At 36.2% G+C, this 252,478-nt stretch overlaps 3 protein-coding genes across 6 annotated transcripts; 2 read left to right on the top strand and 1 right to left on the bottom strand.

Moving 5' to 3' along the window:
- The first annotated feature begins 70,627 nt into the window (after positions 1 to 70,627).
- LOC125227825 (LIM domain only protein 7) lies at positions 70,628 to 223,003 on the top strand. 4 transcript variants are annotated; one of them, XM_048132216.1, is made up of 17 exons: positions 70,628 to 70,747; positions 106,619 to 106,653; positions 149,063 to 149,255; positions 181,802 to 182,002; positions 188,231 to 188,370; positions 211,447 to 211,576; positions 211,922 to 213,388; positions 214,984 to 215,280; positions 215,532 to 215,855; positions 216,196 to 216,339; positions 217,635 to 217,685; positions 218,355 to 218,770; positions 218,931 to 219,072; positions 219,322 to 219,429; positions 219,761 to 219,879; positions 220,283 to 220,569; positions 220,700 to 223,003. In XM_048132216.1, the coding sequence occupies exons 3-17, from the start codon at positions 149,151 to 149,153 to the stop codon at positions 220,885 to 220,887; spliced, it is 4,119 nt and encodes a 1,372-aa protein (XP_047988173.1). In that variant the 5' UTR covers positions 70,628 to 70,747; positions 106,619 to 106,653; positions 149,063 to 149,150; the 3' UTR covers positions 220,888 to 223,003. The 4 variants fall into 4 exon arrangements, with proteins under 4 accessions (XP_047988173.1, XP_047988149.1, XP_047988165.1 ...); XM_048132192.1 differs by having other exon boundaries at positions 211,922 to 213,568; XM_048132208.1 differs by lacking the exon at positions 217,635 to 217,685 and having other exon boundaries at positions 211,922 to 213,568.
- Positions 121,508 to 124,557, bottom strand: LOC125227921 (ceropsin-like). Its single transcript, XM_048132329.1, has 9 exons — positions 124,422 to 124,557; positions 123,841 to 123,987; positions 123,642 to 123,762; positions 123,154 to 123,271; positions 122,783 to 122,996; positions 122,529 to 122,676; positions 122,334 to 122,444; positions 122,011 to 122,177; positions 121,508 to 121,883 (listed from the first exon to the last, which is right to left on the bottom strand). Exons 2-9 carry the CDS (start codon positions 123,972 to 123,974, stop codon positions 121,760 to 121,762), a joined length of 1,137 nt encoding a protein of 378 aa, XP_047988286.1. The 5' UTR covers positions 123,975 to 123,987; positions 124,422 to 124,557; the 3' UTR covers positions 121,508 to 121,759.
- Positions 223,004 to 234,858: 11,855 nt separating the features above from the next.
- LOC125232770 (transient receptor potential channel pyrexia) lies at positions 234,859 to 238,186 on the top strand. The gene has a single exon (XM_048138553.1). It carries the CDS (start codon positions 234,887 to 234,889, stop codon positions 237,812 to 237,814), a length of 2,928 nt encoding a protein of 975 aa, XP_047994510.1. The 5' UTR covers positions 234,859 to 234,886; the 3' UTR covers positions 237,815 to 238,186.
- The last annotated feature ends 14,292 nt before the right edge of the window (positions 238,187 to 252,478 follow it).

Genomic DNA, 252,478 nt, shown 5'->3' with positions numbered 1-252,478 from the left:
TATTTAGCAATATAAGGGCATATTTATACTTTCCGTTCTGTTTCACTTTTTCTTCCAAATGTGGGAATTTTTGTACTTTTTCTACTCAGAATCATGAATGAGCTCTTTCGATTCCGCAGGAGAAAAAATATACCTCTACAATTTTTTTTTCCACTGAGTTACAATTTTTCATATAACTTGTTTGATCGTAATTCAGATGAAGACAAAAAAATATATGGACATTTTGGGACATTTTTTGTCTCCTAGTAGAATCGAAAGCTTCTAAGTAGAAAAAGTACAAAAAATTCCAGAAATAAAAAAAAATTAATCGACAACAAAATAAAAATATGCCTACAATTTAACAGACAGACAGACAGAATCGCCGTAAGGGTTCCTTGTATCCCTACCTTTTCGGTATCGAACCCAAACAATTTAATGGCACCAGACAGTGGTTGGGTGGCAGTTTAATTTTAAGTTTATGAGTTTAAGAAATAGCGATTACTATCCGACAAAATTAGTACATAATTAACTGTAGAAATTAAATAGTGACAAACTGTATGTACACCGTGTTTCCGGTAACACTCAAAACCTCAGACACCCCAACTGATTTTTATTTTTTTAAACTCATCTAGAGTATTCATCTTTTAATCTGATGGTTACTTTTTTTTTAATTGAATTTTTAATTTTCTGTACAGCTCTACTTGACTTTTAGCTCTACACTCAATAAAATAATTGCTAACTTCCACCATAAACTATAAAACTATTTATTTGTGTACGTTACTGCAACGACATAAGGTTTACCAATAGACAGCTAAGATGTCATTGTAAAACACTTTAAAGATTTGTCACAGTAAACTTCAAATTGGACAGATAAGCAAATTTAAACCCAATATTCAAAATGACAAGGTTGTAATTAGGTATGAGTTCAATTTGTTATGACTTATGATAAACATTAAGTTTAAACTGACAAACAACGTCAAACTCGTAGCGGAAAAAATAATCGTTCAAGTAAATACTGAAATGACTGGCTACGGACGTACTTGACAGATAGGACACAAAGAACTGAAATTACGTCATACTGTCCGAAGACCAAATCCCTATCTAAAACATTGTCCAGCCAGTCAAATGTTAACATGGGAGTACCGCAGGGAGCATACTTGGGCCGTTATTATTCCTAGTTTACATTAATGACCTCCCCAATGTCACACATAACAAGGTCCTTCTCTTTGCTGACGACTGCTCCGTCATTATTCCTGGTAACGACCCCGTAACTTACCAATTAGAGGCAAATGTAGTGTTTAATAATATTAACACCTGGTTGTTGAGAAACAAACTGAAAGCCAACATAAGTAAAACCAAATACATGGAATTCTACGCTCCCCAGAGTAACGCTAAAAACCTAATAATCAAACATAATCAGGAAGCCATTGAAAGCGTCGAAACTATAAAATTTCTCGGGGTAATGCTGGATTGCCATTGTGACTGGCGAGCGCATATTGAATATCTGGTCGATAAGCTGAACAGATTTGTGTTTGCTCTGCGTAGAATATCACAGGTAGTGTCCCAAGAATCTGCCCTCCTGGCGTTCCATGGTCACATTATGTCCAACCTTCGTTACGGGCTGATTTTGTGGGGTAACTCAACATATGCCCAAGAAGCGTTCCTCCTACAAAAAAAATGCGTTAGAGCAATCTGCGGTGCCAAAACAATGGATTCATGTAGACCGTTGTTCAAAAAATTAAAAATTCTTCCGTTACCAACATTATACATTTATGAAACATGTCTTTTTGTGAAAACTCATATCAGTCAATATAAAATCATGAAATCTAACCCTAGGTCAACTTCTAAATTCCATGGACTCAATATCAGTTATCCAGTCCACAACTCAGTTCATTTTGAAAAAATTTAAGTGGTGTTTACAAAAATGTTCTATTCAGTTGGTGAACACTTTGTATCCACTAATATGTAATATTTTTTTTTAATTATTATTATTGTATCCTATTGTAATTACTTTTTTTGACATTATGAAAATTCTATATGAGCCACTTTTCTGTATGCATGACATTTACCTATCATTATTATGTTCTTTACAATTTTTATTTTCTTATTATGTATTTCAAATCTGACATTGCGATATCTACTTTCATTTTTAATTGGTTTAATGACATGCATATCGAGAGTCAAGAGTATTGTACGCCAAATTCTGGCAGATTGTGATGTTACAAAATACTAACCCTATCATCATTTATAACCACTCACATTCGAACAATAAATTGAATTGAATTGAATTGAAAAAGGTAAACAACCTCTAGCAATTCGATATACACAATGTTGTCTTACGAGTACAATAGAATAGGCACTTAAAAATAACTAATAATACAAATTTAAATAAAAATATTACCCCCATCAAGATATAGCTCAATCGATTCTACTCTCGATTCTGAACAAACTGTTTTCAGGTTTTTAGTGTTAAGTGAAACACGGTGTATAGTGTCGTCCCTTTGTCTTTCATACTGTCGAATTAAATATTCTAAAATTATGAGTTAATGAGGCACTTTAATAGTCATCCGTTGACTCGAAAATCTCCAGTGTCAACCTCTGGAGAACCCTGACCAATCTGCAGATCAAGCACCAGAAATTGAGTTGGATCGAGTATACAATCCTGTAGTCTGTACACAAACACATATCGATGCAAGCCCCAGACTGGAATCCCAAGAAAAGGAAACTTAGCTGTCTCAAGCAGAGTGACAGTGTACCTGTCTGTAGCTATTGACAAGACTCGGAGCGGGGTTAATGGGGATAGGTGGATAACAAATGGGGATACAGGACAATAAGTCCAAGCCCTATTACCTATAACTTTAACTTTTACTCGCTCGTTATGACAAACAATGACAAAATCGAGGGCTCAGGACCGCTTCGGCCTCAGTTTCATTTCGTCAACTTCTTAAGTAGTTCTCATTCGCATTTGATCTACTGTTCCGATTCGCCAGCATTCCTATATCGTCACTTTCTTATCTCGCCCGCTTTCTTACGTGGGCAACTGTAGTAACTTGGTTATATTCCTAATTAGACTACAGTGCCGATTCGTCAACACTCCTAATTCGTCCATAGTGCTTACTCGTCAACATTCCTATTTAGACCACAGTGCCAACTCGTCAACTACATAGCATAGTAATATACTTCAAACAGAGACTCGCAATTTTTTTTTCGTGAACCTATGTACGAGTATGTGGATAGGTCTTCAAAAATTATATTGAAGTAACTTTTAAAATAAGAGAATGAAAAATCTAAAAAAATATATGATGTACAATTGTACATTATCAATATTATCATGCAAACTTCCAGCGAAAATTTGTTTGGACGAGATCCAGTAAGTATTCTTTTTATACTACGATACCCTTCATGGCTGTGTCCGACTCGCACTTGCCTATAAGATTTCCAATGAAACACTGCCTTTAGACTTTACCTTACCGTTTATCCTAGGTCGATAAAAGAACACGGACGAGTTGGCACTTTGGTCGAAATAGGAACGTAGACAAAAATGGTATATTGACGATATCAGATATTGGACGAGTTGGCACTATGGTCAAAATAGGAATTTAGACAAAATGGGGTATTGACGATATAAGAAAGTGGACGAGTTAGGAAGGTTACGAATTAGGAATTGTAGGGTGACGACATAACACTGCGGACGATTTATGGAGATGACGAAATGAAACTGGGGCCGAAGCGTTCCTGAGCCAAATCGAGTTCCTTTCTCCCAAGCTCCACCTATGCCTATGTGTAACCCTGGTTGAACTTGGGGCCCCTTGACTTGCAAACGAGGCTGAAGAAGACGAATGGCAGACAAACAAGTCGGCGACATTAGCAGGGATAATTCTGCATGCGCGGGGCGTGTCTGGAGCGTAGGTACAAATGAGCTGCGCAGACGCCTGTATTGTCATGACGGCTGCGTTAGGGTTGTCCGATAAAAATAACAATAAAAATGGCTGATACTTAAAGTAACATATTTTAGCGGCTAATAAGATGCAAGTAAGGAAATATACGTGAAAACAATTATTATTGTTCCTATAAATAACAATTAACTTACCCACCAAAAACGAGACAGAACAATGTCCCTGAAATCGTGATCTAATTTAAGACTAAAAAAGTCGCATCAAAGTGTTTTTAGTACGGATATAGGAATGTGTCACCACTGTTCTGTCAACCAATAAGTACAAGAAATTTTAATCTAGTCAGTTAATAGTCTTCTGTATGAAATCTTAAATAATTTTTTTATTGAAACTTACATCACATGAGACCGACGCCAAACGAAAGCTGCGAGCTTTCTCGCTCAGCGTATTGGCTTGACAATCGCGAGGAAATACTGCAGCGTCTTCGTACTACGCCAGAGGGGCCGTTTTTAGATTTACTTTAGTTTAATTTTAGATTTATTTAGTTTAATTTAATTTTAATTTTTATTTTATTATAATACATATAATTGTCTTCTGTATTAGATAATATTAATATTGGCATATATTTCAATGTTAGAGGTTGCCCTAGGGAGCCCAATAATATTCATAATCATCAAACACCTAACCTTATTGGTACGAAAATAACAAACGACGAACGATAACAAAGGTACCAAATGATTGCTAGTAGCAGTAAATGATTGCCACCATTTGTAAAAGCTGCGCAGTGGCAGCCCTACAGCGATCGGTCCGAGGGTAACTGGCGATAATTTACTGTGCGTTCGAGCCTTGGGCTTGTTACACGGAACCATGCTAGCTTTCGCCGTTTGTTCGTTTCGGACCTAAGGGTCTGTATTGTTTACAATAGGTATCAACATTGTTTTGTTATTATAGGAATAATATTTTGGGAATTTTAATCGTTTCAGTAGCAACATTTTTACGTAAATCCTGTAAGTGACATGGATGTTTTAAAATTTGAATAATTGCCTAATTCTTCCAAAAATGAAGAAAACAGTTGCTACTCAAAGCGTTTGAAACGCCCGGAGAAATGCCGTTTTGAAAACCTCACCTTCTTCATCTTGTATAATCGATACCCATTTCAAATTGATTTTTTGATCATAAGTAATCCATACTAATATTAAGTATAAATGGGAAAGTGTGTGTGTCTGTTTGTTTGTCCGTCTTTCACGGCAAAACGGAGCGACGAATTGACGAGATTTTTTAGGTGGAGATAGTTGAAGGGATGGAGAGTGATATATAGGCTACTTTTTGTCTCTTCCTAACGCGAACGAAGCCTCGGGCAAAAGCTAGTAAGACTATAATTGTCAGAAAATATCATAACGTAGGTACTAACTAACAGTATTTTATTACCGGATCTGTCCACATTTTTCAATCGGTTACAAGCTGCTGGGTATCCTAGAAATCATATTTATAAGATGACTCCAATGAAGCTAATGAGTAGATATGCACGTCATGCAGACCTATAATCTTTCAACCTGATTTACCCTTTAGCTAGTTCTTAAGGTAAGGACTTAAGGTCTAGCAATTATCTTGTATTTCACATAGTCCATCCAACAAAAGTAGAGCGAAGTAAGTGTGTTTAGTTTTGTACGAAGATAGTTCGTTTTGTGTAAACAGTAGTACAGTGGGCTAGCGGCGGTCGACTTAAATAAAGCCGGTGGCGCCGTCAACGACTTAGCGCAGTGCGGACAGCCTGGTGTGCAGGAGTTTAACGGAGAACAGATTTAGTAGGTACTTTCATCAATTAGGTGTTTTTGCAGAGGATGAAAATTTACGTGACTCAGTTGGCCGTTCCTCTAAAACTAAGCAACATAGGCCTATGATTACAGATTTACAGTAATAATATCTTCAAGAATTATAATTGCAATTGTCTTTCAAGTAATTGATCTACAATCAGATTCTGTGGTGGCTTTCAGTTAAAGTTCTGATCATTATTACCTATATACAGTATAATCATTTTGGTTGGTTGGTGTGGTATTAGTAACAAATATCTCTAAATTACCACAAAGCATGATATCACGCATGTTTTTTTTTCCTTAGAAACTTGCCTATTTTGTATGGATTTGTTTTTTTTTAGGAGAGGTTAGGAATTACATACAAGGAGTTTATCTCGAGTAGCAGGACAAGCAAGGCTCCACTTCAAAAATGGTCTTAACAGTGGCGGCTGGTGAAAATTTCTGCTAGGCAACACTGAGCAAAAAGAAACCTACCTTAACATTAGGTACTTTACTAAGTACCTAATCAATTTTAGGCAAGCCGGTGGGAATCGGCTTGTATGGACCAGCCGCTGCTGGGTCTTATATAATGTCTTGCCTACTGGGCTGCGTAATACTGTTTCTGTGTGCACTATAAAATGTAATCCGTCTTAGTGTCGTCGGATCCAGTGCAGGAATTCAGCTTTGAGTAGCTTTTCTCAGTTCCCGCATTCATGCTTTCTCATAAATCTAAGCACGATGACTGATGTTCCTTGCCATTGCTAAACTTGTGCACTGGGTATGTTTGAAATTCTTATATACTTTTTGCCAAACGATCAAATTTCATTCAGAAGCTAGACAAGCCATACAATTGTACTATTTATGTACACACTAGCTTTTTCCCGCGGCTTCGCTCGCATTAAATTCAAAATCGCGGAATGCTCCATACAAACGTCCAACCCCCATTTTAGGGAAGTAGGGGGTCAATATGAGACAAAAGGTAGCCTATGTCACTCTCCATCCCTTCAACTATCTCCACTTAAAAAATCATGTCAATACATCGCTCCGTTTTGCCGTGAAAGAAGGACAACCAAACAGACACACACACTTTCCCTTTTATAATATTAGTATGGATTGTCACATTAATTACACTGACCATGATAACAATACAGTTACCATGATTTAAAATATATTTATGCATGGAAAAATTGGTAAAGTCCTTCAACTGAGGACTTCATCGTGAAAAAAAATTACGAGTTTGAAAGATTTTTAGCTAAGCCTATGGACAAGTATAGCGTCTTGAAGCAAAAGATACCGCATTCTAGCTTAAGCATAAAAGCTCTAAAAGGTTATTTGTAAAGATACGAGCAAATTTTGTCCGTATGGTAAGCGACCAATTGACCACACTTTTTGAGAATGTCACATAAAATGGCTACTGTTTGATGCACACATTCCATTGTTCCTAACATAAATACCTACCTAGGCATTATTTTGCCGTCCTACACGATTGTTATAAATCAAGTCACGCCTTCATGTAAACTCGGTTACCCATGAGGAAGTAACCTAAAGGCTATAACGAATGCCCTTTATGTGTAACGTATGCGACGATAAGTTGGAGACTGAGCTAGCCAACGTCACGTCACCCACAATCTATAAAAATATTATAATAATTTTTGTGAAAAAAAACCGCCGCCTTTGGGGTTCTGGTGAAAGCTACTTGCGAATGTTGGATTATGTAGAAATGTGTAGGTATTTTTTAAAACTGCTCTTAATATTTTAATTATTTGATGGCAACACAAATGAATATACGTATACCGTTAAGGTTTGAGGAGTTTCCTCAATTTCTCATGAATCCGATTATAAGAAATCGAAGCTTGACAAAATTTGACTTGAAAACTCAATATTCTTAACAAACATAACTAAATAAATGTCACTAGTGTGCCGTTTAGATTTAAGGAGTTCCGTTCTGATCTTCATCAGCAGTTCCACTGCACCAGATGTCACTGTTCTGGACGTAAGTGCATGCTCTTCTTATAAAAATACCAATGTCACTATAAGCGTGCCGTTCAGATTTGAGGAGTTCGGTTCTGACCATCATCAGCAGTTCCACTGCACCAAATGTCACTGTTCTGGACGTAAGTGCATGCTGTTTTAAAATGCGACATTTAAAACCTATCACAGCATAAAACTAGAATTAATTTAAACATGCTGTTTCCGTGTGGTGACGGGTTAAGAATTTCACCACCCCCTTTCTTCCCGTGGGTGTCGTAGAAGCCGACTGTGGGATATGGGTTAAATTGTGGCGTAGGCGAGAGGCTGGCAACTTGTCACTGCAATGTCATAATTTGGATTTCTTTCAACCCCCATTTTGCCAAGTGTGGCACTGAAACTTAGTAGTTCATGTGCTCTGCCTACCCCTTTATGGGATACAGGCGTGATTATATGTATGTATGTATGTATGCTGTTGTGCAGTTTGGCGATATTTTGTAAACTGTAATATCAATGTAACTATTGTGTCGAAGAAATAAATTAATCTATCAACACCGAGCCGCATTTCGTGTATGAAAAATCTTTCGTTAGTATGAACATGCGTACGCATACTTTCAGCTTTCCTAATGAAAATAACGAGCGATTTCCCACAGATAAAATGCGGCTTGATGAGATTGTGACGCTTCGTAAGCGTATCGACTGTGGTATCGTGGCTAATAGCTCTCCCTATCGCTCTTCTACATTGGCGCGACAGAGACAGACTGCGTTTTGACCGCCAGCGCCACGAACCTACCTCTACTTAGTTATAGCGTCAACGATTGTCACTTCGGCTAGGCCGGCCGTTTGAAAATCTCATTTTAATCCATTGTCAATGTCTCTGTATTGCGCTCTTACTTTCTCCAAAGCCCCATTTATAATTTGTAGACCATAATTCAAAAGTCTGTTTTGAACGTTTAATAGATTCTTTGAAAATGTACAATTCTCTCTCTCAGGGTCTCAGGAAAGAACATTTTTAGAATGTTTTTACCTAGCTTCAAGCTTCGGAAGGTTGCTGTAATGAAAAAGCTTTATAAGGCTTCCGTTTTTTTCCTTTTGAGGTACATAACTCTAAAAATGATAAACAGTTATATTACAGGAACTCGTTAAGATTGCAAAAAGGACTGCTGTATTTAAGGCGGATTATGTGCTTGTTTGCGACCGACTTGGCATTTCTACGGAAAACTACTCATAGCCAACCGAACAATTGCACATTAAACCTGACGACGTTTTTAGACTTCTCGGTATTCAGTTAATGAATAGACTCCTTTAAATGCCTTATTAAATATCTGTAATTAAGCTTCTTTTTTTCTTCGTTGGATCTTATAATTATTAACTTATTTAATGTGATTTTAGGGTTCCGTAATACCTCAAAAAACGGAACAGTTCGACTTGGTTAATAATAATTATATTCTCATACTAACAAACGGGAGGATACCTTAAGGTGGCTCGCTTTCCATACAAAAAACATCTACCATTTATTTAGTCACCGCACACTACAACTAAATAAAAATATGCGCATACATCTACTATACATTATCCATCGTCGCAGTATTGAACGAAATACATTGTTTCATACAGAAATCATGGACAAATCCATGTGATTTTTTTATTAATTTTACGTAAATGTGCGTGCCAAATTTTGTGTACAGACACAGAGCCGTCATATTTCGCGCATTTTTAGTTGACATTGTCATCAGTGACACTTGGTTCTTGACAAGTAATTATTTAAATGTTGCGATGGATATGTGGTGTGACAAGACTGGATAGGATACGGAATGAGTATATAAGAGGAAGCCTGAAAGTAGCGCCAGTGACAGAGAAATTGAGAGGAAGCAGGTTAGCATGGTATGGGCATGTAATGCGGAAGGATGAAAGCAGTGTTATAAAACGAGTGGTAAATATGAAAGTGGATGGATACAATGGTAGTGGAAGGCCTAAGAAAAGATGGATGGAATGTGTGAACAACGATATGAGAGTGAAAGGTATTAGTATGGAAATGACGGCTGATAGAGAGAAATGGAGGAAGATGATCTACTGCGCCGACCCCAAATAATGGGAAAAGGGCAAGGGAATGATGATTGGTTTACTTAACTAAAGCAGACTCAGAAATAATGACGCATTTTGTCAATAAAGATACATATCGTGTATTTCGACACTGCTAGTGTAAATCGAAATGGCGTCTCGGTCAAATGCATTGACTATGAAGCAGGAGATCTCGAGTTCCTAACCGGAGTCTTTTTTTGGATTTATTAAGTTTTTTTTACATTTTTTAATAGAATAAATATTTTATTAAAAAAGACTCTTACTATATTTCTTTCCTATTTTTAATTTTCATACAAAAATACAATACTGTAATCTTTATTATGCCTTTGTTGATAAAATAAAATATTACACGTCAGGTACATAGGTCATAGTGTGGGCATAGTATTAGTAATGTGCTGACTTCCTTACATTTACTCAGCTAGTTAACCTATGTTATTGTTGTGTGAATGTTTTTCTTCAACAACTAAATAGTTATATATAAGAATATGTATGTAGGTATGTGGGTAGCTTTTGCACATTGTAATTTTTCCTCAGTCACCCGTTGAGCTCAGAGACCACGAACGCTGTAGTGTTCGAAACGTCGGGATGAATTGTAAATTCATTATAAGTACACGATTTAATCCGTTTTCATAGTTTTTATTTCATGAGTAACTATCGCGGTAACTGAAGACAATATTAACTAAATGGTTACAAATAATAATTATCATCAATATAATCTGGTCCAGGCAGGCAATTATGGTCGCGCGATAAATGATAAAAAATCTGGCCGTCCCTATAATCGCACTTACTAATAGTGCGACAGGCACGGCCTGATATTTTATCGTCTATCGCGCGACCATGCTACCCGTGCTGTACTAGCTTTTGCCCGCGGCTTCGCTTGCGTTAGAAAGAGACAAAAGTAGCATATGTCACTCTCCATCCCTTCAACTATCTCCACTTAAAAAACATGTCAATCCGTCGCTCCATTTGGCCGTGAAAGACGGACAAACAAACAAACAAACACACATTATCTTTGGTGAAACAACGAATTCTTCCACTTCAGATTATAGAGTAAACAGCTTTTCCCATTTATAATAAACTAGGTTTTGACCGCGGCTTCGCTCGCGTAAGAAAGAGACAAAAGGTAACCTATGTCACTCTCCTCTCCATCCCTTCAACTAAATCCCCTTAAATAATCACGTCAATTCGTCGCTCCGGTTTTGCCGTGAAAGACGGACAAACAAACAAACAAACACACATTATCTTTGGTGAAACAACGAATTCTTCCACTTCAGATTATAGAGTAACCAGCTTTTCCCATTTATAATAAACTAGGTTTTGATCGCGGCTTCGCTCGCGTAAGAAAGAGACAAAAGGTAACCTATGTCACTCTCCTCTCCATCCCTTCAACTAAATCCCCTTAAATAATCACGTCAATTCGTCGCTCCGGTTTTGCCGTGAAAGACGGACAAACAAACAGACACACACCCTTTCTTATTTGTAATTTTAGTATGGATTTGACATTATTATTTATATTTAAATAATTATATACGTATAGCCTAATTTCGTCGGTAACAGCGTGTTATGTAATGGCGTCGTTGGTGATCAGTCGCCTGTCACGCCGTGAAACTGCGTTCGAATCCCGGGATTCTATAAACTTTTTGTATTTTTTTTGGATATAAATTTCGTATTTTTTATTGACCGAGCAAGAATGGAGAGCCGAAGGTATCAATTTTATCTTAGAGAACATATTGATTTTTTATTGTCATTTTGATTTTCTATTTATTAAGTTGAGATATAAAACACAACTTTTAATACCCTCGCTAAATATAATATATTCTCGAAATTACTCCTTAGATAAAAAAAGTCCACTTGAGTTTTTAAAGCACTACGATACTCAGTTAACTATTGCATTTTCATTTACTAATTTAAGATTTCAAAAGCGATTTGAATACCCTTGCTCCATCGAAAATAAACAATTAGAAAAAAAATCATTCGAATCGTACTTTAGAAACTAAAATTTAACTATACTTTTTGGAATTTTTTAAAATATCAGATTAGGATATTATGTTAGAAATTCTGAGTTCGACGAACCCAAAAATTATTACCATGTAAGAGAATAGGTTTTTAATCTTTTTTGTGGAAAACGCTCAGTAACTACTGTACGAGTACATATACATTTATGTATAATAATAAAACAAAAAATAGTGTCTCAGTGTTGTGTTCCTGCCGGTGAGTAAGGCTGCCAGAGCTCAACGAGGGTGCGGGGTGCTGACGACGGGAGGGACGGAACTAATTTGTTCCGTCTATTGTCCTTTGAGTCGTCGGCAACCCAAACTCTCCTTTGAACTTGTACATGCGACACTCTTTTTGCTGTGCACACACAGCAAAGGGAAGTGTACAAGTTTCTAATGGGGCGGCAACGCGCATGCGACACTCTTTGAGTTTCAGGCGTCCATAGGTTACGGTGACCGCTTTCCACCAGGCGGACCGTATGCTTGTTTGCCACCGACGTAGTATTAAAAAAAAAAAAGAGAAAAAGTCCTGGATTCGAACCCAGTACTTCCATGCAAATCATGCGATGGCACGTATTTACCGCAAGGCTATTTAAACAAGCTGTCGCCGCGTGAAATTATCGACTAGAAGGAATACAAAAACACTGTTTGTATGTGTGAGTGGTACTTAAAAATAGTGTAAAATAGTAAATTTATCTACATTAAGGGGATTAACGTTACAATGAGAAGTTGAATGTATGTTGTAATACGTCAATTTTAATATTAAATGTTCGCGAAGCATAATTGAAAGTATATAAATGCCTGTGTACGACTCCACAAAAAAAATAAGACCGGTAATTTGCAGATTAACGCCATCTAACGCAGCCTGAGCTTCGGGTAACCTAGGCGAGCCACATTAAAACAATAAATGAAAAAGTAAATTCACGAAAAACAAAAATAACCATTTTAATTTTTACGGAACCTTAGGCGAGCGACTTACGATAGCAACAATGTTAACTTAAATCAGGGCGAAGATTGTTAATGCTAGGGACGTCTTGCCATTTGCCGTGCCTATCTAGAATGACTACTTACATTAAATTTTAATTACTTTAACATTTTAACACAAATGAAAAGCTAAGCACTCACCTGGTAATTCTAGGTTTCGAGGCACCAGCTGGCATTACGACGTAACCTAGAAGGGATTGTAATTAAATTACCAACGTATCGCAAACAGGCTATGAACTATTAGTGCCTATGTTATGGGCCTAATGGGCAACCTTTAGCTGTTATTAGGAAAAATATGCAAATCGATGTTCCTTTTAGCATTTAAAGATAGGCGTAATAAAAACCGATGTGGTTTGAGTGTGGAGTATCAGAAAATGTAACTAATCAATTTTTTCCGTGTTTTACAATGTTTCCATTAACCGTTACAGTTACCGCCTGTCAAAAACGCGAACAGTGTCGACTGTTCTTCGGGTAGGCGGCACTTTCAGCGGGGAGCGGGACAGGCCATACTGTACGATTTATTATACTGTGTAATAATGGAAAAAATGCATTAGTTACCATTGCCCCCCCCAGTCGAGATTTGCCCCGCTGTACCTTACTACTAATATTTACTTACCTAAATATTTAATATGTTGCTTATATCAGTATCGCCCTGTTCTCGTCGGTATTCACGGGGCCGGGGATGCGATGTAGTCCGCCATCCCAAGCTACAAAAAAAAACTGTCACTAATTTGTTTTAGGTACTGATTCATTGAATAATTTAATCAATATTGTTGTAGTCAAATCAGTACATGAAGCACATCATTTTACATCCTGCCCTTTAACTTCGTATTGAAATTTTATTACAATTCCTATTGGATTGAGATCACTACCCCTGTGACTGTGACATTAACAGGAATATTAATATTTACTAGTTAATCAATAATCATATCATGGCCAACTATGTAATATATGTAGGATAGATTTCTTACTAAAAGTCGATAATTGCCTGTTGCTCCAGTTTCATGACATTCGACATTGAAACTTATTATATAAGCCTGTGATTAATCTGGTCTAGGCCTACGCAAACGTTCGCCTAAATACCGCCTTAATTGTACCAAGATTGCCTAAAGATAAAGATAAACATTTTTATTTGAAAAATGTAGTGATTAACATAGTTGGACAGTACCTAAGTAACATTAAGTACATTTTACTTAAATTTTTCTTTTTAGCTAGGGATACTTAACTAAGTATGTACATGTAAATGTTATATAACAATAAACCATGAATGTTCATTATAATTATGTACTACGATTGGCGCATTGGATTTGTTTTCTAGAGATACTAATATACCTGCAGGCCTAGCACATGATGGCCGCGGGAGTATGTCGCCGCGAGATAGACTACCTGTCCTTATGTCATTAATACAATTAGACAAAGACGTGTCATCTATCTCGCGGCGACATACTCCCGCGGCCATTATGTGCTAGGCCTACTGTGCCTTGTTTTGAATTGGTACTATACATCTGAATGATCTTTTAAAACTGTCTGACTGATTCCGTCGAATATGACTGCGCCAAGAAAGTACCTACCCAGTCTTATCCCCGATAAAGTTATTTGAAGATGACACTGAAACTGGAGTAGTTTCATGAATTCTGCTTGCCCCGTTGGAATACAAATACATAAAAGAATCAGGACAAATCATAAAAGTATGGGTCTCTTCCCTATGTACGTTATTTTAAGTACCTACCTACCTACCTAATTGATTAATTGCATATTAAATACCTATGTCTTGAATGAATTTACTTACCAGTTATGTACTAGAGGCTAATGACAGGCAGACTATTCTTATAGAATACAGCATAATTACCCGTCCTAGCGAAATAACACGCTATTTATCTTTACAGCGGTCGATAGTGGAGCTTTACCAACAAACGAAACCGAATAATATTAAATATAAAATTAACTCTGATTTTATGAACGGTTCTATCCCGTTTTGAAAATATTTCATACACAAATATTGCGTTCTTGACGTTTTTGTCATGTTTTTGTAAATAAAAATAATCTCGGCTATGCTATGACATAGGCTATTGTCCCAGAGCTGTAAGAACCTCTTTTTGACACATGACAGCGTCCACAAAACGTAAACTCGCGGAACCTAATGAAATTTTAAATAAAATCCTGTAATAATATTTAAAAAATCACGTACTTAAAAACAATATTTCGCTTACTTTAAACATAATCTAACACATATTACATTTTTGCGGATCTTCGTTAGTGAGTATTTTACGATATTAATTTATCGCGCAGGATTTACTTTTTATGTCATTTATCATTCATTTTTATTTTTAAACTGGTGCTGTGGCAGAGTCTGTCATTTCGATTCAAATGACATTTCAGTAAGTTGATAGAAATCGTATATTTGTTTAAGCGCCTCCTTGTACATAGGGCCTAATCGATTCAACCAATTCGAAATTAATCGTTAGATTTGGCAAACGATACGTCTTAGCCACATCGCAACATACTTCAAAACAAATGTGTCAAAAATGTGAACTTACAAATCCGGGACAATAGGCATATAATAACATGACGCGTTTTTCACAAAGATAATAGAATTTCATGTTTGTTTAATAAACCACGACGTTTACGTTTTTCCATAGAGTTCTAATTTTCGTCACAACTCTTCTCTTTCACCTAACCTCTATTCTTCATTAAACTTGCAAAAGTGCATGCAACACATATGGAGAATAGAGGTAAGGGGGAAAATCTGTCGAAGTAGAACAGTCGCAAAAATGACCAGCTGAGGTCATTTAAGAGGATACGGTAGCGAAAATCCTAAAATGGAAAGGTTGAAAGGGGGGCTCTTTCAACTTGGGAATTTTAGTTAAATATACAAGTGTTATTAAGAGGGGGTCGTACGAAATCCTCGAAAAGAGCATTCGGCGTTTAACAAATGCTGCTCACATTTCTCAATAAAATGAAATAAAATAAATGTAGTTATTATCTTAAAGAGTGTGTCTACAACTTTTGACTATTCAGAATCTCTAATTATTAAGGGTATAATAAATAAACCCACGCAAAGTTGACCCAAAATGAGAAAAACGTATGTCGCCGTTTAGTAAACTTTGTTAAAAAAATTCAATACTTTAGTTATAACATTAAGTGATTCTAAAAGCCAGATAAATGGACTAGAAGTTTTGAGGTTTTTTATATTTTTCCTCTCAAAGGCAACACAGAAATTTTACCTTAAATTTAAACTATCGTAAAATTTCCATACATTCGCCATTGCTGTCAGAATTCTCCTTTCGATTAGACGCCGTGAGCGGCTCATCGGAGGCAGACGTGTCGCCGGTCGCTCCGTGTTGACAATTAAATTTGACAAATATTTTGACAGAAAATAGTGTACGTACACGAAAAACCATACCAGTGTAAAACTGTGCTCAAAATAAATAGGGTAAATCAAATATGTCAGGTGGAGATCCAATCTCATTTAAAGTTTAAAGGTGCATGGCTTGTGCATAATAAATAAATAAAAATATATCACATTATTAAAGAAAATAACGAACACAACCGAATGAGTATAAATTATTTCATTCTAGTTCGGTTACATTGAAAAAAGTTTCATGTTTTCTTTTACTCATTGGAATACATTTTCATTACGCTGGTATTAACAGTACGTCATTTTAAAAATATATATGACAGCACCTACGTCAAATTTTGTCAACCAAACTTCACAGGTTGTATGTAAACAATTACAATTTAATTTATCCATACATATTTAGATACTTATTAATCGATTCTTACTTAGAATAGAAAAAAAGGGAATGCGAGCGGGTATAGGTATAGTGCTTCTGGTTCAAATTTAATTGTATATATAAAACAATGTCTCAATTTCATTAAAGATTTACTCTGTGCATACCGCGAACACGTAACCGTAAGTTGAAAACAATAATAAATTATAAAGTACCTAAATACATCGTTGTTTAGAAAGCGCTTGTTTTGAATGGCACTTCTCCACTCAACTAGACCAAATATTCATGGAATACCAGCTGGTGACCAGCATAAAATGACTATGAACGGCCGTGCAAAAATATCTGATTTTCTATAGGGGGCCATAAGTATATGACGACATGTTCCCGGCAAAAATTGGTGATGCTCCGTGACCGTCAAAAACATCGTCTCTCTTTCTAGCGTCTCGCGAGCGTAGCGTCGGGCCAACTGTATGGAAAAAGCCGCCGCGTCAGCCCGGCTTAGTCATACAGTTGGCCCGACGCTACGATCGCAAGACGGTAGATGTGAGAGGGTCCTTATCCGGATAAATATCTGATCGGGTCGCTTAAAAATTTTTGATTTGATTCCTTATAAAAACCTAAATTACACTCTCATCCGCATAAATATCTATCCATTGTTAAAGCAAATATATATCTTACGGGCTAGAAATCATTAATATGTAATTAATTTGCAATAACAAACCCTACTTAGTTGCCTCACAGCCGTAAGTTGTATGAGGTGATTTGACAGTTCATGAAAACGGTGTAGACTTATTGTCATTGGATATGTCTGTCTCATCTGTTTTTAAATTATGACAAGTAAACTTATTAGTCATACTTGTTATGGAGAATTTTTGGCCAAAAGCTGCACTTTTCAATGGAAGCAAGCCGCTTTGCATGGTGATAGTAGACATCATAGTAAACGATTTTTTCTGAGGATATCGAAATTTCATCCCTTAGGAAACCGAGCGTAGTGAGGTGTTTTATGAAAATAAAAAAAATTCTATCTTTTTATTGTATCGTCCGATTTTGACAAAACGTATCTCAAATGAAAGATATTGCTTTATATAATTAAAAAAAAATGAAACAAAAATTATTTTAAAAAAAGTAAGAAAAAAATTAAAAAAAGTAAATTTACGTCTCGCACTGAATAACTTCAAATAATGACAGACAAATTTTGTACAATGTCGATATATGAGTTTTTTAAATCAAAGACAGATAAATTCATAGTTGAAAACTAAAGACCACATCGAAATCGGATTAGCATTTCTTAAGATACAAGTTGCCAAAGTTGGAAAAATTTGCTTTATATGGCCACTTTGAAATTCCTTTGCCAGAAAGTCAGAAATAATATATATTTCTTACACAGAAAAGTACATAGTGATAGTAGAACTCAAAATAATGTGAAAAATTCCGAGGATATCATAATTTCATCCCTTAGGACGACGAGCGTAGCGAGGTCTGTTACGAAAACCGAAAAAAAAAATCTAATTTTTTTGTGCGTCGTCCGCTTTTGACAAAACATATTTCAGTTGAAAGGTATTGACTCATGTAACTTAAAAAAAAAATATTGAAAAAAATTGGGAAAAAAATGTAAAAGTTTAAAAAAAAAACTTAGATTTTCGTATCACACTGAATAACTGCAAAAAACGGTAGACACGATGTATAATATCGATATATGAATTTTTTAAATTAAAGAAAAATAGATTCATGATTATAAACTAAAAACCGAATCGAAATGTCTATTACCAATGCATACTTATAACTGTAAGAAAAATATAATGTTTCTGACTTTCTAGCTAAGGAATTTATAAGCGACCATATAAACAAACTAAGCCAACTTTGACAACTCGTATCTTAAAAACTACTGATCCGATTTCAATTCGGTTTTTAGTTTAAAATCATGAATCTATTTGTCTTTAATTTAAAAAATTCATATATCGAGATTATACATCGTGTCTACCGTTTTTTGCAGTTATTCAGTGTGATACGAAAATTGAAGTTTTTTAAAAAAAAATCTTACATTTTTTTCCAATTTTTTTTTCAATTTTTTTTTAAGTTACATAAAGCAATACCTTTCAATTGAAATATGTTTTGTCAAAATCGGACGACGTACAAAAAAACTAGATTTTTTTTTCGGTTTTCGTAACAGACCTCGCTACGCTCGTCGTCCTAAGGGATGAAATTATGATATCCTCGGAATTTTTTATTTTATTTTGAGTTCTGCTGTCACTATGTACTTTTCTGTGTAAGAAAAATATATTATTTCTGACTTTCTGGCAAAGGAATTTCAAAGTGGCCATATAAAGCAAATTTTCCCAACTTTGGCAACTTGTATCTTAAAAAATGCTAATCCGATTTCGATGCGGTTTTTAGTTTTCAGCTACGAATTTATCTGTCTTTGATTTAAAAAGACTCATATATCGACATTGTACATTTCGTCTGTCATTCTTTGAAGTTATTCAGTGCGAGACGTAAATTTACTTTTTTTATTTTTTTTCTTACTTTTTTATAATTTTTTTTTTAATTACATAAAGCTATACCTTTCATTTGAGATACGTTTTGTCAAAATCGGACGATACAATAAAAAGATAGAATTTTTTTCATTTTCATAAAACACCTCGCTACGCTCGGCTTCCTAAGGAATGAAATTTCGATATCGTTTACTAAGACGTCTACTATCACCATGCAAAGCGGCTTGCTTCCATCTAAAAGTGCAGCTTTTTTTTCATAACTAGTATGACTATAGGTATTGCAAATCTAGTATCAGAAGCCTTTATACAAGTTTTTATTCAACGTGCCTTGTTAGTAGGTATGTTAGTTTGAGTCAAAACGTAGAAGCTAAATTTGACCCACTTTCCGGTTTCCGATTGAGCTGAAATTTTGCACACATATGTAAATCAAGTGACAATGCAATATTATGGTATCATGGAGCTAATCTGATGATGGAGCAGAAAGGTGATCATAGGAACTCTGTTATGAAACGTCGTATCCCCATTGAGTCAGGGTTTTTTAGACATGTCTCGGAGAGCAATAGATGATTGTTGAATGAAAGGTAAAGTCGGCGATAATAGCTTGTGCCAAAAATGAAATTTTTGCAAAAAAAAACTTATTATAAATTGGGAGGTGTAATTTTTTATTATCTCCTAAATAGCATTAAGAAGAAAAACCGATCAAGAGCGCGTCAGTGTAGGGTTCCGTAGTTTCCAACATTTTACATAATGACAATTTAATAAATACCGTATTTTGGGGTGAAAAGGGTTCTGGGGGGGTATATAATGTTATTATATTTCTAATATATAATGTTATTATATTTCTAATGTATATAATGTTACATATTCCTTCTATTTTCCGCAATCAAAGTAGGAAAATAATATATTTACAGTTTCATGTCTGTCAAAGTTGACGTTCAAATTTATTGGATTTTTACTTATTTAATTTATTTATTTATTTTATTTTTATAATGGTTTTCATGAAGAAAGCGATGCAACTGTGTTGGGAGAATTTTTACGGGATGAATAAATATCCGCGGCCTGAGGGGTGAATGGGATCAGGAATGGGGGAATCGGGTCGCAAAGGGGGTGAATAGGTTTACGAAGGGGGGATTAGGGTCGGATGAGGGGTGAATTGGGATGTATGGTCAATGCTTGTCACATTGTATAAAAGATATATAACTTGTTACCTAAAGTGATATTTTTATGAATGACCTCTCTGTATATGGACGCAATTTATACGTCAATGTATTGCTTCGTAGTTAGACTAAATACAAGAAATTAACACTTAGAAATATTAATCACACTTCTGTCAACCTCTACGTTTCTACTTAAGTCCGCGAAAATCACCCATGGTTGCTATAATATAAACGGATTACTTTAAAATAAAAATCATAAGTATGAAACTATACAACTAGGGAAGAAATAAAATTATTTTTAACCGACTTCAAAAAAGGAGGAGGTTCTCAATTCGACTGAATGTTTTTTTTTGTATGTATGTTACTCGATATCTCCGAGAATTGTGGACCGATTTTCAAAATTTTTTTTTTGATCGTACGGGTATAACCCCTAGATAGTCCCATTGGCACCAAGTCGGTGTCTGATGATGGGATCCTGGAGAAATCGAGGGAAATCTTCAAATGTTATAGGCACATGTAATGTTTTTAGTGTATTTTTCAAAGGTACAACAGTATTTACGCCTGATGGTAATAATTTTATGTGGCTGAGCTGATAATGGAAGGTCAACTCCTCAATGGTTAGGAGTTAAAGGATAATTCTTTCACTAGTGTGCATATATTCGGACTGATACATATAATATCAATAGGAACCACTAAAAATCAACAAATAAATAAACTTTTTACCAAAAAAAAAAAATCGCCTTCAAAAATAAGCGCGTTACAAAACACGTAGAAACTAAAAAGCAAAAAATAATAAACCTTTGAATTCAGATTTCTTATCGTATTGCAATAATCTAAACATCCAAATTATAAACAAATCAATTATTTTTGGAGTCGGTACCAGCCTGTGTATGGTTGGGTGGGGCAAACAGGCAATAGCAAGGCGACGAACAGGTCTGGTACCGACTACAAAAATAATTGATTTGTTTATAATTTGGATGTTTAGATTATTGCAATACGATAAGAAATCTGAATTCAAAGGTTTATTATTTTTTGCTTTTTAGTTTCTCCGTGTTTTGTAACGCGCTTATTTTTGAAGGCGGTTTTTTTTTGTTAAAAAGTTTATTTTATTGAATAATTTTTGATTTGTTCTTTTTCAAGTTCATATAAATAATAAATTTTCAATTCGCTCAAAGGTTGGATGAGATCCCTTATAGGGATAAGATCGCCTTTGTACGTCATAACTATACTGTATTTTTATGTCCTAACTTGTCTTATGTACAATAAAGTGTCCACATACATACATACATATATTTAAATAGATATCATACACGAAAGAAAAAAACGACAAGGCCCACGGTGGCTGAGGCGGAAATCGAACCCGGGCCTTCAGCTTACGCAGCTAACGTTATTACCACTAGGCCACCAGGCCAGGTTAAAAAAACCGGCCAAATGAGAATCTATTTTCGCACAATTGTAAAACTAAATTATTTTTACTAGTTACCTCCAAAATACCAATTAAAATTGGGCTACATAGTACATCGTTTTCTGAAGATTTTGGGTTCATGGGGTCGGAACGGGTATAAACTAACGTAATTTATTGTGAATATGGCCAAAACCGACTTTTGAACGTCGATAGCAGTTTTTTTATATGTGCCATGCTAATTTTTTACACAAAAAATCTTCCGACAGTGTGAACTTTGGTTTTTCTTTGAAAATATGACGTTTTATTTAGTAATTTTCGCTCACCCTAACGTTGGGGTGAATAGGGTCGGGAAGGGGGTGAATAGGGAAAAGTGCTAGGGTTGACTCTTTCGGATTGCGAACAAAATATGACCTGTCACGAGCATATTATATTTATTTGACCAAAAAAATAAGGATTTAATATGTTATGAGTAGTCGGTAATGAAATCTACACATATCATAACGCTTAACCAACCTCTATAGTTAGATGGTGCTCTGACGCGGTGAATAAGTAAGTATGGTCGTGGGCAGTGCGGATAACGTGTCAAAATAAAAGCATAGTTTGTTGCTATTTTTCATGTTTAAATAAACTTCTAAACTAACGAAGTGGGTATTAAAGTAAAAGGTTCACAGTGAATATTAGCTTGCCAGAAATGTGTTTATCTATACCATTGTATTGAATTTTGTATCATAAAGTCAAACTAGGTATTTACTACTAATGATTTACTCTGTGGGGTGTCTTTGATCACTTGCATGGGGTAACATTGACCATAATGACACATAGTTGATTATTGTCTGATTATGTCACGGTACTTGTTGAGTTGAGGCTGATAATTGGATCCTTTCTTATGATAAATATTGAAACAATTGCAAATAAAGTTAAGTTGGTTTTTTGAAGATGGTAATTTTTATTCTTGATCAAAGTAACCTCAAAATAGCTTTAACGCTATTTTGAGGTTACTATGATCAAGAATAATATTTGACTGTGCGAACCATTTTTTTTATCTTTTCTTGAGATAAAATACTTTTGTAAGGAATTACATTCGATTATCATTAAAAAAAATGTAGTGTATGAAAGTAACCCCAATGTCAGTTTAAGTTTGATCACATCTTTTTTTTTTCTGCGTACATTATTTTATTTATTTATTTATTCTTTATTGCACATAAAACACTAAGTACAAATGGTGGACATAATGCCTTAAGGCCTTCTCTACCAGTCAACCACTGGGTTAAAAAGAAACATTTGATACGTGCAGGCATCGTGACAGAAAACAATAATCCTGATATCACTTATTTTGTTACCTTTTTATATTTTTAGCAGGAAAAGACTTAAAAAGTTGATGGTCCCATTTTTTTTCTTTCTTAGTTACAATACGTTGACCAATTTTGGAATTTATAGTTCTCTTACTCCTACATTTAATGGGTAAAAATACCCATTAAATGTAGAAACTAGAGAAGTTTAAATTCCCAAATCGGTCAATGTAACCCCAGTTTAAGGTAGACACCGTCAACCTATTCTAATAATTATCTTTTTATTTGAAAGAAAATTCGTTACGATACTAAAATATGCAATCTAAGATAAAAATGCTTTTCATATAGTTACAAACTTAGTTCAGATTTTTTTTGCACAACTTTTAAAAATTGTTCTACATATCAAGTTCAAAATAATTTTCCTAGAAAGTCTTATTAAAATTCTGCTTTTGAGATTTTTTCATATTTGAGAAAACAGCCCTTATGGCCTGAAATACGGCATACGGCAGTGATATTGACATTGACATATGCTTTTTCGTATTTTGATGGTATTTTGACTGCACTGTATTTTTTGCCATGCTAATTTGAATCTTATCTTTGAGCGATGTTTTTTAATTTTCAGTTACATCACAGATGTTTATGACATGACATCTAGGTATTTAGCCATTTAAAAGAAACTACAAGGGGCTTTACAGACGTGGCGACTGCAACTGGTACAGGGCCTAAGCCATAATTTAAAATTATATTGTGATTTTTATATGTATTTGTGTTTTATTTAATACTAAGTATGAGTTTCAACATTTTCAACTCAAGGAACTGAAATTAAGAGAAGAGACTCGGAAATTGGGTAAGATCAAGAGTCTGATGCAGATGGCGATGGCGGTATCGGTATTGGATAAGATATGCGTCGATATTCCTTGTCTTTCTTTGTGTCTCTGACTTGACTGCTACTAGCTCTGTACTCTATTCATTAGGTTTAATTTTATACACATGCTTTATTTTTGTATTAAAATAAATGATAAAAAACCTAACGACCAAAAAGAATAAAGAAAATATCTGATAGTCTTTAATACAACCCGTATATACGTAATGCGCAGCACAGGCAGGCAATTATGGTCGCTCGATAAGTGATAAAATAGCAGGCCGTCCCTATCGCACTATTTCTAAGTGCGATAGGGACGGCCTGATATTTTATCGTCTATCGCGCGACCATGCTTCCCGTACAGGCCTCTGAAGACCTGCAGGGCAATCATGGTCGCGCCATAAATGATAAAACATCGTGCCGTCCCTATCGCACTTACAAATAGTGCGATAGGGACAGCCTGATGTTTTATCATTTATCACGCGACCATAATTGTCTGCCTGGAGGTATCGGCCTTCACACGCGTCTTTGATTAACGTTTTGCAGAGATAGGCAGGCTGACGATTTTTTATCTAAATGTAGAAAAGTAACGCAAAATGAAGTGCAAAGTAATTTGAAATACACCTAGGTAAACAATCAACTGAGTAAGGAACGTTATCTACATATTTAGGTAAGTAAATTAAATTCACATGAGACATGAACAGAGGAGGAAAGCTAGATTACACGGATTTTATCTCTGTCTTCTTATAAGCGAACCTTTTTACAGTTTTAATTTTTCAAAGGAGGTCAGTAGTTAACTACAAACTCAAAATAACGCCCGTAAAAAAATTAAGGGTCACTGACCTTTCACAGTAAATTGAGGTAGTGTGAGTGAAGGGTGTTTGTGTGTGTAATGGGGTAATTTGACAGATTCTGAAAATTCTCCCTGCTCTACCCCCTCTTAACTAGATTTATCGAAAAAAAATTCTCCATTAAGCACAACTCAGTCAAAAGATATTTCAAAAAAATCTTTAAAATCTTTAAAAATCTTTAAAATCGACTCTTTCCTCCTTCAAAACTTAATCAATCGGAACGAAATTTGAGAATCTGAATAACAATGAAATAATCTATGTCGGATCGTTTAGCTTTTTTGGTTAATTGTTACCAATCTTGAGTATCACACCTTTTTTTGCGCCACAATGAAAAAGCCCGTTTTTGGAAATGTTTGATTGGCTCTAGAGTCTTTAAAAAGCAGAATATCAAAAAAATCAAAAAGGTCCGACACAGATAAAAATAATAACAAACTGTGTTGAAAAAATCATTGCTCTATCTTCAAAAACCAGGGAGGAAATAGTCGAGATCGTTTGTATGGAGAATTGACCCCTACCGTATCGTCTTAATTGCAGTTACAAATCTCTCCGCTGGGAGCGCATCATGTCTCTCAATGTTCAGCGACGTGACATGACATTAGACGTTGTTTTGAATAGACTGATTTCGTCGGACTGAGCAATTCAAGACGTAGTCCCGTGCTCTTGCTCCGTAGGCGGGGTTACTACCGAGAAGGCTAAGAGATTGTCAAACCCTTATGTACCTGCGATTGCAGCGACACCTATCTCTTCTTTTATATTATGTGCACTTCTGATACATAAAGAAGTTGCTCCTTTATCTCTATTCTTCATGATACGTAAATGTTTTCTGACAGTTTATTTTTTTGTTATAAGATGATATTGTGATGTGATGATGATATTGACGACGACTTGTAAAATTTCGGGTACAAAACCCTAACAAATCGCTAACAATTCATATAAAAATAACAAATATGTCTCAAATAGAAGGAATGCAAACATCACGAAAGGTATCAGTAATACCACTGTTACTGAAACGCTGTACGACTTTTGCTATGTGATAGCAAACGAGCATACAAGTCGCCTGATGGAATCGGTTATCGTCGCTCATGGACATAGTCAACATCCTACAAGCGTAGCGAAATACCCGCTTCTTGAAGAATCCCATACTGTCTTAACGCATAGGAAAATACAGCGGGAGGTACAGCCTATTATAAATTAAATGTTTTAGAAGCTGAGCACCTGATCGATTCACTTTGAGCGCAGCGTGTCGCGTAAGTAAGCGATTTTTTATTTCTTTTTCAGTTATTTTTTTCAGTGAATCGATTCGTCTTAAGCACGGAACAGGTCAAGAAAGTAAAAATTGAAAATTGATCTCATTGTCCTCTTTGAGACTAAAACAGTCCTTATTAAAGTCGTAATTGACGCGATTAGTGTTTGTTTTGCCTTGCGGCCGAAGATGAGCCTGTGCTGTGACCTGATAATTTCCGTGCGTGCCCATTGTGGTAGGTACTGTGCTGCGGGATAAAATTCCTTTACAATCTCTTTAAATAGATCGATATTCTGTAACGGAATTCAGAAATAGATCAAAAGTCGAAAGGTAAAGCCTATAGCTGCCGGACTTGGCAAGGGCGTCAATAAATATGTATTGATTCTAAGTATCATGCTGGCTTTTATATCCGATCCCTGTGTGCCTTGAAATCGACTTTCCGCTCTAAAGAAAGGTAACTACCAAACCTATATCATTAGCGTCTTTGTGGAACATGTTTGTGTAATCCGAAAAATGTTCCGTAAATAAATATGGGCAATTTTAAATGCACAGTACGGTATCGTCAGGGATACCTCTGAAAAATGTAGTTTGGTAATGTTATGCCTTAATCAAATCTAAGCCGCTTGCCAGTGGAAGTAAAGGATTACAAAGTGAAACTCGGGTATGTGGAGAGTTGTATTAATTACCAAATATAAGTTCCGGTTAAAGATAATTGAGAAAATCTGCATACGAGAGAGTCACTCTTTAATTCTTAACTATAATAATAGCGTTTAATAACGCAAGGCGAGCGTATTTGATTAATTTGATTACTTGGCTGCTGCGTAAGCAGAGTAAAAGGGTGCATCATTGCACTAGCTTACTAAAAACTTCTTACCTGCGCAAGGTGTGAAGAAATTTACAACAATTTATATATAAGGATATAAAAGGCTGGTATAATAATTATTATTCTGTGGAAGCAGGCATGAGTGGAAAAATTATCAAGTGTTAAGACGGTGTTAAAAGCACTAGTCTGACCCAGTAGGCAGTGACCCTGTCTGCAGAGCCTATTGTTCTGGGTTCGAATCCCAGTATGGGAATATATTTGTGTGATGCACACAAATAGCGGGACGTAGTTGAACGAAAGAGAGCCATCCTCTGAAAATAGCCTTTTATTTGAATGGCTTTTCCCTTTTTACGTTGAGATTATATTCAAATATGTCTGTGAATTGGATCTTTTTCCTTTTACTACGTCCATTTTTTCCCGAGTTACGGTTGTATTATTATGTATTTAAGTATACATATGCCTATAATAAGAGTATTATGTCGCTTTGCTACCATAGTACAAGCCTTCCTCAGTTTATGGAAAAAATAGATTCCCCAATGTCTATTTATTTTGGTACCGATAATAAATTTCCCGTTTATTAAGGCTTATGAGTATTACTATTTATCTAGATAATAAACCGGCCGTCTGCGCAAGACGTGCATCTTCCCATTTTCATATTTCCCGCCTGCGCAAGGCGTGTGAATAATATGATTGTTAAGAGAGCTGAAAATTTTGCAGTCTGCGTAAGGCTTGCAATTTTCATGACTCAATTTTCTGCCTGCGCAAGGCGATTAAATATTTTATTTAGCCTGCTGAAAACCTGCCGCCTTCGCAAGGCGCGTGTTTACATATCCTGCGTCACAAGCAGATCAAGCAGATGTGGTATAATAGGTATAATACAATTAGCATGGTTCTAAAGCGGTTTTTGTCGGCCTACGCAAGGCGTTTTGAAACTTACGTGTGATGGAGGAAACAACACAAGATGATAACGCCTCCTAAGCTTAGTACCAAGTGCTTAGTTTGTTAATTACCAAGTCATTTTGACAGTGGTTATATATTTCTACTGCGGAATCACTTCCCAGTGAACATTAAATAGTCTCGAGAAGACTTGTCAAAGCGGACCCCAGGCCTTCACAGGCCGCGGCCAATGCCGGGATAACGCAAGGAGGATGATGATGAGTCTGGTGAAGACTAAAAAGATTATCACAGTTATTGCTGGTGACTTGATAAACGTGGTTTCCTTTTTTGTGGGAACTTTTTCCACTATATAGTTATCTACTACATGTTTTATCCTTGTCGTTAACGACGTTTGAAACACCTAGCTCACGCTAACGCGGAGTGGGTTGACACGATAATATTCAAAATTAACCACGGTTTTATCAGCCTACTGATTTAGGTTTTAAAGTGGGATTTGAGGTCATTTAATCATTTAAGTAAACCTGTTTGATAGTGTTGATGCATATCAAGGCCGCAGTATTCTTTGGTTCAGGATATTAACCGTTTCCCAAACATCTTAAATGGGTTATTTATCTATTATTTTAATCAAATAGTTATCTAGCCCGCTGGCCGCTCCGGCGCCACATGAGGCCAATAATCTAAAGATCAGATTGCTTTGGACTGTTTTAGGTCATTCATTTGTTCAGTTAAGCCCACGTGGGTTGATCACATTTTAAGGAATTGGCTATGTGGATGAAATAGCAAAAATTTTTGCATAGTTTTTCGCTATGTAAGAATGCAGTTGTGATATGTTATTACATATTTTGAGACTCCAGGAACGACCTGAACCAATGTTACAAAGAAGAAGAACCATTACATTAAAATGTGTTCACATCCTCATAAAGTAGCACGGGGTGACTCGTCTACTCATTATTTAGTCCGAATGAAACAATACGTATTTAAATTATGAGTTTTAGGTTAAGATTACCGCCATAACACGTTTTTAAAAATAAAACAGGGGAAAAGGACACATATGTAAGAAGTGATAAAATGTATGGGGTAATAAACCCACCTACAAACTTAAAACGCTGTCATATTACAGCTTTTCATCAGCATTTTAAATAAAGTAACCTCTATGGTTAATAAATATATCACATTCATTGGGTATTCGGAAAACTATTTCTCATACCTAATCATGGTTTTTGGTAACAATATTTTGCAGGATAAGTACTTGATGTGGTTTCAAAATGATTTTAATACTCATATAAAGATGGACCGTCAAAAAAAAAAAAAAATTTTTAAAGCTATGCCGAATAAGCCCATGACCCATGGGGTTTGATGAGTGTCTCAAAATTTTTTTTTGGAGCTCAGATCTCGGAACTACAGATCTAGGTACCTTAACCTCAATATCATATTCTTCATTACAAAACCAAAAGCCTACGTCATGCCATATAATGGAATGATTATATATCTTTATGCTTCCAACGAAAATCACAGGGTCTTATCCGCATACATACGTATCCTTAAGGAGAAAAATATTTGATTGTAACATCTTGCGCTTCCATAAGCTGGTTACTCAAAACAAAAAGGCATTTATATACGAAGAAAATTCTATCATCAGCATTGGCTATTACATGTGTACAAATTACAAATAAAACGCTTCGCACACGCGCGTCTAGCCGCCTAGGCGTTGTTAGCCTATGGCCAATCCTTGGCTTAACAGAAAGTACATACATATTGGGTAAATAGCTAACAAAAAATATTAGGAAACTGGGAGAGAACTCTCCAGACAAAAAGTCTAAGGTTAAGTTGTAGCCTGTTAACCAAGGCAATTAAAAGTTGAACTGTTGTAGTACAAATACTACCAATTGCACAGGAGGTACTTTGTTTAGGACTTTATTCATACATGGATTCAATGACCTTAATACGTATACTCATAATGTATAACGAATGACTAAGTTATACTTATACAAAGCCTCAATAGTCTTGTTACTTGATATACTTACACTTCCTTTCTGGATGATAGATTCGTTTACCAAAAGAGTATCTTATGCTTAGGAGATTTCAATGATGAAAAATTCACAAGTGTGCTTATCCTCACTATATGATAATAAGACTTTTTAGAATGATTAGATTATTTTTTTTAGCACTTACCAAACGTGCCCAGATTATTATTTCCGTTAATAAAATTGGAACCACGTTACACATGGGTTCAGTATGGGTTATACTCAAGAGGCCAAGAATAATTCCGGCATACTAGAATGCTCGGGAAAATTACTAAAATTAGACTTCATAAAACGAATTAAGTACATCACGAAAGAACCATGATTATTGAAACATTAGTCATACCATTGGTATTAAGGTTTTCAATAGCTGCGCACATTAGTGTTATACACTTTTAAAGTTGTAGCCGATTGAGCGAAATTTTTCTTCGCTACCAAATTTTGCCATGTCATAGCCATAAGGCAGTAATTATAATATTCACTATCTATTATGTAATGCTGAAATTGCCAGAAATAAATAGTGACTATTTGGATAAGGCATTAATGAATGGATCAGTTCCTTAACTGTTTTCTATAATATCATGTCATGCAAATCAATATATTAATATAATGTACCTATGTCATGTCGATTATTCTATGATACTGAAAAGAGATAAACGAGTTGCGAGGAATTTGACACACAATCCAAAACTTAAGTTTTTCGCTTATACTTACCCTAAAAGAAATGATACTGCAATAACCCTACTTACTGGCAATTGCAGAGTCGGGGTCAAAACATTAAAAACATACTAAGATTGGATATAATAATGAAATAAACGTAAGCATAAGTCATGACCTGACCTTGTTAGGGGGATGAAATAAAAAAGTAACAGGTTTCTTCATAATTTATTTTAATATCATTATGGGTCCGTAATCCGTATACATAATAGGTATATAGATAAAATTTTAAAATGTTTCAAACATTCCTTACCGACTAATAATAAGTTACAATAGAAAAATAGGTCACTGTGCACTTATCAATTCAGTCACTGCAGCTGCTGTCAGCTGCAATTCACATTCCTCCATATAGGTACACAAGGTATCTGATGTGTGAAGTGCATTTGAAGTTGTTATTTCCATTGGCGATTCAATTAATCACATTGGCGTTTCTTGACCACCAGGCGAATACAGACACGTCTCAATATATTAAATAGGCTTCAAATAACGGTACAGAAGCTTAATAGCAGCGTTTTACCTTACAATAAAACGCATATTAAGCGAAATACCTTATTTGAAGCCTATATTTTTAACTACGCCTGTGGCTACAACACTCAGTTGCAATAAACCAAGGCACATTTATTTTCCCATTTGAGGGTATTTTTTGTTCGCTGCAAGTAAACAACATTTTTAGACTATTCAGTTCCAAAGATACGTCTTTATTTCATTTCACATTTGAATTTATAAATGATGCAACCGTTTGGTAAGTGGTATATTGCAACTTCGGTTAAATTAATATTTTGAGAACCAATGATGAAACATCGTTGCCGTCCCTACGGCACGGGTCGCCTGGGGGAAGGGGAAACCTGAATCGTAAAACTGGAGTTGCAAGTTGTTTACAGGTGTTCAGCTGTAGGTACCTGCTGTGAACCGCTACGCATCTACAAACAGTATCGCTGTCTCTCAATATATTAAATAGGCTTCAAATAAGGTATTTCGCTTAATATGCGTTTTATTGTAAGGTAAAACGCTGCTATTAACCATCACTAAAATGTTATTATACACTTAAATAAACTCACAAAGTGTTGAAATCAATCAAAAAACCACAGAAACATATCATTTCTAAAACGATTTTCATCAGTAATTGTAATTACGAACGGATGACATCAAAAACTCCTGACATTATGAAGTCTAGATTGTCTATGAGTCGTAATGTTGGGATGACAACTTATCGTTATGAACGATCGATATGAACGTTTGAGTTTGTATAGCTTGGAAAAAATGCGTTGATATTAACTACAATAATTTATCAGATTTTTTAACCGACTTCTTTGTGTAGAAGGAGGAGGTTCTGTATTCAGTTTCGTGTCAATTTTTTAACCGCCGCCTCAAATCTCTCAAGGAAGGACGGTTCTCAATTCGTCGTGTTTTTTTTTATGTTTGTTCCACGATATCTCCGTCGTTACTGGACCGATTTTGAAATTTTTTTTTTGATTGAAAGTATATGCATGCAGATTGGTCCCATTTTTCTCAGGACCCAGTTCTGATGATGGAATCCTGGAGAAATCGAGGGAACTCCTCAAATCTGAAAGGCACACATATGGTAATTTTTGTGTTTTTTAAGGAACAGCATGTATTTACGTACGGAACAGTGACATTTTGTGCAGCAGACTGCTGATGATGGTCAGAACGGAACTCCTCAAATCTGAACGGCACGCTTATAGTGACTTTGGTATTTTTATAAGAACATCATGCACTTACGTCCAGAATAGTGACATTTGGTGCAGTGGAACTGCAGATGATGGTCAGAACCAAACTCCTCAAATCTGAATGGCACACTTATACTGACTTTGGTATTTTTATAAGAACAGCATGCATTTAAGTTCAGAACAGTAACATTTATTTAGTTATATTGCCTGTGTGGTGACGGATTAAGAAATTCACCACCCCCTTTCTTCCCGTGGGTGTCGTAGAAGGCGACTATGGGATATGGGTTAAATTGTGGTGTGGGCAAGAGGCTGGCAACCTGTCACTGCAATGCCACAGTTTCGTTTTCTTTTAACACCTTATGAAGCTCGACGGAATACTTGACGAAGCATCGGTAGTAACGACCCCGAGCTTTGTTATCCATGTTTCTGAAGAAAGCGAAAGCGAGACCACTAGTGATAGTGATGAATAAACATTTATATTTAAAAATAAATTCTTCTTCTTCTTTACATTCTGTTACCCTCTGTGGGGTGTAGGGCTCGAATCATATTTCTCCATTTACTCCAGTCTTGGGCAGTCTGGGCAACCTCCTCCCACCCCATCCCTAACCGAGCGATGTCTAGAAAATAAATTATACTTAAAAAAAAAACACGCAATTAAACTAAAAACCTAATCGTGATCCTGATCAAGTTCATTTCAAGACTTCTCTAAGAAATTCAACAGCTATGATAAGATGTTCCAATATGAAGTTCCAGTTCATATCTTCCGGCTCCATCATCAGATTAATTCGACAGTACCATATTGTTGTATTGTCATCAGAACTACATTCAGCTGCCATTTTTCATTACCCTACGATCCTTGGAAGATGGTTGAATTAGTTACCTCCATTCCATTTCATTCCATTACATAGTTACATACAGGTCGACCAATAAAAGTGTGTTAAAACGTTTTATTTCCTACCCTTCCTTTACAATAAATATTTAACTCATATTTTGATATTTGTTGTTGTATTAATGTTAATGCTAGGTACTATAAAATAAATAAGTACTGAACTAGCCTTTTTCACAGGATTGTTTTTTGATATTTGCCATGTGACGAAAACGAATTAAATTTTGGTTTTAACATAGATATTGTGTGACGTAAAATTGAAAATCCTCTGATGAGCAGCGAAATTATCGTTAATACATCATTTTATCGACACTTCCAATCACTAGTAAGTGCGTTTTCACATTACCCGATCCGATATCGGATATCGGACCGATATCCCATACATTACAGGCGCCATCTTGGATTTTTTGTATTGAAATCCTTCCGACATCCGATATCGGATCGGATAATGTGAAAACGGCCTTATTGTCTTTGACCATATTTGACGTTTCGTTTGTTTACTATATTGGACAAGTAAGCCTGTATAGGTTATATATATAGTTTAAGGAGTTCCCATCCCCTAGCTAAGAGTTCAGGTTAAATAAGTTCAATAAGTATTAACAAGTAGTATTAGGGGAATTACCTATGTCCCGAAATGTACATCTGAAAGTTTTTGTATATGCTGGTCAACCGAGTCACCCGATTTTGTTTGCTTGGCTTAAGCACCCATAAGAATAGATAAAAGCCGATAAATATGCCCAATTAAAGTATTAATTGTCTCACCTGCACCTAGTATGGCAGCGCAGTGTATGTTAGTATGTTGTGTTGACCTGCGGAACGCGGATTCGCGCTATACGGCACCGCCTCGACATAATTGGACAATTATGTGTTTATCTGAAATAACGCTAATTATATTTATTAAGGAGATAAAATGTAATTAATACGGAGTCTAGACGAGTGGAATTTAGTGCCTGGGTCTGACCTTTATGACAAGTGCCGTGATAAGAAGGAGTGTTTATTTCACATGTGTTTGAATGTTTTTGTATAGAGTTATAGATTTATTTTATGAGCGTCGTGACTGCTGTGAATCAGGTGTGACCACAAACAATAAACAAAGCAGCCGGTCAAACGCCATGAAAAGGACCAGACCAGTATCAGTAATTTCACGTGTGTAAAAAAACACCTGGTACCTATAGGTATGAGTAGGTATGTGTAATGTTTTCCTAGAACATTATCGAGTTTTGATAAACCCCAATACCTATTACGGACAGGAATAAATAAGTAAATATAGACAAAAACGGTAACACAAATTCGAATAAACAATGTTGCTTTTGGTTCTTTTTTATAAAATGGAATTGATAATCTTTACATTTATAAGAAGGTAGTATCCGTTATCTCTTTAGTAGTCCTTATTTAACATTCCATGACGAAAAAATCCAGCTGGGAGCTTATTTTAATTTAAATTCCTTGTTTCTTCATTATCGTCCCACGAAACCAATTAACAATTCCAAAGTGACTTTTACTTTTCGACCATTTGAATCAAATTAACATAATGGCCGGCTACTGTTCGGCGTTGTAATGAAAATCGAAGCTGTATAGAAAGCACATTGTACTCCTTCCGTTCGCTTACTACGCCTTTCTTAAAACTAAAACGAACTAAGTGCGATTTATTTCGTACGAAATTATAATGTTTTATTATAGTACACTTAAAAATGATAATCGTAAGATTTCTCAGGGCTTAAGTCATTTGTGTTTTGATACATAATGTTTTTGAGGTCTATCGGTTAAAAGGGCGTGCCATAAATTTAAGGAGTAAGTGTATTCTCAGCGAATACAGCGATGCATAAAACATATGATACGGTTTATGTATTTATTTAGGTATGTATACATAATTTACACGGGACATAGGCGAGATTAAACAATATGCAATATAAAAAGTTACAAAAAATACAAATAATTACACACAATTACAGACAAAGACTTAACAAGTTAACATCTAAAATTCCCTTATTAAATAAATGAAAACTAAATTAAAAGTAGCCAAAAAATCACCAATATCAGAAGTTCTGATATTGGTGATTTTTTGAGAAACCAAGGGAATGTGGACAGCGAGTGGACAGCATTATGTGCTGTGCACCCTTCCGCAGGGTTCTGATTCAGAACCCTGCGGAAGGGTGCACAGCACATATGCTGTCCACTGCTGTCCACATTCCCTTGGTTTCTTTTCGTATCAACTTTTTTTTAAGATGATATGTGAGTGTTTAGTAAAACGTCCCATTTTGTCGGTTACCATAAAGGCGAGATTTATTTGTATCTTTATATGAATAAACAGACAAAGTGGCTTTATAGCAATCGACAAAGTGGGACGTTTTCCCGTGCACACTCACATATACAGACACGATAAAATGGATGCTACTCAGCAGGCACGAAATTTAAATTTTATTACGGATGCAGGGCATGCGGATGGAGACGCGCTTACGATTTTTAAATCTGCCGGTTTTTATTAATCACACAAATGACTTGATAGATAGACTTTAGTTAGTACTCCGTTGCATATTGCGTCGAAAATTAACATATTTCTCAGACACCAACACAACGTAAACCAATCTCGGATAACAATATACATATGGACATGACTAATATCTACAATTATGTAAATTGATCCTTAACTGTTTGTAATAAGGCTTAGAATAGGTTAGTTAATATATTATAAAATTTATAAATGTGTACCTTCTTTTGCGATCTATAAAGGTAAGTGATTGCATTCGCTCGCTTGACCTTGGTCAGACATTATTGATATGTTTTTGTATACAAATGCAATGTAGACGGAAAAAAATATCAATGAGCAAATAATTGACTGAGTTCTGTTCAAAATACCTACCGGTTATTATTAAATCATGATATTGTATACAGCGGGGCAAATCCCGACTGGGGGGCAAATGTAACTAATCCATTTTTTCCATGCTTTACAATGTTTTCATTATTAAATAGAGTGTCCACCGGTTATAGATTATGGTAGGCGTGTTTAGTGGATACATATAGAACTCACATCATAGTGTAATAATGGAAAAAATGGATTAGTTACAATGGCCTCCTAGTCGAGATTTGCCCCGCTGTACCTTACACTTGAAAATATTGGTACTTATTATAAGTAGTGTATGTCGGATTGCTTAGCGCATAACTAAGTATGCCGTGAATTGCAGAAAGTTTTTACAAATTTAAGTAAGTATCTAAAGTAATTAGGAAATTACAGGAAATTTGCATAAAAAAAATATATATTTTCTTACCAATTATATTTCCATTACGTCATGTATAATCAACTTGAAGAACCTATTATGTCATGGAATGCAAAGACCCATTATTCATGAATGGCGAATCGGCTTTCAGCCGCAAAACATTGAGTATTGTACGTATATTTCTTTAAGGATAATATCTATTATCTAATGAATTAAGAACGTCTAATAAATATGTATGTTACTTCATATTTTAATATGATAGATGGAGTAGATACGATAGGAGAAACATTGCGTTAAAAAAACACTCTTGTAGATAAGTAAGAGAGGGGATTTCCCCTCTTTTGCTGCGAGAAAGCAAATTACAGGTTACGACAGTCAGCCGCGAAAACAGATGAGAGAGAGAGAGGTTTGGTACTTAGATTTTCCTTTGGTTTAATATTGTATAAAATCAAACAAAAACCGTGTTTAAAAAATAGCCTTTCCTCGAACGCGGTTTTTTATAATCTTCTTCTTCTATCTAAATATATAAAAGAAGAAGCTGACTGACTGACTGACTGACTGACTGACATATCAACGCACAGCCGAAACCGCTGGTCCTAGAGATTTCAAATTTGGCACGTAGGTTCCTTATGTAGTGTAGAGGAGCACTAAGAAAGGATTTTCCAAAATTCACCTCCTAAGGGGGTCAAATGGGGGTTCAAAGTTTGTATGGGGAAACAAGATTAGTTTGACTATTTTATTCGAAACTTCACAGGAAGATTCCTTAAGATATATGATTGAATACGTGTTTCAGGTTTTTTGAAAATTTAACCCCTAAAAGAGTGAAAAGGGGGTGATAAAGTCAAAAAATCAATATGGGTATCGTTTTTATGGTTTATCGGGTCGCTGATCACGATAAATACAACGTTTTTAAAATCTAACGAGGCGGAAGTGAAATACCTTCTCCCCTGTTGTGGTGCAATGGGGTTTAAATATCAAAAATATATATAAAAGGAGATATTGACTGACTGACTGACATATCAACGCACAGCCGAAACCGCCGGTCCTAGAGATGTCAAATTTGGCACATAGGTTCCTTATATAGTGTAGAGGAGCACTAACGCCCCAGCCACGACATTGGTCTAAGCGCGACAGCGGTGAGCGGCAGCCATACGTGCGAATGAAAAGTCCCATCGCTGTGTCTCGCTCCAATGTATGGCCGCCGCTTACCGCTGCCGCGCTTAGACCAATGTCGTGGCTGAGCCGTATGAAAGGATTTTTCAAAATTCGCCTCCTAAGGGACTCAAATGGGGGTTCAAAGTTTGTATGGGGAAACAAGATTAGTTTGACTATTTTATACGAAACTTCACAGGAGGATTCCTAAAGACATATGACTAAATACATGTTTCAGGTTTTTTGAAAATTTGACCCCTAAAGGGGTGCAAAGGGGGTAAAGTCAAAAACACAATATGGGTATCGTTTTTTTTTATTTTTTATTTTATTGATAATGGGAAACAAACAGCGAAAATAACACATATAAAAGAATTACAATTTAGATATACATAGGCCAAAAACAGTTTCCACTACTGAATTTAACAATTATGGTTGCTCAGGGAAGACATGACTTGTTCTACGATTATAATCAAACGAAATATACATATGTAATGTTAAACATAACTGATTTTAGATTAAATATGCATACTAATAAATGCCCACATGCCTTACTCTAACTTATCAAACTAAGTATCTACTTAATAAACAAAATGTCTAGAATTAATACATTTAAATTTTGAATTTTGAGTAGGTATCCAATGTTATTACCATTTATATTATATATATATTTTATTTATTTGCTCTTAATTGCAGAAACAAATTTTGGTACTTATGGTATGGTTTTTATGGTTTATCGGGTCGCTGATTACGATAAATACAACGATTTTAAAATCTAATGAGGTGGAAAAGAAATTTTCTCCCCTGTTGTAGTGCAATAGGGTTAAAATATCCAAAATAGCCATAAGAGGAGCACTAAGAAAGGATTTTTCAAAGTTCACCTCCTAGCATGATAATTTATAATTTAGGGTTAGGGTTAGGGTTAGGGACAGGGATAGGGAAAGATAAGGATAGGGATAGAAATAGGGATAGGAATAGGGGACGGGGACGGGGATAGGGATAGGGATAAGGATAGGTATAGATAGGGATAGGGATAGAAATAGGGATAGGAATAGGGGACGGGAACGGGGATAGGGATAGGGGAGGGACGGGGACAGGGACGGGGACAGGGACGGGACGGGGACGAGGACAAGGATAGCGATAGGGACGGGGATAAGAATAGGGATTGGGGTCGGAATAGTTAATCGGTCGGCAATCGATATCTAGACAGTGTAAAATGCAGGTGGCTCAGTAGGAAGGGATTAGTAAGTAGGCATCGGCGAGTATCCTGCATCCGTGATAACTATTATATTCAATGTGCTGTAAGAAGATCGTTGTTTGCTTGCCTTTTATATGTTTACGTTTGCAATAAGTATAAGCAAAATGGAAAAAATTGTAAGCGATAATGCAAGGAAGTACTTTTTACCCTACCGACCATAGCGTCGAGATACTGGCTATGTAGGTTGTATGAAGTTTCCCCAGTATAAATATTTATATAGGTAAAATACATACATATTCGTACCTACTACCTACGCTGTGGTCGCTGTGTAACAATTCTACAATCATTGCAAGAATTTCTTTTAAAACAATAGTAATATGTGTAAGGTACAGTTAGCCAAAAAGCAGTGTAAGGTTCTTGGCTGACCGTACAGCAAATAGATCAGTTACAATGGCCCCCCAGTCGAGAATTGCCCCGCTTTACCTTAATCGAAATAATCGCGGACAGATGTACCTACAAAGAAACCTACGGATCCAAATGAAAATCTTATTTTTTGTAAACGTTCCAATAAGAATACTTTTATTACGCGGGCGAAGCCGCGGGTAAAAGCTAGTTAGTATATAATTACAGACTTTAAGACGCTACAGGAACGAAAAAAATGCTAAAATGGAAAGGGGGGCTTCGTTTCAATTTGGGAATTTTATAAATTGAAATAGATATCATATTGAAATAGATATTATGATATCTATTTCAATTTATAATTTATATATAGTATTGTGACTACTTGAAAAAAAGAACAAATCAAAAAATATTCAACAAAATAATTTGATTTGTTCCCTAGTTGTTGGGAATTTTAGTTAAATAATGCTAGTGTATACCTAACCAGATTTATCGAAAAAAATTGTCCATTTAGAACAACTCAGTTAAAGGATATTGTGAAAAAATGTTATGGTTCCGCTCTCGACTGTTTCCTCCTTCAAAACTTAATCAATCGTAACGAAATTTGAGAATCTGAATAATAATGAAATTATCTGTGTTACTACGTTTGAATACCACACCTTTTTTGCGCTATAATCAATAAGGCCGTTTTTGGAAGTTTTTATGGGCTCTAGCGTCTTTAAAAATAAGAATATCAAGACAATCAAAACGCGGTCCGACACAGATAAAAATAGTAATAATCTGAGTTGTTAAGATCAGTGGTCTATCTTCAAAAACCAAGGAGGAAGTAGTCGAGAGCGTTTGTATGGAGAATTGACCACTTCTGTATCGTCTAAAGCCATGAAGATAATAGGTACCTACTATCTAAACTATCTTAAAATTAATTAGGTCGATCAGTGGCATGTAAATAAGATAGTATCCTAAGTACAAATATCGCCAGTAGGTAGGCACACCACATAAAACTTCCACATACGTCATGTCATACGTCAAGTTAAATATTTCGACTTCAACATTGTAACAAAGGTACTTACACACACATTAAACCTGTTTACAGTGTTAATGTTTTTGTTGTAGTTTGACTGCTCTGCTTTTACCCGATAGACCAGAAAAACTCGTACAATTATGTAATTCCCGTGGCAAGTGGCAAAGGACCTTTTAGAAACTTCATTTATGGGAATGTTAGAAATACCTAACTAATGCGTGTTCTACTAATCATGTCGTGGGAAAAAAATCTAACATTATTGCATCGACTGAATAGGTAAAATACTTGACTGTGTAGAATCAGATTAAGTATGAAAGTGCGTTTTCCCCTCACTAGCTCGGAAACACGTGTTTTGTCCTTTAATACCAGCGGGTAAAAACGCATTTTATCCACTAGTGGGTAAAGTAATTTGACCTTGAATAAAGTCAAATTAACTGCTTTAAAATTGATAAAAGTAGGTGAATCTAGTAATAATAGTACATTACATCAGAGGCCGGGAAAATGAGGATTTCCGGCCAAGTGGGTATATACGGCCGAGCGAGCGTGCGAGCGAGGCCGGATAGGGATACGAGGCCGGGAATCCGTTTTCACGCCGAGGCATGTATAGTGCTTTTCTCAAACATACAATGGATTTAAAAAAAAATGCTCTAAAGGACAATATTTTATAAAAAAAAAATATTTTGCAGGCCTAGGCCTGAAAAATAATATGAAATCCCTTTACAGTCCTCTCGAGTTGTTGCGCCCAAAAAGCGATACTTCCCAGCCCATTTTAAGGAACGTAAAGACAATATTTCATTGCTTGTTTGAGAAAAGATGATTTACTACCTGTGGGACTACTGGAAGCAGCGATAAACGCATTTTTTGCGTTGTAATTTCCTCGCTATATGAGGGGAAAAGTTTTGTGTTACATTCGGGTGCAAATGTATTTTACTTCTCGTGTGTTGAAAAACGAGCAAGTGAAAGGATTCTATAGTTGAACCACGAGCGAAGCGAGTGGTTCGAGAATAGAATCCCGAACTTGCGAGTTCCACACTTCACACTCGGCGTTAAAATACAACTTTGCCCCCTTGTATAACAAATAACTATTTCACATTATCCGATCCGAAATCAGAAGTGGGAAGGATTTCAAAGGAAAAAATCAAAGATGACGGCGTAAATACTTATATATGGGATATCGGTCCCACATCCGGTATCGTATCGGATAAAGTGAAAACGCACTAAGGGTCAGTTGCATCAACGCCACGCAACAGAAGTCTATGGAAAATCCCACACAAAAAATAGTGAACGCAAATTTTTTGGAATACCGTATATGTCTGTGTAGGCATAAGCGAAGGGTGTATCTTGGACGACGTATGTGATTTAGAATTTCTCTGAACATATCCACCTGTCTGTATGTATTGTATCAGTATGTAATTATAGAACCTTCATCATGACTAGATACTAGATAGGTACATATCTGCAAAAAATATAATTTAATACCTATATTGCACCTTGCGAAGGTACGCACAATACATTTATTTTAAACAGTTTAGAGTTTTTAAAAATACTGAGTTGTCCCCATGGGAAAAATTGTCATTAGACCAGTTTTATTACCTATATTATATTTGTCCTACTCGTATTCAGTGACGGCATGAACGATCCAGGTATGTTTTATTATTTCGTGACAACTATAACTTCAGGATTTCAATACTGAAAAACAACCTATTATTTTAGTAACACTTCTGTGAGACAAACTACACACAATATGACACTACTTATTATTATTATTTACCGTGTACAATTTGTAACTCCCATATATATTGAAAACCATCCGTTTACTCCTTTCTCAAATTAAAGGCGTGAGTTATTTTAAAATGCATCATGTTGATCTTTGCTCTTTCGAGAAATATCAGCAGGAAACCTTGGAGTCTGCGAGTAGGAATGCAGTCCAGCCTGTTGACCTATCGATTACTAAATTATGTAACGATTTAATAGCAAATCAGCAGGTTATTCTGACCTGGATTGGCGTATGGAAATTATTTGTTTTGTTTACTAACTGTTGAGTCGATTTTCTAACGGGACTTGGATTTTTTGGGGATGAAAGGATCGGGACCTGGGGGCCGATTTTTGAATGTCGACTATTCGATTTCATGAATTTCGTTCAATAATACACTACCACTACTAAGTAGCGATATAAATTATAATAATAGGATCAAAAACGAGTGGTCTTTACCACTATATTTAACATTACTAGCCGTCCTTTTTCAAAAATAGCAATACGTCGTTTTCCACAGACTTTCGAACGGCGAATTCATGCGTTCAAGATTCAAAAATCGGCCCCCTGGATCTACATATTAGTACTAGTCCTAGCGATCTTACTTATACTGGTTCCAATTCTAACTTATACTGATATTATTAAGATATGATTATGAATCATTTGGATAACATGGTTTTCGATCGAATTTGCCGATAAATTGCAGTGGACGGGACGCTCGCTGACTTTTTTTATGAAACAATTTTATAATGCCGCCTACACACTTCAGCCGTTCAACCACTAATGTATTTAGAAGTTTACTTACATGTCGTTGGCTACCAGCATATTTTACCTGAGAATATGAACAATCAAGGCTATTTTACAAAATTAAACGTCAAATCGTAATAAATATTATAGGACATTCTTACACAGATTGCCTGAGTCCCACGGTAAGCTTATGAAGGCTTGTGTTGCAGGTACTCAGACAACGATATATAATTATAATATACAAATCCATACTAATATTTTAATGGGAAAGTGTGTTTGTCTATTTGTTTGTCCGTCTTTCACGACAAAACGGAGCGACGAATTGACGTGATTTTTTAGGTGAAGTGTAAGAGTAATTATTTATTAATGCCTTATATTTTGATTTATCTTACTGTTATTTATGATGAAAGTATTAAAGAATATCAATTGACTCATACTAGTTACTGGTTTCCGCCATGTTGCATTGTTATAAAAATGGCGGACATACAGTGACGGTGCCCAGTTCGAGTACAGACGAGTTGTAGTAAAGAAGTCTTGAATTATTTATTGTAAATTGGTTGTTAATATGTTTGTTATAAGCGAATAAAGTAAAGTGATGGTACAAGTAATAGTTTTCATCATCAACCCGGTAATGTCCCCAACAGGTCAGAAATGGGACGAAACAAGAATCGGTAAAGATTTTTGCCACGCCACACGAACGTAAGGTTTTCTTTCCTTTGTTTTTTTTTGTGGAAGTACCATTATCTTACTTTACGAAACGTGCACTGAAATTGTTATGGTAAGTGAGACATTTATTTTTCTTTCTTTGGCGTTGAAGAACTGGTTTGATAATCTACCGTCATGACTATATTGCAAAATCTGATGGAATAAAATAATTGTGGTAAATTATATCAATAGATCAATAATACGCATAAAACAAAAGTATAATTATTGATAAAACGTGCAGTAGTCAATCACTTCTCATTATTTCTTAACATTATTGTTTTAAAAAAAAAGAAGGTGTCATCATTACATTTACTTACCCTCAGTACTGTGTATGATTAAAAGTTATAACGATTTCTTATTTTTATGAATCCAAAATGGAACACAACTTGTTCAGAAAATTGCATATTATTTTACACATTAAGCGCTACGATATGCTGCACCGGTCAATTTGTGACAGTATGTCTTTAAGAAATCGTGGAGTTATGAGTAAACTGGCACTTTGTCAATAGGAATAAACTCTTGATTAAACGATTTTTCCTTTGTATTAGCAATGCCTCGAGTTGTTAAAAACGGCTAACAAAATTTTGCTTCAAATTCACATCTCGGTTTTTGAAAAGTGGTGACATTTATTATACCAGTAAGAAAATAATCATGGGTCAAATACTTGTTACTTAATTATGATACATATTCGAACTTATCAGATTATACAGATCTGGAATACAATTTAAAATAAATATTTAATTATATAAGCTGTGTAAAAATATGTAATCATAAAATATTCTAATATTGCAATTTCTTGAGTCACGGGACAATATTGGTAAAAAAAATATGTATACATATGACATGTTGATTTTAGTTCAAATTGAAAATTATAATACAGGGTTACTTGATATTTGATGCATTAAGTACGATATTGATCATAGTATTTTTAATGTATACAAAAGTCATTTCCTTCTGACACGTGGCATAATGCCGGACCGTGCCCAAATCCTGGACTAAGTTTTTAAATACTTTGTGTGAATCGAATCCATTCCATTAATCGTTAAATCGAAGTTGTGTCACTGTCATTCAATTCTGTCACTGAATTTAAAATTTAATGAAATTAACTTTATTGTATTAAAATGCCGGATTGTATATCCATCTGTTTTAATAATGTGACTTCTTATTGTAAAAAGGAAGTCTTAAGCTTAACCGTAACTAGAAAATTAAAGTTTTGCTATGTTTAATCTGATTGGCAAGAACATGATTGAATGTTACCATATAACGTTTATTTCCAATCAAACTAAGTTCTAAATCTTCATCTGTGAAGCATATGTTGTACGTCAAGTCGTTTTAAAAAACATGTTTATCGTTATAGCAGTGGTATCGTTACAGCAGTTGTCAATCTATAACAACAATCTAATAATATGATCGTTATCATTTTTTTTTTTAAAAGTTTGGTCACCTCTGGTTGTTCGTGAAATAATTTTCGGATATACGAGTAGTAACTTGTTATAAAACAAAAATGTTTTTCCTTATATCATCATTAGTATAAATCTCAAATATTTTAACTGTGTTATAGATTTTACAAAGTTTAATTCCATGAAAATTGAAGTGCTTGGTCTCCTCTTGCTTGTTGACGGCAGGCAAAAGGTTACATTTATTATTACTATTCTACAATGGCCAGTGATGGCGCAAGTATCTGATCAATGTATATCAAATCATTCTTCGTATATTACCATGATGATCATGGGTATGTATTCGATGGGAAATCGACAACTAATGTATAATGCTGTGAATTTAATCAATGATATCATTGTTTGTTTCTGAAATAACACTAATTCAATATTAATTGCAATGATGATTTATATATTGCAATGGTGATAATTCAGGCAAATGAGATGACATCACTTCACAATTGTAGTCAGATGTCGAGTCAGATGTCGAGTCAGATGTAGAGTCAGATGTAGAGTCAGATGTAGAGTCAGATGTAGAGTCAGATGTAGAGTCAGATGTAGAGTCAGATGTAGAGTCAGATGTAGAGTCAGATGTAGAGTCAGATGTAGAGTCAGATGTAGAGTCAGATGTAGAGTCAGATGTAGAGTCAGATGTAGAGTCAGATGTAGAGTCAGATGTAGAGTCAGATGTAGAGTCAGATGTAGAGTCAGATGTAGAGTCAGATGTAGAGTCAGATGTAGAGTCAGATGTAGAGTCAGATGTAGAGTCAGATGTAGAGTCAGATGTAGAGTCAGTCATTATCAAGAGTTATATTAATAGGTGTATTAATCATGTCGGTCAATATGTAGAGTTGGTCAAAATCATGTAAAAGAACGGTCAATATGTAGAGTTGGTAATACTCATGTAACAGAACGGTCAATATGTCGAGTTGGTCATAATCATGTAACAGAACGGTCAATATGTCGAGTTGGTCATAATCATGTAAAAGAACGGTCAATATGTAAGTTGGTCATAATCATGTAAAAGAACGGTTAATATGTAGACTTGGTCATGATCATGTCATGTAATAAGTAATAACGCGTGAATAATAAAATTCGTCCGTAGTTACAGTACACTTTTTGTACGTTTGACTATTTTGATCACAGTACAAGGTATAATATGTAGATTTGGTCATAACTCATAATCATGTAATAAGTAGTAACGCGTGAATAATAAAATATTTTGATCGTAGTACAAGGTATACAATTAAGGCTACTATGGTACTTATTGGTAGATATCAACAAGGAGGATACCTATGGCACAATGTAACATGTATCTTATGGAATCAATGTTTGATGTACGTGGACGGACGTGTTAGTGTAAAGCACGTGGATGAACGTGCGAGTCTTTTAAGCGCGTGGATGGACGTGCGAGTATTTTAAGCGCGTGGATGAACGTGCGACTTTTGAAGCGTGTAGATGTACGTGCGAAGCTTTTAATTTTAATACACGTTGGTGAACGTGCTAACGTTTAATTTTAATCTTAATAAATAATACATTAAACAATAATATAAGTAGTAGAATTCATACTGATATAAGCAATCGATTCAAAATAATCAACCAAAAATAATATTCTAATATTTCATTACACGCCTTACGTTAACAATCGGGATATGTAGTTGGGAAAGCTTAAATAAAATGTTAGTCAATTACAGATAATTTGAGGCGCAATGCCATGTTCATGAGTGCTTTTATTATTTGAGTTAAAAAATTTACTATGTTCATAAATACCTACAAAAGCATCTTAAAAAAAAATTGTTTTATCAATGACATTATGAGAGTATATGCGTTATGTGATTTTAGTAACACGGAAAACCAACCTATTGTTAGACGGACACGTAATCTCGCTTGCCCGTATTATATAAAAATGATTACCTTAATGATATGATAGATCATTTTGTCGACTTCCAATGAAAAAAAGATCTTCGTAAATTCGATATTATTCAAGGCGATATCATGTAATATTTAATTAAAAAAATAAAGGGTAACTATATATAATATTAATTGAACACAAGTACATCGCTATAATGCATGCATAAATTCTGGTCTCATGGCTTATAATATATATGCAGTTCTTGGTTTTTCTTCAGAAAGCTTAAATCGCTCAAACTACATTGCGATGATGTTTCATAAAGCGGTTATTAATTAGTTTTATTCACATTATACCGCGAATATCGCTGCATTAGATAAGTTTTGATTTATTTATTTCATTAATATAAAAGTACACTTCAATCTTTAATAATTTATATTATGATCGACAATGTCAAACATTACAATTATGGCGACTTTTTGATTGGTTAAGTAGTACAGTAATTACATTTTTCTCTTTTGGCTACCCGTATCTAGTTCTTTATGTGTAATATAACCTTGGGTGCTCATTCTCAAAAATAAAGTAACAAAGAACATTATGTTTTAAATTATTATGCTCGAATCAGAAGTAACAATAAATTTGAATAACACACGCAACTTATACTTATTACTTAGCATAATTTGTTGGTGATATATTTGGTACATACTAAAAGTCAAGTACATATACCTCGTATCGGTTATGAAGAGACCTATCCAAGTATCTGTTATGACTCTTTGCAAGACAAATATTCTGCGATATAAACCCATTTCATAGATAAAAGGAATAAAACTAAAATGTAGAAACCCAACATAATATTCATTGTCTAAATTCGCAATAGCCTTTCATGGAAAATAAAGTTATATTCATATTCATATTTATTTATATTGCACATATACATTACACGTCAGAAACATAAACATTCATTATAACTAAGTAATTCTTATTACTCTAAGAATTAAATTATAAAATTTATAAATGTGTTCTATATAATTTAAATACATTATCGCGCTAAATATTACATTTCAAGGAATTCATTGATGTCATAGAAGGCATTATCAATAAGCCATTTTTTTAATATACTTGATGTATATGTGAATAGACCTCTTGATAATTATATGAAAACCCCACAGCTTGTAAGCAGTACGAATAATGATTATTCATATACCTTATCTATGTCATTGCAGCCACATTGCTTGTGTATATAATATCTAACGGCTGTCGCTATAATAAATAGCAATTCGAATAGCAATAGAAACATGTGACAATCATATTAACTTGTTGACAAAAATGAATCTCAAAAGTTCTTTGACAAAACCTTATTTTTACTATAATCAGAAATACAGATCAATTTAATTCCACTTATATGGGCCTATAACCTAAATAAAATAACTTGGAATTAACTTACATTAATTATATCCCCAATATATAAAGAAGTTTTCTATTTCGACATACTATTGCATCAATCTTAACTAGAACCTAAAAAAAGTAATAATGATAACAGAATAAAAAAAAATAAAGACTTACACCGTGCACCATAGTCGTGTATTTGCGATGGTGCTTAAATAGTTGTTTAATATAATATGTATAATACGTTAAAAATGGTAAATAAATAATTAGGCACGATATTTCATTAATGACGGGTTATTTGAGTATTTAAAGATTCTGCAGATGTGCATACTGCATAAATCAGAAAAATCTTAAATATAATTACTCAGTATAGCGATATATTAATAAGTGACGACAATAATTTATTTAATCATAACGACTATCAATACATTGTGACTTATTAAATTGATTACCGAACCATAATAATTTTACCATAATTTCGAAGACAGTCGAAATTTTATGTTTCTAAAGAAAGTGTTGCAAGTTTCAGATCAAGGACCCAGGAGCGTCCAGGTGAAAGGGCCAGGGTCTGGTATTCATTTACCACCCAGGAGTGCCCAGGTGAGAGGGTCGGGGTGTAGATTCACTTCCGACCCAGGAGTGCCCAGGAGAGAGGGTCAGGGTATATTCATATTCATATTCTTTATTCAGTATTGATTATACATTGTCAGGTTTTACATTCACATATTTATATACAATTTACAAAAATATTTATCTAGTTTAAGTATAATTTAATTTATTGTACATTTTCTCATTGGAATTAAAGATTATAATTATTATTTACAAAAAGTGACATATAATTCTATTTTATTCGTATTATATTATGATAATTTATGATATTGATTGCATAGTAGGTATATAAAGATACCTCTGTTTCGATCGTCGACTGAGTCCTTAAATGCTGGCATGGTATGCGAGCTTGCGTCTGGCGGCGCAATATCCGGCGTCCGTGATGAGCAGCTGCGGCAGCAGGCTGACAGAGCTTGGGTGGCCCATGATGCTATTGCCCCGTAGCGGCACGGGAATTCCGTTCAATCATGTGATGAGGTGGTGATATCATAAAATCGTGTAAATATGTTCTTTTTGCTTATGTTTCGCGAGTGAAGTGTGCAGTGAAGTGTTGCATTGTTTACTGAAATATGTTTATAACTTGTGAATGTCTTCTAATTAATTTAATCATCATAATTTAATTGGATGTAATGAATTCAATTGGATGTAATGAATTTAATTAAATGTAATGAATTTAATTGGATCTCAATAATTTAATTGTATCGAAGTAAATCTTATTCATATATTTATTTTTCACAGGCCTATGTCTGATTAATGCTCTTTCTTTACACTTGATAAGGTTTATAGAAATATTTAAAAATCCATTTTTAGTATACATAAGTTATAGTTTTATTATAATTGAGAATTACTCTTCCATAAATAAATAATATTTTGCTAATATCAGTCTTACAGCATATCGTAATTATGTGGTAAAGGTATCGGTATGAAGTGTTATATGTTTTGTATTTCTATTGTTTAAGAATTATTTCAAATGTCTTGTATTGGCTGGTATTGTCTTTTTTTTGAATTATTTCACATTAAGCTTTGGCGAAGGGTCTCGCCTCGAACAGGATGGCCGAGCTGTAAGAGTAATTATTTATTAATGCCTTATATTTTGATTTATCTTACTGTTATTTATGATGAAAGTATTAAAGAATATCAATTGACTCATACTAGTCACTGGTTTCCGCCATGTTGCATTGTTATAAAAATGGCGGACATACAGTGACGGTGCCCAGTTCGAGTACAGACGAGTTGTAGTAAAGAAGTCTTGAATTATTTATTGTAAATTGGTTGTTAATATGTTTGTTATAAGCGAATAAAGTAAAGTGATGGTACAAGTAATAGTTTTCATCATCAACCCGGTAATGTCCCCAACAGAAGATAGTTGAAAGGATGGAGAGTGACATAGGTTACTTTTGTCTCTTTCTAACGCGAGCGAAGCCGCGGGCAAAAGCTAGTACTTATATACATAGAAAACATCCATGACATAGGAACAAATATCTGTGCTCATCACACAAATAAATGCCCTTACCTGGATTCGAACCCAGGACCGCGGCTTAGCGGGCAGGGTCACTACCGACTGAGCCAGACTGGACGTCTGTGTATATGTTATGGATGGGTCTGTGTATAGAATATGCAAGACGGACATTTGCTCATAATGAAACTCAATTCTATCAGTTTATGACTTCCTTGAATGCACCAGATTAATTGAAACTGCATAATTCCAGTAATTATCCTGACGTAGCGCAGTTATATTCTTAATTTACTTTTGTCGGACTTATTGGAACCTCAGCTTCCTGGGCGTAATTTGTTATACACGTTTGTGGTCAAGTTAATAATCAAGACCACCACAAAACCAAGTTCTAAGAGAAGAATGTTTAAAATGATGAATTTATGCCGTGGTACGCTTTTGAGCGCTTTAGAGATAATGCTGTTAATGTATTGTTTCGATTCAACCGAATAGAGAAAATCCTTACTGATATTATAAATGTGAAAATGTGTGTGTCTGTTTCTTTGTCCGTATTTCACGGTAAAACGGAGCGACGAATTGACGTGATTTTTTAAGTGGAGATAGTTGGAGAGATGGAGAGTGACATAGGCTACTTTTATCTCTTTCTAACGTGAGCGAAGCCGCGGGCAAAAGCTAGTAGGTACTTAATATATACCTACCTCAATATTATAATGTATGAATAATTTAAACGTTTTGCGTGATAATCACACCCTTTTGAAAGGCGCATATGGAATACTTTTGCTCACTGTCCAGTCCTGTTTTCAATAACAGTCACTGCACATTTTTCCTCTCACACATCTTACGCACATACGTTTCGTATGTCAACACGCACAATCTATATTTAGAGCAAAGAGTACTAAACCGCGTTCCTGAGAGTCTGATGAATATAGATCTATTTGAGTGCATCCAGAAATACCTACACAGCAAATTGCGGGTCATTCCGGTGATTTACTGCCCTGTTTACTGCCCGCATCGGTGTAAAAGTACCTATGTTTTATAGGGCGGTTCCTATAACTTAATGCACCCACAGGCGCGATATAAGCCTTTATATTTCAATGATGTTAAGGGGATGGCACTGACGGCACTGACAGTATAATGACCTTGAATTGGCTTTTACACAGCTTCCAGCTACAGCTTAGTGCGATAGTGATCAATCAATATCACCACACCGTCTTACACCTTAATGTCTTCGGTATATAATCAAATGTAAAATCAGGAAGTGATTTTACCAAGAAGTTAAGGGGAGAACTGTAGCCTATCCAACTTAAGTGCCCTAGCACCCTAAACAACCCTACCCATCCCTACAGCCCTAGCCCTAACTATAAATTAATAATACATATATTTTCACCTCACTAGCTCGGAAAGGACTTTTTTATTCTTTAAAAACAGATAGCAAAATCGCATTTTATCCACAAGAGTGCAAAGGATATTTAAAATCCGAACGTGTCATTAGTTACTTTTTTAAATATAATTTCTTGTAAAGGGACGTCCCAGACAGGACAATTTTCTCCCTGTGCTTAAATTGTCTTAACAAATCATGTGATGCGAACGTAAAAATAATTTCATATCGAATTGTATCCGACTAAAAACATTAAATTCAAACAATTTCGTAACATGATTTTACCATAAAACACTTGAAATCGTACAAGAAATTGTATTTTTGACTCTTCCATTATACTTATTCAGAACGCACCTTAAGTAACATTGCAATCTCAAAACGCGTGAAACGGAACGCACCCAAATAGAATTTTCTTCTTGATTCTTAAGACGTGGTAGCGTATATATTAGCGGCAGATATACCAATGTATCTCAGTAATTACACAACCGATTAGAATATTGAATGACAATTTTACTATTGAGGATATTTACTACATTATTGTAATCGTCGTTACACGATTATTTAACTTTCATAGCAGAGATTTTCGGCTCAAAGATGACTCTTTTTTTACAAAGATTTGGTTGGTACAGACAAATGGGGCGGATTTAAAGCTTTAAACTTACCATGTAGATTAGTCGCAACACACACTTCAATAATATCATTGTGATTTATCGAATAATTGTTGTTTTCTATACTATAAGCGGTAAAAACCGTTTTTCCGCATACGTCCTTATAGAATAAGCTAGCGCGCAAGCATTTTTGTATGAGATCGCTGCCCCTTCACTCCGCCGTCACCGGCCACAAGCGTAGGACGTTAGTCGTTTTTGCTTCTAAACACAAAGTCCACAAAAAGCTCATCCGTGAGAAAAACACTACATAAAATGGCGAATAAACCAGGTAAAATCAGAAAAAGAAAGGCTATGATGATTGAACGTGCTAAGAATATGGTAAAGAAAAGGTAAATATTATCATTTGACTTACTATTTGTCACATCGTCTAATCAAATGAGTTTTTTTAAAGTATTTGTCAAAGAGTTTAGATATCTAGACAAAATTTCATCTGATTGAAATAGTTCTAACGTCCTGGAATATGGAGATATAAATAAATAAATAAAATAAAAAACTAACAAGTACCTATACCTTTCTATAGGTATAATTAAATTTAACATCATACAACGTATATTTAATAATTAACAGTATTAAAAAGGTTTTATTAAACAAAATTTATTTCAATATTTGGTAATGAACACATATTTCAGAAAATTAGAAGAGAGTTTGAAAATCAAACCATTGGAGTCGTCATTGGACCAAATGTCATGTGATTCGGAAGAGTATGTATCTTTTTATGATTTTCTGAAGCATTAAGGTATTGTGACTATTGAGATGCAAACAAATTATTTTATTTTATAGGAAACGCGACAATGCTCCACTGCAATACACCGAATTAGAAAATGTGACTGTTTAGTTTTAATACCAGTTTCGGAACGTTTCTAAATTGTTTACATGTCATGTCTCACTCGCACATCATTTTATCATATAATATATGATGCCCAATTCCCCATACGAAATAAATATATTATATTTATTTCGTATGGGGAATGGGGCATGCGCAAAAGACGCTACTTATATTTGGAACTAAGTTTAAAAATTTTATGACAAGAGAAAAAAATAATGTCAGTGGAAGAAAGAAAATTGACGTCCACGGCGGTGGTGGACTGCGGATAAAATTAAAGAAAATTTGTGTTTAATATACGGTGAGCGGAAAAGCCGTACCATATTACGCGGCGACCTACAACACGAAGCGCGGGTGAGTGTAGGGCTTATTTATATATATATTTCCTTTAAGTTCTCTTCATTTTTGTTTTGCACCCCGAAACGGTGAAAATCTTCCTTAGGTGTCCGGACAGAACCAGCGCCCTTTTGTCCAAAGAACCCAAACTCACGCCAATCGGGTGGCGGGGAGGTTCTTTGGTACAGTGACATTCACGTAAGATTAAAAATAACATTCCTAAATATTGCCAGTGGTTATGGTTTGGCACGTAGATTGTAAATATTCACGTGTAGGTATCAATATCAATTTTCAGGTATTATGATGGCAAAAACATACCACGTGACGACGAAGTCACTTCTAAAGCTACAGTAAGAATTTAATGCAATATTTTCAGGAGCTACTTCAAATTAATCAATTTTATTTAATATATTAACGCAATTGTAGTCCGTACAGTTACATCAAGTCGATTGCTTGTTGGTCGTTGATTTCTTAGCCAAAAGATGAACGGAGCGTTTTCTATATAATAAGGATTTATTTAAGTTTTAATTTGTATGAAAACGGGTATGTTCAAAATATTGTCTTCGGTTACCGCGATAGTTACTCATGAAATAAAACTATGGAAACGGATTAAATCGCGTATAATGAATTTAAAATACATCCCGACGTTTCGAACTCTTTACAGCGTTCGTGGTCAACGGGTGACTGAGGATAAATTAAAATGTGCAAAAGCTACCCACTTACAAGAAATATTAACGAACCATGACCACAAATAATATAAACTGCTAAGGCAGGTTCACACACTATTAATAAAGCTAGCTATACAATATTCAAAAAAAAAAAATATATATATATATATATATTGTATAACTAGCTTTATTAATAGTGTGTGAACCTGCCTTAGAAGTCTATATTATTTGTGGTCATGGTTCGTTAATATTTCTTGTAAGTGGGTAGCTTTTGCACATTTTAATTTATCCTCAGTCACCCGTTGACCACGAACGCTGTAAAGAGTTTGAAACGTCGGGATGTATTTTAAATTCATTATACGCGATTTAATCCGTTTCCATAGTTTTATTTCATGGGTATGTTCAACTAAAGAATCTGTACCCAAAACGTGAACTAGGAAAATTTTCTGGTTCATCTTTTAGGTTGCGTTCTTTTAGGATTCTAGTAAATGAATTTTGCGTCAAATTAGTTCGTTCAATTCATTTATGTTGTGTCCAGAACATGAACCAAATAAATTAATTCGTCCAAGTTTTAGGTAGTGGTTGCAAAAATGAACGCTTTAATCTTCAGAATATTTCTATATTTTTTAACTAACGCATGTTGTTTTTAAATATTTTAAGACCATTTTATATTAATATACTAATGCATTTACAATAGGCGCAAAGTTAAACTGTTTCCCACAAATGCTACTTTTGCCCCCGTCTGTTCATCTGTTGAAGTTACATCGTTCATATATTGGGCACCTTATTCTGACTTTATCCTGGTTCATCTATCGGGGTCAAATCGTTCAGAGATAGGGCACTTTGTTGAACTACTGGGAATTTTGACCCCTTTTTAGATATAATTGTAACGGTTTATCGTTATCTCTAACAAAAATCCTATTAAATAAAAATAAATAATTAACCAAAATATAACTATAAACTACTATAATACATTTTTACATACATTCTTCTAAATAAAATATTCAAGAACTTAAAAAAATAAAAAACAATGTAAAATAAATATACGTACAAACAGAATTGACGATTGCATTTGTTATTAGTTAAAACTAGATGCGAATACAAAAGACTACGTCACCGCTCCAGATAAGCGATAGGCGCTGGTCAACGTATGAGGCGCATTCGCGCTCGCATTCCCTACCACGGCTCCGACAGCGAAAGGTCAAGTTACCTAAAACTCTCATAACGTCAGACGACATGGAGTGACAAATTTATTTTAAATTTTAACTACAATTAAATGTGTTAAGTGCCAGTTTTTCCCCAAATAGGGTGAGTGTTTTGAATATTTTGTAGAACTAGATTTAAGGTTTCTTCCATAGTTCATAGTCTTAATAAGGAATCATTTTCTTCATTCAATCATTATTCATTTATTTCTTTCTGGGTTCATCTTTCTCTATCCGCTTAGTAACAATATGTTTTCCTTAGAAACAATGTTGGAATTAACAAGCTTCTCGATCTTTCTAGAAATATGGTTCTACCCGCTTTATAAAAATCTTAATCATTCTTGTGGAATTTTCGCTTAATTTTAATTTAAATGCATATAAATAGAAACCAATCTGTAGTTAATCTACATTAATAATGTTTTTAAAAGTTTTTTTATTAGCAAAAGTACTTTTAGTTAAATAAAAATTACTTCCTTTTTGTTAAAAAAAAATGATGATTTAACTTGTGACTGCCACATCATTGATTACCTTTTTTAACGCTTTGGGGTTCACTAAACCAGCCTACATCTCATTAGCACTTTTAATTTGGCCAAAGTTCCGGATGTCGCAGTCACTTGTTCGAAATTGGACTTTTCTTGAAACGGCCATTTTACCGGAATTCCAGGGAACAAGTCTGGGGTCGTTAACTGGACCCACAATTTGGATGCGCGCGCGCCTGCACACGTTCCGGAAGGTTCCGGAAGGAAGACTGGCGGTCCGGAACGGCCTCTGATGACGGCCACGCCCAGTACGACTTCGGCGGCGTAGTGCAGGGAAGTGACCCCTAACAAGGGCTTGTTTCTTCGTTTATTGTAACCGGCCAGCTCAGGAAATACCTACCCACGATCCTGGATAATTAGATAGGTTTTTTTCATTTAAAATATAGTTTGTAAAATTTTTCTATCGGAGTTTTTTTCTTCTCTCTAGTTTTTTTATTCTACCCTAGTTTATGCGACGCTAAACGTCACATTGGCGCCCACACTGGTTATTTTCTGAGCTGTGCATGTTTGAAGCAAGTCCTTGGCCTTTTTCTTCTCTTGGTTTTCTTTGGTGTTGGTGGCTTTTTAATATTTTCACCTGTAATTTTCTTCTAGTTTCTAAGTTTGATTTCTGCAGTTGCTTGGTACGTGGTTGTACTATTTACATTATTATTGTTACAGCGTTCATTTGTAGTTATTTATAAAATAATATTGCATATTTCCTATTATAAAACTTCTAAATACGTTTATAAAAGTCTATCGAGTCCTACATTCCACTTACTCAGCAACTAAACCTAACTGCTTTTAATCAATTGTAATCAAAACACACACTTGTCTCAAAACATGGCGTATCCTATTAAATATTTGTCACTCCAAAAAGCTGAACTTGAATATGAGGTGATTCTCAGAGGTGGTTCAACTGGTTCGGTACAGGAGCTTCGAAGCCAGATAATTAAATTAGGAATACCTCCTGAGGACATTTTAGAATCCCATTTAGAGCCTGCGGTTGACCTTGACGCTGTTAAGGACAGTCTTGCTAAGTCCCAAACGATGTTGACCTCACTCAAGTCTAAATTTGATAAGACCCTGTTCTTACGAACTGAAAACCTACTACATCATATATATCACAGACTTAGGCGAATCACGAACGTCGGTGCCACGTTAGTTGATCAGCACAAAAATTATTGCACTTCCTTTAACAATCAATATAAAGAAATTACAACGCTGAGACCGGCATCTTCAACTTCTAATACAAACGCAGTCTCAGTTCTGGAACCTGAGGCTACAGTGGTTCATTGCGATCGCAACCTAACCTCCGACTTAGCAAAGCTAAAATACTCGGGCAAGGCCTGCGTGTTTTCTTTCATTCAAAGAGTTGAGGAGTTCGTGGAGGCTAGGAACATATCAAAGGAGCGTATTTTGAAATTTGCGTACGAGATTTTTACGGAGGACGCGTTACATTGGTTCCGATGTAATAAAGAGGCTTTCCAAAGTTGGGACGATGTCGTGGTTCTATTAAAAAAAGACTTCAGCCCAAGAGATTACGATTATCGCCTTACTAATGAGATAAAATCTCGCACGCAAGGGGAGCAGGAAAATATATCTATTTACTTGTCTATTATGCATGGCATGTTCGCGCGCTTGGTTAAGCCGTTGTCTGAGGACGAAAAGCTCGAAATTATTCTACACAACATCCGGCCATGCTATGCAAGCACTCTGGCTGCTTCGCCCGAAATCAAGGACCTGAAGACTCTTAAAAACCTTTGCTCAAACTATGAGGACATTCAATCACGCTTGTCCTTGTTTCACGAACCACCCAGAGTGACTTCTGAAACCCTAGCCCCAGATTTTGCCTACACTAAACATCATAAAAATAATAATTACTATACAAATAAAAACTATCAAAGTACAAATACAAATGAAAGACAGAAAAATTATTACAATCAAAATAAATATCCTAACTACTCCGGCTCTTATAACTACAACAAACCTAAACCTACAGATGAAAAACCTAATACTACTAATGCTGTACAAGCTTCACCGAGCAGTTCAACTAAAGTAAGCGCCACTTATGGCTCGCGTAAGTACTGTCCTCGGTGCCGCACTGATACACATTCCTTAAAAGAGTGTAAACAACCTCACTTCCCAATCTGTTTTAAATGCGGCCAGAAAGGTGTACGTTATCCTGAGTGTAAATCTTGTAACTCGAAAGACACAAAAAACTAAATTCGGTGGATTGTAGTGCGAAAGAGCCTTCTAATATATCCAGTGATAAATTTAATGATACAGAGTGGAAATCTTGGCTCAATTTTATATCAAAATTTTTCACTTGCTATTCAGTCACTGCAATCCACGATTCAGGTAATATAAATAGCAGACCATTTGTGTCAGTTCAAATTAACGGTAAAACACTACATGCTTTATTAGATACTGGTAGTGGTTACACAATTCTTGGCAATAATTATCATAAGGTTTTCTTGGATGCGGGTTTCAAACTAAATACTAAAGAAACTCTGAATTTGTATGGAGCTGGCAAGCATAGACTGAACAATATTGGTATGATTAATCTGCCTGTCTCGTTTTTGGATCAGACTCACATCTTGAAAGCTTACATAGTACCAGAGGTAGAAAACTCCTTAATCTTAGGTATGGACTTCTGGAGACTTTTTGATTTGTTCCCTAAGCATCTAGATGCTGTTATTTTACCTAAGGATGTCGATCAATTAAATACCTTAACACTTGACACTCAACCCACACACTTGTGTGACTACGATCATCTCTCTCCTGAACAGAAGGTTACGGCTGACCATATTACAGCTCAATTTCGCAATATTTCATATGAAGAGCGCGGTCTAGGGCGAACTTCTCTAATTTCTCACAGTATAGATACGGGTGATGCTTTGCCTATACGTCAGAGATACTATAGAATGTCTCCTGAAAAACAGAGAATACTAAATGCTCAACTTGATGAAATGCTACGTGAAAATGTTGTAGAGTCTTGCGAGAGCCCTTGGTCGTCCCCAGTTCTTTTAACACCTAAAAAAAATGGCGAAATGAGATTGTGCTTGGATAGTCGTAAACTGAATGCAGTTACTATCAAAGATGCCTACAGCATTCCTTACATTTCAGAGATACTTGATAATCTGCGTGACGCAAAGTATTTGTCTAGTTTGGATTTGTCGAAAAGTTTTTGGCAAATTCCAATCAAGAAAGAGGATCGGTGTAAATCAGCGTTTTATATTCCTTCGCGCGGTACTTTTCAATTTGTTTCTATGCCCTTTGGCTTAACCAATGCTCCGGCAACGCAACAAAGACTGGTTGATATGTTGTTCTATGGGCCTGATTTTGAGCATAAAGTATTCGTCTACATCGACGACATTATCATTGTCTCGTCATCCTTTGAAGAACATATCTCCCTGCTGGTTAGAGTTCTGGAGAAACTTAAAATGGCAAACTTAACCATTGGATTCCAAAAGTGCCAATTCTTTAGGAATAAACTGTCGTATCTAGGCTATGTAGTGGATAGAAACGGTCTACAACCAAATCCAGAAAAGATAGAGGCGATCGTGAACTATCCGACACCTACTAACCGTAAGGAAGTTCGTCGATTTCTTGGAACGGCATCTTGGTATCGTCGGTTCATTCCAAATTTTAGTACAATAGCGGCACCACTAAATAAACTTACTTCTCAAGCTAAAAACTCTCCGCCTTTTTATTGGTCTACAGAAGCTGAAAATGCTTTCCGTACTCTAAAAGAAGCTTTAATATCTTCTCCTATATTGTCGTGCCCAGACTATTCGCAGCCCTTCCAAGTACATACAGATGCGAGTGATTACGGCGTTGGCGCGGTTCTTACACAACAGCTAGACAATGAGGAAAAAGTTATAGCCTACATGAGTAAGTCCCTTTCGAGTCAAGAGCGTAACTACAGCGCAACGGAACGAGAGGCACTGGCTGTACTTACGGCGATCGAACACTGGAGATGCTACTTAGAGAACGGCCAAAAGTTCGTGGTGTACACCGATCACTCGTCCTTAAAGTGGTTCCTAAATTTAAATAACCCTACGGGTCGCTTAGCTCGTTGGGGAGTGCGCATGTCCTCATTTAACTTTGAGATCAAACATCGTCGCGGTTCGGAAAATGTGGTACCAGACAGTCTCTCACGTTCTGTTACTATTGCCGATATTGACGAGATTCCAGTAAGTGGTGACATGTTTTATTCTACGAGTGACTCATGGTATTTAAACATATACAACGGTTGTCAAAATACTCCTACTTCATTTTTAAACTACAAAGTAAGCAACGGCAAACTATTTAGGTTTAAAAAAGCTTAAATCCGCTAACACGAGAGTTCGAATGGAAAGAAGTTATTCCTCTAGAATTTAGACTCAATACTATACTTAAATATCATTCGGAACCTACCGCTGCCCACTTAGGAATATATAAAACGCATAAACGGCTTTCTTTAAATTATTTTTGGCCCGATATGCATCGCGATGTAGTTAAATTCGTTTCAAGTTGCGATATCTGTTGTGCTCATAAGCATGCTACTCATGCTACTCTTGGCGTCATGGGCCGTCCTAAAGACTGCTCACGCCCTTTTCAAATGTTAAGCATGGATCTCATAGGTCCTCTACCTCCTTCTAGACAACAGAATACTTTTATATTCGTTGTGACATGCTGTTTTTCAAAGTATTCTCTTTTATTTCCCATTAGACGCGCAACTTCCGAGATTATAGCAAAACTAATCGAGGAAAAAGTTTTTTTAGTTCATGGCATTCCCAGTACTGTTCTCATGGACAATGGTAAACAATTCACGAGTAATGTATTAAAGAAGTTGTTTAGTGATTATAATGTGCCTAATGTAAGATTCACGCCTAAATATAGCCCACAAGTTAACACCGTTGAACGTTACAATAAAGTTATCGTTACAGCAGTGTCATCTTATATAGAAAATGATCATCGGTTTTGGGACATCAATCTACCTAAAATTCAATTCGCTATGAACACAGCTGTAAATGAGGTGACAAAGTATAGTCCTGCATTTCTTGTCCATGGCCGAGAATTAGTCACTAGCGGTTTACACTATATCGATGTTGAACTGGACGACGAAATAATTTTTGCCCCTAGAGATGAATATGCCGAGAATATAGGTCATTTGCGAAAAATATTCGACAAAGTCCAATCCTCTCTAGTTCAATCCCATACTAGGAATAGTGAACACTATAATCTACGCCGTAGGGATCACCACTTCAACGTTGGCGATATAGTTTGGAAAAAAACGTTTTACCTTAGTGACAAAAACAACATGTTTTCCAAGAAACTAGCTCCTAAGTATGTCCAGTGTAAAATCGTAGCTAAGAAATCTAATTTAGTATATGAACTAGAAGACATGCAAGGGAACAATTTAGGTGACTGGCATATTAAAGATTTTAAATTGACTAATTACAAAGTTTAACTGGACTGCAATAATCATCTATCAATAATTTCTGTATTAATTGTCTAAATTTAATTATCAATCTCATAACACGTGCTTGTAAACGCTAGTGTACTTCCGAAATATCCTAATATTCTATCACTATTAAACATTACAAACCCCTACCGGTTTGAAAAGGTTCTACAAAATAAATTGGTTAGCAAGTTTTTTACAGTGACATTAATTTGATGGATTCGATTACACCATTAATAATTTTAACTGAGGTTGATGATTAAACTAAGTGAAGAACCATTAATATATACATAAGAGTATGTATACAATCGTAAAAGTATAATACTCAGTCTGTTAGGACGCGAAAACATAAATAGAAATGTTTATTGCTTATCTACTTGTGTGAAGAATGAATGAAGTGGAGGAGTATGATGAGATGGAGGTATGTTTGATAGTTGTGTATATATTGAGCAGACGACAGAAATAGCGGGTTTTCCCAGAAAAAACCCTAACCTAAAAAGAGGGGTATGTAACGGTTTATCGTTATCTCTAACAAAAATCCTATTAAATAAAAATAAATAATTAACCAAAATATAACTATAAACTACTATAATACATTTTTACATACATTCTTCTAAATAAAATATTCAAGAACTTAAAAAAATAAAAAACAATGTAAAATAAATATACGTACAAACAGAATTGACGATTGCATTTGTTATTAGTTAAAACTAGATGCGAATACAAAAGACTACGTCACCGCTCCAGATAAGCGATAGGCGCTGGTCAACGTATGAGGCGCATTCGCGCTCGCATTCCCTACCACGGCTCCGACAGCGAAAGGTCAAGTTACCTAAAACTCTCATAACGTCAGACGACATGGAGTGACAAATTTATTTTAAATTTTAACTACAATTAAATGTGTTAAGTGCCAGTTTTTCCCCAAATAGGGTGAGTGTTTTGAATATTTTGTAGAACTAGATTTAAGGTTTCTTCCATAGTTCATAGTCTTAATAAGGAATCATTTTCTTCATTCAATCATTATTCATTTATTTCTTTCTGGGTTCATCTTTCTCTATCCGCTTAGTAACAATATGTTTTCCTTAGAAACAATGTTGGAATTAACAAGCTTCTCGATCTTTCTAGAAATATGGTTCTACCCGCTTTATAAAAATCTTAATCATTCTTGTGGAATTTTCGCTTAATTTTAATTTAAATGCATATAAATAGAAACCAATCTGTAGTTAATCTACATTAATAATGTTTTTAAAAGTTTTTTTATTAGCAAAAGTACTTTTAGTTAAATAAAAATTACTTCCTTTTTGTTAAAAAAAAATGATGATTTAACTTGTGACTGCCACATCATTGATTACCTTTTTTAACGCTTTGGGGTTCACTAAACCAGCCTACATCTCATTAGCACTTTTAATTTGGCCAAAGTTCCGGATGTCGCAGTCACTTGTTCGAAATTGGACTTTTCTTGAAACGGCCATTTTACCGGAATTCCAGGGAACAAGTCTGGGGTCGTTAACTGGACCCACAATTTGGATGCGCGCGCGCCTGCACACGTTCCGGAAGGTTCCGGAAGGAAGACTGGCGGTCCGGAACGGCCTCTGATGACGGCCACGCCCAGTACGACTTCGGCGGCGTAGTGCAGGGAAGTGACCCCTAACAAGGGCTTGTTTCTTCGTTTATTGTAACCGGCCAGCTCAGGAAATACCTACCCACGATCCTGGATAATTAGATAGGTTTTTTTCATTTAAAATATAGTTTGTAAAATTTTTCTATCGGAGTTTTTTTCTTCTCTCTAGTTTTTTTATTCTACCCTAGTTTATGCGACGCTAAACGTCACATAATCATTTTTATAAAATTACTGAATCGTAACACGAGTCCCGAAAGTAGCTTATTCTAAACTCAATTAAATGCGCTATCACATAAAAAAACATATATAAATAAATTGTCAAAGTTAGGAAATTCGCTTAACTGTTCATCTATTGGTGATTTCACCCTAGTAGGTAATTTTATCTTCTATGCTTGTATGAATTTATTACAATTTCACTACACGTACTTACGTATCTTGAAAGTCTTGAAAACGGGTATCAATGATTTCACTGTTCCTTGTAAAAAAATATTTGGTACATACAAACATAAAATACTGTGTATTTGTTTGAAAGTCCTAACCACAATTATGCGAGTAATATTCACTTCCAATAGGAAGTCTGTAATATCATCCTAATAATTACATACATATGTATATAATGAACGTGTCGAATTAGCAGGTACAAATTATTTGTAGTCGGTTATGAATACACAAATTTAAAATATAAATTACATTACAGCTCTAAGATGTCTATGTCCTACTGCAACGGGCGGTTGCAAGAATCTTATATACATGTATTCGCACGGGTACTATACCTACATATAAACCTTTTTCTACAATCACTCTATCTATTAAAAAAAACCGCATCAAAATCCGTTGCGTAGTTTTAAAGATTTAAGCATACATAGGGACATAGGGACAGAGAAAGCGACTTTGTTTTATACTATGTAGTGATGAAGTGATATAAGGTTCTTGGGCGGTTGCGATCCACGATGACAGTCACGACATTCATGACGTACACAACCGTGTTAAAAACCGCGCGCACGGGGAAAGATTGCGGGGGGAGCATAGAGGGGACTGCGTGTTGCGGGGTGCAATCGGCACATTTCAGATTTTATTGTTTACCACTTCCACGCCTTAATTTGAAACTTTTGTGGTGTGGTGGTCGGTGCATCGTGGAAATTGTAATAAACGCAAATTGACTTATTTCTGTGCAATTATGTTCCAGTTACTTTTATTGCGTGTTTCCTCGCTTTAGTGAGGTGAAAAGTTATGTGTTACACACGGGATGTAAAGGTATTTTACCTCGTGTGTATTGCAACACTCTCTACGCTCAGGATTCTATTTTTGAACTACTCGCTTCGCTCAGGATTCTATTTTCGAACCACTCGCTTCGCTCGTGGTTCAACCATAGAATCCATTCGCTAGCTCGTAGTTCAACCCTAGAATCCATTCGCTAGTTCGTGTTGCAATTCCACACTCGGTTAAAATACAACTTTTCTCCCTTGTATAAAAAATAACTATTTCTCAAACATGCAATGAAATATTGTCTTTACGTTCCTTAAAATGGGCTGGGAAGTATCGCTTTTTGGGCGCAACAACTCGAGAGGACTGTAAAGGGATTTCATATTATTTTTTAGGCCTAGGCCTGCAAAGTAACTTTTTTTTATAAAATATTGTCCTTTAGAGCATTTTTTTTTTATTTGGCATTGTATGTTTGAGAAAAGCACTATACATGCCTCGGCGTGAAAACGGATTCCCGGCCTCGTATCCCTATCCGTATCCTCGTATATACCCACTTGGCCGGAAATCCTCATTTTCCCGGCCTCTGATGTAATGTACTATTAATAAGTACAGGATATCTGCACCATGAGACCTAAGGTACAGACAGATAGGGAAGGAAATGGGTAATGGAAAGGATTTTCTCACTGCTACCAACAGTGAGAGGAAAACCTTATACTCAAAGGATACAGCCACGATGTCCAGGAATTGTTTAATTTTATTTTCCCCTCACTAGCTCGGAAACACGTGTTTTGTCCTTTAATACCAGCGGGTAAAAACGCATTTTATCCACTAGTGGGTAAAGTAATTTGACCTTGAATAAAGTCAAATTAACTGCTTTAAAGTTGATAAAAGTGGGTGACTCCAGTAATAAAGATGATTTACCACCTGTGGAACTACTGGAAGCAGTGATAGACGCATTTTTTACGTTGTAGTTTCCTCGCTATGGTGAGTGGAAAAGTTTTGTGTTACACTCGGGTGCAAATTGTATTTTACTTCTCGTGTGTTAAAATACAACTTTGCCCCCTTGTATAACAAATAACTATTTTATAACAAATAACTAAATAATAATAGATTAAGAGTTTTGTTTGTAAAATTCTATAAAAAATGACTGAAATAAACAGTTTAAATTTTAATTTTTTTTTTATTGTTCTCTCTATATTATTATTGTTCTCTTTGTTTTTTCTCTTTTATGATATCTAAGTTTCGTGTCGCATTGGTTTTACTGTAATGTCATGTAAACATGTTTTACTAATAAATAAATAAATAATAAATACCTAAATAAAATAACCTAACCACAAAATTTAAATTAAAAAAAAAACCCTATGTAGGGACCGATTTTCATGAAACATGGCTAAGAACACTCTTGACTAATTCAGCTGTCAAACGAAAAAAATCTAAATAGGTTCTTCCGTTCGGGAGCTACGATGCCACAGACAGACACACAGTCAGACAAACAGACAGACAGACACGTCAAACTTATAACACCCCGTCGTTTTTGCGTCGGGGGTTACAGTCGGTTCATCTTTACTTGTCCTATCATGTAAACAAACGAAACGTCAAGTATGATCAAAGACAATTACTAGTGATTGGAAATGTCGAATAATTTGTAAATAAACGCTGCTAAAGTCATCAGAGGATTTTCAATTTTACGTCACACAATATCTATGTAAAAACCAAAATTTAATTAGGTTTCGTCGCATTTGCAACAATCCTATGGAAAAGGCTAGTACAGTATTCATTTTATACTTAGTACCTAACATTAACACTAATAAAAAAAAATATACTGATATAATATTTATTGTAAAGAGGTAGGAAATAAAAACTTAAAAAAAGTCGGTTAATAAATCTGATAAATTATTGTAATTAATATCAACGCATTTTTTCCAAGCTATACAAACTCAAACGTTAATATCGATCGTTCATAACGATAAGTTGTCATCTCAACATTACGAGTCATAGACAATCTAGACTTCGTAATGTCAGGAGTTTGTCATGTCATCCGTTCGTAATTACAATTATTGATGAAAATCGTTTTAGAAATGATATTTTTCAGTGGTTTTTTAATTGATTTCAATACTTTGTGAGTTTATTTAAGTAATTAAGTTAAGTTAAGCAATTCCAGAGAAAAGTGAAATAATGTTTTCCAGCAGTGTTTGTATACATGATTGGACAAGTATGGTTGAACTGAGTGTAAATACAACAAAAAGTGCATGCCGTTTTTCGAGACATGCGTCGCTTAATGACATTATCCGTCGGTCCCTTGCAACCATCAATGTGCCTGCTCTCCTTGAGCCGACTAGCATAATCAGAGACGATGGCAAAAGGCCTGATGGAGTGTCCTTGGTCCCTTGGAGTATGGGACGAATGTTAGTGTGGGATGCTACTTGCGTAGACACGTTGGCACCGTCTCACCTCCAACGGACCAATAAAAGCGGGCGCAGCGGCAGAGTGCCGAAATTTTGAAACGTAATACATAAATACAAAAGTCTTGGCAAAGAATACCTTTTTGTACCTTTTGGCGTAGAAACTCTAGGTCCATGGGTTCCCAGCGCGAACAAGTTGTTCACAGAAATCGCGAAGCGTCTGGTTAAGGTAACTGGTGACCTAAGAGCTGGCGACTTCCTCGCACAACGTATCAGCATTACGATACAACGAGGAAATGTCGCCAGTGTCCTTGGTACAATGCCCCAAGGGCCTATTTTAGACATTAGTTAGCTTTTAAGCTTAGTCTTAGCTTCCTATATAATAAAATTATGTAAATATGTTCATTTTAAATAAAAATTGTGGAAAAAAAATACATTTTTTGATTTAGGTAAGTACAGAGTTCGAGTTTGGCTCTACATGATTTACATACACATTAAAGTTAATAAACGAGTAAGTACTTCTACATATGCGAACAGCACAGCTCTACTCAGTTTCCATCATCCTAAAATAGATCAATCATAAATTATAAATTATTATAATATACGATCTCATCAAATCAGTATAGCAGCAAATTATACTGAATCGGCAAATGAGGTCCGTTCTCTTCGCAAGGTGATCCACGATTACCATAAAGTCACGTTAAACCTGTTTAAATAAATCTCGATCCAAATTAGAGACATTTTGTATTAATAATAGTATTAAATTAAAATATGCTATTCATAAATATCGGCGTCATAATCATAACAGTATCCCGTGGCATAGTGCTTTGAATTCCACTTCAATCTACATATCCACAACTTCAAATCAAGAGTGAACAGGCATCTTCTGGCCTCTAGGCAAGCTCACTCCATCGTAGACCACGTCTTTGCCTTTGGCTAGTCTGTGGCCAAGAGTAAGCCCATTTACTTATAAAATAAAAAAAACTTATGAAAGTTATGAAATACCAAAACTATTTTACCTATAATACGTAATTAGTTACGTGCCCATATTTTGGAGGTTCCGTTTTCATACACAATACTTATTTTGCAAATTATTATTATTTGCAATCTTCTTAACTCAGCCTACTTATCTTTCATTACGCATTAGTTGTATAATATACTGAACTAACCTACTTAACCACAAAATTAAAATTTTGAAAAAAATCCCGACATAGTGGACCGATTTTCATGAAACATGGCGTGATGGCTAACAACACTCCCCGAACACTCCCTACTAACTCAGCTTTCAAACAAAAAAGCTAAATCTAAATCGGTTCATCCGTTCGGGAGCTACGATGCCACAGACACTAGACAGACACACACACACTGACCGACAGACAGACAAACAGACAGACACGTCAAACTTATAACACCCCGTCGTTTTTGCCTCGGGCGTTAAAAATTTCTTGTGTTTAATATTTTCTTGTGTTAAATGTTATGTTTCATTTAAAAATAAAAATTTCGAGCTTAAAATCGGTTCACTGATATTCACGTTACGACCAAGTATGTTGAAAAATTAGTAATACTACGCAGTCATAGATGGCGTTGTAATCACAGGTAAATAAGAAACGAGGAATCTCAGTGTTTTGATAATACCTGATTAACATTCTACATAGTATGAAATAAAATATAAAGACTGTCAGATATTTTTCAGCATTAGTATTATTAGCAACTTTTAAGAGAATGTAGTTAATTTGTATAGAAGATAGCGCGAGATGGAGTGCAGTCGTGCGGTGCAAGCGAGAACTCTGCGGCGTTCGGATACTTTCTACGCATGATTAATGCAGGTGGTATTTTTTGAAGCACAGTCTATTTAAACTTTCTTTTGTCGATTTTAAGGTCGTTAGAACGTGTATTACGTAAACGTACATAATATCACAATGAAATATGTACACAAAACGTAAGATTTTATTGTTTATCTGTAAGTATATCACTCAACAAAAATCTATAAATTAGTAATTATCATACAAAATTAAATTTTCATTTGAAGTCGATAAATGGATACGATGCCACTGTTAGGTTTTCCTGGCTATCCCTAGAATTGATTCAATTTATTTTATGTCTATAACTAGTGACTTCAATTTATCAAAACCGATTTTCATTATTTATAATGTAAATTTATCAATTTGCGCTACCTTAAAGTTGTCTGGGAGAAATCGCTCTTTAGCGATAATAGTGTTGTTTACCTTTGTTCGTGTTGCTCTTTTATTTTTTATTGTTGTTTTTTTATCAAGGTGTGCAGTAAAGAGTATTTGTATTGTATTGTAAAGATAGGAGCTCAGCGCTTCACGCTTGAATGTAAACAAAAAATCTTTTACTTTTTACTTCCTACGGTTATAATAAATTTAAAAACGAAAAAAATTGTCTAGGGTGCTACTCACACAAGGCAGTATTTCTTACTTTCAAATTTATTCTGAGCTTGATAGCAACGATCGCAAACGTTTTTCCACGATGTAAAAAATATTTAGACAAATTATTACGATATAATTATATACGATATAAATATTTTAGATGATATTTATTAATGTACCAATGAGGGTTATCTATCTTAAAGAAATTAAATGATTCAGCCTACCTATATTTATTACTATACGCCCCACTGTTGGGCAAATGCCTCCTCTCATGCATCATGCATGAGAGGGCTTGGGCTAATGTCCTTCCGTTAGCCATGCGGACTGGGGACTCCACTTACCTTGATACGTCACCCGTGAATTCCGTCACTGAAAAACTAGTAGCAAATCTCTGTAAAAAAGCGTGAAATTATTTTTTTCTAGGGGACGATAAATCTTGTGCTTTTTAAATTTGCCGCTTTTTTTACGAAATGACTATACACGGTGTAACATGAGGAAACCGAAAGATTTTAACTACGCATTTCTGAGGGCAAAACAAAGATGAAATGTTATATGACGTCAAACAAATAACGCCAAAAAAATTTTTTTGCGTATTTTTTTTTGTGATGTTTTTACATAAAAAGTAAATGTTATTCGTAAAACTGGCACTTTAAATAAAAAAAATACATTTTTTTTCTAAAAACATACTTTTTACTAGTTACTTTTTGATATCTATCAACGAGGATAGTTGAGTGAGTATATCCGATAACGGCATCATCGCCATTAAAACAACGTTTTGTTCTGAGAAATAATAAGTTATTGTTATTTTTTTTAATTCTTATAACTCGGAAAATAGGCGAAATCCAGAAAAGTTTATATGACACTTTACTCTTCTAATATGGTGTATCGAATCGCTGCACAAAAAAAACCGGCAAATTCTAAAAAAATCTTTAGCTGGTAACCCGAAGCATAGTGCGAATATTCGTTTTTTTTCAGTATTCGTTCATTTTCATCATTTCGAACCTGATTCCAGTTACAGATTATCGAAAATAGCATGCTTCTCACACTGCTCTTGATCGGTTTAGCCATTATAACATCCGTAATAAAATTTATTTAATGCACTGAGACAAAGGTTGAGGTTATGTACGAACAGTAGGACTAGCACATGATGGCCGCGAGAGTATGTCGCCGCGAGATAGATCAGATAGACTACCCGTCCTTATGTTATTAATACAGTTAGAAGAAGACGTGTCATCTTTCTCGCGGCGACATACTCTCGCGGCCATCATGTGCTAGGCCTACTGAGGTTGACAGTCAGTTTTACATGTAAAATTGTTGCCATATATATGTCGCAGTAAGATAGATAAAGCCGTTATATAGTTATAACCCTAGGGATATAATTATATGTCGTGACATAGTTAAACGAAAGCGATTAATTGCTATCTTACTAGGAATATAACTATAATACGTTACTAGTTTAGTGATATAATTATATGACTGGATTCAGTTTAGTGAAATGATTGTAGGCAGGAGTGCGGCCGTGCGGCGGAGGTATAGTTATAACCCTAGTGATATAATTATATGCCGTAACATAACGATATCACAGAAAAAGTGGCGAAAATTCAATAAATAATTATGCACGAAAACTCAACCGTGACCGTGACGTGAACGACAACTGACGCCGAACGACTGCCTTGTGGTAGCGGGTAAGCTCCCGCCCCCGTCTCCACTGCATCCCCGCACTACACTGCTACAATTATACTACTGAACTTAATCCAGTAATGTAACTATATTACTTAACTAGAGACGTATTATAATTATAATATATTATTCCTAATATATTATCCCTAGTATGATGGTAAGGAATCGCTTTCGTTTAGCTATGTTACGGCATATAATTATATCCCTAGGGTTAATACCTCCGCCGCACCGCCGTAATCCTGGCTACAATCATTTCACTAAACTGAATCCAGTCATATAATTATATCACTAAACTAGTAACGTATTATAGTTATATTCCTAGTAAGATAGCAATTAATCGCTTTCGTTTAACTATGTTACGACATATAACTATATCCCTAGGGTTATAACTACATAACGGCTTTATCTATCTTACTGCGACATATATATAGAATTCTGAAAAAATGCTTGTGCAGCGACTCGCTGGTCAGACTCTAGAATACGCTGTTAAAATTATTCGGTCTCCTCATGTTACAATTTTTACACCATGTAGGTATAATCAAATAAATATAAAACAAAATCTTTGCTACAGGAATCCGAACGGCAAGTGAGTGGGAGATCGCCGGCCGTAACGTAGGCTCACTCAGTTAGCCGCGACTCGCCACGCCGGTCGCCGGGCTCTCGCTCGAACTCTGTGTGAACGTGACCTGTGACCAAACAGTGCTTGTGTGTGTTCAAATACGGAAAACTAACACGTAAGTAAACTAAAACTTTATTTTGATTAAGAATACTTTGCACCTATCAACAAAGAAAGTGCAATTTTAGGTTAGAACGTTCTAAGACTTCAAATTACGCTACAAACCGGTAGTCGGTTTTGAAAACGATTGCTGCTGCGTCTAAATTGAGTTTTGATTGCGTTGAGCTGAGTATGCAAATACTTTCTCCTATCAATAGTGTCCGACATGGTCAGATGGTTGACGAGAACGCGTCTCTAACGGTGGCTTGGTTCCTGGCTGGTACAAGTGACGGTAAGAGAGATAGGCCAGTTTTTAACTAACAGTACCTTGGTTAGCCCGACACAAGTCTCAGACCAATCCGCTGGATCAATTTGGATTTTCTTAGCTAAAGATGCCTCTTTTGGGTTTTGAAATGCAGTATTGCTTTGTAAACATGGAATTAGAAAATCCTCGCAACGGCATACCTACTTAATCCATACTAATATTATAAATGGGAAAGTGTGTGTGTCTGTTTGTTTGTCCGTTTTTCACGGCAAAACGGAGCGACGAATTGACGTGATTTTTTTATGTGAAGATTGTTGAAGGGATGGAGAGTGACATAGGCTACTTATTGTCTCTTTCTAACGCGAGCGAAGCCGCAGGCAAAAGCTAGTAATATATAAGTAGTATTTACTTCTTGTATCTGAAAGGTTCCAAAAATGATACTTAGGGGGTAAGTACGGTTGTGCAAATAAGTGGGAAAGTAGACTACCTGATACACATCTCCACCATAACTGCATATTGTAGATATCAAGCTAATTAAGGTATGGTTACACCTAAGTATAAATTCTCAGATAAGATATAGGCTTCACAAATAGGCAGCCATCCAATCAATCACTGCACTTCCTAAGTAGCTATCAAGCACGAATCAACACATTCTGAACATACCTCTGACCAGCTTACCATATAATAGGCGGCCAATGATCTTGGATTCTTTAATGCAATAGTTCAGTTACCTGTTCTTACTAAAGTTACTGTACTAGTCGTATACTTAGCGACATCCTTTCTGTAGTATTTACCTATTCACTGAATGTCACTTTGCCTTTATTCATTCGACAAGGCAGGTAAGATCCTCTTTTGTCTTATTTTTGTAAACATTTATACAGCTTGACAGGTGGAAGATATACTTTCTCGCCTATTCCCGGCTTAGAATTAGCCAGCAAGTACCCATACAACCATTTCAGTCGCAAAATCTTCAAATCAGTAACTAACTGTCAAATGTGACATAACGCGTGGTAACGTCGTGCAAACAATGCGACCGTATTGATACAATAACAAAATGTAGTCGTCGTGTGCACTCGTTACGGTAACAAAATGTGTACGAATTTGTGGCTGTCAATGTCACTGTCAGAATGACTTTTAACGACACTTTATTAGTCGACGTTTGCACACATAACGGTAACAACATGTGGACGAATTTGTGGCTGTCATTGTCACTGTCAGAACGGTTTCTGACAGTGACATTGACAGAATTTGTACACACATGTGTAGGTCTGATTACCGAACTGCTCCTAAACCACTGTATCCGCAAATGACAATCTGAAATACGAAGGTTTCTCAAACTGTCTTGTGAAGTTGTGGACTGGTTGCTTTGAATCATTTAAATATGAGCGAATTAAATAATAATAAACGACGACGACCATTTAAGCACTCTTCGACATTTTATAGAAATGTGGGAAAGTTAAGGAAAGTGCAGAATTAAGCACTTTATAGTTACTTAATGTATTAAATATATAATTTTTAATTCTTATTGATAAAAATGAAGTGTAGTGTTGCTTTACACAATAAAAATAGGAATCAAATGAAATAGAGTATTTACTGTGATATTAATAGAATTTCTGTTGCGCAATGATAGTTTTTTTTCAGTACAGATGCTGCTTTTTCTAACGCAGTAGTGCGAGCAAATCAAGCAATGATACATTTCTTGTCTGGTCGAAACTCTTAGCTTAGATTTAGGTACTGAAAATCGTCGTACGATACACGTGCGAAAAGGACATTCACAACTCGTGTCGAAGTAAAACACTCCCTTCGTTCGTGTATTAATTTATCGCTACTCGTATCGATTTTCCTCTTTTCCGCACTCGTATCTACAAGTATTTTGTTTGGGTTACAAAAAAAACACATTATTTACTCTACTACGTTTTATTTATGTCTCTTTAATATTACAAATTTGTAGACACTTATCTATACAAAAATCTTGACTTAAGAAGTACAGATCGCTGAAATTAATGTTGATAGTAATATTAATGACGACTACTTCAACAAGTGTCAATTGTGAAATGCCGCAAAATACTAGTTGCTCTATAGAAGACCATAATAATATGATCCCCGATCCTTTACAACCCAGCAGCTCGGTACGCACGTTACAATTTTTTTTTAATCTTCTTTAGTGAGGGCAACTGAGTACGACGGCATATTTAATTGTTTATAAAGTTTGAGGATACCTGGAAAAAATTAATACATGAAGCCATTTTGAAAATATAATAAATATTCACTGCTTTCGGTCACGCGTGTACGCTGCGACCATTTTGCGACCGTTTGTCGACCGTTTAGTGACCGTTTGGCGACTGTTTTTTACATGGAATATTACCGTCTTAATCCATATTTTAACAACTTTATTGGTTTTCTAGGCATTATTTTTATTATTTCAGTATAGTATATGCACCGGAGCACTAAAACTTCACCAATCAATATACATAACACGCAAACACCGAGTAGTCAATAATATTATTACTGGTTAAACTGAGGTAAATTGATGGCGCGTTGATAAATTTAGACTTATTTTATGAAATCACTCGAGCAATTTAATTGGCCATGGTAATTAGCCCACATTATATTACAAATGCAAACAATATTTTATCTTTAACAAATTCTTACGCCATTACATTTTAATGTCAAATGATTTTATTTCTTTTTTACTTTGACGTCTCTGACAGTCGCCATTTGAAAAGAATGAAATGAACGAATGATTTTGGGAAAGTAGTCGCCAAACGGTAACAATGTGTGCACGCGTAGTGCACACTTCTGTCACTTCTGTGACCATTTGTGCCTGTTACCAATCGTCCCCATTTGGGTCGCCGCGACTAAACGTCGACCGTACTGCGACTAAGCATTGAGACCCGAAGACCTGTGTGTACACAAAATAGGAGGATTTGCGTAGGAACGGCGACCGATTATGGTTATATGGGTAGGTACCTCACAGTAGAACCAAGATGCACCCTCCCGCATATCTAGGTGTCTGGGCTTACTTAGGCCAAGCCTACATGCAGACATCAATCAGCCTTTCAAGAAGAATGCATATCGCAATTATCGCACTTCGACTAAAAACCGGCCAAGAGTAGGTACAATTTTTAAACAAAACAAAACAATAAAATTATGACATGAATCAGACCTACTTACCTATTCTCAGAATCCGATTTCTTACTACCTGCTAGCCCGAAGCCTACCTGTTAATTCTGCGTCCCTGGCCAGTACGTAGTGTACGGTACACTACGTACTGGCCAGGGTAGAGGTACGTACACTGTGTACGTACCTCTACCAACATCTAGGCGCCAATCACAAGCAGGTGTTTATTGCATCTCAAGAGGCATTCACCTAAAAGCATTGTTTTGTTTGATTGTTTGCAAATGCATCGAACAATGCAATAAGTGGTAAGTGGTTTCCGATAGGTCTTACTTAATCGCAAGGCCTTCGCTGTTAGAAGATGGGAGGACAGCTTCAAGTATAGAACAACAAGTGCAGTGATATACACGCATCAGCTATCAGCTGCTAGTGTATCAAATAATATAATATAATATAATATAATAATAAGTAGATACTAGTAAACTAGATTGGTAATCAGTGGTTTTCTCATAGGTAATTTACCTAGCGTAGGCGAGCAAACGACTAACCAATTTATGCAACAATGCCAACAATACATTAAGCATTAGTTTGTCCGTGGAGTAGAGCAATGGGCAGAGAGAAACATAGTGTAGTCATGTTAAGTACCCCAAAAAAGAGGAAAGAACTATGAATAGCCCAAGTTGTTCGAGGCTACCTATAGTACCTACACCTAGTTAGGTGCCTATCTCGATGACCTCTTCATTTTCGTCAACTATAATACCTTCTGCCCGTAATTAGTTTTGTGGGGCCTATTCCCATTTTCATTTGATAAAATTTGAAAATACCACACGTTGTCGTAACGCCTTAGTCGCCTTTGAAGCTTTAGTACGAGTACGGTGAAATCGCGTCGGGAACTGTATGATCCTCCAAATTCCATCGAAATTGACGTAAAAATATAGGCTTGTTAAAGCATCAAGAAGCTACAGATATGCTGGTTTGTCCGTTTCAGTAATTCGCTTCGAGAGCTATGGGAATACCGACATGGTCTGCTTGAATGAAACCGTCATTGGCATGCAACAGCATATAATTTCACTGTTACATAAATATCTAATTACAGTGGATATATCCGCAAGCTGATACTGCTCGGGAGAAATTGTATCCAGGCAGGTATTAAAGAAAGGTATGCTTAGTTAGCACTGCATTAGTTGGTTAATTTAAGTTACCGATTGAATACCTAAGTTTTATGTTAAAGGGACATCATAAATTAGTTATGGAGGTACATTTTTCTACAGGTAGGCTAAATATTCTTGTGACTGGGCTCCCATCCCATCCCATGTAACTTAAGCATAGCTACCTAGATCCTACTCCTATCAACTAATAACCCATATGTGTAATTATAATGTACCAACCTACATACATCGATATGCTGTCCTATTGTGATTCAATATAATAATTATACTACTTATATTTTTTTATAATCACTCAGTAGTTGGACTCCTGGGCATGTTGATCGTATCGACTTCATCTTGACTGAGTTCAAGGTGATGACTCAGGTTTTATAGGACGTTGACCTTTCCATCAAGGAGACTGATCAAGTAGTTCCTGTAGTACCAAAATAAAATATAACCTCAGCTGGGGTTTCCAGAGTTGATTGTTTCTGGACTGTGTCGATACAAGGTAAAGTTCGAAAATTATATAGGTATAGGCAGGGGCGGCTCACTCCGCGATTCTATCGCCGCGCTACAGGTACATGTCAGCGGCCGCGAGTTCGCGGCCCATTCATTGGCGACGACCTTCGCGCGGCGCAATAAAACTCAATGTTGGCTGCTCGCGTGCGGTCCGTTTGTTAATGTAGGTAAGAATTTAGAATGGCGGCATTTTGTGAACATCAAAGGAGTGAGCCTTCTGTACTTGTACTATTATATATTCTGTGGTATAGGGAAGGGCTGCAGTAAAAGCTTGAAAGAGAGGAGCGGAGAGGAAGAGATTTTAATAATACTCCACTGTTATACATTTAAAGACTAAATATTGTCGTCTGATACCTCATTGACTATGTAAACTTGTTTTGCTGTTTTTTACCTTCTGACAGCAAGAATTTTACGTACAAAACGTATATGAAAAACGCTGCGGGAAACTTCCTGTAAGTCCTTATTCTGCCCCAAATACAAATCGTCAGTCAGAATTCGCTTATTTAAATTTTTAGTTGCAAAATAACTGTAAATAACTGTAAAATACAAAAGTTATTTTTCTTCGGTTATTCCATAATAACTGATTCACCAAATTGCGATGATTCTTAGAAATGGCTTACGCGAAACTGATTTACGAAACATAAGATCATTTTAGCGACATACCTATAGATTACGCGATAAACGTAGAAGTATTGTGGCTGCAATTTATTGTACTATAATGTACGAGTATGTGCATAAAATTGTCGAATCATTTTCGGTTATTTTAGGATTTTCCTAAATCAATATACATACACGACGTAAACGCGACCAACTTGAAAGCGAAAAATGTCGAACAACATCGTGACATGATATAGTGGTGCAAAGTAAACGAGAGAAGTGATTTAACCAAGGTGAATACAGTTATTTGTACTGTCATTAAGGCATTTATTGTCCACGGTGGAAACAAGTAGCCCGAAGTGAACGGACTCCCGCGAATAAACTCCGAAGGCTGACAGATTGACATATTTAAAGATATAAATTTAAAAAATAAGAAAAAAGGGCGTGTAAAGAATTTATTTGCGGCGTTACTCATTCGAAATGTCCAAGGCGGGAAGTGAGAAGGTATTGCTGAGATTTATGTTGACTTTGATACTTGATTTAAGTAATTGAAATAAATATTACATACTTCCTTTCGGATGGGATATTTTGCATTATTTTATTTTTTTATTTTATTTTGATTCAGAAGGTATGCATTCTGAAGCCTCAGCAGAATATCAGGGGCCTATTTCTCGAAGCTACAAGTTACAATTTTGCAATAACATCACGTTGTTACATTCGCCTTTTATTAACATGAATCGATTGACAAATTTGTGAAATGGGATCGAAACCACAATCTTGGAAACAAGTTTTGCGTCCAGCTCACGACCTTGCTAGCTCAACCAGAAAGTCGCCTGTGATTTCTTATCATGCCACACGACGCCCGGAGCAGTCGAGCACACATTTATAATTACACATCATTCAATCTGACAGTATCAGGACATCTCAAACAACATCCCGAAGACACAAAGTAGACAGTGCTTCCATACACATGTGATTTAAAATTCAAAGTCTAGCAAAAACGTAAATGGAAACCATAAAAGTAACTGTCGATCTGTTATGTCGCTTTTATCATCTGAGTGGTCATATTGTACAGCTAAGTCTAAAGTAATTTACGTTTTATCTCCATTAAGATATGCATTTCAAGTCAAGTTTAAAGATGGAAAAGTGATAAGAGTAGTCTGGCGACTTCTGCTTGTATGTAACTAAGTAGTAAATAGATTTGCGTTAGCTTCTGTAAGTTTTCACCGATGAAATTTATTTGTTGCAAGTCATTACTCAATGACATGTGAAATGTGTAAGACTGCAACTACGACATACATTCATTGAGTTATTGACATAGGCTCTATTAAAATTACAGACTGTTGTACGTATTTGATCATCACAAATAAGTTATTATGTATGAAATGTCAGTTGCTTTTCAGTGAAGGAAAACTTCGCGAGGAAACCGCACTAATACCAATGGGCCTAATTTTAAATAGGCCAAAGAGGACATTCACGCCAGGCATTCACGAGCCGTGGCAAAATGCCTACATAATGCAAGGTAGATAATATTTTGTTTTATTTTCACGTCATCAATACCGTGAGTATCAAATGTGTGAATCTCATAATACGGGGTTTCGAGTGTCTAATACTTACCTACAAATTTTAGATGGAAACTTTCTTTTGGCGTTTTGTGGTATAGTGAATATCGTATGTGTACATATTTCACCACAAATAATTAGCTAAGTTGTAGAAAAAGATTAAATAAACATAAAATTTCATTTAAATCTTTCTGTTACTAAACCACAAACACTGATGATGGAAATCGGTTTTTAGAAAATTTGTGTAAGTAGTTAAGTTTATTAGGCTGGCGACCATCTCCTCGTCCTGTGTCAGATCTGTTGTAAGATTATTAATAATATTGTGTAGCCGGCGTCTGATATATTATCATTATTGCGTCTTCACGTCTTTCCGATGTGGGTCAGAATTTCAATAAACACCAAATGTCACTTTCTCCACGACAATATAATATTTTACATCCACATACAATTAAATGCTAATTTCAAGCCTTGTAGATTAAGTCTTATGCTTTTGGTATACCTACTGTAATTAATGCAAAATATTACTTATCGGGAAATATCAGACATTAGGACTTCCAATACATTTGCGCAAAGTTAAAATTTCAATAGCATCCCACAAGATGTATTTTACACGGAGGCAAGAGGGTGTGTCCGCAACAATTTTTCCTTCATCAGAACTGATATAGATGCCTTTTCCTTTAAATAATTGCTGGTTGGCGATATTGATGGCTTATTGATTTATTTCTTAATGGATCGATTCCGAATAGTGGGTCAGTTGAGCACTGTTATTATTTTAAGAAGAGATATTTAATGATTTCCTGTTGCATTGCGAAGATATGCATGTACAAATTAAAGAAGTACCCACATGTTGCTTTTGTATCTAAAATTCCTAAAAATTAATTACACGTTATGGGTTATGTTTAATTTATTCTGCTATTTTGATATGGATTTCAGTATTTTTTTTACTGCACAATGTCCATAGATTCGCAGCAAATATCCGATGATGAATAATGATTTTGATTTTATTATTTTATAAATCACACTCTTTGCTTCGTTAAATAGAAATCGGCCTTCGATCGAAGAAATTTTAATCTACATAATTTTAATTCGAAATTTGTATCAATGTTTTTGCATACAATACTTACTTTCTCCGGTCGTTTGTCTCAAGTCTTCAAGTGTGCCTCTTAGGATTGCTGCTATCTGATTCGGTAGCATTGTCTTTATTAATCACGTTAAATCTGTGCCAATATTTTCCGGTTATCTCTTATCTTCTTAACGCTTTGAGCGAAAGTGACATTTATCTGCTGCTTAGTATTCGATTGAATTAATTCTACCTAGATATCTAGATATCTTCAGGTTATGGATTGTTTGAGCCGGTTTCTAGCAGCATTAGAAAGATTCTAAAATCATATATTATAAAGACCTCTTGACACTGAAAATTACTCCTCGTTAATAATATATTATCTGGATTATTTTTTTATACATATATGTAGACTCTAGGGTGGTTCACGAATGTATGGAGAAAAAAAAAAGATTTTTTTATTTTCGCTCCACAGGTTTTTTCTTGTTTCATTATGATCAAAAATTGATATGTACCAAAAATTAGCTTCTTATTGGTTCATTTAGAGGTTGCTATTATTTGCAAGTAGGAGCCCATTAGTATGGAAGTCGAAAATATTCAAATTGTAAAATCAGCAAATATGACCGGCGCAATGCAAGCAAGACTCATTTTGGAATTCGTATTCCGGTGTCTGTACGTACCAAGTCACATTTAGTGTTTTTAGACATTAAAAATGCACAAAAATTGGCTAAAAACAGTTTATTGTTGACTTTTAAGGCTACAAGTTCAACCTAGTCCATCAACATCGCACAAAAAATAAAGTCCAATAATATGTTATCATCGAAGATAAAATGCCTATTTTCTATATGCTCTAGATTTTTTACTATTTTGTACCAAAATGTTGAAATTTTATATGAAAACTGAAAAATTGTCAAATCATAGCGACCTCTAAACACTACTTTATCTCGCTGAAATGTTGTATACAGACATTTGGGATCAAATCGAGTAAAAAAAGCCCTGTGGAAGAAGAAAAATTAAAAAACATATTTTTTGAACCACCCTAATAGACTCGTATACCTTCAAATGGAAATCATTAATCTCTGCCCACCCCTCTGGGAAATAGGCGTGAATACTCGTATAATGCATGGTTAAATGTTGTCGGTGCTGTTTACATTACACTTATGAGCCAAATTCGTAATGATAACTAAAATTAAAAAATAACCTCAAATATAAATATTCCCCGTGGTCTTATTCTCTATAATTGCTCAGCCTATTAAGTTTATTTCCAAGTCCGCTCAATGCTGAACGAGCCAGCAACGATCGGGCAAGTCCTCGATTTGTCCACGTGAATTTACAATGTTTTCTTTTCTCGAACGGAACTTTTTAATCCGATTGTCTTCAGATCGTGTCAAGGTTCCGCCCACTGAACTGATTCAAGATTATTCGTGATGTGCCAGGGTGGGCCAAATGGGCCAATTGGGCCAATCTGGGCAACGCTTTCTCGGAAGAAGATAACGCATGTTTTAATGCCTTAACGGTTCATGGGTTTACAATTCTGTAATTGATTCGGGAGGATAAGCGGTAAATCTTAATGCCATTTTGAAGCAAGACCATTAAAATTGAAGTGAGTAAAATAATCGACGGTCAGATGGTTGAACGCGAAATAAAGAGATTTCTGGTATGTATTGAGGTCGTGTCTCTGCTGGCATGCTTTGTGCATACCTGTAAATATTCCTAATAAACACGAGTTACCGATTCGTATTGCACGTTTTATCATCTTTAATTACCAAACAAGCCTCTGCTCGCGTGGAATGACGATGAGTTCTGTCAGTTCTGTGCCTTTTCTGTGTTTCTAAAATTATTTCCATATCAAACATCCGAATCGGTTCATTTTAACAGTGAAAATTAACAAACGCGGCAACGGCAACTACATATTTTGATATTAGTATTTGGGAAGTAGGTATTTTATTACTTTTATCATGTATGATGTCTTGTATATCGCTAGCTATACTAGCTGTAGCTGAACTAACGAACATTTAGAGTCAGGTAAAGTGGAATCGTTAGTTTTTAAGTATCTTTCGATTTCTATTTTCGAACCACCCAATTGACCGAATACTAAGAAAGAGCATGAAACTGCACGCAAGTGCTAGTACAATTTACAAATGAAATTGTTTCCCGTTGATCCGATAAGCGGTACTGAAATAAATGTGAGTCGGCTGCTGGTAAACTGTACACTTTATTGAACTGGGGAAGCACTCGGCACTCTACCACTTTTAGAGCTGACCTCTTTTGCTTCTGAGATAATAGCTTTTTACTACTAGCGGTTTGCTGTTAGATTTTAAATGTGCTGTATAAAAGTATTTGAATTTGCTGAAAGGTTGTTGAAGTTGAATGTTTCTTAAATTACAATAATTACCAAACATTTTGAAATACTTGTAATAAAGTAGAAAGATCACTGACATCCCACAATGCATATTCACCTGTGCCAAGGTCAGGAAAATCCATTCAAATGGGCAACCGTGCCAACTTGCAATAATATAAAAATGAATGGCATCTTAATTTTAACAAAGTGCCATAGACTATGTTAATTGGTGCCGATGCCGACGCAAGCGATGGCGTAAATGGTTCTTTTGTTAGAGTATCACAATTCGTTACGCTGTGGGAACAGTGGATTCTTGTTTAAACTATGGCATGGTCAGCTGTGGAACGGAGATGAATAAAAGGGTTCCGAAGTATAAATAAGTACATAATTTTTACCTGAAGCTCTCCAGCACTTCCATTTTGCATTTTGTCATTTTTCGATGAAGATTTAGTACCTACTACCTACACAATTGGTACTGAATTTGTACTTACGTGAAATAATTTGTACCTATCTCTTAAGTTTGCGACTACAAGCCAAATGATTTTGGGGTTCTAGCAGTAGCAACCCTTGCTTAATTAAAATTTCAATGAATTAAGGTGTAAATGGATTGGCATTGTTATTTTAATCTTCTACAGGTCCCTAATAAACTGAGTTCAATCATGAGATATTGAGAAGTTTATGTCTCCATTGACGCCTGCAGGTTTTGCAACATTTAGTGAATCTGCAACAGCTACTATGTAACGTAATTTCTTGCCAGTGAATGCAATTAACATTACGATATCCAGTTTTGCAAATTTTATTAGGTCAAAGTAAATGCATGGTAGTTACATTATTGTCCTCTTAATTCCTTTTTGTCGTAGCCTTTTTACACATTGAGGCTTTAAAACAAACGGGCCATAATGTTGACATTTTAAACGGCATCTTATTATTTTATACAGCCAACATACTTTAAACAACATTTTAACGTTCTTGAATACGGTCATCTTTTTTTATTTATCTCTTGTATCGCTCATAAAATGAATCTGATTTTTTTAAAAGCATCGAGTTTAACAAAACGACTGTACAAAACACAGCCTTTTAAACAGTAAATGTTTTTAACGCAGTTTAATTTTATCTACCTAATTTATGTTGAAAACACAGGTAGCTAATGTCTGCAGTAGGTGCCTACTGTTTATTTAAAGAGAAGATGAAAAGGATGAATGCAAAATGTTATTATTGTGGTCTAAAATTTACTGGAATATCTTCATGACTTCCATGGGGGAATTATTTCAATGTTGTAGGTCGAGAGCAGAATAGGTACATATTAGAAGGACTCAAAATAATATCCGTATTTATGTGTAATCTTGAAACTTATGTTTTGAATTCGTGGATACATTAATGCTCGACTAATAATTTGCTGCACATAAGTATGTCTTTATTTTCTCTGTTAAACCGATATTGTTGCAAGGACTATGTCGTAAAGTTGTTGTGTTTGGACAAGCGACATGTTCAAACAGATCATTGATGGGTAAATACATGTTATTCCCATACATTCCCGACTACCGGAAGGGGTAGGCGTGCACTGTGTTTGTTCCTGTCAATACACGTAGGTGGCTTTAACAAACGACTTTTGACACTTGTCAATTTTGTAATCGGCCGCGTCATATTGAAGGCTTGAGTTAATGAGAAAAATGGAGTATAATTCATTGGACGTAATTAAGCGAAAATAATATGTATCATCTAAAAATTGCCATTGAAATGAATGACTTTTCTTTTTGACAGAATGTTCAAATTATATTGATCAATAGATTTTTGTAGTTTTCTTTAAACTACATCTAGAGTCTAAGGGCCGGTTGCATCAAACCGTCTGTCATCGTTAAAGCGTTTGTTAAATTTTATTGTATGGGAAGTTCCATAGATATCTGCTGCGTGACGATGATGTGTCTGTCAAATCAAATGTAGTTGATGCAACTGGCCCTTAGTAGCTTGTAGTTTGTCGTTACACCACCAAAGTTTTCAGAACTACCAAATTGATCAGTTCTGGGAAAACTTCAAAATGGGTTTGTAGATGTTTCACTAATCGTAATCACCTTATTTCGTATTGGAATACCTACGTTTTAATATCAGGACGTTTATAACGCTAAATCTTCTTCCTCGCCTACTCATGAAGTCATGACTAAGAGTCGCGACCACAAACCCGTACGCAATTGTAATTTGTTTTTAAATATTTTTGAACATTTAATTACGCTGAAACTATACCGTTCTATTGATCTGGTTTGTTTACGCTTCCAGCACCAGGTGGAGTTAAATATAGTTCGCAGACGTCAGCTCGGTAAACACGGACATCCTGATGTTTCAAACATTTTATAGCGTTTGTTGTATTACTTTTATATCCCATTTAATTATGTTATGTTCGATATTGGTTTTTACAGTAGATTTACTCGCCAGGATTAATACGGACTACGGATATGAAGATCCGGCCGAATATTTTGAGATATGTATTTTCATAATGAAATTCACTACAAGGTGCTCGCGAGGAACCCGCATAACTTGAACCACGCGTTTCTGAGGCAAAAAGAAAGAAAAAATGTTATATGAATTTTAAAAATTTTCGCCAAAAAAAAAATATTTTTTTTGTTTTTTTACTTTTTTGGACGTATTTTCACATAAAAAATTTTTTTTATCCATAAAGTTGGCAATTAAAATGAGTTCCTTCATTTATTTTTCTAAAAACCCAATTATTTGGAAGTTTTTCTTGTCACAATTTGACATATATCAGCGCCGTTAAGAAACCTTTTCTACTGAGTAACAATACGGAAATGTTTTTTTTAAATTGGCAATAACTCTGAAACTAGACGAAATCTAGAAAAGTTTATATGACATTTTAGTCTTAAAATGTGACCAAGAATATGCCGTTAAAGTTATATCCTGGGTTCCTCGCGAGCACCTTGTATAATGGGCGATCCCAGTATAAGCAGGGGCGGCTCACTCCGCGATTCTATCGCCGCGCTACAAGTACATCCTGGCGGCCGCGAGTTCGCGGCCTACTCAGGGGTGGCGCGCGTTCTCACGGAATGCACGTTCGCACTTTCTATTGTTACTTTACGTCGCGAGTTTTTTTAAGGTTCATATGCGATGTCCGCGTGTCGAATGGCTAATAATACTTAGTTAAATAGACATCATGAATAAAATAAATACCATAGGACATTCTTACACAGATCTGCTACTAATTTAGTCCCACGAAAAAGTTCAATAAGGCTTGTAATGTTGGAACTTGAACAAAAATATAGAAATACAGTATATATATATACACCTAGAAAGTACCCAAGGCTTGAATATAATAGTATAACATTTTAAGTGAGTATTAATTCGTTTTAATCCATAGGTAACCCTATCGCCGGACGCCGCGCACGTGCGGCTCGTTTCTTTGTACGAATTTTGTAGGTATTTAAAAAGGCGGCATTTCGTAAACATCAAAGCAGTGGGCCTTCTGTACTTGTACTATTATATATTCTGTGGTATAAGTAGATAATGTTTCGTTAGCTTTTTCACAAATCGGATCCTGAAAGATAACTACCACACAAGCAAGAGAAATATAAGCTACGAAGCCTTTTTTCGGTTTGATTATGTACATAAAAACAAAAGGCTCTTACATATGTGCTCCTGCTTGAAATCTTTGCACCCCTCTCTGACAGACGCGAATCACTTCGGGTGAAGTCCTATTTATCCCTCGACTATTATAACAAGGCTTTCAACGTAACCTCTATGGCTAGAGGTAAGGGGAACTACCCTTATATGTAGACAGATAGTCAAGATGTACTCAAAGATCTGAAGCTGCATCCTAAGCACGGATAGATGCGTTTCAGAATAGGCTTTGAATACAACTGTTTTACGAACCAATATTAGGTGTCAACTTCGGATTGCACTTTCACATGTATTTACTCTTCCAAGTTGTTATTGCACTTCTTTTTCAGCAGAGTTGCGACTTTATATCCAAGATTTAAAGTTGCATCCGTAAGCTGACATATTCATCAGACTTAAAAAGTTAGGACAGAAGCTATTTCTAGCCTGATGAAAATCAGGCTTAAAGCGTTACTTCCTAAGGTTCTAACTCCTGTATATCATCATAATCTGAACACGCTTGTTTGTGCTTGAGCCTTTGTTTCAATTTGGAAGTACAAAGGGCTCTTTGTCTGGCCGTGCCGTCTAGTTAAAAATAACAGCGTCTATTTCTAGTGCGACTGCAGTGCGGTTCATTACAAGACGAGAACGTGTCGGGTTTTCTCGGAGTTTTCTGCTTCGGTGACCATTGAAAGTGGGCTTATGTGTAAAACAGTGTGACGTCACTAGACGGGCCCTAGTGAAATCGCCTTTTTATGTTGGTAAATCATCACCAATGTTGACGTCGTAAATAAGAGTAGGTAGGTATACTAGGTATCTAATTGATTGTAAATTAAAAAAATATATAAATAAGTTACAATGGGGTGCAAATAGTAAATTGATAATAGAAAAGATTTATATTCATGAACAGAATAATGTTCACACAAGTAATAGCACAATGTCAGCCGGAAATGCAACTGGACATTATTTTTTTTTGGTTTGCGTAATATGTCCAATCTTTATTAGGTACTAGACAAACGTAATGTGAGTGTAATGTATAGGTGTCTCGAGTACATATGGCAGTCGGTGTCCGAGTGCGATGGAGCACGGACGTGCGGTGTGTATTGGCGAGCCAACCCGATGTATATAGTGTAATAGCGTGACATTACAAGTGGCGACGAGGATAAAAGCAAGTACTTACCACGTGAATCTAGTATTCGGAAAAGATGGGATAGAAACATAAGTAACATAACCTATAAAATCGAGTAACGATGCGCCATGATGCACCGTTATCTTTTTGTAAACAGGTTTGGTTACCTGCCGTTTTAAATTACTGGCATTCTTAGTAGTTTCGGAACGTAATGAAGCTAAATGAAAGTGTTCATTAAATACTACAAAGCGAAATGATTATAACGGCAGTTTTTCAAGAATTAAGTCAAAACCAAATAAAAATAAATGAAATGTTATTTCTTTCAACCGTGCGAATATAAACCTTAAGCAGGTAACCGAACGATGCAATTAATAAAATGTTTGAGGCAATTGACAACATACGGCCAGCCTTCCTAGATTGTCATGCCTATACAGGTGTCGGTGTGTGGCTCCTACCTACCTAGTAAACGGTTTGGTTACCTACCTAGATTGCCAAATGTTTTTAGGTACCAAAATGTTATTTGAGTTTATGTGTAGTGGGTTTATAAAATTGATTTATTATTTACATAAATCACAGCCTGGAATCATTACAATAATTTCCGTCCAACCAAAAGATCTACCTGTTGGTTGGTTTAATACACAAAATTATGTGATGTTGCTAAATTTATGAATGGCTAAGCTATTTACCTAAATAAGGCATTTACTTGAATGATAATGTTGTACAACCATCACACTTAAATGTCCTATGGTAGCATTAGTCGATGTTTGAGAGTAAGGTGAAAACCAAAACAAACTAGATAAATACTTACCTAAGTATACTTCCTTACAGGGGTGAATTTACGTAAAAGTAACGTAAGTCACGACTTCATTAAGTGGTTATTTGAACTACAGCTGCAAATGAAAGGATCTATGCATATGTCGGGAAAGTAACACTTATTTAGAGATAGATTATCACTTGAACGTGAATCTTTTGAATTGATTGAACATGCCATAAAATCGTGACTAATACTCTTGTCGCGGATTGACTTACGTAAACATTCCTAACGCCGATTTCGAGCAGTTTTATCTGAGTATTTAATTACTTAAAAACCAGAAAACTAGATGGGTTCACATTAAGTGCTAAATATACCTACTTATAATAAATAAAGAAATATACACCCTGTTGTTATTGGATTACGTTAACTTAAAAAAAAAAAAAGAGATTCATTACATCAAATACAATTAATTTATCTATGAAACTAGCGTCGTAGTTCTTGCGGTTATCGAGTTAAAAAAAAAAAAGTGCTGTATACAACAATTCCTAATGTTATTTGTTTTGACATATGCCGTCAATCACTTGACTCTAACTTGAATGTTAATCTTAAGGGTCTCTCACAATAATAAATTAATTTATTATGTATGAAAAGGATGAACATTTTTTATTGCATATTTACCTAAAAGTGATATACAGGATGGTTCTTGATAATGAACCTAACGACGTGTCAAATTTAACGAAAAAAAACACGGTATAGAACAAAAAAAAAATCCATTTTTGAAGCACTTATGATAAGCAGTTTCCATCTAAGTATTAAATTACTTTGTCAGTAAAGTCGGCAGAAAAAAAAGAGGCATTAAACGGATATGCAACTCTTTACATTCAATTGTATCGAACATTTAATTGGCACCTAAGTACTATGAAATTTTATGCCATTTGTGGCTGAAAATAAGGCATTAAATTGCGAATTTGGAAACAGCACATGGAGGTGCACTCTGTACATTCAATTGTATTGTTTAGTATTGACCATTTAAATGGCATCTAAATACTATGAAATTTTATGCCATTTGTAGCTGAAAATAAGGCATTAAATTGCGAATTTGGAAACAGCAGATTACAGAATCTGGACATTTAATTGTCATGTGTGTGAATTGGATAACAGAAATTCTGGTTATTAAGCTAGTTAATACAGCAGATTACCGAATCTGGACATTAAATTGTCATGGAAAAAAAAACCTACTGGTAACAGAATAACAATGATCTGACCTGTACAGTGTGCACGGCTCATTCAAAGCAGATAAAATGTATCTGGTCATTAATTTGACATGACTTTAGCCTTACGAGGATAAATATAGATATATGTGGAACCAGCAGATTACTGAATCTGGACATTTAATTGTCATGTAAAATAAATGAAAAAAAAAAACATACTTACCTTGGTTAAGGCAGATATATTTATCTGGTCATTAAATTGTTGTAAACATAGTTAAACAGCAATTAAAAAAAAAAAAAAAAAAAAAAAAAAAAAACTGAACATTGAATTGTTGCAAATATGAACTTAATGATAATAACCTAAACGCGAAGTAAATTACGGTTATACTAAATGACGCTTAGATCAGATGATAAATGCTATCTGAGCCTTCAATTGTCATAATAGTAGATTGACGTCGGTCAATAAATATCATTAAATTGAAACCGAAATAAATTACACATATGAAAGAAAAAAATACCAAGGCATCCAGTGCCTGAGAGTCTGAGACAACTACCCCAGTAAAACACTCAAGTACAATGACTGAGTACTTTGAGATAGCATAAGTTGAAATATTTTCAATATAATATATTTTGACTTGTGTTAGTTAGAATCATTAAATTGATTGGGTACAGGTTGCCCCAAGAAAGTCCAGTATGGCTTCTTAATTGTCGTTGGAGGCATTTGACAGCGAAGGTGATCCTACATCAGTAGGAGTTCGGTGGGAGCGCTGGAAAAGAGCACTCTTTATATACCTGGATGCCGCTAACGTCAATCAGAGTGAAAAGAGTGAAAAAAATAAATAAATAAAGACAGTTCATTGGTTTGACATTGCATTGTATATAAAAAAAACACGTAGTGGTGCAGCTGAATTGAATAAAATTAAGCGAACGCTTGATACATTTCAACAACGCGGAAAAAAAGAAGTTGCTAACTTTGCTTACCGTCAACAAGGCTTTGTCAGTATGGGTGACCTCAAGAGAAAGACATGCCTATTTAAGTTGATCTATGATAGATTTTCAAAGACAATCTACGTCAGTTGAAAATCATTACAAAAATAGATTGGTACTGAAGGTACTCGTTATCAGTTAGGGTAATAGGTACATACTGCAGAGATTCATGTAGGTGAATCTCATAAAAGTCAGGTGTCCAGTTAAAACAAATAAACTAATGGATCTGTGAGCCTCTATTGAACTAATATAGAAAAAAAAATAAGAAATAAAAATGCTGAACTTGTTTGCGTAATTTCACGGGAGGATATTGAAATGTGGTCTCTCTTTCGTGAATACATATTAAATTTGTATAAGATTTTCCAAGCGAACTAGTAACCTAAGTTTGTAAATTTATAAAATAAATCTCACTAGTGACCTTATTTCGTCTGGTCAAGAAAATGAACAAAAGGACAACAATCAGCGGCTGAATCAGCTTTGTCTGTAGTGATTGTAAAATGTTAAATAATCACAGATTTCAATGCTTCACGTCAATTATCTAGGTACCTAACTACTTACAATGCACATTATTTAGAAGTTAGGGAACATGATTCTATTCTATATATAAATGGATTGATAGACGGATGTGAAGTTAAGGGTACAACTGAGAGAAATTTGCCTTGTGAATCTAACAAACTCGTCTTGTTGCGTGTTTATCTGTTTGAAACAATTGTATTTTAGTAAAGGGAATAAATCACAATATTGATGATACAAGTCGAATTTGTACGAACCAAACAACAAGGTCAAACTTGTTAAAATATATTTTATTGAATCAGCCAAACATATGTTTAAATCAATATGTGACATGTGCTTTTACAAAATCGACTTGTTGGTTTAAATAAAAGATTGGTTCAAAAAAAAAAAAAAAACAATAATATTTCCTCCCACGAACGCTCCGGCTGTGGAATGAGCTATGTCAAGGTATTCCCCGATGAACTACAGTATGGGGTTCTAAAAAAAAAAAAGGAGTATACAAGTTTCTAATGGGTCGACGACGCGCATGTGACACCCCTTGAGTTGCAGGCGTCCATAGGTTACGGTGACCGCTTTCAATTAGGAGGCCCTATAACTGTTTGCCACCGACGTGGTATAAAAAAAATGTAGAAGGAAGTGTAACTACACTTAACAACATCAAACTTTTAGTTGGAATGAAAGAACACGTAGGCGCAATTTTAACAAAAAAAAAAATAGAAATGTTGAACGAACATTAAATCTAGTTGTTTTTCTCTCCGTGTGACACATAAATAAACGCTGAGTCTGTCAAGATATAACATCTCCTGAAGGAATTTAAAGACACAGCTGCAAAAACAAATTCAAATCGTGGTACCTGGGGAGAAACACTGTGTTTACCTACTACGAGGTAGTTACCTCGTAGTTGAAGAGAGTAAATGAAGGAGATAATATTTGGGTAATAATTTAGATAATATTTTATCAAAGGAATGGAATGCACTCCCACCATAGATGTTCCCAGAAAAATACGACCTCGGACTCTTTAAGATAAAAGTGAATATGCTAAGTATTACTGAATCGGTGAGCTCCATCTTCGACTATATCTTCACCTTCCATCGGGTGTGACTATGGTCAATCGCCAATCAGCAAAAAAAAAAAAAAAAAGTGGTTTTGTAATTTCTTTAATAATCATATTATAAAATAGCCTAGCCTAAGAGTTAAGATCTTAAGATAGATAAAGAGATAATAATAATAAAAAAAAGATGTTGATAAAATACTTTAAAAGAAAAGTGTTATCTAAAATATATACATACTGTGTAGATATAAATCGGATGTTAGTATAATTGGGTCAATTGGGTAAGCACTTCTTAAATAGTATATGAACAGCTATCTATTTTAGAAAATTAATCGTTGATTACTTTGTGTGGTACAAAGTATCTACGAGAAAGAAAGCTGATCATGATGAAACAAAATCAATAAAACGATAAAGTGGATACGTGACCCTGAATAGGATTTTAATGCATATTCTATATAGTATCTCTATGTATTACAATGCAATGAATCACGAGCCCTTTCGATCCAGAAAAAAAAACAGTAGACAGTAAAAGTTTTAATAACTATGCACTGCAATTTATAATTAAATTTATGAGTAGATCTAACTAAACTTTATAATATTCGTAAGTATTATGAATTGCATTAGATGAAATGAAAAATGAAATAAAATGAAATAAATGTTTATTCAAAAACTAAACCTACAACTAAATTTATCTTCTGCCAAACCAGAGTATGGTTTGTCGGCAGACGAGGCTCCAGATACATTAGGTTCTATAACTAAATACTTATATGTACTATTTACTAGTTACTAGCAATAATAGGTGCATATAATAAAGTATAGGGCCGATACAATCAGTTATCAATGTTATCATCAATAATTACCTAATATACATTAGACGCCTGACAAGCGACCTATTAAAAAAAAAAAAAATAATGTAAATCATGAAAAGGTATGAAATTAGTGAAATATTATTGTACGAGCCGTACACCTTAGATGATATGATTCTTGATGGTTGATGGTAGTCTTGATAGAAACACTGATTTTTGATACACTTATAAATTTATTGATAACCAAGGTATACTGAGTACTAGCTAGGAGCACGTATAAACATAAACTAATGCATAAATCGATGTATAGCGTAATCGCAAATACAGCGATCAATCAATCAATCAATCATTATTTATTTGCAATAAAACATAACTAAATGCATGCAAGTGCAATCAAGCAATGCAAAGCAATTCTAATCAAGTCATAATTATATTAATTTTAATGCTGACGCGAGAAATGTGCGATGCTTGCATTGTACAATTATATTGTATGCTATTGAAGAGAGAAAAAAAAAGATACACGGCACAGCATGGCAAGTATTTGAATTAAAACTAAATTGACCTATTATTTAAATATTTATAAAAAAAAATTAAAACAAGAAAGGGATGTAATGTATAGGTGTCTCGAGTACATATGGCAGTCGGTGTCCGAGTGCGATGGAGCACGGACGTGCGGTGTGTATTGGCGAGCCAACCCGATGTATATAGTGTAATAGCGTGACATTACAGTGAGAAACATCCAACAATACCTACAGAAAATCCGGAAGGCACGGCTCATCGGTCTAACGACTACAACTATCAACCGCCAGTTTACCCAGGCCTCTTAACTCTTCACCATCAAGCACATCACGCGTGGAGTATCTTCAACCAAAGGGGGGATAAGAAGCTCTCAACAATATGGACGGCGAGCCACGCAAGTCGGCCATTTTCTCACTGATTGCCTGTGGGAACTCTTGGATTTGGTGTAATTTGAAAAGTAAAAAATGGTCATAATAATTGCTATGAAAGGTAGTTTTGAAGTGAGATTTTAATAGTCTTGAAGGTGTGGTTTTAGTGGAATGTTTTAGCTCACGTTTTGACTTCGCCGGTAAACGGCTGATAAATACGAGTAACTGAAGTAGCAATATTTATCTGTACTCATTACTGTGTCAAGTATGGGCGGGTCAAGCCGAATGATTTGTTACCTAATGACGTAACTGACACAACTTGCCATTTATCCATTAGTTAGATCGATGTTATTCCAAGTATCGATTATATTCTATAGTGGTAAAGCCTAGTGCACACATTACGACTGGTAAACAAAATGAAGATCGCTTTTTAAGGGCTGACTTTGTATGTATCATTATTTAAGTTACCTCTTTTTTTAGGGTTCCGTAGCCAAAATGGCAAAAACGGAACCCTTATAGTTTCGTCATGTCCGTCTGTCCGTCTGTCCGTCTGTCCGTCTGTCACAGCCGATTTACTCGGAAACTATAAGTACTACAGTGATGAAATTTGATGGGAATATGTGTTGTATGAACCGCTACAAAATTATGACACTAAATAGTAAAAAAAAGAATTGGGGGTGGGGCCCCCCATACATGTAACTGAGGGATGAAAATTTTTTTTTCGATGTACATACCCGTGTGGGGTATCAATGGAAAGGTCTTTTAAAATGATATAAAGTTTTCTAAAAAACATTTTTCTTAAAGTGAACGGTTTTTGAGATATCAGCTCTCAAAGTCGTAAAAAGTATGTCCCCCCCCCTCTATTTTTATAACTACGGGGTATAAAATTCTAAAAAAAATAGAGGTGATGCATGCTAATTAACTCTTTCAACGATTTTTGGTTTGATCAAAGTATCTCTTATAGTTTTTGAGATAGGTTGATTTAACTGTAATTTTGGTTAAGTTATTGGTTTATTATATTTGCTGCTACGGAACCCTTTGTGCGCGAGCCCGACTCGCACTTGGCCGGTTTTTGTTAAAATGTTTAAAGCAATTTTCTTAGCTATCGACTGTAGTTTCTAAAACTATGAACATGGACGTAGTTTCTTTAAGTTGGTTTAATATTGGAAAGTGAACTAATTTAGTATTTGCCAGCGCAGCGCCCAATATCCATTGATGCGTGGTGGTATTGAAAGACTGCGCTGAACAAAATTTTACGTCAACTTAGGTATGCTACTTAATACTCGTGTTGCTTAAACAAATCGGACTTACCGTTGTATAATACGTTACTTTTTAGCTCGAGTTAGTAAGCGTCATTCATGACCCGTGGTCATTATCCGAGACCATACGCTATAAAGAACGAAATATAAAACGTCATTAACTCATGGTAGGCTCTTATGTTAAATACCACAAACTTCAAATAGTTTGCAGGTAAGGAAAATGAATAAGTATTAATCCTGTTTAATAGAAATATTCAACATTCAACAATATACGAATTATTAGTAGATTTTTTCGGACCTAAATATTTCGATTAACCATTGGTTCTGCGTAGAGCCCACAATATTGCCATAAAAATACCATTATGAGTTATGAGTATATTTTATCTTCTCAGGTTATTAGTTTTCAGTCAGCAACAAAAATGTTGGTAGAAATTGTTCGGCGCTGTCACTTAACTCCTAAAGAAAATGCCTGTTGACAAACCCCTTCAAGCTCTATTAAAGGTTAAAAAATCTAAATAAACATTGAACTACGGACAGTGTACACACTGCTCAGCTGTAGGTACATAGTGACCGACCTTGCCTTGTTACCTTTCTGCTCGCTGTAACGCGATATAGTTACCATTATTGTTACTGCGTAATGGCCATGTTCGTGATATTTTAGAACATTTTTCCGTTTGTGGTTTTTGCGTAACACGTCTACAGTATTGTGCCCTATATAAATGGATAAATATTTCGGGTTTGGTTTTTAATTCTAAACGTGTTTGTGGTGACCCGAATGACAAAATAACTTTGAGGAAGGCCATAAAGAGAAGTTAGATCACTCCTGCCTAATAGGGTATGGTATGTCCTACTCGTGATATTTAATCATTGTTTTTTTCCATTAATTTTCGTATCTATTTTGGTATTTTAGCTAGAAAAAGTTAAATCTAACTTTTTTAAAGGTAGATTAACTTTTTCTAATACAAGACAGAAACATGCTGTAATTGTTTACCCGAGTGCGAGTTCGATGTCCGGACATTAACGCTCAATTAGTTATTCGTCTGGGTCTGATTCTGCTACTTTGTTCCTCGGTTCCTGCTAATAATGCGTTTTAATTTATGTTTATTAGCATACAGACAGCCCGTGCATGCAAGTACATGGTTCGTTAAGGATCAACTTTGGAAAATTCAGGATCAAAGGTTTATATTTAAAATTAATATTGCACAAGTTCTAACAATGGACCACTAAGTACGTATAAAGTATACCGCAAACGGCTATTTAACATTTTCTTGACAGAATCGCTTACCCGTTATTATGAGTGTCTTGTCATGCCCAAGACCACGGCACTTAAACTCCTACGACTATTAAGAACATGGAAATAAGATTTAAATTCTCGTGACGAAGGATCGATATGAGATGGTCTTTTGCAAGGACATTTTCAAAGCATGCATTGAGCATGCATAATGATGGATTGCGCGTTGCATTGCTAATGTGGCTGTGCTTTATGGTATGGGGTTTAATATTTCGTTTAGCAACAATGGAAAATTGCTATAAAATAACCCTGGAGATATTGTGAATGCGATTATGGTTATTTATGTAAAAATTAACCACAAAACGAGACGGTATAAAAATAGAGTGGATAAACTCTAAACACTATGTGCCTGTATAACTTGTTTGTCGTAGTGACCAGCACTGATATTTATAAGAAGCAGTGTAAATCACTTACTCAAAATCTAGGTTTATGTATTTTCAAATGCACGATACTAATGGTTTTCTCTTTGTGAAATTTAAATGCCATGTACATATAATCCGCTCTGTTATGCTTATGTCTGCTCGTCAACTTTTTACAATACCGTGTTGAATTAAATTAACTTAGAAACAAAGAATTTTCTGTCACAACTGTGACTTTAGCCTGTTTTCTAACGACATTGAATGCAAATCGTTCATTGCTAGCTATTTCGAAACATTACTCATTCGTCTAGTTTTTCTTAGCCTTCGCATTCGATCACTGGTTTCCATTCACTCCACAGTTGGCAAGCTGACAAGCATGTGCGCATTCTTTCCTTTGGGTTTACCTGTTTTGTGCCTGAATAAAATCTAGATGTGATATCGGTCGATTATCATTCAAGTAGTGCAATCCCGGCTGATGTAATAGTAGGCAACCAAGGATAGTTTTAATGTAGAATAGGAGCCAATACTGTCAATGCACGATTTATTACGAATACTAGTTTAGATTCAATTCGGGTTTGTGAATCTTTTGCACGTTGGTGTCGCTGCAGCATGCCAGCATTTGATAGCCATTCTCGACATTTTCAGTAAGACGTTTTCAAACGCAGATACGTGCTGGGAAACTTACAATAGGTTTACTGTCATGCGCCCTATATCGACAACAACAGTATTTGCTTTGTATTTATAATACAGTTTTCTAGTAAGTATGTGACTAAATTAACATTAATTTAAAACGTACTTATTTAACCTAAATGTAGATAGATTCTACATATTTGTAGGTAGGTTACCTATTGTTTTCATCGGAAATTATGAAAGGCGTATCAGTAACCTGCATTCCTACAGACAGTTAGGTGCGACACGAAACAAATTGTCAATGCCCATTGTGCCGCGCTACGTGAACAAAATCTTGACCCATCTGGCCGCGATGCAAAATTATATTCATCAGCTTATGGCAGCCAAAAAATAACTCAATAAAATAATATAATTAGAATCTTATTTGTGAACTGGTTGAAATGTGTTACATGTGGAGTTAATGCGAAAATTGTCAAGATATCATTTTCAAATGGACGGGGTATTAACACAGAAAGTGCCCAGAAAGCATACTTTTATTGATATTTCATTCAGTCAAATTTTCTGTGTATACCGTTGTAAGGCCCACTTGCACCAACCACTTAACTCAGGGTTAGTGGGCTGTCATCTGTCAAATTCCATATAAAATGGTGGGTTAACCCATTTTCGCTGGTGCAAGTGGCCCTAAGTGATACTACAGAATAATATAGTTAAAATACTGATGCACTGTACGTCAGACAAACGGCAGTCGAGACACATTACTGTGTTAAACAAATTGATAAACTAACACAAATTATATAAATTGTTTAATATATGAGTCATTTTAACACGTTTCAAGCTCAAGGTCGGAAAACACTAGGCAAATTGGCAAATGTCCCGACCAAAACGTAGTAATTTCTTGGTAATGTTGATTTATATTTAGTTTATATAGTTTTGGGTTACTAATGTGTTTTTATAAATTAGATTTCTGTTGACGATGTTCACGGACACGCAATGTACAATAGTATGCGTAAGCTGTATATTTATAACTTCAACATTTTAGTTTATTCGATTTGGTTGTAATCATCCAAGCAGAATCACTATTTTAGTAGGTACTGTTTCTGTTTACCATTGAGTTGAGCTCTCTTGTCCATCTTAATTTAAGTGAGTCAGCTTACAGATACTTAATACTTAAATCATTAACACTTTGGTCACCAAACTTAAACCACATAATCTGGCTTTCGGAAAAATCTAAAGTCATTAATTGATGAAATACAGAATACTGTGCCCCATATCATAAATCCCAAGACAAATAAATAAAAATAAATAAATATTGGGGACACCTTACGGCTCAGCCACGACATTGGTCTAAGCGCGACAGCGGTGAGCGGCGGCCATACATTGGAGCGAGACACAGCGATGGGACTTTTCATTCGCACGTATGGCTGCCGCTCACCGCTGCCGCGCTTAGACCAATGTCGTGGCTGGGCCGTTACACAGACCAACTTAGCCCCAAACTAAGCAAATAAAAGCTTGTACTATGGGTGCTAAGCGACGATATACATACTTAAATAGATAAATACATACTTATAAACATAGAAAACATCCATGACTCAGGAACAAACATCTGTGCTCATCACACAAATAAATGACCTTACCGGGATTCGAACCCAGGACCGCGGTTTAGCAGGCAGGGTCACTACGGGCTGAGCCAGACCGGTCGCCTTATAATACTCCTGTTTAAATATACCTCCTCGTATGAAGATACTTGTTCAGGACTTTGCTAAGTTATTTCCAGAAACTAATTAAAGTTTCATGAAATATGGTTTCTTTTATTATTTTCAATCATTTTGCATATTTATTGTAACGTTAATATTTAACGCAGTCTAGATTTTGCCCAACGAATCTGTGTCATTCATTACACAGTTTTTTCGAACTGTATTGTTCATAAATCAACCAAACGGAAATTTAGCGTTAAGTTGCTACCAAAAAAACTGGTCCGAAACGATACCACGGTGATTTGTAGACTTAGTGGTCGCAAAAGACACTAGTTTTGTTTCGTCTAAGCTAAATGGTTCCGTACCCAAAATTATATTTGGATATGTAATTGTTAGAAGATTAAAAAGGTGTAATAATGTCTATTCATTTTATTCGACTTTGCACCCAGCTCATTACCTCATCTCATCAGAACATGAACCAAAATTCACAAAGAAACTCAGGTGAAGGGAATTTTCTGGTGTTACTGCGGCTAGGTACTTATTGCTTTTAATCCTTAAATTTTGTACGTGTCTAAGTGCGTTTTCATTTCACATTATCCGATCCGATATCGAAAGTCGGAAGGATTTCAAAGGAAAAAATCAAAGATGGCGGCGTAAATTATGGGACATCGGTTCGACATCCGATATCGGATCGGATAATGTGAAAACGCACTAAGGATATATTTAACTTTTTAAGGTGGTTCTCAATTAGTCTGTATTTTTTTTTTAATGTTTGTTCCTCGATATCTCCGTCGTTACTGGACCGATTTTGAATTTTTTTTTTGATTGAATATTATGTATACAGATTGGTCCCATTTTTCTCAGAACCCAGTTCTGGTGATGGGATCCTGGAGAAATCGAGGGAACTCCTCAAATCTGAAAGGCATACATTTGGTGATTTTTGTGTTTTTTAAAGAACAGCATGCATTTACGTACGGAACAGTGACATTTGGTGCAGTGGAACTGCTGATGATGGTCAGAACGGAACTCCTCAAATCTGAACGGCACGCTTATAGCTTATAGTGACTTTGGTATTTTTATAAGAACATCATGCACTTACGTCCAGAACAGTGACATTTGGTGCAGTGGAACTGCTGATGATTTTCAGAACCGAACTCCTCAAATCTGAACGGCACACTTATAGTGACTTTGGTATTTTTATAAGAACAGCATGCACTTACGTCCAGGACAGTGACATTTGGCGCAGTGGAACTGCTGATGAAGACCAGAACGGAACTCCTTAAATCTAAACGGCACACTTATAGTAACTTTGGTATTTTTATAAGAATAGTTCATTAAGTTCAGAATAGTCATTTAAGTTCAGAACAGTGATATTAATTAGTTATGTTTGTTAAAAATATTGAGTTTTCAAGTCAAATTTTGTCAAGCTTCGATTTCTTATAATCGGATTCATGAGGAATTGAGGAAACTCCTCAAACCTTAACGGTATACGTATATTCATTTGTGTTGCCAATGCCATCAGATAATTAAAAGCCGTTTTAAAAAATACCTACACATTTCTACATAATCCAACATTCGCAAGTAGTTATCACCAGAACCCCAAAGGCGGCGGTTTTTTTTTCTTAAAAATTATTTTCGTACATTCAGCTAGTGTACCGTTCCGGATTAGCGGTTTTCTATTGTGTCTTTTAATTAAGCTTGTACTTAACAAATAAACCACGCGGCTTCAATGCTGCGCGTACCCTTAAAAACCTGTCAACTGGTAGGACATTCAGCTAGTGTACCGTTCCGGATTAGCGGTTTTCTATTGTGTCTTTTAATTAAGCTTGTACTTAACAAATAAAGCATGGCTGTAACTGACGGCTTCATTTCAAGTATGCATTCTTCGTTGACTGTTAAATGTATAAATTATAAATCACTACCATTTATACGTGACAAGTGTTTTTGTGTAGTCTATTTATTGTGTAGACATTACTTTCGTTTAAGCAAGAATGTTTAGTCCACTTTTTGAATAGAAATTACATGCTATTCTAACGATCGTAATCAAAACGTGTGATAAAAACACTTTTCCTGGGTGTGATCGTGTAAACTACTTCGAACACCGAAGTACTCGAACCCAACAATAATTATCTTAAATGTTGCTAAGGCCCACTTGCACCAACCACTTAACTCAGGGTTAGTGGGCTGTCATCTGTCAAATTCCATATATAGAGGGTCAACCTGAGGGTTTTCGTTGGTGCAAGTGGCCCTAACAGTATTAAATTTAAATAAATACCTGTCCTGTTTCCTTTCGAATTGCCAAAGTGGCACAAATACATGGGAGGCGTGATTGTATGTATGTTGTATGTATGTAAATACCTGGAATTAAACAAATACAGACGTGTATTAACACATTTTATCCTCCTATTGAACGTGCATATAACTAAATAATGAAAAGAGGTATCATCGTATTTGAAATAAATACATATATAGCCTTGAAATGTTTTCAGTCTGCAGCTTTCAGAACGGGATCTCACTTTTCCTGAGGCATAGTCTATCCCATGTGATAGGTGTCAAGGCTGCTCTTTTCGCTATGCGGGCAAAGCTGCACGCTTCACTAGTGTTATATAAGCTCATAGCTTGTGAGACATATGTGTCTGTTAATTATGTGGTACATATTTCCGACCAATCGGTCCTGGGGTCGAGAATTTCTCTCGGATGTGCCGCGGAGTGTGAAAGTCAACCGGTATCAATTGCGCCCGTGAACCTGCCAGCTATATTTACAAGTTTAATCCGGGCTTAATGTAAAGAAACAATTAAACCGGCCGGTTAATTAGCGACTTGTAAAGTGTTGTGTTGGGTACTAAAATCCGAGACAATTTTTTTAATACACATCTCTTTCGTATTGCTCCTCCCACTTTGTTTATCATGTAATAGGGGAAGTAAGTTTCCAGTGCCTTTTTTATAGGTTTAATGTTATAGAGTTTTACCGGAATACGTATACGAGACAAATACTGAAAAACATTACCCGTATAGTTTACATTTCAAATTTCAAAAGGACGAGGTTCTAAATTAGTGTGTATATTGTTATTGTTATCTGTCTTTCATCAAAAGTCAGTACCTACAGTATAATTTGAGTATTTCGTCACTACTTTAAAAAAAACTTGTATCTTCGTCTGTCAATGAAAAGAAAATTGTAGTAAGTATGTATGGAATGCATATAGACTTACTGCGTTTTAACTTTGAGAAGCAGCGTGAGATACGAGATTTTTTAAAAGTAGTGACGATTTCTTATTATTTATAAAAACAGTTTTAAAAACATTTTATAATTCACACCACAACTATTTTCTTAAAAAAAAAACTGTCACCTTTTGAGCAGATAGTTATTATTACACGCCCCTGTAAGCATACTAATCTGGCTTTCAGTTAATTTCTCCTTAGTTTCTCTAGTTTTTTGTCTTTCTAATGAAATATAGCAAAAACTTAGCTTTAGATACGTCAGTTCAATCTGCATCCACCGTTTTCAATTATGTTAAGCAACTTTTACGTAGCACTTTCTCTATCGATCGGCGTTGATAAATAAACAACAAGCTTCATATTCGTTGACGGGTGGCACCTCTAACAAGCCATATGGACGAATGGCTTGTTGTCAAGGCGTCCGAATTCACTCGTATCTACATGTAGTGTGAGGAGTTGAATTAGAGATTGTTCACTGAAATGTGCACATAAATATACACGTTTATCCATCAGTCAAAGAAATACAAGAAGTTAAATTCTATGCAACTTGCGTGTATCGATAGTATCAATACTGGTATCGATATATCTCTTATATTATGATTTTAAATAGGCTGCAGAACCGTAATTGTCGGGTCCAATATGTCCATCGCTTCTTCGTCTCGTCCTCTTCGTTTTGAACAGGTTTTCTAACACTTTTTGCCATCTGTCTTCAAAGTAATTAATGTGACTTGATGTATAGCGTTGTTCTAATTAGTGAAGCAAATCACCATCGGTGAATCCATTAGCGTTTCTGGTTGAGTGTAAAAACATAATCGCGACAGTATTGGAGATAAATCGATGAAAGTGGACAAATTAAAGTGATTAGTTTAATTAGTCTGTAAAAAAGAGTGCTTGAATTAAACATGAGTATGGATGGAAGGAAGTAGGGAAGCTAAAATAAAGTTGTATATTATTAATACTACAGCATGTTTTGGTGTGACACTGAAACCCACTTAGGTTTCAACTATCCACGCCACGAAGTACTAAATTGGTTGTTTTTTGCTTAAAAGGACATTGACTCGTAGTCGTAAATTCCAGATCTGGTATTTAGATCAGGTTCTTACTGACTGACATTTCGGTTACTGCCCATTTAGAAGGTTTATGCTCGCCTAGAGGAGAACAGGCCCGACAATCATTGCAATATGTAGCCACATACGCCTAAAGTCGAAAATTCACTTGCCATAAGATTATAGATATATGGGCAATAGGTGCTTGCGAAAGTAATCGGCGATATGTAGAATATTAAATGTCAAACACATTAGCAGAGATCAGTCTTTACGGTGATAACCTTTCTGAAGTAAATGCACGTGTATTAAGGACGATATTTACACATATTTGTTAATCGGGGTACGGTACTTACTAGAGAGTCTCAAGCCCCAAGTCACGTGTGACACGAAGTTGGTTAAAAATTACTGAATGTGAGCGAAATCGTGACTGTCAAAAGATCTTGATGTGAAAAAACGTTTGTGGGCAATTTAATCTATACCTACCTATCGTCACTACTTTAAAAAATACCTGTATCTTCGTCTGTCAATGAAAAGAAAATTGTAGTAAGTATGTATGGAATGCATATAGACTTACTGCGTTTTAACTTTGAGGAGCAGCGTGAGATACGAGATTTTTTCAAAGTAGTGACGCTATAAGTATCCACTTTTCTGATGTGATGGTCGATGGAGTAAGTCTTGTCAGGGTTGTGACGGTTAAATGGTAGGTACTTACTTATTAGGATGTTAGATGACCAAGCACCATGGAGCAGTGGATTTTGTCCGAGAAAAAATATTATCACGCAAACGTAGCTTAGGCAACTTGTACTTTTACAGGTTAAGGGGTGAACTTAATACTCTCAGATGCCGTAAGGAAAAGTCGTCAGCATTCCGTTATCCCAAAGCCTGCAGCCGCTATTAGTCTTCTTTGACCGAAACGCGTCTCCTCACGGTCAGGTCTGCGTAATGGTCTCGTGACCAACCTGGTTCTAACAGTAACGCGTATACAAGCAGTTAAACTTAACACGGCTTCTAGCCAAATGCACAAACGTTGAAGCTCTCTGGCGAACGATACGCCAATACTCTGTCGTGCCAATAGCGACAAAGATTACTACGATACTATACGAAGCTTTATCGGTTGTACGCTTGGCTAGAGAGCTTAAATTGAATTTATTTCGCAGCGGGCGGCAGTGGTGGCGATTAGCGGATTATTGGCTATTGGTTTCATCCGGCCGATATATTGACTAAACACACGCACAAATAACGGGTGATGTTTCCTGTATAGTATAACTGCAACGCCGGTACCGTGATTTAGACTCTAATATTTGGTTATTAAATCATACAATAATTGTTGTGGCTTTTTAAAATTCTTATAAATACATATATGATCTGATCTCGAGATATACATACTTATGAGACTTGCCGGACAGATCAACGAAAAGGACTCTGTGTATTTGTAGAAATGATTGCTTAATGCTTTATAAAAGCTACCGCGTCTACCTTAGATAGGTACATTTTTTTAAACAGTCGTGCAATATTTTTTTTTATTGATAAGGTAGTTGTACTCGCTCACACAGAGCTGCTGCCCGTTTTCGGGCCGCGTGTCGCGCGATTTGTCACGCCGATTGACCCAGAGCGAGTGCGCGTGCTAAACGCTCTTATTGTTGTACTCTTTCTAATAACGGTCATGTTTGATCTGGGCCAAATAGGGCACGATAAAGACTCTCTTTTGATGACAATTTGGTGACAGGTAATAAGTAGATACCTTATGTTGCTATAGATTATTATGGAGTACTTGAGCCTCGCGTAGACTATTAGGACAATTGTCTCGCGTCACGTATTGCCAGTAGCCAGTGCCGAATGTGCCGATGCTGTGACGTTACCTGGCTTCGGTCGATATATCGGGCAATTTTTCGGGGACGTTTTGACCGAAACCCGGTCTATTGTCGTCGGACTACTGTCCCTACTCTCATTTATAAAAAGTTTCTTAAGATTTTACATAGTTTTACTGGGAAACGTTTGTTGTTAATGTTGTTAGTAAATTTACTTCTGGAATGAACTAAATTAAAATGTATAATGATGTAGGTACAGAGTACCTACCTACAATATGTCTACATATAAGTACCTACCGCAAATATGACTAAAATAAATTAAGTTACACGGTAAATACATCAATCACTCTTTATGTTAATCAAGCGACTTGGGTATAAGAAAAAAACAGGCTAATATTAAACATTAGCTAAATGTATGCCATAAAATGGCATAATTCATTCGAACTTGACAGCGCTGGTAGTCTACAACGTAGCGCTTGGTGTTGGTTTTTTCTGACAGACAAGCAATAAAATCCTGGTGTCCCACAAACTGGCGTCCCCAATGCGACGCTATTAAACTAATTAGACGAGCGACGGACGGGAAAAACGCGACTAGATGACTCACGATACACGACACGACACGAGCGACAGCCGGCGCTAGTTCACCTAATTCGATATACATTTGAATTTGACAGTAGAGCCTCAGCAATGAGGGCTAACGCCAGTGAATTCGCCGCTAGAGGCGCTACTGTATGATAGAGTGATGGTGGTCTCGAAATGTCATAGATAATTTACAGTGGCGTGCATGTGAGTGGCCAGAAAAGCCGCAAGCCAAGCCACGAGGCGTTAATGCAAATCAGCCATCAAATTTTCCCGGCCATATACAATTACATACTGATAGCAGGCTGACGTCTACAGTGGCGCCAAGTGGGCACAAAAACAGTAGCAATCCTTTGAAGGCCCTAAAAAGGTGAACTCAAAATAAATTCAGCCTTCAGTTGAATGGAGAGTGAACACTGAACACTCAGTCAACTGAGCCAACCCATAAAATGGGTTTGTTTTATTTAGGGATATCGAACTTTTTGGGTTTAAATTAGACATTTTTACCCAATTAGGGCGAATCGTTTTTTATGTCAAGTATAGGAAGCTAGAGCTACTGGACTGGCATGTAAGTAAAGATTAAAGAATGATTTCTGGGGCTTAATCCCTCGTTAGGTAAGTCAAATCAACCAAAGTCATAGCTGTTTCGTAGAATAGATTTCAAAGCCATAATTATAACTGTATGAGTGTAGGGGCACCTCAGACGACCTCTATTAGACAACCATGCCTGTAAATATCGTTATCAATCATGAATGCTGGCACAGATGCTTAATGATCGGTTTCTATTCGCTGGAAAGATATGGGTATGACATGAAATATAGAAACTCAATAACTTTGACTAAGGTAGCCTATTTTATGTCTGTCCTGTCGAGTTCTACATTGCAGTTCTCTATATTCTAATAAGTCCTTATTTTATCCGTTTAAGTACCTATCCAAAGCGACCGGTATACGATCCTTTAGATATGTCTACGGTACGTACCGTATGTACATACGAGATACAATTTTGAACAAGACTTTCTTCGTAAGTGTTACATTTTTGACGTAAAACATGGGGAAAATGTATGGAAAATGTTAGGTTCTATTTATATTAAGACGATACGATACAGGTCAATTCTCCATACAAACGCTCTCGACTATTTCCTCCATGGTTTTTGAAGGTAGAGCAATGATTTTTTCAACACAGATTATTATTATTTTTATCTGCGTCGGACCGTTTTGATTTTTTTCACAGACCTATCATTTCGCTTACGCTTAAAGACAGCTGAAGTGTGCGAAAGAGAAGCCGTCACGTATATGAACATCCCATGAGTGAGAAAGAGTCGGACTACCAATGACAAAACGTGACCATTTCTGAGTCCGACAGCGGCCGCGGCTTTGTTTTTACATATTTTGAAAATATTCAAAATAATAAATAATTCGGGGGTTGGGGTAATAAAAAGGGATGTGTAAAATATGGTGTCGTGCAGTGTACTAGATTGTTCTGTTACAGGGCCAAATAACCCGTTGAAATACTCATTTCAAAGGTAATTATGATCTTCCGATTGAAATTTTCTTTACGATATTTTGTCAAATTAATAGCTTAAAAGTGTTTAGAAGCTCACATAGTCCATTATTAGGTTTCCTTCTGCTGTGTGCATTTCATCAAAATAGTCAATTATTTTCAATATTTTGTGTAAAAACCTAAATTGTTAGTTTACGCTAGGGCTTGACATTTTCATAATGACTGTATCGATAACTTACATTGTTACACTAAGCATTACATTAAGCTATGCACACACGTGCATGTCATTTTTGGTCTCGTTTTTGAAGCTCGAGCTTCTAAAAACGGCCTTTTTCAATATGGCTTAAAAAAAGGTGTGATACTCAAGATCGGTATTATCGGTAACAATTAGCCAAAAAATCTAAACGGTCCGACACAGATTATTTCATTGTTATTCAGATTCTCAAATTTCGTTCCGTTTAAATAAGTTTTGAAGGAGGAAACAGTCCAGAGCGGAACCTCGATTTTAAAGATTTTTTCGCAATATCTTTTAACTGAGTTGAACAACTCTCAACTTAATGGTCATTTTTTTCGATAAATCTAGTTAATAACACTAGTATATTTAACTAAAATTCCCAAATTGAAAGGGGGACTCCTTACCATTTTAACATTTTCGCTCCCGTAGCGTCTTAATCCTAATTATTTTACGACGGCGTCGTACATACCGCAGGCCCTGCCGACTAATGTAGATATAGATAAGCTTAGATTTCGAATTTGATCAGAGGTTACGTCCTTGCCCTCTCAATAGCTCAATGTCATTCATTCCAAACGATGACCGAACGAAACGAATGATTGAATGACCTGACCCGCTCCCGTTTTCTTTTGTATATTTGAGCGTTCTATTGTTCGTTAGTGAATTTTAACGCTCATTTTGAATTTAGAAAGTGAATTTTGACGTTTAATGTGCGTTTTCTTTTACAGATGTCAGACTTTGGATGGTGATTTGTTAATAATCGGTAAGTTCGACTATTTCATATTTAAGAAAATTTCTTACGAGCGAGTCACGGAAAATAATAGAATAGACAGAAGGAATGAGCATACTTAAAAATTTCAAATTATGTTAGAAATCAACTTTGTGTACAAGGCATAATTCGTGCATATACATCGGTACATCGCTAATATGTAGTATGATATTCAATAAAACGCTTACCGCTTCATAGACCCCGCATTGCATGCTAGTAAAGCTATAAAGTTATAAAACGACCACTCATTAACGCGTTAAGTATAGGCCGTTTTGTATAACTGTCATAATTATTGATATACAACCGATTATTACTGCAATACTACAACTCTAGAGCTTTTTTACTTTCAATTTAAACCTAGTAAAACAAAAAACCAATTTTTATTTCACCTGTCGGCCTATTGGTTCATTTCCAGAAGTAGATAATTTTGCTCGGTTGGTAATGATTCTTCATTCATCTTGTATTCAAAATCATTCAAGAGAATATAAAAGTATTATACTAAACAATGCTTTCAATTTACATTGCATAAAAAACAGTGCGCTAAAAATGTATCTTGCCATTCTTTCCATGTCTTAGTTGAACTTATGTCAGGGACATAAATGTTACTAACGTGACAGGAAGGACTGACAGGGCACAGAAAACGACATTATTTTGTAGACACGGTACGGAATTTATCGAGATTGCTATTGAATGTCAAATGTTAAATGTCACGCCCGTCGCCTGTCACATAAGAAACAATTTACTTCCTTATTTCCGTTTCTATTGTGGAACGTATTTAAAAAATGTGTTTATTCAAACACATTTTTTAAACTTTGTCAGTGGCGAATAAGCGTACGGCCCGATGATGGTAAGCAGTATCCGTAGTTTATGGACGAATGCTTGCAACTCTAGTCTTGTGCCTACATTTATCCTACATATAGGACATAAACCGGGCGGTATGTATTTGGTATGTAGTTCAAACTAAAAATATGCGTAGGCAGGAGGCTAGGAGGAGTCCATGCACAGTGAGCTGCAAAATTGCATGGAGAAATTATGAATGAATTCATCCATAAATTCGCCATGCACGTACTCTCATTGAGCTTTGGCAACCTTACTCACGACAGGAACACAACGTTACAAGTACACACATATCGATTTGTTACTTCTGACCCACTGATGATTAAATAGCTGTATGTCACATAGGTATACGTTTAAAAATAAATAAACGTCCATTCCGTACGTTATATTATGGAATAATTCACATACCGTCGCAATCGCTGGCGCACACATAACGCATAACATCCTAGATTACTGTTTGTGCCGTGTGGTGCAAGAGAAAGGCGATCTGACCAAGACTGAGAAATGATATATTAATTAGGAAATATTTGTTCATATTTTGTTCTTTTATGAGTATGCACAATAATTATACCTTATAGTATTGACGACAAGTTCGTCTTTGTACCAAAATTTCTGATGATTTTGTTGTGATACGTTGTGTTCAACACTTCTAGATTGTTACTACACATTAAGTACATCTATTACCACAGAGTACAAAATGTTCGACTATTAATGAAAGTGGTATGTTACATATTAGTACGTATTTACTCTTGGCACGTAATACAAAACCAATCAATAGTTTAAAAAAAACATCAGACTTTTCAATGTAACGTGGAATTGGTACCTATTACTTAGAATTTAAAATCATGTTATAAGTTAAAGAAGAAAGGAAAATTTAAAATCAACTTTAGAATCTTTATTATGTAATTTTAGATAGATGAAAAGTCATGTAGAATCGTAGATACATATTCCCCTCAATGAATTGAACATCCATCTATAAATAAATAAAAACCCTCCCGACACCGCTTCCGCTCGCGCTTTTGCCCGTCGCCTTGTGGCATACTGTACCGGCGCGTGCGTCGACCCAAATACCCGCCTCTAACGGTGCGCCGCCGACCTTTAGCGCGGATCTACAGAGGGAAGGATAGCTCTGTCAAAGTCAAAAGACGCCCTAGGTATCTAGAGGTTTTTATAAACACACCCCGAGTAAAGGCAATATTACTTACCCTAAATTCGCCGTCGAATGTAACGTCGCCTTTATACTGTCATTAAATCATAATTAATAATTATGCTATAATTTTATTGCGGAATTCAAGGATTCCTCTAATTTACCAATAAAAAAGCGATGTTTGGGACGGTTGACGAAGATAGTTTATCCTAAACATTTTTTAGCTTTTAAGTAGGTATTCGATATTGACCCCTGTTTATGCCACTATGTCCTCAGTTCTCAAAATAATTTCAATCATTCAATGTGCTTGGTCAAATATCCCTCCAGGACCACCAAGTTGAATTTCTAAAATGTTGGATTTGCAAAAAGTTGAATTTGCATGATGTTGAATGTTAAAATGTTGAATTTGCATTCTGTTGAGTTCTTTTTATGTCCAAATTGCATAAAGTTGAATTTGCAGCTTATTGAATCCTAAAATGTTGAATTTGCAGAAAGTTGATTTTGCGGTATGGTGAACCCTAAAATGTCGAATTTCCATAAGATTGAATTTGCAGTAGGTACCTACAGGGTGTAGCAAAGGTCCCGAGTGATACTTTAACATACAGCTGATAGGGTTACTAATGACCCTAAGTGCGATACAAGTAAAAAAAAGTCGAAAAAAAAATTTCGTTGTTCGATACAAAAAAGCGTGACATAGGGGGGAGGGGTCCAAAAAAAATGAGTTTCGATTTTTTCCGCTTAAATAGCAATCAGGGTATTGTCTACAGGTACCTTGTCGGCTGTTGAAGTAGGGTGCATTGGGATAATTTCGAACGTCGTCTAATTTCGAAAGTCACATAAAAATCGCCATTATTTCCATCATATCAAGATTCCCCTTTCAAAATTACCCGAGCATTTCTGTATATCGAAATTATCTTAATGCACCCTATTGACTTTTGTTACATGCTATATAGTTTCAGGGCATATTTAAACTTTTTTATTTATTTATTTAAACTTTATTGCACAATACAGAAGTATAAATGGCGAACTTAATGCTTTGAGACATTCTCTACCAGTCAACCAATGGGCTTTACCAGAAAGATTAAATAGGTCTTTAGTGTTAAACGGTATTTGGTTTATTTGGTAATTTTTATGTGATTTCTTCAAAGAATCGCGGACTCTTTTAATCCTGATAGCCTGATAGGAGAAAGGAACTGTCCCAAGATTTGTTTTCCATTCCGTTTACCATTTTTTCATAGCTATATCGGTAATGGGATGGACAATTCCAAAAATGTCTGGAAATCTTGGGACAATTTTTTTCATTAGACTTATATTGACCGGGATATAGACCGTGATTACCTTTTTGATTTTTGTCGAGCTCCCGATATTTCGACGCAGTTGCATGCATCATGATCACGGAAAACTGACGAAGGCGGGTGGATGTTAAAGTTGTATAGACAGCGCGCGATCTACCCTCCTTCGCGCGCGTCGGCTGCGTTCACTTTCAGCGTTACCACTGGTCGCGTTCACACTCGATGGTCTGTCCAAACACACTACACTCACAGTGTCACTACGTTTGTTCAATTCTGACTTCACCGGTTTTTTTCACTGGATTCCATACATTAGATAGTTTGAAGCCATCCTCACGATTGAAATTTTTATATTTGTGAATCTCAATGGCTTCTCTTACCAATCTCGGTATGTAGTGGCGTTCTGTCGAAATTACCTTAGGACTATGCAACTCGATCCAATGATCATTGAGTCGGGTGCAAATCATTGGATCGAGTTGCATAGTCCTAAGGTAATTTCGACAGAACGCCACTACATACCGAGATTGGTAAGAGAAGCCATTGAGATTCACAAATATAAAAATTTCAATCGTGAGGATGGCTTCAAACTATCTAATGTATGGAATCCAGTGATTTGTTTGTGTAAAAAACCGGTGAAGTCAGAATTGAACAAACGTAGTGACACTGTGAGTGTAGTGTGTTTGGACAGACCATCGAGTGTGAACGCGACCAGTGGTAACGCTGAAAGTGAACGCAGCCGACGCGCGCGAAGGAGGGTAGATCGCGCGCTGTCTATACAACTTTAACATCCACCCGCCTTCGTCAGTTTTCCGTGATCATGATGCATGCAACTGCGTCGAAATATCGGGAGCTCGACAAAAATCAAAAAGGTAATCACGGTCTATATCCCGGTCAATATAAGTCTAATGAAAATAACCGTGAATCATTCAAAACTCTTACAATTTTTTTCTCCTATTAGGACCAAAAAAAAGTACCCATGTTAAAAAAAGATTACAGGAATATGAACTTTACTTTCTAAAATGTTGAAATCCCCAAATGTTGAAAGTATACATTTTGAGAATTCAACTTTTTAATATTTCAACGTTATAAGAATTCAACATTTTGCGAAACTGAAAAAAATCAACATTCTGGGAAAGTCAACATTTCGGGATTTCAACATTTTAGGAATTCAACTTGGTGGTCCTGGAGGAGAATATCTCAGCGCATAGCGGTCAAAATTGTCAAAAAATCGTAAATGGTCAAGTTTAGATATTATTTACGTTCCCCATTTACATTGCAAGATACATAACTCGCTAACTTGCAAGTCAAGAGAGCGCAAGTAGTTGCTAAACCACCAGTGCACTACTCGTTGCTCAAATTGTTTCTACACTATATAAAACATAAAATAAAGCTAAACCAATTCTCGGGATAGTAACTTAGTAATTTTACTTCACATAATACATGTTTCTTACGACTCCGGTAATGACATTTTGAACGTTTTATACCAACTTTATGCAGACCGATCGTATAAATCTAGCATGTAATGTGCTGCTGTTTTGTTTTAAAACGGGTTGTTAAAGTTTTTTATATATAACATGTATATTATATTTGTAGCTTATATTTTAGATAAGAATATAATATGTTTAAGTTAGGGCACTCAAGGTCTATTAACACATCATGTATTTTCACATTATTGTTTGTATGACTGTTTGTTGCCTAAATAAATTAAAAAAAAAATATTAGTACTAGTAGGTACCTAGTTGAAACTTGTTTTGAAATGCCTTTAGTGTATTTTTTTCTAAACCGTAAATCGGCATTTAGGTACAATCTTTAATAGCAGCGCCTTATTGTAGTTGTAACTAGAATGTCAAATGGAACCATACATTGCCTTTTGTTTTGAATAATTCCCATGAGTGGGCACTGCTCTATTTTTGCTTACATACTACAGTCACTGTTTCACTGTCATTGACCTGTCAGTACCCACCCAGAATACCACACACATGGTTGTTTGTAACTTTGTAGTTTGTGTTGTACGCTTACCTAATGGGGTTGTGTATTCGGTATGCAGGTTCAGTACTGCAAGTATTTTTATATTTGCGTTTTCTTATATCGAACATATTTCGTAGTTTCATACAAGTAGTTTTTTCAAAAATGAGTGTCAGGACTGTCAGGAGTCAGGGCCCTGAACGACATTTGAACCTTAACATTATTGTAATTCATATTTGAAAAACAAAACACTTTATATGTAATATTTAAATAATACCTACACCTACACAATGAGCAGTGCACTTAAAAAAGTTACCTAAGGTACAGCGGGGCAAATCTCGTCTGGAGGACAATTGTAACTAGTCCATTTTTTTCCATTAACACTATGATGTTGAGTTCTACATGTATCCACTGAACACGCCTACCATATATAACCGGCGGACGCTCTGTTTAATAATGCAAGCATTGTAAAACATGGAAAAAATGGACCGGTTACATTTGCCCCCCCAGTCGAAATTTGCCCGGCTGTACCTTACGTTGATTTCATTAAACACGGGTTTATGAATAGGTACCAAAATGTGACACATAATTGCTGATTCTATTTTAGCCATGCTATCATTGAAGAAAAATGTTTCTTTGGTTATATTTATTTAAAATATTTGCATCGCGTGGGTTGTCCGGGTCAATCCACTGTTTCCTATAGTCATCAGGTTTAGATTCCATCGATACTAAATTAAAACGGCAAAACACCCACTCATTAGATTCATTAGCATAGGTCTACCAACTTAATTAGCTATTTCACGGAATTAAGAAACGTGCCAAGTGCGAATCGAAATCGCTCACGAAGGGTTCCGGTTAAGACAATATCTTACGAATACCATATCGAGTCCGGAGTTGACGTTGACGAAATGTTCAAAACATATTTAACAGATTTGAGTAACTTTTAATAACGGTGTATTTTTGATAATTGTTTAAACTAAACTTACGGCATTCTGTGGTACCTACCTACAACTCAACATTTCTTCTTTCCTGATCTCAGAAAGAACAGACCACAGATGAGAGCCCATTTCACGGAGCCCACCGCTCATTTGTCTAATTAGCAATTCTCGTAAAACAAGGTAACTGTGACAATGAACCGACAAACCTTAGTTACTTACCGTTACCGCGGTTATCGTAATTGCGGCTATGGACCCTCCGCGGCTTATTCAGAAACGTTAATACCATAACATAACAATCTGATACTCGATGTGATAGACAAATATAACGCACTGGTATGGATGTTGCATCATATGCCATTGATATTTCCTTCGGAAATCAATAACAATCGGACCCTGTGATTATCTAATACAGTTAAGACAACTTACTAGGGCAATGGTGATCCCACACTGCCTGTTATAAATGTTATATAACATGGTGTGACAGGGACACAGTGTTAAATATACAATATAACATTTATAACAGGTCAGTGTGAGAGAACCATTTAGTAAAAGTCATAATTTCATAAAATTTTGATGTAAAAACGCTATTTAAACTGTGTAAAATTTGCTATTTACACCGCCGAGGTTGTCAAAAACGCTGCCAAACTTAGCTGGGATGCCTATCAATAAAGCGTAAAGGCACACATTTTCTGTTCACCGTATCTATACCTGCAAATCAACCCCTTGTTAGATATTTTAACGAAGGTTTACACAGTTTCCTATTATTAGGCGGCAGATAATGACATTGAAAGCCTCTGCTTGAAAGGCCATTGAAAGGCTCTCCTCGTGCACAAAACAATAACTTTTAGTAATAAACAATTGATGATACCTAACTAAAGAAGGCCTGACATTGCAACCAACGTAACGACTATACGATGATTTTCTATGGGATTTATAGGTAATCACATTTGTATCAAATCTTCCATTTCTGAGTACGCCTCGCCTCCATAGTTCTGCCAGTTTTGACGTAACTGAGGCTAGTGAGGCTCGGTCAATAGTCATTGATTAGTGATTAATTGCTGGAGTTAAATTGTGTAACTTCATGTCATTATTACTTTTGTCTATGGAGCAACTCTCTGACTAATAAAAAAACCAAATTACTGATCTATTGTTTTGTGTAGTAACTACTGAGTGTAATAGGTACCCTTGGCTTGTATTCTTCAACTGATCTTGTGCCAATAGCAAAAAGGCCATTCGTGATTTGTTAGAAATAAACGTAGATAAATATTGACGCTGATTTGCATTATGCGTCTGAATTCCTACATATGTACATATCAGTGGCGTAGCATCTACTTATATACAACTCGATTCCCTACGGGTTTCCTAAAATGCTTTACCAACGAAAATGTTCACGCCACGCCACGCCACTGATACATATACAAGTAGTTTCTATTTTTTTTCTTTTGGAAATTCTAAAGATAACTAAGTTACCCGCATCATGACATTCATGACCTTACCTTATTTACCAAAAAAGTAGATACTCTGTAACATGATTTCATTCGTTCGATTAAGATTCATATTATCATCAAAAATGAGTTTAGCGGATTATTGATTCCGTTATAATGTTCCTAATAATGAGTTTGGCTCCTGTTGACCTGTTCCCTATTTATAAGTTACCGATAGCGATTACCTTTAAGTACCATTACGCTGTGGTTAAAACTACCGGTTTTTAGTTTTACGTAACCGATGGTTATTGATGGCTTTGGTTTAACTGTCCGTATTCATTTGGGTAATTTAATGTCATTTAAACTCGGGAGTGACTTGAGCTCTGAATTATATCCAATGGTATTTGTTAATTGGGCGAATCAACTTTTTGACCGACTCAAATCTGTCCGCACATTCTTAACATAGTTGTGAAATTTCACCCTTAAATAATGAATTTTATTGGTATTTTTCACTTTACCCTGTATATTAAAACATAACCCTAACTGTTAAATCCAATAAACTGAAACTTTGTTCATTAGAAGTTCGATTTCTTCGTAACTCCAGAGACATTTTGAGTAACGCCAGAGACACCAAAAATGTCGGTCAAAAAGTTGATTCGCCCAATTATACGATTATACACACCCCAGTTCGCGCTACGTTTGCGCAGGCCTAATAAATAGTCGGTCCCGCAAAACTAAGATAAATTCTAGACATACAGCAAATTCAGGAAGGCACACTGGGCCCCCGCTAAGTAAAGACTTACGGCGATAGAACTCACTTTACCTCCCTAAATAGGTTTTGGCACACTTGGTACGTACTATACGTTATGCTATGAGTAAAATACCTAGTAAATTTGTCAATATGACAGCAGGGCTCTATTACAATGTCTCAGCTGGCAGTTTTATGGGCTTATTTTATTAGGTTTATCTACGAGAGATGCAGTAGCAAGTAAGTGAGTAAGTACCTTACCTACTTATTGTTTTTTATTTACATGGCATACTTTAAGTACCTGTAGGCAATATAACAACAAAGTTTCAATATTATCCATAATACGAGTAATATTTTAAAACGGCATAAGATATAATCTTACCAACGCAGACCGATAGGATACCCGATCCGAGATACTAATAAGCTTGGCCTGAATACGAATAGAGAATTATAAAGGCAAATGAAGCAGTTGATTATTATTGATCTATTATTAATAATCAGGCTAAATGGGACTAATGGAACTTACGATAGGCGAGTTATGATTGTTATGGTTTTCGATGCCGTTTGTGGACAAGATTTACGGGCATTGGTTATAACTGTATAGTTTTCTTTGAAGTGTGAAAATAAGACTCCCTAATTTTAAGTAGAGTAATAAAGCTCCCCAAATTTCACCATGAATTTTAGTAGTACTTTGGCAATACAAGATTTCTATTTTGGATTGGAATTTGGAATATGGTACCGGTTGGTCGCTGACGGTTTGGCACCGAAAGGAACGTCAAAACGCATTATTTCAGGCCAGCGAGACTTCACAACTTTCTATACGAACTTGGCTAGATAATTAGAGCACTTTTAATTCCGTTAACCGTAACGGTGACCGGCGCACGCGTCATATTTCACGCGAGCAAGGTCGTCATGCGTTCCTTACTTTACGACTCTGCACGAGGCAGGAGTGACAGCGATAAGCGGTTTCGGCGGAGATAGAGACTCCAGTTGTTTATAGCGTTAAACTCCTGCGCCAGTCGTAAACCAATACCTACTTAACTACTCACGTGATTTGGATTTTCATAAAATGGTCTCTAAATTGCTTCGACATCAAATTAGTCAAACACAAACATTTCAATACTCAGCTATGTAGCCACAGCTAGGTACTGCAAGCAATTCAGAGGCGTGCAATCGGTGCAATCTCGTAGCTCTATAGGTACTGGAAGCATGTGAGTGGTTAATACTATAATAGTTCTTATTATTAGTGGATGATGGAACATTTAGAATGTTTGGTTCAATTTTTTCTAAGTACGGGTAGGTACCTATTGATAGATAGATAGATATATTTCTTTTCTCCTCACTAGCTCGGAAACACACTGTTTTGTCCTTTAATACTAGCGGGTAAAAACGCATTTTATCCACTAGTGGGTAAAGTAATTTGACCTTGAATAAAGTCAAATTAACTGCTTTAAAATTGATAAAAGTAGATGAATCTAGTAATAAAGATGAAATTGATACTGGAAAGTAGATGCATAAATTAAAATCTAGTAATTAAGATGATTTACCACCTGATGGCCACAAAAAATGCCTTGTTGCCACCTATATTGGCATGGAAGTGTCAATTTGATAAACTATGTCAAAAGTTTTAACGTTACAAGTATAATCGAAAGCTACAAGACATTTTTTTTCCTCGCTATGTGTGGTAGTGAGCGCGGTAGGCGGTCGCAAAGTTGATCTTGTTATATTTAATTTATGGTTGTAGTTTCCTCGCTATAGTGAGGGGAAAAGTTTTGTGTTACACTCGGGTGCAAATGTATTTTACTTCTCGTGTTACTCTATTTTAATTCCACACTCGGCGTTAAAATACAACTTTGCCCCCTTGTATAACAAATAACTATTATTTCACGATAAAAATGACACTATAATTTTGATACATCATGTCAAAATTATGTTTATCTTCTCATCATGATCGTCAAAAATTACATAATAAATTCTAAATAAAAATAATTGTGTCTCCCAATAAAGATCGTCATTTACAAAGAAAGAAATACATATGCCAAGAAATAATAAATTGGGCTGCATTTTCGTTGGCGATTCCCCGTTAGCGCTTTCAATTTATACCATCTTCCTATACTCGTGATTCAAGTCGTGGGCAATAAATAGCTAAGAATTATGAACTGCGAAGTACCGCCATAAGTGGTAAATAAATGTGGAATCGTTTATCTGTGACTCAGTGCACGGATTACAACATCTAGACCAACTGCTGGGAATTACACTATAAAATTCTTATAAAAATGGACATACTCGTATATTCACTGTTACATTAGATAGGATGAATGACTAGACAAATAGATAAGTATAAATTAAATTGAAACACACTTAGCTCATAATAAAATTATGCTCTCAAACTCCATAATTCATGTAGATATATTTTGTATTGTTATGGTATCTCTCTCTTTAGGATTTTCTATTTATTGCATGCAATCTACATTTATTTTTGACCTATTTTAATCTTAACATAAGAAAACATTGTTGTGTTGATATAAAATTATCATTGAACGGTCTTATTTCCTGCTTTTTCCACGGAAGCCACTCGCCTGTAAACGGTGAACAGTGTCGTAACACGTCACATGGCGTTGAGATAAACCGCATCCTGGCCGGGTATTCTTACAGCTTACGCGCGCGTAGCTTATTTTATTCCAGGGACTACAAGACTAGTAGATCGGTAACTAAGTATACGTTTACCAAGAGTACTCTTATACTGGTTTTGGTGAGCCTTACACTCGCTAGCCCTCGGCAAGTGATCGGATCAGCCCTGCGCCGGCGCCGCTGGTATAAATAGAGCGCACCGCTAACCTGACAGATCTAGGACTTCGGTGACCGTGCACTCGGCAGATATCACATGCCTATGATATTCTCTATCAATATGTTTTGTGACATGGTGAGGAGTCTGTTTGAACTTGACTGGCCGACTTGGACATAACAGTGTGAAAAAGTGTCGTTCTAAAATGATCCGCATTCTTACAGCTTCTTATTGCAAGTATCACGCAGAGTTAGCTTTAGCTATCTTAGGTAAGGGTTTTTCGAGAAGGTATTTATAATTCTTTTAACTGCCGTAGATAAAATAATACAGGTATGAGGTTAATGTTCTCATTCCTTTCCTATTATTGTTCGCTACATAGACCCTATTTTTCCGAAGCATAGACAGCTTTTACTCTGATCATAATCAAGACTTACTATACACCTCACTCAATGGACAATCACAATGTAAATTTTAATATAGCTTATTATTAATAGTATGAAAAGTAGCTAAATGCCCGAACACAATAGCCCAATAGAAATTGCTACCATCGGCAAGCAATAAATGTTTTGAACATCGTATTTTACGTACGACAATTGTAGCACATTCATCTCGTATTACCCTATTAAATTCGCTTCAAATTTAACATATAATTCCCTGAAATAGGGTCGTGTTTCTGTGTTCACAATTGAGTGAGATACGAGCCGCAGCACTATATTATCTGGCTTCCTCAATAACTGCCACCGTGGCCTTAATTGAAGCGTGAGTAGTGGTCTGTGATTTGCAGGGACAATAGGTTCCCTTGCGGTCAGGCCCAGTAACCCATCTTGATTCTAGGCCCATTTGTGAGCTGACAAGATCGGCACTATCTTGATTCCAGAGCCATTTGCGAGCTGACAAGATCCGGAGTGGCTGTTGTAGGAGTACAATAGGAAGTTTATTGCTTTTGCTGGGGTAGTGAGGAAATATGGGCTATCAGCTGATAAGGAAGGAGTTCTGAAACACATCTGGCCTTAACTCTAACAAAAGGCTGACATTGGTTTATTAACACATACATATAGGTTTTCACTTTATATTTATAAGTAAATGTGGATAAAGGTTGTCAGTGTCATCAATAATCTTGTGAAATTTGTGCCCGTAGGTTCCCAAAAGATTCTTAAGGGCTTGCCAGAACGAATCGCAACTTGAGATGATGTGGTGGCTATCATTGTACCCCAAAGATCTGAGACTTACACTCATGACCGATCTTTTACGAGATCTCTGGGTTTTCCAATCTAAATCCAAATTTTATATCTGGACGTGTTTTGACAGATATGTCACTATTTACTCACTAGTGAATTCAGAATATAATATAAACATTCAAGACAATCAGCGCCATCGAGCAAAATGGAGTCTTCAAAAGGCTCATTTATTATGCAAATCTTCACACTGGGTCCCGAGGCTTTTATTGGCGCGGTAAATCATGGTTACCAGCCTCTGCGCTTACGCGCGAGATATTTATAACGGCGCGCGCGATTGTAACTTCGCCGTAAACTGGAGTAAGCTACCAGACGATATTCTGCGATTTATGAGGATGGCTGTGCGGCTTTGTTGATTACGTCCTTTGTATCTGCAGATATGAAATTGACATTTCCTAGTATTGTTTTCTATTTTTCATGTCTCAGCATAGGCCAGATTAGATCCGTTTAGACAGGGAGAAATAATAGCATTTTAAGATTAAGAATGTTACCAACACACAGCCGATTTTCCTTTGGCTTAGCCAAACATGTCTATGGGATAATGTCAGGATATCGAATAAAACTTTTTCAAACCCTCCAAGACATAGACATTAACATTATTGCAAGTAGGAAACAATGCTCATATCATATCAGACGTAGTTTTCCAGACACCTTTACTCTCTGATCCGAGTGAATCAGCTCGATCCATTAGCTCGGATAACTCGCTGTTTACCCAGTTGCTTATCTTCTAAGATAGCGCATTTTGCGTCGCGGACTTTAGAGATAAATCTAAATAAATGAATTAAACAAATGACAACTCTAATATCAACAGACATGCCCATAGACTTAATCAGTCTAATGCGGATCAAATGATTTTTTCATGACTAGAAAACATTTTTTATTGTACTGCAGATGTTTAAAACTGTACACCCTAAAAATCACCACAAAATTTTGAGTTAGACTACCTACCTACCTAGTTCCTAGAGTTAAAATAATTCATGCCATTTACTAAGTTAACACCTAACAGGAATCGCCAATGCTCAAAATCTGAACTAACTGGATCAGATATTTGACATTCGAACATTTGAAGTTCTCTGACATTCAAATAATATAAGTAATGTGTTATTTTGCGAAGTTCAAACGCAAGTACAGTTACGTTTAGTAAGCAGTACCTAACTGATATAACGTACAGTGTATTCGTTGTGGGCGTAATGTTTGTTAGCCCGCTGTTGCTTTACTTGATAGTTGTACTATTTAGATTCGAGATACGTTGTTTATAGGTCCTAGAATTACTCGTACGATATAAAGACATAATATTCATAGTTTACTGCATACGAATAGGCATTTTGAAATTTACAGTTCAAAACCGCGACATTCTCAGCTTAACTAAAGTACAGCAGGGCAAATCTGGACTGGGGGATATGGTAGGCGTGTTCAGTTGATACATGTAGAAATTTGCCCCGCTGTACTTTATTAACTAAATTATTTACTAGTACGAGTCACATTGTGAATTCAGGATTTCACATTTTTATGCGTGCCTTTAACTATTTTAAATATTTCTATTGCCTTATTTCTTTCTGCCTCTTTATGGAGTGGTCAATTACTATATTTACTATGCATAGTATGCATGGGCCAATAAATAGCAATCACCATATATATTCCTGCATTAAAAACCTAAATCGACTACCTTTTCATTAGATTACAAGTCTATATTGAAGGTGAAAACGTAAATTTTCTTGCATCAGTATGGATGGCATGTCAATGGTAGATTAGATTACTAATTAACTATTTTCATCTATAATTTATTCATATTGCTTTCGATTAAATATGACCGTTGAATATGCAAGATCTGATCAGTTGAAACCTTTAGTTGCAGAACATTACAAGAGACGGTGAAGCCTCTTGGTTCATAATTCTTTATTGTTTTGTGGTTACGTTTTGATTATGATGGCCGATAAACAGTGAACACCTACGCCTTTTAGAATTAAATAATAAAGAAATGGTAGCAAGCACCCACACCAATTTTTGTTTTGACTTGTACTCATATATTTTCTGGAACATACTAGCTACTTCGTGCAAGTTTCTTGGGCAAATTTACCTACGTGTAGGTCAAATTAAATCATCATATTTGCTACTTTTTATACCTGTACTAAACTAATTCAATTAAATGTAATATGTATAAAAAATATCTTTGCTTTTTGTTTTGATAATTCATAATAAATGACAATATATGTATGTACAAGCCTTCTGACGTCATACAATTCATCTTTGTGTCGTGTTTTACCACAGAACCACCTATGAACAAATCTTAAGAAATTGGTAATAATAAATCGTGATTGTGTCCTTTTAAGGGCCTATACTTGGTTAAATAATCGGTTATGTCAAGCTAATGATTTTATGAATAATATCGTACAACGGTACCATTTGTAATAAAAAAAATACTCGCATTAGGTTCAAATACAAGTATTTATCAGGGTAAAGGGAAAAAGTAAAACACAAAGTTTAACGTGGTCCAACCACTTTGCGTCTATATTGCATGCTCAGTCCATAATAAGTTGCCAAGTCATCGTCAGTCCATCATTACTATCTAAATAGGAGCAGTCTCAGGAAGAGGGCAGCTTCATGACATTCGTTTTGCTTCGTTGTTTTTGTATTTTTTTAATGTCATGAGCTGTTAGAATACACACACGACACTCGCTCTGAATTTTGAATCCAGAGTTTGTTTCGTGTGGAATAGTTGGAGTCACTCGGGCTTAGGCAGCAGGTTTCTCAGTGACGGTTGTCGATTCCGAGGCCACAGAGATAGCTTCGTCGGAAGCAGCCTGGCACGAGAGAGCTGGGAACCGCTTGTAAAGCGCTGCTCGGTATCTGGGATGGCTGCAATCAGAGAAAAAATAGTTTAAATATAAATTCCGTAAGATATTTAAATTTTCACTTGCCACAGAATTTTGCTCTTTAATTTATTAAATACTACGAGCATACGTTAGTTCAATTTAGGATTTACCTGATACCATATACAATCGGGTTGTAGACGGCATTAGCCTTGGCGAACAGAGAGCCCCAGATGGTGGCGAGCGGGCTGATGGTGGCGTTCTCGAAGATGCCCGCGTAGTTGATCACTAGGTAGGGCGTCCACGCCATGAACCACAGCGAGATGGTCATTAGAGCAACCTGAACAATTTTAAAGGGCATAATGTATGGATCTAAAATTACTCTTTGCTTCCGACACAAGAATACATAAGAGGTTCAGTTTTTCTGAGATCTAACCAGCTCCAAGATGGCAATCAAATTGAACCCAGCTACTCAAAGAAGAGAACGATGTAGTACCTTAGCAAGTTTGCATTCGGCGCTGGTGTTGGCAGCCTCAGAGGACCGGAGGGAGGCAACATTCATTTTCTTGGCTTGTTCCCTCATGGCTTTCTCGTGCGCAGACACAGCCTATATGTATAGAAATAATGATTATATCATAATACATATAAAACAAAATTTCAGATCAACATATTTTTGTAAATTCAGTGGTACCTGAACAATGAAGAAGTATGAATACACGATGAGGAACAGAGGCGTAAAGTAGACGAACACGGAGTAAACCATGATGTAGCTACGGCTAACCCACTCCTTGTTTAAGTAATCTGTCCCGCAGGCGGTCATGTTGCCTTCTGGCACGTACCTGATACCACAAACAGTATCAATGTTGTAAATTATCATTTGCAACTGAACTTAATCGAACAGTATTTATTTATTACAAAAATTTTAAATTTTAAATATTACTTTACCTGTTCCATCCGAAGAAAGGCGCAACAGTCCAGGCGAGAGAGAATAGCCAGACAAAGGCGATCCTTAAGAGGGCACCGTTGTTGGTCATGGGCTTGGCCGCGATCCCGCGGACGATGACGTTGTAGCGATCAAAAGCGATCATCGTCATTGACCAGATGGACGCGCAGCCGAAGAGAGAGCCAGCGCAACCGTATAGCTCGCAGGCTAGAGGACCTGAAAATATTTCGATGTTGGTGATGATACCGATAATTTCTACGTACAAATATGTATTTAAGCTTGCTAATATTTACTCAAACTGATCAACAAAAGTTGATAAAACATGAATTTAAAACTTTAGTGATACATCTGCTTGCACTTCTGTTCCACTTACCGAATACCCATGTCTCATGGTAACAGTTGATAACCATAGCCGGTGCCATAGATACCATCATAAAGAAGTCTGAGAAAGCCAAGTTAACCACTAGCAAGTTTGATGGAGTTTTGAGGTTCTGTAAGAAATAAATCATATTTGAATAAAGTCAAAATAGATAACGAAAAGGTATTACAACAATATTAAGGGCATTTTCAGAATTTGGGACCCCCCAATTAGCGAAAGTTGTTAACAAAAATTAACTCACTGTCAGTTTTGTGTCGATGATTAAGCATGTAATTTCAATAAAAATATTGTTTTTGTGTTAATTACATAAACTTTAAGCGATAATCTACATTTAGAATGTGAAAAAAGTAAATTTTTAGACATATTTTATGCTTAATTGTCGTCACAAAATTGAGAGCGAGTTAATTATATATAACAAAACAACTTTTTCTAATTGGGGGGACCCAAATTCTGAAAATGCCCTTAAATGTGTAAAAAAGTACCTTTGTGGTCGTAAAAATGTAGATGACCATTCCGTTGCCAGCAATCGATATAAATCCGAGAACGCCTATAACGAAACCAAGCAACCCGTGCCACAGTGGGTTCATTGGCGGAAACTGGTACCTGAAAATATTTTAGAAGAACTAAATATTTCCTTTCAAAAAACCGTTCGAGAATCGTGTGGGGGATTAAATATTATACCAGTGAGGGTCGACCATGTGCAGCATGTCGGGTGTGACCTTGTCGACCACCGTCATGTTGCCGAAGCCGCCGCCGTGCGCTCCCCATGACTGGAGCGCCGCCACTCCCGGTCCCATGTCGAGTGACAGTGACATCTCTGAGTTGAACCTGGAAACACGAAGCATTCTTCTGTAAAAACTTCATTCATAATCAAGATATTTAAAAAGATTTACACATGTTACGTAGAGTTAGACCACCAGCCCAAAAAATACATCATTATAAAGAAAAAGATTATCAAAGAATTCTGGCAGAAGGTCGCTTTGTATTAGTAGTTGAGGTACAGCTAGTATTTATTCGTTCAGCCCTAGTTGATGTTAAAAAATCATTTAAATGAACCAACCTTCACATTGCTGAATAGAAAGTCTAAATCAAGGATAATTTAATATTGTGCATGTTTAAACTGGGTTATCTCTTATTTGAAACAGAAACTTAAATAAATCATCATTGTAATACATAAACTGCAAGTTTGCATGTTTGTTATTTAACAATTTTCTTTGATTAAGTTCAGCATTTTCAGGTTGCATTTACATATGAATACTTACCTTAGTTCAAGGTGGAGGATAGTCCGTCCAGGATGGTTATCACTAAAATACTGAAGAAAATCGCTGCACGAACTACTCCAGTCTTCTTAGATTACCAAACCCGAGGAGGATGGGGAGACTACTCGGTGCTGGCTGCTCTTAACTGCCCTTATATATGATGGCCAAACAGTAACAAAATTAGGGAGATCGATATTCATAATTAGATTCATCATAAGACGCTACTTAAAGGCTTCCTTAAGGTTAAGAAGGTGCTGTTTTAGTATGGGTTTTTTTCATAATCTTTTGCTAATTAAGGCTCCTCATTGTTTTTTACACAGAATATGGTATTTAAAATGACATACTCTACGAGTATGTTTGAATCGGCGCGGCGTTGGAATAGATTGATTAAAAACATATTTGCATGAACTTGCTCTTCAAACTGACACGATTTCTACCTTTCTTATGGTCCCAGGAGTTTAGAATGTCCGCTTAGTCCGCTATAAGAAATTCACTCTAAAACATGTATGGACGGATCCATCACAAAAGCAATTTTTATACTCGGAATACAATATTCAATTATGGATTTTTTCAGACAAAAAACATTATGCTGAAAACGTTTTTAATTGCATTAGATTGCGGATTCAGCTCATTATTGTTTCAAAAATGGAAGTCAGAAATTTATTTTCTACGGGTATAACCATATGAAAGAAAAATGGGTTTGGCTAGATTATTCGAAATTTTAGATATTCCTTTCTGATGAATTTCTATGGCATTCAAGTTAAGGTGCAGACTAAAGGAATTTAAGCCTCTCGAGGTCAGCATCACTACAGCATGAGGCATCTGACTCGTGTAACTGTTGTGGTGAAGTGTTATTAAGCAGCTATTTCAGTTAATTAAATTTAGCCACACTTCAGCCCAGACCGCAGGCAAGCTCAGATGCCTCACTCTGCAATGGCGACAATTTGAGCGCATTAATGCTGATTGCTCTACGCAATGACGACAAATGCCTTAATAATATAACAGATTTATGATATACTAGCTTTTGCCCGCGGCTTCGCTCGCATTAGAAAGAGATAAAAAGTAGCCTATAGCACTCTCCACCCCTTCAAATATCTCCACTTAAAAAATCACGTCAATTCGTCGCTCCGTTTTGCCGTGAAAGACGGACAAAGAAACAGACACACACACTTTCTCGTTTATAATATTAGTATGGATAGTATAGTAAGTAAGTATGAATAAATATAATGTATGTAATGTATGTACTTTAGTATGTAAGAAATTTTGCTGTGCCCTATCAGGGTATCATGTACCAACTATATTACTACCTAACACCTGTATAAAATGAACATGATCGCAATAAAGATTTGAATTGAATTTGAATTGAATTGAATGATCATTATTCCAGTACTAAAATTTTGAATTTAGTCTTGTATTGTCCATGCAATGTTCTGGCCGTACTTAATATTTTTTAGGGATTCCTACCCTTGCGTTTACTTATAAGGTACAGCGGGGCAAATCTTGACTGGGGGGTAAAAGTAACTGGTCCATTTTTCCATGTTTTACAATGTTTGCATTATTAAATAGTGTCCACCGGTTTTATATGGTAGGCGTGTTCAGTGGATACATGTAGAACTCAACATCATAGTGTAATAATGGAAAAATGGATTAGTTACAATTGAACCCCAGTCGAGATTTGCCCCGCTGTACCTTAACTTGTAATATTCTGTACGAATGTTGGGATGTATATATGTACTATGTATGATGATGTACAAACAAATGAACTAGCCAAGTTACATGTAAGGTGAAGGGTCCTGATGGGACAGCTATAATAGGAATGATGGTGTCGAACTGAAACTGAGCTCGCTGTTCTCTCAGCTGTGCCGGAGCATTGCCCTTGAGTTTGTTTCCTCTGCTAAATGCGGTACGGCACTTAGCTTTATACATGCACTATAAAACCGCGATGTTATTGCGATGTCTCGCTGCCAACTGTGCTCTTGCACTTGAATGTTTTGGAAGTCGGTCAGTAGTACTATTAAGGATGTATCGAGTTATTTTGTCATACATTCACGGTAAAAGTAAGCTACATTAATATTTTTTTATTTGTCGAATGGTGACGGTACGGTACCTTCGCCTAATTTATTAATTCGTGAACCTTAACGGCAATCGGTGGTCAGTTGAGTATTACTGGTCCATAACAATATTTGTGTGAAAAAAAAAGTAATGTGTTTAGAGACATGTAGACTAACATACGTAAGTACATAAACTCTAGCCTTGGAATACATTTATATCCAAAAGGATTAGGCGGAGCACATTAAACTGTTTAAGTTTTAGTGCTACTTTTAGTAATAAACAATCGTAAATAAGTGTCAATGCATATTCTCAATATGTTGACCGGCTTGTACGTGTAATAAGTGAGAGCAATGATTGCATCCGTCGTGTTCGCTCGTCGTATGACTACAGGCGATGTGTACATTCTTGAACAATATGTCTTAGCTTCAGTTTCTATTCTCGTCTAGGGCATTCCTGGGCGTATGAATAAAAACTAAAATTACTTATTATATATTTACTTAATACTCAGTACGTGCACAGAACACTTTAAAGTATAATATTTCCTACACATTATGGATATTTGATGTGTACATATAACCTTATGAGTTATATGTAGAGTCATGTCTAGATTATAATCAAGCCAAGTAAACCATATCAGAAATATTGGTACTGTTTGGAAACTAAATATCTATGGGTAACTCCACTTCATAAACAATTTAATTAAATTCATCGTAAATAGTGAATCTTCTGAAACTTTATAGAACATATCACAGATACCACAGATATCACAGACTGCTTTTCTATTACAGTAATTAATCCATTAATTGTGGGCTCTAAATAAATTGCCTTTGCATTTAGTCAAGATTTCATCATTTCAACGCTATTCCCACGTCTAACATTATCCAATTCATTGCACAACAGATCAGAAAGTTCTAGATAATAGCTCTATATAAGGCGTCACATAAAAAGGGCTTAAAGAGGTGGACTACTAAACTCTTATAAGACCGTATGCGAAGATGTGAGTTGACGTAGAAAGCAACGTGATAATGTCACGAGGTGATAACACGATGTATCTTATTAGATTGAGAGCGAAGCGTTCGATATAATACTGTCATGATTATATGCAAATACCTGTGGCATATTAAATGCCTTCAATGATTAAGGAGTTACATACATACTTTAAGCGAGAATTTTGAGCTTGGATAGTAAAATAATTTCAACTTTTATAGGGTTTATATTAGTCTGGTGCAATCTAATATGGTCCAAAAGTAAGGATCTTACAACCTATATTTATGTTGTTCTGGATCATAAAGGATAAACACAGTTAAACAAAAAGATTTGCGTTTTCTAACTTACTTTTAACTTTTGATTTTCGTTTAAATATGTGTCATTTAAAGGCCTTTAAATTTCACCTGTACAATAAACAACTCACGTCAATAACTACATTTACTATTACTGTAGTCATTAATCCATCATAATTAACACTTAGTTATCGTTAACTGTGAGTTTACCTATACATTTTGAAACAGGTTTACTTAATATGAAGACCCATTGTGCCTTGCTTGATTACTTTATTTACGTTTCCACAACACAACTTGTACACACTAATTGCAAAACTCTTTAAGCAACTTCACCAAAACAAAGATGCGGACCGAGTGTTGCCATTGGTCTTTTAATAAAGAGGCCGTTGCACTAGTATTAAAACGTGTTACAAGAAATAACCGTTGGCGTTGTGTAATACCCTTAATACTCATTAAAAGGTAGTCGTTAACTCGACTTCTCCATTAAGTGTGGTAATGTCTTAGTATCTTTTACTGTGGGATTTTGAGGTATCGCGTTCATCTGTGCTCTATGATTTGTAAGAGTTTTGTAAACATAGGGTACGCAACTTAAATATCTAAATATTTATTTCAATTGTTTCCGTTTTGTCAACGGTTTGTCGATTGACATGTTTATTCATTACGTCATCTGTCGGATGTTACCGCTTGGACAGAGCCTTTGAGTGAGGCGATGCATATTTTTATTATTAATCTTAAGGCTTAGACAGATAGGATAAGTTCATTTGATATGAGCCCAAGTGAAGGGTTCACTGCCTCACTATTGCCCTGTAGAGTTTAAGTCATACATGTCTACTCGTGAGGCTCTACTTAAATATATCTTTTTTTTTTTACAGGTACGTAACCCGACTTTACTACAGTGGTATTGTATGTATGTCGTCATCGTCATCGGTATAAAACATATGGAAAACTTCGCCGTTGTCAACTCGTTTTCGATGTCACTGGATTGTGGACCTTCTTTCCATTCCACTAGATGTTACTGTAAAGTGCCTAATTGATGTTTTTACTTTATCTCGCTATGAGCCATGAGCGGTTGACATATTGATCAGACGATTAGATACAGAACACGGCTGTGATACTTGTGGCTACGGCGCATTGTATTGTTTTTGTTGAAATCATGTTGCACTCGGTAGAAATGGATGATAAGCCGATTTCATCATCACTTATCAACATGTAGGAGAGAAGTAGTCACCTATATCTGCGTGTACAATCATACAATGTACATATACAAAGGTAATTTCTAAAAGTATAAATTCTGTATCCAATGTTACTTGGAAGTTAATCACATATGACGAGAGACATTTAATTTAGAACAACACAGGCAGATGTAGAAGTTAGGTAGGTACTACAGTACTGTAGTCAGATTCAGTAGATCCTGGACAAGTGTCCATTCAATCAGGTTTGTAATATAAACTGTAGGTACCTAGAAACACTTATCAACAGAATGATGAGACTAACTATATTACTTGTTTTTACTACGACTAAGTACTAGTATTGTGCCTATCAAATAAACAGCAAAATTGTAGTCGAATTCTTAATGACTAGATTTAGTATTTTATAACGTAGTTTATCCGGAATAGCCAATTAAATGAAAAACACAACCTTTGAAAGCTCATCGAAATACCTCTATAATAGAATGTCGGAATTCTAATGACCTAGACCGACGAATACCGTAACTTTTAACGAGTTCGACTTCCTTAATTACTTATTCAGATATATTACATATTCATAGTTTGCAAACTTGACTGTATTGACCTTGCGAGGGAAATGAGAAATGATAACTTATAAGCATCGTAAGTTTTCCGCTATCGAATGTAAACAGATTTTAATTAGTTCGCTTGTCTATTTATTAAGATGTATATATTAGTAAAAGTAAAAAAGTGAATAGTAGATCTTATCAACTATGGAGTTTCTCAGTCGGTTAGGTTTAAATAGCAGTCTATATGGTGCCGATGGTACTTTATTGAAGGTGAAATGACGGCAATATTTACTGAATTTTTGCCTTTGAAATCAGTTAAAAATGTTAATAGATTTTTATGAAATTAGCTACATAAGTACCCGTGCTGCCGGTAGGGTTTTACGAAATAGTAAATTACTTTAATTAAAAATATTTCTTCTTCTTGGGATCAATATATATTTTCAGTTCGCAAAATAAAACACGCTTATATTTTTATCATTACCAACTACATGAGACTAACTACTATGAGATTACGACATATAATTCATTTACCCGCCATTTCTACGAGCTATAATGCAAGAAATACGATTATTTGACAACGAAGTAATACCATAGTTACCATAAATTTCATAGCACAAGTCAAAAATATCGACATTGACCATAAACCTCTTGACCCTATGGCCAGTGGCGCCCGTTTTATAGCGATCATCTTAGTGTCCACATTTAGTATAATCGCTGCGTGCAACTATTTATTTTCACATCAAACTTCATATCCATAATATAAGTAAAAGCATTACATTATATCACCTACTAGGTACCTACTTCTAATCTTACTGTAGACCCCTACATACCTATAAGACACAGAATTAATTTAAAATTAATTTAAATGATAAACAGACACTATTAGGTATCATTAAATGTTAAACTTTTATTCAATATGTAAATAATATTATTGGCGCCAAGCCCAAGATAGCTACGAAAAAGTTTATTCAGTAGTAGGTAGATGTTACATAGTGAATGGAATTTGCATTAAGCAAGCGAGCGGAACCACAAGCCAAAGGTGTACTACGATTTCTCCACAGTTATCCAATCTAATGGAGGAAAAAAGCAATATTTCACGGCTGAAAATTTCAATATTTTTATACGCAACCGGATAAACATAACTATGTACATAAAAACACAAAAAGTTGACCTCCAGTGACAATAGCATATCAAATTCTCGTCACAGCGGCTGGTTGAGGCAGGAGCCGTGACCACTCACAATGGTTGCACACCTCTGTCTGTTTATAAATATTCTAGTTCTTCTGTTATAGTGGCCAATCACAAACATAGTACAGGTACAGTCTACCGATCTGTTACCGTCAACCTTTTTCAAATTGTAATAATGGTTACCAAAACAGTTATTTTCTATTGAGTAACTCAGCCTCGAGCTCGAGTCTGCCTTCTGCTCTCATGTGTTAACCCATATTTACGTCTAATCACGTTTTTCACCATTTAAATTACCTTGGAATTTCCCCTTCGTTTAGAATACTGGTTACTGAATAGATTCTCTGCCAAGGGTCATTATACTTGAGTGACTATGCGTAATCATTTCGATTAACGTTCCATCATCAACCAGATCGTTGTATGTCAAAGGGCATGATTGTATGACAAATAGTAACGTGTAATATTGCGTAACAATACGTATGGAATTACAGGCAGAGAAAGCATGTAATTCCATACGTGCGCTGAACCCTTCAATTTCCTGATACTTGCGCGTGCCCAACAATGGTGATCGTAAATCTCGATTTTATTCGACGTTTCTCAACGCTTTGCATATGTGTGGGGCGACGATTATTTTGATTGTGTATCTATGTTTGGGTAATAACGAAGTAACATACGGTTTCTCATTAATTATTGAATCTGCACATACCTGAGCCAGCTTAATGCAAGTAGATCATGCTTTCAAAACGTTTTTCTGTCGACTCTGAGACTCCTCTGTGTCCAGTCGTAGCACCACATGAGACTATATCGACAAAGAAAGTGCTTCAAAAGTTCAGATAATTATGAACATCTACTATCTAGGGGGTGTTCATAATTATCGGAATACAATATCTTCTAAGGTTTTACCTTTGCAGGCAGGTTAGGACATAATTATAGCTATAATCACATACCTACTTACATAGTTTAAAAGGTTAGGTAGGCTAGATTTTGGTATAAATAAACTCGTGTGTGTTTTAGTCCTGTTATTTTCTACCGGCATGTAAAACTATTTCGACAGTCCCATCAAATTTTTTTCAACTGTATCGGAGAGTGTTGTTCCTTATGATACCTGATGACTATCTCAAGTGCCTGCAGATGCTACCCATAAGGTTAGAATCGAACCTTTAAGTGCGGCCTAAAGCGCCACTTAGAACAATCCAAACCAATGACTCCAGAATGATATCTGAATAACGGTGTGGCCACAGGACAAAACACTAAACAAAATGTGAGATAACCGAAAACGTCATTATAATGACAATGACAGTGTACAGTCAGCATCAAAAGTAGCAGATCAAACAACGCTTCAAAAGAGTCTACAATTCTATAACCGCTGAATAAACACAGATGGGTATCAAAAAATATATATGGAGTATATTAAAAAAATGTGACTGTCCGCGAATTTTATTCACACTTAGAGAATTATGTTATTTAGGATGTCAGATACTTTCTGGTGCGTTGTTTCATCCGCTACTATCGATGCTGTAACGTTAGAATTCGACTGTCAGTCAATCCATAGTAAACAGTCGTGAGTATATGGTTTTATAATAGACATTGTTATGCCCATGTAACACTCCCTTACAGCTTATAGCAGGCTGTTATCAAACTATTCGTGCTACAAATTGGCGTTGCACAAGTGCAATACATTCACCGGCTCGCGGCGTTGCTTGATAACCCCTGGCTTTAGTGCGGTCCGCTTAAATTGAATTCTTACTACCTTTACATATCGTAAAAGTACATACTACCTATTTGTAGATTCTGTAAGTAAAATAAAAATTTTGAAAAAAACCCCGACATAGTGGACCGATTTTCATGAAACGTGGCTAAGAACACTCCCGACTAACTCGGCTTTTAAACAAAAAAACTAAATCTAAATCGGTTCATCCGTTCGGGAGCTACGATGCCACAGACAGACACACACACACAGACAGACAGACAGACAGACAGACAGACAGACAAACAGACAGACAGACACATCAAACTTATAACACCCCGTCGTTTTTGTCGTCGGGGGTTAAAAAAATGACCTATCATATTTCAACACCTAAACAGGAACGTTAACCTGTTGAGAATCGAACCTGAAAACGTTAGATTTCGCTACTGCGCGTACAATTTAGTAAAAAAATCATTTCAAAGTTGGATACAGTGCATAGCGAATTTATATTAATGAATTTATTCCGCAGCTCTTACAAAAAGAGAAAAAAACCTTATGAAACATATTATATTCTAGCCTAGATAGGAAAAAAAAATCTTTCATCTCAAAATGCTGTTCCTCATTCCATATTTCCATAACTTATATTATCTCTGTTCTTACAATATTTTGAAATAGCCGTGCAATAAAATTTAATTGAACACAGAACACAGAGCTTGTAATACAATTAAGAACGTACCATAAACGTGGTTAAATTATAATTGAAAACAACTGCAAACATTTGTCGGCCGCCGGGAGCTGACACAGAACACGCTCTGAAATGTCGCAGGTCAGCCATCTTGCGTAAAACTGTTTCGACAACGCCGGGAATGCGCTGTGTAAAAACTTAAGCCCGCGCCACACAGGGGATGCTTCGCATAGCTTCGTGATTGCTATCTTAATACGACAATGCAAAGAACCCGCTAGGTTATGTGGGTTTTTAAGTATTGGACAAGATGGGCTGGCGGTTGAAAGTGGTAATTGAATATTAGTTGATGAAAGTCATCAACATTATCTTGCCCTTATCTGTCACTTCGGGTCGGCGAAGCATATCTTCCTCTTCCATACATCTCTATCACCCGGCATCTCATCATTAACTTGCTTTCATTTCATATCATATCTCACATCATATAATATATTAATTGATGAATGTATAACATACGGTTTTGTATTATAGGCATTTAATACAAAACCGTATGTTATACGGTTTTGTATTAAATGCCTATAATACAAAACCGATATTATATTTCTTTAAAATATGATATTTCTTTAAAACTGCTACGACGCTTCTCTAGGACGAAAGGCGTATGTTCAATACGATTATAAGTGACAATAGACCAAACAAACAAGCATTGCGTTATAGTTATTTTGATGTTAGGTTCTACAAAAATTCTCGCTTATTAAACAAGTTTTAAGTACTTAGTTTGGTAGTTTCCCTTTCACTTAGTTGTTTTTATTCTGAAATCATTTGATTCTAACTGACAAACTCGGAAAACAATTGGATCAGATCAGACCAGGATCAGGAACGTCGTATATATGTTACCCATAAAAAGTATACTCATTCTCATCCATGATACTACTGACAACAGCTTCAGATACGTAAGCGGCCGATGTTACTGCAAAAAGCATAATCAAGGTCATCCTCAAAGTAGCTTATAAGTATCACCACCAGTACCGCCCCCGGCGGTATGGCCCTAGCTTTACGTAAGTTATCGATAACGTTGCCGCAAAAACTTGGCAAGCGCTAAGTGAATGAATTTATAATGCAGAAAACAGGATGGACGGGTCTGTGTGGGTTACAGTAATGTAAGTGTCTAGTGGTTTTAGGAAATATGGCGTTTACAAAAGATATGGCACATTGAAAAATATGGTTGAATACATGTGTTAATTCAAAATATAACTGTCGCTTAGCAAAACTGTAACATAGAACATTAGGAATAAATAAATAAATTAATAAATATTGGGGATACCTTACACAATACACAGATCAACCTAGCCCCAAACTAAGCAAAGCTTGTACTATGGGTGGTAATTGGCTTATATCAAGACAAACTTCTCTATATTTAAAATACACACGGTATCTGTCTATAAGTACACGATTATTTCCACGTTGTGCTAAGTTATTGGTAAAAATGGTGTGTTACTGGTAGGCTATTCCAGGTATCATGTATGGTCCAGGATTACTTATTATTATCCAGAATTCGTTTTGGCATCGACCACAAGAGCAGCACTTCGCTTTGCTTGGTCTTCTAGGACTACACAGATCTACATTTTTTAGTGAGATACGTATAGCTCTGGTGTTGTCAGAGCTACCACATTACAGGCGATGCGTGTATTACTTATGTCCAAAGACATATATAACTCCGTATAGATAGATAAAGTCTAAGAAAAAAACGTAGCTCAGTACCATACAGAATAAGGTACGGTGGCCTAGATGGCATTACACCTTTGGGGTACGCTCAGCTAGATGGCGCTAATATTAATATATAATGACATTTTAAAACATATCAAGCTAAGAATATGGGCCAAATTGTCAAAACTGAGGTTCAAAAGTTTTAAGTCTGTGTCAAGAGATGGCAGTCTATGTATGCACTGTGATTACACATTTTACTTCGACAGTAACTCTCTATAATACTTGATCCTCTTTGCTTATGTCGGAAGGATTCCAAAGGCAAAAATCAAAGATAGCGGCTTAAATGTATGGGATATCGGTCCTACATCCGATATCGGATCGGATAATGTGAAAACGCACTTATTCTTATCCCTTATTTACTATATTTGTTTAAGATTACCGGTATGCCGTACTAAAGCAGAGATTCATAGAGATACCTGCGCGATAAAGTGGATAAAGCTAGTATTTTCACTATATCCGTCTATTTAGGAAGGTGGTTTTACTTACATAATTCTTTATATATATTCAGCCTCGAACACTGAAATTGTGTATTTAGCTTATTGCATGAGTTTATATCCCAACCCGGACAGACAGAACAATAAAGAAAAAGCTCACTAAGCCTGCAACACACTTAAGTCTTTGTCATCCCTGTGGGACTTATGATACTTGTGAGTGAGTGTCCAAAGTAACGGTAATCGCCTAGTTTAGCTTCGCTGTGGACGACCAGCTTGTTAGGCCTCGAGTGGACATTAACCCAGCGATTAACAGCTGAGATTCAGTTAATACTATCAGCAGTAACGTGTTGAATCGTTATGGAAATTATATCACCCTACATTACTATGCTAGCTGGTGTAGAGTAAGCTCTGTAGCAGTTATCTTAAATACTTTCTTAGATAATTGTTAGAATAAATGGGGCTTACTTGCGAATTTATAGTATTAAAATAATGTACCTACATTATGGCCTTAGATATGTATATGTTTCTACCTAGTATTTATTATGATTTAGGATAAATAGGTATTTTACTCGTAATGTACAAAAATCGTACGAAAAAATAGCCCGACTGTTGTTATGCTTATAGAATAACTCTGTAGAGTGAATGTTAATTTTTGCCACAGGTCGATGCCCTTCGTTTGACCATAGAGTACAAGTTAACAGAGCGAGACCATAAATCATCAAGGCCTGTGATGTTTTTGACGCTTCGATGAATTTTGTCTGTTTTGCAATCGAAAATTATAACTTCAGTATAACTGTACAAGTCATACAATATTGATAATTGAAAATCTGTAGAAAAAAGTCCAAACATACAAATATTATCTTGAAGATGATAAACTGAATACAAAAGCCAAGGAAAAATCGTGCATTATTAAGTCACAGTAGAATGAGAGAGTCAATGAAGATGAGAACAGCATATATGTATAAACATAAAAGTTTCCATTTGTTATGTCGACGTTGATAAACATTAAAAAAATAGTATCTATCGAATAACGTACTGTTTTGTATAACAACACCACGAAACAAACCCGATGAACGGCGATATAGGATAGGACCCAGACCGGTTATATGTCCTCTAAAGTTAAAGAATTCGCGATGCGATGTGTATCAATCAGATCTTAACTATATGCCCCAACCTTGATATTTCGTTTTGAAACTACTTTGAACAAAAAATACCGTTGCACAATATTTTTTACTATTCTAAGAAACATCATTTTATTTTTTATTGTTATTAGGTATTGTTTTAGGTTTATATAAAATTTGTTAGGTTATTTAGTTTTAGTGTTTTTTTTGTATGTCTTTCCCATCACGGAACAATGGTATTCCGGACCTTTGGGAGGCGTGCGCGGGGCCGATGCCAACACGTAGAGGCCCTTTCGACACTTTAATGAAATGTAAGGGGTACACCGAGCGGATGTTACCCTTGCCCGTATCATGGGACACACGCAGAGGCAACACCCGCCAGGGTGTAAGGACTATTTGAGAGTTAATGGAATCTAAAATGAACTGGTCTATTTTGATGAAAGTGATGGATTAAATACTGGGCTATGGATAAAAAACCGGACGCCTGCCTAATAAAACGGTTCCAGTTTTATTTCCGGCAGACGGTGACTCGTCCCCACAAGATGGGCCCCCACAAAAAGCGACATCCAAGATGGCTCAAGGGCAACACCGGTGTGAGAACTCAAGGGTGTCGAGAGGTGTACACCGCTTTCTGCCCAGTGGCTGTTAAGCCACTGCACCAACTCGCGTCTTATGCAAATTTTCACTTCCACCCCTGGGGCATATAGCCCTAACGACTCCACTCTGGACGGCCAGCCAAGGCAAGCCAGGTAGAGAGTACTGTCCCACCCACCCGCCTTACGGGTAACAGAACTCCCCAGGAGCACTCGGGTACGTGGGGTCGCTGTTCCCCAACAGCTCGCCACAAGCTGCCCTGCGTTGACTGATTGCACTGGTAAAACCAATGGGCGATGGGGTCGTCACATCCCTACGCCTAATTAGTTTTAGTTTAATTATTATGATTAGTCTTAGTTTATATTTTATAAATAAAGTTAATTTTTTTGACTGCATAGATCTTTTCTATATTTTTAAACAGTTTTCATAAGTCCCAGTTATTTATGACGCAATTAACCTTTTTTGGAATTTATAAAGTGTCAAATTCCTAGGAAATATAATATGAAATTATACTTAATAACTTTATTTATTATTTACTTACATTTATTTCGAGTACCAGGAGTGAAAACATTGTTTAGCAATTTATTGTTTATAAAAACATACACTTGCACACTTGCTTCACAAAAATGTGAATTTGACCTTCAGTGTCATAAAGCAATTAGGTACCCGATGGTAAACAGCTTTATTACTTCTTGATCCAATTAAAATGATATACTTACTTATAACATTATTTCAGTTTATACTGAACTGGAGATAACCTTTACTGATACTAACTGGAATCCACATTAATTAATATTTAGTAATTGTAAACAAATACATTAAGTGTGAACTGGAAGGTAATTATATATTATTTAGATAATTATGTAATATATATGTATAGCACTTTTATCATAATTTGTCACTGATGTAGTTAAATTTACTATCATGATATAAAACATAATCCGATGGTTTACTGTGGCATTAAGTATGGGCTCAGTTTCCAAGATAATAATATACATGTATGTATGTATGATCCAAAAATATAAATTGCGTTCTTGTAACCACAAAATATTAATGCTTTAGCATGTTTAAAATGGCGTATGGGATTAGTCGTTAAACAAGAAACAAAATGTCTATGTACCTTCTTCACACCAAAAGCTGCTTTAATGTTTGGCGATGGTTTAACATTTTCTTTACGAACACCCGTTAAGGCGCAAGTGCCTGCCGTTACCGGTACCATTTTATGAGACTGTCCATAAATATGGAGTAATATGCTCACTTGTCTATAAATACCATGTTTACAAGTATGGAGAGAGCTTCGGCTAGAGAAGACCATAAGTAAGCAACATACGAGCTACGACGTTCGAAACATATATAGTAAAGCATGATCATAATATATGTAGTCCACTTATGGATTTTAATACCCTATTATACCTTTATTGTTATATTGCCTTAACAAAAAAATCTGCCACAAGTAGCGTCGTAACGTAATGTAACATAACTGCTCAAGTAGATGAAAAATACACAACCGGTGAAAATACGAGTATTTCCTATTAGTTAGATTGACCGACATTTCGATGCGTACCTATCTCAAATTGTTGACATTACCAATACTCTTACAGTAGCTACCAATTACCTAAATCAACCATATCAAATTTTGTAAGATTAATCTTTTATATCCCAGATACTTCACAAACACAATTGTAGTAGTTGCATACTTTTTGTCTGAATTGAAAGCTTCTAACTCATTGGGAGTAGGCCTATTGTTGAATACTAAAATGTTCTTAAAAAGCAAAGTCGGCTGGTGTAATTTAAAACGACTGACAGCGTGTAATCATAATGCATTGTAATGTACGAATTCAGTAGGACAAAAAGCTGACCGGTCCGTTACAACGCGGCTACCGTAATAAAGTAAACAAAATAACTGTGCTACTTGCATCTTATTGCTTTCAATTTTTTGATTATCTCATTTTGTAAAGTCAAATCCTTAGATTTTTTGCACCTTTCACAAAGGTCAAGAAACCAAAGGGCAACTTAATATGTTTTATTATTGCAAATTATTTTTTTAATATCCGGCCGTAACAGCAATTGCATGGCATGATTTATTGAATTAATTATGCATCTGCTTGAAACAACATGTATAGGTTAAAATGCCGTAATAGGCATCATTCAAGCAAATCATTTGGGCAATTAATCCATTTAATGACGGTTACTGATAGCCATTGATCTCAATTAATTCATCATCTGCCAGAGTTGCGCAATGTTGCTGTCATAATGAAATATTCAAGAAAATATTTTAAACAATCGTTTGTATGCGTTGTCCGTTTTGCCATGGCGCAAGACAGTGGCAAAACGCCCGGAGCCCGGGTTGCCTCACAACTCACAACCCTTTCGATCACTATCTCACTCGTGTATTTTGTCATATCTGTTTAGATTACCAATGTGTAATTTGACATGGTGTTTAATTCGTACTGATTTATATTAAGCTGTGCTGGTAAATTAACGGACCGATAAAACGCATTGTGGTTATGGCACACCGCATTTCTATATTTAAATACACTTATCTGATTGTTTGTCATATAAACGTGACACTCCCAAATTACGATTTTTAATAGATAAGAGCAACTTTTTCCAGGTTAAGGTTGACTTTTCGTCCTCAATATTATAATAATAGATTAACGATCACAGTATTGCTGAAGATTTTACGATCAATATAAATATAATGTATGAAAAAAACAAACTTGACACTTTTAAATGATTGACCACATTCTTGGTATTGTTATAGGTAACAAACAATCGTGTTTTTGTTTTTATGTTGTCATCATCTTGTTCTGTTCTGTTTAATTGCTGGTTTCAACACCATCGTATATGGCATGTTCAACGTACTTTAAAGCGGTCTCTAGTTGTTTCACTTCGTTAAGACCATTGTCTACGGCTATTTATTGGGCTGTACGTATTGTATTATGTCGCAAGTTTGATTTTCAATTGATACTTCCTAGTTTGGCAAACGGGGGCATTAAATAAACCAAAGTAGCCGAGCTGCATATTAAGACTTACTCTGTATTAATGTATATAAGTATGTACAACACAATAACACTAGTTGTCATATCGGTATGGTTTTGGAAAGGGTGAAAGAACAATTGTCATTACATTTTGAATATTAACCTACTGATTCTTATTTACTCAAAACATTTTCTTTAAAGATTTGATGAGGTACTAAGAAATCCTTATTTAGCGTACCCCAACATTCCCAGCTAACATTTAATTCATGCGATTGTCTGTTTGGTCGAAAGCATATCGTTGTTTACATCCATATTTGGCAGGTATTCTACTTCACATGTTCTTTACTACTTTATGTTGGGACAGAAGTATTCATATTTATGGTTTTTAACTAAATAAGTAACATTCAAAGCGTGTTATATCCATTTTGTCTTTTTTTAACTGTCGTAATATCAGTTTATTATTTTGCAAAGTATTTCATGTAACAGTTCAAATTAATGTCCCATTCATATCTTATCAGCACATGACAGTGTCAAAATTCTTGTTGTTAGTGTCTTTATCTTTATTGCATTCGGTATTAATATTAATTTTATTGCGATAATAAAGTGTGTCGATTTATATTGGTTCCACTATTTTTTGTTTCTAGAAGCCAAGTTCAAGTAACAGAACTGGCGAGCAGCACCGTGTGTTATATTACACGAACCATTTGGAGCCACTTTTGACCCCCTCATAACTCAAAAACTATTTTACAGAAACGTGTCAATTTTGGCTCATATATTGAGACATGTGAGATAGACATGTGCGCCAAATTTCACAAACAGATGTCAAACATTTATTTAGATAGTAACGTCCAAAAATCGTCCTTTTTATCATATATATACCTATAGACATAAATTCTAACCCAGTTCCAGATGACATAGAAAGTTCAAATTTGGCATGCAAACAGGTAATTAGGTAAAAACACGGGAAAAAATCAGAAAATGGTAAATTTTTATATTTTTCTTAACCCTTATATTCCCGCGTTAAAATAGTGCTTACAACTAAGAGTATAGTCGACTTTCGTATTTATTACGTTATTAATTGGGATTTACAATTAATTATCATTTCAAAATTTAGCGCATATAATTTATCTACAAAAAGTAATGATATCCCATCAAAAACATAAATGTGAAATGAGAGCCAAGTTCAACAATATGCAACCTATATGCCTTGGTTGACTTCAACGAAAAAAAGAAGTGAAATCTAAATGGGTGCCAAGTTCAATGGTCCGTCCTGAAATTTATTTATAACAACATAAAATATAATTTCTTCTTATTACTTAGGATAATATATTGTAGCCTGAGGTTTGACTTGGCTAGTTTTCATATACAAATTATATTTTAGCCCTCGCAAGTTCTAAACTTGTTACTTCTTATTTTATTATTCCAAAATGAAGCTTGCTGGTAGAAACTAGCCATCGAACATAATTCGTATATGAGAACTCGCCAAGTCCGACCTCTGGCTACAATATATTATCCTAAGTAATAAGAAGAAAAGATATTTTATGTTGTTATAAATAAATTTCAGGACGGACCATTGAACTTGGAACCCATTTAGATTTCACTTCTTTTTTCGCTGAAGTCAACAACCAAGGCATATAGGTTGCATATTGTTGAACTTGGCTCTCATTTCACATTTATGTTTTTGATGAGATACGTTATTTCATATTTATATTTCGGCAACTAATTAATTTAAAAATGTATTTAATTAGTTCTACGAGTTGATTATTCTTCATCTTCGTTTTTACGTTAGTGAACTACATACATAAATTACCTTATACCAGGATTGCGTAGGGAAGAGTACGTAAACGAGAAAGGAAACAATCAAGTATTAAATAAACTTAAAACATTATTTCATTGAACACTGTGTGTAACCCGTACGTAACCGTAAACAGTAGACAGTTTAAAAATATGAAGTCACAACGTAAGACAATAAAATTTAAATTCTCTTTATTATGGCAACCTCGAACATACAGCACGACTAAGAAAAGATAGCGATCGTGAAAAATTTCTCCGCAGGCGGGGCCCTCCGTCCCGGAACTTTCTACGAAAAATTATTCAACAAATAAAAGTAAAAGTTAATAATTGCATACGACCCAAACTGGATAGTCGTGTTACAGACGATAGAGGGCGTGTCGAAGGGCCCGAATTGGAAACTATTGAAGGTATAGACAACTTTCAATAGGAACTTGTACAACTATAATTTATGCGCATGCGGTAATGCGCGTGAGAGTATTTTAAACAAGGCTTTAGATCTTTATTGTAACGTAGAATATTTGTACTTAACAGTACAATACATAATGAGCGAAAACAGCTCGTACAAAAAATGTTCGTTAAAAAAATAAATGGGTATAACTCCGTATAAGGTAGGTAGTATGGTTTTTAATTATTAAAAATCTCATAACTATAAAGTGAAAATTATAACACAAATATTTGCTTGTAATATGGGCTTTAAAAAAAATTAAAATTAATGCTAATATAAGTTCCCGTAGGGTTATATTATACATATTGGTAAAAGTATAATTATTATACCTATGCAATGCAATTATGCAGTCTCATTGACGTACCTATGCATTAGAACAGGTAGGTAATGTAAGTTGGTTATTTAGTTGTTTAACAAAACAGAATCTCCTCTCAGCACACGACACGAACGAAATTCTTTTGGCGCCAAAGAATTCTCGCCATAAGAAGGGCCCCAAAAATCGATCCATCAAAACACGATGTGGCCTGACAAAAACAGAACCGGCTCTCTGGAGCAACAGCCGGCATGCGGCCTACACCCAAGGTCGTCGGTGTACCGCTTTACAATATTCTTATTCTTTTTTGTACCACCTTTCTTCTTTACTGCATCCAAAACGTCTTTAGCAACCAGCATTCATCCCATCATATTTAACTTTATCGTAATCCTGTTTGGGTTTTATTTTCAATACATGTATCATGGAATTCCAAAGGTCGGGGCATGTGTTATGCTCTTTTTTGTCATAGCTTTTTTTCTTCATGATGGTCCGAAATGATGAGTTCAATCTCGACTCGCAATTTTTGCTTTCGCATTTTCAGTAAGTATATCTTGATCATCGAGTACAATTTCAAATCACTACACTATTTGTTTTCTCAATTGCGGCTTTGATTTTATTTATTGTAAATTTATGAGATAATACCATCTGTGCCAAATTACCTTTGTTAGTTGTTGTATGGAGACAATTATTTATGATGTTACTTAGTTATATTATAATAACTCTGCAGCGGGTCAGAAGTGTCAGCACGACCATGGCCTCAATTTTTCAAAACTCTCAAATTCAAAGAAAATTTGGAGTCTTCTTGGTACATATTTTATTATTTTAATATTCGTTTACATCATGATTACCCTTTCGTTATACAATATCCTGGCCAGCCAGCTGTCGCAAGGCTCTGGTTTCGCCATTGGTGTTGAATACCAGATACCAAATACCGGCAGAGACGACATGTGGTACCGTTTTAGGCATTTACCTTACCACGCCTAGTCGGAGGGAATGTTTGCAGATAATGTAGTTGGAGGTGTAGCGCATTAACCAGTAGTGTTGAAGTCTTAATATAAATGTAATCTTTAAAACGTGTATTTAACCACCAAGTAGAAAAGCATAAGTTTTTTTTTATCAAAATGTTATCTTTAAAATGTAAATTTAGTAAGTACCTTATTATGCAAATGTGTAATGGCTGTAATGCGTGAATGTTCCCAATCATACAAAGAAGACCACATTCATATCGCCCAACAAATGAAATCTTTGATAGAATGTTTGTAGACCATGGGCCAATGTTTGTACCTACATTTGTGCGTTCCTGCAAACATCATAATTACGTGGAAGTTTCGCAAGGTATTCGGAATGTAGGATACTTCTTTATTTGGCGTGGCTTGAAGCCGGGTGCTAGTTGCTATGGCATCCTCGTCTCAACTCAGACCATGAATCTAATCATTTTTATCCTTTTATTTTTCAAATTATTACGCTAATGGAAAACGAGATCGAGTCGGTTTCTTATCTAATGGTCTGATCAAGGATCGTAGTAGCGATGGGAAGTCGATGAATTAGGGGCAAAATTTTGTTGGATATTAGTTATTAATCATCGTCGGTTCGGTTCATAACAACATAAATAAAATAGTAATGTAAGTAATATATTAATTAGACTAAGTAAATTACCAAGCTCCGTGCACTAACAAATAATCTAAAGATTTTGCGATTTCGCCTAAATTATCGCAAAAATTTCCTTATAAGTACTATCTACTTACTCTGTATTATCTAGCAAATTATTGAATTAGGTAAGTGACTCTAACTCACCTAGAATAGTCACTCATGTTTTATTTAAAAGATAAAAACTTGTGTGACTATATTTTACAACACATACATAGATTCGCAGATAACCATATTCAACTCTAACATAGAGACGTGGGAAAATTAAAAATCACATAAAATGTTAGTTTGCGATAATTTTATTCGTCAACATAAACCAGATGCCACAGTTTACGAGTTCATATAGAAATCCGCAATAAATGAGACCACGAACAGAGACAGAACATATTATCTTAGAAAGATCAAAAACGCAAAGAACAATAACAAGAAATTAGTACGCGTGTTTCTCGTCATTTTTGTACATGGATCTATAGTACAAGTCTATGTCTACCAAATAGGTATAGGTATTACAAATATAGTTAGAGATAATATAAATACCCTTAGAAAAAATGTTCATGCTCTACTTACTTTAATTTTAAAGATTTTTCCACCAACGTAGCTGAAAGAGATATTCACGATACAAATGCGAAAAGTCGGAATTAACGAGTGACGATAAATTAAAACACTACCGAAGGCAGTAAAGGAACGTCGTGGACTAATATTACATCAAATGAAAGTGTTTAGAAATACGGATATACCTACTTAGAAATAAAATATTAATACTAAAGTAGATATATTTAGTTACCAGTTATTACTTTATAAAGACTGTAATGTTTTTATAGCTGATTTAATGTTGAATTTCGCTAACTTTTCCCGTAATTACATGTACTTACCTGTTGAATTCTAAAATATATTTATCATGATTATTTCCGTCTAACTGGTATATAATTAATCAATTATGTATATTTGTTGCATGCTGGACTCGGTCCTTCGAGTAGAGGGAAATTGACTTTATTTCCCGCAGTATAATAAGTATAACACCAGCACGCAATCGTTCAGGTATAATGGCCTTTTTTTCTCAAGAAAAAAATGCGCCGAAGCTCTAATTACGTAACTGCCTGGCGTTGACGCGTGGTATACTAAATATGACAGGATATGTAATAAACCTATCCGATGTTATGGCATAAGTACTATCTATATAAAAACAGTATGTATCGCTTTTTCTAATTCAAGTATATATAATATATTATAGAGGTACCTATGAAATATTTTAAACGTAATAACTATTTAACATTATTACTATGTACAATGGGTATGGTTACTAAGGAGATTCACTTTCGAAATTGTCTAAATCAACAGGTGTACGATGCTTACATTCATACTTCTGAACTTTATTTGCTTACTCATAATTCTCAGGTAACTTTATTCAATATTAGTGCAAATAAACATTCCTAGAAATTCCATTGAAAGTGACTACCTCCTAAAGTTACGCAAACCTTTACTTAGCTAATTAAACATATGGAAGCGCGGGAAACTCCGTGGCAAACACTTTCTTTGCCTACGTTTAGAAAAGGACCTTTTATCATGTACAGTCACTTATGTCAGATTCAAAAATAATTGGCTCCCTTTTACATGTAAATTGTAAACTTATTTGACTGGGGTTCAAACAACAGTGCGTAATGTTTGACATAGGTATTTTTTAATTAGTATTAGCACAACACTGCCATTGCCATGTATTCAGGCAGGCAAGCATGGTCACGCGATAAATGATATCGCGTTTATCGCATAATTTGTAGAACCCATTTTATCCGCTTATGCGCTTACCGTTATCCCAGTCACTTAGGGTGAAGCTTGTCTTCCTCTTCCATACATTTCTATCACCCGTCATGTGTAGAATCCATTTCAAATCTAGATAGGTAATATTCATAGGTAAAAAAGCTACTTTCTTCATTAAATTATGACAAAAATGAAAGATTTCTATTATTCCTTTTAAAGCGTAGCTTCTTCCACTAGTTACTATTGATGCTGACTGTACCGTAGCTATTTGCCCACAGAGATGTGACATCATTATTACTGCATGTATTCGTTATGTCTAAACATTCCTGTTTATATGAATGCATTGTAGCATACAATACAACAAAGATATACATAATCGGATCTAGACAATTACATATCTGAAGTCACTGTATGTTTACATCAAGCTAAATAAACAAATAAATATGTTTGTTTAGTTGCATAGTTGTATACAGGACTACAAATATGTAGTTTCATCTGCGCTTTTTACCAGTGAGATAGGCAACTCGAATCTCAACTCGTCAAGCAACTAAGCAGTTATTGTGATCGCGAGCAACGGTTTCAAGGAACCCATTCTAAGCAGACTAAAACTTTTATACCTTGTTCATTAAATCTGGAGTGCTGCGGAACCCTGTTTCGAGGTGCTATAGCCCAGTTTAGAATGACCACGTACGAGGTACGTTTAAAGAGTAGATTATAGAAAAAACCCGTCAACTGCCGCCATCTTGGAGCGTGCGCGTACCGTTACACGCTTTTTGCGTGTGCTGTCTCGCTTGTGCTTTAGAATACGCATTACAAGGGTTAGAATGGACAAGGTCAAAGGTGTCTATAGGATCTGAAACCGATGTATTTTATAATTTTAAACGTACCTACCTATAGGTACAATCAGATGCAGCGAGAGGGTCACCTCTCTCTGAAGGTTACCCAGTAAGTTTTTCAGACAGACGTGATAGCATGGCCAATACCCAGGCCAGATTCAATTTTATTGCCCTGTTTAGGTTAGGTTACTTTTTGTTCAGAATCATCAGTATCATCATGCTCGGTCTACATTGAAAAACTTACACAGAAACATTTCCACAATTCAGTAAAAATTAGGCCTCAATACTTAACTATGTACTTATAAAAAGATAGAAGGTAGTACAAATACTACAAAATAAAATTCTGGTATAAACTAAAAAAAACTTCGTCCACGCCCTGATTCCAATTCACAAGCGCCAAAATTACCACGAAAATATATAAGTATATACGCATTGGTAGTGAGTGTAGTGACCCTGCCTGCTAAGCCGCAGCTCAGTCCCGGGTTCGAATCCCGGTAAGGGCATTTATTTGTGTGATGAGCACAGATATTTGTTCCTGAGTCATGGATGTTTTCTATGTTATATAAATATATATTTATCTATATAAGTATGTATATCGTCGACTAGCCCCCATAACAGTACAAGCTTTGCTTAGTTTGGGGCCAGGTTGATCTGTGTAAGGTGTCCCCCAATATTTATTTATTAATTTTTGGTATCGTTTTCTGCCTGACACGTTAGGTACACGTGGCCAGTAACCTTTAGGCTTTTCTGTGCTGTCAATTACATACATTCTCGAATAAGGGCATCGTTTTCTCCTCAACCCTTTGTCTAGCAATGACCCAGAAAACTCCGTTTCAATTCAAACTCTAAACGCCTATGATATGGTTGCGAGTGCACGCCATTTCATAGGTATCTCTAGTGTCGTAAGTGTAGAAAGTGTCCCAATTGTAGGGTGGATGTGGTTTGGGTTTTTATTGGGACAGTCTCCGTTTTGTGTGGTTTTACTCTTAAGTGTCAGGTATTTTTTTGTTCATAACATACACGCACGCTTCTAATTTATTGTAGCGAAAAAAGTATGATCCAAATAAAGGTACCTACAACTTGATTTATATTTTCTTGTCACTAATAATGTTTTAATATAGGCCTTGCTACTTTTTGTATTAGTTAAATATTGAACATACTAACATTATAGGCAAGCAGTATATATTGGCAAGAGAATATCTCATTTTCATATATTATACTGACTGGTTTAACAATAATTAGTGAGTGCATTAACATTTTATTATAGTGTTTAAATCGCGGTTTTCTGTAATATTATTTAATTTACTGAATAGTAAGACGAAAAGGATCTGAGCATATTTTTTTATTATTTTGTCATTCATTTACTACTGTATTTTTTAATTGGATACAGCTATGTTAGTTTTTAGTAAAATATTAGTAGGTAGCAGTATCTCTGTATAAAAACACATTACAAATATGTAACATAATTACAATGAGAGGTGGAGTAAATTATTAGACTCCATTGAAAACCATTCTGAAACTTTGTTAATATGTAGTTGTATACAGTATACACGCTCATAGAAATTTATATACGAAATGACGCTTAGTTGCCAAAATACAATAAAATGCAAAACAAATTATACATAACGCGATCGATTAAGAACAATTGTTATCTCGCGTTCAGTATCCAGCGCGCCGCGCCGCCGAACGGTCGCGTCTCACAATACCGGCTATATCGTCGTGACATACCCGAACTATTGTGAACTGTGCAGTGACAAAGTGAAATATTCCGGTAATAGCACCTTTCTTCCTTAAAGAGATTATATAATCGCAAAGAATCTGTTAGTGGATTCATCAAGCATGATTACAAAGTGCTTGACTTGACGAGATGGCTCTAAGTTCCACGTAATTTTGGGGATTGTATGTTTTGATAGTTTCTCGTGTTTATACTGGATTTAATAGTGTACTTGAAAGCTGGTTTTAAAACTATATTTTCCACTGGATAAGTTTCAAGGTTTCTTTCCCTTTTAAAAACAAGAATACCGACCTTGTTTTTATACGCTCGCGATTTTTACCTGAGCATTCACAAATCGTTTGGGTACATTAAGTTTATTGTATCGTCAAAAAAGGAAATAAATATTTACCTTGATTATTTGATATTGTTTTGAGCGCATTTACGGCACTCATTGGTATTTTTATATTGAAAAGTAGCATGCTATAAGAGATTTTTTTCTTGCACTTATGTTCACCATACCAACTATACCTATTTGTTTTTATAGTGCATAAGTACCTATTAACTTTTTTGACATATTATTTTAATGAAGGTACCAATATTAATAAAAATATTTTTGTTTCAGGTACAGAACCAGTAGTGATTGATATGTGCTAGTGCTGTGACGTGTTGAAGTTTTAGTTTATGATGTGAACAGTTATCAGTGAGTGACTATGCCGTCAGACAGTGGCTCCACCTGGTCGCCGCCGGCCTCCAACAGCGAGAGGAGATTGAGTAACTCTTCAGATGGCAGCGCCGGCAGTGGATATTCTAAGGCTGTAAGTATTTTATTTGGTACTTTCAAAGTTCAGTAGTACAATAGTTATTTGTTTTACAAGGGAGCAAAGGTGTCAAAAAGTGGAATCTTGAGCGTTGCGAGGGTTTCAAGGCACGTAGGTTAAACAAACTTTGCCACCGAGTGAAACACAACATTTTTCACCACACCAATATGAACAAAATACTGAATATGAAACATCAAACTAAATCAAATCCAGCAATCTATTCAATATGATTCAAAATAATTATTTACTTATAAGTAAATTCTACCAGCCAGCTCAAGCCATCACGTTAAAATTTGTATGAAATTACTTTGCACTCTTGTGGATAAAATACAAGTTTGCTATCCGTTTTTGAATAGCAAAATTGATCTTTACCAGTTGGTGTGGTGAAAAGATTGTAAAACGAATGTACTATTTTATAAGCTGTGCTGCACATATTATGTTTAATGTGGGAATGGGAAGTTAAAGCAAGTATTATTTCATCTGTCTCGGTGAAGTGGGTAACGGTCCCTTATAGAGCTATCATGGAATCGACGCTTGGACACGGTGTACAATTTAGAGGTATTGTCTTTTGATGTAAAACTTCATTATAACTAAATACAATCGTCATATCCAACAGGATTATAATATAATAAACGTATTACAAAAGAATATATAAATAAAGGCATTAAAAAAGGCAATGCGATAACAGGTGCTGTTCAATCCCGGTTCCCGAACTACTAATCTTGTTCGATAGCCCTCACTTTTCAATTTTAATTACATGGAGCAGTTTACACGGGTGCAGGCAGGTAGATATTTCGGCTACCTGCTACTCCTGCTTTATGTTAGAGGATTCGAGATTTTACCTAGGTTTTCCTGTTTCTATTATTTTTGGCTAGATTCCTCTTCGTGCAGGTGAAATTATTATTATTATATTAATAGTTCTTTGACATATTAAATATATAAATTTAAATAAGCAAGCACCTGACAGACCACTGAGACTACAGAGACTACAGAGTTGAATCTAGTATTGTCTAAACTTTAGACTCTAAAGTAAATAAGTACATTTATGAGATCTGTATTAATCAAAATGGTATCCATTATTTTAAAACAATATTTAACAAAAAAAATACAATGGAAATCAAATATTCTTCCGCTTCCTTGTTTGAATTTTTTTGGGCTGAGTGAGACTGGTAAAGATAAATTATAGAATCAAGCGGAGTGTAATAAATAAATGGAAAAATAGTTTTCTTAATGCAAATAAATGCTTGGTACAATGTTGTATGATTTTCATTTTCAAAAATAAACTAACCCGTAACTTTTTGTTGAATAGCTACCTAATACTTAGTCACTGTTAACTAATTTCATAAGTATCAGTATAAGCCATCTTTTGCAGGATAACATGGTTTGGTATGTGTGTCGAAAACGTAACTTATATCGATAGTCGAACCTAATAGAGGACGCTGTCAATTAATCTCTATTAGAACTAGCAACGGAAGAGACGAATCATAGGAACTTGGATCTTAAGATGATGCGAATAAATCGTTTGAAGGGCTTACGACTTTGTAGAATATCCTAGATTTTAGATTCTCACGGCAGTGAGTCATTGAAAGCAGTATGCGTTATGAATATTGATAAGTGGATACAGAGTACTGTGTCATTTGCTGTATCTACTGCGTTATACATAATATACATGTCTACTTATAAAACGAGGGTGAAGAAAGTATCATTTTTAGGGTTCCGTACCAAAAAGGTACAACAGGAACCCTTATGGTGCGACTCTGTCCGTCTGTCTGTCCGTCTGTCACATTCCTAAATATCTCGAGAACTACTGATGCTATCAACTTGAAATTTGGAATAGTTGTGAACATTGTGAACAAATAGAAGGTATAATTTTTTTAGATTTAATAATTTTAATTGTAGAAAATGGCCAAAATGAAAGGGGGGCAAACTGTAAATTTCAAGTTACAAGGTCAAGTGGGGTATCGTTAGAAAGAGCTCAAATTGAACGTTAATAAACTATTTTTTATAATTTTTTTGTTGTGAAAAAAAAAAGAATTTTGAAGGAAAATGTAAAAAAAAATACCGTTCCCCCCCCTTATCTCCGAAGTTTACCAACGAAAAATTATGAAAATATTAGGAAACATTGGTTTTATGCTAAATATTACAGGAAAAATATAATCGTGTTCGTATCTTGAAACCTTTTTTTTTAATTCACAAAAAACTTTTCAGATTTTTACTTTTAATTTACTCACCTTTGCGGATGTATATAGTACTTCAAATTAATACGAGATGTTACATAAATCATCTTCTTTCCAATAAAGTAAAAATTAAACTTAAATCGGTTAACATTATAAAGAATAATCCCTGAAAAACCCACATACTATGGTCGCGCAAATTAGTTAGCGAATTCACCAAGAGATGGCGCTATACACAATAATGCTCATTAGTACCTATACTTTTGTCTTCTAGTCAAGTCGTTAGAGTTATGTGAAAACATGAGATTATTTTAACTGGGGAGTTTGAAAGTTTGTACGGAACCCTCGGTGGGCGAGTCCGACTCGCACTTGACCGGTTTTTATTTATTACATGCTATAAAATATCAGTCCTATTTTTACACAAATGCAGGTCACCCTACATTTCACAAATGAACATCACAAATCCGTTATCCCATCACTTGCGTCACGATTCCAAGCAACGACTCAATAAAGCCCAAAACGGTTTTACAATAAAATGTCAATTTTCACTTATATCCAATTCGCACTAAAAGTTTATTTTTTGTAGCTTTATAGCTTCAAAACACTTCATCATTTTCCACGTAGGTATAACTACTACTTTTTCATTTTTGAAATCTTCCTGTAAGCTGATTGGAAATAGAAAAACCCTAAAATCAAAACAAGCTTGACATTATACGATTTCATAAATTATAAATTAATTTCAGGTCCATTTCAATAGATATGAACACAACATCAACGCCAGATTTATCCAATGTGGAACCTAACTAAATAGTTTCATTATTTAGCTCAAAACGCACTTATGTCCAACCCTGCCGTGTTCACTGTAATCACTGTTCACACAAAAATCAAATCGGGCAGGATTTCGTTTGGTGAATGCAACTGCAATAGTGTAGTTTTGCTGTCCGTATTTTTACCGTGACCGTATTGAATGCGCCCGGGCAATAACAATTCTGTATGACGGCGCACCCAAACTCTAATCCTCAAAACACCATGGTCTAAGGCGTCCCGCACACGACTCGACTAAAGCTAGTTGTATTAATTGGACTAGTGATGTTTTTAATTTAAGCAAATTGTCTGTCTGAACTATGCATGTCATGTCTGAACCTGACTGATATTATGTTTAACTTTTGAACTTGAACTTTACTAAGTTACTAACGTGACTAGCAAATTATCGTCTTATTTAGCGTATATTATTTTTATGGCTGCTTTTGTAATGATGAAAGACGGAGGAGTGTCAGGTCATCAGGTGTCTTAAACATGTACAAGAAATTTTTACCTGTCTGTAATTTACAAACAACTGTCCACATCTAGGTCCATAGGGATACAATATAAGTAATTCTCAAAAGCTGTACATAGTTTTGTCTCCAATTTTAGTTTAAAGGCAACTTGGAATACTTTATCTCAATATACCTAGCACCGAATTTATCCTTCGTTTAAACCAGGTCATAAGTAATTAAATCTAAATGGAATATAAATCTGTGCGACTAACGCGAGTCGGCCGTACGCGGCGGCCCTAACCGACGCACCTGCCGAGCCCCTCTGACATTTTCGTCCGGCCTTCGACGGCATGCGATTGGATTTTATCTCCCGTCCCACCTTTTATGCTCTTGCACAGAAAGGTTATACGGATTTCGTTTTAAATATTCATTGTTCACTCCATTTTAAACTGTAATTTTATTAACCCCCGACGCAAAAACGACGGGGTGTTATAAGTTTGACGTGTCTGTCTGTCGTGTCTGTCTGTCTGTTTGTCTGTCTGTGTGTGTGTCTGTCTGTGGCATCGTAGCTCCCGAACGGATGAACCGATTTAGATTTAGTTTTTTTTTGTCTGAAAGCTGAGTTAGTCGGGAGTGTTCTTCTTAGCCATGTTTAATGAAAATCGGTTTACTATATCGCAGTCGGGGTTTTTTTCAAAATTTTAATATTTTTGTGTACACTATATGTATGTATACCATTGTCGAGTTTTGTGCATTGTTTTCCACGTTACATGCTGACACATTTTTCAAACAACCGAATATGAGAACTTAATACTTAATCGTCATTTCTGATCACAAAACATTCCTTTCGCCAAAGCTGCAAATATTTGCACAGTTCTCACAAAGACTTAAGTTTCCTCTATAGCAAAAAAATAACCAAAAGTGACAGTAATTCCAACAACAATGAAGCATCGCAAGTGCCGAATCGCCGTTTCGTGAGCGCCGATCAAAATGCAATGAGCAGTTTAAACGCGATTTTCTTTTTGTCTGACGGAAGGAAAGCGTCACGCAATGGCCGTAATGTGACGAAATACGTGGTTTTGTTCGTGAGGAGAATTCGGTGTTTCTTGCGTGATGTGACAAGGATCTGATACGTGGTCGAAAATGTAAGTACCCAAATGTCTCTCTATATAAAACCAATAACAGTCCTCACCATTGGCACACCTCGGACACTGGCGATCAAATATATGAAAGAGGCGCGTTCCTAGCACACAGTCTAAGCTCGTGTAGGTGAACGCGTACTATGCTTGTATGAGTGACATATGACAGGCCGACGGTTCGCTTTTTTGACAGGCGGTAACTGTGAGGTGACCGAGAGGGGGTGGGCGGCACTTTCAGCGGGGGGCGGGAGTGGCCATACTGTACGGTAGTACTCTTTATTATACTGTGCCATTGGTATATGTATGTACTTATGTAGCCAATAGAATAGAACCTTTTCTTATAGAAGGCGGACGAGGCCCCGAATGATTCTTTCTTAATTCAACACGTTTATTATCCAGCCATTTAGGCCCTGAATATAACCATCAAATAATTTAACAGATACGACAGGAAGACCTTGCCGCTATGTGCGATTAAGTACGAGTGCGCTATCTGCAGTGATTAAATCGGCCCTTATGAAGATGAAGGCCCCATGCCCACTGAGCAATAAGAACCCATCTCAAATGGAAAGCTACATATTTGCCGTGGTCACTTGAATCACTAACATTGACAATGACATACGACCAAATCTATCCGTACCATCGGGTTCATTCCCACTCTCTAAAATGATATCGATACCAGAAACCAATCAGGAAGTGTCATTGTCGCACTTGACCTTAAAACCAGAACCGGTTCACAACAATGGCTTGATTCAAATTATAAGTAGGCTTTCGATTTTAAATTGGCGTGACGCAGATAGGGCTGACTGACAGTTTTTATTGATATGTGGCATGAGTGAAAGATATTTGTGTTATTAACAGTGCGGTGATAAATATATGGATGTCTAAGCACTGCTAGTAAGCAGCCAATTGATACATAATATACATGGTGGAACACAAGGAACATGAAAGGTATTAACCAAGCATTTTTGAGGTCAACAAAGGGAAAAGGTCAGGCGACCTGTCTGCTCGTTTGCCTCCTATCCCATAAAAAAAAAAAAAAAAACATGTTACAGGATTCGTCAAAAAATTCACTTCCTTAATGCAATTTTATTTGTCACTTTTAGACTTAGCGCCATATCATATCCTCTACACTTTAAATGAAAGATCGACTATTTCACAAAGATTTCATTCCGTAGACGTATTATTTGGTATGCACGGTATAATTCCACTTGAAGAGGACCTAACCGTGTTTTGTCACGTATCAGCAACTGATATCAGGACGCTACATATGTTATGTAGACTAGATTATCTGTGCGTTTGCACAGTTATCGATGTGACGTGCCAGCTTGTTGAAGATAAAGCATGAGTCAAACGTTCTAGCATATTCTTGCCTCATATTTTACGTAGCACGAGATTCTTATTCAATTTCCTAGGTAGAGTTAGTAGAGAGTAAATTAGATAGGTATTGCTGACCTAAAAAATGTAACCATCGGAGAGGTTTTTGAGGCTTACCTTAGTAATAGAAAACCTGGAAAATGCCGCTATAATTCAACGATCCATTAAATCATTAGGTATTACTAATAGAATCATTTCATAATCTTGTGAAATACAGACTAATATAAAATATAGTTGTATTTGTATAAATCTAGAGAAAAATCTCTTCAATTCTCGATTTTCATTCTTTAAACATATTTACTTAGTCTGAGCCGGTTAAATCCACCGAGTTAAGTAAATATACAAGCAGAGGTGAATGACACACGGTTTTGGGCATGCCCAGACTGGTTTAGGTATGTGTGTGAATCATAATGCCTGATTAAAAGGAGACTGAGTCCTTTTATGCATAAGAGTTTGTTGTTCTACTTTCGCGCTAACCGTTCCGCTGACCTGCGGAAATTTTCACTGTGTGGCAAATTTGCAAGTAAATATTTTGGTACAAGCATTGTACATTCGTGTATGTCTGTATGAAAATATCTATAGGTATTTACATTATTTACCGAAGACCTAAAAATAATAAAGATATTTATATAGTGTCCTAAGTTTGTGAGATATCTTGAAGTAGATAGGTACATTTATTGAATCTAAAAAGTAGTTAACAAAGTATCGCGCCTATATGTCAAAGCCGTCAGCCGCTTTTGAAACGACTGCGTGAGTAGGCTGCTATTGACAGGAATAGGAAGGAAGCCTAAATTCGTCCCACTTTGCTGACCCGAAGCCTTACGCCTTACGCCCAACTAGGACGCGGTTAGGGTTGGCATTGGCACTACCGCGTACCGTAGCGAACGAACTGTTTTGCTTTCTTACTTCCTCTGATTCTGTCGTGCAGCACTAGGAAACGGAAGCAAGTGCTTCAATAAATACTGCCAATAATAGGGTGGGATGTCAATATCAGTTAGAATGTTGGACAAGTAAGGAATCTGTCCTTTACATGTAAATTTTGGCTGAAAATGTAGTGCAGCTGAATATTAATCAGTAGATGAATTAGAATTATGAACTATATATAGAGGTATATTATAATCTTATGCTGGCCTTTACAGGACCCCCTATCATGTCGCCTAACGGCCTGTTTGGTTTTGCAATTTTTGCTTTTGTTTCATGTTTTGCATACACGTATAACCATTATGAACAGGTGTTTAATCAAACAGCATAACTAAAAATAAAAACATGTCTAGTTGGCATCCCTAGACCGACTAGCCCAGTTTCCGTTGTTTGGTTTGCGCATGCGCGATGACGTCCTACATGAGGATATTCAGAGCACTCAGGAGTTAGTAAACATGCCGTAGGCCTCGCACTCAATGCGAATCATCACTTCTTTTGCGACATTTGCAGGCGGCTTGTGTTCACGCATCGATCGGGCAATGAATAGTGATTAGAGTTATTTCTATGAATCAGTTGTATTATCTCTATGTAGGGCAAAGGTTTGTCTTGAATTATTGGTATTGATTTCGGAATTTCTTACTTTAACTTTAAAAAGAAGGAGGTTTGGAAGATAAGAATGAGAAATAAATAAAAGACTTACATTTAATATTTTGTTTTTCACGTCTCATTTGTTTCATATATGTACTTATAATGAGTACGCTTGCAAATAAATACGATTATATCTCGTAATCCATCTTTGGATTACTATATCTAGGTACTTTGCAATTTCTTGACACGCGTAGTGACAACTACCCCCAGCACTTTTAATCACGCTATACCCATGCAGGTAAGTGCGTTTTCACATTATCCGATCCGATATCGGATGTAGGACCGATATCCCATCCTTTTCAGCCGCCATTTTTGATTGTTGCCTTTGAAGTCCTTCCGATATCCGATATAGGATCGAATAATGTGAAAACGCACTATGGAGAGTATCAATGACGATGACGCGACGCGATGTTTTAGCTCCATTTTGCAAGTCTACACAAAGTATCCCGTTGTCAGCACTCAGCACTAAGTTCTCGCAACCCACGTTCATTGCAACACTTGGCCATCTCTTTGTGTGTTTAATTAGCTTACTTTGCCTGCTGCGGCCGCTGCCTCAATTGCGGCGCCCGAAAAGGCAACTCCAATTACTTCAGCCAAGTTACTTTAAATTGTAACAACCAAAAAGTTACTCTGTGTCAAGGTACTAAGAGCTTTGCAATACCGTGAGTAATGTTGGTTTCTTACCAATTTGCGGCTTGCATCATGGAGAGTAAGCCTTATTTCTATGGGATAGGAATTTAAGATGTTAGACATGTTTGTACTGCAAGATGGTTGCTTGAATGGCCTTTTAGCACATCACTTTTTGAATTAAGTGTTGCATTGTGCGTGGAAACCAATATGTCATGTACATGTGTGTATGCAAAAATAGATACGTATTATACTATATACAGGGTGTAAACCTAATACGGGCGAACCTCTTAACTGTGGTGAGTATAGGACATAAAAAATGGAATTAGATAACTTTTACTTAAAATTGAAATAATTTTTTTATCCATACAAATTTATTCGGCCCGCAACGTAATGCAAACACACTCGCGTTAAACGCTCGTTGACAGTTGTCATTGATTGTCATCGCAACCACGTTTACAGTACATTGCTGCTGGGAAATTTTTCAAAAATTAATTATGGGCTGAAAATTAAGAGTAACTCAAAAACACCTCTTAATCAATGATAACAATATTGAATTATATACCTGGGTGGCTAGCCGAATGGCACAATCGCTCACGAAACGCTCACGAAACGAAGCGCTAGTAGATATCTATCTCTATCGCGCTTGCGTATTGGCGCGACAGAGCCAGCGGCGTATCGCTTTCGTTTGGCGTCGGAGAAATGCCATTCGGCTACGGGGCCTGGTTTCATTTATCGCCCTTATTACGTTTACGCACTGTATACGATAATTAATCTTACTGTATCAGTGACAGATAAGTAACAATTAAAAAAAAACTCTTAACATGTTAATGGTTAGGTGTATTATACTGTGTTCATCAAATATTAGTTCGGAATTGAAACTTACTAAATGACTAACTTTTTGTCATCAGATTCAGGTACTTATACAATCAGTGTAGGTACATTTTATAAGGTACTAGGAAATAGTGATAATACATACGAGACTACGAGTACAGACGAGGTTTTTCTTTATGCATTAAAATTTGTGACGTAAGAAAATCTCAGGTCAGGAAATTCAGCTGAAACTACATTTTCCATACTTTAGGGCCGAGGTACTTTCAAGTTAAATTATGTTAAAAAAAGCCTGCTTTATTGATTAAATAATAAGATGTAAAAATATGTCACCTGTGCAACAATAGGTAATTAATAAATAACTAACAAGCTTTAAACAAACATCATTATAGTAACCCCGAGTGATTATGATAATTGCATACTTATAGTCGTGAATGCAATTAAATAACAATAAAAACTGCCAAGCACGGGCTGCTCTTACAAACAATGGGTTACGTATTTATACTAACATCTAAAACCTTTACATTTATGAGATATGGGTCAAACGATTAAAAACATAAGTTTTCCGTAAAACTTAGGCACTAAGTACGATCACACTGCGACCCTTACGATACGTACGATCTTAGTAGAAGTTGCTACCTGTGTCTTTCAAACTTATCATCTTGCTATGGTCATTTTGGAGTTATACCAAGCTAAGTTGGGAGCGATTTTAACGTCAAACTTTGCATTGCTCATGGGGACTATAAAAAAAATTACCTACTTTGCTTTGCTTGGTAGCTCTAGCAGCCCTTTGACAGTATAGGCAAAGTGGTAGGCTTGTGCCGTTTCGTTCGTTGATCGGAGCGCTCCGATCTCGATCAATCGCTCCCACGAACTAGTTCGCTCTTTTAGGTCTTTTGCTCATTTAGTTCAGCCAGACCAGCGACCACTGCTGTCGGAAAGATCAGAACGAATGGGGCCGAATAGTGTCAAAATGATACGTATAGTCCACAGATAGTAACATTCCGGGCCCAAAAGTTGTAAGTAACCGAACTTTAATATGAAAACTTGACGTTTTTTTGGTGCTCTGCTAATTAGCTCTCGCTCTCGGTCGGCGCAGTCACACACTCGTTCTCGATTCAAACCGCTCGCGCTCGCCGATCCTATACTGAACTAAATGAGCAAAGACCGAATCTCAGAGCCTGGAAAGATTCAGTTCATTTCGGTCATTGATGGGATTTTATTCCTAACAGTTCATAGTTCGTGAACGACACAAGCCTACAAAGTGGCAATCTTTAATCATAGACGCCAGTAGAAATTTCCTTTGTTGCTATGCTGCAACTTATTTTGGCTACGCCATTTATATGAAAAGATTATTAAATATGTTTTTAAAAAGGTGGATGTTTACCTGATGTGAACCATGACCCACGTACCTTCATGATAAACGGCCTGTAGCTACGCTAACGAGGCATTGTCACACTCTTGCGACAGCCCGCCAAGACACTAGCAGTATTACGAATTAATCAACAGCTTATTTGTTTCCTTGGCCGGGAGTTTTTTCTCTAGAGGTGAGATTTTTTTTGTTACTTATACCTTTGTCTTGCCTTGAAACTCGATTGGAATAAATATAATTCTCTGTTAACGACATGACGTCAATCAGCTTCGATAGTTAATTTGTAGATATTAACTATGTAGTCGTACTAGTTCCATAGTCTTACGTGACTTTGACAGGAACTTAGATTGGTTCAAGTACCTAAACGCATTAATAACACAGCGGTCGAACTTTATTTCAGTATTGAAAATCAAAAAGGTCAGTGCCTAAACTGGACATACGACACATTTATAAACAAACGTACGAGTTTTTAGCAACGAAACGTCACAAGAAACGTAGACAATTAATAGTATTTTATGCAACTGGTGGTTAAAAGAGGTCAAAAAAGGTGAGTGGCGTGGGTGGGAAAGACGCCACGAGCATTTTTTGACTCAGTTAAACACCGTTGCATACAATACTTTTTCTACGACCAAGCACTTATTTTGAAAGAAAATTATAAATTCAACAAATACCTACTTTCAGTCATCTTAGTTATCTAGGTGGACCGCCTACCATTTTGAATATGCAGTTTGAGTGCAAACATGAAAATAAAACTGTCTATGGTATGGTTCTTTGAAGCCTGGCCACTAAGACGAATCGAGCCGAGTTGAATCGAGTTCTATACATTTGAATGCGATTCGACGCGTCGCCAATGAACGCAGCAGAAAACGAAGGAGTCTCGACTCTGCGAATTGGTTTGTTAAGTTGGTAGCAATGTATTTACTGAACTGTAAAACAGCTATATCGTGCGACTGCTACTAAATGTTTTCAGGGTATAGACTAGATAGACTTGTCCTGACATCTTTTATGTAGGGTTTTAACGTTCTATGCACGACCTTGTAACTCACGAATAACAGTACGGGAGTAGAAAAACATATTTCATGCTTTATCGGCACATTATTTATGGGCTATGTAACCTTTAGTCATATCCCCTTTATATTTCTGCTGTGAAATAAAACCTTCACACCTCAACCTCATACCCTATTAAAATCCTATTTGTAAATCGTGCGGCCAATGTCATCGCAGGTCGCCACGTGACCCTTAGTCTCATCTCTCTCTAATGACCAATTATGACTAAGTCTCACTTGACACCTGTCACCAGTCAGGCCGATAATTAAAAGGCTCGGCCTTAGTGTCTGTCAAGCCTTAAAGTCAGTGTCAAGCTTGTAACGGTCAAATTGGGTACTAAGATATTGACGTAGTAATTTGCGATAGTGTTGCTGCCCGCGGTTATTTATAAGTTGAAATGATTGATGAGTAATTTTGTAATCGATGATCATATCACGTTGGCAAAGAAAATTAATCGGCCATTGAAGATGAGCGATTAAGCTAAGCCGTGAGGCGTTATTTGTATTTTGTAAAAGGGTTTTGTCGCCCTAAGCAGAAATGTGCCAAGATGAATGGAATTTTGAGACCAAGGTCGATTACATTAAAATATAAACTATAATTAAGCACATAATTGGCGTTTGTTCTGCCGTGGATGTCTTGCAGTAAATGTGGTGAAGACATTGAAGTCATAATTGTCTGATGTGTTGATTGTTTACATTGATTGAAAAGTACGGGATAGAAATATTCTATATCTAGCCTTATTATCAAGGACACATTCAATAATAACTGCAAGAGGTCGAAGTTTTTATTATTTAATTCATCTTTCACGGAACATAACTCTCAGCAAGAATAGGCACGAAACTAACGCACTTAATATCGTACTCTCGTAAACAACCAGTCGTTGAGACCAAGTTAACAATTACATTTGACCTTCGGAAACAATGTACAATGTCATTTCACAACGATCATATCTATGGATTAAATAATATACTTAATAGCGCTCATACATTCCTCGCAACATTATCTCTGATCTTCAGACGCTAGGCTGTTATTTTTTCCACGATTGTTTGTTCTGTACTCACGGTTTATCAATGGCATTTTTAATTTAGAAATCTCATAGATACATACATATTTGTAGTTGAATATGTTTTACAATGAAATACCATTTGTTTTAAACGTACAAGTGTCATTGGATTTTTAATTCGATACTGATTTTATTCGATTCGATAGTAATGAACTATTGAATATAGAATTTTCTACCCAAACGGCAATAAGGGATCATCCACATATTACGTCACACCAAATTTCAGGTTTTTGGACCCCCCCCCCCCCTATGTCACGCTTTTTTGTATCCCTTTAACAGGGATTGTCACATTTAGTATGACCCCCTCCCCCTTACACTGTGACGTAATATATGGATGACGCCTAACTGCAACTGCAATATAGCTATACAAAACCTATACCTACCGCCTGTAAGTAAATCACGACTATGGTAAAATCAAAGTGCCATCCAAAAAATTACTTGCTATTCCCACGTTGAAAAAAGGTATCCAGGCCAGTGCTAATTACTCAAAGTTTTTTGTTTAACAAGCACAAGACAGACAGATGCACGGGCGGAAACGTTTATTCATTCAATTGACATTTGTCGGCTCTTCAGAGGAAATGTCAGGCCGATGACATTACCATTAACTGTCATCGCAGGAGCACCTCATGCTTGAGATAATTTTAAAACGGGAATGTTGTACGACTGAGATTATGTGAAGCCTAGTGATATTTACGATTATAATTAAATGAAAAAGGAAATAATGTGGATTTATTTGGAAACACGCCACGGTGTAGGAACTGCGCTTTATAAGCACATTAACACAGGTGGTTGCAAGACTTGGATGTTGCCTTATAATCTTTTATTTTGCCTATTTGTACATATCGCCATACGATTAAATAAAAAAACAGGTATATTGCTCGTTGACTAGTAAACGCATTGATGATATTTATAGGTACGTTTTTTGTACACATTTAAAAAAAACAATTAAAATGAAATCTGCACATTTTCTTGTCATAAACGATCCGCTTCCCTATTGTCGCCATTCTTTAATTATAACTTATCAAAATAATAAAAATTTATAATTATGAACAGACAAGTTCTAATTAAGTAATCACATCATTAAATTGAGTAGGTAGAGGTACCAGTTCCGCGATTTATTATACCAACCTTAACAAAGTTTTTAAATCAAGTCCCTTTCCAAATCAGGAGCAAACGCGACCAATTTCACCTTCACAGACAGGTTTCGGCGATTCAAAAGAAAGTGCCATAGTATCCAGTTCTGCATGCCCTAGGTCACATTTCACTTTTAATCGCTTCCGTCTTACGCGGACCTGTTCATTGTGTACTTGGTGCAAGTATTGATACCATACATGTAGGTACAAGTACACTTTAGCTATGATATTATTATTGGTGTGTTTTTTAGTTTTAATTCTTTTTTTAAATACTTAAATGATACAATTTAATAGTTGCGAATATTTTGCGTTAGATTCTAAAGCTTACACTGCACGATCTATTACAGCATTGCCAGTACCTACTCTCCAAATAGTATTACACAAGGTTATTAATACCTAACATTTTTTTGTTAATTTTATTCACTATTAACTATAATTGGCAATTACAATTTAAGCATTTATAAACATGCCTTTTTAAATGAACTTAATTACTAGGTAGTTTCTTTCTTAGTATATTATTTCCTTCCAAATCGAGTAACACCTGTTTAAACTGTAGCAGGTGGCGATAGTAGTTGTCATTCATAAATGAGTGCACGGGGTCAAGGATTCCTACTTATTACAGTGTGATGGTTTGGTTTAACAATTTTGGTACATTTCCGACATCTCACAATATTGATATCAAAAAAATATGGAAATCGCTATTTGTCATATTGATACAAATGATACACTAAACCAAAGTAAGTATTTTATTGTGTATGTAAATAATGTAAATATTCTTCAAATTTTTTTTCATGATCAGGGCGAAACGATACAAAGAAAACGAATAACAAGGGTACATTGTAGGTTGGGTAACAAGCATCATAAACACTTCGTTGCTGCACCTAAACACTAAATCAAGCTCAAGTGCACCGACTCGACTATTTCAAGATGTTTTAGCACCAAAACGCCTGCACTTCATGGAAAATCAACTCATTGCCCCGACACGAATACATATTCCGTGCAGTTTCGTGGTAACCATTAAGTTGTTTGCTGCACCGGTCAATATACGCAGATTATTCCTGCAGAATAGAAACAATTGTTAACTCTTGCTCTATCAGTACAAATTTTACACGATCATTATAATCGCAACCAAAGTTATTCACTAATCCCAATTATTATTATTATTTGTTTGTCTTTTCCATATCTCGGGACCATGGGGTCCCGGACCTTTGGGAGGCATGCGTGGGGCCGAAGCCAACAGCACAGAGGCCCTTTAAGACATTTTAATCTAAAGGCAAGGGATACATTATTATTATTATTATATGTATTTATTTTATTTTCTCGGCTTTCACCGGAGGACTGTTATGCACGGGCCTAGGCCAAGTGCATATCAGGTAGATATTATACCTCTCCTTAAGGTACATCAGGTTGAGCAGTCGTATTCCTACGAATCGTCAGAGTATCTAAATTTACGGTAAGTGGTTCAGTAGTAGGTGGTGTAGAATGGTTTAAGTCTGCTTGAGTCGGTAATAGCGATATTGGTCTGGCTGCAGCAACAGGAGGTTCTTGATCTGTTTGTAAGAATTTTCTTACAATGCGGCATGTGTTGAGGATAACAGCTTTCTGAAGAAGGTGGAATGTTTTGGGTGGTAATTTTAAGGTCTTTAAAGATTGATGCAACTGTTTAGGTATTACACCTGTAGCGGATAAAACAATGGGTACTATTATAACTTTCTGTAGATGCCATATTCGGGTTATTTCGTCTTTCAGTTCAATGTATTTGCTAAGTTTTTCGGCTATGGTGCTTTGTAAGTTATGAGTATTGGGAACAGCTATATCTATGAGGTATCCAGTTTTGCAGGTTTTGTCTAATTATTAATAGCCTACATGGTGTCCCACTGCTGGGCAAAGGCCTCCCCCATGGATCTCCATCCGTCACGGTCTTGAGCAATCTCCGACCAGTCGCTAAGATATGCGTCCAGGTCATCCCGCCATCTCCGCCTAGGTCTGCCAGATCCTCGCCCGTCTTGCGGCACCCAGACCGTGGCAATTTTTGCCCACCTCTGCGGATGCATGCGACAGACATGGCCGGCCCAGTCCCATTTCAGCTTGGCGGTCTTAACTCCAACATCAGTAATGCCTGTTTTAGAGCGCAGCGTAGAGTTACGGATTCTGTCAATCCGTTTTACTCCTAGCATACTGCGCTCCATGGCTCTTTGGCAAACCTTCAATTTGGTCTTTTGCGCCTTGGTAAGTGACCACATTTGAGCACCATAGGTTAGGACAGGCAGGATGCACATGTCGACGAGTCTCCGTTTTAAGGTCAGAGGAAGGTCGCCCTTCATCAGTTCCTTCATAGACCAATAGCTCCCAATCCCAATTAAACATCCCAAACCAAATTACAACATAAATAGTAATCGGTAGTAATAGTAACATATTGTCATCGCTTCTCACGGTCCCAGCGCTAGTTAGCTCCGCTAGTGCTAGTCTTTTCCCATCGCGAACAATACACAATATACAATGGTGACACACTCGCGCGACCTTGGGGGGAGAAAGTTGCCATGTTTGTTTGTAATCTTGTAATTTGTGCATGGGTCGCTGTCATGTTTAGGTACCAAACGACTTCGTGACCCACCTACAGTTCAAATCGATAGAGTCAAAACGATTACCCACATGAGCAAACAAAGCCGCATCGAATTTATAGCTGTTGTGGTTATACGTATGTACCTACACTCGAGGACGGCGTGAAGCTTTAAAAAATTTCCTAGCCCAGGCTCCAGGCAAAAACCTCGTATGTTTTTGGTTTGGTCATATTATAGATTATAGACGGTCAACCTAATCATGGCACTGAAGAAAGGCGGCAAATTTGACAAATGTAGAGCTCACCGGCCAACTGTCTTAAAAAAACGCGTGCCTTCCTAAACCTTGACGTTGGCGGAATCATAGACGAGCCATAACACTTAAAAACCGGCCAATTGTGAGTTGGACTCGTGTTGCAAGGGTTCCTTACATCACAAGAAGAGCTTAAGCGCCTTCTAGAGGCGCTGAGCCATTTTTGAAATTAAATAATCGATATTTTGAACAATTTATAAAAAACCGGCCAAGAGCGTGTCGGGCCACGCTCAGTGTAGGGTTCCGTAGTTTTCCGTATTTTTCTCAAAAACTACTTAACCTATCAAGTTCAAAACAATTTTCTTAGAAAGTCTTTATAAAGTTCTACTTTTGTGATTTTTTCATATTTTTTAAACATATGGTTTAAAAGTTAGAGGGGGGGGGGACACTTTTTTTTCCTTTAGGAGCGGTTATTTCCGAAAATATTAATATAATTAAAAAACGATTTTAGTAAACCCTTATTCATTTTTAAATACCTATCCAACAATATATCACACGTTGGGGTTGAAATGAAAAAAAAAAAAGTCCTTTACATGTAGGGGGGGTACCCTAACAAAACATTTTTTTCCACTTTTTATTTTACCACTTTGTTGGCGTGATTGATATACATATTGGTACCGAATTTCAGCTTTCTAGTGCTAACGGTCACTGAGATTACCCGCGGACGGACGGACGGACGGACGGACGGACGGACAGACAGACATGGCGAAACTATAAGGGTTCCTAGTTGACTACGGAACCCTAAAAAGACGAAACAAAAATGAATGTACATTTAATATTCAAACGCACTCAACACTTACAAAAGATTTGGTAACTCCTTGCAGCCCCAGTGAGTGAAATTCGTAATTTGAGTTTTTTCTTTTAAGTCCAATTTAGGCTTGACTATATATTTCTAATAGGTTTTCTTGTAATCTATAAATTAAAGGCTATCTCGGGTATTATTTTGAAAATTTTATGCTAATTAGATTCGGAGATAAGGAAATGGTCATTTTTGCCTGTTTTCTTAAATTACTTGACTGAAAATTATTAAAAACATATATTTTTGAAATACGTATAAGGGCCATTTATTATCAAAGTTGTCCAACGCACTTTTTTTGTAACATGGGTATTTTTTACGCGATTCATATTTAGAATCGCGAGGTCTTTTGATCGTGATAGGAGAAAAATATGTCCCAAGATTTCCATATTTTTTTTAGACCTTCTATTCCGTTACCGTCATACAAAATGTATGAAAAAATGGTAACGGAATAGAGAAAAACCTTGGGACACTTTTTTTACTCCTATTAGGATTGAAAGAGCTCGCGATTCTGAGTGGAAAGCACATAAAAAATTCCAAATAAAAAAAAAGTGGGGTAGACAACTTTGAAAAAAAAAATGGCCCAATTAACGCTCTTTCATTTGATATGTAACACGCTAAAAAACTATTTTATGAAGGTTCAACAAGTTGTCTGTGATGAATAAATATTATGGTAACCGAAGACAATATTAAATATTATGGTTTTATTTCATGAATATAATTCCTAGTGTAGAGCAGAACTTAACATAAGTATCCCAAAATTCCCAAATCATTAAAGAATGTATGATATATAGGTAGCTAAGATAATTAGTGAAACACCGTATAAATGAACATGGCGTCAAATCCCAACAATTCTATGAAAAGCGAAGTAAACTGCCTTGAACCATTGCGTCACCGTCTGCTCGCAAAACCTTACAAGTGCAGTAATTGGATGCGTTACGTGTGCGTCTGGAGTATGCTAAGCATGTTCCGTTATACCTAGACCCCCCTCTTTACAATACTTTACATACTCGTATATATTTCTAAGGTGCTCAAATTTATTGTGTGTTTTACGGCCTTGCTGGAAAACCACATATATATTTATTACCCTCGTTTACTCCGTGAATTATCTAGAGAACCTATGTTGGTGAGTTAGTATATTTAGTTGTTGAATTGGTCACGCTTACATGAAGCTGTCGGAACAGTGAAGACAGGGTTTATTTTATTACCTTCGTATGGACACTATTTATTTACTTGTCCAAACTCATAACCCATTTTATTACGTATTCCCTCATGAAACCCTTGATAAAGGCGGGTGATGTTGCTCGTTGAATATTATGATGAATGAATAAGTCGACACTTGAAAAGACTTAAGATAAACAGATGTATTTTATTCATAACACTGACTCATTCCATTCTTACTAGAAGATGAAAATAATGCCTTCTTTAAAGAGTTTGATTTGGATTTGTATATTTTTGTCTAGTCTATACAATATAATAATAATAGGATTTAGTGTACCCCATCTTTATTTATTTTATTTAGCATTTTGTTCAAGTAGTAGGTACTATTTATTAAATTGAAGTATGATTACTGAGTATGGTTCTTAGTGAGACCATTTGCGCTATTTTAATATTCAATATTCGACCTCTGACCGGTGGTTTGTGTCGAACGAAACCTTAATAATATCTGTTATATAATTTCTTTCGAGTTTTACCTACCTACAAGTCGAAGTACGAAGAAAATCTGACCCCAACCCCATTATGTAACTATGATAACACCATAACAACAATTTATTCCTTGTAAATGTTATACTTGCATGGCTCCTAAAGGTAATATTTAATGCTACATGAACATCAAATGGAGAAGAATAGTAAAATGTCTGTTTGTCCAAGTTCCTGAGATGAGACACTAATAACATAAAGAAATACAATATATCAGAAGGGCGAACTGGACATATTACGTAAATTATCAGAAGAGCGAACTGGACATATTACGTAAATTTAAGATTAGTTATGTAAATAATAGTTTTGATTTGTCGTTGATCGTCCTGTGATGAGATACAATATACTATTTTCCTAGGAAATCTAAGAAATTAACCGTGTCTTTGAATAGACTACACCGGTTGCATTTTTTATATTGCCTATTGTAATTCCGATATATTATCCTGCGAACGAATATTTGTTAATAACTTATCGATATTCAAAAACAACTATCGTCATTTTGTCTTGCGACAAACAAAATAAATGTCAGTAACTTATGTCGATATCGACGCCATTGTCGATAGCGATACTCGCTTACAACTTACAACTTCCACGCACAGATTCACTCCCATAGTCACCGCATTATAAAGCATTAGCGGACTCCTGACCTTGTCGTGGCCAATAATGATGACCTAGTCGCTCTTATAGTGAGCCTCCAGAACTAGCTTCCAAGTTCAAGTTCAAGAGCTTTCGGGGTGTTTATCATCAAATATATGAGAATTAATGTAGACTATGAGTTACAACACAGTCGCGGCCAGTTTATTTCGAACTCAATATTGCACTTGCACAACCCTCACAGGTCATAAAAGACGACCCAACTTAAGCATCCAGCACTATCCATATGCTTGATCTAATAAGTGATCTGCGTAGGCCTGCATCGGGATCGCGGTCACACCCGGTCATTTCCTAGTAACGTCGGGCTACTGTTACGTCGCGAGTGGGCGAGGTCGTCGACCCCGCTATCGGCCAGTGGACCCCAGCCGTGATAACGTATCAGATGAAGACGCTGTTTTGATATCATTGTAAACAGGCGTTATGCTAATACTGTTGTCTGCTTTTACTTACAAATGAGCGGAGTCTACCACGTCATAGTCAGTTCAAAATGTGCTTATTCCAAATGTACACTTAAGAGGATACGGTAGCGAAAATGCTAAAATGGAAAGGAGCCCCCCTTTCAACTTGGGAATTTTAGTTAAATAAATATACAAGTGTTATTACTAGATTTATCGAAAAAAATTGTCCATTAAGAACAACTCAGTCAAAAGATATTTCAAAAAAATCTTTAAAATCGATGTTCCGCTCTCGACTTTTTCCTCCTTCAAAACTTAATCAATCGGAACGAAATTTGAGAAACTGAATAACAATGAAATAATCTATGTCGGACCGTTTAGCTTTTTTGGTTAATTGTTACCAATCTTGAGTATCACACCTTTTTTTGCGCCACAATGAAAAAGGCCGTTTTTGGAAATGTTTGATTGGCTTAGTCTTTAAAAAGCAGAAAATAAAAAAAAAACAAAACGGTCCGACACAGATAAAAATAATAACAATTTGTGTTGAAAAAAAACATTTCCAGTGATATCTTAATACTTTAGCATTGTTTACGGCCGTTGGCTAATAACAGTAACCTACCCGTAAGTTTGCGTAACCGTGATGTCATCTCACCACGAGTGGGCGGTGCTGCGATCCGACTACCGTTTAGCTGATGACGCTGTGGAGTGTGTACAAGAAGACAGTGTGTTAAACTAGCGTTTTCTTTCCGATTTTTTTGACCTCTTCATTTGTCAAATGAGATGCGATGGCCAATGGAAAAAATAATTAATGGGCTGTTTTCCACATATTTGCGCGCCTGCATGAAGACTGACTGACTGCACGGATTTATTTTTTATGCAAATAAATTCTCTGAATCTTTGGATGGTTTCAATTGTTTGCGACCATGTGATCATTACTTGTACTTAGGTACAAGTATCTACAACAGTTGCACTTAAATGATGTAGATATCGAATGAACGACGTTGATCCTTTATTTTGTTATACTTACCCCCTTATTCATAAACGTTCACTAAAGTTATCAAGCTGATAAAGTTCGTTTGTCCCTTTCCGACGTATTGGTGTGATAGAAAGGGACAAACGAACTTTATCGGCGTGTTAATTTTAGTGAACGTTTATGAATAAGGGGGTTAGTCTATTTTCATCATTATGTGCATAAAATATTACTATTACGATCAAAATAAAGCGCGGCCCACGGCTGTGATGTGACAATGTTCGAGGATTTCTAAGTAAAAATAATTTTAAATTCTTCAACGTGTATAAAATCTTGATCATACGCCCAATTCTAATCACGGATTAGCGTTATAACGGATCACATTCTACGCGTATTGTAAATATAAAACGCTTATTCAATCGACGTCTGTATCGACTGACTATACACAACTGGTATGCATAACGCAGCGCGTACACACATACAACACAAAAAATATAAATAGGAACAAGATTCCTACCTACCACCTACGTTACTCTTAACAGTCTTAACTACTTACTTACCTTTCTCGCTCAGTCACCCAAAAGGGATATTGGCCTATGGCACAAAATATCGCCTCTCTGTCCGATTATGCAGCAGTTTGGTATTCCAAAGGCGGACAGGTATTTTAGGGCTTCGTCACTCCAGCGGTATTGGGACGCCCAAGCGGTCGTTTCTCACGCGGGTGTCTTGCTTATTGGTTTTCTCACACCACTATCCTTTCTTTGATCACGCTGATCGCCAGAATCTCTAATGCTTCCTATGTCTCAGTTCCATCTTCTGTGATAGATCCCTTAACCTTCCACCGGAGCTTACTTCTCATCTTTCAGAGTCAGAATCCAAATTCTACACCCGTAAATATAATCGAACGTGTCGCGTATTTATTTATTAGCTAAGCAGGCCGTAATTTGCATAGTTAAATTATGTCGTAACATTGTAAACATACGAATACGCCCGTAACAGCACCCATGTCATCCCTTATAAGGCGTTTTGCTGTAAAACAACAGATAATTTGAATATTATGTTAACTGTATGTAACCGATAATCATTAAAATTCATTGTACATGTGCACGTAAAGAAATCCCAAACAAACGTTACGAGGTGATGTTACGTGCACGACATACTTTCTAACGAATTCACATGTGACCATTATCTTTCCTGATGAGATGTGCGCACTAAAGGGGCATTAAATCGTCGTGCTTTTTGATAAACAATCGCGGAACTCTAAATTTCTCATTGAACTTACTTGTCATTGAAATAAAGTTGAAAGTGACTAACCATTAAATGTAATGTTCGTCTGGTCCGCTAGGGTCTACTACCGAAGATAACTGACCATTCCATTCGCAACTTTATTACAAAGTGATGAAGTCATCTGGCCACTTCTGCGTAGGTAGGTAATTAGGTATGTGTAGGTAACCCAATCTATTAGGAGCCTCAATTATTCTGTCGCATAATGCAACATTGTTGGAGCAGTTTTAACGTGTCAAACTATTAAATTTTATGGTAATAGTAATAGCGTCTTGGAATCTACCTATTAAAATGTGTATGTAGTGTATACTCTGTATCCGTCACAGAAAATCTAAACTGTAATTAACAAATGGAAGGGTAAACATTAAGTAGCAAATTTTTGGCAACAACGTTCCCGGGGGTAATAGAGCCCAAATAAATTACTTTAGCACTGCTAAGTTAGGACTAAGAAGGCACGCTAATACAAATAATGTATTGTATGCACTATTTCCATATAGAGAATTACCATATTTAGCCAGAACACAGAACAGACAAATAACAAAATAAGGTTATCAATTTCAATAGATAACAACCCTGACACCGGAGAAATGTAACATATTATAATTTCAATGTCGTATAATAACAATATTCCTTGTTAGAAAACATGAATACATTTATATGACATTCAACAAAGCAAATTAACATTCAATGTTTGATTTTATTGTTATATTCGCACCTATAAATGGAACCGAAAACACTTGACAATATCACGTAACCACCAGGTGTTGTGCAACTTAATAAGGACTTTAATGTTAGGGTATGAAGCTGTTTTTCAATTGTTTATGTTAGTTTAGTCGATTAAGATTCGAAACAGCAATAAGGTAGGTTTAGTAAGGCCGTCACGTTTTGGGAGAAAGTGCACATTTCGAGGAGCGAAGCGCGCGGAAATCGCGTAGTGTGCATCGCGCCTTCTTTGGTTCAAGTTTGCACTAACTACAACTCGTGAGTTTACGTGATATAGTATATAATTCCAATATATTCATGTAGTATCCTGTAACGTAGGTACTTATAAACTGCTTAATAAGCTTTTGTCCTGACTCCTGATTGAGCCGGTGTGAGTACCTATTAATACTTAATTTTTTTTTATTAATCCATATTTGTGTTCTATAACTATGTACTGCTTACACAAATATTTTATCTTACACAGAAATGACTTGAGCTTTCCCATAAATTAATGAAATTTAAAGATTTGAGAAATCATTTAAATAATTATAAAATGAGAGAAAACGTAAATGGTTAAGGATATATTATTGGATTTATTTTACTTCTTTGAGACAAATTTTTACCATATATGTTATATTATCTCGGTATCTCTATTGTGCAATATTGGGCGTCACACAAAGGTCAAAAGTTCCCATATTATTAACATGTTGAGCGAAAATGCCATGCGTCCATGTGGCAACGTTCTAATAAGAGATGTGACTTCATATTATTGCTATTTATTATACGTGTAAAGGTTAATGTAGGTGATTATTTTGAATAAGTTGTAAATTAGAACCATTGATAATGCTACGAGTATTTACGTAACTCGTAGCGAACCACGTAGGCTAGGTATTTTGCACAGCAGGAATAAATTATTATTAGGTAGGAAATATAAAGAAAATGCGAAAATATGTTTTTAATACAGTTGCTCAAAAAGTGCCCGTTTTTTGGCTGTTTAGCGTGCGAGAAGTTGTATTTTACGAACTAGTGCGTAAAAAGAAGTATACGTTCCATTTTACGACTACTTACCGAGCTGTTTTCATATTAGTCTAGTCTACTAAGACAGAATAAAACTATAAACATACTATTAAGTTCCTAATATTTAAAACGTTAATTTTCATATGTAACTGTTTACTTTTAGTCATGCTAAACATAATTTATAAAATGGTTTATACTTTGAAAAATCGGTTATAATGAGTCGTGTAAACAGAACATGATTGGAATGAAACGCGTCTTCTACTGTCAGAGTAGAGGCGTCTACCATGTTTTTAACTTAATGCACGTTCAAAAACCTCAATATGTTACGCGATTTGTCATAATTATTTTACGTTATTTGCAATACGTCGGGGCATAAATGGATCGATTAAATTAAAATGTAGTTGTACATTAAAGAATCGTCCCAAATCGCAAATGTTTATGTTTTTATGGCACCCAATGAAATAAATTATGTTAGATGAATAGCAAACTCGAAAATATGCACGCAAGTTTAAAAGCTTCAAAAATACGCCTTTGAATTGTCAAATAATCCGTCAATGTCCATGGGAAAATTGATAGTTCAGATTGTTTTATTTCGTTGTAGTAGTGTTTTTTCGCAACTGTATTAAAAAACGTCGTTCGTCACACGTGCGATAATGACATTCTTCTCGCACTTATAACGAAATGTACTATATGTGGTTTCTTGGTTGCCATATTAAGAAGATATTAAATAGAGTCAAACATAGTCAGTAGCAATATGGCTAGGTACTTATGTCAATTAAATTACCATGATTGTTTGGAAAATATGACATGTTATTATTGAAAGTGTACACCTGTAAAGAAACTAATGCCAGCAGTAGTGATATTGAACACAGTGGTGAATGTTTTTATTCTTGTACGATGCTTCCTCAATGTTAAATGTTGCATGTTTTTTGTGTTACTGCACAGAATATATAATAGTACAAGTACAGAAGGCCCACTGCTTTGATGTTCTCGTAATGCCGCCTTTTTAAATACCTACAAAATTCTTACAAAGAAACGAGCCGCACGTGCGCGGCGTCCGGCGATAGGGTTACCTATGGATTAAAACGAATTAACACTCACATAAAATGTTATACTATTATATTCAAGTCTTGGGTACTTTCTAGTTATAAATACTGTATTCATATATTATTGTTCAAGTTCCAACATTACAAGCCTTATTGAACTTTTCCGTGGGACTTAATCAGTAGTATATCTGTATAAGAATGTCCTATGGTATTTATTTTTCTATTTAACTAAGTATTATTAGCCATTCCAACGCGTACATCGCATCTGAACCTTAAAAAAACTCGCGACGTAAAGTGACAGTAGAAAGTGCGAACACGCGCGCCACCCCTGAGTAGGCCGCGAACTTGCGGCCGCCAGGATGTACTTGTAGCGCGGCGATAGAATCGTAGAGTGAGCCGCCCCTGGTTACTGTTAAAACATTGTATCGATTTTTCAATGATAATCTATAAAGACTGTATCGTTAAATATGGAGACAACTTTGAGTAGCCGTATTTATTTGCTATTATTTTTTTTTCTTATAACAAGACATGGGCTTAATAAGGCACATAATAAGGTACGCATTTTGTCCTAGAAACTCGACGTAAAGCATGTGGTTTATACAGCATTGACTTAATCCTCCCGAGTACCAATTACGGTTTCGGACAAATGCTACTAGAAAATTCACAAAGTGCGTACAAGACGACACAATTGCGAAAAAAAAAAGTACAGTGCGAACCTCAACGACACATGATCCACAAAGCAGAATATCTAGACATAGTCTAGCCACTGTTATTTTTAAAAAATAAAGTTCATGATCTGTGTATGGCGGCCATTTACAGAATGTGGCATGGCGCTTACGCTAACTCCGACTTTGATGTCGAATTTAACTATCATACACTGTTTATATCGATCTGGTTTAGGAACTGTTCAAACACCATGAATGTCTATTAGACATTGGCCTATGCCTAATTTTTTTTATCTATTTCTCTCATCCTGCTTGTATCAAAAATTTACGGCAATCCGGAACGTTGCTCAAAAATGCGTTCTTTTAAATTACAAAAATTCACCGCATTTATTCTGCAAGTACCCAATTGAACAATCATGAAGAGGACTCTTAAAAAATATATTTTGGCAGCATATTAAACTTTGTTTGTCGAAATCGTACAAAGAGTCTTTGAGATATTCTCAAATTAAGCCAGATTAGGGGTTCTCCGAAATTTATTTGCTAGACCTTAATGAAAGTACCATAAAGTCCCTAAAATAAAAAAAATATCAGACCTTATATCAAATAGTACTTACCAATACCTTCAGATCATACTCTCGGACCATAAAAATACAAAATTATGCACATGTCAACATTTAGACGAGGTTTGTTTTGTCCCTGTAATTAACGATACAGTCCTTAGTTTTATGGCGTTAGTCATAAACGGTTTATAAACCTCAATTAGCTAATAATCTTTTGTCAATGATCTATCATGTTGACTTTTGTATTTGTGAGAAAGGGACAAAACACTTGAACATCAGTTCAGTAACTTTTTTTATGAATAAGGGAGTTATACTACATTCTCGTATATATTTTACGATAAAGCTGCCATCAATCAACTTATTACTCATTATAACCCGTAAAGGCTAATCATAGAGAAGAGTACTAATAAATTAAGAATCAATCAGCATTTGAAATGTCAATCTCAACATTAACGTCAGTAGTAAATATAGAAACCAATAAACGAAGGGCATAGTAGAATTATAGTCCATTAAGTTAAGCAAGTCGGAATTATGTTACTTGAGCAACGTGCTTCAACATTATTTATTACATTATATGTTTAATTTATTGTTATTGAATAAACGTGGGGCTGATACGTTATCTGCGCCCCCAGATACATACAAGATTTCATTTATTCTAATTATAAGCAAGTCAAACAGGTTCATAAATTAACAGACAAAAGTACCTACTTATATTTACTTTATCTCCATTATTTTGACGAAAAGATCAAACAAGGATTAACCAGACATCATTTTCGCGTTTAATAGCCGATTAATCAAAAGACATTTGACAGATGTCAAGGGCTCATGACCGACCGATGTCCTCTTTGTAACCACAATGACAACGCCAATCAACCATAATTTAAGAAGAATCGCCGACTGCTCAAATTGTCCGAATAATTACTCGGGACACGCAACCTATAAAAAGTGAATATTTATTTAATTAAAACCTATCTTATCATGTCAGCAATAAGATTTATTTTTGGTTATTTTCATCGCACTAACAATTAATAGCAACATGGTATTGGCCAGTTGCGTTAAAAATAATGCCGTTTTAGTAATTACTTGAGTACTTTCCCCGTTAGATGCTTGGAAAACCCGCGAAAGTTAGCTAGTTCTCGGCTGCACATCGCACACGCTCGTTGCGTCAAACGGGACGGCTAACGTAATTTAAAATCGTACCTAGGGCTTTTTAAAAAAAGTCGGTAACATAGTGTTGTCATTTTTTTTTAATATTTCACGAGTGAATTATAAACTGAGCTTACGCTGGATACTTAACTGATTTATAGGTAAAGTAATCGGATTGGTGTATTTTCTATATTGTTTGAATATGCAATAAATAACATGTTTGATGTGACATAATTATATTCTAGATTATCTTTCTTAGGTAATCCACTTATTCTGAACTCTCTATATTAGGTACTCTAGAGAATTACTTTTTTAAGAATGAAGAGATATGTACTGATACTGGTTACTAATGATTCATTAAGTAGAAATGGAAACTATTATAATTATTTACATATTTACCTACCTACTCTGGCCCTAGACGGCATTGACGGACGAATTATCAAAGAACATCTGTTATCGGATACCGCGTCGCTTCATGTTATTTTCACTTATCTAAGATAGATACAGTTCTTGTATTGTTAATCAAATACGTGTAAATGCTCCGAAGATGATTTATTGAGTGACAACTAGAATACAATGTCATGAACATCATGTCATATTAAAAATTATATTTAGAACATTGACTATATCTCTACTAAAGTGATAACGAATGTCAATGTGTTTCGACCTATTGTGAAACACAGGGTTGGCCAATAACTTCAGAGCACCTTGATTATCATTGTATATTCTAATCAATGAAATTTTATTTGTAATTTCATGGTATAATGACCGTAAGTACATAGCTTCTTTGATACATTCAGAAATACTAATGAATTCCGATTCACAACTGCTCAAGGACACGCTAGTCTGTTTCTTACTACACCATGAGTTTACACTTCCCGACAAAGTGAAACAATATCCTGAATAGGACCTCCTATCAAGAACATTACTGCCCCAGTCTGCATCAACAAACCCGGTAAGCTTTGAATCAGAATCACTACATAGCTGGTCCAATGGAAGTAAAATCTCTTGGAGGATCAAGATATTATTTGCTATTTGTGGATGACTATAGTCGTATGGCATTTATTTATTTTTTGAAGGAGAAAAGTCAAGCTCTTGATTGTTTTAAAGAGTAAAGCTAGAGTTGAAAATGAACTTGACAAAAAGATCAAGATTATAAGAAGTGATAATGGTCTTGAATTTTGCAGTAAGAAGTTCAACGAGTTCCTGAAGCTAAATGGGATAATGCATCAAAGGACAAATCCTTATACTCCTGAACAAGATGGATTATGTGAACGGCAGAATCGCGTGGTCTGTGAGAAAGCTAGATGCTTATTATTTGATGCTGAGCTACCCACAGAGTTCTGGGCCCATAACCTATTGTTAATCAAATACGTGTAAATGCTCCGAAGATGATTTATTGAGTGACAACTAGAATACAATGTCATGAACATCATGTCATATTTAAAATTATATTTAGAACATTGCATTCCTTATTCAAACATACACTGTAGATGGCGCTGCTGGATATTAAAAAACAACATCTTGATTTCACGATAAGAATTAAATGAGTAATTTGATTGAGTAATACATCTTGCAACTATTCCTACGTTTTAACATATATTGTGGAATATGCATTAATGGCTTGTTGTTATTAGGCTCACGCACAAAAATATTGACTTTTACTACAACCGGCCTCTTAATCAAAAAATCAAAATTAAAAATCAAAATTAGAACTAAGTCGAGTGTTCTATATTTAACGGCAGTGTCGAACACTGAACTAAGTCTAAGGGTTCTATGCCATTTAACCGATGGATTCCCTTTAACAGTAAAAAATTTAGTACATGGTCTTCATTGGGATTGCTTTTTTTCGTTCGGATAAATTTGAGTAATTAAACGAGGAAATAATAGTACATTACATCAGAGCTGCCAGTGGGTGAGCGAGCTTTGGATGGATTCACGCCGAGGCATGTATAGTCTTTTTCAAAATCAATGAAAAAAAAAAAAGTTTGTTTGTGCCTAAAAAATAATACATCTTTTTCTTCTCGAGGGATTGCCCAAAAAGGATTGGCCCATTTTAAGGAACGTTAAGACAATATTTATTCATGTTTGAGTAATCAAACGAGGAAATAAATAAGTTTTAATCGCAATATTTAACTTTGTTACAAATTATAGCTCTTCTCGTTTTGATAGATTATTAGAGGCTTTGGCATAACTGATCGAGTTTCTTTGATATCTATTAGAAACATCCATATTGCGAGGTTCCAGTACGCATAAGTATTTGAGTGTGACTTTTGTATAATTCTGGTAGTTTTGTACCGTTACCAACGGTATTGTATAATGGTAAGCGAGTGTTATTTGTTACAACCTCGTATATCACTTGCCCGTGAAATTGCATTTTCGGCCTTACTGCTTCGGTATTCAAGTTCAAATTATACAGTTACTGAAATGGGCCTTCGTCAGTAGGTAATTGGTGGTAAGGTTGTATGGTTCTCTGGTCAGTAATTAAAATGCCTAGTTTAGTTGGACAGTTAGAGCATTTATTGACCGTGGCATAATTGTACTTTTATTACTGAGAGTACATACCTATGTTTATTACTGGTAGGAGTGGTAGGTATTGAAAACTCAGAGTTATCAAAATAATTAACATTATTAATTTTCAAATTACTTAATGCTGATCTCTCTTATATGATAAACTCAAAAACAAATAACTAACTATTATGCGTAAATTTGTTACTGAGCAAGGTTTTGTGTTTTATGATATGGTTCTGAACAAACTCTATTCTCCGACTGTGTGTAGAACATTATCTTCTCCGTCCAACCTGTAATTATAATCGATACATTTTTGTGTTATGTCTTATTATTACTGAATCATATATTCTGGAGTCTCTACCTCCTATGGAAACTTTCCTTATTTATACAATAAAACTAGCTTTTCAAAATTTTACGTAAGAGCTATTTAGTGCTTGATTTAGTTATCTAATTATAAAATCATTATTTACTAAACTTTCCATTATTGTAAATCTATTAGGTCGGTATCTCTGTACGGGTATATCGCTTAAAGTAATAAATAGTCACTGACTTAATGAAAGTAATAAACTAGAAGTAAGAAATACATTTGCAAAGAAATTAAGTTATTAATATTAATACCTACAAGTTTATATTTTGCATGTACGATCACGATGTTCAGACATTTGAAAATATAGACATTCCTTTTTGCTGATGTACTTAACACAGCAAAAGGGAGTGTACAAGTTTCTAATGGGGTGGCAACGCGCTTGTGACACTGTTTGAGTTGCAGGTAGAGATGGGTAGGGGCACAGTATAAAACCAGTAATAACTCTTCTTACAAACTTCACGCCGCGCGGTGTGTCCCCCTCCCACCCCTCGCATGCGGCGAAAACATGCGAAACTGGTGATTATTGGGCTGAACAGTCGGGGCCGCGTTTGCGCGCTGTGTTGACGTGTTGAGTTCGGGAGAAAATGACGTCAGCACCGAAGACATATTTTCGTTACTGTAGTGTTTATGGGTGTATGGAAAGTTCTCAAAATGCGGAAATGTCATTCTTTAGAATTCCTAGACACCCAGAAAAGTAAGTGGTTGTTATATTTTTGCAGTGTTAGGTACATTATTGCTTACGTAAATGGCGTAAAAGTGAGATTTAAAGCTAGAATGACACATTAAAATCAATAAGGATTTATCTGTAACGACATTTAGGTAGATGCTGCGATCTATCTAGCTCGAAAGTTTGGTACCTACTTAAATATTGTGCAAACATCTATTCAAACATTTTATGTAAATATGATTTCGTCAGTATTTAAGAAACAAATACGTACTTGAATCTTTATTAGATAAAAAGGTAGAAAGAGCGTTGGTACTAGCATAGCGCCATACACAGTTACTACGAGTAGGACAGTAGCACAGGTACAACCCTGCGTGACCTTGCGCAGTAGTAACGACCGCGCCGCCGCTGCCGGAGATTAACTACTGATATATCCTTATACTGTGGTAGGGGTGAGTAAATACTCGTATTTACTCATTTGGGTGAGTAGAAACTGTTACCTAAAAATAATTTAAAAAAATGAGATGTAAGTACTTAGTCGTGTTTATTTTAACTGTGTGGACATGTTTAAATGATATTTATATTATTAGAAGCTTATGGGATTCTTAGTTTGTCGAAAAAGAGGTAATCATTGTGAGAAAAAAATAGTGATAATGTTTAGTTAGCAGTTTTATTTTAAAAAAGCAGGTTTTTACAGTAAAAGTATGAGACTTAAATTAAATTGATGTTCTAGATAACGACATGACGTTCGGAAGTGATTGTTAATGTGGCACTTACGACCTTTTATTAAGGGTTTTCTAAAGAAAACTCAAAAATGGCTCAGCTGATGACGTTTAAAGTATTAGTTTTGTGTTTTGTATTATATGGGCAATAATTTGACGGTTTCTGGACATTTTCCCAACAACGAATTCGAAAGTTATAAAGGTATAAACATTATTTCGGCCTTAATATCGTTTTATTCCAAAACTGTTCATATTATTAAAAACTTTTTTAGAAACATTCAATTAATTTTTAAAGACCTATCAGATGATGTATAACACACTGGTAATTTCTGAATTTTATTTTTGTGAAAAATAGTTGTATGTATGGAGAGCACGTCTTTAAAATAAAATTCATATAAATTTGATTACTTAATTTAGTAGCCGATAACAAAATACACCAATATTTCTAATTTGTATTTCCATTTCAGCACGCTAAATAGTTTATACCCACCAATTTGAGTAAAAACGAGTAAATACGGGTATTTTGAGTAAATACTGAGTATTTACTCGATATTTACTCTTGAGTATTTACTCACTACCCATCTCTAGTTGCAGGCGTCCATAGGTTAAGGTGACCGCTTTACATCAGGCGGGCCGTATGCTTGTTTGCCACCGACGTAGTATAAAAAAAATAGATATCATTAAAATACACTCAGAAACCTAAGTAAATGTAAGTCTATAGTCGGGTCTCTAGAAAATGTCGTCGCTGCATATTTGCCCCAACCCCAACGTTACGTCGTGCAGCTGCCATAAAGTTGACCAGTCGCCTACGTTACTGTGGGGAAGCTCTTACGGCATAATTTATAATGATAACACAAATAAAACTAGTTTATGTGTTATTGTTTCAGACAACAGACAGCGCTGACTTCCTCGCAACACGGCCGCACACAGCCGCGGTGCTGCCGGGGAAGCCGGCCACGAACCCGTTGCAGTTCGTGCGGGTGGCGCCCGCCGAGCTGGGCAGCCGCGCCCGCGAGCAGCTGCGGCGGGCCGAGCTCGCCAAGCGCACAGAGCCCGCGCGGGTGGAGCGCCAGGAGGAGTGGCAGTCAGTGAGTACATACATACATAACAGTCCCAATGTCATCCTGAGAATGATAGCGGACAAGCCTAATTGTCCGCTATTGCTACACTGTGCGGGACTACATTCCCCTTTGACCACCATACTGTTTAGGTTAAGTGATATAAATTTAGGCTCCTACTAACCCTTAGTTAATTGTCATATGCAATGCTAGCTATGTATGTACTAACAAAATATGTGTCTCTGTTACATGAAATAAATATATGTTCCAAGTTGTAAGTGTAAAATGTCATAACACCGGCGGCCTGCTGAACGGATCACCGGGATCTGGCTATCGCAGTCTCACCTCTCGACAACCTTTCAGCCACTCTTCAAGTGTTGCTCTGTTGTCGCACTGTGCGTGCGTTGAGTTGGCAATGAGCAATGAGTTGGCATAGTCACCGCCTGTCTTGTACAATTGTGAGACTAATTGTTACGACAGGTGTCCGATAGTTTCTTACGTTAGCCCTTTAACCATTTCATCCAACTTTCAAAACAATAACTCATGACCTTAGCTCCCATCGGAGCACAACAGTGCTGCACTGCAATAGTCTTTGCACCTGGCGGAGACCATCTCCGGTTGTATCATATGTACGCTCGGGGATGGTATCCGCCACGTGTATCCCTTGCCTTTAGTTTAAAATGTCTTAAAAGGCCTCTGTGCTGTTGGCTTGGGCCCCACGCATGCCTCCCAAAGGTCCGGGACCCCATCATGGTCCCGAGATATGGAAAAGACAGACAAATAATAAACTTGCGCTATATATTTATATCCCATAATAGTTGATTTGTACGACAACCACGAAAGGAAGGGGGGGGGGTTAAAATTATTAACCCGTCACCACGGTGGGGGAGAGTGAGTTCGATTACCATATAATGGTGAAATGTACAATTTTACATTGTGCCCAATTCATTTTATACTATATTCGATAAATATTCCACGACTTTTAGGGTCCTAAATCTCTTGTCTGGGCATTCATGCTTATTTAATTGTAATTAGCGAGTGGTTGATTTGATAGCAGTGGACAAAATCTGTTTCTGTATATTGCTGCGAGGCTCTCATAAAAAGTGCAGTGCAGCAGCCAAAGTTGATTACTCCTTAGCACCACCCAGGGGAGCGTCGCGGGAATCTCGGGACCGCACATCAGACCGTTGCGTGTCTCGGGGCGCGCGCGGCGTCCGCGCCACGCCACCTGCAGGAGTGTAATTCGGGAAAAGCGTCGCCTCAGTACATTTTGTATAGGAAGGACGAAGGCGCGCCGCCGAGCGGCGCGGCGACGCGCCCCGCCGCCGCCACGCCACCTGGGGCGCGTCTTACGTCTTTCCTATACAAAATGTACCGAGGAGACGTTTTTTGAATTACACTCAGGTGGCGTGGCGCGGACGTCCGTTGCGCGCCCCGAGACACGCGACGCTCTGATGTGGCCGGTACCTAGCACCACCCAGGGGACACGTGGTAATCTTCCTACGGACGGGAGTAACCAATGTCCCCCAATGTCGTCTCGAATAGCCTAACGCCGTGATTTTTTATAAAATTCATTAAAAGGCTTAATTTTAATCATGATCTTTTATTTAATTTAAAAACAAAGAAGCAATAAGAGGAACGTATCTGCGAACTTTGTGACATTTAGCCTTCTCAATTAATTCCTAAGACAGTAATGGCAGTATCATACCATTACCCTTTCCAACCGTGCCTAACCTGATAGCTCCAATATTTCTCCGGTAATGCCAACCGCGCATCATTAGCCCTTCTAACTTCCGGTTAATTTTTAAACTGGACCTTAATTGAACGTTCTGTGAAAGAAAGTACAGAACGAGGCTAATTGAAGATAAGAGATATTATATAGATTTTTTGTGTTGTACATAAACGGGACTGTTATGGAAAAACATGTGGGAAGGTTGTTTACATTAGATTTTGGAGAATCGAGAACAGATAAGAAAGTTTACTTACCTTAGTTGTAGTATGTACTTCATTAGCTCCTTATTTGTTAGCTTCTGTTAGATGGTGTGTGCAAAAGAAACCGATTATTTTAGAATTTCAATCCAATCAAAGCGTAAATTACTGTATTAATAAATACGCGTGTACCGTTTCCGAATTTGCCGCATGCAAAATCGAAATCTCTGAAGTTCAGAAACGGAAACAACATTTCACCTTTAGTTTGTTTCCCAATTACTGAGTCGAAATCTTTGCAGTAAGCTCCGGAAGCCGGTGCATTCCCAAGGCTTCGCCGATACAATGGCGCCCGCGCCACTTCCGGTAGGGATTCGCCGTCTCGCTTTAATGTTGGCGATCATTTGGTTCTTCGGCGTTTAAGATTTAAAAAATGAATAACAATGTAAATCCTGCAATATTATTTGATTTGTAGGCACGGTTATACGTGCCGTTCTAAAAACAAATTATGACTGTCGGTATTATGCTATCTTGCTGCAAATATTTTTATAATGAAACACATATTGCCTAATTTTATTCGCCCGGTTATAACCATAACCTTACACCACACAAGCTAAGTATTATTACTACCACCACCTTAATCGGTAAAGGTAATACGATAATTAAAACCGATAACATCAAACTATAGCTCGTAGTCAACATTGACCGTTTAAAATAAATCAAAACCACCAATCAGAACCACCGGTTACTAAATGAAATGCGTGAAGGTTATCTCGTTTTAAATTATATTTGGTATCTTAATCTGCGCATGCACATTGCACATTAACATGCCTCGTCGCGAAAGCACGAGAACACATTAAGTATCGCAATTAAGTATATTATCGACCGGCTAGAGAAACTGGATACGTGGTAACTGTCGTAAGTAATGAATGTAATATGTAGAATAACATGTGATATATATATTTGATTATACTTGGTAAAGGCGGGTAATATGTACATGTAACAATGCCGATATCTTATGAAGAAACCATAATTAATTTTTATATGTGCGTTCTGTAAGTGTAGAGGCACTAACAATGGTTACACTTAAACTATAATGTGTTGTAGGTAACTTAGGGAGTTTCTCAATAATACAGACAATATAAGTAGGTACGCATAGGTACTTTAAAATCTTTAAATACGAATACCGACGTCCGGCTGCTGCTGTGAAATCTAGCAGCATCACGATAATATCTGGTGAACGTATGACATCGCAATTATGTGACTTTTCAAAAACGACGACGTCAACAAAACCTTAATACCTCTATAATCATCAAAACTGCTGCTCAACACCGCTCAGAATCTATTGAAGAATTGCGGTTGTAGAGGAGATGATCAGAACATACGAAAGCATTTTTACCCAAGCTGATATGTAGACCTACGCTGACGTTCCTCGGTCTATGATGGCATTCATACTTCTAATAGTGCTTAAGAGACAAAACGTTCAATATTACGTCAAATAAATCGAGTCAAATTTGCTTCTGGCTTGAGAAGAAACACTTTAGGTTTATGTAAAGAAACAAATTTCAACAGCTTGCGTTTAAAATATTTCAATCTATTTATATAAAGACCTCATTAGAACAACAATGTCTTAAGGGTCGTATTATTGAATTCACATTGGTCATTATTCTTCCACTATGCTTGTTACTTCGCACAAAAAAAATTCCGGATTGAAATTACAACGTTTTTCAACCTGTCGTTAAATCTTATCAGCGATTGGCAATCATTACTAAGATTACTATCTTTAAACAGCCGAGAACAGCAATCAACAAAAAATGGTCCTAATTGAAAAGACTTATGCCATGTGTTGCCAGCCGTACAGGCTGCAATTGGCTTTAAAAATGTACTGAAGATTACTATTGCGAGCAGATTTAATAGGTACCTAGTAGTTGACTGTAATTTCAAACAAAATGTGAGACGAAATAAGGTTGTTTTTAAGTTACATAATCTAGCCTTACAAGACATTGTGTTAATTTACTCTAGGTATTTATTTGCACTTGGCGACTACATACTTTAAGAAATAGGTAATAGAAGTTTTTCCGACACGTTTGGTCCAAGTAAAGATGGGTGTAATAGTTATTTGTTTTACAAGGGGGCAAAGTTGTTGTTTGTTGTTGTTGTTGGCACGTGCCTATATTGATACCCGAGCAAGCGAAAGATTCCAATATTGAACCGATTGAGATTGCATTTATTAAGTTATCTATTATGATTAAAATGCTGTTAAATTTGTCATGTTTTTGGACTTTATGAGTTTCAGCAACTTCGAATCACTTTCATAGAGGAATAACTAAGGAAAGAGTTGTAACTCCATACATCAGTAAATGCGAGTTATTCGTAGCGACATCTAGCGTCAAACACGCGTCAAATAGCGTAAATTATCAGTAATAAGTACAGAAGGTAGGTACCTTTTATTATATCGTTTAGATTGGTAGTTTTTAATGTAGGCAAGTACTAATTTATTTACGATAATTTTAATCGCAGATGCCATAAAACATTATTTGTTTAAACCTAGCTTTCACATAAATCTTTTAACTGAATGTATTTTACCCAAGAACGCGTTAAATCGTCTTAGGTTAGGTACGAGTAGGTACCTACTTATTAAAACTGCTTACGTTTATCTCTTCAAGCAGTCAGTCTAAGATTGCAGCTTGACCAGAAAATAACAGGTTGAAATAAATAAAAATAGACCGTCGCACGCGATTCCTGACACGCTCCGTCCTTGTACAGTCAGCAATACCATGATTTGATGTTAAATGTTTACCAATAAGCCCATAATGGCATATTTTCTAAAACATATCATGTCAGTCATTTGGGAAGAATTTCTAGTTTGTACGTAAACCATCATACGAAAATGCCGGCTCCTTAGCATGTACATATTATTTTCAACGTACAGATCAATTGGGGCCGAAATTATAACCAAATTGAATTAGTAGCAGTTGAAAGAGTAGGCTGCGGAGGTTAAGTATACGGCTAATCAAAATTTTGAAGTTCTTAATCCGTCCTAAAAGCTTATCTTTCGTAATAAATAATATCTACAGTGGTAAAACTTTAAATTCTACGATCGTTAAATTTAACTTCTTAAATGTTCTCAAAACGCTAAACTGTTCAACTTAAACCCTTAATACTAATCCTACATTGTTGACAAGAATTTTTAAAATAAATCGTGCCACGGCTAGGAGTAACAGCGGTGCGTTTTTCTAAACACGGCGATACCGTTGTATCATTTACTCGAGTACTCGTAGAAATGCGATTGCTATCGATTCTGCAGATAAATTGTGCAGCAAACTGTATCACGACGGCTATCCTGCTAGAGCTGAATCTTAAAAGTGCACGGAATGACGGTTGCTGCAAGTGTAATACAATTAGCGGTTAGCTTGATAAAGTTCCTTACATACGCCCACACACACTCACGCCCATTCCCAAAAGAGGCACATGAAACTGCTCGTGTTTCAGTTCCACTAAGATACTTAGTTAGCATATTGCTGTGACAGGTCGTCAGCTCAACGCCCACATCACAATTGAACCCATATTCTACGACACTTATGTACTCGTAGCGCCGTTTGTAGTTGATTAATATATTGAAAGTAATCATTATAACCCACTTTCGGTGTGTAGGTTTCCTCGACATAACAATTTGAAAATGAACCACATCTAATCAGATCGTTAATTTTGTACAATATTAATTATAACAAATCGCAAAGCAAACACACTTAGCGAAATAGCTGCAACTTCACTGTAAGAGGCTGCGTTTTTACGGCGGCGACGTTTACCGAAACCTCTCTTTCAAGATTACCAGACCACGTCTAAATCAGGAAACCGCTGCCTCCCATGCTTTACCCCATCGAGAACCGAATGCAACGCGTGCAGAAACGTCCTTGCGCTGCTGGAAGCCAATCAGTCCTAAATGCCGCATTCCTTTCCTACCTTCACGCTCACGGCTCACCACCACTACAGAGCTACTCCCTATTGCATACGTAATGGTGGAAAACGACTACTAAGTTGGTGTAGGTACCTACTTAAGTAGTTGAAATTTTAAACTTCCGCTCGTTTAATGTGACTATATAAATGGTTCTGCCTCTGTCTCTTGTAGGTACCTTTCAGCAATACTCTCATTGAAATGGTGTCATGGTAGAAACCATACATTAATCTTATTATCAAATGAAATTGAGGAAGATTCGAATTTTATACTACTACTACTTGATAAACAACTTAGCTTCTAGAGGTAGATCCAATTATTTGTAGTTGAGAGTGTTAAGACGTCTTCTATAGTACTTCAATTTTCTTTTCCCGCAGAATCTGGACAACTGGAAATCTTCGCGGCGGAAGCGAGTGGAACATATCATAGAGCGGTGCGTGGAAGTGAGACGGATGGAGAACGAGCCTAGCCAGCCGCGGGCCAAGTCCAAAACATTCAACGAAATGCTTGAAGAACGGTAAGTCTTACATTGTGTTATCTAGAGCTAGGGAAATATCTAATGGGATCCTATTAAGGAAAAAAAAAAGAGTAATAACAAGATAAGTTCGCAGCGACTTTGATCACACCGATGCATGTGTTCCCTTTTCTGGCAATCACATAAGTATATTAATAATGAAATAAAACTATGGAAACGGACACGGAACGGGTGACACCCGTTGACCACGAATGCTGTAAAGTGTTCGAAACGTCGCGTCGGGATGAATTGTAAATTCATTATACGCGATTTAATCCGTTTCCATAGTTTTATTTCATGAGTAACTATCGCGGTAACCGAAGACAATATTACACAGAAAGATACACAATTATTATCTAAAACAGGTTTTATGAATATCGCCATAACTGTTTAATCAAAAGCTCGCTGCTTTAAATATTCAAAACATTTATAAAACTAGACACTACCAAAAAAGCAAAGGATCAAGTTAGCAAAGGTCATACGAATGGAAACTAGTTTTCAATCCATAACAAAGATACCGTTTGCCTGCTTAATGAATACCTAGTCACACAATCTCAGTAACTTATATAAATTCCGTGATTGTTGACAACCTTGACAGTGTGAAGTCATAATCTGAGCATTATTTCTCTCTGTTGACAAAAAGTACTAACTAAAGCCAATTTCTCACTTACATACACCATTGCCTGACCAAGGAAAAATATAACTCCACTTCTTATAGATCACAGAACACCCCACTAGAAGCCAAATGCAAGCGATATTGTTCGAGACGCAAATCACCAATCCTTGCGGGGTGAGGCGGGCGCGCATGGTGCTGCCATTGGTCGTTTCAAATAATGGCGCGCCTTTATGATTAGCAGTAGGGATGGGAATGGGACATGTCTATTATAGACAATGGTACCGGTACCAGTACTGTGGTGAATTTGTTTTGCAACAAATTATAATATTATAATTAAATTATAATAAGGCCTAGTTACCCTTCGGGTTGGAAGGTCAGATGGCAGTCGCTTTCATAAAACTAGTGCCTACGCCAAATCTTGGTAGTAGTTTCCAAAGCGGACCCCAGGCTCCCATGAGCCGTGGCGAATGCCGATGCCGGGATAACGCAAGGAGGATGATAATTGTGATAGCATCTCAATAAAAATCATTCTAGTAACTAATAACTAAACTGTGCATTTTTACTTACGTTTACTAAGTTAAATAACCAACTAAATATTCTAAACTAATCAATGAACTAAATACCACTACAGACTCTACAGATTCTAGATAATTATTCACTATTACAAATCTGCTTTCTTTTATATTTCATAAAATGGTAGCACATGGTACGAACGGCAGTACGAAGTTCCCGCAACAGACATAAACTAACATGGCCCCATGCCTAGTCGTTTACGTGAAAGGGATAGCATATCACATTGTTAACTCGGTAAAGAGGGATGGACGCGCCTCGGCGCCGCTCAACACAACCATATTGACCAGTATAAATGAACTCCGCGGACAATAAACAATATTCAACAAAATAATTAATTTGACTTAACTGTGGAATGTTGTTCCATCTTTTACATGTAGAAGTGTTAGAAGACTTGCCACACCACTTTATGCTGTAAGAGACCATTGTTTGCAACCAAAATTGATTATTTAAGATTTTTTCCCGAGCGGACACGGACACTGTTAGCGGGTCGTATACTTGGGCGCTACTGATCGGTGTCGCACGCGTTCAAACTTTTATAAACCTGATTTGTCGTATGCTTGGTGACCGCGAGTCGCCCTGTAAGGGCCATCTTGTTGTATTGATCTGTGTTATAGATACAGATCAGCACTCTTACTGGCTTTATTTTAAAGCCCATTGTGGAAAACTGTATTAGGTACCTATCTACTTGTCGAGTGTTCGCGATGACGGATCTACACGGACATGCAGGAATGCTCTGACACACCTTTACACGACATTTGGCGGTCTGTATGCGTTCAAAACACTTAAATGCAGCTTGGATATAATAATCGGCATGAAATGTCTAGAAGGCCGTTCGTGGGCGCATCTACCTACTTGTTTGTGGTATTTGAAACCTGGTGGCTGCTATTATATTAGTTATTCTCACAATAGCGTGATAGACAATGATAACCTAGGAATACGGGCATTGTGAATGGCATTTCGCTTTGTGTTGTAGGGCACAACGCACAACACAGCCGATGTCATTCCAGACCTACAGCAGAAGCTAAGTCATAGCGTATGCATCTCATGATAACTGCATTAGCCCAAATACGAATATAATAGTTTCATTACACGGTCCCATTATTTTGTGGTCCTTATGATGTTCCGCTTTACCACAAACTCTTATGAGCGTTAAGTTACTTATAAATATTAAGCAAGACACTTACCAAGTTACTACCAAATGTGAACATATTTAATACATGGGCCGTTATTAAGGAGTCTTGCTCTGGATTTCATCAGCAGTCATTTTGAACAAATTTTATTAAAAGCAAATGTATGTGGTATTCCATGCCTTATGCTTCATCTGCATGAAGGACGATTTCTGTTGTCGGTTGTTGTGTACGGGCTAACAAGATACCACTTTTATCTTACTCGTAATCTGGTCGGCTCAAGTAACTACAAAAGTCCGCTCTTGGGCTCTCGGACTATTACAATTAGAAGCAATAAAGTTACTAACAATTGAGTATAATGATAGGTACATTCTGATATATCAAATCTTGCGCATTCAAAGATGATAGACGACCAAAGGGATCTTTATTAGACTAATTGGGTAATCGAATGTATCATTTCTGATTTACGAAACTAGTAATTTATTTGATTATGCCACCGGTTTTTGTTATTAGACGATCGTGTCTTACAACCTAATTATTTGTATTGGTAATTTATTTAACTATTGCAATGAGGAACCTTATCTTAAAGTAAATTAAGTTTATATTTCAAAACATATCAAATATGTATATTAGATTTAGTCAGTCAAAATCAGATGTACCTACTCAATATGATGAAATTAATTAACATTCCAAAGAATCGGTTGATGGAAATCGACACTGGAATTCTGCTTGTGTATTGATATACGATTTTATAAAGTACGCTTGCGTGGCTAAAGTGAATCGTTATTGATAAATAACTTAAGGTTAAGTGCCAATATACGGAAGCTAAGTGTGAGACAAATGGTAACTATTCCATCTCAGCCCTCGAATAAGCATTAATTAAAGCTGTAGCCTGTAGCTTAGTTTATATGTGTCTCATGTCCGTCATCACCGTCATCACTTTGTCCGTTTATAAAAACTAAGTTTCACCGGAAAGATAAATCGTGATAAAGCCATATTACAAATGTTACAATGTTCTATTTTTTTCTTATAAATATGACAGGATGACATATTACAGATCAATGAAAAAATTAAAAAACTATTAAGGGACTTCATTTCAGGCATCTGAAGTTAATTTTTAATTATCTTCGCATAAGTACAATCAAAAATAGTCACAATTTTCTTAATCCTTTCTTCGCATAGGTACTAATCTATAACAATTGTCGCAATCCAAATGATTTGCAGCCTTCGAAAAAATCGATTCGCCACGCTATTCTGTGAGGCTTCTCTCACATATTGGTTATAATTGACTTACCTAATGTGTAATATAATTAGATTTGGCTTTTGCGTCATTGAGAAACGTGACGGTGGAAACCTTAAATCAGTTTTGACATTTGCTTATGATACGAAATTAGGCGGTTCGTAATAGCATTGCATAGCCATGGCAATTTATTGTACGACAAATTGAACAGATCATACAACTCTTTGTAACCTATGGCGTGTTTATATTAAGTATTACATTTTGCATGTCATTTATATGATCAATTCGTATTTTAACAAAAGAAGGCACGATTACAGAGTTGTCTATACCAAATTAACTCGAGTTACAGAAAAATGGCAATGGTAAACTTGAATTGTAGCGCTGAATTTTTCACTTATTACAAATGCCACACAGAGGAGCACAGTCAGGCAATGGTCTCGCTATAAATGATAAAACATCAGGCCGTCACTACCGAGCTTACAAATAGTGCGATACAAGTTACAATTTACAAGTGGTAGTCAATGTCTAATATGACAGGTTGAAAAAGACTTCCGCTTGTAACTTGTTACTTTCAGCTTTGAAAAATTGGCCACTGATGTTTTATCATGTATCGCGCGACCATACTTGCCTGCCAGAGCTCCGGTTTTAACATTGTGTGATAATTTGACAGTGTTGGCAATAATGTTTTTACAAACCGGGCGGTACCTATCCATAATATCCATATACAATTCATAAAATAGTACATTACGATACAAGTGCGTATAAAAGGAAGTTCGAAACGAGTGGCGATAAATTAAAACACGACCGAAGGGAGTGTTTTAAATCGACACGAGTTACGAATTTCCTTTTCGCACGTGTTTGTACGACGTTTTTCAGTACAGATGAGCCTCCGAAGTTCCGACCTGGCATATAATGAACCACTTCTCGCACTAGTGCGTAAAAAAACACCATCTGTACTGAAAAAGTGTTTTTAAAATGTTAATATTAGATCCAAACCAACTGACCATGCCTAAAATTCTGTCGACGCAGTTCAGTCAGGTTCAAAAGTGTCCGTTTCAAAAGGAAACCGACTTTCCTCTAGGGGGCGCCGCGGTGTGAGTTACACGTTGCGCATGGTCGCTGCGCGTCGAGTTACATGCGCAGGCGCAGTGTCGTTCGTACTGGAGTATTCGGTTCGGCCCTTCGTATATTGGGAAATTCATTACCTTTTCCACACCAGTTTCTTTGCGACGTATTCTAATTTTGTCATATTTTACCTCTGAGACAACCCTTAGGTGCGTTGCCATAAACGTGATAATCGTTTACGCTCCGTATCGTAGCGTACGAAACGTAACTGTCGCTATCGCACTCGCACTGTATGTAATAGAGACAGGCTAGCTAGTGATCAGACAATCCGACCAAATCATCCCTCGGATGGTTTGGTCGGATTATTTCTCACGTCCTTCTTTTTGGTTTAAGGTTATCTTGAAATCCATTTAGCTTACGTGGTCGTATCTTAACAGAAATTAAATATGAGATCGGAGAATTTGATAAGGAACTAAAGTAGTTGTAATCTTTTTTTTTTTTTTTTAATCTAATACAGTATAAATACTAAATAAAAAACCGGTTACGATTTATAACTATGTATGTCAATACAGTGGAAACTAAGTACGTAACAAAATAACACTAATTACTACCCGCGTAACAAATCTTGTACAATCTGTAGGTACATTTAATTAAAACAATCGTATTTAACTTTACTTTCGAAACAGCAATAATAATTGTTATGTCATATCCTGATGTTCGTTAAACACAACAAAATGAGCAAAAAAATGAACTAGCCAGCTAGCCACTTAACAAGTTCTAAAAACAAAACGAAGAAACGATTTATCTAACGGCTTTAGTTAATCTTATCGTCTTATCTGGGACTGTATCTTAAAGTAAATATAGCTAAATATTGCGATACCCACAGAACCTTGTAGCTTTGTTATTTTTATTACTTTAACTGCTGTGCTGTCTTACTTTTGTTGCTTAATCGATATACTGAGTAGGTAGCTTTGTGTTGTGTACTGTTTCATGATTAAACATTATTATTCCAAACAATACGAGAAATACAAACCAAATTAAAATATCACCAGCAGTGAGTTAAGACTAGTTTTACATGACATTTAACTTTACTTAGCATCAACATTTAAATATTCACCTTTAGAATATATCGTTTCAGTAGTTTTAGATTTGAAAGTAAGGCTCACATTTAATTTTAAATGTAAAGAAAGATGGTTTTATAGATATAATAATTCTCATTGCTGCCCTATACATACATACACAGTCTGGCATTCTGGCCCTCACTTTATCTGTATAGGTACTAGGTACATAAGTGCAAGAGTGACGCATTATTATTCGATAAATGATAAAATTGTAATCATAAGGCCTGATTTAGACGGCGTGAGAACTCGCATGCGATTTTAGTTATATTGCGGGCTGTTGAGGTTACATACAATTTTGCACAGCCACTAAATACTGCAATGTAATAAAACTCGTATGCGAGTTCTCGGACCGTCTAAATGGGCCCTAAATATCCCCACAGATTAGGTTTTTGATACAAATATAACAGGATTCAAGCGCCGCCGCGCCGTTGCTGCAACTACGAGTACAAGTGTTTGTCGATAATCGTGGTGACACAACACAACCGATAGTTGCCGATAGTTAATCTGACAGCCTGATCTCACACCATCTGATACTGTCACTCGTTGACATTATAAGAATTTCTTAACCTGTCCGCAAAAAAGATGAAGCACCTTTCTTGTCGTTCTACTCGTAATTAATGTAACATATTGGATAGCAGAATGAATTTTTCGAAATGGTTACTTGATTACAATGATTATTTTAAGGGATTTCTCACCGTATGAATTTTCTTCGTAGACACTTGAAAACGTCTCTATCATTTTCATTAACATTTTATTATCTACTCATTTGTTTTCAGACTTAAATCACAGAATATATAATAGTACAAGTACAGAAGGCCCACTGCTTTGATGTTCTCGTAATGCCGCCTTTTTAAATACCTACAAAATTCTTACAAAGAAACGAGCCGCACGTGCGCGGCGTCCGGCGATAGGGTTACCTATGGATTAAAACGAATTAACACTCACATAAAATGTTATACTATTATATTCAAGTCTTGGGTACTTTCTAGTTATAAATACTGTATTCATATATTATTGTTCAAGTTCCAACATTACAAGCCTTATTGAACTTTTCCGTGGGACTTAATCAGTAGTATATCTGTATAAGAATGTCCTATGGTATTTATTTTTCTATTTAACTAAGTATTATTATTAGCCATTCCAACGCGTACATCGCATCTGAACCTTAAAAAAACTCGCGACGTAAAGTGACAGTAGAAAGTGCGAACGTGCATTCCGTGAACACGCGCGCCACCCCTGAGTAGGCCGCGAACTCGCGGCCGCCAGGATGTACTTGTAGCGCGGCGATAGAATCGTAGAGTGAGCCGCCCCTGCTTAAATCTGGGTTCTATTCATGTTGTTTACATACTTAAATTGTATATAAAAATGACAATGTCATAGTCAACGGGTCATACAAAGATTTCAAAAGCCACATCTCCATACATTACATCACATCCGTTAATTCTCATTTCGTTCAACACATATACGTACTCGTACACACATACGGACGTATACAAACGTCGATTACAATGCAATGCGGTTCTGAGAGGCATTCTCAAACATCCTGTATTTGTTTCCTAAATAACAGCAGTAGTGGAAATTAAACCAAACGGGAAATATCCAGTTCTCTCTGTATATACATGTACTTCAGTGTGCTGTTTTGACTTGTACTGAAAAGTCCTACAAAGTTTCTTATGCACCCTTGGACGTAGGGTAAACTCGCCTAATTCGGTGATACAAGCTTTGTAGCACTATTCCGAAAGACGATTTTTGGTTGTTTCGCCGAATTAGGCGTGTCACCGAATGAGGCGAGTTTACCCTAACCATGCTTTTGTCGCTTATATTCGTAATATTAGAAAATATAGAGTTTCACTTGCCCTACATTCGAAACCTTTACTTATTTATTGCAGCAGTTTAAAATATGATCTTATTATTACCATAATGCTTAGTTTGAGCCAACAGTGAATTAACCCGATTCTTCGAACAATACGCGACAATGGAGGTATCATTTCACACGCGAAATGATGGCGTATCATTTTCATTTGATGAGATAATGCTTTCGCAATGATACCTACTCCCGTAGATAAGTAACTAAGTATTGAGCGGCTTTTTGTGTGCGATATTCAGTACCTACCTAAGTAAATTCCACGTGTCACTGTATTCTACTGCCATGTAATTAAATATTTTAGTCTACTTTATAATATTAAATACATTTAATAATGTATTAAGTACCAGCTTTTTTGTACATATAAATTATAAGTTTAATTTTTCAGTACAGACAGATGGTTCTTTTTTTACGCACTTGTGCGAGAAGTTGTTCATTATATTATTATGTCAGGTTGAAACTTCGGATGGCCATCTGTACTGAGAAACGTCGTACGATACACGTGCGAAAAGGAAATTCATCACTCGTGTCGATTTAAAACACTCCCTTCGGTCGTGTTTCAATTTATCGCCACTCGTTTCGAGCGTCCTTATTTACACACTTGTATCGTAATGTACTATTATATGTATAACCATAAGTATATACCTAGTTGTCATCCCGCTGCTGAATTTTAAAATTCTGTCCGCAGTTTGTATCATAGGTATGAATTATGATTTGTTTGTAAATTCGTATGCTAATATACCATACAAGTTTTATATCTAATATTAGTGGATAATCCTCAAAAGTAACTTGCTTGTTGTGTTTAACTTACAAAACTCTGCAGGAGGCTTAACTAACCAATTTACCAAACCCACGTCAGTTTAAGAAGTCTGGCTTAGAATTAACTCCGTTGCATCAGGCTCAGCCAAATACGTGCCTTATTGCAGACATTACAATTATAGCAAGCCTCTTAGAGCGATAGGGTAACCATATTTATCAAATTCAAATGGACACATATTATTCGACAGCGAGACTGACGGTAATATATTATAAAGATGGCTCTACAGTGTGCTGATTTTAATAAATTGATAATTCTTACTCCGATAGATTTGGTTTAATTATGGTGAATAAAAAAGAAACAATGTGGTGCCATACCGTTATGAGAAATTCAAAAAATAATATAATTATGTATGTGTCAAGTGAGGTATAATTTTGGTGTAAGGTACAGCGGGGCAAATTTCGACTGAGGGCCAGTTGTAACTAGTCAATTTTTTCCATTATTACACTATGCTGTTGAGATCTACATGTATCCACTGAACACGCCTACCATGTACTTATATAACCGGTGGAAAGTCTATTTAATAATGCAAACATTGTAAAACATGGAGAAAATGGACCAGTTACATTTGCCCCCCACTCGAGATTAGCCCCGCTGTACCTAGGGTACATTTTTGTGATTTGGGGTAAAAATTCTTCTAAATATTGAAGATAAATATAGAGAAAAGCAAATACATAGATGCCACATCTATTATGGTCAAAAGTTCGTTGAAAACAATTTATAACTTTATAAAAAGAAAGGTTATTTTCTTTACCTATTTGTTAAATGCGCTTCTGACCATATTGGTAATCTTTAATGTTATTGTATATGGTGTAAATTAATTATCCTAGTTGTCTATGAAATCAAAAGACAACATACTAGTGACTCTCACGGGTTCGTCAACCTTTCTTTTATAACGCGACAAAGTGTCAATGACAAACAGACTTTGTTTTCTGCCGCTCGAACAAATTTGAACACATCTGACCGCAACCACGGAACTGTATCCCGTCACTCTGTCTCTGATAACGTCTTTTGTTTGTGGACAATGCGCCGTGCGAGACGAAGGAGATAAAACAAAAAAAAACAGTTGAAGATAGCTATAGTATTTTATCACTTATCGCGCGACCATACTTGCCTGCCTGGAGTGCCTGGATTCATATACATACTATGGATTCCTAAAGGCAAACAATCCAGAGTTCAAAACTCGTAATTTGTCTACTAATGGTATTTTCTTGAGAAAATATGACACAAAATATGTCGGTCGGTCTCTGTTTTATGTTTTTGTTTTACATGTCTTGTCCTACCTCTTGCCCTCCCTTAGAGACCGTCCGCGCCGCTTGGCTGGCCACCCTACCTACCACAACTGGGTCGAGATATCGTTTTATTTCGTTTATTACGTAACACCTTACTCGCCTTACGGTACTGAGTTTGAAGCTCTACTATGCGTGAATTAGGAGTGATGAATGAATTCATAATTACTTCTCACATACGACGCAACGTACCGTATCTACGATGTCTACTTATGCTGATAGTTTCGCGCTAACGATATACTTTAGGAATGAAATTGTGGTTTTGCTATCTGTTATGTTCTATACTACTTACATAATGTTCGTTTTAATTACGATGATTATCGATGTACAAATTATGAAGCAATTCATATTCGAATACTAATGTTTTACGCTTTTTAGTGAGCGTTATCTACCGGTACCGATTTACTTATCCACGAATACGTTATAGGTAAATGACTCGGAAGAAATATGGGCTTCGAATTGGACACCAATGTCACCAAAGATATGTATTAGACGGAGGATTGAATTACAATATACATAAACTAAGCAGTAAATGGATGTAATATGGATTAGCCTCACTAATCTTATTAGTGTTATGTTGCATGTCATTACGATAACATTGTGCAACTAAAACGCTGCAATTTATCGTAATACTACGACTAACATACAAATTACACGAGGAACTCATTTATTACGGTACCTAGACTTAGGAAGCAAGCTTGTGAAATATATGTCATTATACTTATACTTAATAGGTACCAGTGTTCTTATTTAACTTTGTCTTTTGATCGTGGTCGTGTACATACTTTGCAGTCCATCTGTATCGATATAAATCTCCAAATATTTTCAGTAATTCAAAACTTATTCATTTGTGTAATTTGTGTTTATTCATGTGTTAAGCGATCTTATACATTGTTGAACATGAAACTAAGTACCCTGTTCTGAATGAGAAATCTGGGCATTTTACATGTACAACTTGTGCTGGATGTGTGTTTTTGTGCGTGTCCGTTTTGTGTAAACCCACCTACCTACATTAGGTGTTAATGGTGTTATAATGTAAACAATCATAATGATGTTAGCTTGTGAATTGTAGTACGAGTACTTGATGACAAAGACACGTTTGGTGTTTGAGAGGTGGCACAGAGGCATTATACCATCAACACTGAATTGCTGTCACAGAACCAATACCATAACCTTTAATTGTTTTAAAGTATTACATATAGCTAAATTTTAACGTTGCCTAGCCACGTCAAGAAAGGCTAGTTTCGTACAAAATCAACCTTTATGTAAAAAACAAGTTCCTGTTCAGTACTTTCTCCGAACTTTATCCGATTCTAGAAAGCGTTGCAATTGTCCACAATTACCTCTGACGGGCTAATGTTCGCCATCTGCCTGTCCGTGTGTCAGTCGTAGCCTAAACCTCCCTGTAAAATTAAAGGTATCCTTTCCCTTTACCTCTAAATTGCTCATGCGAACCTAGAATTGTACTTACTTATAAACTCGTTCTTTTGTTTCCTGTAAAGCTCTCAAACTGGGTAATTTAATCAAAAACTTTAAAGTCACGAGCATATGTGTAAGTTTAAGTATTTACCTACTGAAACTCTTATATATTTACGTAACTGCGATAAACAACAACTGGTTATATATCTTACGCTCAGATTATACCGTGATTGATTGTAAACAATTGAATACAATTGCATCGCGAATTATCAAATTATCTGCTCTCAGCTGCAGGGTGATTCTAGCAACACTACACCCACAGACATACAGTCAAACACACAGCACAGATAGATCACTTTCTCGGCAAATACTATGATTAGGCGCTGCGGGCTGCGCGAGCGCCGATCTCTGATAACATAGGACAACACTTTCACTGTGCGACGTAATTATGTGCTGTACTGGGAGTTCCTGTAAAATCTTACTGCTGCATATTTTTGCTGCTAATTGATTATTTTTATATCGCATAACAGAGTCGAGATTGTGACACGACGTCCTTAAGAAAGAGTGGCATGTCAAATCATACGTGTATAATTCTATGTGTTGTAGTGTTTTCTTATCTCGTAAAACTATTCAGATGAATGATAGTATCTTAAATTGTATCTTTTTGTAAATTACGAGTATATATTCTTGCAGCAGACCAAAAAATGTGTATGCATAATGTTGAATATGGAGGTTGATACAAAGGCTAATCTATCAGACCATACTAGAAATATGATTCATTTGATATAGAAATGGCGAAACATAGATTTCCAAACGGCATTAAAAAGTAGTAGACAATAAATCACCGTTCACCAGGTTACGTAGCTGCGCTGATCTATTACGAGTTTAATGCTCCGTTTAAGGACTAAGCTTCGAGCCCCGACCTTATTCGTTGTCGTACTGTGGTCCATGCAGAGATTGCAGAGGCTGTGGTCAATGATGTCATTTCAAATTGGGTACGATCGTTTCTAATATAATACGTATGTATTCTGGCGCGGTTTTTTGACAAAATTGTATGACTGTATTTATGCGTCTTTCAACTGACAAAGCTAGTCTGACAACTGACTATAGGTGTGACTGATATGTGTCAAAATTTAGTTTAATTTTTTTTAATTCTAAAATTAGGAACTGAGATTTTTTTACAACATAAATCTTGTACATTTGACATTGACATAGAGGTAAGTAGATTTAAAATGCTCAAAGATCTTTTGTGATGAACTACCTACACTGATTTCAAGGTGGTTTACAATGTACACTTGATTAATGAACGGCATCAAACCTCGGTATCAAACCTCTTCAATCAAGGTTTCCAAGTTCATTTGCAACAATGAAAAGCAGTAAAAACCACCCACACTCATTAGAACAAACATTTAATAGCGCATCTGCTATATGCAGATGTATGTTAATTTTTAATGGCCGATATCAAAGTGGCCATTCGGACGTGCCGCGCCGTTATATCTTTTGTTTAGAAAAGTGACAACACCCACTATCGGAACCTTTATTACTTAACCCATTCAAGTGTGATACTGATAAGATATGTGAATATGGGTGGTATAATTCTTGGCTATCTTTAATTGATTTTTTATTTTATTACTCATATAAATAATTGTGTAAATATTAAATTAATGTTTCTGCAACCTTTTTATCGAGTACTCACTAATATTGATAATACCTACTTACGCCGTGTCTTGCGACCGTCGCGCGATCGTCGCCGTCGCGTCTTATACTTCCATATCGATAAGGTTTGATTTCGTATGCGTCGCATCGCCGTCGCGCGACCATCGCGCGACCGTCGCCCACGCAAGCTACGGCGTTATACTTACCTGCCAAAAGTTTTGTATTAATTTAGTATTCTAGTATTAATTCTGTATAATCTAGGTAAAAGTTTAATAAATCTAAGGATACTATCTAATAGTCGATCTATTAAGTTAACGCCTACACACCATCGCCTTTCGTTCAGTTCTTGAACCATAGTGCAATTTATCCCGACAGCCATACATGGGGGTACAATCATAGAGCGGACCATATGGCATGAGGAACTATCCTGTTTTGCCGATATGATACAATCCTAGAGTTTTGCTCAACTTAACTGGCTTATGATTTAGGTATTATGAAGCTTGGAATGCTATTTTATTGTTTTTGTTGCTGTTGATACTGCATTCGAGAGTAGAGAGTTGCACGCACGTTATGACATACCTTAGGTACCTAATAACTAAGAGCGTTCTCGTATTTATTCGTATTCGTGTAATTAAATATTTGAGTTAATAATAGATAATTGAGTGCTAATTCTAAATACACCAAATTCCAAATAAACTACAGATTTTAGAGATAGATTTTTTTAGTATAAACGCAGGTACATACAAGTATTGGTGCACTTCACTTAGTCTAAACACAAAAAAACCGTCCCGATTAAATTGTATTCATTATAACTAATAACATAATTGTGAGCCTCTGTTGAGGTAAAGCATCCTTCTTAAAGCAATTACTACAATTACTAAACACGTAGGTGTTCTCATAGCACGGTTACTTTTCTTTCTAGATCCCAGATAATTATATGATAATGACTAGACGTCATATCGTATTTATGAATCAAAATGCTTGAAGGATTATTTGTGAGAGTTTTTTATTAGGGGTGTTCGTTCTTTGTGCAAATTACTGTGATCAAATAAGTTTGTTTTATAAATGTTTGTTTGAATAAATGATTGTTCTAAGTTACCATTTTGAAATAGGTAGCTTTTTTCATATTAGACTTCTTTTTAGGTCTCAATAATCTTATTTTTGATAAAACATATAAGTTATAAAAAATAGTCATAATATTAAAATACTGTAACGTGCGAGATAAAGAATATCTTTAATGTTTTTTCCATGTGCATATGATATTTCACCTACATATGTCTAAATTATTCAAGTCACATGTTAATTACTCAAGTCAAGTACAAATTACTATAGGAGACCCCAAGAGCGAAGTTTTAGTCACAGAAGATTAAACACAAACAAAAATCCAGTCTCTGTCAAAATCCATCATAACAATACGCTTAGAGCATATCAACATAATACATGTTTGAACTGCACTTTTCGGCCTTCAGTCTGCATCCCGTAAACGATCAATGATCATGTAGGCGTTATTGATTGATGGACTGACGGCTTGCATCAGTATCACTTTGTTTTACGATCAAGTGTAAACAATCTGTGCTCGTAATAAACATTGACGCGGTTGTCTACATTCGAACATTAGCAAAGGAATTTAAAAAAAATGTTAACTTCTGAAATATTGGTTTTAATTATTAAACTTTTACACCCAATATTGCATTACAGTGTTAATTAGCTATGTTAAGAATTCTTTGCAAAATGGCATTCAAACACAAAATTCCAATAAAAAACTTAAATGTGATGTTTGAGATTTGAGACAAATAAAAATGTGGCACGTTATTCTAAAATGTTTCGTACCATTTGTATAAAATAAATGGTCATTTGGGTTCACACCGACCGTACAGCAGATGATATCATTCACATAAATAACTGTTATATCTATTTGATGATATTACGAAACGAAACTCATCCATGATTAAAACTAAATGTAATACACCGGACACTAGAAAAAATACATTTGTAAAAGTTATCTATCAGGACGTAAAACCTGCATTGACAGAAATGCAGCCGGTATATACCCGTTTAATGACAATTCTTATCGCCCGCTCAATAAAAAAGATAGCTTTTCATCCTATATGCTCATCGCGTGGGTTCTGACGAATGATCTTCTTTGTGCCTTAACGTGCACATGTAATGTGTGGGTGCCGTTTCATAAGAACGGCTCACGCTTGACTTTTGTTTTATGAAAAATCACGACTTGTTATTGGGCAATTGATGTCACGTTTTTATGTCTTCGAGTGTACTTATTAGGTTTGTTTGTTTGCGTTTACATGACCGTGTGGGTTGTAAATTTTATCTTGCCATTAAACAATTTGGGATACTTTGAATTTTTACGCCGATGGTGTAATGTTAGATAGATTAAACAGTTTTGTCTGTTTTTACATACACTTGATAAACACAGGCAATCAATGTTCAATTGCCGGATAGTCCCATTTGTATCCCTAATTTCCTAATGCCTAATTCCCAGGATTGGTAAACAAGGAAATGACCCAATTTGACCATAGCTAAGATGGACATGTAAATCTTTTAATCACGCCAATCCAATATCCAATCACTTCTGATAATAGTCTATCTATATCATAATTAAACAAATGCTACAAAAAACCAAGAATACTATAAAACTGAGTTGGTAATCTTGAATACCTACCAAATTAATGATGTACTATTTTTAGAAATACTCAAAAACTTACTGGTTAAAGAACTATCAATTTCGGATCTAAAAAATCTAGATCAAATTCATAAACTGCCATGAAAATTAGAATACGCCTCCATATCTTAGGTAAAAGGCTGTCAAGCTTGGGTTTGCGCAGAAACGGGAGCCGTATGCGCAGTGTCGCGTTACAACCTGTCTTGAGACTAATTGGTAGGGCTGCCGATTCAATTAATTAAAAACATTAAATATCGATATACGTATCGAGATTAGATAGGAATAGTACTCGTATTGATTGATGCACCACATTTCCGCTTACTCGCAGCTTCAGCGAGAGATCTAAACACTGATACTTATATTAATGGTGGTTATTTCTTCTTGACGTCATAAATGTTCGCAGCTATTTTATTAAAATAAATTTGCCTGTAGGGGTAGAATCATTTCATTGACTTTAATCCTAGACAGTTTGAGTTGTTCCTCAACTACTTAATTACTATCATTGGAGGCATATTTATTAACTCACAACATTTCAGACAACATATGAGTTGCTCAGCCCTAGTAACATGTACATAGAGCATGTGTAGAGCCAGTTCTAAACAACGCATTGGAGCGAAACCATCTGTTTTAGCTTTACTGCACTCGGTGCGTCGAATTCCATATCCGTCGAATAATATATTTATTATTTGGATATCACATTCATTACGAGTAGGTGTATTTGTCGGTGTATGTGAATGGTGGTCAAAAATCTTGAGCATAACAATTCGATTCTATCATATCTAATCAATTATCAAATACACAGACAAAAGGTGTACTTATTGCTCTACTCGTAATTTCTATTTAGGTTCTTTTACAAATTAAGTACGGTACTTAATGATAATAAAATGTGGTGGATGGTAGGTTAGAACCCCGATTAAGTAAGACGCCATTTCGTCCTGTCGCCATCGTTGATAAGTCCGCTCTGGACGTCTGCGATACAACTATCTGCAAGTTAATTAAGATTTCTACTTTCCACCGCGTTTTACATTTTTATCAGACAACATTCGCAGACTAAGTCTTTTACTAGTTTTGAGGTAAAAGCTGTACACCTCAGTTCGAAAAAGGAAAGGTTTCATGATACGTCCGCTAGTATGCCGTCATACCTAGTTTATCAAATTCCCTAAATTTGGATTGACAAAACTACTTGTAATATAAAAAGTTAAATGTAAAAAGTTAAACGGAAAAAGAAACAGTTAAAACTATAAACTAACTACTAAATGATAAAGTGAAATATAAGGAGAAAACCAGCAACCTCCACAGTACGGGACAAACTCTATTAAGAAGATGATGTAAAATATTTATTTATGTTTAATCGATTACTTACTTAGGAGGGAAGGTTTTTTCTTCCATTTATTTCTCGTACGGCAGGATGAAAGCTATTTTTCAGTAAGGTAAACCACCAGAAAATGGAAGAAAATTGTTGAAAACCAAAACGTCTTTTACTTTTTTTTGTTTTTGTTACTAATATTTGATCCATAACGCTACATAGGTACGACGTTATTATAACTAGCCAAGATAGTTACATTCCATCCCTTTTTAGATTCCTGATCAGTAGACTACTTCCTATTTCAGATTTGTTTTTCATTTAATTACTAATCACTTACGACCATACCATATTCCTAATTTACCCATACATAGTGCATTCCTTATCTGGGTAATCTAATAATTACGGCGAAGTAACGTGCATAAGAAGAATTTCACGCTTCCACACAAAAAATATACGCTTTGGATATATTCATAGGAAAGTATAGGCATAATTAGTTCAATCTGTAATTACGTACCTTTACTATTCACATTAGCATAAGTAGGTATATGCAGGATATAGATCAGATTGAAATTAAAGAGATCTGGAAGGAAACCATTTTTTTAGATTTTCGTGAAAATACATATCGCCGTGTTTTATCAATTATTTATCCAGACAATAAAAACATCTTAGAATCCTAAAGTCCATTATCCGTCTTAAAATGGACTGTCATCGTAAATCATCTAGAATCTTCTAATGAATCACCGACAGGTTTCATGTGCCAACAAAGGTCAACCCAATCTACTTAAGTCATTTGTTTTAAACGGTGTAGGTATGTAGCTTCACGTCGCCTGTCCTCAGCTCTTCATATGCGTAGCAAAAAACCCGGGTGTCTTCCCAGCGCTTCCTGCCCGGCCGGTCCCTAGCCATCGCCAATTAAAGGTAGCGAGAAAGCCGACTCGGCCGACTGGTTGCATCTTAGGACTGACGAGTGGGTTCAATGAGTTTTTCTGGAGCATTTCTATGCAAACAGTACTTTCATGTTTAATGTGGTTGTTTTTTCGTACGCGGCGCAGGTAGCGTTCAAAAAGTAGGCGAGGCTAAGCGTGATAGCTAACCATTGCAACTTTTGAACTGAAGACTGGTTTTCTGGAAGTATGTATTGTTTTATGAAAATGTGAAAGCCTGAAGAATGTGTGTGTGTGAATGTGTTAAATAATGTTATGTGTTAAATAATGAATGTGTGTGTTTGAATGTGTTAAAAAATTAAATGTATGTGCGAGTTTTATTATTCGGAGAATACCTTGTCAAATACATAATGTTAGTCAGATCGTTTTGCTAAAATGAGAACAGATCTCTGGCAAGATAGAGCAGATTGCCGCTTACGCACTCATACGCAGGTTATTGTCCTGCGTCAGCTGCTGCGCCCATCTCTTTTATGGGCCTGATTAAAATGTGTATGGACTCAAATACTGTACAATCAAATGAATAATGGCTTTCTAATGGATTTAACTGGGAATTTAAAACCGCAGTAATCTAGCGAACAAAGAACTTTTACAAAGACAAAACATATTTGTGAAGGTGTAATAAAAGCCAGCCTTAATAACAAATTGTACTTATATTGAATATTTTCATACATAGAAATGGTAATTGAAATAGCAACAACTATTTCCAGGGTTTCTAACTTATCAGCCAATCTCGATATCGTTAAATACTCCCATGTTTTGCCTTTCATTGTATCATCGCAGCACAAAAGCAATCACTTTTTACCTAACCATTGTCCAATAGCGCGTACTAAAACAACCCTTATTGCCCGCATGTTTAGGTGGTCGTAAATGAGATTCATAGGCAATAGTAATCTTTTATAGAAATCAACACCATAAATTGTCAACTTGGAATGCGCTTGACAGTCGGTTGGTGGCAAAAAGCAGCTACGCAGCTTTGGCTCTGGAGTAATCAATGCTAGTTAGGTATGTCAATTGTTCGTTTTGCGAACATTTCTAGTCGTTTGTTTGCATTGTATTACTGGATTGTTTTCTTTACTTATGATTCTAACCAGCTTGCTATTAAATCATTGCTAACATCAATATTTTCAAGGTGCGTAGTTGAGTAACAAATTACACAGCGTATATATGTTTAGCCAAGGAAAAGTAACATCATAACGATATTATCTTTATGAGTCCATTACCTGCCCTACCTAATTGCGCCTAAGCATTACCTGCATACGTTTCATACATTTCGTTCCCACGTGGTACAAATTGCGACATAATCACGACATTATGTGACTGTGGTGTGGCTAGAGACAATACGACCCATGTTTCCCACTAGTTTAGGAACTATTAATTCAACAGCGGTAGCGATTTCATCTTTTAGTTGAATGGCACAATCACCATCGTTACTCGATCCAATTTCCAAGCCTATTCAAGTGTGACAGGAGTAAGTGTTACAGTCAGATGTCTGTCGATAGGTATTTAGTGGAAATTAAGTTATCCATTACAGCTTGAGCTTATCAGTAAGGCAATTCAGATACGCCCGCAACTTAAGTTTCTCTTAACACAACAAGTATTAAATAGAAAAGTGCTACGCAAGTACGCACTTGATGTGAGATTGAAGTCGGAAAAGTTTTCATAACCGGTACCTATTATGCCTGTCTTCTTATCTATAATGACAACCACAGTTCATGTTATAATCGTGATCTCTGCGTTGTCGGTCGCTCTCGCTTGTAACTCACACTGCCATGTAATAAACGTAAAGAATGCGCACGATTGGGCATTCGTGCAAAAATCCACGATTTACCTTCGGCTCGTGCTTGCCCGGCCACGTACGTTTTTTCGATGCTGCTATTACGTTCGTGCTTGCACTGCGGTTGGAACAACGTGTACAAATTTTCTTTTTCCACTAGTTCTTTTCTAGGACCGTTTTTCTTTTCATTATTGCTGTGTAATTTGCAGCAAAAATAATCATTAGATTTTGCAACGGGAGTATCGTTATAGGAAGTTTCTATCGATATTACTGCGATTATGATTGCGATATTACATTATTTAAAAAGAAATCAATTTTATACCATACCGAGAGAGAGATGTTGTATTTAGTTACTAGGGCAAATCCCACTTCAATGCTAAGAAACTGATTCGTGAAATTGATCGCACGAAGTTCACTTATGTAACGTGTGTATATGTGAGTGTGTTTAGTAAAACGTCTCAGTTTGTCGGTTACTATATATTAAGGCGAGATTTACTTGTATTTTTATATGAATAAACTGACAAAGCGGCTTTATAGCAATGATAGCAATCGACAAAGTGGGACGTTATCCCGTGCACACTCACATATGTTATTGAACTCCATCGGTTTTGCTATCATTTATCAATTCTTAACCTCAATTCAACTTACATATAAAGGCGGAAAATATTCATACTAATATTATAAATGGGAAATTGTGTGTGTCTGTTTGTTTGTCCGACTCTCACGGCAAAACGGAGCGACGAATTGACATGATTTTTTAAGTGGAGATAGTTCAAAGGATGGAGAGTGGAATAGACTACTTTTTGTCTCTTTGTAACGCGAGCGAAGCCGCGGGCAAAAGCTAGTATAAAATATAGGCATAAAGACTTCACATAGGTAATTTTTATTTTATTTTGCGCCTATTATGTGCACTAGCCAGAGTTATTCCATTTTAGAAATGGATTGACACTTTGACACGAAAGTTGACTGATATTTAACATATACGTTTAAAAAGTCTAAGAACAGTAACAAAAATACGTTAAGTAAAGCTGGCCAACGTCCAGGTAAACGATCAACAACTTCAACAAGTAAGGATAACTCAAGTTATCACTGTAGGTACTTAAAGATAAATTACATTAAACCAATCTATATAACCTTGTGACATCTAAATAGGACGAAACGAGGGCTCAGTAGCGTGATAGCAATATTTCAAGCTGTCAAGGAGCACCACATGCACAATCTCGCTTACAGAATAAGCGCCAGGATCCGGTAGAAAATAGACTATTACTCTAGCGAGGGAACGGCTGCGTGTGCGCACGAGCTGGCCTAAGTGGATCTTCGTGATACTGAAGATATTATATAACTCTGTATAAGTTAAATAAACTCTATGAAAAAGACGAACCTCGGAAACATCAAAAAATAGTACATTACGATACAAGTTCGTAAAAAAGGAAGTTCGAAACGACATTCCCTTCGGTCGTGTTTTAATTTATCGCCACTCGTTTCGAACTTCCTTTTTTACGCACTTGTAATGTACTATTTCGTTAGGATGACAAGACACTGTTGGTTAATACTCTGTTAAATAGCTACACTGATGAATAAGTTATAATTTCAACACTTAAAAAACATTGGTCAAATTTTCTATTGAGATTCTAAAAGAGGTAATACTGCGTAAAAATTTAACAAATCCTCTTTGTCAATCTACATACAAGTGAGATTAGATGGATAAAACATAAAACGTTAATACATGTCAAGTTTGTTCTTACAATATGTAACTAACCCAAAAAAGAAATCGCATGTCGCTTGTCGTGGTACGCACGCGTCAGAGGTCGGGTAATAGATTGACCTATGACGTCTTGACACTAGGCGTAGCTAAATTGAATACCTGCGGTAAAAGTTACGTTTGGAAGTCTAATACTCAAACTAATCAAGCCATGACTTTCAAATACGATGGAATTGGTCTTCGTGTTGACGAACGAGTTGAGTTGATTTCGATTTGAGAAAGAATTATTGCTTTTGAATATACTTGAGGAAACACCAATATTCATTCAAATTCAGGGCCGTTATATCAAGAAACCTTCAAGACTTTCAATAATCACAATATTCACAATGCGGAATTCCTAACAAATATTGGTCGTGTAAATACTAGTATACCGTCTAGATAACTTAGTAAGCATGAAGCTATCATCAGTCCACACATTTCCAGTCGTTTATAAACTAATTATAATTAGGGTACACTGCGTTGCATAAAATACGCAATTATTTCTATAGCTCTTCTTATACTGGTGCGATACCTGCCACACATAGTTCTATATCGTTCGCCACGGGGCGTTAGCGGTTTTCCAGTTGTCTACGCAACAGAATCACTAAATGCTAACGTAAATCTACTATTGTAACCAAATTAAATCACGTCGACTGCTTCCATTGATATATATTTGTTTATTTACCATTACACACCATTACATAATTAAATTACGCCCATTACATCTCGTGTTAAGAACCCGTCAGTTTCTATGCAAATTTCCGAAAGTGTGACAGCGAAAGTGAGCACGTGTAAGTTTTCACTTTCGTGATCCGCTGGTTTATCTGGCAGGTGTTATATTCTAATTTGACATTCACCTTGAAGGTTGACAGTCAATGTCGATATTGTCGATGTCTATCATGTTTGATTTGCGTCAATTAGTAGGGTTTAATAAACCCTGCACAATGTGGGTGGGTTAGCTTTTCTGTGGTATATCCAGCACCGTTCGTTGATGATATAAATAAATTATGTTAGTGTTGGTTTGGTACATTGAAATAGCTGCGGTGAATATGATTCCTATTTATGTTATAATCGAACTTATATTTAAAATATGGCGCTTATATAAGTCTGCGCAAAGTTAGCTTATAGATGGACACAAACTTTGTGTATATTTCAAGGCAATAATTAAAGTTTGAATTCACACTTGTCTCGGGCTCGTCTATTTGTACAAATTGACGCAACGTCTAAGAATCCCCTGTTCAGGCTGACTAACAGCAAACATACGTGACTAGTCTATAATTAAAAATGATCTTTATGTTTATTTAAACTTGACTTCTTAGACACTACATTTTTCGAGCCATTCAGCCATGATTACGCAGCAAAATGACCTAACAATTCGCTGAAGTTGTGCTTTACCTTTAATAAGATAGCAGAAATATATCATCAAAAGGAGCTTTTTCGGCCGTTAAGGTTAATAATAAATATCGTCACTACTTTAAAAAAACTTGTATCTCCGTCTGTCAATGAAAAGAAAATTGTAGTATGTATGGAATGCATATAGACTTACTGCGTTTTTACTTTAAGGAGCAGCGTGAGATACGAGATTTTTTCATAGTGACGATTTATGTCTTCGGTTAATGTATAAGTTAGGTAGGTACTTAAGAACTAAAACTACGGAAAATGATATTGTATATCGGGATTATTGTACGAACGAATGTTCGGGGTACATAATTTACGTATCTTAAATTGATTATACACGATGTAATTCAAACGGACGGAAAACCATTGCATTATTTGAAAATTAACTTCATCGGACGTCAAAAAAACAAGATTCCACTCAACTAATAATAAATTATGTTTGTCACCAGAGCGGGAAGACGACGGGTGCCCCTCCCGCTGTACGCAGAGGACGATGGGCACGATCTCAGCGACCTCGGCATCGGCACCTCCAGCACCAAGAGCAGCCTTAGCGAGGACTGCGACACACACAGCTTGGCTGTAAGTACTATAAGATAAGCAGAGCAAGCAAGATAAAGAAGACAATACTCGCGAGTCGCGACCACCTCGGAATAGGCAACTGCAGCATCTTGGCGTGCATCACGGTAACCAGAGTGGGCAGACGACGAATCTCTCCTTTTATTCCTCTATCACTTACGTGGAATATGATGGGCACTTGTATATTAGTGCTTACAGTGACCATAAACAGGCAAAGGCCCTCATGCTATAAGCAGGAGACGATGAGCACAACCTCAGCGACATAGCTTGCTTTTGACATAAGAAATTGTATACATTGACTTGTTTTCTATTAGGAATAACGTTAATTTAATATTTTATGGTTTTCAGAGCGATGGAATGGACTTGGACAAGAACCATTCAGACGTCGACAACTTGTCGAACTGCGATAACCGCAAGCTTGGCTCCAGCGCCAACGAATACGACACCTGCACGACCATGACTATCAGCTCCCCTGAACCGGAAGAGTACACTTATGAAGGAGCTATCGAAGGCTACAAGTCACGAATAATCTCCCAAACCAACAGCACTATCGTGAAAACTGTCGTTAACAATTCCAAAGAAAAGTCCCCAGATAAAATCAATGGTGACCTAAACAGAATCAGGACGACAGTCAGCAATAAAATAGAGGAAAAAGTTTCCTCGTTCCAAAGAGAGAGAGCTGACGAACGAAATAATAATCAGAAGAAAGACCTACCTAAGGTAGATATACATAAACGAAGAGAACAGTTCGAAAGAGAAAATTCACAAGAGTCACAAAACAAACCAAAATTACCTGATATTGTAAATAAAAAGTCAATTAAGGAAAGACTTTCTAGTTTAGAGAGGTTTACGGAAGAAACAAATATTCAAAAATCGTCGAGTGACCTGAACAAGTTACCTACAGAAGTTAAACCACTGAAAGAGCGGCTTTCCAACCTCGAAAAGGTGAAATCTGCATCAACAGAACCTGATAAGGCTAAAAGACTTTCAAATGGGGACCTCGGTAATGCAAAGTCTTTGAAAGAGCGTCTTTCGAGTCTCAAATCACAAACATCAGAAGAGGAAAAGATTACCAAAACGGAGGTTAAAGAAGTATCTATGAGTCTAAAAGAGCGCCTTTCATGCTTAGACGCAGCGAAAAACAAGGAAATACCTAAGATTTCGGTAGAAGAACAGACGCTGGTTACGGAAAAATCTGCAGCCAAAGAAGAAGAGTTAAATGGTAACCTCATACAAAACTCACTAAAAGCCAGTTTGACTGGCATAGAAAATCAAATGCAGAGTTTCTGTCGTTCTCTTGATAGTTTAGACATTAATGGTCAAACATCACCCAGCTCTTTCGAAAGAGTTCAGAGTTTTGAAGATTTTGATTGCGCTGATATGCAGAACAACACTGCCCACAGCGATATTGAAACAGAAGATAGTGGCATTCATACCGCAAAAGACTCTGCTCCGGCAGATGATATTGCAGACTTAACACAAGTAGCTTCTCCAATAGGAGAGCCGATGGTCGAAATATCCGAATATGAGTCCTCCAATGAAGATGGCACGATAGCATTGGAACCAATGAAAATTGAAGAACCTACGGAAATAATGTCTGAACCTGTTCAATCGATACCAGAAGACATTGTTATTGAAGAAATTGCACAAGAGGAAGCTCAGGATATCAGCAAAGCAGATTCTGATAGCGCAAGTAACTATCTTCAAGCGTTATCACAACCAGAAGAACTTAGCGTTACAGAAGAAGTGACGGAAATTCAGATGGATAAGGAAGATGAAGATACGCTTAAGAGTTTGGATAATCAGGATACTAGTGTAAGTTTGAATGAGCCGGTGTCCACGGGCTCGGAGGGTGAGACGGTGGTGTTCCAGGGCAAGATGACTATTCACCTTAACTTAAACGAAATATGTAACAAGAATACTGGTGCTGGGAATACTAACCTTAAGGAAACTAGCACTATTAATGAACTTACTAACCGCAAGAGCATGCCAATGGTAACTGTCTCTAATATCACTACTACTACTAACATTTCACCAAAGAATTCCATTAAAACGCTAAAAACATTAGCCGATAATCATACGCTTACTAACAATTCCACTAATGTAACGTGTACATCCGAATGCTCAGTTAAAGACTCTGTCAATCATGATCCATGTAATAACTCACGTAGTCAAACATTTAATGATAATAACATGAAATCCACTCGTGATGTTACAGCTAACATAGACGCCACGGTAAGTAGTTCGCAAGATCTTAACCCCTTCTGGCAGAAACGGACCAAACGCAACATCGAACCCAACCGACGAAAAACAATTTTGTTCATTAATAATAAAGTAGTTACGAAAACTGTACTTAATTCAAGTGATTGTAGTGCCAAAAACAATGCCTAAACGAGGCCTAGGTTTCAACAGTCCATTCATTTTCTCATAAATTGCTGTTGACGCAAGACTGATGAGAAATATACGAAATGGACTAAATTTGAGTAAATATGATCTCTTGATCTCGCACATAACCTATCCACATTCTATTAACTTAACAGTAATTAATTTTAATATCATCATAATATATTACTACCACTACACAACTCTAACTGCAAAACCGTAGTTATCATAATTAAGTGTCCAAAAATAATCATTTCATGTCTTAATTCCAATGTTATTAATTCATACCAGCAGACCAGTTCATTCATATTAAAATATAGATTAGACTTACTCTGCATACAGGGTTATATTTTAGTACCCATTTTGCCATCATGTATAATATATTCCTATTTATATATAAATACACCATTTTAGCGTAGACCCACTAGTTTCAATTTAGTTTATTTATTCTTAAACGTGATATTTGTAAATTCATTATCAAAAATATATGTTACACTGTTATGTATGAGTTTTATTTGTTTTATATCCTCATACTTGCTCATTGAACATTTAGAAAGAAAATCAGGACACGGCACTAGAGCATTATCATTAATGATATCATTGGCAAACAAGGTCGTTATCTTGTGATCATGACTTGTACACGTTAGTCTGATAAGAGCGGCCGGAGAGAGCTCATAGGTTACTTAGCTTTTAATTGCATCAGCTTGGGTGATGGGAAGGTAAGCCTATATAGTATGTAGTTTCGCTTCATTAACATCATTTGCGCTGCATGCTATTCTACTGTTTTCATTCTTGCATGGGAGTTTTCTGAATGTGTCATTACTGCGTAAATAATTTAATAACTTAGAATATTTTTGTTGATTATAAAATAAGGTATTTGTTTTTAATATTCGTTCTATAATACTATTCTTAATAAACAAATGTTTCGTGGTTTAGTTTCTGCTTTTTGGGATTTTTTTTTGTCTAAATATTAGAAATGCCAATTTTTTATGTCTCATTTGTTTATATAAATATGTGAAACCTTTCAGGTAATCGATGCATTAGAACTGGCCTTCCAAGAGCTGGACTCTGAAGACAGTTGCGTCAATAACAGCACCATGGAAGACTCAGTAAAAGAACCAAAACACACAGAAGCTAAGACAAACGATGTCCTAGACTTTACAGAGAAGTCAGTCACGCCGTTATATGAGAACATGGATATATTCTTCCAAAATTCTGTACATGATGGAGCAGCTTTCCCGCTAGATTTGCCTACCAATGTTATGGAGCCGCCTAAGGAGAAGCCACCTCCACCGCCTACAGAAGATGACGAACTTCTTGGCAATGTAAGTAAATAGACGTTGACCTAGTTAAACCCACTTTTTCATGGCTCTGTAAACACTAAACAGTGAGATAAGCAAAACACAACTTATTTAATCATGATAACTAAGATGTAAAATTCTGGTGTTTATTTTACAAAGTACTTCTGGTGCGTGTTTAAATGAATCTAATTTTGGTTCATCTACGGCTCATGCATACATTTATGTATACTTTAGGTTGTAGAGTACTTAATACAGATTTGTACGACTAATTTCAGGGTAACTTCAAACACACAAGTTCTGCGCGTAGAATAAAGAAGGAAATCCGCAACAAACGTACCAGCTTCCTCGGCATCGAAGGGCAAGTGGACGACTACCTGGACGCCGACCTCTCCGCGCCCCGGCCCGACATCACCTCCTTCCTCCAGGAGGAGACAAAGATCGAGAAACTTCTCTACAAGAGGACGCTGTCTCATGATAATGCTAAGTTGAGAGACAGCAGAGACTCTGGAGTGGACGTGGACCGAGGACCGTCGGCGGAAGCGTGGTACAAACAGTCGTCGCCGGAAACATCGAATCCGCACAGCAGACAGAACAGTGAGGTGTGTATCTTTTATCTAATGTATAACGTTTTTTTAAGGAAGTACTAATATATATTGCTAATGTTTTACTTCGTTTAGTGTGATGTAGTTGATTACGTCTAGTATGCCTACCTACTTATTAATGTTAAATATTTCTAGGTCAAATTTAATTCTAGGTTCTAGTTAATTAAGTTCAGCCTTTGGTTATGATAAAAACTTTTTGGCGACACTTGCAAAACAATACAACTCTGTCCCTAGTTTAATGGGTTTACAAATGGCTCCTTCTTGTAGGTATTAGTTAAATGTTACAAGCTTCTATGAAAAGATATATTTCTAATGTTGATATCTATGCCTATTTCAGCCATACACTAACGTAACGGTAACATCAGATGAAGAGGAAGCCTCAAAGAAATCAGAAAATTTCGCTTCAAACTTGACCTCCAAACTGACGGACCTGGCACAGCCTGACATCGACAGCCTGGACAAGAAGCTACAGGAACAACAGGTAAACCCATAGGAAGCCTAGCTAATGGATTAAAGGTAACTTAGGCAATTACATAGAGGACAAAAATTATCAATTAGATACTAAAGAACCTTTTAAACTACAATCCACAGTAGGAGTTAAGCTGCTTTGGAGGGCTTGACTACTGTGAGATTGCCTGTGTAGTAATGGCTAGGTTAGAAAAAGAGTACATGTTTGAGTCCAGTAAAGGGTGAACCCTCTTGAATATTAATCTGTGGAATGTAATGTCATATTAACGTTATCGACGTGATAAATCAAAGAGGCTATGCAGAACTTATAGGTTGTGTCGATAGACATCTAATATTGTAATAAGTGCTCCAATGTTCTTTCTAGAGTAGGATGCCACAAGGTGCTATCTTGGGTCCAACTACCTATAATTTCGAAGTACAAAATATTTCTGTATGTAGTTTATTAGATATTCTTATTTATTTTTCTTAGTAGTTATGCTATTTGAAAGATGTTTTCTCTTACATATATTATTGGAATGTTAGTCAAGAGTAGATCTCGTAGTGGTTTAGATTATATTTTGGGGAAATATTGAAGTCTGTCTCATATAATTTTCAATATCTAGTGATTCTAGAAAATCTAGTTCTAATGAGCACTGTAAACTTTAAGCACTGTAGTGTTCTTTTATTAACCGATTTTTGCTAAGTGCTTTGAATGTGATCGTAGATTAATAATTAAGGTTGGCATTATACCACTTGAATATAACTTTATACTTGGGTAACGACTTTATAATATCTGTGATTCAAAGTCTGTAGCAAAAATTGTGTAATGTGCACTATTATTTTATATTACTACATTATTATGGTAATTGGTACATTCTATGTAAAGCTGCCAAACTAACAAAACCTGCTTTTCTAATGCTTTTATTGTATTTAAAACACAATTATTTATGTATCGAAGATGATTTTGCTCGTTATGTATTGTAGGAAAGTAGTTTTGGTTAGTAGAAGTATGTTATTTTAGCGATTAAATAAAAAATATTTATATTACTATATGACTGCCTTTTATTTGCAATTATTACGCACCTTTGTAGAATATGTAGTATACAATGCATGGTAATCTGTACTTGCGCTATCTTTCCTGCTATACGACATATTTTACTTCATTTCAAATCCATTACATAATCATTACCAAAACATTTGACATTGGAATCATACTCAATTAATACTTCGTGTTAACTTATTAATAATTGTATCTAACATTTATGATTCCATAAGATGAGTGTCTGACATTTTGTGTAAATAACTTTAACAAGATGGCCGCCCTTGCAGGGACGCACTAACGAGGATTGGCCTGACGGGCACGACGATGCTCACACAAAGGTGACTGACATGTTTTACACTAAAAACTTACACTCGCACATTCGGTTTCATACATACATGAAATTGTTTCATTCATTCACTTTTTTCTTATTTAATAAATCCATTAAAGCTTGTCTCTTGTGAGCTAAACTGCTCGGACATCTACTATTAATTTATCTATGAATATTTGTAAAATAGCAAATTGTTAGTAATTGTGTTTGTAATATTCAGGTCTTCTATAAACCGATGAGTTAAATAATTGAAATATCTAATTTCTATGAATAGGTTTTTAATTAAAGTAACCATTAAAGTATTTTAAGGCATAAAATGAAGATAATTATTAAATGATGAAGGACAGACGCTTTAAAATAATACAATTTTGATAGTTTAGATTATGCAGACGAGTTACTTTTAGTTTTTCATCGAGATGCAGTGTTAATGCGTGTTATTTCCTGTATCTTAGAATAAAGTGTATCTACAGAGGCACGATTCTTATCATATAATACGTTATTATACGGTGAGGTAGATAACTAAATGCTCAAAAAACATCTGTCAATCACGAACTAGTGGTAACAAAAGTGTATGTTTACCGAAATATTTAAAACTTTAACACAATGCACGCTAATTTAAGCCTTGCACTAAACTACTAAACAAAAGAGACTACAAAACTAATATAAAATTCCAAACTAGGAGGTTCTGCGTTTTGAACGAGAACTTTTGCAATTGGAACAAGAAGAGTTAAGGAGACAGCGGGACAATTTGATGAGGGATCAGACAAGGATCATCCAGAAGTCAGTTCAGGATGTGTCCGAGAAACCACCTCTAAGGAAGGCTGCTAGTGAAAATCATCGACACTCCATGCCCAACTTACTGGTTAACGAATCTTATACTCCTGTGGAGCCACAGCCAGAGGTGAAATACGATGATAGTATAAAACGGAAGCCCTTTGTGTCCGAGGAGCATATACAGAGGCATTTTGGTGTAGAAGAGAGTCGGAAGGTGTTGTATGAAGACACCAGGGAAGATGTAAGGAGACGGCCGCCGCAGCCTGTTCTACCGCCGAAGCCACGGAGTCGAGAGTCCATCGAACGGGAGATTACTATGAGGTATGTCATAAAATATTACACGATACCTAATACCAAATCATTTTATCAATAATTTATTAAACAACATGCTTCTTACGAGGTGTTGTTAGGTTTACTATAATTATTTAGGTAGGTACTTTAAGAATGAACTAGATATACATTTGTAAATAAATAATTCCAGGAGTAGCAGAGTGCCTTCAGCGGTGGAATACGCCAACGTGGAGCGCACGGCGCATGTGCAGCTGCGATCCAAGCCTGCGCCGGCGCCCGCTCCGGTGATGCCTAATGGCAACTACCATCCTATGACTCGACATACCTTACAGGTGAGAATAACTTCGACATTATTTTACTCGCGAGTAATCCCTGTGAACTCGAACGTAAAAGTAATGGAGTACAAATGAACTGAAATAAAACCGTATACGTATAGTTAGAGACAGTCTTCGTCGAGTTATTTGTTGAATAAAACGTTTTTAAAGTGGTGAGTATATTTTGGAGAAGAGTAGAAACTGTAAAGCTCCTCTCGGATTTATTTGGAGATATTGATCTATTCTTAAATATATTTTCTATTTCAGGCACTGAGCGCAGCGCCAACTCCTAAACTGATCTCCGGGAATGAATGGCTGGCGCAGCGTGCGCGTAAACCAGCGGGGTATAACTACAACCAGCACTGGCTCATACAGGTTCGTATATCGATAATTTGTGAGCAATGTGATAACAGCTATGATACAGGGGAAAGAAGAACGTAAAACAGCAACGCTAGAGCCAACAACTCGATCTACTCTCTAGCGACGAATGAAAAGAGCAGTCAGTTGTTGCCTGAGAAATCAAGATGCAATTTGCTAGTTTAGTTCGATGTTATGTGATGTCATATGAAAGAGCGAATAGAAACTTTGAAATAGATTCTTGAACATAGACTTCTGTTTAGGACATAATATTATCAGGATATTGAACTCTATTCAAATTTTCCAATACATTTATTTTGAATATTAATACCATACGTGTTATTTCCAGGAGGCAGAACAGAGGCGTATCGACGAGCAGCGCAGCAAGCTACGCGCCGCGCAGAGGCACTCCTACCATCAAGACATGCCCGCTTCGGCGCTGCTTAACATGCATCACATCAGTACAAGGTACTACGACCTACGACGTCATACTGCTTTTCTATTGTCAGTTTATTGTACCAACATTGTGTGATCACAAATTAACTAAATTGTACTTTACAAATACGTCTGAGAGGTACTAACCTGCGACACATACCTATGTATAGTCGCACATTCGCTTAAAAAATTTGCTATGTCAATCACCTGAGAGCGTGCCAGAGACGCTGCCAAAGGTAGAATGCATTCGACGTGACGAAAAATAGTAGATGATGATAATCGCTTCGGAAAATTGCCAATTTTGTTCTCATAAAAATAGACTCATCTGGTATAGTACCGCATAATGAACTGATTCATTCTAGTACTAATAAATAAACCTAAAAAATTGCCATGTAACTTGAAGCAACGTCTATATAACAATGACGTTTCCTTTCAGCCAACAACACTTGCCACAAGAATACAAGCGGCTAATACGCGCCGACACGGAGCGGCCCGCCGTGCCGCCGCCCGTCCGGCCCGAGCCGCCGCTCCGCACCGGCTCCTCGCCGCGGGAACTGCGACCGGACATCCGAGACCAGGCTCGCACGCACACCTCGCCCAACGCCAAGACCTCGCCTAGGATAGAAAGCTTGGAGAAGAGGGAAGCGAAGAGCGAGCCCAGAGAAGATAAGCTGCTCAGCGTTAGCGGGAGAAGAAAGTGCTCGCATTGTGGAGAGGAATTAGGTATTTAAGTCCCGTTGCAATAAATTGCAGTTTGTAACTTTTAATCGAGTATTTTTTTAAACGGTACACGTGGAGTTCGTTCGTTCCCTAGTGGTTTCAGCTGCTTTAATAAAAAATGCACTTGTTGCAGGTCGCGGGGCCGCCATGATAATCGAATCGCTGTCGCTGTGCTACCACGTGTGGTGCTTCACGTGCGCCGTGTGCGGCGCCGCGCTCGGCGACGGCCGCGCGGGCGCCGACGTGCGCGTGCGCGCGCGCCGCCTGCACTGCCACCACTGCTACAGCGGCGACGATGGACGCAAGTACAGCGCCGTTTAGTGCACACTATTACGGAATGCTACGAATACGTGCTTGCTACAGCAGAAACGGTTGCATGTTCAGCGCCGTTTACACACATCGCGCTGTCGAATGCTACGTAACAGCTCAGTTACAGCATATCGGTTACAAGTACAGCGCCGTTTAGTGCACACTTGTTGCCTGCTACGTTTCTGCAACAGCGGCAACGATGGACGCAAGTACAGCGCCGTTTAGTGCACACTATTACGGAATGCTACGAATACGTGGTTGTTACAGCAGAAACGGTTGCATGTTCAGCGCCGTTTACACACATCGCGCTGTCGACTGCTATGTAACAGCTCAGCTACAGCAGATCGGTTACAAGTACAGCGCCGTCAGCGCCGTTTAGTGCACACTTGTTGCCTGCTACGTTTCTGCAACAGCGGCAACGACTGCAAGCATCGCGGTCTAGTGGTTCCACTGCAACGGTTACTGGTGACTCCACACTGACGTCTCTCGAGCGTTGGCGCCATATCAACTCACTATTGTGGGGGATTTTACGTGTACGTGGATAGGACTATATGAATTCGACATCATTGTTTGAATTTAGACCTTGACTGAACTTTCTCAATTTATTGGTTCATTTACTACGCACTGTTCTTTGAAGTACCTACTTAAAGTAGAAATCCGTTTGGCTCGATCATTCGGCTTATAAGAGTATATTTATTAATCAAATGGTCGAATCACGTATAGCTCTGTGTGTTTAAATTCTAAGTACGGATAAGAACACATAGTAAATTATCCCTTCAAAATGAAAATGTACCTGAGCTTATTGTAGTCATATTGAAATCTTCGTTTGTTTTTATTTCAAATTGCAGTTTAGAGCTGTACTACTACATAATGTATGAGACAGACGAAGATGAAACAGATTATGGCGATTTCGGTACGATTTAGGTTCAAGGGCTACAAATATAGCCATATAAAGCTTTTTGTGTAGCAGTATCATTCAAGTTTGCAACTCTACTGTATAGAAATATACCTTTGTTAGTAGAGAGACGAACTTGATTAGGATAACTATTTTTATATGGAAATGAAGTGGCAGGAGCATATGGCACAGTGACGACGGCTTGAGGCCCGTCGCTGTTTGTCGACTTTTCTGTTCGTATTCACCTCCAAAACGTCTCGGCGACTCAGCTAGCTTCTGAGTCCGCTATGCACGCTTTTGTATTTTATCCACATTATAGTACACCTTGCACATGGGTTTGGTTTGTTATGATCTTGTAATAAATCTTAATGCAATTATAATAACGAGAAATGTAGATTGTGATTGTTGAATGTATGAGTTTAGTCTTCATATATGATGCCAATATCAGTAATTCATTGTTATCTAAAAAGTATTGTAGAATAAAATTATGGTTTTAGATGTTGAAGTTTGAAGGTGTTTTCGTCATGGGATCATGTCATGTTAGACAAAATGTACCTACGAGCGAACAGCCGGCCGTACACCAAAAAGTGATTCGCGTTATTGCAATAAATAAAGCACTCGTTAGAAAGAGGCTAACAGCCACAACAATAAGCGATGATCTTGGCAGCTTTGTAATTTTGCACTTTTTTTACGTTTCTGACTTTTTGTGCCATGTCAAGTTTTTTTTTTGTTTGATTATATCAAGGACCTAACACGCTACTTATATGTTAATAAACACAGGTCATGAGTATAGGTTTGCACATAATATACTTATCGAGTTATTTCATTTTAAATGGCACATGTCTTGCGAATGAGGCCTGAATGTAGATACGCCTTTTTACGCAATGCATTACTGTTAAAAAGAACAACAAAGTAAATTGTAATATTTTGTAAATAGATTTAATTTATGTCTTAGAATATGTTACAGGTTAGCTTTAATAGGTAGTATTTTAGTGTAAAAGAGACATTTAATCCAAATATGTGTATGATTTAATATTTTGTATAGAAAAATCTATAATGATTATTTGTACTTCTCCACACCTTAACATCTAATTGTGATTTTGTTTTAAACTGTACCTACTCTTTGAATACTGTCCAGGTTATTAGAATTTTCAACTCTAATGCGTATATTTTTAATAAGTACATGATGGTGAGAAGCTCCAAACTGTGTAACAATAAATATTTCTGGTTTAACATTTGTTTTATTTTACATGGTTATACCTCTTAACGCTTTACCAGGCTTAGGGAGATAAAATTTCCCACATTAGGTACCTATTTATGAATTTTATGATACATAATATTCAATAAGTAAAACTGCCACGAGTTTGACATGTTTGAATTGTCACCCTGGTAAAGAATTTAATTATAAATATTGGAGGACACCTTACACAAATTGACTTTGCTCTACTAGGCAACGATACATGTACTTATATAAGGTCCTAATTTATTAGATGCAGATATTTTTACAGCTGATAGTACTCGGTCTCTGGAGTATATTAAACCGTGAAACATTATAGCTTTTACGATGTTTTTTTGGAGAAAACGGAAAAACAAATTTGCTACGTAAAAACACCCTGTTTATGTGATTATTAAATGAAAACTCATTGAACAGATTCTAGTACCTCTTTTACGTACCACTTAACTGTAACTGGCCACTTCAATGACATGTGCAGTTTTCCCGCCGAACCTTTACGACATTTACAACAAACAATTGTTGACATGACAGACAGTGTTATTATGACATGTGATAATGCACATGATGATTTTTTTAGACGAAATTATAATTAATTTTTTTGTTAGGAAAATGAAATCAAAAAAGTTACATGAAAAGATTTCTTAATTTATATTTAAAGTTAATTATTTTAACGTAAAGTATCATGTGTTAAAATATCTGCAACTAATAAATTAGGACCTTATATAAATAGGTACTTATAAACATAGAAAACAACCACGACTTATATCGATGTTTATCCTACAACTAAATGCCCTTACCGGGACTCGAACCCTGGATAATCGTCTTAGCAGGCTCACCACGAACCAAACCAGACCGGTCGCCAAAGATCATACTTATAATTATATCATTTTTAGGGTTCCGTAGTCAACTAGGAACCCTTATAGTTTCGCCATGTCTGTCTGTCCGTCCGTCCGCGGATAATCTCAGTAACCGTTGGCACAATAGATCAAACCGTTGGTCTACTTCACTAATATAATTGTTTATTTTTTCAAAGCTTTATGGTATAATATTTTTGTTTTATACTTAGAGGCAAACCGTAAGGCTCAATAGTAAAGCACCAATATGTATATCAATCACGCCAACAAAGTGCAAAAATAAAAAATGGAAAAAAATGTTTTATTAGGGTACCCCCCCCCCTACATGTAAAGTGGGGGCTGATATTTTTTTTCATTCTAACCCCAACGTGATATATTGTTTTTTGATAATATTAATATTTTCGGAAATAATCGCTCCTAAAGGAAAAAAAAAGTGCCCCCCCCTACCCCTCTTTTGAACCATATGTTTAAAAAATATAAAAAAAAATTACAAATGTAGAACTTTATAAAGACTTTCTAGGAAAATTATTTTGAACTTGATAGGTTCAGTAGTTTTTGAGAAAATTACGGAAAACTACGGAACCCTACACTGAGCCTGGCCCGACACGCTCTTGGCCGGTTTTATATATTAGGAACTACTTAAGCAAGCGGTTTAAATTTCAAATATTTTTTAAGAAAAAAAATACCTCCGCTTTTGGGGCTCTGGTGAAAGGTACTTGCGAATGTTGGATTATGTGCTTTTAATGTAAATATTTGAAGGAAATACAAATAAATTATATAATTGCGTAGGTATACCGTTAAAATTTGAAGAGTTCCCTCAATTCTTCATGAATCCGATATCCAATAAGAAATCGAGCTTATCAAAATTTTACTTGAAAACTCAATATGCTTAACAAAAAGAACAAATCTCCTAATATGAGCTATATTCGTCACTAAGGAGTTCCGTTCTAATCAACATCAGAAGTTCCACTTTATCAAATTCAAATGTATTGTTCATGTAAAGTACTAGGTTTTCTGATAAAATCCCAAAGTCATTATAAGTGTGCCGTTCAGACTTGAGGAGTTCTGTTCTGATCATCATCAGCATTTCCACTGCACCAAATGTCACTGTTCCGAACGTAAATGCTTGCTGTTCTTATAAAAACACAAAAATCACTATATGTATGGCTTTAAGATTTGAGGAGTTCCCTCGATTTCTCCCGGATCCCATCATCAGAACTGGATTCTGATAAAAATGGTGGTCTCATTACATTGCACATGTTGAAAGTACATATATATATATATATATATATATATATATATAGACATATGTCCTAGCTTTTGCCCGCGGCTTCGCTCGCGTTAGAAAGAGACAAAAAGTAGCCTATGTTACTCCATCCCTTCAACTATCTCCACTTAAAAAATCACGTCAATTCGTCGCTTAGTTTTGCCGTGAAGGACGGACAAACAAACAGACACACACACTTTCCCATTTATAATATTAGTATGGATATAAAAAAATCGGTCCAGTAACGACGGAGATATCGAGTAACAAACATAAAAAAATACGGAACCATAAATAATACAGATGAATTTAGAACCCCCTTCTTTTTGAGATTTGTGCGGCGGTTAAAAATTGGCCAATTGCGAGTTTGACTCGCGAATCTTAAGGAATCTTAATTTTATTTCTTTATGAATATTAGGCTGCTACAATTACATGTCTACAATACCAAGCTCTTCTCACCAAGGCCAGGATTTTTTGCCAATAATCTGGCTTAATATTTTTCCTCTCACTAGCTCGGAAACACGTGTTTTGTCCTTTAATACCAGCGGGTAAAAACGCATTTTATCCACTAGTGGGTAAAGTAATTTGACCTTGAATAAAGTCAAATTAACAGCTTTAAAATTGATAAAAGTGGGTGAATCTAGTAATTAAGACGATTTACCACCTGTGGAACTACTGAAAGCAGTGATAAACGCATTTTTTGCGTTGTAGTTTCCTCGCTATAGTGAGGGGAAAAGTTTTGTGTTACACTCGGGTGCAAATGTATTTTACTTCTCGTGTGTTAAAAAACTCGCAAGTTCAGGATTCTATTCTCGAACCACTCGCTTCGCTCGTGGTTCAACTATAGAATCCTTTCACTTGCTCGTTTTTCAATTCCACACTCGGCGTTAAAATACAACTTTGCCCCCTTGTATAACAAATAACTATTGTGATGCTAAATAACCTCTAACCCACATTACAAGAAGATTAGAATTCACAAGGCATATAACAACTAATAAGGAGGGAAATAATGATGTTGACTGCTAGTACACTAATGAGATTAATAAACTCTGTAGCTACAGTCCACATTATTAAATAATGTTCAATATTTTCAAAAGTAGGCTGTATTAAAAAGTTATGTTTGAATATTTACCCCTTATTAACCCCTTATTTGCCAAGAGTGGCCCTGAAGCTGTAGTAGTTTCATGTGCTCTGCCTACCCCTTTATGGGATACAGGCGTGATTGTATGTATGTTTGAATATTTTATAGCCGCTTATGTCATTCTTGAAGTATGTATGATATATATCATTCATTATAGCGGAATACGACAGGAATAAACGGTAATCTTGATTTAACTCTTTGATAAAGAGGTATCCTTACAGCTAATCAGCAGTTTCCTTATACCTATTGCTTCCTATAAAATACTAGCGATGCGCTACTGCTTTTGTTCCGTGAATGGAAACAAAAGCTAAAAGACACGTTAGTGATCATAAGTACATATTTCGAAATTTTATGGTTAAATAGGATAGGTACAACTGGTACAATACATTTACACATCTAACGTCAAAATTTAGGTACAGTCATAAATAAGTTTAGTGATGATTTTTGTACCTTGTCTAGGGTTTCTGATTTTTCGACCTATTAGAAGTCTCGAGTTTCGAGAAATCTCGAGCCCAAAGTCTCGAGTCTTCTCGAGTCTCGAGTCTTTTTTTATAAATGGTAAAATTTTGATAAAATAATAAACAACAATATGATTAGTAGGTTTTATTGCACCACACTATTATAAAAAATGCGTAACAGCAATAAAAATCTTCTTTGAAATAAACATAAATCAAATTTTAACAAGAAAACTACAATTATAGTCTTGAAAATAATACCTAATCCTTTAACTTCCCCGCCTGTGCACGGGTTAAGTAAATTAAAATGTCATGTATTAAATCATAATGTCATTGAAATTAAACGTTTAAATAACTTCTTCTTCCTCGTTTCCTCATTGCCGAGGATCGCGACCACAAGTAGCGTGTCTCCATTGAACGCGGTCATCCATGCGACTGACATGGGAGCCATGTGGACTGCACAGTATACGCTGTCGCCACACGATTTCTTCACACAGTCAGACCATCTCTTACGAGCCCCACCCCAAGAATGTTTACCATTAATTCGCCATATTATGCAATGGTGCTCTCATAATGTGTCCGAAAAATCTAAGGGTCGCTCTTGGCATATTTTGGAGAGCCGTGTGGTGATATTCAGTTCTTGCAAAATAGAGCTGTTTGTTAGTTCTTCTAGCTTTTCAAGTTATACTCGTAGCAGTCTTCGCCAGCACCACATCTCAATAGCGTCAATCTTAGCCACATCAAAACTTTTCAGGGTCCAAGTTTCGGCACCATACATAAATATCGAGATTATCGAGAAGACAAGAGATCGAAATAATCGCACTTTATTTTGATGTCGGATTCCTCTGTTCTTCCAAATCTTGTCGAAGTTAGCCATAGCACTCTTCGCAGGTTATCAATGACCCAAGATACATAAACGCGCTGACTTTTTCGTAATGACGAATTGCTTTTAAATAACACGAGGCTGTCATAACTAGCCAAAGTCGCTGCCAGCCTACGTTGGAATGAGCGGTTAGATCGCTTTATCTCGTTATAATTTATGGCCGCCGTTCGACACCGTCCCCACCGCCTCGCGATGAGACCGGGCAGAAGGTAAAAAGTTGCATTTCACTTCAGGTCGTACTTTACATTCGGGACTCGAGACGTCTCGAGTACCTGTAATTTTTTTCTCGTCTCGAATGAAGCCGAAATTCTCGAGAAGTCTCGAGTTCGAGACTCTCGAGCAGAAACCCTAACCTTGTCACATTAATGTCAAATGATTGAAAGCGACAAGGTACAGAAATCATCACTTATTTTAGCCGGTGACTGTACCTAGTGGTCCCATAACCTATTAGATCGACATAATGAGTTGTTCGAAATTCAATGTCTATGTATACCGTTTCCAAACTGGACACAAACTAAAAAGCTACCTACTTATGAATGGGTTAACAATAAATCTACTGATCTGTATAATCACAGAAGCACAAAACCATGTACATTCATGGCGTTTCTAGGTTGTCATTTTCTTCCAATCTAGTTCTGGTTAACCCTCATTTCCGACAAACCAACAGTATTCGTCAGGTTTTTTTTTCCCAGAAATCACGTGGCTAAGCACGAGATCAACGGTTGATAGGTTAAGTGGCGGTAAGGTATGCCTCGGCGCACCGGGTTATAATTGTACGCAGTTTACTAGAATACTTATTATATTGTCAGTTCGCCTATTAATCCATCCAGTTATTTCGGAAATGGAAAGGAAAGGGTGTTTTGGGTATTTTAGTTTTTTAGTATCCGCCTGTTCTTTAACGCGACAGATGGAATACAGATCGACGCGTGATCTTCGTAGGGTACCTAGCTAATTGTACCTAATGAAGGCAATAGGATAATGACTAAGTATAGGTACCTACAATATGGGTCTGAATTAAAACATTTATGTTTTGTACTCACCCGATTCAGGAGTATCAGTTTTTAACTTCTAATTACCCGAACCTCAGTCTTCCGACCTAATACAGACGGACTGCAACCCAACTGCAACAAAGATGCACGTGCATTTAGAGGCTGAAACTCGTTGCCGATATGGCTTGTCGATTTGTGATTGTGGTAGGTACTTATGTTGCCGATCGATCTGGAAATTTAAACACTAGGTCCAGATACCTACTTTTAGGAGGGAGTGGTTCCAGGTTCTTATCCCCGTATCAAGACGAGCAGTTTGTTACCGAGTTTCGAAATTTACGCATGTTTCAAGTTCCTGCGCGACCTAAGTATTACGTCGATTCGTCCTTTTCGCATTATTTTTTACCATACGATCAACCATTTGTTTGACGAGTAATACCTACGCCATACCCATTGCCATTTAGGTAGGTCTACTAAAGTGCACAAGCATTGTCGGAGATTATGATTAACTAGGTATACCTACGATATAAAAGTTCACCGTTCAATAGTTTTCTATACCGTCCGGTAAACCTCCACCGGACATGGCGACGTCATGTTATTGAGCCTGTATAGGATGCAACCGACGGTGACGAATCAGCAGATCAAAGCATGAGCCGTGGGAACAAAGCACAATGGGAGGCCATGGTTGAATAGTATGGTATGGCACATTTGATTGAATTAAATTGCTTATTCATTATTTTTTCGCCTGGCATTCGGTTTTTCCGAAATTATTTTCCGTATCCAAGGTTGCCATTCGCGTACCTAAATTGTTTTAAGGAGCTGTTACAAGGCTAGTATCCGTCCGTTTACATACCACACCCCTAGCCACGGCACCACGCACACGCCAGCCAGCATTGGGATGCCGGTCGTCCTCACTGCGGCCCTGAGCCCGGCCCCGATCAAACGGTATCACGGAGCTTGGGATCGTCGGGTTAGAACATGACCGGTAGATACCTACCAAAGAACAAAACCTATCCATACTTACTATTAAATGGTAAGTATGGATAGGTTAATAAATTACGGCTCTGTAAAATTAAAAAATCATTCATGGGTGTTCGATTTTATAATAAACTTCCGAATCATATTACTGACTTGTCAATTAATAAATTTAAGAATCATGTAAAGCGTGTACTCATTTCCAAAGCTTATTATACAACACAAGACTACATGAATGATAAAACAACGTGGGATTAATTGTTATTCGAAATGGTTTCTTATTTTTACGTTTTTTATTATTATTATTGTTGATGAAATTAATATTGTATTTTTTTGGACATTGGATTTTTCCTAGAAATATTCTAGACATGTATTTATATATATATATATACCTAATTATATATTTTTTGTTTAACGATTATTTTTATATGAAATTGTATGTTATAGACTCAATATTATTATGAACAATAATTTACAACAATAAATTGCTCTGATAATTAGGTTAGATTAAGATCATAATATATATGTAATGAACTATTCATAAGAGCTTGTAACTAGGCCTATATGAATAAAGATATTTTGAATTGAATGGGAAAGTGTGTGTATCTGTTTGTATTTCCGTCTTTCACGGCAAAACGGAGCGACGAATTGACGTGATTTTTTAAGTATAGATAGTTAAGGGCTGGAGAGTGACATAGGTTATTTTTTAGTCTCTTTCTAACCCCCACTTCCCTAAAACAAGGGTAGGAGAGTTTTTGGAGCATATCGCAATTATCAAAAGCTAGTATGCCATAAAGGATCAAAAACCTCGCTGACCTTATTATTAGCTGTCGTTAATGTTATTATTCTCAACAATTTTCTTTACTTCTGCGATTCATTCACTAAAACAACAGGTTTGCAGATAAAAAAAATATCATCTGCTGGTAGGGAGGTACATACCTGTACAATATGTACCCTAGTTTTAGACTCCTGTAGCTCCATAACATAACCCCCAGATCAAGCCTTTACAATACATTTACCTAATTTCATTTAAAGCGTGAAGTCGAATATGTACTTAGTACCTACTCATAAGAAAATCGCCTCGCTCTTTCGATTACCTACGTGACATACATCAAACATACGGGTAGAATGAATGTTAAAGATCTCTTCGCTTTCAAATGATATCTTATTCCTATAGCTACCCTGTGTGCGCAGATTACATTAGTCACTAACTTACTATATTTTGATACTACTTACTGAATTCAACTAAGGCGAAACTACCACATTTTTTTAGTTTAATAGCTAGTGTGTTTCGCCATGTCTGTCTGTCTGTCTGTCTGTCCGTCCGTCCGTCCGTCCGTCCGTCCGTCCGTCCGTCCGTCCGTCCGTCCGTCCGTCCGTCCGTCCGTCCGTCCGTCCGTCCGTCCGTCCGTCCGTCCGTCCGTCCGTCCGTCCGCGGATAATCTCAGTGACTGACCGTTAGCACTAGAAAGCTGAAATTTGGTACCAATATGTATATCAATCACGCCGACAAAGTGCAAAAATAAAAAGTCGAAAAAAATATTTTGTTAGGGTACCCCCTAGCCCCCCCCCCCCCTACATGTAAAGTGGGGACTGATTTTTTTTTCATTTCAACCCCAACGTGTGATATATTGTTGGATAGGTATTTAAAAATGAATAAGGGTTTACAAAATCGTTTTTTGATACTATTTTCGGAAATAATCGCTTTTAAAGGAAAAAAAAGTGTGTGTCCCCCCTCTAACTTTTGAACCATATGTTTAAAAAATATGAAAAAAAATCACAAAAGTAGAAATTTATAAAGACTTTCTAGGAAAATTGTTCTCAACTTGATAGGTTTAGTAGTTTCTGAGAAAAATACGGAAAACTACGGAACCCTACACTGAGCGTGGCCCGACAGGCTCTTGGCCGGTTTTTTTGGTTTAGATACGAATCTCGTGAACAAATTACTTCCGTAATCTCCCCCATATTATAAAGCTTATTAAGATTGTTTATTTGCGATGATTTTCCTTAAATCATAATTTATTATCAAGACTTTTAACAAGTTAATTATGAGATTAGAGATAACTGGAATAAGGACGAAACTTACAATAACAAAACAAATATCTACATAATTGTTAATGCTTCTGTGGTAAAGAACTATCTTAAGAAATACAAAACTAATTAGCACGTAAGGTTCAACTGTAAGTGTTAATTTGATGCAATAAATTGAAATTGAAATTGAATTAAACTTGCGCTGTTACGAGTACAATTGTCTTTATTATACAAAAAAAAAGACAAATTAAATAAATACTGAATATAAATTTTATTTAGAAAAGTTATACTTACCTACATTTCAAATATACAGACTGACAAACAGACGCACCAGTGATCCTATAAGGGTTCCATTTTTCCTTTTTGAGGTACGGATCCCCAAAAATATATACCTACTCAAGCAGATATTTTATATTTAAAGAAGATTATTGTAGCTGATAAATGATGAAATTTGGAACAGACAATCTTTAGACCCTGAGACAGAACATAGGCTACTTTTTATTTCGAAAAAAAGGGATGAAGGGGTTGAAAAAGAGGTTGAAAGTTTGTATGGGATTTCTTAATTTTAAAAGATAAAACCATGAAACTTTATATTTTAGCACTTGATAAGAAATCATTAAACATCTTGATAAGGTCGATTGCGATTAACATTATTTTTACCTTTTTTTTTTGTGTGTCGTGCGGTGGGAAATAAACATTAACTAAAAGCGGGTATTTGTATTTGTCTACCCCGAACATTTATATAAATTAATATCGGGTAGTTTTGTGTTGTTTACATCTCCGGTGACATTTTGCTGGGACGTCAGTCTTCCGCGACCACGGCCAGTGCAACCTGGCCGAAACGTTGGGGAAAAAGGTAAAAATAATGTTAATTAATCGCGTTCGACCTGTATGTGACTTTAAATATGTTTTTTTTTTTTTTTTTTTTTTAGTTTATTCAGAAACCAAACAGTCACATAAACACATTACATATTGGCAATACAAAAATGTACTGCAAAAAGAGAAAAACAATAACAAAAGACCTGGAGGTTCATAATTGTAAACCAAATAATGTTCACTAAATGAATATAAGAAAACAACATAACGTAGCGTAATACAAGAAAAATTTTAAATTAAACTGCATACAACATAAACATAAACCTAAAGTAATTATGTTATTAAAACAACTTACGTTTAACAATAGTTTTTAGAATAGCCAACGAATTTTGGAAACAATCAACATCAAAAAGGTGTTTATTATAGTAGCTAGGAGCTCGTCTAAAAAAAGTATGTCTAGAATAGTTCTTGACACAAAAACTGATGTGAAACAGCGATCGAGGGCGCAAGGGCTGACGCGGACAACTAAAAGTAACTCGATTTAGCAGATTAGGGCAATTAATACTACCTTTAAGAAGTTTGAACAAAAACATGACATCTAAATAAATTCTACGGTCAGAAAGGGAAGGTACACCAAAATGTTTCGCTGACAAGGTGGAATTAGCAAAATAGTTTCCGGTTCTGTAACTCAAAGATTTTAGGAAAATTTTTTGTATCCTCTCTAAACGGTCAATATGTACTTGGTACTGCGGGGTCCAGACAACACTTCCGAATTCAAGGATACTCCTAACAAAAGAATAAAATAATAATTTATAAGTATTTGGCCGTTTGAAGGGTTGACCAACGCGAAGGATCATTCCTAACCTCTTATATGCACGTTTACACAGATTATCAATATGTTCATTATAATTAAGTTGCGAATCCATAGTGATACCTAAGTCTTTAACGGAAGATACTCGCGCAATGTGAGTGCCAGATAAATTATAATTGTAAAAGATAGGATTGTGCTTTCGATTAAAACTAATAACAAAGCATTTATTTGTATTCAAAAACAAATGATTACGATGACAGTACAAAACGAAATTGTCTAAATCTTTTTGCAATAAAAGGCAATCCGCCATTGCAACAATATATAAGTACCTATGTAGCTATAGGTAGGTATAGCAAGCTGTTTAAAAAATGATCATATAGTACACAGAAAATACATAATATAAATTTGATATAAATAATAGTGATTGGTGAGTCTGCCTAGGTATGTAAGTAAACCTAACTTATTGTTTTTTCTTTAATACTACACAGTGTTAAACAAGCATACGGATCACCAGATGACAAACAGTCACGTAGACCGTAGCATATGGACGCCTGCAACTCCAACTAAATTTTACAATATGAAATATGAAATCCTTACAAAATTTTAAGTTGTGATACTTGTGATAAAGAACAGAGTAGGTAATGTTCAATTCATTGTCTATTGTGTTATGAATGCAAGGCAGGGGTTACCATTAGGCCGGTCAGATTATGACCACAGTTCGCACGAGAGACAATGATATCATCACTAAAATGTTGGTAAATAACGAGAATCAAGTGGTGCATTGTTAATTCTATGGAAGATAGTGGCCTGTTACACACTTAACATATATTTTATAGCGAGGTATAGCTTAGGTACTTAATAACTACCTATGTACTTAATAAAGTTGAAGAAACCTACTTACTATAAGTATTCTCTAGAAAAAATAACTTAGGCTTAGATTAATAACAGTGTGTAATAAGTCTATGAATTAGGTACTGAAAGCGCTGAGTTGTAGACATTGGTAATCTTAATTAGATTTTTAAAAACCAAATTGACAAAAAATCTTAATGTTTGGGACTTGCTCACTTCACGAGTACTTAATTTCAGTTGAGAAAAACGACCTTGAGAAGAAAACCTACGAAAGCATTTTTGTTTAAGGTAAAACTTCCTAGCGTACTTCGCCTTTTGCTCCGTTAAATCCATGCTCCATACCTATTTTCATGATAGAGGTAAAATACCTAATACATAATAAGTACTGTAGCATTAACGAGTACTTATGAGACGTCTAGGTAGGAGTACTTTGGACCACATCTAACCTGCAAATATTTTTGCAGGCTATTGCCCGATAACTGCATTGACTACTTGTTGTTACTGTACAGTCACGGACTTTAATTGTTGATCCACTTCTAGCCCATTTTATACTGGACACGTCATAGCTTAACTATGAAATAACAAAATTATTGTGGCCTCTAAATGGCTGAACAATTAAAGTCCGTGAGTGTACCTAGTAAAAATCAATTTGATAATCATCTCAAACGAGGCATGAAAATAGTGGCATAGTACTGGTAACGCTAAACATAATAGTGTGCTTCCATCCTTACTAGCAAAGAGGTGCGCGCGATTCTCCGGCTCGACAATTGGCGGACAATGGGCCCGGCATTCAGCGCCGCACCGCCGCGTCGCCCGCATGCCCACGTCGCGCCGCCTGCTCCCACCGCGCTGGTTGCGCGGTCGCCGCTCGCCCCGGCCCGACGACGATGACGCCGCCCGCATCGGCACCTGGAGTCCGCGTCCCAACATGGACCGCCCTCGCTTATCACGCGTCCTCAGCTCGCCGCCTCTTCAAAACCAACCTCAAGATGAGGAAACACTCGAGAGGGCCTTTCCATCCATGGGACATTTGGAATATGTCTCTTATGGCTCCTCACCACCCGCAGAGAGCGCCCCTAATATGTATGACAGTTTTGAAGAGCCCCCGCTCGACCTAACTGCGCATATTTGTGCGGAGTCAATACGTCAGAGCGCACATGAACAAATGAGAGCCGTCGGCGGTCGACTAAGGCTGCTAGACGAATTGGAATCCGGGGTTATTACCGTTGAAACAGCGATCGATACATTTACTTCTTCGACCGAAGCAGAGAAGAATGTTTGCCTGTTTTGGACAGCGTTCCTGAAACTCTCACAACTTTTACCAATACTTGTGGAAGCGGGCGCGGACCCAATATATTGCGACGCGCTCGGCTTATCACCGCTGCATGTAGCAGCATTCAGCGGATCCACGGAATGTGCAAACTTTTTGCTTTCCCGTGGCGTGGACCCTAATTATATGCCACGATGCTTTGCGCCACTCCACTGTGCGGCGTTTGGAGATTCAGTGCAAGTGGCTAATTTACTAATCAGTCGAGGTGCCTCAGTCCATTCCGCGGTCAAGTACGTGAATTGTGAAGGTGGTTTACTTCATTGTGCAGTTCGAGCTAATTCAGTGGAATGTCTTAAACTGTTTATTTCACACGGCGTTGACGTAAATCTTATTGAGCCCGGCGGTACGAACGCCATTCATCTTGCCGCTGATCTGGGAATGCTTCAATGTCTTGCAATTTTACTGGATACACCCGGAGCAGATCCAAAAGTTAGGACGAGAGTTGGAGACAGGGAGTCAACAGCGTTACATCTAGCAGCTGACGGCGGATTCGTAGAATGCGTGGATCTCTTACTCTCTAAAGGAGCCGACGCTAGTTTGAAAAATCACAGAGGCTTCACGGCTTTACACCTCGCGGCTCGAGCAGCTAGTTTGGAATGTGTTGAATCACTTCTGAGACAAGGGAAAGCTGATCCAAATGCTAATGATTTCGATAACCGGACACCACTCCATGCCGCTATCGGAAAATGTGATTCGGCTTGTGATATCATTGAAACCTTGATTAGTTGGGGTGCAAACGTCAACAAGAAGGACGAGTATGGATTTACGCCGCTGCACCTCGCGGCACTCGACGGTCTCTCAGCTTGTGTCGAGACGCTCATTTATCACGGCGCTGACGTCACCACGAGGTCTAAAAAAGGAAACTCTGCTCTCAACGTAATAGCCCGCAAGACCCCAGCGTCACTAGCTATGATCACGCGGAAGCTAGATTGCGCTATCACTCTACACCATTCTCAGACTACCAATAGAGAAGTGGAGCTTGAACTTGATTTTCGTAGCATCTTACAACATTGCTACCCACGGGAAATCAGTTATCTTAATACGTTTGTAGACGAAGGACAGAAGGAGGTATTGCTACATCCGTTATGTTCAGCTTTCCTATACATCAAATGGGAAAAAATTCGCAAATACTACATAGCTAGATTATTTCTCAGTTTCATTTTCGTTCTATGTTTAACATTGTACGTCCTAACAGCGCTTGCGCATAACTGTTACAATGGTAGCAAAGACATGGAGGAAACTATACAAGAACAGGAATTGTGCCAGAAGCAATCTATTCTCGGAGATCTTTTGAGAAAAAATCCCTTCGTAATTGAAATGCAATGGTGGGTGTTAGCCGGGATTACAATATTCGAAATTTTTAGAAAAGTTTATGGCATAGCCGGTTACTCCACTGTCAAGCAATATCTGATGCAATCGGAGAATATAATAGAGTGGTTTGTGATCATAAGCGTATTTCTCATATCGTATATATATACAAACATAACGTACACATGGCAAAACCACATTGGTGCCTTTGCGGTGCTCGCCGGATGGACAAACTTGATGATGATGATTGGACAGCTGCCAGTTTTTGGTACTTACGTGGCAATGTACCAAAAAGTTCAAAAAGAATTTGCAAAATTACTAATGGCCTACTCATGCATTCTTGTCGGATTTACCATAAGCTTTTGTGTCATTTTCCCAGACTCATCTTCTTTCGCTAACCCATTCATGGGTTTTATTACCGTTTTGACGATGATGATTGGAGAGCTTAATTTAGATTTATTGCTAAACGAGCCGGATGGGAATGACCCTCCCTTGTTTTTAGAATTCTCGGCACAAATAACATATGTGCTATTTCTCCTGTTCGTCACCGTCGTACTCATGAACCTATTGGTGGGTATAGCGGTACATGATATTCAAGGTTTAAGGAAGACAGCGGGGCTCTCGAAGCTCGTCCGGCAAACAAAACTAATATCTTACATGGAATTGGCCTTGTTCAACGGTTATATGCCGAAGTGTCTGTTAAAAATACTCCACGCGTCAGCTCTCGTATCGCCACAGGCTTATAGAGTTGTACTAAGTGTAAAGCCATTAAATCCCAGCGAGAAACGGTTGCCGAGAGATATAATGATGGCAGCGTACGACATAGCAAAAATGAGAAAACAATATGGGCACACGATATCTTCAAATGGATCGACTACTGGAGCATATTCGTGTTTTAAAAGGTATGAGAATAACAATGATTCCAGTTACCGAGAATACGGGTATTCGTCAGGATATACCGGTTTGGGAAGTCTACAAGTGAAGCTTGATGAAACTTCCGAGAATGTTCGCCAGCTGACGCAGGAAGTTCGTGAGCTGAAGAATTTGATCAGTGCCCAGCAACTGGTCATCCAGCAAGCGCTTGCTGTTACGATTGACTCTCGTTGATGATATAATGGCGAACCGTTTAGTTTCAATGCCATCGTACACAAGTCAATAAACTATCGCATTGTTGTATTGTTATGTTACTCTCGTTATACGGGCTTGGACTTAATACTTAGAGGTGATATTTTTATTTTAAGACTAGTTTTAAGTATATACGATGCAATCGGTATCAAATGCATTGTGCCAAAGAAGTAGTTGCTAGTATCTTATTTTGGACAAATATTGCTGTTCGTATAATGTCTACTGAAGAAATAATATTTGTAACTACTTACATCTCCACGGTCTTGATGTTTTTGATGTCGATTGTAAAGAACACTGTGATTGTAGGTAGTGCACCGTAATAAAATTGTGACAATCATGACAATAAAATTTTTCACATTCTATTTTCCCTTTTCTTCTTTTGTCTTCATTTTTGCTGGTGTCACTGCCAGTATCCGAATTCTTTGACAAAGAGTATAGGTATCTATAGTCGGTCAAGCCATTTCCGTGAGCGATACGATACAGGTAAATTCTCCATACAAACGCTCTCGACTATTTCCTCCCTGGTTTTTGAAGATAGAGCAATGTTTTATTCAACACAGATTGTTATTATTTTTATCTGTGTCAGACCGTTTTGATTTTCTTGCTATTTTTATTTTAAAAGACGCTAGAGCCAATCAAAAATTTCTAAAAACGGCCTTTTTCAATATGGCTCAAAAAAAGGTGTGATACTCAAGATCGGTAACAATTAGCCAATAGTTATTTGTTATACAAGAGTGCAAAGTTGTATTTTAACGCCGAGTGTGGAATTGAAAAACGAGCAAGCGAAAGGATTCTATAGTTGAACCACGAGCGAAAGCGAGTGGTTCGAGAATAGAATCCTGAGCTGGCGAGTTTTCCAACACACGAGAAGTAAAATACATTTGCACTCGTGTGTAACACAAAACTTTTCCCCTCACTATAGCTAGGAAAAGTACAACGCAAAAAACGCGTTTATCACTGCTTCCAGTAGTTCCACAGATGGTAAAACATCTTCATCACTAGATTAACCCACTTTTATCAATTTTAAAGCAGAAAATATGCCTCTATTCAAGGTCAAATTACTTTATCCACTAGTGGATAAAATGCGTTTTTACCCGCTGGTATTAAAGGACAAAACACGTGTTTCCGAGCTAGTGAGGGGAAAAAAATCTAAACGGTCCGTCACAGATTATTTCATTGTTATTCAGATTCTCAAATTTCGTTCCGTTTAAATAAGTTTTGAAGGAGGAAACAGTCGAGAGCGGAACCTCGATTTTAAAGATTTTTCGCAATATCTTTTAACTAAGTTGTTCTTAATGGACATTTTTTTTCGATAAATCTAGTTAATAGCACTAGTATATTTAACTGAAATTCTCAAATTGAAAGGGGGACTCCTTTTTTAGCATTTTCGCTCCCGTATAGCGTCTTAATGAGGAAGCACACTGACATTTTATCCCGCCAGGCGGCGCCTGTGCAAGTGTCTAGGCATGTCACTGTCATTCATATGTGTGAGAGAGAGAAAACATATCATCTTCTCGCTCTCACGTATGGACTAATAGGCCACCCTATTAGTAATACGCCATCTGTCATAACCACAACTACTAAGAAGATACGTCATAACCTTTGAGTGTTGAGTGTGCCTCTTCATTGTGGCACAAATCAAAAAATGTTGACGCGACACATCGCTTAAATTTGATTATTACGCCTTTTTTGTTGACAAACTACATAGTTTGACAGACTGTAACGTCTGTAACACAGTCGACATCCATAATTATAAATGGGATAGTGTGTGTGTCTGTTTATTTGTCCGTCTTTCACGGCAAAACGGAGCGACGATTGACGTGATTTTTTAAGTGGAGAGAGTTGAAGGGATGATCGCGAGTGACATAGGCTCTTACTTTTTGTCTCTTTCTTTGTCGTTTGTAATTTAAAAACATGAAAGATTGCATTAAAATAAGCATCTTTTATAGAATGAAGTTGTTTGAAAAACCTACTTATTTAGGAGTTAGAGCAGTACGAAGTTGCGAATTTTCCCATAGTATTTACTAAGGCGCCAGAGACAGAAAATTTACGATGATTTTTTTTTACCAATATAACCTATGTTAATTATTGATAAATCATATAGAACACGTTTAAATAAGGATGTTTTGTTATATAATTTTTTTCTTTTCCATTAATATTTACTGAGATATTAGGGTTCTAAGATTAGTAAATGGCACTAGCACTTTAATAAAATTAACGCGTCTCTCGCAAACGGTCTAGGATACAAAATGACGACTTTTATATAGGTATAGGTTAGGTTCGTTAGGTATCTTCAAACGGCCGAAGGCCAAACTGCACAGAATAGGAGCCCCGCCTAAGCGGGGCTCCGTCGATATCGCTTTCTGTCTCTGGCGCCTTAGTAATGCTACGGGAAAATTTTGCAACTTTGCACCACTCTAACTCCTAAATTAGTAGGTTTTTAAAAAAACTTTAATTTATAAAAGATGCTTATTTTAATGCTTTCTCTCAAATAAGAACAAAAAACGTGAAAAAAGCCCCAGAATCGGGCCCCTTTTGCTATACTGTCTATACTACTGTAATGTTTGACGTTATCACGTTAAACTACCGTCCGTAAACCGACTTTACAGACAACCAATTTTTTTTGACGTGATAACGTCTAATAACTCGTTACTACGGGCAGCATGCACGAAAAAGATGACGTCATTGTCCCGTTTCGCAATATAGCTTTAGCGCCATCTATTGGCGCGCGTTGGAACTAAGCGGCTGATCGATGCGCTCGGTATGGTTATAGCGTGTGGCCTGAGTAAAGCACCACAGCTGGGACAGATGGCGCGCCCGTGTGTTGTTCTCGTTAAGCTGAGTTTGGACCAGCAAATTATTGCTGCAAGTTTTGAGACGCAACTATAGGTAAGAGTGAGTGGCAAATATCTGCATCTCTTTCTAGCATATACTTCTGTCTCAAAACTTGCAGCAATAACTTGCATGTCTAAACTCAGCTTTGCAAAATTAATTATTTTAATTTATACGACTTTTTACAGAACATATCCCGTCTGAACTCATCATAGATTTAGAATTATTAAACTAGATTGTGTAGTTAGGTCAAAAAGTGTGTCCACATGAGAGGTCATTGTTTGGGCTGGTGTCCCTCTCGCACTTACTGACAATGTCAACATTATTCAGTGAACGTCGTTTTTAATTATACAAATCTTTGATTTATTGGCATCAAAATAATTACATTGTAATTATTTTCCAATTCTTTGAAATATATCGAAACCCTAGTTTGAATATAACACTAAAATAATATAAGAAGTTATAAAGTCAGGTAATATATATATATATATATATATATATATATATATATATATATATATATATAAATACTACTATTATGGCTCATTAACACTGGCCACACGTGCGAGAGGGACACCAGCCCAAACAATGCCCTCTCATGTGGACCGTTTTCGATAGTTCAGAATAGCGAAAACGGTCACCTTTTTGTCTCAGTAATAAGGTTCAATTTAGTATGGCAAAAAATGTGATTCCTCTGTCCCCTGTCTTTGGAACTCACTGACAATGACATTTGGGCCGCTAAACATGGTACAATGCCATACTAAATTGAACTTTATCACCGGTGCAGAAAGGCGTTCTTGTCAGACTAGTAAAAGTTTTTGGCTTAACAACTCAATCTAGCTTAATATATATAAATCTATGGCATAGAACAACTTGCGGTAAATGGATGGAGCGAAGAGCTTTGAGGAAAGATTGTAAGGATTCACTTCTGATAATTGTGTTAAAGGTTTTTTATCTATCTACTCACACCAGTATTCCCAAAAGTTATTGGCAAATCACTAGAAAGAGTGCAGAGGAAGTTCTGTAGGCACATTTACAAACGACTGTACGGATATTACCCATATATGTATCCATCTCTATTCGTAACAGGAATGGTTGGTCTTCAAACTCTAGAAACCAGACGGAAACTGCTGCATATTATGCATTACCGCCAATTGTTTCACCATAGAGTAGATGACGCATCCGTGGCTCCGTGCTAGAGAATGGGGCTGCAAGTGCCAAGAGCGAATGTGGTGGTTGGCATGCCGGGCGCGGTGCCGGCGCGGCGGCGGCGGCGCCTGTTCGCGGCGGCCGGCGCACCGCTCGAGCCCGAGCTGCTCTTAACCGCATCATGTTGGAGACAGACGATATTGACATATTTGCTGATAGTGTTGGTGTGTTTTACAGAAAACTCTTAAGGTTCATAGACTCTACACTCCTTAGGTGATTAATGTAATAACCATAGTTTAACTTTTAAGTGTGTTTGCTTTTATTTATGTCAATTTAACATGTACATAATTATATTACCACATAAGTGCTTTGGTGAAATACTGTTAACTTTTGTGTATTTTTAATAAATAAATAAATAAAAAAACGTGAAAAAAGTCCCAGAATCGGGCCCCTTTTGCTATACTCTGACCGCCCCTGTCTATACTACTGTAATGTTTGACGTTATCACGTTAAACTACCGTCCGTAAACCGACTTTACAGACAACCAATTTTTATTTGTACTTTATTGGCAGCACTTATTTTACGACTTTTTATTCATTATTATTTTATTTATAGATTACGCTGTTGAGTGACAGTCACACTGATAGATGACAATCGATGATATTTTGGATGATATGACATCCAGAGGTGCAGTTAAAAAAATACTGGGATCAACTTTCATTAGCCAGACTCTAGTTTGCCTGGCAAAAAAGAGTAGAAATTAAAAAGTGGCAACATCGGGGTGTCGTCCCGTTTTCCAAAGTGCCCTCCACAATCGCGCTCGTATCGCGGCGCGATGCCGCGAACGCGAGCGTGGATTATTTCTGCATATCGAAGCGCTTAACACAGATTTGAAAAGAACGACACGAACGATGTTGCCACATTTTAATTTCTACTCTTTTTTGCCAAGCTGTATATAATATTGTATAATGGTACTTACTTGCACCCTAAAGGGCCAAAAGTCCCAAAAGAAAGGGATGTGTTTTCATTGTTAGTTAATTTTCTGGGTGCCCTGAAAACCAGTGCCGCGTCTATCAGACACGGTATTCGCTGAGTGGCATCTTATTCGGTGTTAGAGGGTGCGCCCACGGGCGACTTTTCGAAGCGACTTTTTTGTCGCGACCATGGGCTAGTATGAAAGTGCGCTCACGAAGCGACGCAACTTTTCATACAAATACGTAAGTCGCCGAGCAACTTTGTCGCCTATGGGCGCGCACCCTTATAGTTATTATTACTTGTTGTTTTCGTTATGTATCTCTATGCCAAATAAATATTTTCTATTCTATTCTATTCATTGTTCATACCAAATACTATATAAACTCTAGAGTTAATACGTGCAGCCTCTGACGTTTCCCCTACAATGGAGCGGCAACTTAAACAAAGGATACTATAGACTAGACAGCCAAATAATAATACCACTACCGAACGAGATGGTCACATACAAATTATAATAAGAGTGACAGAGAGCAAAATGTTATTGTTTGTCTTTGTCATAGTTTCACTTTTCCGCCGCTGCCACAAACGAGTTTGTGGCAAACAATAACCCTTTACCGCATATTGTTCCACATTTGGCCGAATTATAAATTCTACTCTACTGACAACTGTTATAGTTCAAATTTGAACAAATATTGTATACGTCACATGCGGTAAGGGATATGTACGTGACGTCAAGCTTATTATCCGCCCAGATTACGTAGGTTGTTTATGGTAAACTGTCAGCCATTTTTAAAGTACTTCTTAATTTCGCTCCATTATTCTATATCTGTCCCTTACGGGTGTACGCTTACGTCAAATCTATAGTATTCTTCATCTGAGAGAGGCAACAATTTTACTAGCGCCATCTAGCGGTACGAGTTGTTCAAAGTAGTTTGTCAGACTTTTATTTTAGTAAATTAAAATAGAAAATGCGATTACTTGATCTACTTTAACATTTTTAGACGGAATAAAACAAAAAAAAATTGGTTGTCTGTAAAGTCGGTTTACGGACGGTAGTTTAACGTGATAACGTCAAACATTACAGTAGTATAGACAGGGGCGGTCAGAGTATAGCAAAAGGGGCCCGATTCTGGGACTTTTTTCACGTTTTTTTATTTATTTATTTATTAAAAATACACAAAAGTTAACAGTATTTCACCAAAGCACTTATGTGGTAATATAATTATGTACATGTTAAATTGACATAAATAAAAGCAAACACACTTAAAAGTTAAACTATGGTTATTACATTAATCACCTAAGGAGTGTAGAGTGTGTCTATGAACCTTAAGAGTTTTCTGTAAAACACACCAACACTATCAGCAAATATGTCAATATCGTCTGTCTCCAACATTTATTTCTTTATTTATTTCTTTATTTCTTTATTTATTTATTCCTTAAATTAACATTAACAGCCTAGCTAAACATGTCAATCGTACATGCGGTTAAGAGCAGCTCGGGCTCGAGCGGTGCGCCGGCCGCCGCGAACAGGCGCCGCCGCCGCCGCGCCGGCACCGCGCCCGGCATGCCAACCACCACATTCGCTCTTGGCACTTGCAGCCACATTCTCTCAAGCACGGATGCGTCATCTACTCTATGGTGAAACAGTTGGCGGTGATGCATAATATGCAGCAGTTTCCATCTGGTTTCTAGAGTTTGAAGACCAACCATTCCTGTTACGAATAGAGATGGATACATATATGGGTAATATCCGTACAGTCGTTTGTAAATGTGCCTACAGAACTTCCTCTGCACTCTTTCTAGCATAGTGTTTTGTTCTTATTAGAAAGAATGCATTAAAATAAGCATCTTTTATAAATTAAAGTTTTTTTAAAAACCTACTAATTTAGGAGTTAGAGTGGTGCAAAGTTGCAAAATTTTCCCGTAGCATTACTAAGGCGCCAGAGACAGAAAGCGATATCGACGGAGCCCCGCTTATTACAGAAACTGCACAGAATAGGAGCCTTCGGCCGTTTGAAGATACCTAACGAACCTAACCTATACCTATATAAAAGTCGTCATTTTGTATCCTAGACCGTTTGCGAGACACGCGTTAATTTTATTAAAGTGCTAGTGCCATTTACTAATCTTAGAACCCTAATATCTCAGTAAATATTAATGGAGAAGAAAAAGTTTATATAACAAAACATCCTTATTTAAACGTGTTCTATATGATTTATCAATATTAACATAGGTTATTGTTAAATTTGGAACTGGTGGTTAAAGGAAACGCCCGTTAGGTTGACAGATTTATTCCAACTGAACATCGTAAGAATTATATGTCTACCTACATATATAACACCTCCACCTTTAATTCATACAATAAGCTAGTATGAGTAACTATATATATAATATAATCCTATAATATAATACACGTATGTCCCTTATCCATAAAGGGTTACGGACCGGTCTTCGACTGTGCCAAATAGAGACAACGATTATTAGTTAATCCTGGCCCGCAAGCGTTTACGAATAACTTTAGGTACAACTTTACAAAACTACTTACTTACTCTAAACATATATAGGTACAGTATAGAGGTATAGGTATACTAGGGCCAACTATAACACGTGCAGAAAATCAACTTATCAAGGACAACGCATAGTTACTAACTCATCGGCACCACTGTTAGCTGTACATTTGTAATCCCTATTACAAGGACATAAGTAGTGTATTATTGGGGGTTCTGGCTCACTCCTTATTTGCGGTTGGTTTTTACAATTGGGTTAGTTAAATGTATGGGGAATGTATGGGTAATATCGTTAGACTTCACTTTACCAACCGCACAAAAACGCAAATGTTGGTTTTCATTTTTTCGTTCGTTTGTGTTTAGTAGTTAATATGAGTTGAAGTATGGACATCATGAGCCAGTCTTTGGTTGAGTTGACATAGATTTTATGTTGTGGTAATAAGGTACATTTTGTGAAGTTTTGGTAATAATGTGATATGTAGCGGAAACGTATTGACCGCTAACCGCATAATGATAATGAACAGCTGGCGTAGTCAAAAATGACGATTGATAACGCTACATGCTTATCGAAACGCAGCACTCTGTCTCTGTCGCACTAATACATAAGAGCAATAGAGACAGCTAGCTATGAAATTAATATTATTGTGAATGTTTGTGCATTTGCTTATGTGTCCTGTAATTGAAGAGCAGTTGGTCTAGCCAAAATGACAATTGTTTACGCTACATGCTGATCGAAACGCGGTAGTCTAGCTCTGTCGTACTAATACAGAAGAGCAATAGAGACAGCTAGCTATGAAATCAATATTATTGTGAACGTTTGTGCATTTGGCTAGACACCTTGTGTTTTGTTAAAAAGTGTGTACATATAAGAGTTTACTAGAGTAAATAAAACACTTGGAATTTTAAAAGTTTGTTTTATTAAAATAATAAACAATATCATTCATTTATGCTATAATGGCCCCAGGCTAGGGTTTTAATACCATCATTGAGAATTAATCTCTTTTCATCCTTGCCACACAGGATTTTCTTTTTTTTTATTTGCGTATATATATCGTGCTTATCACTAATCAAGGTATACAAATCATCATACAGTGTTTTACTTAAATCTAAACAATCGTAATACTTATTAAAGTTTAACCGTCTGACAGAAGCGGCGTTGACACCTTTGTTCTTTTTTATGCACTTGTGTGTATTTTGAAGGTGGTCTGAATCTAGTATATATGCATACATTTTTGATCTTAACGCTATAAATTCTCTAATAATTCTCCCATTGTTTTCATCCTTCATCATACCAACAACTTTTTTATTAACTTGTAATAAGTCATATACATTATTTATGGGGAAATCTGAAGTATCAAACCTATTTTGCAAGTCTGGTTTAATGTCTTCGTAAAAGTTCTCTGTTTTAATATGATAAACAAAAGAATCAGTGTCTGTATAGAGTAGCCTTACATTTTCACCATACTTGGGTATTATATAATCATACTGAAAATTATACATTAAATATTTGCTTAAATCCAACACGGTAAAACCTACATAAATTGGTTTACTATATTTCACTACAGATTTGTTTAACTGCACCGCCACTAGCTCTTCAGAGAAAATGGAGGCGCTGTGGAAATTAGGTTTCGAAATATAAAATTCAAGACCATATTTACATTTTGTTCGTGTTTTCAAACTGTTCCAACGATTACACAGCTTAACATCAACCCTTTTTTCAACGTTCTCAATGGTCTTTCCAAATATAGAATTGTTCATTAGTTTGAAAAAATCTCTCTCAAAGGAGTTTTTCGCTTCAATTCTCATACGTGAATTAAGATCAATGTAGGATTTTAACCATGGTTTTTGATTGAATGTAAGTATTCTATGAATTTTTTTACATATTAGACCTTTTTCAATATATTGTTTAAGATTAACATAGTGTGTGACATAATTGGTTTTGTTATCGAGTGTCAGCAGTAGTTTTTCAATTTTACCACCCGGTGGTATTCTAGTTTCAGCGCAGAAAGGGTAATCATTGTGGCTGTCATGTAAAGTATGTGGATAATCCAAATCGACTTCTAAAATATATCCAACTTCAGAATCTATAGTCTGCGACATCACATCAAACTGACTAATCTCTTCTTCACTCATCCATCTGAAACTGTCTATGGGGAGTGGACGTCGCATAGCATCACCATAAAGATTGTTTATGTCTAAATAGATAATAAAACTGCTATCTTGTGTTACATCATAGTCTTGCATAAATTTATTGTTGGCTTTAGCGTACCGAAGTGAGGCTTGACTCACACCACCTCTAATACCCCTCTTTATAAATTGAATCATTTCGTAGTCTATTAATAATTCAAGGATTACTTTGGTGTGTTTCAACATTGCATCCCAACTCAAACCAGGTGCTGTCACATACTGACACGGATCTAATTCATATGTCTCCATACAGACTTGACGAAAGTTTTCAAAGACTTCAGCTAATAATAAGACATCTGTCTTTAGATACAAGTCACAGTATTCTCCTAAAGTTTTAATATTAAACGTGTCCCATACATTTTTCGCGTGTAAATAATCCTCATCGGAAATATGTGAGTCGGTGAGTTGGCTGTAAAAGGCAGTTTGAGAAGGTAATGAAGTTTCTTCAAGCTTCTCCCACCCACTCGCATATTCGTAGGGATAAACTCCTTTACGTGTTAAAATCTGCATGTATTTCTCGCGTTCAATGTGATTATGTGATGGAATGAAATTGGGTAATATTTTAAATTGCTCTCTTGAAAGATTTCCCACTAGCTTCTCCAAGCTGCTTGGCATAAATTTATACGAGTCTATAAACCTTAGACTAAAATCACCGATTTTCTTATTAAACGAAATGTACTTTTCCTTGTTAATGGGAATACATTTTAAACTTCCCTCTGTTTTGGCTAATTCTTTTATGAAGAGATGACAATCGTAACCACTCAAATTGTGAAAGATGACTGGTATGAATTTTGCTACTTTGTAATTTAAATTACACGATGGATGCGCTTTACCTCTTATATTTCCTGTTAAGTGACAGTGATCAATAACATAAACATCATTCTTATTTATTATTTTACTGCAAATATGACAAACGTCGGGAAATGTGTTGATAGCCTCCTTGTCCTTAATTGGCACGATTTTTTGTAAGATGTTTATAATTTTTTCAGCATCTTCGTATAGGTATTCTATGAATTTCTGTACACAATCCTCACCGCGATAAATAACAAATTTTGACAGGTTCTCATCAAAATCGCAATGTATATAGTAAGAAAAGCTACATGGCACATGTCTATGGGTTTTATAGGTACTACTATTGCTACATTTATCTAAGGGGACTAGAATCGATTCAAAGTCACTGTAAATAACAAATGGTACTTTCATTTTGTGTGCAAAGTTTGAAAAGTACAAGTACATATTTGCTTCCGTAGGTAGTTCTATGAGGGTCTCTCCGCAGCCAATCACATGGTGAAGCTCTAATTTTTTCTCACTGGGAAAGTGATGTAAGCACCCATGACATAACCATGTTCTTTCTTTATGATTTGTGATTTGTGAGCGCACCAGACGAGACAAGTTTTTAATCCAACAATAATGAGAAACTAATCCCTGCTCGTAATACAGTAAATCCACATGTTGGTTATTGGTAACTTTCGAAATACGTAGTGGTACAATATTTAATTTTCCACCATTATTATCATCATCATCATCATAATAGTGTTTTTGTTTTTTCTTTTTCTTGCTCTCAATACCGTATACATTAACACTGATTTGATTTAATTTTTCAAACTTTTTAATGTCTGAATGGCAAACTGGTAACTTTATACCATTCAATTTAAAAATACCCTTATAACACGGGTATGATGATGGACGATCACTATTTTTATTGACAGGATACAAAGCACTGAGTACGGACCATAAAAAACATGCATTATCCTTGTTCTTCACATTAACACATGCCTTCTTCGCTTGCACTATTTTTGGTAGGGGGATATATGAAGATCCTTTGAGTGGTCGGTACTTGTTAATGTTAACTTCAAGAAATTCAATCTTCTCAAGCGCCCATCCACTGTCACGTTCTTGGAACTCCTCACACTTTTTGGAAATACATAATGTAATCTGTTCAAAGAACGATGGAAACTCTACAGAATCTTTGTGTAGAGGTGTGTTTTTAGTATTGAATGATTTTAAATCACGAATCACTTCACCTTCAGCATTAGTTTTCACAAAAGTACAAAAGAGTTCCACATTCACTTTTATAGTATTATGAGTTTGTAATTCAATGTTAATAAGATTTTCAAGTTTTTTTCCAATTTTTAACATGTAAAGTTTGAGGTCTAAAATCTTTGAGCTTCCATTAATCCGGTAACTGCTGATTCTACACTTGAATGCACTTTTAACAATATAAACAGCACATTCGGCCGACTTTTCTTGCGTACACAGGAGCTTGTGACGTTTTGTTCTCGAATGTGCTATCAAACGATTTGATAACACATCTTCATTACAAAAGTTGCAATGATACAATGACGTCATAATAATTGAAGCGAAAGTTGGAGTGCGTATGAAAACTTGAGCTCGTTACACCATGTTTTTATAGATGTTTATATACCTACCTTAGTTGCGGTAAAAGCGATAAGGGTTGACAGTGATAGTAAAACAACTTTTATTTCAATATATTTTGTTTATTTTTTTTCCTTTAAAATATATACGTATTACAGAGAAGTTCAGCAAGATAACACTTTATCTCAGAGTCTACAATATCGTTCACATTGCACAATCCATGTATAATACCACGCGCTTCCTGAACATTTTTAGGACGATATATCTTGAAATATTTCTTGAAGAGGTTTAAACGGTTTTCGTAGGTAGACTTTATTTTGTTAAGATATAAAATTCGTGCGTTAATACACTCCATAACACACTCAATATGACACCATTCTACATAATTAATTGTTAAAGGAACATTAGCGTTTATTGTATGAAGGGACAGAATCGGATTCGGTTTTGCATTCATCCAAAAGTGGAAACGGTTATTGCTTTCCAACACTTCCGGTAAAACACTCATAGGGTTTAGAAAAAAATTTCCAATGGTTTCAACTTTGTCTGAAAAGATTGTTTTCCATTCTTCACATGTGAGTTCCTGTTCACCATTAAAACTAACACAAGTTTGTAATCTGATATTAGCTTCAATAAACTCCACCTTCAAGTACACGTGAATATCTTTAATGTGAGCATTTGCACCATGATGACAGCAATTAACTTCTAGACTGTAGACACTTTTACATAGCTCACGAAAACTCCAACCACTACCGCTTCCGTTCTCAAGTTTGTTGTTAATACATTTGCTGCTGCTACATCCACCAGAGTAATCAATTGATGGTGTGTAAGAAGGTAAGTGAATATTTGATGTATTCATTTTTATTTTTTTATTTTCTTCGAACGTCGCACACACGTATGAGTTTGAGTACGTCTAATGGTAGACTATGATGTAGTTTTTGCTGAATGTGTGTGTGTGTGTGTGTGTGTGTGTATGTGTGAGTTCGTGTGGTTTACTGAATGATTTTACGTGTGGTACTAGTGAGAGTGTTGTACTCAAACAGTGAATCATTGATGATTAAACAGTATGCGGAGGTGTTGGCAGGTATATTCTCTTTAAACTCCATTTCCAATTTAATATCAATAGCACCACCTCCTGAGTTGTAGCTGTCACATTGTCGTGATGTGTCAATTACGATTAATGGAGATTGTGTCTTGTAATGAGAATAATTAATAAGAGGGCTGGTATGTTCACGGTTGTAATAAGAGCGTTGGAAATTGGTAAAGGCATCATACAAGAGTGCGTAGTTGTTATGTTTAAATTCAACTGAAAATGGTTCATATGGATAATACTGAGCGTTCAAATACGCTTTGCAGTTGGTGAGGTTACAATGATCGAACATACTCATATCTTTCTTTTTTTCATTTCTGCGTGCTGTTTGGAAACCAACAATTAGGTAGCGAGGCTTCTCCAACTGTGTACTCGTCTTGATACACCAAATGTGACGTTGTGATGAAGGTAATACGGGATATTCATACAGTTCCCATGTACGAAACGCTATCTGAATGGGTACGCTCCTTTCAACATACGTCATTAAACGTAGTTTCTCTTTATCAGATACTTTTATGACGGGCATCCGCCATATGACGCGAGTGATATCAACAGGAGACGTCAGATCCGTAGTTATCGTGTCATCAACCTCTAAACAGTTAATATCGTTACTAACACGATTCAATATCAACTCATGTTTACCATTCATTATAATTTTCTTGTAATCTTCCGCAAACCCTAAGAAATGTGATAGGGGTATGGTTATGGTGAACTTTTCACGTTTCAAAAAACTCTTACTACCCACTTCCCAACCGGCATTTTGAAGACTAAAATCCATTTCCTTGGAGTATGAAACTAGTCCTTTCATTGTGGATGTGATGCCACAGTTTCTTGCTCGATCAATCTCCACACCATTCAATTCATATCGTACGTCTTGAAATAGAAAAGCTGCTCCATTGTTAACGAAAGCGCACCCTTTATCCAGTGTACCCTCTACAAATATTTGACTCTGACTGGGTAGTAGGATTAGATCTTGCCGGTTGATACATATGTGTATGTTATCATTATTTTTGAATGAGTCATTATATGGAGTGTATGAGTGAAATTCTATACTTTCAATAGAGTCATCGAATGACACCTTCTCACCAATATCTAATATAGATGACGAGGACATACTTTAAATCCAATTCTCTGTAAAAATGCGCTATTTTCTCTACTTAATTTATTTGATATTGATGATTGATTCTCCCCACCAACACGATTTGGAGTAGTAGTAGTAGTAGTATTAGCACTAGTTATCCTGTCGAGAGCAAGATGTCGACTAATGAGATAGGTATTGTTTCCTATCCTTTTATCATTGTTATTGTGAATAATCATTTTATACTTTCTTACGAATATGTAGACGTAGCGCAATGTTTTCACCTCTGAAATTTACTATGTTACCGCTCTCGTTTACTATACGCACTTCAATATTTTGTATGCTATTATTACTCTTCTTGACAGGTAGATAGATAATGTTAGAGGGTTGTTCAATTATTTGATAACCAGGTGGGACGTCAGGTGAAAACTCGTGTATCACATGCGATGGCTTGT

Source organism: Leguminivora glycinivorella, chromosome 1 (assembly GCF_023078275.1).
Source record: "Leguminivora glycinivorella isolate SPB_JAAS2020 chromosome 1, LegGlyc_1.1, whole genome shotgun sequence".
In the NCBI taxonomy this organism is placed as follows: domain Eukaryota; kingdom Metazoa; phylum Arthropoda; class Insecta; order Lepidoptera; family Tortricidae; genus Leguminivora; species Leguminivora glycinivorella.
Note: the sequence above shows the minus strand (reverse complement) of the source record. Positions and strands in the feature narration are given on the sequence as shown.

What these genes read in the sequence shown, in the direction of transcription:
- LOC125232770 (XM_048138553.1), top strand. Translation starts at nt 234,887, where the DNA reads ATGCCCACGTCGCGCCGCCTGCTCCCACCGCGCTGGTTGCGCGGTCGC.
- LOC125227825 (XM_048132192.1), top strand. Translation starts at nt 149,151, where the DNA reads ATGCCGTCAGACAGTGGCTCCACCTGGTCGCCGCCGGCCTCCAACAGC. An exon ending in ACCGCAAGAGCATGCCAATG is followed by an intron (nt 213,569 to 214,983) that starts GTAACTGTCTCT and finishes GAAACCTTTCAG; the next exon opens with GTAATCGATGCATTAGAACT. An exon ending in ATGCATCACATCAGTACAAG is followed by an intron (nt 219,880 to 220,282) that starts GTACTACGACCT and finishes GTTTCCTTTCAG; the next exon opens with CCAACAACACTTGCCACAAG.
- LOC125227921 (XM_048132329.1), bottom strand. Translation starts at nt 123,974, where the DNA reads ATGTCACTGTCACTCGACATGGGACCGGGAGTGGCGGCGCTCCAGTCA. An exon ending in CCTTTCTTCGGATGGAACAG is followed by an intron (nt 122,677 to 122,782) that starts GTAAAGTAATAT and finishes TTGTGGTATCAG; the next exon opens with GTACGTGCCAGAAGGCAACA. An exon ending in CATACTTCTTCATTGTTCAG is followed by an intron (nt 122,445 to 122,528) that starts GTACCACTGAAT and finishes CTATACATATAG; the next exon opens with GCTGTGTCTGCGCACGAGAA.